This window comes from Hippoglossus stenolepis, chromosome 11 (assembly GCF_022539355.2).
Source record: "Hippoglossus stenolepis isolate QCI-W04-F060 chromosome 11, HSTE1.2, whole genome shotgun sequence".
In the NCBI taxonomy this organism is placed as follows: Eukaryota; Metazoa; Chordata; class Actinopteri; order Pleuronectiformes; family Pleuronectidae; genus Hippoglossus; species Hippoglossus stenolepis.
In genome coordinates, this window is record NC_061493.1 from 919,752 (window position 1) to 1,208,109 (window position 288,358).

General features: G+C 40.7%; 6 protein-coding genes and 2 non-coding genes across 12 annotated transcripts; 3 read left to right on the forward strand and 5 right to left on the reverse strand.

Annotated features, from left to right (window-relative positions):
- Positions 1 to 1,338: 1,338 nt before the first annotated feature.
- Positions 1,339 to 1,444, reverse strand: LOC118118497. The gene has a single exon (XR_004697966.1). It is a non-coding gene; the product is annotated as a U6 spliceosomal RNA (small nuclear RNA).
- A 2,900-nt stretch (positions 1,445 to 4,344) lies between these two features.
- On the forward strand, positions 4,345 to 4,450 carry LOC118118498. Its single transcript, XR_004697967.1, has one exon. It is a non-coding gene; the product is annotated as a U6 spliceosomal RNA (small nuclear RNA).
- Positions 4,451 to 17,005: 12,555 nt separating this feature from the next.
- LOC118117722 (E3 ubiquitin-protein ligase RNF31) lies at positions 17,006 to 68,773 on the reverse strand. 2 transcript variants are annotated; one of them, XM_035170222.2, is made up of 24 exons: positions 68,566 to 68,773; positions 67,583 to 67,781; positions 58,762 to 58,908; positions 53,289 to 53,444; positions 52,959 to 53,015; positions 51,940 to 52,138; positions 51,662 to 51,842; positions 51,430 to 51,563; positions 50,893 to 51,065; positions 46,110 to 46,343; positions 45,845 to 46,021; positions 43,988 to 44,155; positions 43,725 to 43,910; positions 42,531 to 42,737; positions 42,278 to 42,451; positions 37,783 to 37,881; positions 36,368 to 36,457; positions 34,988 to 35,102; positions 33,401 to 33,513; positions 30,086 to 30,196; positions 29,548 to 29,596; positions 28,095 to 28,191; positions 20,209 to 20,374; positions 17,006 to 19,848 (listed from the first exon to the last, which is right to left on the reverse strand). In XM_035170222.2, the coding sequence occupies exons 2-24, from the start codon at positions 67,778 to 67,780 to the stop codon at positions 19,798 to 19,800; spliced, it is 3,282 nt and encodes a 1,093-aa protein (XP_035026113.1). In that variant the 5' UTR covers position 67,781; positions 68,566 to 68,773; the 3' UTR covers positions 17,006 to 19,797. The 2 variants fall into 2 exon arrangements, with proteins under 2 accessions (XP_035026113.1, XP_035026114.1); XM_035170223.2 differs by lacking the exons at positions 52,959 to 53,015; positions 53,289 to 53,444.
- Positions 68,774 to 69,808: 1,035 nt separating this feature from the next.
- On the reverse strand, positions 69,809 to 91,226 carry LOC118117725 (potassium voltage-gated channel subfamily B member 2). The gene is made up of 3 exons (XM_035170227.2): positions 90,946 to 91,226; positions 88,739 to 89,479; positions 69,809 to 75,499 (listed from the first exon to the last, which is right to left on the reverse strand). Exons 2-3 carry the CDS (start codon positions 89,318 to 89,320, stop codon positions 73,478 to 73,480), a joined length of 2,604 nt encoding a protein of 867 aa, XP_035026118.1. The 5' UTR covers positions 89,321 to 89,479; positions 90,946 to 91,226; the 3' UTR covers positions 69,809 to 73,477.
- Positions 91,227 to 92,053: 827 nt separating this feature from the next.
- Positions 92,054 to 101,010, reverse strand: LOC118117739 (dnaJ homolog subfamily B member 6). The gene is made up of 8 exons (XM_035170247.2): positions 100,808 to 101,010; positions 99,645 to 99,732; positions 98,477 to 98,586; positions 98,183 to 98,248; positions 97,912 to 98,022; positions 97,658 to 97,804; positions 97,309 to 97,525; positions 92,054 to 94,264 (listed from the first exon to the last, which is right to left on the reverse strand). The coding sequence occupies exons 2-8, from the start codon at positions 99,707 to 99,709 to the stop codon at positions 94,159 to 94,161; spliced, it is 822 nt and encodes a 273-aa protein (XP_035026138.1). The 5' UTR covers positions 99,710 to 99,732; positions 100,808 to 101,010; the 3' UTR covers positions 92,054 to 94,158.
- A 573-nt stretch (positions 101,011 to 101,583) lies between these two features.
- On the reverse strand, positions 101,584 to 124,484 carry exoc3 (exocyst complex component 3). 2 transcript variants are annotated; one of them, XM_035170232.2, is made up of 16 exons: positions 124,291 to 124,484; positions 123,566 to 123,757; positions 121,194 to 121,413; positions 119,133 to 119,305; positions 115,740 to 115,952; positions 115,282 to 115,460; positions 113,715 to 113,831; positions 110,795 to 110,912; positions 110,213 to 110,338; positions 107,814 to 107,914; positions 107,003 to 107,113; positions 105,429 to 105,570; positions 104,749 to 104,871; positions 104,351 to 104,512; positions 103,230 to 103,351; positions 101,584 to 101,980 (listed from the first exon to the last, which is right to left on the reverse strand). In XM_035170232.2, exons 2-16 carry the CDS (start codon positions 123,707 to 123,709, stop codon positions 101,776 to 101,778), a joined length of 2,256 nt encoding a protein of 751 aa, XP_035026123.1. In that variant the 5' UTR covers positions 123,710 to 123,757; positions 124,291 to 124,484; the 3' UTR covers positions 101,584 to 101,775. The 2 variants fall into 2 exon arrangements, with proteins under 2 accessions (XP_035026123.1, XP_035026122.1); XM_035170231.2 differs by having other exon boundaries at positions 124,219 to 124,483.
- A 27,045-nt stretch (positions 124,485 to 151,529) lies between these two features.
- On the forward strand, positions 151,530 to 261,369 carry LOC118117721 (disks large-associated protein 1). 3 transcript variants are annotated; one of them, XM_035170215.2, is made up of 16 exons: positions 151,530 to 151,665; positions 167,040 to 167,113; positions 183,674 to 185,196; positions 193,616 to 193,830; positions 198,535 to 198,730; positions 206,922 to 207,204; positions 229,318 to 229,442; positions 231,592 to 231,717; positions 231,885 to 232,043; positions 232,198 to 232,280; positions 232,768 to 232,813; positions 235,299 to 235,580; positions 243,304 to 243,436; positions 244,099 to 244,190; positions 251,247 to 251,399; positions 256,896 to 261,369. In XM_035170215.2, the coding sequence occupies exons 3-16, from the start codon at positions 183,790 to 183,792 to the stop codon at positions 257,118 to 257,120; spliced, it is 3,525 nt and encodes a 1,174-aa protein (XP_035026106.1). In that variant the 5' UTR covers positions 151,530 to 151,665; positions 167,040 to 167,113; positions 183,674 to 183,789; the 3' UTR covers positions 257,121 to 261,369. The 3 variants fall into 3 exon arrangements, with proteins under 3 accessions (XP_035026106.1, XP_035026107.1, XP_035026110.1); XM_035170216.2 differs by having other exon boundaries at positions 198,535 to 198,592; XM_035170219.2 differs by lacking the exon at positions 256,896 to 261,369 and adding an exon at positions 255,287 to 255,972.
- A 15,693-nt stretch (positions 261,370 to 277,062) lies between these two features.
- ptf1a (pancreas associated transcription factor 1a) lies at positions 277,063 to 278,427 on the forward strand. The gene is made up of 2 exons (XM_035170246.2): positions 277,063 to 277,750; positions 278,017 to 278,427. The coding sequence occupies exons 1-2, from the start codon at positions 277,132 to 277,134 to the stop codon at positions 278,232 to 278,234; spliced, it is 837 nt and encodes a 278-aa protein (XP_035026137.1). The 5' UTR covers positions 277,063 to 277,131; the 3' UTR covers positions 278,235 to 278,427.
- The last annotated feature ends 9,931 nt before the right edge of the window (positions 278,428 to 288,358 follow it).

Below are 288,358 nucleotides of genomic sequence, written 5' to 3' on the forward strand. Positions count from 1 at the left end.
ATCGAATTTGATTTGATTCAATATGGATTCAGTTGGTGATATGTCAGTCTACATTACGAATTGAGCTTGGATATGAAAGAAACGCTCAGAGAACTGAAGCTGTAAACTGTGCAAGAAACCCGCACTTGGTGCTTTATTAATAATATTAAGTTCGTCACAATGTGTTGTCCCAGAAATGATTGTGATAAATGATTTTATTGTCATTCTGAAACCATTCATACCACTGATATAATGATAATATCACAGCATGATAATAATAACGCTTACAAAGAGCAATGAGCTTTTAATTCTTAAGAATATAAAGTCTGATAGTTGAATTAGAATTTTAAAAGATTAGGGTCAAATAGACTCGTCGTCCTTTGAGTAGTGTTTGGGGTTTTTTCGACAGCACCTGAAGGCAGCACCAAAAAGTAACTTAATGTGTGAGATCACAGAGATAAAATAAAAATTAAGAAGAAATCAACTTGATTCAAATGGCTCAGAATGAAGTTGACCCACTTCTAGATCCGGGCCCGTTCAGAAGTAAACATTCACTCAGCTTGTTGTTCACCGGACAGATGTGACAAAAGACAGATGTTAGGATTTACTGGACATGAGCGGTTCGCCTCCGCCTGCCGTGCTGCCAGTGTGTGACTGATGTGTGATAGAGAAAGTCCTGCACCTATACAAGCACCTCATGACTGTGTGTGTGTATATATATAATAGAATAATATAATTTCAAATGTGTTGCCTTGTATTTGTAATTAATGTTACAATTATAAATGTCTGTTATCAATATTATGATGACATCATGTTTGTAATTGTGATAATAATAACTTTACGACTGGTGTTTGATTGAGTCTCTTCAGAATCAGAATCAGAATTATTTTATTGGTCAAGTATATTTTCACATACAGGAAATTGACTTGGTGTGGTTGGTGCATAGAACATAAATCAACAATATATACAAGTAGACAAAGTCTTAACTGAAAAATTGGCAAAAGAGCAAATATTAACAAATGGCAAAAAATAAGAGACCAATGTTTTATGAAATAGAAACATTTTACTCAGCTTCATGATTTATTATAAACTTACTATTGTTTGAATCATAATTATATTCTTCACTGTTTGTAATCTCGATGAGCAGCGTGTTCCTCTTGTATTTATTTATCCTAGAAACGGAGCTTGCAGCAGCTGTGTCTCTTCTGCCACTGCCACTGCGCCACCCAGCGGCTGCTTCGGGCCAGTTCCGGTGGCTGTGATGCTGTCGGTCTCTCCTGTGTGACAAGGGCGCCACCTGCTGGCGTATTTTTTCATAAATTCAGGACAATTTGGGACAATTTGGGACAAAATTTAAGACAAAATGAGGAACGCTTCACGAATTTGCGTGTCATCCTTGCGCAGGGGCCATGCTAATCTTCTCTGTATCGTTCCAATTTTAGTATATGTGAAACCGAAGTTTCACAAACACACCATAGGCACGAATGTCTTATAAAGAGGGTGTAAACGAAAGTATCACTGAGTCATGGTGCTGTTTATTCTGGGATTTCCTTGTGGAGCTCAGACAGCAGCAGACACACTTCTGGAGCCTCTCTCTCTCTCTCTCAGAGCTGCCCTAACCCGAACCCGAACCCTAACCCGAACCCTATCAACCGTTTGTATCTATGAACCTCCGCGTTATTCTCAAGCTCACGGGGCCGATGGGAGAAATATGCAAATGAGCTCATCGTCACGGCAGCTTGATTGGTTGGCTGCAGGCGAGAGACCAGAAGACCCTCCCATAAATGGCTGTCTCACTTTGCCTCTGAGCAAACATAGGATGATGTTATTTAGAACATCTTTTTTTGATCAAACTCAAAGATAACCTTTATCTCAGCCCATCTGCAGAAGCAGTGTTGAGCCAGTTCACACTTCAAAGAACGAGTTCCAAGTTCAGTTCATGCAGATGAAGATGAACTAGTTCACGTTCATAGTTCATTTTTATTGGGCTGATTTAGGTGACAAACGTACGGTCATGTGTTTGGTAGACTGGCACGGGATGTGCGAGGCCCCGGCGCCCGGGGCGGGCGGGGCCAGGCGGCCGCAGAGTACTTTTCGGGGACGCACTGTGGAGCCCTTTTGGTCATTGTCGCTCTCGGTCTATTTTTCCCGAATATCACGTTTGGAGAATGGAACGCAGCGTCCAAAGGGGCGTCGCGCGTCACGCGGCGCAAGTCACCGCGTCACGCAGGTCAGGCTCCTACGCAAATGAGCCACGCGGCCCGACCGCCGGATGTCAACACGGAGAGCGGCCTCAACACGCCTCCGCACAGCTCCACTAAGTCTACTTACAGTGTTCATTATCACCTAACTATACAAAACAACGTTTCGCGTATGACTATTGATTCGGAAGTCCGAATCTGTGAATATCTTTCCACTTTATGAACTGTTTTCCGCCCATGAATCATTGTCGTAGAAGAGAATAGAAGAAAACAGAAAGCAGAGAATTTAAACATAGATGTATGAAAAGACTGTAAGTAGACTTAGTGAGTGTGCATGGCCCCTCTGCCTGCACCCGACTTTCCGAAGACACGACAGCTCCACAGCCTTCTCCTGGCTGTGGGCTGTCCGTGTCATGCGTCAGTATAGACTGTTTATGTTTATTTATCGCAAATCATATCGTCATCGCGATATTAAACAACGTTATAGCATATGCATGTTTTCCTAATATCGTGCCAAAGGCTAAGGCGTATAGACCAGCGCTCCAGAGTCTGTTCGTAGCCAACCCCTGGTCTCGTACAAGATGGATGCGATCAGAATGATTGATTGCTATAAATCCTGCAAACAGCTGTGTGTGGTTTGATATTGATATTGTCTCAGGTCGGAAGGTCCCTTTCCCCACAATAATAGGAGAGGGGAAGTATGGATTTCTCGTACCTGTATAAATGGACCACTGCTCAAAAAATTTAAGGGAACACTTAAATCACATATCAGATCTTGAAGAACGAATTATTCAAGTTGAAAATGTTTACTGATGTACATTGTATAATTTGTTGAGAACAAATGACGTTAATGGTAATGGAAACCAGAATGAAACATGCATATGCTATAACGTTGTTTAATATCGCGATGACGATATGATTTGCGATAAATAAACATAAACAGTCCCGTACTACTGACGCATAGACCACGGACAGCTCCACAGCCAGGAGAAGGCTGTGGAGCTGTCCGTGGTCTATGCGTCCGGAGCGACACCAAGTCGGGTGCAGGCAGAGGGAGCCATGCACAGCTCCACTAAGTCTACTTACAGTCTTTTCATACATCTATGTTTTCAAATTCTCTGTTTTCTCTGTTTTCTCTTCTTATTCTCTTCTTACGACAATGATTCATGGGCGGAAAACAGTTCAGTAAAGTTGGAAAGATATTCACAGATTCGGACTTCCCGAATCAATAAGTCATACGCGAAACGTTGTTTTGTATAGTTAGGGTGATAATGAACACTGTAAGTAGACTTAGTGGAGCTGTGCGTGGAGGGCGTGTTAGGGAGAGGCCGCTCTCCCGTGTTGACATCCGGCGGTCGGGCCGCGTGGCTCATTTGCGTAGGAGCCCTCTGACCTGCGTGACGCGGTGACTCTGCGCCGCGTGACGCGGTGAGCCGGCGACGCCCCCCCCCTTTGGACGCTGCGTTCCATTCTCCAAACGTGATATTCGGGAAAAATAGACCGAGAGCGACAATGACCAAAAGGGCTCCACAGTGCGTCCCCGAAAAGTACTCTGCGGCCGCCTGGCCGCTCGGCCCGCCCCCCGGGCGCCGGGGCCTCCACCTCGCACATCCCGTGCCAGTCTACCAAACACATGACCGTACGTTTGTCACCTAAATCAGCCCAATAAAAAATGAACTATGAACGTGAACTAGTTCATCTTCATCTGCATGAACTGAACTTGGAACTCGTTCTTTTGAAGTGTGAACTGGCTCAACACTGCTTCTGCAGATGGGCTGAGATAAAGGTTATCTTTGAGTTTGATCAAAAAAAGATGTTCTAAATAACATCATCCTATGTTTGCTCAGAGGCAAAGTGGGAGGGTCTTCTGGTCTCTCGCCTGCAGCCAACCAAGCTGCCGTGACGATGAGCTCATTTGCATATTTCTCCCATCGGCCCCGTGAGCTTGAGAATAACGCGGAGGTTTAGATACAAACGGTTGATAGGGTTCGGGTTAGGGTTCGGGTTCGGGTTAGGGCAGCTCTGAGAGAGAGAGAGAGAGGCTCCAGAAGTGTGTCTGCTCTGTCTGAGCTCCACAAGGAAATCCCAGAATAAACAGCACCATGACTCAGTGATACTTTCGTTTACACCCTCTTTATAACACATTCGTGCCTATGGTGTGTTTGTGAAACTTCGGTTTCACATATACTAAAATTGGAACGATACAGAGAAGATTAGCATGGCCCCTGCGCAAGGATGACACGCAAATTCGTGAAGCGTTCCTCATTTTGTCTTAAATTTTGTCCCAAATTGTCCCAAATTGTCCTGAATTTATGAAAAAATACGCCAGCAGGTGGCGCCCTTGTCACACAGGAGAGACCGACAGCATCACAGCCACCGGAACTGGCCCGAAGCAGCCGCTGGGTGGCGCAGTGGCAGTGGCAGAAGAGACACAGCTGCTGCAAGCTCCGTTTCTAGGATAAATAAATACAAGAGGAACACGCTGCTCATCGAGATTACAAACAGTGAAGAATATAATTATGATTCAAACAATAGTAAGTTTATAATAAATCATGAAGCTGAGTAAAATGTTTCTATTTCATAAAACATTGGTCTCTTATTTTTTGCCATTTGTTAATATTTGCTCTTTTGCCAATTTTTCAGTTAAGACTTTGTCTACTTGTATATATTGTTGATTTATGTTCTATGCACCAACCACACCAAGTCAATTTCCTGTATGTGAAAATATACTTGACCAATAAAATAATTCTGATTCTGATTCTGAAGAGACTCAATCAAACACCAGTCGTAAAGTTATTATTATCACAATTACAAACATGATGTCATCATAATATTGATAACAGACATTTATAATTGTAACATTAATTACAAATACAAGGCAACACATTTGAAATTATATTATTCTATTATATATATACACACACACAGTCATGAGGTGCTTGTATAGGTGCAGGACTTTCTCTATCACACATCAGTCACACACTGGCAGCACGGCAGGCGGAGGCGAACCGCTCATGTCCAGTAAATCCTAACATCTGTCTTTTGTCACATCTGTCCGGTGAACAACAAGCTGAGTGAATGTTTACTTCTGAACGGGCCCGGATCTAGAAGTGGGTCAACTTCATTCTGAGCCATTTGAATCAAGTTGATTTCTTCTTAATTTTTATTTTATCTCTGTGATCTCACACATTAAGTTACTTTTTGGTGCTGCCTTCAGGTGCTGTCGAAAAAACCCCAAACACTACTCAAAGGACGACGAGTCTATTTGACCCTAATCTTTTAAAATTCTAATTCAACTATCAGACTTTATATTCTTAAGAATTAAAAGCTCATTGCTCTTTGTAAGCGTTATTATTATCATGCTGTGATATTATCATTATATCAGTGGTATGAATGGTTTCAGAATGACAATAAAATCATTTATCACAATCATTTCTGGGACAACACATTGTGACGAACTTAATATTATTAATAAAGCACCAAGTGCGAGGTTTCCTTGCACAGTTTACAGCTTCAGTTCTCTGAGCGTTTCTTTCATATCCAAGCTCAATTCGTAATGTAGACTGACATATCACCAACTGAATCCATATTGAATCAAATCAAATTCGATATCGAATCGAAACCTTGTTAATCGGAGTCCATTCAATTTGGGAAATCAGTGGACATTATAAGTAGAAAAGACACTGTTCCCCGTGTTCATTAAGCATTTGTACACTAATCATATGTGACAGTGGAAGCCTATTAGTATTTTTATTAGTATTATTCTTCTTATTAAAGCTAGCTACATTATTTAGCATTTGACAGTTTGCCAACGCTCACTCAGTACAAAGTTAACGTACCTGCTTAGATAGTGCTACACTTAAAGATGTCATACGCAGTTCATCGACGTTAAATGTAAATTCTTAAACATTAACACAACACATACAAGTGCCCACGATATTATTCACAATAATTTGCACGTGATAAATATGTTGAGATTTAACTAGAGAAGTAAGTCTATCAGAGGTGTGAGCAGCACTAGAACTACACTACTCACAATTCTTACAATGAACAATTTCACACATTTTCATATTTCATGTTTGAACTATTTGTAAACTCTGCATTAGGCTCTGTTCCTATAGTCATAGTCACCTCTCTAATTAAAATAATAATACTAATAGTAATAATAATAATACAAATAATGATTATTATAATAATGCATATACAAATAATAACAATAATAATAATATCAATAACAATAATAATATTATTATAATAATAATTAATATAATAATCATCATCATAATATGATGCTGGTGATGTTGATTATTATTATTATTATTATTATTATTATTATTATTATTATTATTATTATTATTATTATTATTATACCACAGCTTGGTTGAATGGAGACATTTGTTTTGTTGTCTGCATCGAGCTTCAGATAAATTAAAGCTGCTGCAAAAATGAAGCCTCATTGTGTCTAAGTGACTGTGGCAACTTTCATGCCGTTTGCAGAAAGAAGTTTGAGGGTCTCCCCCCCCTCCCCCTCTCCCTGATGTGCCGCAGTTCCACTTGAAGTCATCAAGTGTCTGCCGGTCAGCTCACAGTGGAAGTGACACGGTGGAGGCGCATGTACCTGAGAAGGCGTGTCCGTGTCCCTTGGGAACTCTGCCACAGCCAATGAAAGAGCAGCCTCAGGTCCCGTGGTTGACAAACGTTTAACGACTTCAACTCCCCCCCTCAGGGTGGGGGAGGGGCCCTAGTTTATAATTTAACCTAGGGCCCTATATCCTCGCGCGCCACAGTGCACCGTACAAAGCGCAGTTTAATGTCCAGTGCGCACGGAGGACAGGATGCACTTGGCGCACCTGGAAACATGGTACGATTTAGATGTACTAGTGGGTGTGTGCGGCGGGATAATCAAACATAGATTTATACTTTTGTTCTCCCCTGTAAGTGAGTTTATCCTCGGAAATTAAATATTTATTTGGAATGGGAGATAAATATTATACAGATTGAGTGTGTGTATGTTGTAATCTTTGCTGTGGGTTTATTGCACAAGATTCAAGAAGATTTATTGTCTGAGTTTTTACCTTTTTTTTAAGTCATTGGCACAACAGCTCGGAGAAAAAAGTTAAGAAGCTGAAAATGTAAACAATGTAACTTAAGTGATCTTTAAAAGATTAATTAACATAAAATAAAGCCCCATCCAAACACCCCAGGCAGCATGTGATGCCTATTTGTTGATGTAAAACATCCAGGGATCACAAGACTTCACCTGAGAAGGGTGAAACAGATGAGGAGCTCCTGCCTGGGAAGGACGCTTTTTGAGCAGCACACTGTACATTTTCCAACCGTACTGTACACACATTATTTCAGAGACGCAACTATCCGGAGTAAACCACATGCACATTACACCTGAGTTACTCATATCTCTCTTTCTCTTGTAGTTCACTACTTCTCCTGAAGGAGGGAGATAGTGGCACTTGCTTACTCCAGATATTTGTATATACAGTCTAAGCTCCAGACACACGAGCACAGCAGCCAATCAGAGAGCGATGACGACGCTTGGGCGTCGACCATTTCCCAAATGGGACCGGCCAATCAAACGTTGGGGGGAAAACCGGACACCTGCACACAAGTTTGTAATAAATCATGAAGCTGAGTAAAGAGACTCAATCAAACACCAGTCGCAAAGTTATTATTATCACAATTACAAACATGATGACATCATAATATTGATAACAGACATTTATAATTGTAATATTAATACAAGGCAACACATTTAAAGCGTATTGAATCATACATCATTCACACACACGGTCATGAGGTGCTTCAACGTGCAGGACCAGAAGTGGGTCAACTTTATTCGGAGCCATTTGAATCTGCCAATCAGGTTGATTTCATTTGCCCCGTCAGAATGTCCTGATGTCTGAATCAGTGCTCGGACACAGGTCTGAGTGTTTTAGCTCTGCAGCGAGGCGGAGGGATCTCACAGTTTGGGTTTTGGTGCTGCCTTCAGGTGCTGGTCGAAAAACCAAATCACTACTCAGAAGACGACTTATTTGACCCCCCATTGTGAACACTTTCAACTTGTTTACACCTTGTCCTTGTGCCTTTTCTAATGGTCCCTGGCAGAGTAAACTATTATCTAATTAAATTGTGTTGAACGTGTTGAAATTGGCACCCTCAGGGTGGGGGAGGGGACGGTGAGGGAGTGAGTGGTGAAGTGAGCGAGAGAGAGAGAGAGCGAGCAGCGGAGAGAAAGTGTAGAGAGCAGGAGCGGAGTCAGGAGAAAGTGGAAAGATGAGGGAGAGGCTGTGACCTACGGAAGCGTATTGCATTCACTTGAAGAAAAAAAAGCTCTGTTTTTCTGAGATAATTGTAATCTAGTATTTTGATGAAGTTACATTTTGCATGGACGTTTCGCACAGAGCCCTTGTTCAGCGGGCTACATGTAACTGTTGCACTCTTAGACAGTCTTTTGTTTGGCAACGTTTCTTGTATTAGCGCCATGACGTATAGCGTCACTTAAAACTGTCAGACTCTCCTTCTGTATAAATAACAGTGAACCACAAAAGACTAACAAACGAAATATTTGAATTATGGACAAAAATGAAAACTATCATTTATCTATCTGTAGCATATCCCCCGAAAGATGGTCGAGACTTTCAACTGATGTTTTCAGGTTTATTTGAAACTTCCCTAAACAACACCGTAAGAGCTTGTGCCTCTTCGGAGGGTCGCTAAAACATACAACTTGTCCTTTGTGAAGTTACAGATTCATAACAGCAAGTCCGCGTCTATACAGGAACTTCACTTTAAAAATAAAAGCATGTAAGAAAAACTGAGTTTGTGTTTGTGTTTAAATACAAAGTTTTGTCCAAATACAAAATCATCAGAGTTGTCATGAAGGAAGGACTTAGTGATTGAGACTAAAACCGTTTTTTGAACCAGGCTGTAAACAGGTTTAATTCTGCTCTAAAGTCGGGCTTTTTAACATGGGAGTCAATGGGAATTGACTGCCAGCCAGCTTCAAGTGGCCACCCAGTGAACTGCAGCTTTTTGCACTTCCGTATTGGCCTCATCGCTCAGCCCGGGACGTTGCCGCTTGGATCATTAAACACAGTCAAAGTGCAGTCAGCCAATCAGAGGACGGGCTCAAGAAGCAGGCGAAAGCATCCTGTTCTGTCTCCAGCTCCAGAGAGAGGCAGAAGAGAGCACATGGAAATACACATTGTAGCAGTTTCTTTGACTTTAAACCACTGATATATCATCTTGGAGGTACCAATACCAATTCCCCATGCTGAAGTGTCCTTGAGCAAGATACTGAACCCCGAATTTCCCCTGACGCAAGTGATGTGTTGGCCATAGATGCACTGTATGAATGTGTGTGTGAATATGTGTCCTTCAACATAGACACTACAATGTAATGGTTTTGGTTTTGTATTTATATAACGCCTTTCTAGTCTTGATGACCACTCAAAGCTCTTTACAGTACAGTTTTACATTCACCCATTCACACACACATTCACACACCGCATCTATTAGCAGCACTTTCTTGTTCTATGAGGGGCAATTCAGGGTTCAGCATCTTGCCCAAGGACACTTCGGCATGCAGATGGGGGAGACTGGGGATCGAACTGAAGAACTGCCGACCTTCAGGTTGGAGGACGACCTCTCTACCCCTCAGCCACAGCCGCCCACAATGTACTGTTGGTTGGCCCTTTATCTATAACCTGACCTAGGTATTGCTGGGAGAGAAGGGAGTATGTGTGGAATTAGACAGGCACTATTTTCCTATTGGTGTACAGATGTAATGTGTGAGGATGGTCAAAGATTCCTCCACAATGTGAATGGCAAAACTGTACTGTAAAGAGTGGTAATCAAGACTAGAAAAAAGCTCTATATGAATACAGACCATTTACCATTTTACCATTTAAAAGAGTGAAGACAAAAAGTGAATAAATGTCTTCAATTTCAACTTGGCATTTATTAGTCAATTGCGCTCCCATAAAAAATACAGGAATCATATTTCCTTAGTGCTGTTACCAAATTTGAGTTGATTATCATGAAGCTCACGTCGGTGAGTAAGTAGCTAGATCTTCCTCCACCTGAAAGTACACAGATCTTCATTTTATTTTGCATCATTTATCACTGTAGGGCAAAAAGCAGTGCTCTCCTCTGTCTGGGAATATTTACCATTGTATATGGATTTACAGTAGAGGAGGATTATAATATAGACCATATATTTTCCCATAATTCTTTGACATATTCAGTGAAATGCTGTATAAAGATCTTACAAAATGGTATTGTACATTTAACAGTAAAACAGGGATTCGATTTTGAAATTCAGTAATCACATTACTTACTAGTCCCAGCCACAGTTACTTTGCCACTTGGGGGTCAGCTTCTTTGAAGTCTTATCAGTAGTATGATGGAGGGTCTGTTTCAGTCTGATCTCTGTGTGTTCAATGGGCAGAAAGCTGTTCTCTCAGTCCCTGACTCACCGGGATTGGCTGAGTGCACATGAATGACCTCATGTATTCACAAACGACAAAACAAATGTGTTTGCAATGATGGCTATAAAAATGACACAATTACAAATTTCTGCCTGGTGTATTGTTCTGACTGCAGCGTGACAGAGACTGCAGCACAGGTCAAATTTGTGTCTTCCAACAATTTATATATGAGCAAGTTAATGTAGTCCACACAGTACGTAACAATTTAAATAAATCAACCATGTCCTACGGGAGGCAGACACCCTCTGTACGTTTAAGAGGAGGCTTAAAACCTTCCTTTATGATTAGGCTTATAGTTAGTTATGCTGCTATAGGCCTAGATTGTCGGACACATGACACATCCAGCTTCTCTTTCCTCTTCTCCCTCTTTATCACATTATTGTCTCATCAACACATATCAATGACTTGACTTCTTCCCTGGAGTCCTTGTGCTTAATCGTTTGCAGATCCAGGACTGCAGCTGCGGCCACATTGTGGATGGTGGATTTTGATCTCAGACCAAAAATCATGGACATCAACATCCCTTTTTAGAGATTGTGATGGACAATGATTACAACAAGACTGCTTGATATACAATATGCCTACTCACATATTCTACCATTACTAACAAGAACTCCTCCATTTGAATTGTCATTGCTACTCCCTTCATCAGATATTTTCTTACGTATAAATAATTTAAACGTTGACACACCTTTCCAATATGCTAAAAACTGTTTATTCGAACCAGTGTTGTGAATATTGTAATTTTGTTGATGTGTTCAGTTACACGTGGCATCTATTGCACTTCTGTCCGTCCTGGGAGAGGGATCCCTCACATGTGGCTCTCTCTGAGGTTTCTACCTTCTTTTTACCCTGTTCAAAGGGTTTGTTTCTGTAGTTTTTTCTTTATCTTGTTGAGGGTTAAGGGCAGAGGATTTCGGATTACACATAAAACTTGATTGATTGATTGATATTCATTTTTAATATCTTACATTAGGTCATGATTTTGAAGCAACAGGAGCAACTGTAAATAAAAAAAAAGGTGACATTAGAATCTGTGTCACTTTAAATCCTAACTCTTATTTGAAGTCCACAGCTGTTAAGTTAGAAAGTTTAGAAAGTTTCTCTGGTCACAGCTGCTCAGTGATCAGAGCAGAAGCTGTGCAGGTTTGTACTGAGCTGGAGTTTCTGTGTCCTCCTCCACTCTGACCTGCTCTCTCTTAACCTTCAGTAACTAATAGGACCTGATCAGCACATGAAGTAACTTAGTGTTTGTTTGATTCGCTCCAGAGTTTATGATGCTGCATTTAAACATCATGAAAAATGACTCGTCATCATTTTGTGCTCAGTACAACAGGAGACGTGACGCTCACAGTCAGGACTCAGTGTTAAAGTGAGCGGAGCGACACGCAGACATGATCCGACACCATCGATTCAGAACCAAACACATGACCGTACGTTTGTCATCATTCATTCATTTTTTAACCGTAAACTTAGTTCAAAATTCTAATAAATGAACTATAAACGTGAACTAGTTCATTTTAAGTGTGAACTGGCACAACACTGCATACCTGTGTGAGCAGCTTTTCTCTGTGATGAAGATAAACAAAAACCCACACAGGAGTTATCTCACTGATGCACACCTTCACTCCATCTGTAGGGTTTCCACAGCACAGAGCCTAACCCCAAACATTAATGAACTGGCAGCCAAGAGAAGATGCCAAACATCTGGCTCTGGCACATGTACTGTACATAAAAGAAGAATGTAGCCTACCTCATGTTTTCTTTTTTCACTTTATCCAATTTCCGGTCTATCCTGTTCAATAAATGTTGACATAGTCCAGTTTTTAATCTTGGCTCTCTCTGTGATTGAGTTTGACACCACTGCCATAGGGGAACCTCTTTAGGTTCTGCAAAGAACCTTTTACTTATTGGTTCTTCAAAGAACCATATTTCAACCTAATTAGGTTCTTTAAAGAACAATAATTTAAGGTTTCACAAAGAACTGTTTGTTTACATATTCACAAATCACAGTCAGAGTAAGGAAAAACTACAAAAAAAACAACAACCTTTTAACAGGGTAAAAAGAACTTAGAAACCTCAGAGAGAGCCACATGTGAGGGATCCCTCTCCCAGGACGGACAGAAGTGCAATAGATGTCACGTGTAAAGGAGAACATCAGAAAGATAAAGGTATTTGCAGCATTGATTACAATAAACAGGTTGTAGCATAATGGATTACTGTCAGTATGTGAGTAGACATATTGTATAACAAGCAGGATCTGCCATGATTATCACGATCAGCCAGAACGATACAGGATCCGCCATTACGATCACGATCTCTGATACGCGATCCACAGATCCTAATCCACGATGTGGCCACAGCTGCGGCCCTGGATCTGTGGACGATAAGGCAAAGGGACTCCGGGGAAGAAGTCAAGTCAGTAACATGTATTGATGGGATATTCATTTCTTTGATGTGATAAGGAGGGAGAAGAGGAAGGAGAATCTGGGAAGAGAAGCTCCGTGTGTCATGTGTCCCCCGACATTCTAGACCTATAGCAGCATAACTAAGAGCGGGTCCAAGACAAACCTGTACCAGCTCTAACTATAAGCTTTATCAAAAAGGAAGGTTTTAAGCCTACTCTTAAACGTACAGATGGTGTCTGCCTCCCGAACTGAAAGTGGGAGATGATTCCACAGGAGAGGAGCTTGATAGCTGAAAGCTCTGGCTCCTACTCTACTTTTAGAGACTTTAGGGACGACAAGTAAGCCTGAATTCTGGGAGCGCAGTGCTCTAGTGGGGTGATATGGTACTACCAGCTCTTTGAGGTATAATGGTGCCATATTATTAAGGGCCTTGAAGGTGAGGAGGAGAATTTTTAATTCTATTCTAGATTTAACCAGAAGCCAGTGTAGTGAAGCTAATACTGGAGAAATGTGGTCTCTTTTCCTGGTTCTTGTCAGGACACGTGCTGCAGCATTTTGGACAAGCTGCAGAGTCTTTAATGACTTACTGCTGGAGCCTGATAATAAGGAATTACAATAATCCAGTCTGGATGTAACAAAGGAGGGACTAGTTATTCTGCATCTTTTTGAGAAAGGACATGTCTGATTTTTTAGATGTTACGTAAGTGAAAGAAGGCAGTCCTAGAAATTTGTTTTAAGTGAAAAATATGATTTAAACCAGTTTAGGGTGGTTCCTTTAATGCTAATTAACTGTTCTAGTCTCTGTAATAAAATTTGATGATCAATAGTGTTGAATGCTGCACTGAGATCTAACAGAACGAGGACAGACACAAATCCCTGATCTGAAGCTATTAGAAGGTCATTAGTGACTTTTGCCAAGGCTGTCTCCGTGCTGTGATTGGCTCTAAACCCCGACTGAAAGTCTTCATATACATTACTTTCCTGGAGAAACTCACTGATTGGCTACAATTTTCTCGAGGATTTTAAACAGGAAGGGGAGATTAGATATCGGTCTGTAGTTGGTTAAAATCTTCGGGTCCAGGGTGGATTTTTTGAGAAGGGGTTTGATTACAGCTAGTTTAAAGGACTGTGGTACATATCCTGATGATAATGATATATTGATTGTATTCACTAAAGTACTATTAATTAGGGGTAGAATTTCTTCAACTACTTGTAGGAATGGGATCTAAGATACAAGTTGTGGGTTTAGAAGATGAGATTATTTTGGTCAGCTGATCAAGGGTGATCACAGAGAAGCTGTCTAAATAATTGGTAGGATTCTCAGCTGTTTCTGAGATTTCTGTTCTTGATAAGGTATTAGTGCCAACTGAGGGCAGGAGATGGTTGGTTTTATTTCTAATAGTTAGAATTTTATCATTAAAGAAGGTCATAAAGATATTGCTCTTCAGGGATTGAGGAATACTGAGTTCGGTGGAGGTGTGACTCTCTGTCAGCCTGGCTGCAGTGCTGAAGAGAAACCTGGGGTTGTTTTTATTTTCTTCTATTAGTGTGGAGTAGTAGGCAGCTCTTGCTTTGTGGAGGGCCTTCTTATATGCTTTAACACTATTTTTCCAGGATAGGTGATTTTCAACACGATTGTTGGAGCGCCACTTCCTTTCTAGTTTCTTGACGCTTGTTTTAATTCGTGTCTTGGAATTATACCAGGAAGCTAATTTACTATGTTTTACATGTTTCTTTTTTAGAGGCGCTATTAGTGAAGACATCAGGACATTCTGACGGGGCAAAGGAAATCAACCTGATTGGCAGATTCAAATGGCTCTGAATAAAGTTGACCCACTTCTGGTCCTGCACGTTGAAGCACCTCATGACCGTGTGTGTGAATGTTAATCGTAATGACTTTACAGAGCTATCGACAAGATGGTCAATCTCAGTGGAGCTCGGGTTTTTAAAGAATTCGTTGGTTATATCGATGGATAATCCGGGTTTAAATGTAATTGGAATTATTTCCTTAAATGAAGCTACAGCAGGTAGACATCTAGAAAATGAGTTTTTTTACAAGTGGCATGTATTCTGATAATGAGAAATCGAAGGTTATTAAATAATGGTCTGATAGAATCGGATAATGTGGAAGTACTAGTAGCTGTTAAATTTTGACACCGTATGATAGTACAAAGTCAAGTGTGTGGTTACAACAATGAGTAGGTTGGTGTACACACTGACTGAAACCAATTGAGTCTAATACTGAAATGAATGCAACACTAAGGCTATCATTATTATTGTCAACATGAATATGTTTTTAGGACTAGGTTTGATAAAAATTCAGAATAAGCGCAAATATGATTGGCTGTTTGTATTTCTTGGATTGGCGTGGAAGACTAAGAACAAGACTTTCCAATGAGTTGTAGCTTAGTTTAGGTTTAGGATTAATTGATAGACTGGAGTTAAAAATAGCAGCAACTCCACCTCCTCAGCCAAAGTCTCGGGGAACGTGTGTATTTATATGTCTGGGGGGAGTAGATTCATTTAGACTGACATATTCATCGGGATGCAGCCAGGTCTCAGTGAGGGACAATAAATCTATTTTTGTGATCTGAGACTAGTTCATTTACTAAAATAGCCTTTGATGATAGTGATCTTATGTTTAAAAGTCCACATTTAAAAGTCTTTGCTTGTTGTGTTGTTGCAGAGGTTGTGTTCATTTTTATTAGTTTTTTCTGTAGAATTCTCCCTCTGTTAATGTTTGATTTAATAATTTAATGGGACGGTGGACAGACACAGTCTCTATGGGGTTGTGGTTGTGTGACTGAACCAGAGGGAGTGCAGAGAAGTGTGTAGCACTGCAGCTCTGCTTCCTGGTCCCAACTCTGGGTTGTCATTTTATAGAGTAATATTCCTAGATAAGAGAGCTGCTCCATCCCAAGTGGGATGAGCGCCGTCTCTCCTAATAAGATCAGGTTTCCTCCAAAGAGTTTGCCAATTGTCTACAAAGCCCACACCGTTTACAGGACACCAGCTCGACAGCCAGCGGTTAAAAGACAACATGCACCTAAACATGTAATACATATGTAAAATCAACATATGGCCTGGCCTGTCAAGGTAAACATGTTGGGTTGAACATCTTAGTAACTATCCAGGACCTCAAGAAATACTAGCTCAAAAACCTTGAATACTGTTTTGAGATCTAATAAAGTACACAGACTCCTGACAAGACACAGAAGTGTTTTCAGAATAACTCAAATGCTTTAGAGTAATATGCAAAATTTTGTTAGACTTAGTTGAGGCTGGGGGGAAGACAGGTTGCTATAAAGAAAGTTTTAAACTGAGTGAAACCTAAAACTTCTCAAAGGGTGCAACATAAATTAAACAAAACTGAGTAACCTGAGCTTACATCACAGGTGGAGAGGCAGACTATACTGGGGAGTGGCCAGGGCTGCTAATGCTTACTCACTTCAGCACAGAAAGCCAGATCCAGGTAGCATTGCCACCTGGTCCAACATTTTTCTTCATGATGCAGTCTCGATTTGAACATCCTTTTTCGCCCCAAAGCAGACTCACCCCATGCAAATTAACAAGAATAGCTGCATTTTAACATGGAGAATATAGAGCTACTAGTTACAGTTACAAGGCACCACTGTTCAAAGCACAACACATTTAATAAAAACCTGCTCAACAGAGAATCTAACTCTAACTAGAAAAAAATGATTCATGAATATGGGCTATATAATATTTGACTGATTGATTGATAATGTGCATCCTCAATCCGCTAAAGTGAGAAATTCTGATTGCAAATGCAACTGTGTTTGTTACCAGTAAATTCCTTTAACACAGGAGATAATCTTTTAGACATCAAGCTGCAGCGAACAAACACATTGCAATGCAATACACTGAAACAGACAAGTCAAACACATGGCACTGAAAGAAGTAAACCATTGACATTTATTTTGACATAGTACAGAACACAGTTATAACAGCATATTCAAAGGAATACACATCAACAAGTTACAAACCTGTTAAACATGAGTTCACATTCATCAAGTGTCATACTGCTGCATATTATCACAAGCACAGGATCTAATGCTATGCAAGACAAAATCCTATCTATAAACGACTGTAAAACTTTAATACAGGGCCCGTACACACCTGGTATTAACATCTGTCCTGAGAGATTCGATAACAAATGGCTCACTTCCCCAAGTCATTTGTGTTAGTTAAGACCAAAATGTTGTTTTGAGCCAGTCTGAGACTACAGATGTGTGTGTGTGTGTGTGTGTGTGTGTGTGTGTGTGTGTGTGTGTGTGTGTGTGTCAGCAAGCGCAAGAAAGAAAGAGAGGTAGTCAGGAGAGTCTGAATGAATCTTGTGCAGCTGTGAAGAAAGATTTTACCAATTTAATGAAGATTAAAAGAAATCATTATGTGGGTGGCTGTGAATAAGGGGGTAGAGTGGTGGTCCTCTAAACAGAAGGTTGGTGGTTTGATCCCAGTCTTCCTCATCCTCATGCCGACGTGTCCTGGGCAAGATACTAAACCCCAAATCCATAGTTGCCCATAGATGCACTCTATGAATGTATGTGTGAATGGGTGAATGGCAATAACCTGTACTGTAAAGTGCTTTGAGTGGTCATCAAGACTAGGACAGCGTTATATACATACAGACCACTTACGATTATGTGGTGATTAGTGTTGATATTGTGGCAGTGGCACAAACAAATCAACGAGAAGAGAAAAAATATGATCTATTCAAGGTGCAGCGGCTCAGAGGACAGCAGCCGTGTAGAAGGTCCTTCTTATGTGGCCAAGGATGGATTTGCTTTCACACTGATAAAAGAATGCGGACACGTGGCCCAGACCACCCCCGGGCGTGATCGGGTCGCTATCTTATCTGAATGCGTTAACACCTGTACTTAGAGATGTCCACTTGAGATCGGATCATAAAAAACACATGTTAATACCAGGTGTGTACCAACTGATACAATACTCACATATCAAGTATAAATATGCACTATTATTTTATTTTATTTTACACACAATAATTAAAACATAAAATGTACAGCAAAAACACAGATTTAATGCGTGAGATCAAGCTATCTTTGGTTTTATCTCAGGTTTTCTGTATCAAGAAGCTGGCTCACTTTTAACTGGGGATAGATCACCATGGTAACCTGTGCTGCACTGCTAACATCATGTTCAGTTCCGAGGATCAGATCAACACCTGCTGACTATTGAGCCAATCACATCAGCATCCTACAAGCTCCTGACAGAAACAACAGCAGAGTTAACAATAAAGTGGCATGTAACAAAAGCATGAGACATTTGCTTTCCATAACAATGACATAACAGATCAAGGGGATGCTTTTAATGGAGCCAGCTGTGAACTCAAATAAATAAAAACAACAATAGAATGATTTTGGTCGAAAATTTAACAATTATTAAAACATACCACTGTTTTAAATGTTGGAATCTTAGTTTTAATTTCATTAAATAAATAAAAAAACTAAAACACAAATTGTGGCATGTATAAAGGTTTGGGGAACCTTTCTACTTTCATTACACTCAGACGTCCTGGACTTGTTTTCCATTAAGGTATTTATGAGGAGCTGTGAGGTAAAATAATGGTCCATGAACTTTGAGTAGTACCATATAATGAGATCACAGGGTGAAGAGAGTAAAGTATTTAAGGTGGCTGGGGCATCTTAACAGGACATTAAAATATATCAAAGTGCTACACTGTGTAAGACAAGTTCTGGAAGACCAAAAATACTAGTTGCAGGTATGCTGGACAGAAAGACTAACCCAACATGCCTGCAGAGGAGCTGCAGGGGGATCAGCTAACAGGAGTGGCACCATTCATGGTTGACACAAGAGTCGTCAGAGGGAAGTCTCACCTGTGACATCATCACTAATGTAAACCTCTGAAGTCTGCAAAGTAACAGTTATAAATAAACTTCGTGGAATAACAATATGAGTGCTATGCATTGCGCCTAGTAGTGCTCGCACCGCTAGGCACCCATAATAAATCCTATCTCAGGAAACACTGAGATGATGACTGTAGATAAAAAAAAAGGTATATCCACCTCATTAAGGATTACTTTCTTTACTTTCTTCACTTGAAGTGTACTGCACTTGGTTTCAATAGCAGTTTCATAATATGCTGCAAACAAGCAAAGAAGGTTTCCAGGGGTAACATTTGATCTCATATTAAATAATCTGTACTTATGTGTTGATGTTGATGTGACTGGCTTGTGCGTCTTTAATGTGAATGCGCTCTCGGCTGGTTCAGTAAAGTGGAGCTGTCTGAGCCAGTTGCTAACCAACTTTATGAAACAATTAACATCAGTGTTGTTAAGACTCAGCGGAGGCAGGTGACTCACATAGATCAAGACTAAATTCATAGAGACCCCTGATTGTGGGAAGTTGTTGTTTCGATGAATTTATCTCCTGGGCTTTCACTTGAGAGGATTAAGCCTCTAAGGTACCTTAACAGTATTTAAACCATATTGTTATGTTTTCTTTCACAAACGCTAATTAAAATGGCACAGAAAACAACACTGTCCAGAGGAAAGGACATTTGTGTGTCTAGAGATGCCCCTATCCTGTATTTACACCATTACAGGAAAAAGAAAACAGTTGTCATTATGTATCTTGTAGCTGAATTTTAAGTGAAAAAGTCGACATAACCCCAGGAAATGAGAAACCATGTTGTTGCATTCATTTTTTGCGTGGCACCTTGTCGCCAAGCGGTACTTCATCCATCAATTTCTGCAAAGAGCACAAAGGAAGGTTAGTGGCACATATCAAAATTAAACATTATAAATCAGATAAAATGGAGCATATTTATTTCATACAGTGTGATACATTGAATATAAAAAGAAATCAACATCTGGTTTGACCAATTTATGTAGTAATAATAACAAACAAGCTATTTACATCAGTTCCTCATTCACTTTCAAGGCTCTCTTTGTACTCTGTAATTAATCAATTAATTTATCAAAATAGAATAGTTATATGTTGGTGTTGGAAAAACCCCTGGAAGTTACTTATTATGGTTTGACCATTGATTAGACCGCTTACCAAAAAGAAGCTTGCTCAACACACACACACACTGACACAGACACACACCTCGAGCAGTCTGCTGTAGAAGGTGAAGCCGTCCTCCCCATCCTTGCGGGTGTCGTCTACCTTGTACCGCCTGCAGGCCAGTAGCAGCTCATTGGAGCTGTAAAGGGGGGCGGGGTCGATAGAGTGGCTGTTGATCAGGCTGACCAGATACTCCCGGTAATGCTTCCTGGATATCAGAATAGCACCATTTTAGCATGTTTACATATTAGAACATGACAGCTTGCTGCTAGTACTGATGGTAAACAATTCTAACAGATAACAGATGACCGAACAGATAACAGATGAATGAGATGTTTTCATTCGAAAAGGGTGGGGGACCAGGAGCTCGTTGATTTTGGAGCCTCTGTGGACAAAAGCGGTAGTGTTTCCACTGTCTTCTGTTGTACAAACCTCGGCCGAGCCAGCAAATGCATTTATTTTGGAAGGAGTGAAACAAAGTGGTTTGCAGGATCCATAGTGATGAGGTAATCTTTTTTTGTTGCTGTATAACTGTCCTCGGGTTGGGAAACCCGAGGACAGTTATACAATTATATATGATGTTATATATGATGTTTGGGCATGACCAGTTTGAGATGATGCATGATTGAAGTCCCCTGGTACGATGATCAAGCCATCTGGGTGAGCCATCAGCTGTTTGTTGATGATGATATGCAGCTTTCAAGGTGCTATCTGAGCCTTAGCTTGTGGGGGAATGTTTACCGCCATAATTGTTATTATTATGAATTCCCTTGGAAGACAGAATGGACTGCACCTCACTACGAGGAGCTCTAGGTCTGGGCAGCAGTGTTTGTAAACAATGATCGTGACTGTGTACCAGCTGTTGTTCACATAAAGACAAACACCTCCTCCTCGGTTCTTCCTGGAGTCCCTCGTTCGGTCAGCTCTGTAAACAGAGCAGCAGGCTACTTCAATTGCTGCGTACAGGATGTTGTTGTTCAGCCAGGTCTCTATGTTGATAGTCACACAATAAGGCGTAATTCTCATTCTGATCTTATCCATCTTGTTTGGTGAGAGACCTGGAGTTGGCGGTGGAACAGGCTCCGGAGCACTGGTCTGTATGGGTAAGCCTTTAGCCTAGCGCATAGCCCAACTCGCTTCACCTGCTTCTGTGGGTCAGATCGTTATTTCTTCCTTCATTACTTCATAATGTTGTTTGCACAGAACATGGCACGGCATTCATGGGTTATCAGGGTAAAAAGCAGTGGACTGCAGTAGCTGCAGCCCAGAGATATGGTGTTGGAGATGTTTCCAACAATCAGTGAGAGTCCAGTAGCCACTTACTAAGACCCAGCTGACCCAATGAGTGTTCTTCTCCTCTAGATGTGCCAGGCTCAGGTGGAGTTCAGAGAATATGGCGTCCTCAGTTTGGCTCCACAATATAAATATTATAAAATATTTATTGAGTTCACATAGTAAGTCTGCGTCGTCCTCACATGGTAGTGAAGCAGTCATATAGTTTGTGATGGTTTGAATTGCCTGCCACATGGGACTGAAATGAGCTCGCTTTGATAACCTGATGGCTCGGTTTAGGTGGATCTTGCTGATCTCAGTGCCACCTTGTCACTGGATTTGAATGTTGCATTTCATGCTCACCGATTTGCACGTGCATCAGTGGTCATTCAGTGTTTCTGGGTGGCCTGCATTATGACTCATACATCCTCTATTCACAATTGCTTGTATGCTTTTTACTATTTTAATATCCTTCGAGGGCCATATTAAATTATTATTTACACATATATCATATCAGGGCTCCAGACAAATGTTTTTACCATAGTTGCACCCATAATGTTTCACTGCACCTTTTAACACCGCGATAACACACCTATTAAACCTTTTCTTGACAGTTCCCATATACTTTGCTAATTTCTGAACTAAGGCTGGTTATCGCCATTGATTTCCGAAATCAAATTGTTTCTGATTCACAAGGTCAGGATTGTTTCAATATCGATTCAGTTAAGGATATTTCATTGTAGAATACCAATTTTGCTTGGATATGTGCCAATGTCAGTGTCAACTTTATTTATATAGCACAGTTAAAACAGATTGGTTGACCGAAGTACTTTACAAAGTAAAAGGTAAAACAAGAAAACAGCAATACGTAATATATGAAAATACTGTTAAAAATGTTTATTAAATAAAATCTGCCGGGATTAAAAACTTTCTCACTTCGAAAAGGAGGCCAAAGAGAATGTGTTTTTAACAATGATTTGAAGCATGCGATAGAGGGGGCAGATCTAATATGGAGTGGTAAGCTGTTCCACAAGTTTGGGGCGGCTACTGCAAAGGCTCGATCTCCTCGGTTATGAGCCTAGTTTTAGGCAATCCAGCAGCAGCTGAGTGGCTGACCTCAGCTCTCTAACTGGAGTGTGAACATGAAGGAGGGGCCAGTCCATTAAGAGATTTACTTAACGATAACATTTTAAAATCGATCCTGAAACGAACAGGAAGCCAGTGGAGGCAATATGTAATGTGGACCCTGTTTTTATTTCCTGTCAGGAGGCAAGCATATTGAACATTTTAAGGTAGGTCTACTAAAATAACACATTTTGTTGGATGATATGTCCTAAAAAATATTGTGATAAATGATTATTATTATTACTCTCATATTGCTGACTATACTTCTTCCCTGGAGTCTGTGTGCTTTATCGTTTGCAGATCCAGGAACGCTGCGGCCACATCTTGGACCATGATGGTGGATCGCGAATCACAGAGCGTGATGGCGGATCCTGTATTGTGTTGGCATCAGATACTGGTGGTGGACCACGATCGAGGTGGCAGCTGATGATGGATCCTAATGGCGGCAGTGGACAATGACTGTGGACTATAGTGGCATCCGATCTTGATGGTGGATCATGATCATGGTGGCTGCTGACCATGGACTATGATTGCAGCAGGACTGCTCGATATATAGTATTTCTCCTCAGACACTTGACCATTACTGACATTAATCCACCAATTCATTGACCTTCAGTTATGCTTCAAAATGTTTCTTATCAATGCTGCTAAAACCTTTATCTTGGTGATGTTCTCCTTTACACTTGACATCTATTGCACTTCTGTCCGTCCTGGGAGAGGGATCCCTCACATGTGGCTCTCTCTGAGGTTTCTACCTTCTTTTTACCCTGTTAAAAGGGTTTTTTAGTAGTTTTTCCTTACTCTTGTTGAGGGTTAAGGGCAGAGGATGTCACACCTTGTTAAAGCCCTATGAGACAAATTGTGATTTGTGAATATGGGCTATACAAATAAAATTTGATTGATTGATTGATTGACTATTCTTTTCAACAAGACTGCTTGATAAACAATACTCACATACTCTACCATTACTGACAATAACTCCTCAATTAATTTACTTTCCATTATGTTATAAACAGTTTCTTCAAACCAATGTTGTACATACTGTTTTTTTGCTGATGTTATTAGTTACACGTGGCATCTATTGCACTTCTCTCCGTCCTGGGAGAGGGATCCCTCACATGTGGCTCTCTCTGAGGTTTCTTTATGTGTTTATTTCCCCTGTTAACAGGTTTTTTTGCAGTTTTTTCCTTACTCTTGTTGAGGGTTAAGGGCAGAGGATGTAGCACCTTGTTAAGCCCTATGAGACAAATTGTGAATATGGCCTATACAAATAAAATTTGATCGATTGATCATTTTCTAACCATTGTGTATATGTATATTTATACTGATAATGTAATAGCATAATCATGCAAGTACACCGTGTTAAAGAGCAACTAACTTAATTCTTAAGAATATCCAGTCTGACATTTGAATTACAATGAAAAGATATTAAAATCCTAAATACATAAAACATTAATAAAATGGACTATGGATCTGTTAACAAAAATTGCTCTTGAATAAATATTAAACATTTGGCTCAGGATATATGTTACCAGCTCAGTAAACAGGATGGGCTGTTTATGATTTGCATGAACTTTTAGGTTTGTATTGTTTCGTGCATTGTGTATTGTATGTGCGTGTGTACATGTCTCAGGAACTCTCGAGCGAATCAAACAAACAGTAAACTTCAGTACTGTTTAGGTACTAATAAATTGTGATTAGTGTTGGTGTTCATTGTTAAAGTGTAAGGTGAGTGCAGAGTGAGTGGGGGTGGGGCCAGTCCGGGGCCTATGTGAGTGAGTGTAAACTCCACCTCGCTCCATGATTCAGGGGAGGTGAAAAACAGAGCAGCTAAATGTTTGGAGCAAGTGTTTTTGTTTTTGTCAAATTCAAAAACGTTTGGTCGCATGTGTTTTTTTTTCTATTTATGAATTGCCTCGCAGGCTGGATCAAACAATCTTGATGGCTGCATAAGACCTGGAGGTCGGAGGTTCCTAAGTGTCGGCGCTGGGGGGGATATACATGGCTGCAATGGTTATAATAGTAATGCCTGTCCCTATTCCTCTCTCTTGGCCCTACCCCTATGTATGAAGTGCCCTTCGCTGGGAGGGTCCCCCTCCAAACAGAGCCACAAAGGAGAGGGCTAGTAACGACTCTGCCTCTGTCTGGAAAGGGCTTAGGCAGATTGCAAGCCTAGAGCCCCCCACTCCACTAACAACCCACGCCTGGCCAACGACTTGAATGAGTTTTACTGTCGCTTTGAAAGACAATGGGACAGTCCTGACACCATCCCCCGTGACACCACCCTCCAGCCCATCAACTGCACTTCCCCCACCATAGCAAAGGCCTGCGCCTTTCCACAACTGCCCACCTCAGAGCCCCCTCCCTCCTCCCCTTCCACAGTGACGACTCTCTCCATCCTGGAGAGGGACGTCAACAGACTCTTCAGGAGACAGAACCCCCGCAAAGCAGCCGGGCCAGACTCTGTCTCTCCATCAATCCTGAAACACTGTGCTGATCAGCTGTCTCCGGTGTTCACAGCCATTTTTAACACCTCACTGGAGACATGCCACGTTCCAGCCTGCTTCAAGACCTCCACCATCATCCCTGTCCCCAAAAAAACAAAGATCACTGGACTCAATGATTACAGACCCGTCGCCCTGACCTCTGTGGTGATGAAGGCATTTATACTGTTGAGTTATAAAAACCATGGTCCATAAATTACCTTGTATAGGGTGAATTTGGGTAATCTGGGATGTTCAGTCCCCGTAAAAACTCAAACGATTTTTAGTCTGTCCAGTCCGGGCTACTGTAAAAAACATGGCGGCCCCCGTAGAGAGGACCCGCTCCCCATGTAAATACAAAGTATTTAAATATAAATGGCCCAATCTAGGGTGAAGAAAACAACTATTTATGCAATTTAGATGAAGCACACTCGTCAAAACATCATTAGAATTATTTTATATTCAATTTCTGACTATAGATCCCTTCAAAGATTTCCTGAAGTAGAAAAAAGATAAACTAAAAAGATGTAGCATATGGTCTGCAGTTGTCAGACAGGAATTAATGGTAAAAACAGTCTGTCCCTGTCTGTTTAAACTGACCTGGTCTGGTTAGTTAACTAGCACATAATCAGTTTGCTCTCTAAAGAACAGAGATGATCCAAAAAGCACAGAAGAAGTCCTGTGGTCTGCAGCCACTGTGAAGACAACAATGGGTTGATTGATGACAATGGTCTCTCACCTGCAAGTACTGTTTGTTCCCTGAGCTGCCCCAATAGAATGGTAAATTACTGAATGAATAATTTGTTCGTGTTGTTTGCTGTTAAATTTTAATTGATTAAAAAAAGGAGTGATGCGCCTTTAATAGAATGTTTAAATGAATATTATAGTTTCTGTATTTAGGGTTCTTTATGAAAAAAAACATGACTTTTATATGTTAATATGAGTTAATGTCATGTCTATTAATAATATACATTTTCTTATTCGGCTTTATGTGCTTTTTCCTCATTCTTATAATTTGGTAATATTGAGCTTGGCATGTATAAAGCAAGGTGATTTAGTTTTTTTTTAAGCATAAAGCAAGTGTCCCAGATATTCCAATTCAGACAGAATTTTCTTTTTTGGCACAAAGAACACTAAAAGCTGTGTCATGTCTCTTCTGAGTACGATATCTCCATTCTTTCTTCTGGTGTGATTCGAAAACATCTTAAGTATTACAGAAAGGTATAATATGTTGATCTAATGTGTAAAACAGGTAAGTCGTAGGAGTCAAAATAAAAAAAATTACCCGAACTCAACCTATATGAGCCCAGTTTATTAGCATATATAAAATATAGGTCTGTAAACATGGTGACCTTATTTCAGCTGAAACTTAAAATATGGCCAATCAACAACAGTTTGTACGTGCTGATCTGGACTACAGTCACTTTAGGATTTGGGTGGTATCAATAAATAATTTCATTTATACTCAACCCATAGTCAGGAAGCAGCTCTGCAACTTCTAATGAATAATAACATCTGCATGATGTGTTTTCAGTTAAACTAAAGTAAAAACCAACTGTCACTTATTTTCTTTGTTATTTACCATATATTAAGGATTCTCTTGAGGGGTTCTTAAGATCACAAGTTCTTGAATCTTGAATCTTAAGATCACAAGTTTACTTGGCAAAAAAATGGTTTTGCAAGGCCTCCAGGATGTTCACCATTGACCTTAAAAGGCCCCATATTTTACACCTTTCTGGGATTTAATTTGAGGTACTGGTACCCCTAAGATGATATATCAGTGGTTTAAAGTCGAAGAAACTGCTGCAATGTGTATTTCCATGTGCTCTCTTCTGCCTCTCTCTGGAGCTGCAGACAGAACAGGCTGTTTCCGCCTGCCTCTTGAGCCCCTCCTCTGATTGGCTGACTGCACTTTGAGTGACATGCGACCAGGCCTATCACCGGTCTCATTCTGGCGTATTAACGATCTGTCGCTGTAAACACAGCTGAAAGTCCCGTTGTTATGTTTGCAGCTATAGAAGACCAGCTACATATTTACAGTCGGTTACAACAGGATGTTTCTGAACGGTAAGTTACACCGTCCTCATGTTTGTTCAAGTTTTAGCAGGACAGTCAGCCAATGTAGGAGTAACATCCCGAGTTACAGTACGGAGTTGAAACTCCGTTGTATGTGGAGCATGCGGTGAGCAGTGTGGAACAGCTGTATCCTGGAGGAGTTGCTGTAGGTTGAGAGTCTGTGGTCAAATGAGTCGAGCACAGCGACACGTCAGAAGAAATAAAGGGTAACCGCTGGTCTCGAACAGTAACGTTCTTAGGAGGTGCGCGGACACATTCTCTTCCTTGCATCCCTCCACGCTGCAGTGTTTCTTCAGTGTTGTTTGTTGTGGTTAGCCTGTGGTAGCTAACAAGCTGCTAGCTCAGCAACAAGTCGCTTCACGTTCGGTAAGGAGGGGTGGTGCCGGTGGAGGTGACGGGGAGCGGGGGTGGTGGGTTCGGAGGCTGGACTGGTACCGGCTGGGTGGGGCTGAGAGACGAGTGCGATCCCGAAGGACTCATACGGAGGAGGAAGTACGAAACGAGACGTTTCGATAACATATTTCTTAGAATGGACTGAGTGAAAAAGTCCGCGGAGTGACTGTTTTCATACTGTGAGGGTCCCTACTGACCCCTTCAAGTCGTTACGGACAGTAAAAGCCCAGAAAATGTATTTTACACAATATGGGCCCTTTACACCACCAAACTCTTATCAGTTCATATTTCAGTCTAAATTAACTTTTTACCATATTTAGGAAAACATCTCAAGGTGTTCTGAGATATTATGTCCCCAAGACAAAAAAAACATAGTTGTATACATATATATGTGTATGTGTGGAACTAAAAATGTGTGACGAAAGGAAGCATGACCAACAAAAAGGTAACATATAGGTAACACAAAGTTGAATAACAAGTGCACCTTGGATATCCTACTGACTCAGGGGTTTGAAGCACATACACACTGTAGCTCATGTAATGCCTTGGTTAAGGATATAAATAATTAAGCTGTCATACTCGCAGAGTCCAGCATGTCCATGCTGGGTCTGAGCTCCACAAGCTGAATCTGTCTGCTGCCCCCCCTCATCCTTCTGCTCTATCACTCCACATAGACCTGAAAACAAATAGCGAAGGTGGACAAAGACAGACAAAGAGCAGAAGGGGTAAAAGGTATCACATCAATTTGATTTATAATTACATTTGAATGGTGAGAAGCAGTGTATCCTATCTTTTTTAGGTTGTTAATGTTTAAACAAACAAACTAGCTCCAAGCTCTCTACCTGAGGCTAAGCTGTTGCTCTCATCAATTTGGTTGCGAAAGAGTTGCCTCTTTGTAGTAAGCCTGCAATATCTATAGTAGATTTTGTAGGGTTTGCTGTAGCATTTGTAACGTTTCTTAGCTGCCGAAGTGATACCGTTTGCCTCAAATGGACATGCTGTACAGATGCAGCAGGCTGGAGTCCTTTTAGTGAGTGTTTGCAAGGTACACTGCTCTCAAGTGCATACAATGCAAGTGTATGCATTTGAGGTAGTATCACACAGATCACAGGGGAGACATGAAATCAGAGATACTCAGCCTCTAAAGACTTGCACTGCAGAGGCTGAGACCGATTATGATCATCAGAAATACAAATGAAAATTAATTTGTTTAAAGAAACAACCCCCAAATAGATATCAGCAACATCAGTAATTTTATTTCAATTCGTCTTTGTTCTGTTAAGATCATTTATGTTTGCGTTAATTGTCCTCTACCAGCTCCATCTTTCTGTCGATCTTTCTCTCGCTGTCTTTACTGTAACAGTATGTTTTTAGATTTGATCTGTTTTTTTAAAAATGTATCATTACACTAAATATTACAGTAGGTCTAGTATGATTTTATGAATCACTTCTAAATCAGGCCCTCAGTGTTATATATATTTTTTCAGGGATTGCAATTCTAATAGAAAAAAAACAAAAGCTTCATAAGCTTCTTGTGTACATTAAAAACTTAATAGTAAATGTACTCAGCAGCAAGTTTATTAGATCCACCTGGTGAAAACAAATTCAATTTGTCCTATAAAGAATCCTAACTTTTGTTCAAACAGTTTTGGAGACATGATGATTCAAATGATTGACAAATAATTCATGAGTTGAAATTACTGTGGTGGACGTAGTATTAGAATCACCTGTCTGTAGACCACAATATAGTTAAAAAGCAGCACAAATTGTAACATTTGAAGAATTATCATGAAGTCAAATCAACACATCAAAATTGAAAAGTACCTTCCTGAAGAAGAGTCATCACATTAGATAAACTGTTAGTGTATTTTTTTCCTAAACACAAGACCATTACACAGTCTCCAGTGTGCATGAGAAGAACATGTTTTTGGCTTATGTCACTCAAACATTTATCATACTTCTATTTAGAAGAAAGTTGAACACAAAGTTGTCACAAGTTTAGAATTGGAAATGTATGTGAGTCATTTCCCACCTGTCTGTGTTCCAGGAGGGGGTTCAGTGTTGAACACCACTTCATTCTTCTGTGTGTCACAAAGAAAAGACAACTGGTTACCCACTTTCACAAAAAGGGGAAAAGGTGGGGACACCTCTTATACTTTAGGATTGGATGGAAACCAAGCAGATTTAGACTGAAATCCAGATTGCGCAGTGATACCATACAGAAGTAAACTACCACTGATCCTGAATAGGCATGGGGGTATAGTGGGATGCTACTGGTCACTATCTTTATAAGTAAGCATCCATGTGTGATCAGCTACGTATTTTGGGCCCCCTGGTTCTGGAAGAAAAAGTCATCTTCCTTTTTCTGATTGATACTTTGTGAAAGGTTTTGTTGTTGTGGCTTGGGAAATGTGTTCTGTAAAATATTGTTGTAATTTGTCCAAAGTTGGCTGCCATAGTTTTCCTAGTTGAAGTCATTGACTATAATGAATCACAATGTACAATCCATTAAGTTAAATATACCTGAAAGAGGTGTGTGTGTGTGTGTGTGTGTGTGGGGGTGGGGGTACCTGGAGTAACGCCTGCAGTCTGGAAGGTTCCCAGTCTCTCAGGTAGAAGAGGCAGTCCCTGGGATGATGGGCGTGTAGTCCTGAGACACTGCATTCGTCCACTGCACAGGTCTAATGTGAAGTCAGGAGAACAGAAGACACCTGACAAAAGTTAATCAATACTACAGAAACCTTAAGGTGCATCCACCCCAGATGTGTTTGAAGCATTTTATTTCAACGTTACATTTATACATCATTATACATATAATGATGCCTCCAACATATTTAATTTCATATCATACATAATTCCACTATATAACAACCATTGGTGTTATTTCTTCACTCATTTCTTTTTTGAATATGTTTTTAAATGCAACTTTTATGTATTGTCTTGTTACTTTTGCAATTTGTCATGATGCCTTTTATATTTTATGAAAGCTCTTTGAATTGCCTTAGTTGTTGGGTTGTTGTTGAAATGTGCTATATAAAAAAAAATACCTTACCTTGTGCTTTTATTGAGCCATAACTATTCCATAAGCTGCTCTGTAAATAAAAAAACAACTAAAATCTCAAATCCCATTCCACTCGATATTTCATCAGCGACTGGCAATCATGAACAATTGTGGAGCCACTGCAGCTGTTAGAGTATGAGGATGATGCCAGGATGTGGCAGGAGACATCATACGGGAACGTCTGGCAGCATGAATACACGCGGCTAAAGTATCCTCAATTGTAGAAGTCAAAGGAACTCGTACACTGAACTAAACAGCACAAGTGTTCTGTTTAGTTTACTTCAGAACCTTTGTCCAGTTGTGTAGTTTCAGGGTTTTTCTTTCACTCACATTTTTTTCCAAATGATAAAAACTAATGAAAGGTGGATACTGAAGACAGGGTACATGAAGTGTGGTCTTGACGTGGTATAAAGATTGTTAGGGACTTATTGATTATTTTATGGATTGCATATTTCAAGAACACAAATAATTAGTGACAATGCGCTTCATGCAGTGGCTTTATTGAAAGTAAAATTGTATGGCCATCTGTTCTCATAGTTAAAGAAGAAACCTGAATTCAGAATATGTCATGCACATTGAGAACTTGTTCAGCATGAGTGATGATGTTTTTTTAATGGATTGCATTGTATTTAGTCAGTTATTTAATATGTTTGATACTACATTGTCTTTAATAAAAAGATTTAAGGCCATTTCTTGTCTGAACCATTTTTATCCTTGCAGTTTTAAAGGTTATCATTGTAAAATGTAAACCGTTTTTAGTCATTTGCTCCTTTCAATGTTATATAGGAATAAAGTAGGAAAGGTAAAAAAAAACTGTACAATCGGAACAAAACGTATTAGAGTAAAACATTTAAATACACAGTATTACGTAGTACGTACGTCTTCAGGTGGACTGATTTATAAAGTGAAAATTGCCTTCAGGTGTGTGTTTATATTATATTGACCATGAAATCATGGTCAATATAATTTGGCTTTTTTGACAAGAATTTGCACAAAAAAACTCTTTTTACAAAATGTCAATTAATTAAAAATATATACGGTAAAGTAAATGATTGCATAAATATTCACCCCCTTCAGGTCAGTATTTGGTAGATGCACTTTTGGCTGCAATCACAGCACTGAGTCTGTGTGGATATGTCTCAATCAGGCTGGCACATCTGGACACTGCAATTTGTCTCCATTCTTCCTTGCAAAACAGCTCAAGCTCTGTCAGGTTGCTCGGGGATCGGGCGTGAACAGCTCTTTTCAAGTCCAGCCACAAATTCTCGATTGGATTGAGATCTGGGCTTTGACTTGGCCACTCCAGAACATTCACCTTGTTGTCTTTGAACCATTTCTGTGTACCTTTTGCTGTATGCTTGGGGTCGTTGTCTTGCTGGAAAATAAATCTTCTCCCAAGTCGTAGTTCTCTTGCAGACTGAGTCAGATTATCCTCCAGGATTTGGCGATATTTTTCTGCATTCATGTTCCCCTCTACCTTTACAAGCCTTCCAGGGCCTGCTGCTGAGAAGCATCCCCAGAGCATGATGCTGCCACCACCATGCTTCACGGTGGAGATGGTGTGTTTGTGGTGATGTGCAGTGTTTGGTGTTCGCCAAACATAGAGTCTAGTCTGATGGCCAACAAGCTCAATTGTTGTCTCATCAGACCAAAGAACCTTCTTCCAATTGACCTTGGAGTCTCCACATGCCTTTGGGTGAATTCCAGGCGAGATTTCATATGAGCTTTTTTCAACAGTGGCTTTCTCTTTGCCACTCTCCCATACAGCTTCGACTGGTGAAGAACCCAGGCAACAGTTGTTGTATGTACAGTCTCTCCCATCTGAGCCACTGAAGCTTTGAACTCCTTCAGAGTGGTCGTAGGTATCTTGGTGGCCTCCCTCACCAGTCTTCTTCTTGCCCGGTCACTCAGTTTGTGAGGACGGCCAGCTCTAGGCAGATTTAAACAAGTGCCATACTCCTTCCATTTCTTAATGATGGATTTAACTGAACTCTGTGGGATGTCCAGTGAGTTGGAAATCTTTTTGTAGCCATCTCCTGACTTATACTTTTCAATGATCTTTTCTCTGAGTTGCTTGGAGTGTTCTTTTGTCTTCATGTTGCAATTGTAGCAGGAATCCTGATGAACCAGAGACTGGACCTCCCAGACACACGTGTTCTTATACTCCAGTCACTTGACACACATCAACTGCACTCAGGTGATCTCCATTTCACTAACTGTGACACTAGCTGGACCTCTGTTGAATTAGGTCAGTCACTTTAAAGGGGGTGAATATTTATGCAAACACTTATTTTACACTATATATTTTAAATTAATTGACATTAGTTTGTTCTGTTTTCACTTTGACATGAAAGAAGCTTTTTTTGCAAATTCTTGTCAAAAAAGCCAAATTATATTGACCATGATTTCATGTATAAAAGCAACAAAAGGGTGAAACATCCAAGGGGGGTGAATACTTTTTATAGGCATTGTATGTAAAGTGGCAGCAGCAACACTGGAATTTATCTTCAGGATTAACCCCTTAAACTATCCATTATATTTAGGGTAATTTGAATAATAACTTAAGAACAAGCAAACTGTACAAAGATTTCATTTGCAATAAGAAAACATTAGTGGCAAATAACACATCATGTTTAATGAAGCAGTCACAGGAAGAAATTAAAATATAATCTAATTTAACAAAAACACAATATTGCTAAAACATTTATTCTGAGTAGTAATAAAGATTGATAAGGCGACCAGCATTTTATCTAATAAAATACAATATTGCCTGGATTACTACTATGACAACAATGATGAGAATTATAGAAAGAGTGGGACTTACAGTGTGGAAAGGGTTGTTGCAGCCACTGCAGAACTGGTAGCGACACTGAGAGCAGCAGAAATGCATACAGCCTCCTTTAGACAGTGCATACTGAAAGCGGCAGTTTGGACAGGCTGGAGCGTGGAGGGCAAAAAGGGTGTGAATGGAGAGACAGCACAGTTGTGGCATCATAAGAGACCTCACATAATATTCAGTTTAAAATGAATAAGGGATAGAGGTTAGGGGTGGGGTCTTGCACTCATCCAAAACACTTCAAGTCATAACATACTGTTATCCTAATCACTTTGCTCCCTGGAATACAGGCTCCCTTGTGGTTCCTAAAGTCTCAGCTAACAGGATCATTTAAAAAAATTATTATTATTGTTTTTAACTGGTGCTGCTATCATCAATAATATATTACATCTATAATATCAGTCTTATTATTTTCACTAAAACCAGTATGATAGAGCTTAAATAAGATAGTTACACAATTGTCTCTCTACAGACTTACAGACCCACACAGACACAAGTAGACAGGCAGGCAGAGACAGACAGGAGCTTGTGAAAACAGCAGGTGTTTGTGAAGAGCAGTAGTTTCGGTGAAGAGGGGAACTGGGATAAGGTTTGTGAGAGGGGAGGGCAGCTCAGGAGACAGTGGGTGGAAAACAAGTGAGCACAACAGATGTGCAGACAGGGAATACTGGGGCATCTGATGGGCTTTACATCTCGCACACCATCTCCAAAACCAATTTCACCTCATTTCTTCACTGAACATAGCTTATATTTTCCTTTTGTGTGCTTTTTTTGTTATTTTGTAATGTTTAGTGTTCGTAAGTGGTAAATTGTTTTTATTTTGTTTGTCTGTTACTGTATATCAGTAAAACATGTTTATGAACTTCTTTGTGCCTTCTTGTGCCAACATCTTATTCACTTAACCTGAAACATTATTAGCATAAAGATAAGATTATTACAGACTTCCATATAATTCAAATTATAAGTAAAATGATCAACAAGCATTATTCCAATTGACCTCCATTATTTAGCTAACAATTACTATTCCTTTTGTTTTATTATTTATATTATTATTATTATTATTAATAATAATAATAGTATTATTAATTAATTATTGTGTTAAAGTGTATTATTACATGTTATGTGAATGATTTCATTGGACAAATCATTTCTTATGTGAAGTATGTAATAACTTCAAAGTTTTTTTAATTTGAAAATAGCAGTTTAGTGGAGTATGGTGTGATGAAGCACAATGGTCGTGGTGGTGTGCTGTTCCAGGAGTTTACCAGCCTCTGTTTGATTAAGTTAAGCTGGATGAAACCCCAGTGGAAACCACCCAGTGGGTTATTGTTTTGTTTATGTCTCGTTTTACAATCATACATCTAAATGAGCATATCACCTGCGCAAGTACAGGCTCACTTTCCCCTCAACTACTGCTGCAAGAAGTGTGTGTGTGTGTGTGTGTGTGTGTGTGTGTGTGTGTGTGTGTGTGTGTGTGTGTGTGTGTGTGTGTGTGTGTGTGTGTGTGTGTGTGTGTGTGTGTGTGTGTGTGTGTGTGTGTGTGTGTGTGTGTGTGTGTGGTGTGGGGGCACTCACTGATGCCGTTGTCTCTGAGGTATCCGGCCAGGCCCTGCTTCTGATACTCTGGATCATTTTCTCTCTTCCAGGACTGGTACTGTTCACAAGACAGACCTGCATGCTGAGACTCCCACTGCAGAGAAGATACATTTTCTCAGCTACCAGAAAATATTGGTAACACTGGTAAACACCTGTCAGTGCTTTAAAAAGGTTAAAGGGGAGCTAAAAAATTTTTTTCATTGTGTTTAACATTATAGATACAGCAATAAACTATTTGGTACTAGTTCAGGTCAGTACATTTCATGACAGTTGTCACTCATATTGAAATGCTGAAAGGTGTGTGTGTGTGTGTGTGTGTGTGTCTATTTATAGTGTAATGTAGAGCACTGTCCATGATGGCAAGACTTTCATTTGAAATGTCCACAGGTAAATGTTAAAAAGATAAAAGGCAACTTTATACCCTGACTGTGGCCATTTGTTATTAAAATAACTAGTTATGGTTGACGGACACAGGTTTGTGTCCAACATGAGGGAAGGTTCAAAGCCCTGAAACAGATGAGTCAACACAGAGACATGTGGTGTATTAAGTCTTAAGTCCATTTGAAGATTATTTGTCACTCAACACAGAATCCTGACAAGATACAGAATCTGCTCCGCATGGGGAACAGGTGGGCCTTTTCAGCAGTGAAGTACGTGTATGATTTAGCTGGGCAAGTATTTATACAAAAACAGTTAGTCACTTCATGCTCTAAAATGGAAAATGGTGAGTGGTATGTATTAATGTGTTTTTTATCTTTACAGTACAAGTTGCATTTACACATTCAAGCCACCAGTTGAATCAACACCTATTCGAAATAGATTGACTCAAAGCTGAATATCAGAACCTTCATGAGGGGTTGGGTGGGGGTTTGGGAGGGTTTATTTTAGGATTACACTTGTTCTACCTATAGGGGGACTTAATATACTGCGAGTTGACTGAAATTCTCTTCAGAAGTAACGATCTGGAAGAACACCACACTGAACACATACATTGTTTAATTTGAGCTTTACCTCTGACTGAAGCTTTTCTGGATAATTTCCACAATTTTCTAACTTTGTACACCCCACTGAGCAGTGCAGATGGTATAGTGCTGGAATCTGGATCACTGCCTGTGTCCAATGCCTTCTGTTGATCTTATGTAACACATGCCATTTCACATTGTGCCCTATCATTATTTCTGTTAATACAATGAATGCAATTACGGCTCTGTGATTCTGAGGGTATTTATGGGACACACCTGATGAACTGTGTCAGGTCTTTCAGACTCCTAATGTGCTCAATGAATCGGTGGAGAAGAGAATCTTAATGAGAGGGCAGAAACTATAGAAAGACAACACACAGTGACACTGAACACTTACAGGTTTTTTACACTGAGCACAGAAACTGTTGCGACACTGAAAACAGGTAACCTTCAGCTGGTCTCCATCATAGATAAACCCATACGAACACTGTGGGGCAGAGGAGAGGAGAGATAAGTATTATCATCTTAAAAGAATACAGTGGCTTTGACTGCCATCAAATAAAACGTAGACTTATGACTTCGGACAATGTTACATTTGAACTCCTTGAAAATGGAGTTAGACATTTAGACAAACGTGCAGTATCACTGAATCTACTTACTGTCTAGATACTAGATACTGCTTTAATTGTACTAGTGCAACAACAAGCATAAAGAGGTGGGACTTGAGCACAGAGAATGTGTGGGTGTCTCCACCTGCTACTTTGGTTCATGTAGGTTGGTGAAGATGAATATTGAACAGAGGGTTTGGTATTTATTGCATGTGCTGTATTATAACAATGACTTGAGGAATGTCTCAGGAAATCATGTTGTTTTCTGGGTTATGCAGAGAGGCAGACACACACCTGCCTCTATACATATCAGACAGGTCAGCAGCAACTTTGTTGCAGTTTATTTATGAAATGCATAATGGTACCTACACTGCTGTATCTTATTTTACCTTATTGATTTGACAGTTAGATAGAGCAAAATTGAGACTAAATAGACATTGTGTCCGCATCGTATATATCAACTTATAACAAAGCAACATAGTTTGTGTGTGTGTGTGTGTGTACTTGTACAGATATCTTTGTGAGGACCACATGGAGCCTACAACCTGCAGAGTGAGGACATTTTGGCCTTTTCTCACTTTCTGACCCCCTTTCAATGGGCTGTTTGAGGGTTTAGACTGGTTTTAGGGTTAGGATTAGGTGATGGTTAGGGTTTGGCATTTAGTTTTGATGGTTAAGGTTAGGGTAAGGGCCTAGGGAATGCATTATGTCAATGAGTGTCCTCACTAATATAGATGTACAAACATGTGTGGGGTTAGTTGTGTGTGTGTGTGTTTGAACTGAAGGAGCCCAGTGTAAAATCAGACGCTGCAGATTCATCAGGGATTTAATGATCTAAGGGAAAATATCTTTATACAATATAAAGCTGCTGTGTACAACTGATACTGAAAGAAATATTGATATTGACATGCATTCATAGATCAACACAGACTGATTTACTGACATTACTACTTTAACCACATATTAATGTTTATCTTAATGGCATTAAAACATCTACTAGTTGGAGGGTGTTAAATTGGAATACACAAGTGTAACAGGAAGAGGAGGGATGTCTGAGTTATTTATTCTCAGCCAAAAGTATGAGACCCAGAATAGTACTACTTGCTTGCATATTCCGCTGCCAAGAAAAAAGAACCCGTAATCTTACCGAAGTCTCCGTGCTTGATAGTGCGTGTAAAACTTGAGTAACCCATCCTTTACTTACATGACAGCACCAGAGGAACTTGGGGTCCTTGATTAGAGCCTGCTCTGTCAGCTTCTTATGGAACAGTTCATAGACTTCTGGCTCCAGGCACTCTCGTAGCTGAAACATGTAAAACAATGATACAACCTGGATGTCAGAATATCAGCATTTTAAACTTCGAGGAAACATGACAGGAAAAAAGGAAATGACTTTGGAAAGTACCCTGCATTTAAAAAACCTATGGTACCCTATTTACCTGTATCAGTGCTTTAAGAATGACAAATAATACTTGTGATGACTGGTATCAGTATACAGTGAAAAGATTAGAGCTCAGTAAAAACAATTTAATATTTTGCAGTTTTTCCCAAGTAGTTGTGAAAGAAACACAATTTGAAATAAAGTATTCTTTAACTTAAAAAAAATTACCTTAGAAAAGTATGTGTCCTTATGCAGTACTTAAAGCTCCAATCAATCTGCAGTTTGTATATATTACAGGTGTTTTTATTTGTGGAAGGTGTTTTACATTTAGATATGACACTTTTACACATGGATTGGTAATTTGTTCACAAAAATAACACTTAGACAAATCTGTACCCGTATATGTATATATTGCATTATTTTGCGTACAAAGGTGACAGTAAGGCCAATCCCACGGATACCTCAAAAGCCATCTATAAAAGATGTTTCAAACGTGCACAGACCAACAGAGCCTAACATGTTAAAACAGGCAAAGCATCTCACTGACAGTGAGGTTAATGAATGTGATAAACATCAAGTGATAGTTTAGATCATGGATCATGTCTTTTTTGTTGTGTACCGTGTGCAGAGAAAATAGGCGAGACCTTTAATCTCTAGAAGATTCTTTGCTAAATTGCACACGAGATTAAAATCAGTTTGGCCTGTTATCTTTTTCCTTATTATGTTTTGTTCCTTAATATGCATGGGCTAGCTGTCAATGAGTCGCACCCGGCACCCAGTCACAAAAGGGCATGCAGCCAGGGCATGGCTGCATGTAGAGAGTAGAATCTTGAAATGCAAACTAAGACCATGTACCTGCTGCTGCACATACAGAAGTGTGATAGGCACCCTGCCACAATGCCCAAGAGGTGTAGCAGCACAGGTTGAGTGTGCTCAAACCCCAGATGGGGTGGGAACACCTGAGAGCACAGATACTGGAGCTGAATTGTGTCCACAATCCAGTGGGGAATTCTAGGCTATGATAGAATTTATCCAGTTTACTGGAGGTTAAGCAAATAGGTGCCCCCTCATCCCTCAGGGAGAACAAGATTCAATAATGTTTTGACTCTTGAAGCAAACAAACGACTTGTGTGGAAGGAGTTTTACATTTAGATACCCACACAACCCAGAATCTACTTGACTGCCAGAGGATGGAGTCTCCACTCTCCTGTGTTTGGAACTGAAACCCCAAAGGGGAGCACAATGCTCTGGCACCAACACCAGTTCTGGGGAAGGGAAAAGAGCTAAATCAAAGGTCAAGCTACCTAAAGAAGAAAAGGGAAAGCTCAGATGAGTCCAGGGGCCTCATTTATAACCATTGCATACGCAGAAAAAAACAGGGCCTGAAAGATGCATATGCCACTTCGAACGAACATTGGGATCTATAAAAACAAACTTGACGGGAGAATGTGCGCACTTGTACACTAGGGCTGAGTATTGCCTACAACCTCACGATACGATACGTATCACTAAACACGTTGCTTTTGAATAATGACCATGTCCTACACAGAATTTACTACAACAGCTGTTCTTTATTATTCCATATAACAACAAAGGCAAAGCCTTAAGGATCGCCCTACTCAAAACACTTAAAATTCTGGCCAACAAAGATCTTAAAAGTAAAATAAAATTATTATCTTTCTAATCCCAGAGTTATTGATAAATGCAATTAAATATTCCTTAACTTTTAAACTTAAAATAGCCATAATATTCTGGTTTCACTTGACTTAAGTGCACTTCTATTTGCTGTAAGAATGTCCACAGGACATATCAGTTCTTTTATAAAGACAAAATTATAATTTTTAAAAAGGCGATGCACAGAAAGGATCTGTCTCTCACGTATCTCTTCCCAAGATCCCCGGAGTGTTTTAATGTCCCTCGTAAGTGCAGAGTCTGTTGCTTGGACATGAGCGCCGTTGCACCGCTGGGCATGCAGCGGTGCTGTAACAGGCAGCTTAGGGGTCTTTTCTTCTGTCATTACGAGTGTTGCAACTTTTAGCGGCTTCAGGGCTTTAGCCACATCTTCAGCACAGGCCAGGTCCGCTTCAGTTAAGGTCCACAACTCCTTGGCATTCTTCCGCACCTCAGTGGAGAGTAATGCTGCTGCTCTAAGAAGCGCTCCAACATTTCACAGGCGCTGTTCCATCTCGTAGCTGCATCTGTCATGAGCTCGTGCTCGGGGAGATTAAGTAGCTTCTGCTTTTCATTCAGGGCATGGCTTGCAATTGTGCTTTTCCTAAAAAAAGCCACGATGCTGCGAGTTCTTCCCAGTTTACAGGAAACAGTGGGTGTCTTGAGTGCACGTTGAGCGGCCAAATTCAGACTGTGCGCAAAGCATTTCACGTGCCCTAACTTCACCAGTTTTTCACTTTTCCCTTCCATGTTTGTTTTGAATTGAGACGTGTGCTGTTTTGGGCTATGCTGCCACCTATTGGCTTTATTGTGCACTGCACCATAGGTGATGTTTCGTTTTCAAGACTGCCGTCACAGCATCTGATGCCGTATTGATACAGTAGCATCTGCATCGATACATGCATCAGCAAGGAGGACGTCACGATATATTGCCATATCGATTTTTTGAGCACAGTCCTATTGTACGCTTACTTTGACACACGTACGAACATTTTAGAGATGCAGACGCGAGGTGGTGAACGGAAGCCAGATTATTGATCCACTTCATCATTAACGTTAAAGCCAACAGAGTTAGTTGTGCTCGTGCGAAATGACTGTTCCATAAGAACCTTCAATTGAAAAAGATATAAAACAACTTACGTTCAGATGCCATTAAACAGCAGAGTTGCAGATCTGAGTCATTAATAGTTTTTAATATCTTAAGCTAAAGTACGTGATTAGTTTTCATTTTGTGTGTGTGTGTGTGTGTGTGTGTGTGTGTGTGTGTGTGTGTGTGTGTGTGTGTGTGTGTGTGTGTGTGTGTGTGTGTGTGTGTGTGTGTGTGTGTGTGTGTGTGTGTGTGTGTGTTGAGTGAGAGAAATCGCTGCAGTGAAGGTGACTGTGCCATCAGGCGCGCATGAGCTCACTGGAGATCACTTACAAAAAACAAAGAAGTACCGAGTAAGTCGCTTTTATGCAAAGCGACTTACAATTAGTGCATTCAACCATGAGGGTACAAACCCAGAACAAGTCATCAGTTCGAAGCGATTTTTTTTTTTGTCTCCACCTTTGAATTAGATTTTTTTTTCAGGCACTGTGCTTTCTATCATTCTCACTCACTGTATTAACAGCAGCAGCAGTGTACTTTCTTTATTAATGACATCACTGCTGTGGCCACCAAACAATTTGTCTTTCTTCACAAACACCTCGATGTCGGTGTCAAAAAGTTGTGCTTGTAGAGGGCGGACTGTGAGGCAGAATGTAATTCATTTTGAAAAACCTTGAATTACAAGAAACAAAGGAAAGATGAGATAATGACCAGCAGACTTCAGATGTCTCAACTGATTATATATATGAAGAACAGACTGGCCAGGGTAGCTTCAGAGAGGCTCGAGTTTAAAACTTGAGACTGACTGACTTCAGGGAAGGGAAGGGACAACTGCCAAACAGCTAGACATGAAGGCCCTTACATGAATAAACAACCTGCACCTCAAAACAGTAAGAAAGTCAACACATTCATTGATACAGGATGCAACCATTTACATGCAACAAAAAAAAGAGACAGAACAGAATAATTGGTAGTGGCCCTGTTCACTTGCTGGGAAGAGATTTGAGGCGCAAGTTGTTGTTTTTTCAACATCCTTTAGAGGGCGTTGGTGTAAAAGTTTTTCAATCTGATGTGATACATGCACTGCAGTATGATTATGAAATCCTGTTGTTATCTGATGAGTGGGAGCATGCACCTATAACTGCAAGCTCAGTGAATAGGGAACTGCTAAAAATAGCAAACTGTTGCACTCAGAGCACACACAGACAACAAAACCTGGGAATGGAAAGATCTGGGAACAAAGGTACAAAACTATAACCTTATTGATAATGGTAGACCTATCATGTGTAAAAGGTGTGTTCAAAAGAGAGTACTGCTCAATGGTTCCTGTAAAATGTGTATCAAAATGAAAATGCTTGTTTTCTGCTTATACGCCTAAATAAAATATTGAAACATAAAAGGAGGGTCAGAGGTCAACAAATACTGGTTTACAAAAGGATTCTCAGCATTTGAAATTAGTATTTTCATAAATAAAAGTTTCACAAATTTGACAGTGGTGATGCTTTACTCAACATGGATGTTACCTCCCTTAGTCCTTCCTAGCTCTATGTTTCTTCCTACCTGGATGTCAAGGGTGGAGAAATAGCTGTTCAGGTGTTCAGGATCATTGATGTTTGGCTCCCAGCACACTGGACACACCATGTCCCTGATGTGTTTGTCCCTTACAGCGATAGTGAAGTGCTGCTGGAAACAACCACAGCACACCGAACACTGGCATGATGTTAGAGACTGCATCTGAAAGGGAAGAGGGGGAAATTAGTGAAGATGTGCTTCTGTTTTGCAAAACTTGTAGAAACATTTACTGTATCAGTACCTTGCTGTGGGGAAAGACAGAAAGGCAGATGGGACACTCTTTGGCCAGCACTCTCCTGATAAACTCCCTGTCATGGGACTCTCGTACAGCCTGCACGACATCCTCCAGTGAGTAAGAAGCAGTATGCTCCAGAAGAAGTGACAGTGCCAGCTCACAGCGACCCCAGCTCGGAAGATCATACACAGCAAGTAGCCTACGACATATCCGCTGGAAGAGATGAAGGAATTATATAAAAGATAGACCTCACATATCCTACCAGCTATACCAGTCAAACTTTGGAGAGGAGACCTTTGACCTTAAACTAAACATGAATCATCAAAATGATCAATTATAATAAAAAACACATATTAATTCCACACAGAACAGAGGTTGAGGTTGGGAGGAATCTTTAACAACAAGGGCAGAAGCATGCTGACAGCAGAGAGTGAAAGGAGTGGCTACACTTCCTTCACTCCAAATGAGGGGAAGTAATTCCTTAAAGGTATTCCTTAGATATACAATCCAAGAAAGGGATGGATTTGAGGTCACAGTAAACTTGACCTTTGAATTTTGCCACCCATTTTCAGAACAGTTCACTCAAAACAATGTTTGTGTCAGATGTAATGAAACCCACTCTTGGTGTAACAATGTGAGAACCAAGAGATGCAAACGCAGAGAACACCAAGGAAGCCAAGTGACGAAGTAAAACTCAAGGTCTTTAATAAAACAAGCAAAGGTCAGGCAAACAGGCCGATAATACAAGCAGACAAACCCAAAAGGGGAGAAGGCAAACAATCCAAAAACCAGAAAACAGGCAAAAGTCACGCAGAAGCAACACTATAAAAAAGAGAGTTTAGCACTTGGAGGAACCATGAGATGATCTGGCAGGGAAGTGGTGTGTGAGCAGGTTCATATAAACTGGGAGACTGATTGATGTTGAGGTGCAAGTGTGATGGGTGCAGTGGTGGGGAAACAATGGGAGGAAGTGACGCTGGAGTCCATGGGCAGAATGAGTAAACAACTAAATGAAACAGGAAGTTACAAACTAAAATCCATGATAGTTAAGGAGCAGATGTTACCCTAAGTGTTTCTGACAAATTGAATTCACACTATGAACTTGGTGCCTCCTGCTAGATAGTAGGAAGGTGGTGAGGCTGAGGGTGGGGTCCTTCACCATGCCGTCTAAATGAATATGGCTGAAGGCTGGACTCTCACCTGTTTGTCAGGATGATGGATGTCTACTGGAGGTTCGGCTTTCTCACTCCAGATACGGTTGTGGAAGGGCTCCAGCAGGGGTCTCTGCAGCAGGGCCAGAGCTCCTCGTACCTCACCACCACTCTGTTTCAAAACCTCATGGCAGCGAGCCTCTTCTCTGAAGCCCAGTGCACACAGCTCCTTTATCTGAGGGAGTAGGGTAAAGAAAAGTGACGATACCATGTCTCGACAGAAAGAAGACTGACAGAATCGTCAATTGTTACCTTGGCAAGTCTGTCTCTCAGAGCTTGTCTGGCTGCTCTCTCTGAGTCTCCGCCTGCTGTCAGCCAGGCTTGCTTAGCCTCTGCTCTGGACAGCTGGATCCCACTTTCTGTCTCTGCAGGGTTCTCCTCTCTCCCAGCATCCGCAACAGGAGCTTCACTTGACCTGCTCTGTGTTAGAGGACAGTTAATCGTTATCAGAAATCCCAGCTGACAGTCACAGTCTGAGGAGCATAAAGGTGTGAGAGAAACATCCTTCTGCAGAGCCGGACAGCCCCCACCGTTTCGGATGTACACATGCACGAGTCATGGAACCACCTTTTAGATCTACGCCTGCGCCACCAGTTTGACATACGCATATGTGGAAAACAAGGAGAACCGAACTCTATTAAGGCTAACAACATTATTAAATTACATATATATAAATACTGTAAATTTTCCTTGTCTTCTATAAAAAAACGTTTGTGGATATTGACTTTTTAAATCTATTTAAACATTTATGAAGTTAAACCAGCCGTAGCCCCCACTCAGACTGCTAAGAACCTGGGTGTGACACTCGACAGCCAACTCTCCCTTACTGCCAACATTACTGCAACAACCTGTTCCTGTAGATTCATGCTGCACAACATCAGGAGAGTACGTCCCCTTCTCACTCAGAAGGCGGTCCAGCCTCTGGTCCAGGCTCTGGTCATCTCACACCTAGACTACTGCAACTCCCTCCTGGCTGGTCTACCTGCTAGTGCCATCCGACCTCTGCAGCTCATCCAGAATGCAGCAGCTCGACTGGTCTTTAACCTAAGTTCACTCACACTACTCCGCTCCTCCGCTCTCCTTCACTGGTTACCAGTGGCTGCCCACATCCAGTTCAAGACACTACTTGAGTACTGTGCTGGGAATGGATCGGGCCCAGTCTACATCCAGGACATGGTTAAATCTTACACCCCAGCCCATCCACTCCAGTCTGCATCTGCCAATCGGCTTGTTGCTCCCTCACTGCGAGCTAACCACTCACCAAAATCCTGACTCTTTGCTGTCCTGGCTCCTAAATGGTGGAACGAGCTCCCTATTGACATCAGGACATCAGAAAGTCACACATCTTCCGCCGCAAACTAAAAACACACTCTTCCGAATACACCTTGGATAAGAAGATGATGTCTAATAACCAATAAAAAAAAAATATATATATATATATATTAAGTTTAGTTGCACTTATATGGAACTTACATGTAGCACTTGTAGTTTGGCTTTTTGAAGCAAATTGTACTTACTTGATATCTTGCTGTTCTGGGTTTGAATGCACTTATTGTAAGTCGCTTTGGATAAAAGCATCAGCGAAATGAAATGTAATGTAATGTAATTAATCTGAAACAGCTGTATGCCTATACACATGCACATACATATACACACATATATATATATTATATATCCATATCCATATAAATATATATATATTTTTTAATTTATACTGATTTTGCGTGCTTTTTAAAGGAAACAAACTTAAAGAGCTTTTCATTGACTTTGATTTGGGCACAAAGATGGATTAAACAAAGATGGAAATCTGAGTGGAGATACAGAGTGCTGCTTAAAGCTGTTCACTATTATGCCACCAGTGTATTTTTTGGTCTATCATAGATGCTGCAATTAAGTTTCAGGATAGATGATCTTAATATGAATACTAGATGTTCAGTTTCCTTCTATTAGTTGGTCTGGAACTCCTTCATGTGTAGGTCTAAAACAGGGACTCTGACTTGCACATGCATAGGTCTAACACGGTGGCTTGCGCATGTGTAGGTCTAAAATGGTGGGGGGCATTGGCTCTCCTGCTCTGCAGATCGATATTGCTGAGAGAAGCATACTGACTGTGTGCTGTGTTGCAGTCTTGTCAGACTTAGGGGATGCCGCTACCAACATCCTGATCTGGTCCAACAGCGGAGGAAGCTCTGACTTTAACCACTTGTAGGGCAAGATGCTGCTGTCTCCTGCCACCCTCATGCTTGTGTATACCTCTTCTGGACTCATTCCTTTCTTCTCCCCATCCTGATGCACACAAAAGGGACAGATACAAATAAAACACCAACTGAAGTTTATATCACAGGAAAGTAAAGAGGTGATGGAGGTGACTTGCTCTTATCAGTTGAATCAGCTTAAGCCCCTCCTCTTTCATCAGCCTCTGTCTCCAGCAGTCCAGGTCTTCAGGGGCAGGCTCTTTGGGTTTGATTGGCAGGGCAGGGACCCGTCTGACAGGAGAGGGAGGGCGGAGCTTCACAGGCAGGGGTGCAGGCTCTGGACGAGCCAGGTCACACATGTCACACACTGTAGCAGGAGTATAGTTCAGATATGTACAGAACTGACACACCCACTGGAGAGAGAGAGAGGGAGAGAGAGAGGGAGGGAGAGCGAGGGAGAGAGGGAGTTAGAAAGAAAGTGTCATCTCTTCTGTGGGGATTATGTCAGGCTGTGGAAGTTGTACAGCAGTACAGATATCTTGGGACTGTAATTGATGGCAAGCTGACCTTTGAGCATCACGTGGACGCTGTGTGTAGGAAAGGTCATCAGCGCATATTTTTTTACGAAATCACTTTTATGAAAATGTTTTGTTGTTTTATTGAATCTGTTCTTTCCTTTTCTTTTATTAGTTGGTACTGGTTACTGACCTTGAAAAATAAGAACCAACTACAAGGCATTGTCAGAGTGTGCAGCAAAACAGCAGGCACCAACTTTAACGACCTCCCGAACAATCCCAATGTCAGGGGCCTCATTTATAACCGTTGCGTCGGCACAAAACTTGGTCTGAAAGATGCGTACGCCACTTCTCATGCAAACGTTGGGATCTATAAAAACAAACTTGACAGGAGAATGTGCGCAATTGTACGCTAACTCTGACCCCATGTGTACAAACATTTTGGAGATGGAGAGGTGGTGAACTGAAGCCAGATTATTCATCCACTTCATCATTAACATTAAAACCAACAGCGTTATTTGTGCACGTGACTGTGCGATCAGGCGCAGATTGAAGATTGAAAAAAAATAATATATATATATTCCAAATAATATCCCAGAGTGGAGGTTAGGATCCACTGATGTGTGAAGTAATCGGTCCGATCGCACAAATATATAAATACTGTGATGACACTCGTGCTTAATGTTGTGTGATGGATACACTGGCACAGGAGTACACAAATTGAAAGGATTAGGAGGAAACGAGTGTCCAGTGATCACAAAGATTTTTTGTCTTATGATGATAACTGACGAATCAGGGCATAGTGCTATCTTAAAAAAGCCCACGATTAAAGACCCACCAGCTCACGTTTCAAACAGATTCTCTCAACGACACACCCGTTGAGAAGCAAACTCTGGTCATGGGCGACTCGGTCCTGAGAAACGTGAGGTTAGCGACACCAGCGACCATAGTCAATTGCATGCCAGGGTCCAGAGCAGGCGACATCGAATCCAAACTAAAGCTGCTGGCTAAAACTAAACATATATACAGTAAGATCGTAATTCACGTCGGCAGCAACGACTCCCGGCTTCGTATGTCGGAGGTCACTAAAGTTAATGTTGAGTCAGTGTGTGTTTTTGCAAAAACGATGTCGGACACTGTAGTTTTCTCTGGACCTCTTCCTAACATGACAGGTGATGACCTGTTTAGCCGCATGTTGTCTTTTAACCGCTGGCTGTCGAGCTGGTGTCCTGTAAACGGTGTGGGCTTTGTAGATAATTGGCAAACTTTTTGGAGGAAACCTGGTCTTGTTAGGAGAGACGTCGTTCATCCCACTTGGGATGGAGCAGCTCTCTTATCTAGGAATATTACCCAGTCTATTCAATGACAACCCAGAGTTGGGACCAGGACACAGAGCTGCAGTGCTACACACTTCTCTGCGCTCCCTCTGGTTTCTCCAGGAAAGTAATGTATATGAAGACTTTCAGTCGGGGTTTAGAGCTAAGTCACTAATGACCTTCTAATAGCTTCAGATCAGGGATTTGTGTCTGTCCTTGTTCTGTTAGATCTTAGTGCAGCATTCAACACTATTGATCATCACGTTTTATTACAGAGACTAGTTAATTAGCATTAAAGGAACCGCCCTAAACTGGTTTAAATCATATTTTTCACATTGATTCCAATTTGTGCAAATTAATGAGTCATCTGAGTGCACCAAAGTTAACCACGGTGTTCCACAGGGCTCTGTGCTTGGCCCAATTTTATTCTCATTATATATACTTCCACTAGGAAACATTATCAGGACACACTCGGTAAATTTCCACAGCTATGCAGATGACACCCAGTTATACTAACTTGAACAGTGTAATCAATTAACTAAACTCCAAGCATGTCTCAAGGACATAAAAACCTGGATGACCTGCAATTTTCTCTTATTACATTCAGATAAAACAGAGATTCTAATACTCTGCCCTAAACACCTTAGAGATACATAATCTAATGATATAGCTGCGCTAGACGACATTGCCCTTGCTTCCAATGAAACAGTCAGGAACTTGGGAGTCCATTGGTAAGCAGGAGAATTTAATATGCATGTGGTGCTTTGCATTGACCATTTATGGTTGAATGCGGGCATGTAGAGGGCGGAATATGAGGCAGATCCGTGACGCACATTTCCAGGTGGACTGTGATTTATAAAATCAACACTGCCTTCAGGTATGAGGGCGCACAGTTTTATAAATCTGAATCTTTTTGGCGTACGTCATTTTTGGCTTTTGTGCGCACGTACACTTTTAGTATGAATCCTACGCACTTCCTACGTTTTATAAATGAAGCCCCTGGTCCTTGAAGAAGGCCAAGTCGATTCTGGCTGATCCCAGATATATTTTACCGAGCTGCAGGACAAGGAACTAATTTGTCCCTGCTATCACTAGCCTTTTAAATACCCTCACATAAGTGTATTAAGTATATTTTGTGTTTCTGTTAAAACAAATACAAATACACCTTAAAACTAGGGGATTGAAATGTTAAAGAAAGTGGAAAAAAAAATCCTGGATTCGGAGTTGATTAAGGGGGCGGTCCTTAATTGAATCTGAAAGTTAATGGATTGTTCCTTAGCCCATACCCCAACCTTCCATCAAGTTTTTGTTTGTGTAATCCTGACAAACAAATAGCAATCAAAGACAAATAGCAATGAAAACATGACCTCCTTAGAAACAATGATATATATATAAATATATATACAGAATATATTAAATGAACTTTGAATGTATCAAATGGATGTGCCCAATTATTCTGATCTGCCCCAAAATTTCAAGGTTCTTTCTTGGGCCATTCCCCTCCAAAAATGTTATGGAAATCGGATCAGTAGTTTATGCATAATCCTGCTAACTAACAAACTGATGAAAACATCACCTCCTTGGTGGAAGTAAATAGGTACACACTACAGCTGCTTTCAGACATGCACTGGACTCCGCAGAGTCTTATTTTCTCCAGAGGAGGTGCATGTGTGAACGAAAATGTCCGATTGAGATGCTCAACAGTTCCTAGGGACTTTGTCCGCCTGAACTTCTATAGTATACAACCGTAGAAATCTAGGAGAATTAGATGTGTGAATACAGCGGGGGGGGGGGTTGATGACGCTTCTAACGCGCGGCAGACGCAAAAATGAAAAAACTAGAAGTCAACAAATATAAAAGCTATATAAGAGCTGGCGACGGTGTCGAAAGTGCTGTAAATATAATCACTTATATAGTTCACTTCTTGTCTCTGTCTGCTGCACCCCCTGCTCCACCTCTCGCCTGAATAATGCAGAGGATTCTCCCAATTTTGCCCCGAGATCATGTCTGAAAACGCCTTAAGTGATACCAACCTCACCCTCAATGTTTACATAATTCTCTATAAAATCTACAAAAATGTTGAAAAATGCCCTATCCCACAGTATTAAAGAAAGATTATTATTATTAAACAAATAATTATTGGATCCACGTTAAACAGATCTCCACCATTTAATTTACACTTAAAGTACATAAAATAAAAGAAAACATGTTTAAGAGGGTGAAATACACTGCTGGAGAGGGACTTTAGGTTGGAAATAAGAGTGATTTAGGAGAATTGCTGCATTCACCAATTTTCGTGTTTAGTTTTCCTACAAGTATTTTTTTCGTCCACTTAAAGTGCTTTACATTACAAGTTTCATTCTTTCACTTATCTATCTATCACATAGGGGGAAAAAGCTTTGTTTTCTTAAAACAATCACAAGACCAGGATGCAGCAACGGTGTCAAGGGGGACTTGTTTTGGTGGAACATTAGACAAGGAGAGATTACCACTGTCATAGAAATGTGCAATTCTCAGCAAAGCAAACATCACAAACACAATAAAATATATATGCTGGCTGTTAGAGTGCAAAACCTTGATATTTTCAGTGTGTAGATTTTCACCTTGGAGATCATTAAAAGTTATAACAGACTGTAAGAGGGGGGGAGGAGAATCTGTGAAGGTCAAGTGAGTCAGACCAGGAGCAGAAGAAAAAGTTTATAAGCTATTATAAATCCTCTTGAAGTGAACATGAATGTGTGAATAGTTGTTGAGACATTTCAGCATTATCTGGTCTGATCAAACAGGTGTAGACAGTGGGCATAACGCCGGGTTCACACAGGACGCGGAAGCGCAGCGCCATTCTCAAGCGCGCAGCCGCCTGGCTGTTCACACGGGACGCGCATTTCTCCGCGCTGGTCAGCCCGCGATTCTGCTTTCTCCGCTTGTTGTTGTACCCGTTGAATGTCGGGGTTCGGGGGTAAATGATGGTCTTCATAGCCCCCACCCCTCTATACACTAACATTCCTGGAACCGAGGCTATGAACAAGCTTGATAAGCATCACACACACACACACACACACACACACACACACACACACACACACACACACACACACACACACACACACACACACACACACCTAACTGACCTGGCTGTCGGGGTCACCAGGCATGCCCAGCACTGGTGCTGGCGGTCTTGGAGGGTTGATAGGTGGGTGTGATGGGGTCATTGGAGGTCGTGTGGCCAAACGAGGTCTTTCACACACCTCACACAGAATACTGCTGGCAGAATTCACCATTGTACAGCTCTTACACTGCCAGTCTGAGAAGGATACATTGCATAGAAAACAAACACACACACACACACACACACACACACACACATTGTTAATGGAACTCAACAAAGATGGACTGAGAGTTGGGCCTGAGCCAAAATGGGTACAAATGCCTAATTTCACATACATCCTACTGGTTGGGCCTAAAAAAAAAATATATATATATATATATATATAATCACGCAATGCATAATTAAATATTATACCTTCCTCCAGTGTCACAGCTGAATTAGAGAGTGAAGGGTAGATGCCACAGATTAATATGTTCATTATTAGTATGTCAGGGATTAGAAAACTCGAACAAAGTAGAATGAAAGGGGTGGGATTACTGCAGCAACACACAACACTGACCGGTGATTGTGGTAGACTGAGATTCCTCCGCTTTAGAGCTGATGGATTCCAAACGAGGGCGCTCACAGTCCAAACACAGCACATCCTGGATGGAGTTGACTTTAGTGCAGTTAAGGCAACACCATGTGGAAGAACTGACACAGGGGAACAGAGAGTGACTATTAGGATTTGTTTACCATGTAAAAAAACAGTACTGGTGTTTCACTAGCATGCCAGGACAACTGATACAGACCTGTGATTGCTTCTGTTTTTGAATGATGATGATGATGATGACGATGATGTGACAGCTGTTCGACGGTGGTGGGCTCTCTCAGTGTAGGAGTGGTATAGTCTGTCACATTCTGAGCAGAGACCCTGGAGGCAGGTGAGGCAGTGGGCAGAGATTCTGAATATTCCACAGATAGTGCAGTTCTCTGAAACAGAGTTAACAATACACTCTACCAAATTGCCACATCATTACTTATCATTATTTACGAGAAGTCCCAGCATGATAAAAGTTTCTCTCCTTACCTGGGTGTTTGTTTGAGGAGGTGGAAAAGACTTGAATGGACCTGAGACTTTGGTGGTTGGAAGACAGGGAGAGGCCACGGCTGCTCTCCTTGAGGGAGTGGTGGTGGACGGGGAAAGCTAGAGACTTGGTCTGACTATCAGAGTGGCATGATGTGGCAGAGGAGTGGTAGACTACAGCATCAGTATTAAGGCCCACATCCTAAGAGAAGATAGGAGAGGTCATCATAAATTTCAAAATAAAAGAAAGTTCATTCAGTGCTATGTTATACTACCGCAAAACATTTGGTGGCAGATAGGTGGTAGAACACTAACCAGCAGTTTGGTGGTTTCAAACCTGGCTCCTCTTGTACGCATGCCAGTGTCTTTGGGTAAGATGCTGAACCTTTAATTGACTGCCAGTGTGTGAATGATGTGTGGTAGAAAAGTGCTGCATATAACAGCACTGTATGAAAGAGTGTGTGAATAGGTGAATATGACTTGTACTGAAAAGCACTTTGAGTGGTCATTAAGACTACAATAATGCAACATAAATCCTGAATAGCAGGATAATAAGGGGAATATAATTATTCCGGACTGATCCCGGATTTAATAAACATTTAAAAAACAAAGGTTTATTGATAGCAGTTAATTGAGGTTAGATTTTTTTTTATAGCTAACAAAAAGGGCCATTGAGTGGTAAGTCATTTTCCTCATAGAGGACTTTATTTTTATTAAACTAGGTCATCACAGTCATGACATAGTCAGAATTGCTGATTATTTTCTATACACATTCATTAAAAACCATAATGAAAGAAATGCCCACTAAAACAATGGTATTTAAAAAAAAATCTATTTTGCTTTCTCCAATAAGAAACAAAAAGTCAAAGAGTATACGTCAAACATTGTCCTGGTTCATATGTCCACTGTGACAGCAGGAAGTCAGCCAGTTCAGAACCCAGGAAATCTGAAAACCTTTGGTATAAATGGTATGTTATAAATGGAACGAGATGACGGTATGCTGCTGGCATGATGGACTCTACCTTGTGTCTCAGTGTAGGAATGATTCTCTCGTAGAACTCAGGGTGGGGGTGAGCCTCCTGGGATGAAACCAAATCAGGTTATCATCTGTGCTTTTATTCATACTGTAAATGCATACATATGAACCAGACCAGAACCACAGAAGAAAACACACCATACTGACGACAAACACTATTAAAATGTTATCCTGCAGTGATTACAACAATGTTCACTGTTTCACAATCACACGAACTTCACTATTACTGACTGAGGGATTGGGTTTGCACCTGTCTGATAATGTCAAGGCTTCAAACAACCTTATGCCTCAGACAAACACACACACACAAACAAACCTTGATAAGCATTTCTAGTTCTGTCCTCAGACTCATCACTTCAAGTGTTACTGCAGCAACTCGGCCCACATCAGGATCAGTGACATCATCAGGGAAGCTGAGTCCATCTGCCTGCTGATTGGAGTAACCATAGAGACAGAGCACTGCTCGTCCTCCCTGGGAGTCGAAAGAACAAATGTATAATGTCAACAAAAGCTGTTTTTATTAACTTTTCCAAATAGTTGAGTATGAAATGAGACTCTTGTTAGTATCTGGAAACTAATAATATGATGTTACTAAAATGTGGGAGCCACGGAGGCCTTAAAACTTGGAGGAAGACTCAGAGCAGTCTCCTTGTTTCACAGAAGAGTGCCCATTGCACAAAACTGGTCCATGTGTAATAAAAAAAATATGTACAAAGCAAAAGAAACAAAACAATAATCAACTCAATTTAACTTATCACAACTCAACTCAGAATTAAGCTATTTAAATGAACATTACATGCACATAGCACAAATGTTCTTTCCACTTGAAAGCAACTGTTAAAACCTCTTTTATTTCAATGTGACCTTCTCAGGCTCTTAACAGGCTCTGTGTGAGCACAGGAAAGCATTCCTTAGGATCAAGAAGAGTAAGAGGGACAAGCCTGAGAAACCATTGTGGGACATTATCGCTCAGTTCACCCATTCCGGGAACCCTTCATCCCCACACCAGTCAGGTATTCAGGAGTGTTAGGGTAATGCAGACAGTTCCTTCATCAATGTTCACTTGTGTTTGACCAGCAGCATTTAAACTTACTCCACTGATAGATCTAAGATTGCTTTTATTATGAGTCCCTTGTCTGAGAAAGCTTGGCTTGGGCTGTGGTCATGACTAGCAGTAATTTACCCATTTGCCATTCTTTTCAGTCATTTACAGCCGAGATGCTCAAAGTTTTTGACCACCCACTACAAGGTAAGGAAGCCAGTAACCGGCTACTTTCCTTACGTCAAGGCTCAGATTCCGTGTCAACATATTCAATTGATTTTCGCATTCTCACAGCTGAGAGCGGGTGGGACGAGAGAGAGTTACAAGGGTTTTTTCTTCGGGGGTTAAGTAAAGATTTAAAGGATGAGCTAGCTGCTAGAGATGAAACCTCCTCCTTAGATTAGTTAATTTCCTTGGCCGTTCGTTTAGATAACCGCCTCCGTAAGAGGCGCAGGGAAAGAGCAAGTGGGCAGAGTCTCCCTCCTCCCTTCTCTCAGCCCCAAGTACCCTTGCCACCCTGGAGCATCGGCTCCTCCTCTTCCACCTCCAGGGCCATCCTCCTCCAGGGTCTCTCAGCACAGAGAAACCCATGCAGCTGGGGAGGATTAGGCTCACCCCTGCAGAACGTCAACACTGTTTCCTCCAGAGGCTCTGCATCTACTGTTCTAGCCCACTGTCCTGTTCTGCCAAAAGAGCAGGCTCATCAGCCACAGGTGGGGCGCTGGTAAGCCATTCTTCTGTCATTTCATCCCCTCAAAATCATAATCAACTTAAAGGTACTGTGTCCTGGTCGTAACTTTCCTTTCCTCTTCAAGTTTAGTAGACTGCGGTGCAGATGACAATTTGATTGACTCTGACTTTATTTTGCAGTTTTACCTACCCTCTGAGCCCCTTCCTGAACCCAAGGATGTGTTTGCCCTTGACGGGAGGCTTCTTGCCTGTGTCACTCAACGTCCTGTCCCAGTGTCACTACTACTTTCTGGTAACCATCACAAGACTATTTAACTTTTCATTATCCCATCACCTACTTCACCGCTAGTGCTAGGTCTCCCTTGGCTTAAGCTCCACAACCCACACATAGACTGGTCTACCTCTTCCATTACCAATTGGAGCCTGTTCTGTCATTCTGTGAGTCTGCTACACAACAATGAGTTCGGCCATGGTCCAGTTTTTAATGATTTTATCAGTTGGTGTGATGATTCCTTTTTAGAGCTAAACATTTCCAAAACAAAGGACATGATTATTGATTTTAGAAAGCATGCCCCCACCCATGATTCAACAATAATCAAAGGCCAGCCTGTGTTGACTACAGGGGCTTGAATGACATCACTGTTAAGAATAAATATCCCTTTCCACTCATTGACTCTGCCTTTGGCCCCCTCCACCAAGCCACCATATTTTCTAAGTTGGACCATCGCAACGCCTACCACCTGGTGAGAATAAAGAATACTGCATTTAACAATCCCTGGGGGCATTTTGACTACCTGGTCATGCCTTTTGGTTTAACCAATGCACCAGCTGTTTTTCAGGCACTCATTAATGATGTCCTGTGTGACATGCTTAACAGATTTGTATTTGTTTACCTGGATGACATTTTAATATTTTCCCGCACACTCCAAGAATGTCCAGCATGTAAAATTGGTATTACAGCGACTGTTAACAGAACAGAATCTATGTTAAAGCTGAGAAGTGTGAATTTCATGTTTCCTCTGTCAGTTTTCTGGGTCTTGTAGTGGCTAAAGGGCAAAACCGACCTTGCCAAGGTTCAGGCAGTGGCTGAATGGCCCACTCCTACAACAAGAAAGCAACTTCAAGGTTTATGTGTGACTATAGTCGAGTTGCTACACTGCTAACCAATATGAAATCTGTTAAAGTTCATTTTGTGTGGTCACCTGCAGCCGAGGCTGCTTTTATGAAGTTGAAAAGCTTGTTTTCTTCTGCCCCGTGTTGACTCACCCTGATCCTACAGCTCAGTTTGTAGTGGAGGTTGATGCTTCGGACTCTAGTGTTGGGGTGGTCCTCTTCCAACAATCCACCTCCGACCAGAAGAAGCATCCCTGCGCATTATTTTCTTGCCGGCTCACCCCAGTGGAGAGCAATTATGATGTGGGGACCCGAGAGCTGCTGGTGGTGGTATTAGCCCTCCAAGAATAGAGGCACTGGCTGAAGGGCTCCACTCACCCATTTGTGGTAAGGACTGACCACAAAAACCTGTCTTACCTCCGTTCCGCTCGCAGGCTCAACTCACGCCAGGCTCGGTGGGCTCTGTTCCTGGGTCGGTTCAACTTCACACTCACCTACCGGCCAGGCTTCAGGAACATCAAGCCTGATGCCCTTTCACGTCAGTTTGCCCCTCCGGTTGAGGATTTGTCAGAGGAAACTATCCTGCCATCTTCCTATGTGATTGGAGCAGCCAGGTGGGAGATTGAAAGAGTGGTCCAGGAGGCCCAAAATGATCATCCAGCCTCTCAAGGTTGTCCACCGGACCGGCTGTTGGCGCCTCTGTCTGCCAGATCCCCAGTTCTCCAGTGGGGACACGCTTCCTAGGTTGCATGCGATCCAAGTTTCAATCGAACTCTGGCTCTTCTACAGCAACGCTTCTGGTGGCACTCTATGTCTGCTGACAATAAGCAGTACATTTCTCCCCGTTCTGTCTTCACCCACAGAAAGGCGTCTCACTGTGCACCTGCTGGCCTTCTTTGTCCCCTTCCCATTCCTCACCTGCCTTGGTCTCACATCACGGTGGATTTTTTTACTGGCCTGCCTCCTTCAGAAGGTGTTGACAATAGTTAACCATTTTTCTAAGGCTGTACACTGCATTCCCCTGCCTAAACTACCTTCCGCCCTCGAGACTGCTACTCTGCTCATCCAGCATGTTTTCAGACTTCATTGCATCCCTCATATTGGATATTGTTTCAGACAGGGGTCCGCAGTTCTCCTCCCAGGTGTGGAAAGCCTTTTGCAAAGCTTTGGGGGCCTGGGCCAGCCTGTCATCAGGTTACCAACCCCAAGCCAACAGCCAGACAGAAGAGGCTAATCCAGACCTGGGAGCAGCCCTTCGTTGTGTTACCTCTCGTCACCCAGCTTCCTGGTCCACCCACCTCCCCTGGGTGGAATATGCCCACAACTCCTTGGTTTGCTCCGCCACAGGTATTTCCCCGTTCATGTCCTCTAATGGTTTTCAACCCCCACTCTTCCCAGCCCAGGAAGCAGACATGGCAGTCCCCTCTGTACAGGGACATCTCAGGCATGCCCGCCGAGTCTGGCATGAAGCCCGGTCAGGTCTCACCCGCACCGCTGCTCGGAACCAGAGATTGGCAGACCGCCACCGCACACCAGCCCCAGATTACCAGCCCGACCAAAGGGTCTGGCTATCCTCCCGTGACCTCCCACAAACTGAATACTGGAAACTGACACCCAGGTACATTGGCCCATATGAGATTGAACGCATTATTAATCCCTGTGTGGTTAAACTGAAGCTGCCCTCCTCTTTGAATGTCCACCCTGCTTTTCATGTTTCACTCCTCAAGCCAGTCTCCACCAGCCCTTTAAGCCCTCCGGCCGAATCCCCTCCATCCCCCCGCTCAATGACAATGACCCTGCATTCACAGTCAGGCGGTTGTCGAATGTATGGAGGCAGTGCCGGGGCTTCCAGTACTTGCTGGATTGGGAGGGGTATGATCTGGAGGAGCGTTCATGGTTTTCTCGGTCCCTCATCTTGGACCCTGATCTCCTCATAGACTTCTACGCTGATTACCCAGACAAGCCTGGTAGTCCGCCAGGAGGCGTCCTTTGAGGGGGGGTACTGTGATGATTCTGTGTATGTTTTGGGTTTTGTTGTATGTATTCTGTGTTGTCTCTCCCCCTCCCCTTTCTGTTCTTCTCCTGCAGGTCATGTGTGTGGTAGGGGGTGTGGCTGGCTTATCTTTCTCTGCAGCAGACAAGGCACACCTTCTCTCACTCAACACATCAACCTCCCCATAAAAGCCTGGTCTTGACTCCACTGCTCTGCCAGATAATTCCATCTAGTTCGGTAGTTGCTCTGCATGTTTGTTACTTGTGAATTCTTTGGGGTTGATTTCCTTTTTTTTTGTGGAACCTCACTACTTTACTCAGGTTATCCTGTGCCTTGCTCTTTCCTTCACTGTGTCCGCAGTGTTTGGTTTTTACTTCCATGTGCTCTGCACGCGTGCTGTCCTTGGGATCCAGAATCCAAATGCAAATCAGTCAGGGCTCTGCTACCTGACTACTCTCATTTTCTGCACACACTGAAAAATATACAGAATCACATTTGTGATAATAATCAGTTAAATATGGTGCAAGACTTCAGTCTCACTGGGATGATCATCACTCAATCAATCAAATTTGATTTGTATAGCCCATATTCACAAATCACAATTTGTCTCAAAGTGCTTAACAAGGTGCAACATTCCCCGTCCTTAACTCTCAACAAGAGTAAGGGAAAACTACAAAAATTAATAAAAATACATAGAAACTTCAGAGAGAGCCACATGTTTAATGTATTTATACATATGAAAATGTGATAGAGATGAAGGGAGCAGCAGTGACAATTGAAATGGAGGAGTTATTGTCAGTAATGGTAGAATGTGAGTAGTAGTAGTCTTGTTGTTATCATAGTCCATGATCAGCCGCCACCACGATTGGCATGATGATGAATTGAAAATATTTACTCAGGAGTTGCATTTATTATTATCATCATTACTATACTGTAATATATTTTTGTTACCTGAATAGCATCAACTGTGGCTCTGAACACTGGATTGTTGTGTTTCACAGTCCTCCAGTATTTGGGCCTGTTGGGATTTGTCAAGTTGCAGCCATACTTTTCCAGGATGTTCAGTGCTGTAGACAAGCGCTGGAGAGATGCAAGGGTCTGAAAAAGCACAGAGAACACTACATGTAGCCATAGGTTTAATCGTTTTAAATTTCAAGCTACATCTGAAAAACACAACATGAGCAAATTCCTCCAGGGGACATGGGATTTTGCACCAGTCTGAATTATTTATCCCAACACAGTTCAAATTCAAATCTAAAACACTATTCCATCTATTCTTCTATATTTTAAATTCTCAGAAAATAAGCACTTCCCCAGAATATGAAATAATTCCTTTAAATGTAACACAATCTAAAAAATTCTGAGTGTTAAATGTGGTATGGCAGTAACCAGACACATCTTCTTCAGGAGGTCAGACAAAATTTGATTGCAGTTGTGTCTGGTCAGGAACACGTTTTAGTTTTAAAGGAGCAGCATGTAGCATCAAATGGTTGAAGTTTATATTACAACCATTTGAATACCCCTAACATCTCCCCCTCCCTTTCCAAGGACGTAGGAGCACTACGGTGACCTTCCTTTTAAAAATATCGCATTAAATATATCCAGCAGTCTTCTTTCAATGAGGTGTCTTTCGATTCATATATTTAGAAGTGTTATTTGATTTAGTATGTTAACTGTGTAAACTCTACTTTTCTGTCATTTAACAAAGTTGTTGCCACAATAGTGCTTTCGTACTTATGTTAGGTAGCTGTTTGAATGCTAATGCTACCAAAACAGTTATTTCATTGCACTTATTTAGTCAAATAACAGGACCTCACCAAACCATCCAATGGGTAGTAGCGACGAGCGGTGTGTACAAAGGGCAGGGGCTTAATCAATGCCAGCACATTCCCCATCCATTTATTCCCTGGAATTTTTTTCATTTCGCTGTGTTATGATACACGCTATGATACATGATGCATCAAAAGAAGCATCATGTATCATTTTCATTTTTACTTTTGTACTTAAGCACATTTCAGAGCCTGTACTTTCTTACTTTTACTTAAGTAAAGGAGTTAAATCAGTACTTCTACTTTTACCAGAGTCCTTTTTTACACAAGTATCTGTATTCCTACTTAAGTAAAGAATGTGAGTACTTTTGCCACCTCTGAGTATTCGCCTGTTCTCCCCGGAAGAGAGGAGGATGATTGGCTGTAGCAACCACAGTTTCTACGTTGTACATGTTGTGGAAACGCCAAGTGAAGCCAGCAGAAGCGAGGAGAGAAGAACTGACTGAAGTAACTACAACCACTGTGGTGTACGTGTTGTGGAAACGACGGAGAAGCCAGCGCCTTTGTGTGAGGGCCCACCCACAAGAGCATACAGCTTGTGGACTTTCACTGGCTCCTCTAGGAGCTGTGTCTGGATGACTGACCAGTGACCAGTTTGATCACCCTCAACTGAGTCTGGAGAGTTTGATTCTCAGCACTGAATGGCTGACGCAACATTGAGTCACGCAAATTTGATGTTTAAATATTTCAACAAGTCAGGTGCCATTTCCACCTGGGGCGAGCGACACAAATTTCACGTCAAACACGTCTTTGCATTGACTTTGTATGTAATCTCGACAAGCAAAAAATTTGTGTCACGTTCGGTGTAAACGCACCATAAGACATCAGTGACACACCTGAATATCTATATGAATACTATATAGGGATAGTATGTAACAGCTGCAAGGACCCTATTGTTTTGCTCTGAATATTTATTATTATTAGTAGTAGTAGTAGGGTTAGGATTAGTTTTTTGTTAATTTCTTTTAATGTTATTGTATTTCTATTACTATTTTTACACATTAGATTTGCAATTGTTTTTTGTAATTTTATATTCATGTTGTATATTATTTATATTTGTTCAGTTGTGTTTAAACTGGAATGAAAAGTGCAATAATAAACAATTAATTCAACAGATTTGCTGTATTTATTTTGTATGCACATTATATACATTACATATACATATATACAGATTTTTTTCACACAGGCGTCTGTGCCTGAGGCCCCATGACTCAGCTGTGCTTTCCAAGGATGCATTGTAACCTTCCATCTGGAGCATTCCACAACACCAGCTGCATGGAATAGTGGCCCTGTTGAAAACAGTTGTATTACTCATTGACATTATATTTTACAGTTTTGCCGAACCAATGCTAGTATAAGTATGACTTGCACTTGTTTATATGCAACAATAAACAAAAAACTAATTTACTAGACCTCTCCTTGTGTCTATGCCAATTCTGATGTGGATGGTGCAGGTATAGGTGGTACCAAACAAAATCTGGACGACTTGTGATTTTGCGTTTCAGAAGTCTTGCTTGCAGCCCTTAGATGTATGCACGGGTTGTTGTTTTTTTCACTTTTCAGAGCATGCACCCTGTATATTCTGGCATTCTTTTAGTATAATCTTCTGAAGCTGAAATCACAGTTTTCAACCATTCAATATCTGATATACATTTTAACTACTTTAAACGGTGAATGTGCATGCAATAATCACTTTTAGATGTAAGGCAGATGCTTTAATATACAACAACAACAGCAACTACTGGGATGTGCAGCAGACACTTAAGTTGTCTTGGGCCATAAAAAAGGATAAGCCACAATCCAGAAAACCTTTAGTGGCTCTCTCTCTCCCGTTGCAACACTTTACTTGAATTGGCTTGTCATGCAGTCTTCTCGATTCCAATCATGAAGTTGATCAACAGATGGCGTTTTCATTAATGCTATTGAGGCTGAACAAAAAGATATTAGGGGAGAATATAAATAATAAATAAAGTAAGTAAACAAGACTCTACATAACAGTAGCAGCAGAAAAACTCACCAATAGCCCAGCTTAGAACTGTCATCCCTCTCTTTGGCATTTTGATGAGAGCCAGTCAATTCTGTAATGAAAGACATATTCAGAAAACAATGCCTTTATAGAATAAAGAGAAAGCTAAATAGTAAAAAATGTCATTAAGAAATACTAGGCTGTTCAAGAGGTCATTGAAATCATTCTCCTCCATGTCGTCCTTATGCTTATGTCATGTGAGCTGTGGAAACAAACATAACATTAGAACACTGTGGCTTTTCGATTTTTGCACAGATATGGCAATATAATGGCCAACTTAATGAGAAACTGCATAGTTTTTTTATTTAAGAGAATAATATATTCTTTGGGGAGAACTCTCCACATAATAAAAATGCACCTCAGCCCTCCTCAAATCTAGGGAAACCAGTAACATGTATGTTAAACACAACACATGTAATGCTAAGAAGTCATTACAGTCTCAAGATGGCACCTTTTTGAGTTTTTCTCTTTTCTCCACAGTGACAGCAGTAATAGCTACTTTCAGTTTCAGCACTTTTTTTTCATTTTGACAGCTACTTTCATTACTTTGGAATGGAAAGTCATGCACGGGGCAATGGGAGTATAATTTATACACAGGAACCGCTGATTGCGCTGTGTGAACACATGCTGCTGCCAGGCCTGATATCCCAAAGGAGCTGAGGAGGAGACACAGGGGTTGCAGAGATTGAGCTTAATTGAAGGCGAAGAAGAGGAGACATTAACCCACTGTACCAGCGATTATCATGGGGAACATACGGTCTATGGGAAATAAGATGGACGAGCCTGCCGCACTGATCAAGACCCAGAGGGAATACGACGAGTGCAGCATCTTGTGTTTTACCGAGACATGACTACACTTGCATATCTCGGACCACAGCGTGTCTGCACCCGATGTCAGGACTGTTCGGGTGGACAGACACATTATGCAGTGAGAAAAGGGGGGGGGGGATGCACTTTATGTGAGTGAGAAATGTTGTACTCCCGGACATGATACTTGATGTGATATGTCTCTATAGCATAGACATTGAACCTCCATAAGCTGATGCAGAGGTAGCTTCTGACATCATTCACACCAACAGACGAAACAGCCTCATGCAGTCATAGTTATCACTGGGGATTTTAACCATGTTACACTGATGACATCATTACGTAACTTTTATCAACTATTATCTTGATTCTCCAACTAGAGAAAATTAGACATTGGACCCACTGTATGCAAATGCCAAGGAAGCATTCAGTGTCACTGCCTTCCCCTCACTCAGCAAATCTAATCGCAACCTTGTCCTGCTTGAGTCAGCCTGTGCACACAAGAACTGTGAGAAGGTGGACTCAGGAGGCTAATAAGGCTTTGAGTCTACAGAACGGGATTTGCTCTGTGAGCCACATGGAGAGGACATCAACATTATGACAGACTGCATAACAGAGTACATCAAATTCTGTCAAAACAACATTTCAACCCGGACTGTACGCTGCTTCCCCAATAACCTGAAATCAATTCTGAATAAGGACCGAAGGCCTTCAAGTTGTAGGACACTGAAGATAAGTAGGGTGGATCACGAACGAAAGGATAAACTGAGGTGAGTGTAAAGACCTCTACAGAAGGAAGCTGGAGGCCAAACTACAGCAGAACAATGTGAGGGATGTGTGGACAGAAGTGAAGGAGATAACCAGGGATGAGGTGAGACATTAGGCAGATATCAGGCAGCCTGGAGAGAGCTAATAAGATGACTTTCTTCAACAGGTTCAGTGCACAGCCTTCTCCTGTGTCTTCTTCGACACACCTAGCCCCCAACACAGTTCTGTCTGACATGGTGGTAAGTAGAAGGGGAGCCCTAAAAGGGATTGTACTGCCTCCTTTCTTGTTCACCTTATACACCACAGACTTTCAGTACAACTTTGGGTTGTGCCTTTTGCAGAAGTTTTCTTATGACTCAGCAGTGGTCGGGTGTACAGACATACAGAGCGCTGGTGGAAAATTTTGTGGAGTGGGCCAAAGGAAATCACCTGCTGGTCAAGACCAGAGAGATGGTGATCAACTTTTTTATTCATTGCTTATTTTCTCATCTCTGTAAATAACCAGGGACTGTTTAATAATTCACATCACTTATATGGAGAAATGACAAGATACAAAAAGATAAAGAATGAAACTGTTGATATAAAATTTTTTAAAACCAACAATACACTTTGTTTATGCAATGACTTGCCTGTCCGTTTCACTGGAAACTCCACTGTTAGACAAAGCTGGACCTTAAAAAGGCCTTCATTGGAGTTGATGTATCAAGGTCTTTTTCATAGCTCGAAAAACCTGGAAAAGAACAGTAAGAAAGTAAGTTCTACATGACAGCTGTCTCTACTATGTTCTTTTATATCCTAAGGTGGTGGGGAGTTGGCTTGCATTGACAGATTCAGAATCAGAAAACTTTATTAATCCCAAAAGGGCCATTCATTTTAAAGTCTGTCCCATTCATGTGTGCCCTATGATCTTGGTCATGAATAGAGAACAATATGGATAACACTTGCCAGGTATCTGTAACAATAAAAAATGTTTCTATCCTCGTAGAGTGGTAGGTATTTGTTTAACGTTAAACCTTTCGGTAATAATGATCAGCAGCTGCTGGAGTTGTCTTGGTTGCATTACCTTGGCTAAACTTAGAAAGATTATACTTCTGGTGTTGTAAAACTGATCTACCAATCAACAAATTGAATTCATGATATGGTAAATTACCTGTCCAGCAGAAAACTGGTGTCTTCAACGTTGGTCTGAAACTCTTTGTCTCTCAGCAGAGATTTCCAAATTGGAGGCAATGCTAGTGATTATCCTCATTTCTATCCTCACCTGTCCCAATTTTGTTTCGCCTCATTGCGTTTATGCTTCTTTGATGATGTTGGTATACGCTCCCTTGTTTTTTCTTTTGCTAATGTATAAGTATGATCCTCCATTTAGCACAATTTCTATTACCAAACTTCTAACAAAGTTTTAATGACAACTTATTCTTCTATGATTTTTTAGGGGTGCGGTTCTTTTGTCTGTTGAATTCATATACAAACATGAAATGACATCTCTTGGCGAATTGTCTGTTCAACTGTAGAAACATTGGAGCATGGCGATGACCGTGGAGCGAGGCCCGCTCCCTATGTTAATCTATAAGGCACATTCTAACATAACAAAAACACTACAGTTTTTACACTATTACATAGTTATAAGAATTTCGTCAATTCAGTAAATCAATTTAGTCTTAATCAAACTAATACCTATACTGTGTTACATTATACAAACAAATCACTGAGTTATTCTTTATTACATGGAAATATTATTGTCACTATTATGTGAGAGCTTGACCAAAGCGGCCTTTAAAACTCAGAAACAGTGTGTTTATTACACAATGTTGGTCCATTGCTACATGTGTAACAACACATATGAAAAAATGTGTGATTAGCTCAGTAATTTCACAACAAAAATTAAATTTCATGTAACTCTCCTTGTTGACTCTTTTAAAAGCCACCTAATAATGCACCCCACTTTTTGGACCGTTTCATGGTCAAATCTTTGATGGAATTGGTCCATCAAAGATTCGAAACAAAAACATCAAGCCAGAAAACCTTTATTGGCCTCTGGCTTGTTTAACCGTCTAACCCAGCTCACCTAGACGTTTAGAAGCGTTTGCATTGTCCTTTGCGAGGTAGCCATGCATCAGATATATGAGAAAAAAGTTAAATGTGGTGAAATTCAGATAATCTGGTAAGGTGGTGGGGGTGTTTGAGCTGGCACTTTGACCTAAAACAAAAGGAAAATAAGTTAGCAAACAGTTAAATGCTTCCCTTGCATCCCATAATTATGTCCAGTTTACCTCCACAACATCCATAACTTTACTTAACATTGGAAAACCAATATGAAAGCGGTCTTAGATATTAGGGATTGAAATAAGTAATATTACCTTTCAGTTGTATTGAGGGGCTGAAAATAAAGGGAAATTGTATATCATCAGAATACCTTTAATTTGCTGTTGAAATATATACATATAACTAAAACTTTAAACTAAATGTACCTGCTGAAGACTGGACAGAGGCAGTCAGGACTGGGGCACTGACACTCTCAGCTGTGCTTGCAAGCATGAAGGAAGATTTCTCCATGGGGGTATGCAGACCAGTGAACCACGTTTGAAGCTTTATATTCAAATGTAATTTTGTCTCAAAGTTGTTGCAGCATCATTAATTTTCCCAATTCAACTAAGATGTTGCTTTACTTGAGTTGTTATCAGGGTTCCTACTAATACATATGTGTTCTAACTAATATAGGTCACTCTGTATGAAGAACAACCAACCATAACAACTAAACAGCATATTCAAAATCAAATGTTAGCAAAAAATGTATATACAATATGTAATCTTGCACAATTAATCAAAAGTTTCTTACCATGAAAAAAACTTCTTCCATGTTTTTGTGTGTGACATCGCAACTTGTGTACCAAATTATTTGCCGATATTGCGAGTTGTTGTTCTATTCATTCCACCACTGCGTTAATGCACAATAGCTATACTTGTCGGTTGTAATTTAATGATATTATATAAACTGTAACCTAACATGCAAAATGCTATGTTGTGTCTATCAGCTACAACTACACATAGTTCACCCCAAAATGAAAATGCAATCATTATCTACTCACCCCTATGCCAATAGAGGGGTGGGTGAAGTGCTTGAGTCCTTGAAACACTTCTGGAGTCTCAGGGGTAAACAGTGTTGCAGCCAAATCCAATACAATTGAAGTGAATGGGGCCCCTTCTTCGGACGTAAAAATTACAACCGAAAAAAAACATATCGTGTGGTGTCATCCAAGTGTCCACAAGCCCCGACATTCACATTCGACTCGAAACGGCATAATTTACACAGTTTTTTAAAGGTTAAGTGTGTAGAACCTAGTGGTGAAGTTGTGTGTTGCAGCTGAATACCCCAAACCTCACCCTTCCAAACATGGATGAGAACCTGTGGTAGCCTTCAGTTGTCATAAAAACTCAAAAGGTGTTTTAGTTAGTCCAGTCTGGGCTACTGTAAAAGCATGGCGACCTCCGTAGAGAGGACCCGCTCCCGATGTAAATATCAAGTGTTTAAATATAAAGGGCCCATTTAAGCGTAAAGAAAACAACAAATTCTATAATTTAGATGAAACACACTACTGAAAATATCCCAAGGATTATTTTATATTCAATTTCTGCCAATAGATCCCTTTCACCTAAATCTTACACACTGGACCTTTAAGCCTAAATGTCCTCTGATATCCTCCTCGGAGAGACGCCGGAAAACCACACACACTGAATACAAGCTCTCACCCAAGGGAACGCGTGGTGTGCACGTTCGCGTCGCTACTTCCGGTAGAGGACTTTTAGGCTTAAAACACGGTGTAAATGATGGTGGTTCGAGTCCAATATGAATGTCGGGGCTTGCGGACACTTGGATGACACCACACGAGCAGTATGGAGGCATGTTATGTTTTTAATGTTGTTTTATTAAGTCTGAAGAAGGGGTCACTTTGGCTGCATAATGAGTGAATTTTCCTTTTTAGGTGAACTATCCCTTTAACGGTGATAATATGGTTGAAACAAACAATTAACAAGTATGGTTAAATTAGATGCACTATTGCTCCTGAAAAGAGGGACTAAGGACATGATGCTCACCCACTCTGTCACATAATGTTATTGTGATTTAGGGGGTTCTTATCACACTGTGTGGATGGTTGGTAGGTAAATGGGTGGGAATTTGATATTATTATTTTATTTGCTCTCATTTTATTTTAATTTATTTGCTAGAGTTATCCAGATGTAACTTACAATTGTGACTGAGCTAGCCTTTGTCCCTGTCTGGATAGTTGGTATATGGGTACTTCCAGGTGGGGATACTTTATATGCACTTGTTCCCCCTCACCTCCTTTCTGTTGCTGCCAAAGCTGTTTTCAATGACCATGGACTCTGCAGCGATGTGGCGGTATTTGGAGCAGGGTGGTAAAGGCAGATTTGCCATAGCCATGACCCCAGCGCGCACCTCCACCACCCTGCCGCTAGAGTACAGACACACTTCAGTTTGACTCCGCACCTCCTGCAGCTGCTCCGAGAGAGATGGCATTCTACCCACACACACACACACACACACACACACACACACACACACACACACACACACACACACACACACACACACACACACACACACACACACACACACACACACACACACACGTCAGTTATTGCCATGAATTTCAATGAAACCAGAACACATCAATGATCCTACATTAAGTATGTGGACAGACCACTCTGAGCATGGTTGAAAAAGTATACTTCCTTTATATATATTTTTGTGGTTGTTGTTGTTGTTGTTGTTGTTTTTTGTTATATTTTTTTGGGGGGGGGGAGGGGCTTTTTAAAAATACTGCTTGTATGTTACACCTTTGTTTTGAAAGTCAAAATGTCCAGAGTGGAAAGTCACTACTCAACACACATTGCCCTGCTGATGTCAGGCCTGCAGAGCCACTCAGCAGCAGGGCTGGAAGCACTGGACTCATGTGCATCGATTTGTCACTTGTATCTTGTGCAACTTTACATTTCATAGCAGCTTCAGACGTCAGATCTCCTTACATCCGCGTGACAGCTGCAGATGTAGCTGACTTTCCAGGTGCACATCCTAAACCCTGACAGAAGCTGTGATGTGATGCTCTGTTACAGAATCAGTGTAAACATCAGTAATGAACAGTACATGATGCGGGTGTCGTGCATTAACTGCAATAATCAGTATAAGTGGAAGTTTGATGTCAGCTGTGGCACATCGGAACGGTCATGATGCAGCTACACCCAGCTACTGTGCCTGGGTCTCAGTGCAGCGGTCTGCGGTGCGACCGGGGCTGTGCTTCTTACCTCCGCTCTCCAAGAACAGCGATGTAATCCCGGGGCTGCTCCTCTCGGCGCTCCTTCACATCGTCTCTTCGTGTCACAGCAGAGATGGTGCCTCTAAACGAGACACTCCTCGTACCGTGCCCTGTGAGATCCTGTGCGATCCTGTGCGATCCCGATGAAAACACACACCGCGCCGTCTCCTCAGGCTCCAGCAAACATGGACGCAGCGTCGGTGACGTCACCCGTAGGTTTTTGAATGGACGTGTGTTATGACTCATTTGTATCCTGCATTACGCATACATGTGGCCATTTAAATAACATTCATTCTTTTTATACCATAGGAATGGCATACATTATATACATTGTACACCAAATTAAACTAACTATTTATCAAGGTTTAGATATTTTGCATATTATGTCCTGATATGTTTACTTAGATTATCACTATGGTTTTAAATTTAAGATTTTTTGGTTTCGATTAAAAAATACCCAGGCTTCAATTGCTTTAACTCTAATAGACAGTTTTGTAGATATTATAACCCAAATCAATCACCTTTTTATAGGTCATTTCTTGTATTGCTCCACCGTCTTTTCAGTAGACTAGACACCACCTCCATTATCATGCTAATAAATGTATATATGTAACCAGTTTTTTACCACTACTTTCTCCCAAGTCCCTAAAGCCCACATATTTCCATGCAAAAAACTAAGGATTCTGCATTAGTGGTAGAGCTTCAAAATGTCTCAATTGATTATTATTAAAAAAAATGAAATATGTAAATTGATTGATGGGCTAATATGCAATGCATATCAAGTTTGTGTCAGAATTTCGAAATTAATTAATGTACAGGATGTAGAGTTCTTGTCTGCCGTCTGTGGGTTTGACTCCTCCCTGGATATCAAGAATCTTTTCTTGATGCCTGTGATTGAGGTTTTCTGGAAGCTGGTGAAAGGAGAACTCAGGCAGCAGCTGATGTCTAATGCAAAATATTTTAAAGTAGACTTGATGCATCAAGGAGGCCAGAAGGTTGAACAATATACAAACGCTAACAGAGTAAAATGAGCAATTGTCACCCAAAGTCTGAAGATGTCTCCCACAGCTTCCCCATATATCTTCCTCTACGTGTGTCACCCATTCTAACAGCACATCCATGAATGGCTAGAATTGCTGTCACTAGAATTCCTCAACAATGCCCAAACACATATATATCACACACACAAAAAGGCAAAAAGACAACAAAAAAAACCACAAGACAAAGGTAGGTCACTTGAATATATTTATTTGTTTTGCATATTGGTAACTGAAGTCCCTATAATTCACTATCATTCACCAACATTATGTTGCCTTAAAAATAATGAATGAAACTAATCATCACACAGGCTACTCTTAAACAAAGTAGATGATTGTGGAAGAAACATTAAGAAACGATAAAAGAAAAAGAGCAGAAGCAAATGTTTAGTGTCTGGTGTATATGAGTGTATGATATCTAACTGTACAAAAGCTCAGTGATTACAAGAACAAATACAAATGGAAACTGTGTGGGATTCTTTAAATGACTGTGTGGACATGAGGTTGTGCATAGGAGAGCCAAAGCTGTGTTCAAGTCCCTGATGTACAACAGTGACAATAACCAGCACCTTTGGTAGCTCAAAGCCACATATAATCAAACAAAGCAGCAAAGTTGCACTAAGCATTCCCACCGCATGAGGACAGATGTCAACACATGTCAACCAAGAAAGGCTACACAATAACTTCCAGCAATCAATCATTTGCATCTAAGCAGAGCATCCCTGGGCTCAGTTGCTCCCAAGCTGCAGTGTATAGCGATGGAAAAATCCCATTAATAACTTACAATTTTTTTTGTGTGTATATATTTATGTCATGACAAATTCCGACCAAAGTTTGCAGGAAATTCAAAACCCCAAAAAAGTGATTGTATTCTGGAGTAATTTGAAATGGGCGTGGCAAAATGGCTCAACAGCGCCATCTAAGGAAAAGCCCCTCAGTTAGCTTTCATTACTTATGTGATCAGTTACAGAAGCAAATGTTGACTGCTGGTGGTTGACATGGTTGCCTATTATGATGATTTTAAACCGTTTGTGGTGGCATCTGTCTTTGTTATGGTTGACTAACCCCTACTTAATGTCTGCTGTCCTTTTAGTATAGTGCTGCAGTTCATATACAGGATGCTGCGGCAGCACCAAAGGTGAGCCAAGCTGAACTCGCTACTGAACCTGAAGCCACTGCATTCCACAAAAACTTTCATTTGCTGAAATAAAATGACATCGCGACACAGTGAGGTTAGAAATGTAAGCCATGATGCATGAAAACTAAATAACTGACGCTAAAGTTGGTGCGAGAACAACTTAATGCTGTAGATGTATGCAAACCCTGAGATATAGACCCAGATTATCCACTATCACAGAAAAAAATCAAGAGAGACAAATAAAACAAAAATCTGGCCATACTGTACAGGTTTTTTTCCTTCTCATAAATTTATGAAAAGGCACGCTTTTTTTATATACTGAGATGTTAACAACACAGCTTCAAGTTTTTCTTAAAAAATGCACTAAATTAGTTTTAAATCTTCATCTAGAAAAAGTTGGAATACTTGGGAACACAATTATAATACATGTTACACCTTGTGACAGGCCCCATCACCATACGCTCACTCTGTGTGTGAATAATCGGTTGTGCCCACAGCTAAATGTGCGCTCGATAGCATCAGCATGCATTCAAACTGCACAACTGATCCAAACAAAAGAGAGCCTATACATTGAATACCATTACACAGAGTGCTAAAGAGGCATTCGGTCCTTTCATTCAAGTGCCTAGAGAATGCCTGTAGAGGTCACTGTTAGACTACCTTTACATTACAATCAGCACCCATGCAAAACAAGTCACACAGACACATGCTTTCACACTCTCTACAGCAATCATACATGGACATGGGCTAGTTAGGACCGCACAGTGTGTGGATTCACATGAACTAATGGGCCACATTCTTCATATGTGTGCAGCCTTTGCATGACTGAGTGCCAGTGGGGTGAACATACACCTCCTCCCCCAAAGGATATATTGTTAATAACCACTTGGTCTTATTTCAGTAGTATTGCCCATCTCTTCTTTTGGTTAGAATGACACACTTTCAAGGTGAATTGCTGAGGTCTGTGAGCATGGTGACATCACTACAACAACGTTCAACATATCAACTGCAGCCAAGAGTTTGAAGAGACTAATTCTTGAAAGAAAGTAGTTTAAATGCATTTACACCTGTTCAGAAACGTCACTATTGAAGGTGGGGTGAAAAAATTATGTATTTACAGTCTTAATTATAAAATAATTGTAATATAATATAATGGCACACTTTTCAGACAACCTCTCCCTGAAAACATTCAGTGTGGCACGGGGTTGTTCATAAAAATGTAACGAAGTATAAAGAATTAAAAAAAAAACTTGACTACTTTCACTCCTGGCTGATCAAACTGGAAAATTGTTGGATGCCGCTCCTGCACCATTAAAACCAGTAAGATACTTTCTTTGACGCCTACTGAGGCATCAATTACGGTGGTGGGTCTGTAATCCATGATGGATATTTGGGTAATACTTTTGCCTTCATTATCTTCCAACATGTCCTACTGCTCGTGCCTTCTGACTTATTGCTCATCATTTCTTTGAAGTCATCATGTTCCCAGATCACAGCAAGTAACTTGATAGTACATCATTGTTATTTCAGAATAAAATTATTCTCACAATAACAGGTAAGACCAATGTTATAATAAACCATCTTAAATAAGACACTAGTCTCACAGAGACCAAAACAGATAGGGTGTTTGGGTGATTGTTGTCAAGCTGCTCAGTTGATATTCCTGAATTTAAGATGGTATGATATGTCAGTCACGTAAAGAGCTTGTGTTTCATTGGAGTAAGCCCCACTCACCTGTCATAATACATTCAGGACGGGCAGAGTGTGATGACCCAAACATGAGTAATCATTGAACTTCTCTGTCTTTCTGTTTTTATTTGTCTGCTCATTTCACCCGTCTCTATGTGAGACCAAGATCTCTCTTTTGTTATTTTGTGTGCAAACAGTGGTCTAGCAATTAAACAAAATAACCTTTTCATCCCTATCCCATTCCCTTTTCAATTTCAAGAGTCTTTTTTCAGTGCAGGTATTATAGAAAAACGAACATCCATTGTTGAAGCACTGAGACAGGCATCGGTGTACAGAAGATGTATATTTAGTTTTGGACTGTGCAATTCTATATGTGTCATACTAAGTTATTAGAGTAGGACTTTTTGTCCTTCATTGTGTGCTTGTGTTTGACATGGATTCTCGCTTATACCTGTACTGTGATAGTGATGAGATATCATGATACAGAATAATGACTGATCATAGATTTTCAAGTCTTGCAAAAGATACATTTTCAAAAGTTGATTAGACAAATATAAAAATATAATATCCCTCCAACTTCTGTCTTTCCTTGGTGCAAGTAGTCCATCAAAATAAATAGGCCTATATAGCAAGTAATACGAAACAGTTATTTATACCTGTTGAGTTGTACACAAGACCTCTCCAGGATAGTCGTAAATGTTGTCATTCACACAAGGCTTTTTTATGCTCACATTTGAGCCCTAAGAGATCAATCAGTTGTCATTGTTTTCTCTTCTTGCCCATTAGTCTGGTCTTCAAAGAACAAGTCAGTAACAACTGACATGAGACAGTGTCCTTCAGATTCTCCCCAGACAGTGGGCCTGTGCTTCTGACTTCCCTCAGTGCTTCATAAAGAATCCATGTGACAACACTAAAGAGATATCAGTTTGTGGAAAGTAGTGATTTGCCAAGACAGAGGTGAGAGCCCAAAAGTTTTGAGGGATTTCCTCAACCCATCAGTTGGCGTCCTTGTCAGTAAACCTCCTCCGCTTTTAAGCTTACATGCTCGTCTCACAGGGTGGTGTCATGCATCCGTCCTGAACAATGTGATTTTCTTGTTTCTCTCCACACTGTTCTGCTTCCTCCTCTGCTCCTTCCTCCCCTCCTTCCATAGTCACTAGCTGCTGGGTGCAGTTGAGGGGGCAGGCTTTTGACGACAGTGGGCTAACACTGCTACTTGAGGCAATGACAGACCTCTCCATGTGATTCTTTCTCTGGTGGCTTAAGCCTGTGAGCTGCCCTTCACCTTCTAAGCTCCTGGCTGCTGAGCCCTCACCTCCCCCATGGGAGTAGCCTGGACTGACAGATTGCTGGGGCAGAGATGGGGATTGCAGGATCGCCAGCGGAGACTTAACTTCCAGTGTTGCATAACTTGGAGGTGGAGAAAACCGGGAGATAATGTCATCAGAAAGTAGTTGAGCAAGCCTAGTTGAGCCAGTAGAGGCTGGGGTTGCATTAGGTGTCATCACAGCCATAAGCACGTCATCTTGGGATCCAATGAAGTCAACCTTTAGGGCTCCTGACTTTTGGGTGCTGCTATAACCTTGCAAGGAGCTACAGGTACTGTCATAGGTAGCTCCAACGCTTTCCACACTCTGTGACACCAAACTCATATCCCCAGCCCCACTTCCTCTGGGGCAAGACACAAACTCATACAAACCCTCTTTGATGATAGTACCTGATTGGATGCTGTCAGGGCCCCTGTTTACTTCCATGGTGCTTATCTGACTTAGATCCAAAGGAGGGGGGATGCGTTGGTTTCTAGCACCAGTTTGACTTCCTTCAGCACTCAACACAAGAGAGCTTCCCCCCCCCCTTTCCACTGAAATATCATCAGTTACATTGGATAATTTCCTGATAATGCTGACATCAGGGGAATCTTGCTGGACTTGTGTGGAGGTCATTGTTTTCATCTCTACCTGCTCCTCTATAATTTTGTCCCGTTGTTCCTGGGTGGTTGCTGTCTTGTTGTACGTCTCTTCTAGCCTCTTTGCACTGAGGTGTTGAGGGGTAGTTTTGTTAGATGAGAGCTTGGCTCGTTCAGGAGAGCCCTGCTGAGCTACTTCCTGATAATGAGAATTTTGAGACCTAGCTGGAGTAGCCACCTCGGCATTAGTGTAGTGTTTGTGGTAGCTCCAGCGGCTGGGTGAGAGGTGATTATCCACAGGACACTTGCTGTCCTCTCTCTTTTCCACTAACACATCTGTGAGTTCCATACTACGTGCAAAAGCATCCTTTAGGTTAATAGAGATAATGCTTCCACTCCGTTTGGCTCTTTCAAGGGCTTCCCTCCTCTTGATTGCTTTCTCCTGCCTCTTTTGCTCTCTGTAGAACTCAGAGAAGTTGTTGACAATGATTGGGATAGGAAGGGCAATGACTAACACACCTGCTATACAGCAAAGCCCTCCCACAATCTTACCCAGCAGGGTTTGAGGGTAGATATCTCCATAACCAACAGTGGTCATAGTAATTGTAGCCCACCAGAAGGAGGCGGGGATACTGGTGAATTTGGTGGCATCCTCATCCTTCTCTGCAAAGAACACCAAGCTAGAGAAGATCATAATGCCCATGGCTAAGAACAAGATGAGCAGACCCAACTCATTGTAGCTCCTTCGCAGAGTGAAGCCTAAAGACTGAAGCCCTGTTGAGTGCCTGGCTAGCTTCAGTATCCTCAGGATCCTCATAATTCGGAAGATCTGGACCACACGGCGCACATTCTGGAATTGCATCACATTCTTGTTAGACTCAGTTAGGCAGAGGGTCACATAGTAAGGTATTATAGCCAGCAAATCAATGATGTTTAGTGGTGCTTTGATGAAATCCCACTTGTCGGGTGCTGAGAGCAGGCGCAGCATATACTCCATGGTAAACCAGGCAATGCACACAGCCTCCACGTGGGCCAGACTGGGGTTGTCATTGAACTGGCCAAATTCATCTACCACTTGCAGTTCAGGCAATGTGTTGAGAGACAATGAGATGGTGGAAATGACAATAAATAGGATGGAGATCATGGCCAGTACCTGCAAGACAAAGTTAAGATTGAAGGTTAATGTATTAACATATTTATATACTGCATAACACATTTTGTTCTTCCTCCATATCTCTATATCCCTACATAGTCAGATGAAGGGATGCAGAGCCCTTTTGTTATTGTTGGCCACCCTAGCTTAATGACTGTGTTTACTGCTTTGTCTAGAACCTTAGTTTAGATTGAAACGCCTCCATAACTGTGGGTGGTTTGTCACGTTCTCTAGAGGATCAGCTCTCATGACAGACTAATCATCTGATTTATCCTTCAATGGAATCATGCAGTTGACCTGTTTGGATTTGAGTAAATTATCTTCCCGACTATTGGATAGTCCCTAGAAGATGAATCTTAATGGTTTTGGTGATCCAATGTATTTACTTCATGCCACACTTAATGACAATCATACAAAAGCCCATGCTATTCTTTATGATACATTAGCCATATAACATATGAGAACATAATGGCTTTAGGTCAGATAGAATTCTTTAGTAATAAGTTATGGCCTTTTTCCTGCTAGCATAGGCCCATAAAGGTAATGTGCACAGGCATTGTGATAATCCTATTCAATTGTCTGTTTTGACTATATATGCACTTTGTTTAAATAAGGACTTGGGGTCAGGCATTATTGGAGATGCCCATTTATCTAAATGGGTACTGAAGATATTTTTTGGTACTGAAAACATTTTTCAAAACACACATGAAAAAAATTCGTCTGACTGTCAAATATCAACTCTCTCAGTTTTATTATTTTGTGGGGGGCTGGGCCTTCTATGTAACAAATGTGTGCGAGCAAGGTTAGTTAGCAGTATAAAGTTGCATTGAAACATAGAGACCAGTCACCATGTTACAGCATTTACTTTTTATTTTTAACTTCAGTTTCCTCAAACTCAACAATCTTCAGCCATTTTTCAGAAAATATGATTAATTGATTAAAGGTCCGGACCCGGACACACCCAATCACACCTGGGAATCCCATTTGCAGTCTGCCTATATGTAAAAACAAGGCCTACAGGTTTACCGGTTAGTACATTTTTTTTTCTTTTCAATGAAGTGAAAAAATGGGCTGATGGTGGCAGCTTCATCAGTTTAGCAGAAGAAGAAAAAATAAAATGAGTCAGTGAGATACACATTTTAGCAAGAGAAGAGAAAGAATAGTCGGTGAGTCAGAGAAAAGAAAGACAAAATAGTTTCACCTTGTGTGGTCTAAAAAGAGAAAAGTACACAGAAACAATGGTTTTAATTCAGACTTCCATGTTCATCCTTCATCCCTCCTGTTCAATGTGGAAACTGAATTAATATCTTTCAAATATTATTGCATTATAGTGTCACTGATATGGCATTTAGTTGTTGACTAAATACAGATGTTGATACATCTTATCTATGCCTCTGTCAGGGAGGTTATGTTTTTGACTGCATTAGTTTGTTTGTCTTTCTGCTAGTTAGCAGGATTATGCAAAAACTACTGGTCAGATTATCACAAAACACGGTGGAGGGGTATGTTTTTTCCCCCCACTTTCTTAAACATTGCAAGATAGAGCATTTTGCAGCATTTTTGTTGATTTCACATAGACTAATTATAAGATCTTGATGAAAAAAATCCGGCATTTTTAGGGAACTGATATGAGTTTTGAGCTGATCCAAATGAAAATCTGGGTCTAGGGAATTTGAAAGTGGGTTCATAAGGGACTGTGTTGCACTGAATCATCACGCTAGTTAGACATTATGATGCTGCGGATCTTTGCTTAAAGAAATATTCTCCATCTGGGCCTCTGTGAATTTCAGTAGTATACGCCTGCCCTAGAGGGTTGGCCTGACAAATAGATACGCTTTTTTCTGTAACTCTTGACTCTTAGGAACTTTTTTTAAACTTCAGATTCACCAGACAGCCTTGTCTGTGTGACAGACAAATCGTTCTCTTATACTCTCTGCTGCAAAGATGTGTCATTGCAGCCAGATGTCGTTCCAAATGTATTTTACTTGGTTGCTACACCACCTGTTAAAAAAACACCAGTGCTCAGAGTAGACAGGAGAGAATAAAAGTAAAATAAAATACAGAATTACCAGAATTATGTTCTGAATGAAGGAAGTAATTGCCTTTTTACATATTAGAACTGCACATGTCATATTTATATATAAAAATTGACCTCTACCATTGACTTTTTGGCCTGTACTGTCCCTGTAGCCTGAAAAATACACAACTTAACCCTATCCAATGGGCATCTTGTGAGCCACAGGATTCCTAAAGAAATGGTCAGCCTATAGTCAGAGCCACTGAATGTTGAAAAGACAAAATCAGAGGACTGCTATGAAGAATAGGGGCTGTTCTCACAAAATGTGATCATGATAAAATAAGCTCTCCTAAAACTCTAAATTCTAAATTACAAACTTCTTACAAGTTTTGCTTGTCGAGTAATTTATCATTAACATTAAATTCCTATTACTTCAGATCAGCAATTCTCTATCTTTGTGTACATGATATGTTCTTCAAATTATATGAAAATGTATTGCTCTACAAATATAACTGAATTGCATTTAAAATTGCCAACTCCATTGCCTATTCATACTTAATATACATTTTTATCCCTTACTGTGCATGCATTACTGTACTGTGTACATTTTTATAGGAAAACCCTTGATTTAATTTTTGCCAATGGGTTAAGCACATGTTTGAGTCAGAGATCTTTGCAGTACCCCTGAATCTGCCTACAGTAGAACTGCAGCTGGTTGCATTTGAAGTCACCCAGGACCACCAGGTCAGAGTATGCTTTGCGACAAGCATGTCCCCTTGAGCCGAGTATTCTCTTGAGATGTCTTTCCTTTATGTGAAACCCGTACTTACTGCCAAGCACTGATTTTTGATCTTTATATTTGAGGCCAAGCTCAAAGTAAAGATCTATGAACCACTCCATTGCTGTAGTTTCCATGGGACCGAACTGAACCGGAAGTGTGTTGAAAAAAATGGAAGTACATTGAAGTAGTAAATACAAAAATTTGCCAGATCTTGCAAAACCTTTTTCAGATTTTGTTTTTTTCAAACTATCAATTTGTTTTTCCTTTATAAAGACAGGACAGACAGTCTCAGACTTTTCGACCTAACTGACTGTTTTGCTGTTTTGCTTCGTAATTAACACATTAATAAACAGTATGAATATACTAGACGTGGGTAGGGAATTAATCCATAATGGCAGACTTGATTAATTACTATTTATATATGACTCAGTCTGCATTTCATTAGATGAATGCATGCCTTAGTCCTTAATGAGTCACGCATTAACTCATGATGATCTTTCCGTTGGTTAGACAATAATGAATGCATATTAGGGCACCAGTATTTCACAGATTAATCTCTTTGAACAGGTCTTTTATCTGCCTTTGGTTGAACCATATAGACATCTGAAACAAATCTGGTGGTTACTTTACTACACTTATTACCACATTTGGATTTTTATTGTGTATATTATGTATATATTATATTCATATCAATATTATACCAGAAAGATTTGGTCAAAGGGCTAGCAGATATTCAAGCATCAATATTTAATTTGTTGAGTAAAATGTGAACAGAGTGAATACATTTTTGCTCCTTCGTATTTAAGTTCACAGATGAGGAAACTGTGACACTTTCATTGTCCCTGCCCATATTCACTCCCATTCCTGGATGATTATAAACTACAGTCATTTTAGTTTGCCCAGCATGGGTCACTGAAGGGATTCAACACTACTATCTACACCTCCTGTTTTAAAACGGGCTTAGTGAGGTAGCTGAAGCATGTGCAGTCTGAGTCTTCTCTCTGCAGCCCTTGCTAAGACATTTCAGGATAATTGTAATAGGATTGCGTTGCTATCTATAGAAAGGATAGAAAGAGGTTAGAAGTGGTTACTCATTCTTTCCTCCTCCAACAGGAAGAATCAGGCAACAGTTGGTCCACAAGTAAAGTGTTATATAATGAGATGAATAAATACAAATATAATAACAATAATAATATATTGAATGTCAAAACAGACTGATAATAACACCTGCATCTGATAGATATAAAAGAATGACAGCTGAGGGATTATATAAGGGCTATCTAAATGGTGAAAGTAAATACATCCTAATTTTGTTAGTATCCATCTGAGTGCAAACAGATGATATCATAAATGTAGTCTGGATTCTGAGTGGTGGTCAGAGTGGTGCTGAGCGTGCACACCTCTGAGGTTCAAGTTCTACAGTCACAATTATTGCTGTTTTCAGGTCAGTTTTCATAATGTGAAACATCCATCAGCATCAATTTAAACAAAGCAGTTTCTACTGACAAGATGATATATTTATAAAGCTACTGCCTAAATATTTAGTAAGAGCAACAGCAATGCAGCACCTTCTGTATTTTTAACTGACCTGACCTTGAGTGTGGGTGGAAGGAAAATGTATGTCCTATGTCAAAGAACCAGGACGTATCTACATAATGTTACTATGATCCAGAGTTCCTGTAACAAGAATCCACTTTCTAACTACGATAAATGATTAATATGACATAACTTCTCTTTTTCCATATGGATATACACACCCCTTTTGATTTTATAATAGGTTACCATTAAGTCCAGAGCCACAGGAATAATTAAAGTCTTTTAGTATTTCATAAGAAACATTCTCTTTCTTCTGTCTTTAAATTAAATGGCATATGGTAATAATCATTTTGATAAATTAATAATAATAAAAGATTTTAAGTAAAACATGTTTTTTAATGTTTTTGTTTCTCACGATATTCTTTTGATAATACTACTTCTGTGTTTTATGTCATTTTATGATTGTTTCAATGTAAAGAGGGATTTCTTTAATTTAAAAATGTATAAGGAGCATATTGGCTTAAGATGAAAAGTAATGCGATTCATAACCAATTCAATTCACTGAACGGATAAAAAAAATACAAAGATTATGAATAAATAAGTGTAGGATAATGTGTCACTCCAAGAACTGACACTGTGACCTGGCATGCAGGTAATGATCTGTTAAGGGGAATTATTTTAAAGCATTATTCTTCTTTTGTATACTTGTCCCTGTGACAATTCCAGTGAAATCCCGAGAGGGAAGGATTGTCTCTGCCATTTCCGACAAGAGATTGTATGGTGTCTCAGAGTCATGTTAAATGTCACTAATCATCATAGCATTGCACATTGTATAGAGTTGCTGCGTAATAATAGTCATCCATAGAGTGACTTTGTTCAAAGCCAGGGGAAAAAACAGAGACACAGAGAAAGACAAGAGAGAAGTTATAAACCAACGAGAGACAGGACAGGAAAGTATAGAGAGCGGGTATATCAAAGTGTGTCCACCCTTCAGCGTCTTAATGGCTTAATGGCTGCCAAATGCTGTGACCTTGGCACCCAGGTCAGATTTAAAGCAGTACTAGGAATACACAAGCTGCTTTGGAACCTGCACAGTGCAGGAAGAACTAATACAGGTTCCCAATTTAAGATTCAGCTGATCAATAACACTTTGACAACATTTAACATTGATCCACCAACAAAGAACTCTGAACAATATGACCCAGGTCATACCTATATTAATATGACTCTCTGGTGATGCCATCCTAAGGAAACAGTTCTGCGCTCATCAGTTTATGACATTATAATGTGTCTTCAGTGACCACATGCCATCTCACTTCCCTGCTTTATATGCAAATGGTACAAGTCCAAATAATCTTATTTCTGGCCAGTATGAGAGTGTGTGTGTGTGTGAGAGAGAGAGAGAGAGAGAGAGAGAGAGAGAGAGAGAGAGAGAGAGAGAGAGAGAGAGAGAGAGAGAGAGAGAGAGAGAGAGAGAGAGAGATGGCAAAGGAAGTGCAAACACATGATAGAATGAACGAGTGGAAGAAGTTACTTGGCAGAGAAACTCAAAACCTGATCAATAGGTGAAGACGTATTACTGGAATTACAGACACAGGATCTGTTGGACAGCTGCTGTATCTGCAGAGGGCAACACAGTTTGAAACTGCGGCTTTCACCAGTCATATTGTTTTCATTTGCTCTTAAAGGCTACCGAGGTTATAATGATTTTAACTTATTCATCCAGTCAACTAATCCAGATGTTCTACTTCCACTGCTAACATAAGGAGCATGTTGTCAGTAGTGACACGTACCTCCACATACCCTTATACCAATGGAAGAGTTAATGTTATTGTTATTCTCAATATATGTGCAGCCTTTTGAGGAGCCAACAGCTTCAACACACCTGGAATCAGAAGTCCTCCCAGCTCACTGATGTTGCTGTGCAGAGCAGATGTTGGAGGCACAAGCCGTTTCCCCCCCCCACATGTACTAGACTGCAATATTTCTTAAGTGAACAATCCAGCATTTATTCTAACAGAGATTCTCAACCAAGAGTGACCTCAAACATGATGACACCTGCCACACACTGATGAAGAGAAAGCAGCTGTATGAGGCGAGGCCATGGAGACCTCTAGGGGGAAATCTGGGGATCTGAAGGTGCAATGAGGGTTATTCAAAAGACAAATCAAAATATGCTGAACGATGGAGGATGGTGCCACTGCCACAGTCAATTCTGCAATTAAGGTTTGTTTAATCTCAAGCAAGCAGGAAAAACAAAAAGTAGCATATCTACTGTGCAAATGTCTTAACAAGTACCCAATATACAGCCAGAGACTGAAACCGCGGATGGTGACTTCAACTTAAATTCACACTTCCCACATTAAAAAAAGTTCAATTGCTATACAGATAAAGACTGAAAGATTAACCACTATCGTGTTATAAGGTGGAAAGTTTATTTTATATGGCTCAGGAGGGAGAGAGGGTCATTTACTACCCAGGGATATGTGGCACAATCCAGGGCCTCTCAAGTCTGCATTCTGAAGTGTCCTTCGGCAAGACACTGAACCCCTGCTATGCCGGAGTGTAGGAATGGTGCAATAGAAAAAGTGCTGCATATATGGTGGTGGGGATTGGGTGTGTGAATAGGTGAGTCACAAAATTGTGGGAACTGTTGGTTTTCTCTATAAATGTTAAGGTCTCGACATTAATATGTTATGATTTGGTGCTTAAAATTCAACTGAATCGAATACCTTTTATTTTAGTTCATTCATTTTTTGCCATGGATTTTTTAAAGCAATTTGTAACCTTGTTTAGATAAGTGCGATACAAATAAAGTTATTATTATTATTATTATTATTATTATTATTATTATTATTATTATTATTATTATTATTTATGTGACTTGTACTGTAAAGTGCTTTGAATGGTAAAAAGAGATAGATAAATACTGTCCATTTACCATTCTTATAACAAGATATTTTCCCATTATCATAACATACAACTTGTCATTATAACAGAATATACGATCATCCTTGGGCGAGATACTGAATCCCAAATTGCCCCTAATAGAAAGAAGTGCTGCTCATAGATGCACTGTATGAATGTGTGTGTGAATGGGTGAATGGCAATAGACTAGTACTGTAAAGTTCTTTGAGTGGTCAGGACTAGAAAAGCGTTATATACATACAGACCATTAACCAATTAACATTATTGATTTCTTTTATAAAGTGAAATGATTCACATCATCACTATTGTTATAATGTGAATCTGAGGAAACTTGCGGAGAGCATCTGCTCTCCGCAAATTGAGGAATATTGCTCAGTTACATGATATAATTAAGTTCTTCTTCATGCTTGGGTTGAGGGTGGAGGAGAACCATCAAAAAATCCATAAAGTTTTAGCAGCCCTGTCTTTATTACACCTCTGTGTTACTGTCATATGCTAATGAGAGCGTTCTGTGTGCGTATTACAGGATTAGTCTCACTGGTCAATCATAGCCAATTTACAACTCTGACGTAAAGACCCAATCCAAGCATCCAAAACTTCAAATGGAACAAATAAACAACCCAGAAAGACAGCCTGGCAGCTGGCTGTGGACCTCTCACAGATGAACACATAACTAATTTACAGTGGAAAGGATGAACAAACTACTTTGCATCAGCCTCTATCTGCTGGAATGATAAATCAATGTCTTCTGAAGTAGCCTTCAATACCAAAAGGCTAAAGTACATAAGTGAATCCACATCATTTTGTGGCTCCTCCTACAGTAAACTGTGGACCTGGGGAGCCACTTAGCTTCTTACAACACGCAAGCAATGACTCATTTAGATTTAGAATGAAAATCAAAAAAGAGATGCAGTATAAACAGCTTATTAAGAATATGATACCATGAAGAGGTACTGCTTCTATTTGACTGGCAGCTTATGGCTATGCTTCTTATGAAAAGTAACTCATTCGGTTTTAAGTGTCTTCACCTTTCATGTTATTTTTCCTGCACCACACAGCTTGTTGTGGATTGTTACCTGTAAATATAGCACAATGTGAAAAAGGATGCACAGGGCTGCATATCTGGATTAAACAAACTGCACAACAGGAAACATAAGCCAACACACACAACACAAACTGTGTGCACAAAAGTACAGCAGTGAATTTTATATATTTATATATATATATATAAAATAAATTAGATGCTCAATTTGCAGCAGTTTAATAAGCAAGTGTGTCAGGCAGTCACACTAATAAATAATAAACTACTCCAGTGGAAACAAACAAATGCGCTTAATACATTTGGGAGAGGGATCCCTCACATGTGGCTCTCTCTGAGGTTGATACTTTTTTTTTTCCTGTTAAAAGCGCTTTTTGCTAGATTTACTCTTGTTGAGGGATAAGGACAGAGGATGTCGCACTATGTTAAGCCCTTTGGGACCATTATTCATGAATATGGGCCATACAAACAAACATTGTCTAGACCCCGGGGGAATTCCTGTACTACATTGTGCTCCACCCCCTCTTAATCCCGATGACGTCACATAGGGGTCTAATACGCCAAACACTATAACTTTCACATCACTTCCTGTTTGTTAAAACGTTGAATCAAAGTCTCTCCTGATTGAAATGGATGTTTTTAAGAAGTAAAACAACAATAACTTTTAATTTCCTTAACTTTCACTCTCATTTAAACCTGCACATAATAATAATTATAATAATTATAATAACAATTATATTTTTTATTTAAATAGAAATATAAAACACAGATCTGTAAATACACCTTGTCTTCAACAACCATGCAAAGAAGTAAGAATCTAGTAAACCAACATTCAACAACAATGCCTTGTAAGAAAACTTCTGCTTATAAGCTGCAGAGAATCTTCCTCACCACTGACACAGAGCAGTCCACAGGGTCAAAAAAGAAACAATATTTTAAAAGCAGAGTCAGAGGTGGAGGGCCAGCTATGGACCAGTGATTCATCAAACCCTCTGTGTGTTTGTGTGTGTGTCGTCAGTAAATGAATGATTTAATGCCTAAATACTCTTAATCGGTATATAAGAAATACTTACAAGGAATAAAGACCAAAGGTGTCTGGCATAGATATTTTTGAAATAATTAATTTGTGTCAAAATTTGAATCTTACTTTCAGAATTGTCTGGTTAAAATGTTTAGATGATGATTGACCACCCTGACCACCTTGCTGTCTTTGACAGTTTCATCTTGTTACTCTCCTGCTCCATCCACCTGCAACCCCCACCCCCGCTCAGACAGGTCAAACACTGGCCAGGACAGACGATCCAAACCTGCCAACAGTTTGTCTATTTGCAGCAGCAGCAGTCCTGGTAAAAGCTCCAAAGGAGATTAAGCCATACTCCTAAGTCATACTGTGTGTGTGTGTGTGAGGTGACTACTCAGTTGGACTTAATATTGAGATCCAGGGTTTGAAGCAGGACTGAGAAATTGTTCTCAAGTGGGTGCATGTGGGTGTGTATCTGTATGAAGTACGGACATTTTGTACAGTGCTCACTTTCTGACCCACCTTCAAAGAGCTTTTAAAAAGTTGGATCAGAATCCAGTTTAAGGTTAAGATTAGAGAAATTTAGAAGTTATGGCATTTAGTCTCGAAGAGTTCAGGGAATGCATCATGTCAGTGAGTATCTTGACAAAGTCAGAAGTGCAAACAAGTGTGTGATTGTATATGTGTCTGTGTGTGTCTCACTACAACATATAGTGCAAAGGAAATATGTCAAGAAATATAGTCAAATTCAAAACTAGAACATTACAAAGATTGTGAAAAGTTTATGACACTAATCTCTATATTGGAACATTTAATACTATATATTATCCAATAAAACTAAACTATTATAGATTGTTGTCCATCTGGACTCTGAGCTAAAGTTGTGTGTCTGTGTGTGTGTCTTCCAAATGACCAGGTAATGCTTCTATTCTAATCAGAAGTAGCACTGAGCTGCACACGTCACCAGGAAGGGGCCCTCCCATTGGTTAAGAGCTGAGCTGCATCACTGCTGCCAAACCCAGCGGCTCTCAGCACCGAGCAGCCTAAGCAGCTTCCCTCCTGCTGACACTACACCTACAACATGGTCACATGGACCTGTGACGGCTGTGAAAAGACAGGTTTTACTCTGGTCCATTTTTATTGTTGCTGTTGTAAACAGCTGAATCGCATATTGAGATGGCGGGGGGGGTGGGCTGGGGTGGGGTGGGGTCATTATATGCTTAACAAAATTTCTATACAAAGGAAAGAGCATCAAAATATGGGTTGTCAACATGGCTCACAGCTGTTCAGTGCAGGAGCAAAGCAACCAAACACCTACAGTGTCTCCAGAGCCACAAGCTGCTTCTCCTACTCTCAGCATACACACACAAGTGTACAACCAAAGACCACTCTATCAGGGAGGGTCTGCAGTCCTGCACACATCAAGTCACGGTCTCTTCAGCCCTGCCTTGTTTCTCTGTCATCAAAGCATATGACATGACAACAAACATGGGATGTCTTCAGATACATGGTTGCCCTTCCAGTATTCCTACTACTTGTTGTCGACACATCTTTGGATTTGTACTATCCTGCCAAAATGAGCAACCAAGTTTTCCCAACTATACCCATACATGTGCCTCCCCCTTTGTCATCTCAACTATATCCCTCTCAAATGTTATGAAGAGCACAAATGATGATTTAATGTCTTGGACATGGCTGACAACATATCTGGTGGGGCCTGGAACTGTTTTGATGATATTAGCAGCAATAAGTCTACCCTGTTGTTGAAGTGAAGAACTTCAACAGTGACGTGAAGAACTTCAACAACAGTGATAACTTTTCAGTTTTGAAAGGAAACATGTCTGTTGGAGGTTGAGACAACAGTAGGACCAGCACTAAGGCTCTTATCCTCATTAGAAGAGGATGCCTCATAATCAGGGTCCTCCTCAACATTCTCCTCCAAATCGGACATATTCTCCTCTGTGTCACTTTCAATGGCAAATGGCTGTGACAAAACCTCACTGGCAGAAAAGCTTTTCTTAGATATTATAAAACCAAACCTATATACATACATATATCAGTGTAATAACAACTACCTTAAACTATCTGTGATAAAGTTCTGTACTTGACATGAACTATGATTTTTGATTTTGGTCCATGTCCCATTTCTTCTTTTGCTACTGCAGCTTCCTCTGAAACCCCAACCTCCTCCCAATGTGCAATACTTTGGTATTTTGGCTGCACAAAGTCACGTGTCCTATGACAGATATTAAGAGTCCATTATCACACAATGAAAATGCTGCTTTACCCAAATTACCCCAAAATTCAAATAATCCACAGAATGTCCTGTCAGGAGGATTTATAGGGACTGTTTCATCCGAAGTGAGCATTTCCACTGAAACCTGTTCACTGTGTTTTTAGATCATCCAGAGTAACACGGACACTGCCTCTGGGGGAATTGTAATTTTTCAATGATGAGATCTGAATTGCATTCATGTCGTCACAATGGGGTTAAGGCGACAATGTCAGAGACAGATACTTGAAAACCTGGACAGATAAAACCCAGCCTGTCCACATGCATAAATACTGCTAGAGAAAAGTTTGGTGAATTAACTCTTTAAACACAAAGCCCTTTTCACTGGTGAGGACTATAATACAGTCGGTGCTAACATGACAGAGTGCAGGATGGAGCACTGAAGGAAGTCAGACAGCTCTCTAATGGCCCCTGATGTTTCTACATGGATCTACAGGAGGCTGCTCATCATAGAGCAGGAGTTCAATGGGTGTCCCAGACTCATTCTGAAGAATAACTGGGGCTGAATACAATTACTTGAGTATTACATTCTTATTGTTGGGAAATCATCAAGTTTGTGTTGTATTGGAACTTGGACATGCATTTAATTCAATCCCAGTTATAAAGGAGCCTAATTATTCCTGCCACTGTGTCATCTTTTGTCCAATGATGAAATGCATACAAAGGTTTACTTCGTGAACCTACAGAATACAACTGAAATGATGATGTATTGATGTATTCAAATGTATTAAAAATGTTATTAAATGTATTAAAAAATAATACAAGTTCTCCTCATGACTTGACTGGGTTCCTGCTTCCTCATTTCTGTAACTATGTTGAAAAATGGTGAATGATTAAGTTTAGCAGTTCAATGAAGGGTCTAACAAGAGACAGTTAAAAAAGTATTGTCATATCTTGTAGGTATGTAGGCTATGAATGACCACATATAGTAATTTCATAACTGTTGGTTCGAGTTGAGCTGAGGAGTCTGGCTTTGTCCATTTGACCCCATATTTCACATTTTCTTTGTACCATCAAAATAAACGAAAAACTTTGAAAAGAAATTGTTCAAATCAATGATATCTGTGTGACATCTGGATCCAACACCTCCCGTAGTGCAATTCAATATGATGGTCCACACAAGGCTTATATTTAGGGCCCGAGCACTGACTGGTGTGAGAACCCTATTGGAATTGCATTTATTATTTTTATTATTATTATTCAGGCAATTTCGAGTGCCTAAATATGTTCAAAAACTCATGAAACTTCAGAGAAAATTCAAAAGTGGTGGAAATTTACAGATTCTAGAGTAATTTGAAATGGGCATGGCAAAATGGCTCTAAAGTGCCAGCCCCTCGGGCTCGTTTCACTGATCTTCATGAAAGTCAGTTTCGGCCGGTCCATGTCCTGTCGTTGCCCCCGTAATATTGCTGTTTTCACAAGCTAAAGAAGACTAACCTACTAACTTTGATGTGTAACATGAAGGACTGGCACAATTACTCTGTTGAACCCGAAAATGATTTCAACCTCAACCTCTGGGCTGCAGGCATTCTCCCTCTATGTGTAGTTCTGCCAGGTCCTGGTGACCTTAGAGATATTGTAACTGTTTCGATTTTAGACCAGTAGTGTGTACAGCTGTTGTTACCTTTGCAGCCACAGATGAGCTGGGTTTCTCCAGCAGATCCCAGAGCTTCTGTCTTTTGTCGGGACAACAGCCATGCTCCTCCTCTTCCCCATCATTCTCCCTTAGCGCATCTGCCTCCCTCCTCAGCTCCTCATTCATCTGCTCCTTTTTCTGGTGGTACCGTGCCTGGCAGCAGGACTCCAGGTAGATTTCATCAATACCCCAGTAGTCCAGCTCTTGGCCAAAGGACAGGGCACACATCTCCTCCATCATGTGCAGCTTCCCTGTTCGGTAGAAGTTCAAGATGGAGGAGAAGGCCACTGGGTGCCGGTCGAAAAAGTACTCGTTCTCATTGAGGCTGTAGTCATCGCAAATCTCCAGCAATGACTCATGGGTGTTGCAGTCTCTCAGGCGTCCCAGACGGGTTCTGGGCAACCGGTCTAGCGTTCTCCATAGGACTTCGTGTGTGAGGCCTCCAACATTGAGCCTGACCCGTCGGGAGCGGGCCTTGATCCGAATGATGTCGATCGGCTCAGGTGGGAGCACAGGGGGTGCGGCGGGTCGGAGGTTTGCTTTGGATGCGCTATAACCTCTGTCTGTCATGTCTGCTGTGTGGGTGTTGTTGTCTTACTAGGGAGCTCGAGTGTGTGAAGGTCTGTCACTTGTACAATGATGGTAAGGTGGTGGTTGGTCCAGAAAAGGTTGTGCAGGCCCACCAAACTGGCTGTGCTCAGACCACTAAGCTCTTGGTTAGATCCATGCCTGGAAAAACAAAACATAAAATATGATGCATGTTTGACCAGAGTAAACTATAAACTCATCAGCTGCAACATTTAAACCCATTGCTGGTTCCAATGTTGTGTCTGATCGATGTATGATACATTGTCAATTAAACATCTCAGTGTCATTATGGCTTAGATCACTGGGGTAAATGAACCATGCACCCAGGTGTGATCAGCCTGTGGTGGGCCTGCCTTAGAAGAGGGTGTCTTGTGATTAAAAGGCCCTAACATCTACTGGTGGTTGGCAGCTTAACTCAAATGTACAAGGGGTATTCACCATCGTGTCCTATGTTCTCAAATAAAATGAGGGCTTCTGTGCTAAGGAACTCTGTGCTACATTTATTATGTTTTGCATATGCAACATATAAACACAAAAAATTAAATAACAACGGTCTTCTACTTGATGTGACACAGGGGAACATTTTTTTATATTTTTATTTATTTGACTGTGTAACAGTAGATAATGCAGTGAGTGGTCAACAAGCAATGGTCAACACTTTACAGTAAACTATGTTGGTTCAGTGAGTGTCAGACACTCACACAATGTCTGAGTATTTCCGTTGGAGCCACACTCAAGCCACATTATGGATATAGGTGAGGTAGACAGTCCAGTTTAACTCTGGAGACACATCGATACCCAGGAAAAACTGGCATTTGAATCCTCTGAACAATAAAACTGCATGTCCGTCATGATGAATCCCACTTTTAATGAATGGAATCCAAAAGGAAGCCTTTCTCCAGTTGATCCATGAAGGCTTATGTTATCGTTTGAAGTCCTCTGACTGTGGGACCTTTATCTGATTGTGTAATGGAGTTCCATAAAATCCCAGTAGTGGCATTAGGCTTCGTCTCCCCTGGCTCAAGTCTGCCTTAGTTAATTATAGACTGTCTATCTCCTCCTGGGACACTCATAGGACACACGGCTACGTCAGGAACCAAGCTGCTACGTCACCAGTAAAAAAGAAATCAATCTTATCCAGTCCTTTCTTTCTAAAATAAATTACATTTCATTACATTTATTTAGACAAATCAACTCAGTGCACAGTTTATATCAGAGGGAATATTAAACCAAGGATGACTTATTTACCATTAATAGTTGAGTAACAGATTAATAAGGGTGTAATAGCTTACATAGCTGACTGCTTTTCTTTATCAAACCAGACCAAATCAGTCGATATCGGTTGAATGACGGACATAGAATCCAGAATTAGAGTCTAACGAGACAGCGTTCATTTCTAATTCATTGTCAAGAGATTAAAAGGACTCAGGCTTAACCCGTGATTAGTCCACAGTAAGTCTAACAGCTACAAGGTGGGCTGGGTAGAAAGTGGATATAAAGTATATGTGGACCAATAGAAAACATGCTCGGGGCTGTTTTACTGTCTCTAGCCCATCACCACAATTACACCAGAGTATGTTAAGTAAAATAATGTACAGGTAGCTCACCTCTATGCAAACTGCTGAAATTTTGGGAAAGCCGAACTCTTGTACTTCCAGGAGGTCCCACCATAGCACTCGCTAGGTTATCTCAGCTGCTTCACCTCCCCTTCGACCGCTGATTCATGAAGCCCCTCGACAGCACTCAGACCACTGGAGATCCACATTTTGGCAATAAACAAAATCTAACAGCGCAGGAGAAGAAATGTCCCAGGCCGTACCTCAGCAATGAGCGCCATGAGGAGACACGCACACAGTGAGCACAGAGAGAGAAGTGTGAACCGGCTGTGGCCTGGAGGAATAAAGAGAGTGAGAGAGAGATGTGGGGGAGGGGAGGGGGGTGAGAGAGAGAGAGAGAGAGAGAGAGAGAGAGAGAGAGTGGATTGGAGTTCAGCACCAAGGACAGCTCCACATCGACATTTGTTTCCACCTGGATTCCTCTTTTCTTTTTTCTTTAACTTGGCAGACAGACCACGGATACTGGGGAACTATGCACTCAGCCACGTCCATTTCATGCACTTAGGAGCATAAACTGATCGTTACATTTCTCCTCCAGACTATATTACTGATGCATCTGCACCATAAGATTTTCACTTTTAAAGGATACCTTTGTTCCTTTTCAGTTTGTTTTAACTTTATTGTAATATGTGTCACATACAGTACCAGTAATTGTCCTGATTGACATGTTTCTCAGCCTATGACAGTAAGCTTTAGATCCCTTGAAAGACGGGGTATGCGGCGGCTGAGAGGTTGAGATTCCTCCACTCAAGGAGCCAGAGTATCACAAAGGAAGCCAGGAAATATCTTCATTACATAAACAGTGAACATAAATAGAATGATAATATTTAGATGTGTGACATTGCATTCTTTGCAGTAGGGAGAGGTGGTGAAATGTATGGAACAGCCTCCTTATTTAAAAATGGAGCAGACAAATTTACTTCAATATTCGGATCAGATAAAAGATGCTAACTATTGATGCAGAAACTGAAAATTACCATTTCAATTTACTTAAGTTTTCTGTGCAGAAATCATTATTCATTGATGACTTCATATTACAGGGATTTCTTATTCAGGACCCCTGGTGGCAGCAGAGCCCAAAACAGAAAATAAGTTCAACTTTACTTTTTAAATAACTTTATTTTTTTTGTCACAGAGAAATTTTCTATACATATACAAAAAAATTGGAAATCAAACATGGTAGAAAGTCGTCATGATCAATAAAAGACGAAAAACACAATTACAATTCATAAGGTAATTCAATGCCAGGGCTTAAGTGTTTGTTTTATGCTAAATTATTACATTTTTTAAAGTTCAGTTATCTTTTTGAGCACCATCTTTACCTCAGGCCATCGTTGTTTTCTGAAGTGTGCGACAACTTTGAGTATTTATACAAAGTAAACTGGTCTTTATTTCACCACACAAACAACTCAAACTGAGTTGAACTGTGAGAGTTGAGTAACAGATGTTAACAAGTGGAACATATTTAATTTCAAAACACATGGTGCACTTGAATGCAAGCTAAAGTGTTACACAAATTCATCTCTCTTGTTCCTAACTCTGGGGTCTCAGATGAGAGGTCATGATACACAGATGATGTGATTCAAAGGAGCTCTGTACCTGCGAGCGCTGCAGCTCAGTGACTTTACTAATTCAGTCACATTTGTTATATTGATTTGTTTTGTGTAAAATCATGAACATGTAAAATCATGTTCATCTGAGAAAGTGAAGTGAAATTGAACTGTGATCACTGACAATTTGGTTTAATACCAATGCAAGTTGAAGGTCAGACCACAGACTGTTGGTGAATTCACTTACTAAGTATCTAACAGAGCAGAGAGCAGCTATGATGTCAGTGTCCTGAATACAGGCTGAAACTCAGATTTATTGGTTTACAAAGTACACAAAATTCCTTCTGTATTCATATATCATTTATAGAATGCTTTCCATTATTTGTGCATCATAATGCAGCTTTAACATTAAGACTCAACATCAACAGGTGTACATGCATAATTAAATAAACAAAAAACCACAATGGTATTAGAACATATAAAATTGCATAACTCATCCTACCAGCATTGTATTTTTTAATAAAAAATAATTATTACTAAGAAAAGGGTTAGACAAGCAGTAAACACAGACAGGGAAAATGCTTCAATTATTTACTTGATCCACTGTGGAAAACCAAATTCAACTTTTTTTATATATTAAGATGAAAAAACAAAGTTGTGTTTCTGAACACAGCATGTGTGCTGTTGGCAAACAGACAGACGCCAGTGGAGTGCATACACAAAGTACTGGAAGGGGGGAGGGGCTGGTCATATAAGCCATTTTCAGACATGAACTCTGGAGGATGTCCGTAGAATTGTGTCCGGACTTTCTTCGGAGGTTGCCTTTCACACATAAACAACACAGCTAAGATTCTTGGCTCAGACGTGTTCACAACAACAACAAAATCTCCAGAGTGTTCAGGTGAGGGGTGTGCAGCAGGCAGAGGAAGGATGTAACAGACTCATTCTGCTCCAGAGATCTTGTGTATTTGTTTACAGCCCATCAACACCGGCCCTTATCACCAAAAATTCTCTTGACATCTTAGTCGGTGACGTCTACGTGTATGGCACCACTTTTTCATGCACAGATTTGATTTTCTTATTTTTGCTTCTGTCGCGTGATCAACACACCCACTTACTTGTAGTGAATGATGCGGGGGATCTCCTGCTGTGTTCTCACATCAGCTCCTTCGGACATTCTGATGAGTTTTTACAAGGGGACTGGCCGGAGAAGCTTCAGGTCCGGAGGCTCTCACTCTGACATTTGCATTCTCAAATAAAGCCCCTCCGAAGAATGTCCGTATGTTCTCGGGAGTTCAGTGCATGTCTGAAAGCAGCTATACAGTACAACAGAACAATACTGTGGTCCCAAACACTAAAACAATAACACCACCCTGAGCTAAAATATAATGACAGCTCCAATTCATAAATGCATTAACAAAATGCATAGAAAGGTCTGCATCCAAATCCTCTGATCTGAATTGTTGTTAACAAAGGAGAGTCAGCAGGGAGAGGACATGAGGGGAAATAAACACAACCTAAATATGTACATCCAAACAATAGTAGAGCACTATCATTACATTGTTTTGTTGCTTTTTTTCCTCCAGTTGAAGCTCAAGTTTATTGGTATGTTTGTGCTGAGGTAACACTTCTGCAGCAGAGGATGTTAGGGTCTTTACTTGTGTTCCAGTCGCAGTGGCTGCTCCATACCATTAATGGTTAATGACCGCAAGTGCCCGTCCTCCTCCACCTCCACCCGCTCCTGACCATTCTCCACAATTCTGTAGGAGGAAGAAACCACAAGAAGTAAAGGGTAAGGAAGAGGAGAGGAAGTACATAGAGGTTTAAACCAGACTTAAGTGATAAAATTACACAATGGAACCGAGCGGAGATCGCAGCTGAGATGTAACTGAACTCAAACACTGGCTTCATTCATCTAACAAAAATGTTTTTACTTCACTGAGCAAATGTCCCATAATAATATTTAAACACGTAGAACTCTTTAAAGCCCCTACAAGTTTTTAACTGGTTATGAAACTGCCTTATTGCTGCCTATTTATGAATCTACAACAGCAAATGAGACAATCAGGGATACAATTTGCATTTTCTCTACACTATTCTCAATATATATGGTCGGGCCGGATTACCAGCAAGGTCAAAGCAACGATTTACGGCATGCTGGAAAAATTTAGGTGGAGAGAGGAAACCGAAACGGGGGGAAATGACTAGCTAAATGCTAGGCTAAAGGCTAACCCGTACAGACCACCCTCCCAGGTCTGTTCCTCACCAACTCCAGGTCAAGATGGAGGAGATCAGAATGAGAATTATGATACAATTCCTCATTACTAGGCCATCTAAAAACAGTTGTGTGCAAAGGTGTGGTTTGATATTCCAGCCAACTTTAAGCCCTTTAACATTGACTTGGTATTGTCTGAGGTAGGATGTTCCATTTGCCCACAATAATTATCATTATGTATGGATTTCTCATACCTGTAAACATTTAGTCCACAGAGGGGCCACAATCAGCCACAATGCTTGGATGGTACAGTGCATCCACAAAGTATTCACAGCGCTTCACTTTTTCCACATTTTGTTATGTTACAGCCTTATTCCAAAATGGATTCAATTCATTTTTTTTTTTAATGTTTGCAAATGTATTAAAAATAAAGAACGAAAATATAACATGTACGTAAGTATTCACAGCCTTTGCTCAATACTTTGTTGAAGCACCTTTGGCAGCAATTACAGCCTCAAGTCTTTTTGAGTATGATGCTACAAGCTTGGCACACCTACTTTTGGGCAGTTTCTCCCATTCTTCTTTGCAGGACCTCTCAAGCTCCATCAGGTTGGAGCGTTGGTGCACAGCCATTTTCAGATCTCTCCAGAGATGTTCAATCGGGTTCAAGTCTGGGCTCTGGCTGGGCCACTCAAGGACATTCACAGAGGTGTCCCGAAGCCACTCCTTTGTTATCTTGGCTGTTTGCTTAGGGTCGTTGTCCTGTTGGAAGATGAACCTTCGCCCCAGTCTGAGGTCCACAGCGCTCTGGAGCAGGTTTTCATCAAGGATGTCTCTGTACATTGCTGCATTCATCTTTCCCTCGATCCTGACTAGTCTCCCAGTTCCTGCCGCTGAAAAACATCCCCACAGCATGATGCTGCCACCACCATGCTTCACTGTAGGGATGGTATTGGCCAGGTGATGAGCGGTGCCTGGTTTCCTCCAGACATGACGCTTGGCATTCAGGCCAAAGAGTTCAATCTTTGTTTCATCAGACCAGAGAATTTTGTTTCTCATGGTCTGAGAGTCCTTCAGGTGCCTTTTGGCAAACTCCAGGGGGCTGTCATGAGCCTTTTACTGAGGAGTGGCTTCCGTCTGGCCCTCTACCATACAGGCCTGATTGGTGGAGTGCTGCAGAGATGGTTGTCCTTCTGGAAGGTTCTCCTCTCTTCACAGTGCAACGCTGGAGCTCTGTCAGAGTGACCATCGGGTTCATGGTCACCTCCCTGACTAAGGCCCTTCTCCCCGATCGCTCAGTTTGGCCGGGCGGCCAGCTCTAGGAAGAGTCCTGTGGTTCCAAACTTCTTCCATTTACGGATGATGGAGGCCACTGTGCTCATTGGGACCTTCAATGCTGCAGACACTTTTCTGTGAACTTCCCCAGATCTGTGCCTCGATACGATCTTGTCTCGGAGGTCTACAGACAATTCCTTGGACTTCATGGCTTGGTTTGTGCTCTGACATGCACTGTCAACTGTGGGACCTTATATAGACAGGTGTGAGCCTTTCCAAATCCTGTCCATTCAACTGAATTGACCACAGGTGGACTCCAATGAAGTTGTAGAAACATCTCAAGGATGATCAGTGGATACAGGATGCACCTGAGCTCAATTTTGAGTGTCAGGGCAAAGGCTGTGAATACTTATGTACATGTGATCTTTTCGTTTTATATTTTTTATAAATTTGCCAACATTTCAAATAAACCTTTTTCACGTTATCATTATGGGGTATTGTGTGTAGAACTTTGAGGAAAAAAATGAATTTAATCCATTTTGGAATAAGGCTGTAACATAACAAAATGTGGAAAAAGTGAAGCGCTGTGAATACTTTGTGGATGCACTGTATGTGTCATGTCGTCTACAGAAGGAGTGCTGGAGCCACATCCCAAAGAAACAAAAAACCCAGAACTAATAATACACACCACTATGGTTGGGTATCAATTGGGTTGTTTTCCAATTGCTGTGCGAAATCGATACTTTTGAAACGGTCACGATGCCTGAACGGTGCCAGAACTAATACTTTCTTTAAAAAGAGCACAAAAGGATCATCGACAATAAGGACAGCTTTTTTTAAATTGCTATGTTAAAAGTTGCTAATTGGAAGTTGAAATTGAATATATTAACTGTCAACAGTTTAAAATATACTTAACTTACATGTACAAGTAGAGTGTAAAACGCTTAACAAGTTTACCTAACAAAATAAATAAAACCTAACCCCACAAGAGAACCCCACATTAAGATACTCAGCTCAGCTCCAAACTCATCACCAACTATTTCCCCCACCGGCAGGGCCAGGGACGCCCACACTGTCAGCTGATGTGCTTGGCATGGGGTCATGCAGGAAGTCAAACATGATGCATCTCCTGATTTCAAATGTATCTTTGCGCCACAAGGTGACAAATTAAGTTTGTCGTGTTCCTCCTTGTACATAGAATTCTCAAAAATTTGATGCACGTCCTGGTATCAGAATCCTTTCACATGAAATACAACCAGACTTTCAATCATTTAGCTGTGGGAATTTAGTAAGAGTTGGTCAGGGTCTATCTACCTTTTAGTAGTGATCTTCCTGCCATTGATGATCTTGGAGGAAGTGGACACAGAGCGGAAGTTGCCCATCCCTCCTCCACCTCCTCCTCCCCCAAAGGATGTGGAGGAAAAAGAGGTGAAGCCTCCACCTCCCAGACTGCCCATTGGTGACATGTGACCCATGTGACCCATATGACCCATGGTGCCCATGGTGCCCATGGTGCCAAAAGAACCAAAGCCTGAGGTGAAAAGGAAAAAGAATGAGACTCGTTCAAACAAATGACAGAGATTTGTGACAATGTGTTCATTCCTGAGCTTTCAGTAATAAAATGTTTTAGTACATTTTCTCTTTTCACTGGTGCACATCTTACCTGGGTCAAAATGTGAAAAGCCAGCACCAAAGGGTGGAAAACCAACAAAGCCTCCAAAAAATGAGCCCCCTGTCCTATGGCGATTCGCCCGACCTTGGTGCTGCCGGCTGCTGCCAAAAAAAGGATCCTCACTGAAAGGATCTGCACCTGAAAGAACAGGGAGGAAAAGAAAGGAGGTTATGCTTCAGGTTGAAACTCCTCAAACCTGCATTTTGACGAGAACAGATTTAGTGATGACAGTTTGAACAACTTACCAAAAAAGTTAGCAAATGGGTCCCTGCCACCGAAGAATTCCCTGAAGACATCTTCTGGGTTGCGGAATGTGAATTGATCATGGAAATGATCTCCATTGTGGAAGTGACCCCCTGAAACATCATGTTTATGAAAACTCATGTAAATCGTGGAAATCTGGATCCAGCCCGCAAAATAACTCAAGAAATTCAATTCTGCTTTTAGGTTCAGGAAAAAACAGAAATGCTTTGGTTACTGGTTAGTTTTATGCAAGTTTATTAAAGGAGCCTGTACCTCTTCCTCCATTACTCCCCGTCAGTCCCTCTTTGCCATATTGATCATATATGCTCCTCTTGTTTACTGGAAGAGGAAACGGAAACATCTCCAAGTATTAATAGCAACAAACAAATTCAACAAATAAATCAGAACCAGTAGGATCCCTGAAGAGGAAAAGGAATTGTGTGCTTCATTAGAACTGCTCTACTGCCCTCAGACTGATGCTATTAGCTTCACTCCATTAACTGTGCAGTGTGTCCCCTGGTATCTGTTGTTCATTTGCAGACTTGTACAAACACTTGTGATACGAACCATCTGACAAGACTTCGTAAGCCTCTGACAGCTCCTTGAACTTCTTTTCAGCGTCGTCCTTGTTCTCTGGGTTTTTATCAGGGTGCCACCTCAGGGCCAACTTCCTGTACCTTCACACGGACAGAAGAAAGATCATGGCTATGAAATAACACATGACTGAAAAAGTTAAATACTGTACTCAGGAATGTTTCACTTGGTTTCTTTATCTCCTTGTACTGTTTTTAACATCTTATTACTGTTAAATGTTGTTTCTTCTAATAAATGTTGTAAATATTGTAACTCTGTAGAGGTGTTCAGCTCCATCTATTGCACCTCTGTCCGTCCTGGGAGAGGGATCCCTCACGTGACTCTCTCTGGGGTTTCTACAGGTTTGTTCCCCCTGTTAATCAGTTTTTTTGGTAGTTTTTCCTCACCCTTGTTGAGGGTTAAGGACAGAGGATGTAGCACCTTGTTAAGCCATATGTGACATATTGTGACTTGTGAACCTGGGCTACACAAATAAAACTTGATTGATTGAATGGTATGATATCAAACATTTTAATTCAACTGAAATGTTTGTGTTTTTATTTTACTTTTAAAGATCATAATGTGTATCATTATAGTAAACCTGTTTCAAATTCTATATATCAGCTGCTTCAGCTGTTGCTAAAAAACTGCAGGACTTATATTAAAGGACACAGAGCAGCATGCACTCCAGCATTACTGTGCGTTACTTTATCTCAGTGTTACAGAGGCCTCACTGTTCACTTATCACTCCCTACAGGTGTATAACATTACTGCTACAGCAACATGGGGAAGGAAATGCAATGAATATTCCAGACAGTAAGAGTTTTAGCACAATTGTCAGTAGGTGAATCTTAAATATGGCTAGGGATCAATCAGTGAGTTGTAAAAAGAAGAGCAGCCACATCCACACTCATGTTTAATGTAACAATAGATGACCCAGTGCAGTTTGCTCTGCTCTTAGAGATGGACGATAGAGCATAGAGAGGTATGAGCACAGAGAAGAGGCAAGGAGAGGAGGAGAGAAAATGACAAAGACAGATGAGACAAAATCTCCAATCAGAGACATCTGAATGGGACCCATATTGAGCTAATATTACAATTTCAATTCAATGTGTGCTCAACTGTTCCAGAGCGCCACAGCTGAGATATCTTTACAACTCACGCTTTCTTTATGTCATCTGCAGACGAATCCCTCCGTACTCCTAACACCTGGTAGTATTCCACCATGATGAGGGGATGAAAGGAGAAACCTGAAAACAAAGAAAGCTGCTGACAAATATTATACATACAGTTGCCCTAAATGGCTTCCGTCAGCCGAACGCCAACACAGCACTGATGCGACCGTCAGTGCTAAACCACTGGTAAGTGTCCTGGGTCTTGTAACACTGTGTCAACCATGTCAGATCAGATGTGACCATATTGCCATTGTGATGACTCATTCAACCTATATACAGTATACCATGGAATTGACATGCTCTCCCTGTGTGACTTCGCCCTGGGTACTCCAACTTCCTGCCACAGTCTAGAGACATGCAGGTTAGCTGGACACTCTAAACACCCTGTAGATGAATGTGAGCGTGAATAGTTGTCTCTATCAGCCCAATGATACGCCGGTGACCTGTCCCCCACCTCTCATTCAATGTCACTTGGGACTGGCTCCAGCCCCCCAACAACCCTCAAAGGATTTGCTGTTATGCATGTGCTACGAAAAGGAAAATTATTGTAACAGCAAATGCATATTTCCAGTATTACAGAAGCGTGACAGCTTAGATGTCATGCAATGCTGCTTACAGCATTTACATGTATTTTCTGCAGGAACCTCTTGTTATTTTAGGAGGTCTACAGCAGCTATTCTAGGTGAGGACGCTCAAAAACGACAATGGCACCGATGTGCAGCTATCAAACTGTGTCTTTGTCCTGATTTGACTCTACTTACATCAACTGAAATCGGCAACGTGTCAAATGTAAGATTCACCCATCAATATAAACCACAACTGACGGACTTATACACCGACCACTGATCTCCAACCGCCCGAGTGGAGCTTGCTTGTTTACCTGTGACCCTGAATGGCTGCTGCTGCTGCTGAATGGCTAACGCTGGTGAATAGAAAGAGCCACGAAGTGCATGGTTACCTGGGGTTTACCAACAGCACCGCGTCGACTTACAGGGCATTCAGCCATTCCAATTGGAGAAACTAAGCACATTGAAACCCTTTTGTTCGTAGCGCTGTTTGCTGATATTAGCGAACCAAACACAAGCTGGTTAGAGCGTTAGCTTAGCAGTAAACATCATTAGCCACATTAGCTGTGCTATCAAATACTTACCCAATTAGAGTATAGTTGTCTGTGACCTCAGCAGAAATATAGGACAGAGACACAGGGTGTTACATCTGGTAAGACATGAGCTAAACGGGTTTATTCATGGTGGGCAGGGAATGGTCCTCAAATCACATCTATGGATCAGACGATGCGTTGTTTCCCAATTCTTCTTCCCTCTCGGCTTGTTCGTCGGCGGTGATTAAAGTAGGTAGACGCGTTACTGCCACCAACCGGACACAGCAGGAACGGGACACAAAACTGCTATCAGTAAGGAACCATCATCCCCAATCTCATTCGGCCTCCTGAGCATATACTGATCAACATGATTAACATTAACCTCACGAGTAGTTCTCCACATCCTTGGCTGTGCCACGATCAGCAGCTTGGACAGTAATCGTTACACAGTCATTTACTGACTTGACTTCACTGCAGTGGAAAAGGCAAAAAAATGATGATACTGCCAAGTAGTCATCATTAAGAATTATAGAGAATTTACAATAATCTACATGAACTGCACTGTTCTTATTAACCATTCGTATCAACCGGATGCAATGACCAGTGAAAAATCAGCTTTGATAATTAGTCACTGTTAGAGATTATTTGATACTGACCATTGAAAAAATTTAAATAAAATTCAGAGGTAAAGATGCACAGTATTGAGGGACAGGCATTATATAGAGCCACTTTGATACCAGAAAAGCAAAGAAGACAAGGAAGAAGAGAAGCAAAAGTGGGGAACCACTTCCTGTAAAGCTTTGAACTCTAATAAGGAGTCATGTAAATCAGTTTTAACAAGTACAATTTTATTTTTTTGTTGAAACTGGCATGGGATTAGAATGGAAAGAAAAGGACCAACGCAAAACAGCAAATTGTGTTTAATAGGGATAACAGTTGCTGGATGGACAAAGAGAAATGTGCTTATGTTATTGTGTCTGACGGTGGTTAGGCTGGAGATGCTCGCATGTTTATTAGTTTTATTTGAGCAGCTTTGCAGTTGCCATGGAGGTCATGGTAGTCATTGTTGTCATCGTCATGGTGGGCACGGTGATGTCTTTGAAGATGGGCTGTGTGATACCAGAGTAGGACACTTTGTTCTCACTCAGAGTTCCAATGATCATCTGGCGCATCTCCCTGCTGGCATCACCACGCACTGCCAGCAATGCCTGGATGTGCTCCTCCCTATGGAGTGTAGGAGAGAGAGAGAGAAAAAGTTCAAGACAACAGAGCAAAACCTGTTAACGGCCCAATTACTGACCAATCAGATCACTGGAAATTCATTAATCTGCAGGATTCTGACAGGGGGAAATTAGTTTACAATTAATGCTGAATTAATTAAGAGCAGCAGATATTTTTTATAGATTAGGGGAATCATTTTGCTTTTCCAGATTTTCCCTGTGTCCACTCCGGTATTACAACAGATCTTCTAACATGTGACAGAGAGAAAGTTTATCACACTGAATAAATATTTAATGGCTATTATAGATTCATTTTAATTTAACAAAGATAGTTTGTTTCCTCACAATTTACCTGACAACTGCAGCACATATTGATTTTAAGAGCAGCTTATTTTGTCATACAACCAAGTGTGTGGGTGCGTGCATGAGAACATAAAAAAACCCCCATGAGAATGAAAAACGGAGAATTGAATGGCTTTTTTTGATAAAGGCTGATGGGTAGAGCGGTCCTCCTCAACAAAACTAGATAAGCGTTATATAAATACAGACCATTTACCATTACTATAAAGCTTATTGTTAGGGCTGACTAAGGTGAGACCTGAACCATCACTTAGTAATGCTGCTATAGGCCTACACTGCCCATCTCTTTCTCTGCCTCTCCCCTCTCTTTCATCTTCCCTCTTTCCACCCACCTCTCCTCACTCCCCAGTTTTCTCTTCTCATCCCAACCAGCCGAGGCAGATGGCCGCCCACAATGAGTCTGCACAGGGTTCTTCCTGTTGATAAGGGAGTTCTTTTCGCTCCACAGTGGCCAAAGTGCTTGCTTTCTCTATAATTTAAAGGTTTTGACCTTACTATGTTTAAGTGCCATGAGATAATTTATGTTACGATTTGGCACTATAATGCTTGTCCAAAATACTGCAGCACGTGTCCTGACAAGAATCAGGAAAAGAGACCACATTTCTCCTGTATTAGCTTCACTACACTTCTACACTTCTTTTTACCCTGTTTGTAGTTTTTCCTTACTCTTGTTGAGGGTTAAGGGCAGAGGATGTCACACATGATGAGAATGATTTGTGAATATGGTCTTCAATATAAAATTTGATTGATTGTTTGACTATAAAAATGAAATTGAATTAAATGACCAAAAAATATGTATTTGGAACATATTGTGTGTGTGTGTGTGTGTGTGTGTGTGTGTGTGTGTGTGTGTGTGTGTGTGTGTGTGTGTGTGTGTGTGTGTGTGTGTGTACCTGATGTCAGGATATTTGGACAAGAGAGTGGTGACTTCAAGGTACAGTAGTGTGGGGTCAGTCAGCTTAAAGACTTCTGCAATGGCAGTGATGGCTCCGCAAAGACGGTCTGTGTCTTCACCCTACACATGACAATCAACCAAGGTTAAGCAAGCCCCTCCAAACCCAACAGGATTTCCAGGTTACATTGGCTAAACAGAGAGAGCAGCAGAACAGCCCTCCATCATTGTGCACACTGGATCTGTTCAGCTACAATACAGCAGTGTACTGATTCACTGTGCAGTCAAGGACAGACGGACAGGGTTTACATGGCTGGTCCCTGTGGTTATTAGATAGTAATGACATGTCATCCAGCAAATTTAATAATTATTCGATCTCAAACAGGTTTTCTTATTCAGAAAATGGCAGTAGTTTACCAGCCACTTAACATGGCAGTTTTCTCTAACATTACATAGGCTCAGGGATTAAAACAAAAATAACATTTCTGATGGAAATGTCCAAGGGGGTTGATTAAATACACATAATATTGTGCAATACATCTGCATTACCCTATTTTAATGTTAGTGTGCATTTATTTGGTTGTGAGAGGTCAGTGAGACCAGTCCTGAAAAACATACCCAGCTTGCTGTAATGTAGTCCACTGACCCACTGAATGCCCAGTGGGACAAATACCAGATCATTTACATAAAAACATTGTACAACCACTGCATGTACACATTGCTCAACACTGCATTATCTATCGCTCATTATAAGTTCAGACTATGAGCCACACTTATAGCTTATTTTTTAAGTGTTCATTATTGTGAACATTCACATTCTCTGGTATGTAGCACAGTGTTTGCAATGTTACTTTTTAAACAATCTTTAAGGCCTAGAAGTAAGTATTTTCTGATGCCTCTAAGAAATATCTTTAAAATAATTAAATCATTATCCTAACTGTGCAACAACTAATCGACTAGTTGCCTAATGACTACCAGTCGTCTACGAAAATCAACCCTACAAAGTAGTTAATGGTTAATATAATTATAATGCATGAATAATTTTGCAATGACATAATCCATTATATAATTATAATGCATGAATAATGTTGCAATGCCACAATCCATTATATGTAAACTCACAGCAGCCAGTTTTCTGAAGAGGAACTTGAACTGATCAGCCTCTTTGATCATCCTCTCTGCTCCTTCCCTCCTCTCATCAGCGTTTTTGAAGGTGATCCTCTTCTGCATCACTGCTTTAATGTACTCCACCACCACCCTGCGCAGGGCCTCACTTGTCATCTCCTGCGCACACCACAGCCAAAACGACATTAGATCTTATGAATAATCTCTATTTAAAACACAAGATGGCACTCACAACTCTCTGGCAGCTGTGGATCTGTGACAATATATCACATCCACATGTTGGATGCTTTTCAAGTCAGTCAGCTCCACACTGACAAACACTTACATCAAACAAACAAACATTAGAATTGTATGAAGACATCCTGCTAAGGGCCTCAGGTCAGTGCCATTCCTACCTGATTGAAGGGTTTCTTTATCTTGTTGAAGTCATTAAAGTAGTCCTCCACTGTCACACAGATAGTGTCCACAGCATGAGAGCCTATCAGCCACTTCCTGGTCAGCAGCTCATTCAGGTGATTCTGGTAAATGCATAGTCAAAATGAAACCAACTGAATGCATTAATCACTGCAGTAACCTTATGTCAAAGGCTGGTGTTGTGCCTTAATTTTACTCTCAATTAAGATGGAATGCAAAAGGGGCTTTAATTGTCTTAAGCTAATTTATGCATTGGTTAGTGCACACATGTGGTCCCTTTGACAAAACAAGTGACATCAACATAAATACCATCTGTGAAGGCACTGCAAAGATTTGTAACTGTAAACAATTACTTTTACTTTGTTAACTACTTGTAAACCAGAATTTTTACATAAGTTGTTTTACTTTGATTGTGAAAAAACTGATGAGGCAGGTTTATTTTATTTTAATAGTATTTCAGTTACGCTTACACCAATTCAAAAGTATGGAATAAAATACCAAATAATCCTTGCGCTCACTACCAATCTGTCTTCTATGCTGCTCAAGAGAGAAAAAGCCTGAGCTTTAAATTGTTCTGTATAATAGAACAAAGACTTTGCTACAAATAGAACAAACACCTTTCATATAAACAATAAATACAGTACAGTTGAAATGTCCTTACTTCAAGGTCTAGAAAGACTTCGTCCAATAGGAACTGACATCCCTCCTTAGCCACCTCATTGAGCGTCCTTTCTATAGCAGCATCACTGTCAGTGGCATCTAGTGACTGAGAGTACTTCCTCTTCAGACTGTTGATGGACTCCCTGAGGAGCACACAAACAATTCATGAATTAGAATATGGTACACAGTAAACTACAGTATAATAAATACATTTGAAATACAGAGGTATTAAATATCTTTGGGTTTATTATGAAGGCAGGACAAATCAGAATATGGCAGGCCTCCACAGTCTACAAAATTAATGGGAAACACTGCTTTGACATAGCAAGATAGCATTTGGCTGAGGTAAGCGTGCTCAGAGCTCCCTTCTAGGTAAAGAAGAAATTGAAAACAAGATGAAAAAAGATAAAGATAAAAATTTAAAATGCTGCTTTTCGTCATTTGCAGTGATATATACACTCACCGGCCACTTTATTAGGCACACCTGTTCAATTGCTTGTTAACACAAATTGCTAATCAGCCAATCACATGGAAGCAACTCTATGCATTTAGGCATCTAGACGTGGTGAAGACGACTTGCTGAAGTTCAAACCGAGCATCAGAATGGGGAAGAAAGGGGATTTAAGTGACTTTGAACGTGGCATGGTTGTTGGTGGTCTGAGTATTTCAAAAACTGCTGATCTACTGGGATTTTCACGCACAACCATCTCTAGGGTTTACAGAGAATGGTCCGAAAATATCCAGTGAGCGGCAGTTGTGTGGACGAAAATGCCTTATTGATGTCAGAGGTCCGAGGAGAATGGGCAGAGTGGTTCGAGATGATAGAAAGGCAACAGTAACTCAAATAACCACTCGTTACAACCAAGGTATGCAGAATACCTGAGATAGTATTAATATGAGATACTAAGTCATAATAATGAGATACTAAGTCATAATAATGAGATAGTAAGTCATAATTATGAGATAGTAAGTCATAATTATGAGAAACAGGATTTTTATTTTCTTCATCACAATGGGCTTCCATAGCAACCCAAACTGGAAACTGTAGTGAAATTTACATATCATCCTTCCTGTCATAGCACACAATTCTTTACAGGATCCCGGTTGACAATCCTGTGCCAGAACTGAATTGTAAAGACGGTCTGTACTGTTTGTCAATGGTGATGGTAAATCACTTTTCAAAGTCTTATCGACCATGCCAAGCGCTTGACAGTAAAAGTCAGATTGGCCCATTCATGCACAGCTTGTATACAAAAGCCTTTTCTATCACACACCATTCATACATTGTGGGTACCGCCATCAGGGGCAATTCAGGTTCAGCATCTGGCCTGAGGAGGCTTCAGGATGCAGACTGGAGGAGACAGGGATCGAACACTCCGACGTTCTGGTTAGGGGGATCACCCTCTCTATCTCTTAGGTAGCAACCTCATGAAACAGCTTAAATTCCCCCAAAATAATAACCTTAGGTTATGACGAACAAACTCAACTGAAATGGACATGCATCAAACATTTTGACATTCTGACAAAAATGTAAAAAAGTGTAAACACTAGAGCATGGACAAAATCAATTCTTACTTGAATGTCTGGCAGTTGTTGATGATGGCTATCATGTACTGGACGTAACACAGAGGCAGCTTTCTGTCTCTCAAGTGGTCTTCTTTGTAGGCCATTGCCTCTTCTCTGTACCTACATACAACACAAACATCTGTGAGGTTTACACTGATAATTAGATTTATTGCAGGCATTCATTCAATTCATCACTTTTTACATAGAAACAATATTATAAATGTTATTATTCTACCTATGTTTCCATGTTATGCTTTTTAGGAAATTTTAAATTTTAATCAATCTAAATTGATTCTGACAGCTTTCTATGCTGACTAAATTGGTAATTTTTTCTTGCTTGCTTTCCATTAAGTGCTACAGGCAGAACAGAAACTACTGTCCATCACCTAAAGTTCTTTACGTTAACTTTTAATAACCTTTTAAAACTGAAGCCGTGCATCTCCTGCAAATATTTCAGAATAAAAGTAAATTAATTCAGTCAACAGAAACGCTGGAGAGCTTTTATTTTGAAACGTGTACAGGAAGTGTTGCAAACATTTGTGTTTGGCTTTTTAAATTTGAGTCATTGGCACAACAACTGGGAGAAAAAAGTTAAGAAGCTTAAAATGTTAAATAAACTGATCTTTAAAAGCTCTATTTAAATAAAATAACACCACATCGAAATCAGGATACCTTTACTAGCAGGTCAATCTAACTACCCTTTTCAAATTTTTAGAAAAGGGTAGTTAGATTAAGGCCCCTGGCTGTTGGTGATCGTGAATAAATCCCATGATTCTAAAATGATATGTTTAAAAGATATTAGTAAGAAAGTCAAAAATACCTGATGAGGAAAGTGTTCATCTGTTTCAGGCACAGCTTCAGAACTTGCTCTTTGAAATCCCCATCAATCTGTGCAGCAACTTGAAGGTTCTGCTCAAACATCTGACAAAGAGTGATGTGAAAATACATGAAAATGAGGTAGAGAATCAGTTAAATTAATGTTGTTAGAAAATGTTTTTATCACTCACAATAGCAAGCAAAAAAGGAGGAGATATTCAAACCCTTCCACTTTTTTCAGTAAACCATAGGTCACAATGGCTCAATGTTCACAGATGTGTCCAAATTGAAATACAAAATTTACTGTAGCTCATTTGTATCGATTTTGTTATAGTGAACACTGCAAAATGATTGTATGCATGTACCATTTAAATAGCAGAGACCCTGATAAACAAAGATAATTTAATGCAGAAGGCTATCTTTTACATCTTAAGACTATTACATGCGCAAGGCCTTGGTGAGTCAGTCTTCAACTGAATTTGGAATTTCTAGGAGAATGTTGGTACACAAGAGCACAATGAAGTGGCTTTGATGCTGCAGCAGCCAAGAGCAAAATAATTATATAAAGAAGACTGGAGGGGACCCTCCTCCACAAAAGTACACTCCTGCAGAGCAGCGGCAAATTAACGAGGCTTGAAAACAACACATTTGTTGGTTCTGAATCTGGTTAAAACCTGTACGACTCATCATCTGGGGCCTGTACTACGAAGCAAGTTCACTAGCTTATCAGGGAACTTCAGGGGTGACTTTGTTACATTGGGAGTAACTTCAAGATTAACTGGTGCTATGAAAGGAGGTTAGGTTTAACCCAAGATATGCTGCCATGGCAACTTAGGCTGCAACTTAAAACTGCTCTCAACAGTTTTTGTTCATGGTTAACTCAGTGTTGCCTTATTTAAGCTGTCTCCTGCACATTTTTTAAAAACTTAATAGTTTCATAATGAACTCCACATGAGACAGACATGTGAACTACATTTTGGCACAAACTATAATGAAGTAACAACATATCACAGCATTAACTGTATTGTTTTTTCTCCTGAGACGATTTTACAGGAGATATAACCATACTGCATTTGTACCTGCAGTTTTTACACCATTTTAAATGCTCTGTTGAAATAGATAGAAATAGACACATTTCTGAAAAAGTCAAATTCATTGGATTCTTGTGTCCATGAGCAGTATTTGACATGTGAGACCTACTAGACTAGACACCACCTTACCCACCAGCCCCCTACAGCACAAACCCCCAGTGCTCAAATCTGTCCCTCTCAACAACCCAGGTGAGACATGAGCTCAAGGCAAGAAGTAGTGGGACCTGATGGCATCCTCTCAAGGGCTCCCCAAGTCCTGCATGGACAAGCTGTGCAGGATTGTGGAGCACCTACCGCATTACTTTCTTAAATCGCCTCACACAACTGTGCCAGCGTTATCTGGTCAGATGCAATTTCAGCGTGGTCTCTGTTGCCCCTCTGTGGTCAGCGTGACTGAGTTAGCCCGTTTGTGTTGTGAAGTTAACTTGGTTAGATGCAGCAGATCAGCTTAGTGCAGCATTCAACACTATTGATCATCAAATTCTATCAAGTTCCTCTCCTGTGGAATCATCTCCCACTTTCAGTTCGGGAGGCAGACAGGGTGTCTGCCTCCCTATGTTTAAGAGTAGGCTTAAAACCTTCCTTTACGATAAAGCTTATAGTTAGAGCTGGTTCAGGTTTGTCTTGGACCTGCTCGTAGTTATGCTGCTATAGGTCTAGAATGTCGGGGGACACATGGAGCTTCTCTTTCCTCTTCTCCCTCTTTATCACATTAAAGACATTAATGTCTCATCGATACATGTTACTGACTTGACTTCTTCCCCGGAGACCTTGTGTCTTAACGTTTGCAGATTCATTGGTCGAGGGTGCAGAGGATGTCACACCTTATTAAAGCCCTATGAGACAAATTGTGATTTGTGAATATGGGCTATACAAATAAAATTTGATTGATTTACTGGAGTTGAACAGCTATTTTTTTGGATAATAAAGCTATTAATGTTTTTCCTCTTTTTTAATTCCTCTTCTGTGTGAAGTTCTCTTATCTTGATTCTTGGATTTTGCTCTGCATAGAAAACTGTTTTTTTTAAAGCTGCAGCCAAACACACAAGGTTCACTCAGCAGCAGCCATCATGTATATTCACTGCCAAAGTGTTGTTGTTTTCACTTTTTGACTGATAAATGTTAATTTCTGCCAGTGCAATACATGGCTAATGTGCAAACTGAAATATATCTCAGAAATTATTTTTAAGGCCAGAGTGTCCTTCCTGAGCCAGCACCTCAATCCCAATAACAATGTATTCATGTGTTTATTCAGGGTCAGGAATACAGCATGGTCTGAAGTGAATTGAGAGTGTGCTTGTGTGGGGGGTACCTGAAATGCAATGGCAGGCAGTGTGGTCTGGTAGTATCCGTCTTGGTCAGCCTCAGGCTCCGTTTCTTTCTGCCAGTCTTTTTTATCGGTTTCCAGGGCCTTCCTCAGCCAGCCTGTTATATTTGACTGAAGACATGGACAATCACACTTAGCAAAAACACCCAAACCACTGTGACCCTAATGACTCACACAATAGCAGAGTGGGTCTACGATTTACAGGTATCAACAAGCCATTCGCACCTTGACTGGAACGGCCCCCAGCAACCCACTAACTAGTGGGGGTTTCACTGACCTTCCTGCTTAACATAATAACTTTCAACACAGGTACAGACCCACAGAGGTTAAAAACCTAAAAACCTCCCATTAGTTGGTTAGAACTGAAGAAAACTCTTGGATGAGCGATGAAAAGAAACACAAGCAAGTCCAGTTGACCATGTGCACTTTTCTGAAGTAAACAAAAGGATAATTTTCTAACATTGTTCCAAATGAAATATAGGCAAGTATGATGTGTATAAAGGCACCAAACTAAATGAATAATTTAGTCAAAATGTATTCACTTCCCTCTTGGTGTGTGGTGCTTACTGTAAAAGTCTTGACATATTTGCTGAGCAGGTCATTCACCACATCCTGAGGCAGCAGAGGTTCCAGCTGGTTGATGTCACACTCTGAATGGAGCTCTGGATGGCCCATCATCTCCACACTGAAACATACACATGAACAGACTTTGACTCATTACTATTTCCATCTGCAGGTGCCTCTTGGATTCTATAAGCTTGTGATAACACATAATGAGTTGATACATATTTTACATTAAATTAACTGTTGGATATTTTGGTAAATATGATTTACTAATGTTTTATAACAACATTATCAGTAGACTGTAATTTAGAGTCTAGATGTGAAGGGAAATCATACAAACAATTAGGGATGCACGATATATATCAGTCCGATATATTAACAGCTCGATAATGGGAATTTTATATTATTATTTATTTATCGGAAATTATAGCCGATAAGATGTCCGATAAGCACAGCGCGTCTGTTCGTGCTCATGACATCATACATCCGTGCCTGTCCATACCTGCGTGATGTGTTTCCATCGGAACTGAAAACTGTGTCGCTGGTGTGGAAGTTTTTCACACTTTCTGAGAGTAACTGTAGGATTGCAATTTGCAACAAATGTGCAAAGGTTCAGATGGGGAAAAACATTTGCAAATTTGAACCCTACCAATCTCATAAGTCACCTTAGAGTCTGTCATCGCGACAAAGATGTATGGCGAGAATACAAGGCGCTTGCAGCCAGCGTTACTTCACTTTTATATATATATATATATATATATATATATATATATATATATATATATATATATATATATTATACACGCACACACACTACTGTTCAAAAGTTTGGGGTCACTTAGAAATTTCCTTATTTTTCAAAGAAAACCACTGTTTTTTTCAATGAAGATAACATTAAATTAATCAGAAATACACTCTATACATTGTTAATGTGGTAAATGACTATTCTAGGTGGAAACGTCTGGTTTTTAATGAAATATCTACATAGGTGTATAGAGGCCCATTTCCAGCAACTATCACTCCAGTGTTCTAATGGTACATTGTGTTTGCTAATCGCCTTAGAAGACTAATGGATGATTAGAAAACCCTTGAAAACCCTTGTGCAATTATGTTAGCACAGCTGAAAACTGTTTTGCTGGTGAGAGAAGCTATAAAACTGGCCTTCCTTTGAGCTAGTTGAGTATCTGGAGCATCACATTTGTGGGTTCGATTATACTCTCAAAATGGCCAGAAAAAGAGAACTTTGATGTGAAACCCGCCAGTCTATTCTTGTTCTTAGAAATGAAGGCTATTCCATGCGAGAAATTGCAAAGAAACTGAAAATTTCCTACAACGGTGTGTACTACTCCTTCAGAGAACAGCACAAACGGGCTCTAACCAGAGTAGAAAGAGAAGTGGGAGGCCCGTGCACAACTCAGCAAGAAGACAAGTATATTAGAGTCTCTAGTTTGAGAAATAGACGCCTCACAGGTCCTCAACTGGCAGCTTCTTTAAATGGTACCCGCAAAACGCCAGTGTCAACGTCTACAGTGAAGAGGCGACTCCGGGATGCTGGCCTTTGGCAGAGTGGCAAAGAAAAAGCCATATCTGAGACTGGCCAATAAAAAGAAAAGATTGATATGGGCAAAAGAACACAGACATTGGACAGAGGAAGATTGGAAAAAGTGTTATGGACAGACGAATCAAAGTTTGAGGTGTTTGGATCACACAGAAGAACATTTGTGAGACGCAGAACAGGGGAAAAGATGCTGGAAGAGTGCCTGACGCCACCTGTCAAGCATGGTGGAGGTAATGTGATGGTCTGGGGCTGCTTTGGTGCTGGTAAAGTGGGAGATTTGTACAAGGTAAAGGGATTTTAAATAAGGAAGGCTATCACTCCATTTTGCAACGCCATGCCATACCCTGTGGACAGCGCTTGATTGGAGCCAATTTCCTCCTACAACAGGACAATCGACCCAAAGCACACCTCCAAATTATGCAAGAACTATTTAGGGAAGAAGCAGGCAGCTGGTATGCTGTCTGTAATGGAGTGGCCAGCGCAGTCACCAGATCTCAACCCCATTGAGCTGTTGTGGGAGCAGCTTGACCGTATGGTACGCAAGAAGTGCCCATCAAGCCAATCCAACTTGTGGGAGGTGCTTCAGGAAGCGTGGGGTGAAATCTCTACAGATTACCTCAACAAATTAACAGCTAGAATGCCAAAGGTCTGCAATGCTGTAATTGCTGCAAATGGAGCATTCTTTGACGAAAGCAAAGTTTGAAGAACAAAATTTATATTTCAAATAAAAATCATTATTTCTAACCTTGTCAATGTCTTGACTATATTTTCTATTCATTTTGCAACTCATTTGATAAATAAAAGTGTGAGTTTTCATGGAAAACACGAAATTGTCTGGGTGACCCCAAACTTTTGAACGGTAGTGTGTGTATATGTATATATATATATATATATATATATATATATATATATATATTGCAATTTTACCCTCAGGTGAGCATAAACTGCAGGCTATGAACTTTTTTTTAAGAAACGTGAAATTATTATCGGTATTGGCCATGTGAAGCATGTAATTATCGGTGATCGTATCGGCCGGAAAAGTTAACATCGTGCATCCGTACAAACAATCATCATATTGGGGTTGAATTACTGTGATAAAGCCTAATGTAGTGGAGGCAAGCACTCATCTATACATACTGGGGTTGATTCATTGTCTAATATCTTATCGAGTTCACCATGGAGAGTTGTCGCACAGACACCATGGAAAATACATCAGAATATTGACAATACACATTAGAAATGCACTGAACCCCTTGTTTTCTATGTGCTGACTAACTAATAAAGTTCTGTCTTTGAACTGGTGAAAGTCCAAAATTATATACCTAATTCACATACAGCTATAAGTATTTACATTTATTTGTGTACCTCTTGTATGTGTTGAGAACCCAGGTTAACATGGACACGATCTCATTTGCCTCCAAGTCCTCAGCAGCCAGTTCTTTGACACGAGTGGACACAGCATTGTGGTAGAGACTGAAAAACCTGAGAAACACATATGCAAAATTGCACATGTTAATGTTTAAATGGTCTGTACACATGCACTCTGTATGTATGTATGTATGTATGTATGTATGTATGTATGTATGTATGTATGTATGTATACATACATATATACACACAGATACATATCATATACAGTATATACACAGACACACATAAACATTCACTCATATACATACATATATAGATGTATAGGATAGATCACACATCAGTCATACACACTGGTGGCATAGCCGTCAGGCGCAGTGGGGTTTAGAATCTACCTACATAGACATACATATATACACTGCTCGTTAAGGGAACACTTAATTATGACAGTATAGAACCAAGTCAGTAAACTTCAGGGATATTAATCTGTTCATTTAGAAACCGTTACCAAGTTCCCTCTCGTCCGCATTTCAGCCAGCAAGTCAAACCAGCCCTTTATAAACCTGTCTCTAGAGTGAGAGTGTTCTCCACAGCGGAGACATTGTTAGTGCCAGCAGGGCATCAAAGCCTCTCTGCAAACAATGTGGACAAGTACATTTCTTTGAAGGAAAAAAAAAAATCCTAATACATATATTTAATAATGATAATCATACAATACAATAACAGTGAAGTTTAGGTACAGTACATTTTTTACATGCTGCACCTTAATGGATATTTATTTTACTATTTTTGAATGAGTGTTTATTTTGTCATTAGACTTTTGTAAAAAATAACTTAAGTAGGAAAGTGACAGCCATAGTTAACCAGGGTTGAATAAAAATAATTACAAGAATCTGTTTTATGTTCCTTGTTTCTACTGCACTGAAAACGTATCAAACCGTGACCTCAAAAACCGAGGTAGGTACCGAACCGTGATTTTTGTGTACCGTTCCACCCCTAGCAGCTTACGTTCACCACGGCGTCGCCAAACTTTTTCACAACTGTTACATGTGCTCAGTGTGAACATGCTTTCATCTGAGAAGACAATGGGGGGCCGGGGGCGGACCTGTCTATTCTGGTGTTCTCTGACAAAAGCCAATCAAGCTGCATGGTGCAGTAAGGACAGGTCCCATTAGTGGACATCGTTTTGTGTTCTGCTACTGTCCTCGTCACCCCTGTGTAGGCAGATCCTGAAGGCATTTATGCCATTGATTGGCCCTCATGTTCCACTGACCTAAATCCAATGGAGCACCTATTGGACGGTATGAATTAGTTTATCGGACGTTTCAGTGAAACCCCAAATGTGATGGGGAGAATCATTGAATAGGCTTGGTTTAACGGAACGACTGAAATGTCTTTTCACTATAAATGTTGCAATATAGGGCCCCTATAAAATTGTTGGCTGCTGAGCCAGTGAAAATATACATAGGACCAACAAAAGTGGACTAGTGAGGGAATGTGTCTGAAACCTGCTCCGTGTTGACAGAAAAACTGAGTGATTCACTTCGAATTGTGTATCCATTACCTGTTGGAAGTGTTGTAGTGTGGGGGAAAGCACTGCACCATGAGGTTCTTGACAACAATGAGGTCATCCAGAACATATTTCCTGGTTATTTCGAGAAGACGAACCAGCCACATTTTATCTTCATCTCTCGTCACCGACTGGGAGCCCTCAATGCGAGTGCTGACTGTTCCCTCCAACACCTACAACAGATACACAGGGCTGAGTGAGCATGGCTCTGTCTGAGGTTTATTCCACAACAAAATCCAAAAGAACAGGATTAGCCAGATGAGGATGAGGGGATCAAAGAAGAGAAGGATGAATTCTCATCAGAAGTAGATGATGAAGAGTCGGGTGAAGAAAAACCACTAGACGCAGGGAGCAAACTGAGTACAAAGGGAAAAATAAACTTCAATCCAACTGCCAAAATAATAATCTTCATAAATTTGAGAAAAAATGATTACTCTGATCCCTCTTCTTACCACAAACATCTTGTCCTTCCATTGTTTGGGTCGCCCAGGTGGGATGAACCCAGTCTGCTTTTTACGGTCAACCATACGCCGATCGATCTTCTCCTCCCTCTCAATGATACGAACCACTGACACCAGCATAGTAGGGTCACGGCGAACTGTTACCATGGACCTCTGCAGTACCATCCATAACTGTTTTGCCAGCTCATCTGACAAGCCCTGAACCTGGAAAAGAACAGAGGCTATAATCTGACAACCTTAAATATTTAATTTATGCGGCAACATAAATAAAAAAAAAAAGATAACTCATTTGTTTATTCAAAAGTGAAATGAACTGTCTGTAGTTTAAGACTAAATCTACTAACTCTACAATGACGGTCATTGTTTTCAAATGAATTGATATTTCTATATAGGAAGATTGGTTTAAACTTGTTTTATTAGTAATTGATGTTTCCTGCAGCAAGAATATGCTGTTCACTACAAAGTCTTCCTACAACAAAGATGTCTCTGCACTTAGTGAAAGTGAAAATGGTCTATATCTACACACTATTCTTGTAAAGATAAATCTTTGTATTAAAAAAGACATGATGGTGTATCTGCACTCATGTCAGGATACAGGGGAAAAAAGTAACTGAGGTGGGTGTAACATGAACCCAGTTGAGTTATCTGCCTGGAGTTGTCCTTCCTGGTCCGGCAAAAGACCAGGGGTCTCATTTATAACCGTTGCGTACGCACAAAACGGGGCCTGAAACGTGCGTACCCCACTTCTCACGCAAACGTTGGGATTTATAAAAACAAACTTGACAGGAAAATTTGCGTATTTCCACGCAAACTCTGACCCATGCGTACGAACGTTTTGGAGACGGGAAAGTGGCGACGCAGACGTGAGGTGGTGAACTGAAGCAGATTATTGATCCACATTAAACAACAGGGTTAGTTGTGCTCCCGCGACATATCTGTTCCACACGAACCTTTTAATTGAAAAATATATAAAACAACTTACAGCTAATTACGTTCAGATTCCATTAAACAGCGGAGTTACAGAGCCGAGTCATTAACAGTTTTAATAATATCTTCTAACACTGTGCATGTGTATCATCAAATCGCTGCAGTGAACGTGACTGTGCCATCAGGCGCACAGAGGCACAGAGCGCACAGAGCGCACTGGAGATCACTTACAAGAAATGAAGAAACTTTCCAAATAATATCCCAGAGTGGAGGTTAGGATCCACTGATGTGAGGGAATCGGTCCCATGCTCTAAATAAATAAATACTGCCGTGACACTGGTGCGTGATTCTGCGTGATGGATGCATGCGAATGGAAGGATGAGGAGGAAACGAGGGTTCAGCGATGTCTGATCAGCTGATATAGATTCTATAGATCTGTGTTCTGTGATCTTTGTGCTGAATTGAGTCCAGTATCACACAGATCGACCGACGGAACCGAACCATCCCAGTACAAACACAACCATATAATAATGATTCTGTTAAATTCTATAGATTGAGGACATCACAGCTGTCTCTGAATTTAATAATCCTGCAGTTTTGGATGATTAAAATACGAACAGACAATACAACAAGTTCCCTCAAATTCTGAGAGTTTTTTTTTTTTTGCCTCCACCTTTGAATTGGATCTTTTTTTATTTCATGCTCTGTTCTTTCTATCGTCTTCACTCTCACACATTGTGTTAACAGCAGCAGAGTATCAGTGTATTCTCTTTATTAGTGACATCACTGCTGTCCCATAAAATCTCTCTTCACCTCCACCTCACTAACAAACACCTTGATGTCAGTGTCAGAAAGTTTCGCTTCCTCTTCTCATCGCTTGATGCCGTGACTTTGTTATGACTCACGTTGGAAACCCATTGGTCAGCAGCATAATTTAATATTCATGACGTGCTTTGCATTGACCATTTATGGTTGAAAGTGGGCATGTGGAGGGGGGACTTGAATGCAGATCCACGTACGAACGTTTCCAGGTGGACTGATTTATAAAGTGAACATTGCGTTCAGGTGTTCGTGCGCACGGTTTTATAAATCGGAATTTTCTCAATTCCGGCGTTTGTGCACATGTACACTTTTAGTATGAATCCCACGCAATGTTTTATAAATGAGACCCCAGGGCTGAGGGTGGAGCCTGGTTTAATGCAAAGCAAAGGACTTTTAGTTCGGTCCTCAAGCAAAGGACCGAACTAAAAGTGCTGGCATCGTGGGGGGGATTCGGGTATCTTTGCCTTGAGATTTAGTTACCTTTTCTGTTGTTCTCCCCCGGGTTTGTTTATGGTTTTGTCAGTTATATCGCAAATGTTGATACATTTTCTATATATTGTGCAGCCCGAGTTTGTATATAATGTAAACATTTTAGGAAAAATAAACCCAACCTTTTTTTTACTTTAAACTTGTATTTTGTGCCTTGACTGCTGCTTGGTCCAAGGCAGCAATCTACCTCAAATTGTTAGAGGGTACCGCTAGTTGTGTTCAGGGAGAATAAATGTTGGGGGAGAAAATATTGAGGTATTGAAATAATCTGATCTCTTACATGGTAAAGTCAACATTATGTACTTTTCCCAGCCTTGATTTCATCATTAAAACAGAGATAAGACATGCTCGCAATTCTCCTGAAAACATTTTCTTTTAAAACACTTTTACTTTGGATCCTTATTAGAACACCATCAGTAAAATCTGGCAGGTCCTCCAAATTATTCACACTACAAGAACATCATCTGATCAGGAAGGGCTGAATTAGTGACGGAAGCTCAACAGTGATCCAAAATGTCCAAAACGTGGAATAGATAAGAGATTAATCAATGAAAATATGTGTGCTGTTTGAATCACATTAATTATACGTTATCAAGGTAACAAAACACACACACACACACTTCTTACAATGTTTAGTGTCTCCCTAACCACACTAGGGCTGCAACAACGAATCGATTATAGTAGATTAAAAAAATATTTAGCAACTAATTTAGTAATCGATTAGTCAGGTCTGATACAATATAAGGCACACACTGTGGCAGCGTCTCCTGAGGTGGGGGCAGAAAATTAACGACACCATCTGTCAGCGTTTGAAAAATGGCGAAGACATTCAAAGACATTAAACAAGAAAGATATCTTGAACTTGGATAATGACTAGTCAGAATTAAAATGTAGATATCGGAATCTGAAATTATCATCTTAATTAAGTTGCAGAAATCTGTAATACATTTAGAAACAGCCTTGTACAAGAAGATGAAGTTGCTTTTGGAATAAACTGCTGGAAAGAGTAAAATGTAGCTTTTGTATTTTTATCCAATGAATTGAAAAAAAATAACAGATAAATTGATTATCAAAATAATCGTTAGTTGCAGCCCTAAACCACACTGATGCTATACGATTCCCTGGTGTTTCAGTTAAGTTACTTACATCTTCAAAGTAGATCGAGATGAGGTTCATGTCACTGGTGTTCCTGCTGTCCATACGATACTGCTCATACATGAGGTCATCCCGTGAACACTCCAGCTCTATCAGCTTCCTGTGGGCTTGCAGCAGGTCTGCCTGCTCTATCAGTTGCTGCGTCTCAGCAACAATTTCAGGTACTGTAAATACAGAAAAGTGACAGACAGATTGCTTAAGAGATAGCAGGAGAGAAGTTCATCTGTAACAGGGTCAAGACAAGAACTTTTTCTTTCCATGATGAGACAGAGTCAGAATTCATGGGTTCCTTGTTGCCTCAAACCTATCGAAGGCCCAGGATGTTTCAGCAATAATAGTGTCTTCTCTAGAGCAGGAGTCTCCAGTTTGACTGGACAATTGATGGATCCATCACCCGACCACTTGGTCAGACAAGTGTGAAGCCCAATTCATGCTTCTGCGTCTAAGTACGCACATAGCCTACGCACAGTGCCATGCATTCATAATTCTATGCTAGTGTTAAGTGTCTTCCGGTTTCTGGTTCGCTTATTTACAAATTCTCTGGCGTCTCTGTTTACTTCAGAACAATGGCGAGTGATAACAAGCGTATTGTGTTGGAGTTGGAGCTGATAGATGTTGAAGAGCAATTACTATTCCCTAAAAAACTGCAATGCAGAAAAGAAAGACGTCGTACATGTTTGTTCCTTCAATTCAATTCAAAAATGGTGCAGAGTCTGCTGGAAATGCGATGCTACAAAGCAGACCAATCACAGCTTTTGCGGTCTGCATCGCCTCGAAGCATGGAGGCGAGACATTTTTGGGGAGGTGCACGTCAGGGTACGGCGTAGGGCTCTGCGTAGGGTACACGTCTATTGGTCTTTAGGTTAATAGTGAGAGAAGCACGAGAATTTTCGCTTCTCGCCGCTTTCGCCTCCGGTGTGTCCCTGGCGTAGCCGGGCTGGAGGCACTCTGACTCGGTCAGTGGAGCTCGTGCGAGGCGCCTGGCCCTACAGTAGATTCATTTTTTTGCTCAATGCAGTTCACTCTCGATTATTTGTGAGAGAAATATGGACATTCGTCCGGCACTCATTTATACCCCCCCGAAAAATAAAACCTCGTCGGATCTCCACGAATTACACAATTCACCTAAATCGTTTTTACAAAAGCGGGAGATGCAAAAAAGCGAGTAATTTGCATGCATGAGTGGTACCTGTGCTCATAGCCCAGCACTGTGCGGCTGGATTGGCATTCGCTAGAGAACACCGGCAGGTCCGCCACTGGTGCCCCTGGAGCAGCACAAACACTGTGGCTGTGGCTCAGGTAGAGCAGTGTTATCCCTGTCTCCCCGGTTCCACATGCCAAACTTTCCTGAGGCAAGATACTGAACCTGATGACTGTGCCGGCAGTGTCTAAATGATGATGTGTGGTGGAGAGTGCTACACTGTATTTAAAAGTGCTTCACATAGATGAACTGTATAAATGTGTGTGTGTGTGTGTGTGTGTGGATGGCAAAACTGTAGTGTAAGGTGCTCAGAGTGGTCATCAAGACTAGAAACTAGCTATATGAATACAAACCATTTTCTATTAACAGACCATTCAGACAAACACAGTTACAGCTTCATGCCATGTAAAAGTTGAGTGTGAACGGCAGTTTTAATATCACAGCTCAACAGCCAAAATGACACATCATTTAAAAACAGAAGAATAACCCGTCTGTGTTGAGATGCTCCATCAGCTCTGGGTTTAACGTTTGATGCTTTGAGTGCAAACATATTAGAACAAGCACTTAAATTAATTTGATTGAATAATTTTAATGTGTAGCAAATACTATGTTTATTTATATATTTTTTTAATTTAAAAGGTGACCACTAAATATGCAATGAGGGCACTCAATGCACCGTGGCTCATCTAGTTCTGGACATAATGAGCAGATTTTTTTCTCTGTGACCAATTGATTGGGTGAGAGTATGTGCAATTTCAGTCAACTGAGATTTAATGTTGTCTACTGTTGATATTGCCTGTGATTGGTAACACATGAGTCACATCTTTTGTGTGGGCTTGAAATTAACTTACCAGAGAAAATGTTTTTAAGGTTTTCCACAGCGGAGGCCAGCTGACTGTGTTGAACTACAGCATCTTTGACATCTTTCAGGTTCTCAATGGTGTTGATGCTCTGCCTCCAATCCTTACTCACATCAGCCAATGAGCTCTGGATATCTTTGACATCCAGCAGGGCACTGTGCAGCTGGGTCAGACCAGTGCGAACGCCATCCAACTGGGACTGGATGGCTGCCTGAAGAACGTTAGGGGTGGTCAAGAAACAGACATCATTGTTACTTCAATTTGCTCTTCTCTGGAAAGCATTATCTTAAAGGGGACATAGCATGCAAATTCCACTTTGTTAGTGCTTCTACACGTTAATGTGGGTATCTGGCATGTCTACCAACCCAAAAACTCTGGAAAAAAAACACTTGCGCGTTTTGTTATGGTTCCTCTAAGTCAGAAATGTCATGCTTGAGCGACTCGATTGAGCTTCCTGGGTTTTGTGTCGTAACAAGGAACTGGAAGTCTCCCTACATGGTCTTGGCCCACCCCCCACCTCATCCCCCCCGCCCCCCCACACTCGTTACGCCGGGTTTACACCGGAAGCAGCGAGGCGCCGTTCTCAAGCGCGCAGCCGCCTGGCTGTTCACACGGGACGTGCATTTCTCCGCTGGTCAGCCCCATAGACTGTATATATAAGGTCAGCCCGCGATACTGCTTTCTCCGCTTGTTGTTGTACCCGTTGAATGTCGGGGTTCGGGGTAAATGATGGTCTTCATAGGCCCCCACCCTCTCTTTCTGCTTGTGTGCGCTTGTAGTGGATGGGCAGAGGGGGACATTTAATTATGTGATTGGGAAAATTAAAACTCCAGGACAACAGAAGGGGAATACAAAGTATGGGATGCATATTTGATAATTTATATCATATAAAATATGTAATTTATATCGTTTAAAATCATGGGGGAGAGGGGAGGGGGGCTGGCTCATTAGCATTTAAAGGAACAGGCACTCAAAAGGATCACTCTGTGGAGGGCTGTTTTATACAGGGTAAAAAGGGTGCTGTTTTAAATGATCCTTGTGGTATTTTGACCAAAGTATGTTACAGACATTTCATTAAGACCCCAAGGAACCATATCAACTTGTGGTAAAATGGGCCTGCTATGTCCCCTTTAAGGACACCTAAAAAATCCTTTCAACATTTGCACAAATGTTCACTTAGACTCGCAGATTAACAGACTCAATTTTTGGTTTTGAAAGGCCAAGGGTGGCCTCAAAATATGTTTTTGGCCTTATAAACATGATGATATCTCAATATTGCCTTAAGTGAATTTAGTTAAATTTTGACCACTTACATTAAGGATTAATTGATTAGGTTTGCGTCGTCAAATGTCATGGGGTCCTCATATGATTCAGGAAAACATAATTATGTAAACTGACACTGCACTGGTTGGTGGAGGCATACAACTGCAGTTTGGTATTTCTAGTTATCAGTGTGGTTCTATTGTGTCAATTATAAACAAAATGCAAACAAATGAATGCTTGATTTCTTTATATAGTTGTTTTCAAAAATGAACATTCCAATATTCTGGAAATGTTTCCAAGTTCACCTTCCACATATAAAGAAAGCAGCAGTTCAAAACAACAACAGGCAAGGGGTGGCGCCTGGCGGAGCATGCTGGGGGAGGACATTTTTTAATTCTGCTGTGGAAATCACATGCATTTGTTTGCAGCACATCTCTGCCCTTACCAAAAGCTCTCAAATCTTGCTGTTGTCAGATTTTTGCAGATGAGTAAGATCTAATGCATTTTTATAAAATCTCTGGTTTAAATTTGTAATTGCCCTTTTTCTGTCTGGGGAGCACTTTGTAAACATGTTTACACCCAAATAATGCAAAAGCCCTCAAACATAGACAAATACAATGTTGCTAGACATTTTAAAGGTCGGAAGACCGGGGGGGGGGGACTGGGAGATAGCAGGAAGGAAAGAGAAGTTTGTTCCAGTAGAATCGTTAACTGGTATGAAGTCACGTTAACTGCATTTGCTGTGTTACTTTGACATGCAAGCTTCACTAACATATTCTTTGAATACTTGACAACTTTATTAATTTATCATTTAAAATCAAATCTTCATCACTGATCATTTACCAAGCAAATATATCAACCATTCCCTGGTCCCAGCTTCTGAGGACTGGTGAGGAATTCCTGCTTTTCACTATCTTTTGTCATATGAGTGTGATTAAATTTGGTTTTCAGATGGCTGACATCTGAAGAAAATGTGAGGCTTTCCAATAGCTTCTGAGATTTTACTTACAAAACAGTTATTTGTGAACAGAAGAGTGAGTGAATACATGAAATGAAGGTGTGTGTCCTTTATTGCACCCTGTTGTCTGTTAACACATCACCTTCAGCCTGGCTTCCACTGAGGCCTTTTTGCGAGCCTCTCTTCGTCTGTACTGCTCCACTTTGTCCAGCTGATCAGATCTCTGCAGCATTCCTGCCACCCGCTGCACTGCGGTGGCAACCGCCTCCCGACTTGTCTCCTCCATAGTATTTCTCTATATCGTATCTGAGGGCTTCATGTAAATGCTCCGAGGCTTAAAGAGAAACACAGAGTGTAACCCAGAGTGTTACACACACCAACAATCACTTCATGTGTAAGGTTATGGGGACATGGTACAAATTGACCAGGAAGCATAGAGGGACAGTTATGCCACATCCTTTGTCACATCTTCTCCTCAGAGCTGTTCAGTTGTTGCACTGTTACATGGCCTAACTGGTTCAATGTAGCAGCGAGTTTAAACATTATATTGCAAGCAGCTAACGACTAAGCGGTTACCTAAAGTAGCATAGCGTTTACTCTAACAGACGGTTATACTATTTACTGTGACATACAAGGTGTCCATTAAAACATTAGCTCAGCCCATAAATTAAATTTAATCTTTCAGTTTAATACACTTGACAGCATAAGCTAAGCTAACAACAAACCGAAAGAGGCTAACACTATCTTAACGTCTGTGAAACAAGCTCATTATACAATCCCAGTAAATATCCTTACCAGAGGGATTTAAAGCATAAACATGATGAAGATGAAATCCATGTCTACAAATATAACGAGAATTTTAAGTACGTGTTTGCGCTGTTATGGTTCCACTTCCTCCTTACAGCGGTTTCTGCTTCTTCTTTGGGGTTTTATCGGCGGTTGGCAAACAACGATTTGGAGCATTACCGCCACCAGCTGATATGGAGTGTGGATTAAGATCGTACGTCGTGTCCGTGACGTCGGCCGTTGGTTTCTGAAGAGTGAAAATCTTCTTCTTCTTCTTCTTCTTCTTCTTCTTCTTCTTGTAGTGTTTATTGGCGGTTGGCAAACCAGCTTATAGGTGCATTACCGCCACCTTCTGGACTGGAGTGTGGATCAGTAGATTAGCAGTAAACAAACAAACAAACAAACAAAAATAAATAAATAAATAAAAACAAACAACAAAAACAAAACCGGACAAATAACCTAAAATTAAATTATTTCCTTAAGTCCTGTTTCTCTTAAATAGTTGTTAAGAAGATTATGTATATGTTTTTGTCTTTCGTAAAAAAAAATTTAATGTGATGATTTGCTTTTCGTCTTTTAATCCTGATATTAATTCCTTTCTTTGTTCATTATATTTATTACATTCTATCAGTACATGAGTGACAGTTTCCGGTTGTTAACAGTATTCACAGAGTCCGGTTGGGTGCTTGCCTATTTTATGAAGTCTATCATTTAATCCTGTATGACCAGTTCTCAGACGAGTAATGACTTTCTCTCTTCTGCTCCTCTCACCAGTGCCTACATGTTTTGAATGTTGTACAAATGTCTTCCTGTGTTGTTTAAATCCCAGTATTCTTGCCATGTTTTGTGAGTGTATTCGTTAATGATTGTTTTTATTTCTGCTTGGCTTAGTGGTACCTGATTGTCGATTGTCGTTCGTTTTAATGACTGTTTTGCTGATATGTCTGCGTTTTCGTTACCTTCCACTCCCACGTGAGCTTGAACCCATATGAAGGAGGTACTGCACCCTCTCTGATGTAATTTGAGGATCATATGAAAAATGTCTAGCTCAGCAACAGGTCTGCCTGTTGTCCTGTTCGGTGTGGGGCGATGGTGGGGAGCGGGCGATTCCATGATGACATCATACGGAGTGGAAGTACGAAAAGAAATTGTCATGCATCCCCAAGAACTTTTGGACTGTGTACAGATGCACACACAGGCAGACAAAATTGAAGGCTATAAAAATAAATAATAAAATATATAAAGAGTCCGAAATCTGCTGTACTGACAGCTAGCTATATTCATGTCGACAAAACATTAATGATGTGCACAATCGTGGTGATTCTTACCTCTATATTGTTCTTTCTTCTCCTCCCCTGCTTTCTGAATTGTGCACCCGATAATTTAATCCTTTTTTGACTCATCTTTGACTGTAACCGCAGTCTAACCCCGCAGCGTGAATGTCGGGAACACACCGGAGGCGGAAGCGCCAATTCTCGTGCCAGCAGCCGCTTACATAGTTTAATATCGATTATCAGTGTGTTTTCTGGCAAGATTCACTTGCGGCAAGCGGCTCTTCTCTGCGCTTTGCTGCCGGTGTGAACAGCCCAATTGATTAACATGGGCGCGGAAAGGAGGCCGACAGCTTTTCGTGGCGCTTCGCGGTGCTTCTGCCTCCGGTGTGTCCCCGGGGTTACAGGATGATGGTGTGACGTTACTGTATTGGTTAACATTGCATGTATCACGTCATGATAAATCAGCCTCTTGTGCCGCCCTCTCGGCATTTTTTCTGTGAAAACAATGACCCACCCAAGTCTGTTCTGTGACTTGAATCCAACAGGAAACCTTTGACAATTTTAAAGCTGAAGACAAAGAAATGGTATAAAAAATAATTTAAAGAATTCTTTAGGGCTCTGGATGAAGCTCAACATCCTTGGCCTCATTTTTTCTTATGTGGGAATATCATTTCAAATAGGGCAGGTATGTCATGTTAACCGCACAGCTGAGACTCCATTTGTGTTCCCAGCAAGGTGTTTACTACACAGTCCAAGTATGTTGGGAGACCCAGTGAAAGTGGGTCATGAACACACAACCAGAGGCACAACTGAATACAATTTGTTAGTCTAAGACTATACACATACTAAATGTTCACGTAGTCATAAGCTGCTTTCAGACATGCACTGAACGCCAGAGATCCTGAGGACATTCTCCGGAGGGGCTGTATGTGTGAATACAAATGACCAAGTAAGACTGCTGGGTAGAGGGACATCTGGAAAACCCCGCTGCCACCCTGAGCTGAAGTTGCAGAATAAGAAAGAAAAGACATATGTAGCGCCCCTTTAAGTTCTAAGCCAATGGTAGAAGCTGAGGTGCTAACATCTATATTGATCCGTGAGCGGTTGCCTTAATAATAACTCAAGAGAGGAGTTTAACTGTGTTGAACAGATGACACATTTATTGCCTCACAACAATCAACAAGAATAAATGTCCTTTAAATGTGGGGACTTTTGACCCCAAAAGTGCAGTATTTGCCTCCTTGTGTTTGATCAATATTATGTTCCCTGCTACCCAGGTAGGCTTTGTGTGTGTATCTGCTTATCTGTCATCAACTGACATCAAGCAAGTCAGTCGTCTCCTATGGACAAGTCCACGGCTGGCCACACCGTATCCAAAGGCTCATGGGACTGTTAAGTTCTCTGGTAAAATTAAACTAAATCACTGGTTTTGCCAGACCTAATGTCAATAATCTGCATTGTAAACAATACACAAGGTGACACCACATCCCTCTGCTCTGTCAGGGAATTAACTTTAACCTCTGTATGAAATGTGTTGTGCAAGTAGGCTGCATTGCCTTGAATGCAATTCATGTACAAGTGTCTGACCACTAGTGTGGCTGAGTGCCACACACACGCACACACACGCACACACACACACACACACACACACACACACACACACACACACACACACACACACACACACACACACACACACACACACACACACACACACACACACACACACACACACACACACACACGAAGAGTGAGCCTCGGCAGTATTAAAACAGAATGAAGGAGACTATCGTCAGTTTCTTATAGCAACACAACCATGCTACACTGGCACAGTCTGAAAGAAAGAATATTTTCTCTATATCACCTCACAAATAAAAGACCGTCTGGGGTTTAAAAGTGATTCCAACCACTTGCTGATTGTGTGAAATGGCTTCACATATACATGACACAATCCTGAATGAAACAATGGGACATTATTATTAGACAAGGGCTTCCTCTGATATCAATGTAGTGCATGAAGTTCCCTTGATGATTCTGCTACCAGGAAGTAAAGGACTAGTTCATAGTGTCCTAGTTAAGAGGAAGACCAGTGTTCTACAAAGACCTATGAACAAAATGTCTACTTCTGGAAGCTGAAGAGTAACTGAGAAAAGTTCGAACAATATGAAAGATGGTCTTAATGTATGAACTCTGATGTTTACTGTAAAAATGGAATATGATTAGCCATGTTTGAATATTGGCTCTATTTATTAGTTTTGTTTCTAATAATTGCTATATTCTAAGCAATTCGGGGCTTGGATGTTGGAGCCAATTCGTTGTGTTTATTATGAAATTTATTCTCACAAGATGAATTTGTTGTTGATGAATCAGATGATGATCAGCTGTGATAGAAGGAAGGAGGGAGGGGACTGAGGCTCGTTTTCCTCTCAGCATAGCTGGAGGAAATGTTTGTACAACGGGGCATCAGGACAGTCTTTGACCTCACTCTGGAATTAGACATGTTTGTTCGTTTTGCTTTAAACAAGAATACATTTACCGAAAGGCCACAGAATCGACGATTGCAGGGTTATGATTTTGACTTTGTCTTAATGTGTGAGTCAAGAAGCGGAGCCCCGTTACAGTGGCACAGAATAAAAATCAAACAACAGGCCACCACACCAGAATAGGGCAGTTTGAAGGTTATGAGACAGTTTTTGTTCTTCATGTTGGAAATGAAAACGTAAATAAGTAACTCGGAATATGGGCAAATCAGAACCTGGGGTGTAATGGTGTTAGTTTTTTGGGGTCTCTCAGGAGTTGGGGTAAGCCAGGTGGTCAGAACATAGTGACGCAACAGCATAAAAATGTACAACACCAACATACAACATGAACACAAGGAAATAGATGAGCCAGTCCCAGGGTCCAAGAGGACTGACCCAACCATTTCTACTTAAGTCCTGTAACTAGTTCTGTATATTAACACACTTTAGTTTGTCTTTGTCTGTTAAACGTGGATATAATTCAACGTAATGGCTCTGTTGCTTTGTCAGCTACTGCATCTTAGTGTGTGGTGGAGGTGGATCGACCCACGTCACGTCCCATCACTGCAGTAGAAAGGCACAGCAACCTGAACACTGCCAACACTTTTCCAAACTATGAGAACTACATGTACAGTACATGCGGCTGTTTGTGTCATTTATATACAGTATACATCACAAATCCAATGGGTTATTTCACCATAGCAGTAAAAAAGTAAGCCTCCTGTGTGTTCTCCCGTGTGCTTTTGTTGTTTTGTCTGTTAAAGACTCATTTTTTTGCATTAAACTACACTTTTTGTTATTACTCTGCATCTGGGTCCTACTGCCTCACACACCCTGACAGATTTGTATAGCGCCAAATCACAACATACATTATCTCAAGGCACTTTACATATTATGGTTCAGACCTTGAATATAACAGAGAAACCCAACAATTCCCAAAATGAACAAGCACTATGGCGACAGTAAAACTAAGTAAATCTACTTAAAGTATTCAAGGTAAAGTGCAGCCCATTCTCTGCTCTGTCTACTGTATATTGTTGAACACAATGCTAGTCCACACTGACATATATCTCTTATAAATGCAGTCATGGACGGGGTTTATTTCACAACTGAGTCTTGGTGGTGGCCTCTTCCAATTCCATTTTACATGAATCTTCCCCCACAAGTGCTACTGCTGCAGGAGGTGTGGTCTAATCTTACCAGCCTGGTTGGATTTCTGGGTTTAAATGTGAGCAATTCTTTAGACATTATTCAGAAATCATTTAAAAACCTGTGGTTATTTGTTGCCCCTTTGCAAACCTGTGAGTAAGAAAACAGGATTTGTTTGTAAAGTGTAAATAACAGTTTTAAAGATGAGGGTCAGACTCTTCTACAGGATGCATTGTTGGAGATAAAAAGTCTAATACTGGGCTAATACCAGTATTATGCTGGATATATGGTGCTGTCTTGTGAAAGTATACAGTTTCAACCAGAAATCTGTTTTACATGGGCTTGTGCACTGCATGAAAAGAAGAATTTGTGTCAGTGTAGCTGCAAATTTCGGTGGAATTTCAGGTTAACGGCTGTTCACAGGAATCTGCAGGCAGCACAGAAAACTGCCAGGAACTGCCGGGAATTGACACGGGGTTCCAGTTTCTGGCAGTTTTACAAGCCTGAGAATGTTGGCAGGTGACCGCCCTTCTCCTAGGCCTAGGGGAGGCTTTCACATGTAAATGACAATGCTGTGAGCTTTACAAATGCAAATCAGGATAGTTTCACTCAGTGGTGCAGAGGTAACACCTTTTTCTAAAAGGTACTAACTAAGGTACCAACTAAAATATCTGGCGTAAGTACACCAGGCTTAAAATAAATATAAAATCTGAAATTGTAGCTTATATAGATTTCCCTTATGTAAGTAAGTGTGCTATAATGAATTACATTGTATACCATGAGCAAAGGTCAATGCTATAAAAAAATTAGAAACAGTGCAATTTATTTCAACATTTGCCTGTCACGCTCATCCAAGATAATATTAATTAATTAAACTTGCTCAGTATTCCATTAAAACACTCAACACTTTTATCCAAAGCGACTTACAATAAGTGCATTCAACTATGAGGGTACAAACACAGAACAGCAAGAATCATGTAAGTACATTAACTTAACACCAGAAAGAATAAACTGGTCCTCAGTCACATACTCACCCCATATAAATGTAAAGTACAATTTAAAAACTGTTATAACCGCTGCTTCAAAAGTGAAAAGGTCATTTGTGAAGTTTTACTCTGAAAACGTCCGTTCCTGAAGATGCCACGTCAGTCGTTAACGTCATCACGTTAGGGCTCGTCCAATCACAGCCTCGTGAATGAAGCGTCTGTCTCCCGCAGACAAGAAACTACCGGCTCGTGTTTTGCGTGGTCCGACGAGTGACTCTGTTTTCGGTGTAAAAAACCTGCTGAAGTCGACATGACACTGTTTCCCTGGAGGAGAGGACGAGTGCGTCGGAAAGTAAAGCCGCGGGCCCAGTGTGGACGAGTTGAGCGGAGAAGACGGGCGCACAATCCCAAAATTACGGTAACAGCTAAGCTACAGAGAGAAGCCATTGCTAACTGCTAAGCTAACTCTTAGATCTGAATAGCGTGTTAACAACTGTGGGATTAGCGAGAAAGTTGTTAAAAGAAGAAGAGAGCATCGAGTGCTTGAGCAGTCACTGCACATTAGGCCGAGACTCTAGCTGCAAGTCCAGATTTGCAGTGTGGAAAATGACGCCATTGTCTGTAAGTAACTGTTTAGTAAATGTGTTTTTTTACTGTGGATCTTCCAACGGTGATGTAGCAAGGCTATTTCCATTTATTAATAATATACTCATGTTACTCATGTTGTGTTCCAGCTGCCTGTACTATGATGTACTAAGACGTACTATGAGCCAGTATGAAGGAACTTCCTGTACATCCAACCGGACCTTGCAGCTCTTGCAGCAGCATTGAGAAGTTCAGGAGTTGACAGAGAAGAAAGAGGGTAAGATAAGATTCATTAGATAATTTTCAGTTACATGTATAGGTGTATGTTGTGTTGTCTAAAATCTATGTTTTTCTTTGTGTGTGTGTCTGTGAAGATGGCAATGAAACTGAACTCTAAACAAATGCAGTATGTTAGACGGGTGGGGGCAGGGGCAGTTTGGGCTGAATATGTGGGAGAATGTGTGGCCTTCACATAGTGACTTTTAGTAGCCGTTGCTGGCTGGTTTTAATCTTGAAGTTGGTTGGTGTGCGTTACATCGCAGTTCAGTCTCGCACCTGTCTGATAATGCCTGTTGTGGAGACATCTGTGGCATACAATACACTGTACTTTAACTTGTTCTCATACCTAACTTACTATATTACAGCCTAAACTCCATTAGCTTTATTCAAACATCACACATACATGAATGCACTGTTTTCATAAGAAACTGTGACCTACCCTTAGAAAGAATTCAAGCAGCTGCCACTAGGGTCTGAAGGACAGATAGGAAAGGCGTTGTTTTGTCTAGAAAATGCGCATGCCATACTGAAGACTCACAAGCCGTCAGCCGATTCAAGGCTTGTTTTAAAACACCAAACCAAACTATCAGAAATGTGAAGATTTGCCCAGCAACGGTCAGAGGAGGGGCGAAACTGGGAGCAGCTCCTCATCATTGGTGGATTCCAGGGCAAGAGGATGGGACCACGCCTGTGCACCAGCAAGGGAGAGCCAGGGCTAAGCCACGGTGACTCCCCCTCGTTATTGACCAATGAAGTTCTACCTACTATTATAAATATTGCACCCGCTGTCCGTTCGGCGCGACTCTAGACTACCCCGTGCTATTAGACGGCCGGGGCTGTGCGTTGAGTGCCCATAGCTATGTTGTAGCTTTTCATTGCTTCTAAATAAATACTTGTTGAACCAAACCGAGACCAGCTCTTCTCATATCTCGGGACAAAAGAACACGACAGTTGTCATTGAACTGTGCTAATTGTACTGATTGTGTTTACAGCTTATTGAAGCGGGACAGATGACATGGATCCATCCTTCCACAGCCAGGAGCTCACCAACCTGTGTGCCACACTTCAAATGAGACTGGAAGCTACACTGAATCTCACAGCTACACATCACAGACGTCTACACACTGGGGCAGATTCGGACAGAGTGCCACCAAGAACTTATCACCCAGAGGCGGCAAAGAGACATGTCAAGCTTCACCTGATTAGTTTTTCACTGGCTAGGCCAGTTGTGTTTTTACAATATTTGTGCTGTATGTAAATAAAGCTTTGACTCAACATGTACTTTGTTAATGTTTTTTTCCCTCTACAATATGTTCAACATATAACATCAAGCATCACATGAATGAATGTATAGTCTTCAGTAACTGCAGTGCTTTTGGTAAAGGCTTACTAATAATTAATAATATATATATATTAATATATAAATTATTAGTAATAATAACTATATATTAATTATAATTATTATTAATATTGTGTGGGAGGGGTTTACTCACGTGTGTATTATAATGACCCAGGGTGACCAATAGCAACAGATCTACCAGCCAATCACAAGTGACTTTTCGTTTCAAAGGTCTGTGGTTTCATCCAATGGTGAAGTGAGATAAGTTCTCACAAGCGATTTAGCTCCGATTCGTATGCTAATTAGATCACACCTTCCTCCGCTACTCCCCAGCGGCACTCCCCCCTCCCCAGCCCCCACCACTGCGATACCGGGGGTATGTTTCTTCCTGTTTGTGTCACGGGCGAACGCGGAATTCGCATCCTGTAAACGGGCACTAACTGCCAGGAATTAGGCGAGTTTGCAGGCGTTTACAGTGGCGAAAATTTGGCTTTTCGTCTAGTGGTGGGTCTTTGGCATTCCCTTAGTATAATCAGCTGTAACATTATTAACCTGCATAGTGTTGTGTTCTTTTGTCCCGAGATATGAGAAGAGCCGGTCTCGGTTTTGTTCAACAAGTATTTATTTAGAAGCAATGAAAAGCTACAACATAGCTATGGGCACTCAACGCACAGCCCCGGCCGTCTAATAGCACGGGGTAGTCAAGAGTCGCCCCGAACGGACGATGGGTACAGTACTTATAATAGTAGGTATAACTTCATTGGTCAATAACGAGGGGGAGTCACCATGGTTCAGACCTTGGCTCTCCCTTGCTGGTGCGTAGGCGTGGTCCCATCCTCTTGGCCCTGGAGTCTGCAAATGATGAGGAGCCGCTCCCAGGTTTGCCCCTCCTGTGACAGTAGCTGGGAAAAACTTCACATTCTAACAGTGTTTGGTTTCATGTTTTACAGACAGGCCTTCAGCTGAAGCCTTGTGGGTCTTCAGTATTTTTGCAGATATGGTGTTGCTGTTCATTGGAGTGAGAAACCTTGTTCCTGCGTTATCGGCTGTATGTTCTGTATGCATAAGCATGCACATTTTCTAGACAAAACAACGCCTTTCCTATCTGTCCTTCAGAACCTAGTGGCAGCTGCTTGAATTCTTTCTAAGGGTAGGTCACAGTTTCTTATGAAAACAGTGCATTCATGTATGTATGATGTTTGAATAAAGCTAATGGAGTTTAGGCTGTAATATAGTAAGTTAGGTATGAGAACAAGTTAAAGTACAGAAAACAGAGATAGAGGTGTGTATACGTGCAGACATAAAACATTAGCGCATGCAATAAAAGTTGAATTCAAATATTAAAGCTCAGTCTATCTTTTCTTGTTGGAACCTTTTTCCTCCTTGTGGAAAACTTTCCCATCAGCCTTTTCTTTCCACTTCAAGGTGACACCACTCAGTCCGTTCTCCTTCAATCTTTCCTGGAGCTGAAAATCAGAAATGGCAGCTATTTGAAATACTTTAACAGATTCCTTTGCTCTCTAAGACAAAGAGTTATGTGTTTTTAGTCAGTTCAATTCTATTTATATAGCGTATATATCATAATATACATCATCCAAGGCACTTTACATAGAAGGCCAAGACTTTAAAATGTATAGAGAAATCCAACAGTTCCCACAATGAGCAGCACTTTGGAGACTGTGGAGAGAAAAATCTCTGGAAGAAACCTCAAGAACCAGACTCAATGTGGGCAAGAAGGAGAGGGGGGTGTAAAAGAGGGAAGAGAAGAGAGAGAGATTGGAGGAGAGGGGGATAGAGAGGAGAGAGAGACTAGGAACAGTTGTGCACCATCTTGTTTCAGATCAGACACACTATTGTTATAATAAAAACATAAGAGTGATAATTATTAATATAAAGATGTTATCAATGACAGCACTAATAATTCATGTAATAATAATATAATAATAATAACAATTAAAAGGAGAGTATTTAGAATTAGAATTGTTGTTTGTCTGAATCCTGCAGCTCTGGACACATAAATAGCATCAGGTCCCAAAGTAACAGTTTCGTCATGACCAGACAAAGATTTTCTTTAGAGGCATTTTTGGTCTTTATTGGAAAGATGATATTTACAAGGACACTGCTCTTTCGTGTCAGGAGCTGTAACTGCTCAGCAAGATATTTGTCTGCTGGAATGTATTTGGTGATCGTCACATAGCAATCATGCAAAAATCAGGATTTATGTTTCCTGGTCTCAAATAAAAAACTGCAGATCTACATTAGCAATACCTGGAAGAATAATCTGTCAAAAATAATGAAACATGATTATAACTCTTCTTTCCATTGTTGTGGCTGCTTTGCATTGTAGAACATCTGTGACTGGAGTTTTTTTTACATTCACTCGTCTACTTCATGGTTATTTGATGATGTCAAACTCTGTAATACATCTGTCCAGGGTCTATGAATGAGTTAATGTTTAGGGTGGATTTTGGAGACTTGCCTCTTTCAGAATCTGTTCTTTCACAGAACGGTCATTCAGGTCCACAGAGGAGTCCTGTAGCTTCACCCTCAACTTCACCAACGTCTTTACTGCTGCTTAGACAAAGAACGAGGAGAGAAACAAAACACACGTTTAATGTGGTGTATAGTTTTGTGAAACCTACAGTTATTCCTGTGGAGATAGAACTATTCAGATCTTTAGTTTAAAACACAGAGTGAGGAACCTCTCATCTCTGGGCTGCATGTTGCCGACAAGACAGTTTGATCAGGCCTGTCAGAAAACTCACAAATATAAAATAAGAAACACAGAAATACAAAAAGATTCTCATGACAGCATGTTTTTCTGTGATCAAAGGAAATGACATAAAAAGAAAGACTAAAAAAAGACAAATATTTCAGCATGGATCCTTCTGGCTGTGTGTCCGACTGTCCAGAAGAGAAAACTAATGAATTATATGTTAAAGGTTCAAGAGTGTAAGATTTAGGTGAAAGGGATCTATTGGCATAAATTGAATATTAAAGAAATCCTAGTGATGTTTTAACTGGAGTGTGATCATCTAAATTGTTGTTTTATTTACCCTTTGTATTTAAATGTGAAGACAAATACTCTGAAATGGAGATAAAGCTCTTCTGTGTGAGTTTAGGCACCAAACATGAAACCTTCACACAACCACATTCTGACAGAGACAATGAGACAATATCATCCAACTAATAAAATTATAAATTTATGCATCAATGTTTTAAGAATCACTAGGAGCGGAAATATTGTCAAAAATCCAGTTCCCACAATAACTGTTATTCTAATGTCAGGCACTCACTTGGGATGCTGTAGCAGACAAATGGTTTTCTTTCTTCACAGGAAAATAACCTCCATTTTCCTCCCTTATCTGCAACACCACATACGACTTTCATCAATCCAAGTGGGTTGGAAGCCCCATACCAGGAGCTGAATGAAGAGCCACTCCCGTCGGACCAGTTCATCTGAGGATTTCTGTACAAGCCGAACCATACCCATGGGACATGTAGCAGCAATTTCTGTATCTTGAGGTGCTCAGTTTTGTTCCTCACAGTGGCCAGATCTGTGAAGTGTTCTCTGCAGTGCCTCTGAGCCTCAGACCAAATCTTTATTGTACTCACTAGCACAAAGTCCGAATCCTCTAATGTTCCTGCAGTTAAGTTTGAGAACAAAAGAGGGATTGTTGAGATCACACAATGGTTTTCAAAATCATATTTTATACATTATATTGTAAGTAAATATCACTATAAAGCACATCATTACCATTGTTGCAGACAAATGCATGCGGTTTATCGCAGTAATCATCAAACCATTTTTCATTGTTGTACATGACCACACAGAGATCCCTGCGTACAAAACTATTTGGGTTATGAGAATAGTTATCCCAGCTCCTATATTCAGCTCCACTCTGGTTGAACCCATCTGACCACTTCCAGTCAATATGACTGTACAGGCCAATCCAAACCTCAGAGCTGTAACCAGCAGTGGAAACTGTGTCGTTAAGTTTCTTCATTTCTTCAGTGTTTTCAATAGTGGCCAGGTCTGTGTACGTCTCTCTGCAGTAGCTCTGAGCTTCATTCTACAGGATGAAACCAGTTATTTTTGTTATGTATGAGGACTCAAATTAATCTCTATATTCAGATTTCCTGTTCGACATCATACAAACAGTGAAATTCACTGACCTGAGAGACACAAGACACCAATGAAGATCCCTTCCATCACGATGCTGCTCTGTGGACTGTCTGTGCCAGTGTTCATCACTAACACCAAACTTAGCTAGTTCTAGTGCAGCTTTAGGGAAATGTCACACCAGCTCCTCCTCTTCTACTGACAATAGTCAGTGTTCTGTTGAACTCTTTATGCAAAAAGGCAAAGATGCAAACAACATAATTTTTCTCGTTTATCTCTGGTGGCATCTCACTATGCAGATAGTTCTGATCTCTCTCTCTCTCTCTCTCTCTCTCTCTCTCTTCTCTTTGGCCGCTCACATTGAATCTGGTTCTCGAGGTTTCCTAGTTCTAGTAAAATAGTTTTTTTTCTCTCCACAGTCGTCAGTGCTGCTCGTTGTGGGAACTGTTGGGTTTCTCTATAATTTTACAAATTCTCAACTTCACTATGTAAAGTGCCTTGAGATAATCTATTTTAAGATTTGGTGCTAAACAAATAAAATTGAATTAACTCATTACCCAATTGCATATCCTCAGGCTGTAACCCCACTGGATATTGAAGCCTGCCTTCAGGTATCCACTGTTCAGCTTTATCAATCAATCAATCAATCAAATTTTATTTGTATAGCCCATATTCACAAATCACAATTTGTCTCATAGGGCTTTAACAGGGTGTGACATCCTCTGCCCTTAACCCTCAACAAGATTAAGGAAAAACTACTAAAAAACCCTTTTAACAGGGTAAAAAGAACGTAGAAACCTCAGAGAGAGCCACATGTGAGGGATCCCTCTCCCAGGACGGACAGAAGTGCAATAGATGTCAAGTGTAAAGGAGAATTTTAGCAAGATAAAGGTTTTAGCAGCATTGATAAGAATAAACATTTTGAAGCATAACTGGAGGTCAATTAATTGATGGATTATTGTCAGTAACGGTCGAGGATCTGAGGAGAAATATTATATATCGAGCAGTCCTGCTGTAATCATAGTCCATGGTCAGCAGCCAGCAAGATCATGATCCACCATCAAGATCGGATGCCATTATAGTCCACAGTTATTGTCCACTGCCGCCATCAGGATCCACCATCAGCTGCCACCTCGATCGTGGTCCACCACCATTATCAGATGCCAACACGATACAGAATCCGCCATTATTATCACGATCAGCCAGCACGATACAGAATCCGCCATACTGGATCCACCATTACGATCTCTGATAGGCGATCCACAGATCATAGTCCACGATGTGGCCGCAGCCGCGGCCCTGGATCTGCGGACGATAAGGCAAAGGGACTCCGACAACAATAGGCCCGAGCACCAACTCAGCCCCAGCATGTTGTGTGTTTCCTAATCTCAACCAAAAACAGCAGCTCTACAGCAGCAATGCCTGGAAGAATTATTCGACGGAGTCAACATGATAACTCTTCTTTCCATTGGTCTGGCTGCTTTGCATTGTAAATCCACTCTGGCAGGAGTTCTTTGTATTCACTCATCTCCCTCAGGGTTATTTGATGTCATCAAACTCTGTATTATATCTGTCCTGGGTCTATGAATGTGTTTCAGGGTGGATTTTGGAAACTTGCTGATTTCAGAACCTCTGCTTTCACAGCAGGGTCATTCAGGTCCAGAGGAGTCCTACAGCTTCACTTCAAGAACGAGGACAGAAAGAAAACACAAGTTTACAGTGGTACTAGCTTTGTGAAGAAGTACTTGGATCTTCACACAGTGAGGAACCTTTAGTCTCCAGGCTGCATGTTGTCCACAAGACAGTTTGATCAGGCCTGTCTGACAATTTACAAAAACAGAAACTCAGAAATAAACTTTCACCCTGTGGTTGTTTGCCATCTTCAACCTGTGCAGTTTATTTCTGCATACATTTTCATACCAACAGCTGTTGGAGAACCTGTTCTCTGGTGAAACGCGCTTGACGTGACATCGTGATCTGGTCAGGGAGAACGGCAAACGGACATGTCCTGACTTGTACCGGATTTATTGTTAGTAATCTATTTATATCCCTATACACGCACACACACGTTGGGGGTGGGGAATTGGCCAATTTGCTCGACAATACAGCTGATTCCAATTGTGATCTCGGGAGAAACACACCGGTCTCTCTGTGGGTCTCAATGACCCCCAGGAGAATCGAGAATGACAATCCGTGGGTCACCCTAACCCTAACTCTGACCGGCCAGGGCTTGCGGATGATCACACGCACGCACGCACGCACGCACACACACTCTGGGTCAATCCGACCCAGGGACAACACAAGAGTTAATCAATATTATGGTAGGCCTGTCACGATAACAAATTTTGTTGGACGATATATTGTCCCAAATTATTGTGATAAATTATATTATTGTCATAACTTTTAAGCCATTTTAAACCACTGACAAAATGGATTCTCTGGCCCTGTTGACCAAAAATGGCTCTTGAATAAATATTAAACATTTGCAACAGGATATAGGTTACCAGCGAAGTAAACGTTGATGGGATGTATTAGGTTAGTATTCCAGCTTTTCCTCTACTGTGTGTGTGTGTGTGTGTGTGTGTGTGTGTGTGTTTATGAATTGCCTCGCGTGTCGGATGAAAAATCCAAACACTCATATTTTACCACAATTGCCAACTGACCCAGAGCTTTAGACCCTCACACCCTTGGGATATGAACAGTTTAATAATTACATCAAATAGGAACACGACAAGTTCAAACATAAAGTGAAACTGTGAATGAAATATTTGAATTGAGTACAAATTGTTATATATAATTAATCACGAAACAGTGATATAACATATAACAGTCTTGTAAATCATTTAGAATGTCTTAATTATCTAAGGAATTAAAGCAACAGAGGCACACTTATTAGAATAAAAAAATCACTGTCTGATTATAGAAATCAGACTTGTAATAGAAATTATGGAAAGCATTAGGGATTTGTCTACAGATAGAAACAAAAATGGATGGCCCCACCTACAGGGGTGAAGTCATGCAGGAATTTCTCTATCGTCTTCTCAGAAAGATCAATTCAATTTTCTTTACCTTTACCTATGAAACTTCCAATCAGTGTCGGACTTTGGGTCGGGTATCTCATCAGCCACATTATATACTTGGAGGTCTGAAATCAGCCTTTTTAAAAGAATGGGTTTAAACATTGGAGAATGCATCAAAATCAACATATTTTAACAGATCCAGTCAAAGTTCATTATCTGCATGTTTCTCTTTGCTCTTAGGGAACTCAGAGGTGCCTGGTTTTAGTTAAGTCTGCTTTGTTCGTCTCATCCCCTAAACCATGTCAGTGTGATTGTCACCATTCACTCTGCTTAGCAGTTCATTTAGTTCTTTTTATTCTATTTGTGTGCACAAAGAGCGTTTATCGTTTAACATTTAAGTTACCAGAACAAGCCCCTCCTCTTGAGACCACTCATTAGGAGGAGGATGAAGAACCACTCCCTGTTTCCTTCTATGTCACCTCGTAATGGGCTGACATGTATCTTGAAGCGTGAATCCATTCTGCTTTAGCTTGGACCCTAATGGCTGTTCTGGTTGTTAACACCACCTGGAACGGGCCTTTCCACCTATACGAAATAGAGACACTTTTCCAGAATTGATTAGTACATAATCTCCTACATGAAAGGGATGAATGTGTTCATTGACAGCTGTAAATGAGACCAGACTTTTCATCTAGTTTTTAACCAGTTTTAGGCCACATCTTTACGAACCACTTTTAGATCCTGGTCTTTTTATCCATACATTTGAACTGGATAAAGGATTATATTAAAGTCATTTTAAGAACTGGTCTTCCCGCTGGGAAGCGCTCATGGAAGAGCGAGAACTTATGTCCGAGAACGCCATAAAACCCATTTTTAAAAATTACTCATTTACCGATCATGGGATTACTTTTATCTTATTGTTTTAAGTTTCCCATTTAAAGATTGTGTTTTATGAATTACGCCTGGACTAAATTGAACTATAAAGGCTGTGTGTGTGTGGACTGCAAACGCTAGTACTCACAGTTAAGTGAAGACATCCACCTCTTAAAATCTGAGCATCGGAAAAAGGATATGTTGATTGAAGGCCTTGTCTCCTTTGCTGCTGCCAGTCAAAGCACATTGCCTCGATGCAATCCTTAAGTCTTGCTGTCTAGGCGCCCCGATCGCCCTCATTCCTGGTGTCCCGGGTGGTCTAGGCTTCTGCAGCCACCCTTCCTTGGCTGGCCTCGATGGACACTGGCATTGTGCCAGCTCGCCCCGAGGATCCAGCAGCCGCGGTAGCTGATCTGAACGAGAGCTTGGTGCAGGGGCACTGGGCACCTGGCACCGGGCACCACCACCACCGCTGCTGCTGCACTGGACCTGGACGTCCCATCACCAATGTCGCCAGATCTGGAAGTCGGCACAGGAACTAAGCTCGGGCCCCAGTTCACAGCTCCACTCCAAAGCTGCATCAGCCGCCCTGGACAGAGGTGATATGCTGCGGCCAAAAGGGAGATCTGGTTTGGGGGGGGGGGGGTTCTCCACAACCTCCTTGAATCCTCTCCAACTGCTTCTCGCTCCTGGCAGACGAGCCTCCCGCCATCCTGGCAATGCCTCCTCAGTCCCGGCCCCTATGGCTTCTCCTGTCGACGCTGCGCCAATCGGGCACCCGTCATTCTGAATAAACCCCTTCATCTACTGCCATCACTCCCTAGCTCCATTAAAAGAATCATAGTTCATGTTGGAAAAAACGACACAACCCATCAGGAATCCGAGTGCACTAACAAACTAGTGAAAAGTCTGTCTTTTTATCAGGTCCTATCCCCTCTTTCGGTCGCGGAGCTGGCCATTTTAGCAAACTGCTCAGCCTCCACACCTGGCTCCGATCCGCTAGCAGGTGTCACAACCTGGGCTTTGTGGACAATTTTAACTTGTACTCGCCGATCTCTATTCAAAAAGGATGGGATCCACCCCAACAAGCGGGGTAGCAACATGTTATTGGCAAACCTTCAGCACGCAGTGCAATCCTACCCACATGACTGACTGTTTACCCACACACCCCCGGATACATCTTCCCACCTTCTTCAATGGTCCCACCTCACCACACTGTCTCCCATGAGAGCTTCCCCCAGAGGTCCCTCCTGTTATTTACACCCTCATCAGACCACATTCACCTTTCTGTCACAACCAGTCACACCCCTTCCTCTTCCTTTACACTGCCACCTCAGAGCACTTTTCCCTGCAATCACTCCCCCTACTTGCCCCATCTGTCATTAACCACCTCAGCTGAAGTCCTTCCCATTCAGACAATTATGACAGACAGGCTGCCCTGACCATACTGCACTTCCAAAACCACAACCATAAACAACCTCACTTACATCCAACCCAGTCATGTTCATAGCAATTCCCAGTGCAAGATTATTATCTACAACTCCACTTCTGTTAACTCATCCCGTCTTTCTGGACCCAGCACCGGCTATTTTGGTCAGCTGATCAAGGGTGATCAGAGAGAAGCTGTCTAAATAATTGGTAGGATTCTCAGCCGTTTCTGAGATTTCTGTTCTTGATGTATTATGTGCCAACTGAGGGCAGGAGATGGTTGATTTTATTTCTAATAGTTAGAATTTTATCATTAAAGAAGTTCATAAAGATATTGCTATTTATGGATCGAGGAATACTGAGTTCGGTGGAGGTGTGACTCTCTGTCAGCCTGGCTACAGTGCTGAAGAGAAACCTGGGGTTGTTCTTATTCTCTTCTATTAGTGTGGAGTAGTAGGCAGCTCTTGCTTTGTGGAGGGCCTTCTGATATGCTTTAACACTATTTTTCCAGGCTAGGTGATTTTCAACACGATTGTTGGAGCGCCACTTCCTTTCTAGTTTTCTTGATGCTTGTTTTAATTCATGTGTGTTGGAATTATACCACGGAGCTAATTTACTATGTTTTACACGTTTCTTTTTTAGAGGCGCTATTGAGTCTAATGTTAATCGTAATGACTTTACAGAGCTATCGACAAGATGGTCAATCTCAGTGGAGCTAGGGTTTTTAAAGAATTCGTTGGTTATATCGATGGATAGTACGGGTTTAAATGTAATTGGAATTATTTCCTTAAATTTAGCTACAGCACTATCAGGTAAACATCTAGAAAAGGAGTTTTTTTATCTAGTGGCATATATTCTGATAATGAAAAATCGAAGGTTATTAAATTATGGTCTGATAGAATCGGATTACAAGGAAGTACTATTAGATGTTAAATTTTTACACCGTATGATAGTACAAAGTCAAGTGAGTGGTTACAACAATGAGTAGGTTGGTGTACACACTGACTGAAACCAATTGAGTCTAGTACTGAAATAAATGCTACGCTAAGGCTATCATTATTATTATCAACATGAATATTAAAGTCACCGACAATAATAACTTTATCTGTTTTTAGGACTAGGTTTGATGAGGCACACGGAGCACGGTAAACTACAGCAAATATGATTGGCTGTTGGTATTCTTGGATGGGTGTGGAAGACTAAGAACAAGACATTCAAATGAGTTGTAGCTTAGTTTAGGTTTAGGATTAATTGATAGACTGGAGTTAAAAATAGCAGCAACTCCACCTCCTCAGCCAAAGTCTCGGGGAACGTGTGTATTTATATGTCTGGGGGGAGTAGATTAATTTAGACTGACATATTCATCGGGATGCAGCCAGGTCTCAGTGAGGGACAATAAATACATTTTTTGATCTGAGACTTGATGATAGTGATCTTATGTTTAAAAGTCCACATTTAAAAGTCTTTGTTTGTTGTGTTGTTGCAGAGGTTGTGTTAATTTGTATTAGTTTTTTGTGTAGAATTCTCCCTCTGTTAATGTTTGATTTAAATAATTTAAAGGGATGGGGGACAGACAGTCTCTATGGGTTCGTGGTTGTGTGACTGATCCAGAGGGAGCGCAGAGAAGTGTGTAGCACTGCAGCTCTGCGTCCTGGTCCCAACTCTGGGTTGTCATTTGGGGTTTATAAACTGAGTAATATTCCTAAATAAGAGAGCTGCTCCATCCCAAGTGGGATGAACGCTGTCTCTCCTCACAAGACCAGGTTGCCTCCAAAAAGTTTGCCAATTGTCTACAAACAGACAGCCTAACCTCGACAGCCAGCGGTTAAAAGACAGCACCCGAACCCTAACCTGTCGTGTTAGGAAGAGGTCCTGAGAAAACTACAGAGTCCAACATCGTTTTTGCAAATGCGCACACCCACTCCACATTAATTTTAGTGACCTCCTACATACGAAGCCGGGAGTCATTGCTGCCGACGTGAATTATGATCTTAATGTATTTACGTTTAGCTTTAGCCAGCAGCTTCAGTATGGATTCGATGTCGCCTGCTCTGGCCCCTGGCATACAATTGACTATGGTCGCTGGTGTCGTTAACCTCACGTTTCTCAGGACCGAGTCGCCAATGACCAGAGTTTGCTTCTGTGATGGAATTTTGACCTGGTGAGACTTCTGAAATAAAGAGACTAGAGAATCATAGTCTTTTAAGTATACTTTATTCCTTGCAAGGAAGGTCAGACAATCATACAGCATGCGAAGAGCATTCTGCAGAGGGAATGACAAAGAAACAGTTGCAGGCGTGTGCTTTTTATGCAGATGCAGTGAAGAGATGTGTGTGTGTGAAGAGTTGAACTATGTGTGTGTGTATGTATATGAACTATGTGTGTGAACTGAGTGAATAGTAAAATCCTAGGAGATAAGACACAGACACATGCTGAAGGGCTCCTGGCCAAGCCAAGACCCAGACACAGGTTGAAGGCCTCTTCGAGGTCTTGGTGGGGGGTGACCAGCACAGTCAGATTTGTGGCCCTGATGTCATCTTAACAGTTTCACAAGGAGAAATAGTATGCATAAGCAGAGATAATATTTAGTGTGGTACAATGGTAACATTTTCCATTTATCAAGGGGTGCGTCGGTGAGTGGAGAGAATCTGTTTGAAACGTGAACTGGTGGGTCTTTAATCGTGGGCTTTAAGATAGCACTATGCCCCCTCCGCTTTGCCCATAGAAAAATATTTTACTGCCAACTACAGACCGATATCCAACCTCCCCGTCCTGTCTCAAATCCTCGAGAAGGTTGTAGCCAATCAGCTGTGTGAGTTTCTTCAGGAAAGTAATGCGATAGTATTATTAATAAGACTTTCAGTCGGGGTTTAAAGCTAATCACAGCACGGAGACAGCCTTGGCAAAAGTCACTAATGATCTTCTTATAGCTTCAGATCAGGGATTTGTGTCTGTCCTCGTTCTGTTAGATCTTAGTGCAGCATTCAACACTATTGATCATCACGTTTTATTACAGAGACTAGAACAGTTAATTGGCATTAAAGGAACCGCCCTAAACTGGTTTAAATCCTATTTTTCAGATCAATTCAGATTCGTGCAAATTAATGAGTCATCTGTGCGCACCAAAGTTAACCAGTGTTTGACAGGGTTCTGTGCTCATCCCAATTTTATTCTCATTATATATGCTTCCACTAGGAAACATTATCAGGACACATTGTGTAACTTTCCATTGCTATGTGGATGACACCCAGTTATACTCAATAAAACCCGAACAGTGTGATCAATTAACTAAACTTCAAGCAATTTTCTCTTATTAAACTCAGATAAAAAAACAGGTTCTAATACTTGGCCCTAAACACCTTAGAGATACATAATCTGTCAAGTTCCTAGGTTTTTTTCCTTCAACTCCTGCCCAACTTGCAATGGCCTGGTACATTACCCCCAAAGGACGCACGGGACAACTCTTTTCAACACAGCTCAATGTTTATTTTGCCTTATTGGTTCATTGTTTGCTGGTTGGTTCATCAGGTTGAAAGCCTTCAAAACACAAAAAGAACAAGAAGTTATACAAATATATTTCAAACAACTTCAATAAATAAAGTAAATATGTTTTTACAGTGTACGTAAATGAATGAATGTAAACAGTATTCAAACACCTATATAAATTGAACAAATAACTAAGTACACTTAAACAAAAAGCCAAACTTATATGCATGCAGCCTGTATTCTGTGCCTGTGTGCTCTGTGCTGCTGGTTCTTATTTCACAATTCGTCAAACAAGACATCCTAACATTCATGACGATAGCAGCACTTCCAATATTAAATCATCAAAATAAAAGTCTTGTCACAGTACCAGTGGCTTCTTTGGTGTACCATGAGCTGAATCCTCTCTCCTGCCTCTCTCTCTCTCTGCTGAGACGTTTGCTGAGAGTCCTCATCTGCAGGTGTTCCAACTCAAGTCATAATGAACAGCCTGCACTGGCCTGCTGGTGGTGCATTATGGGACTTGAAGTTTTTCTTAGGCAAAGTTCATCATTTTGCCTCGACATTATCTAATGATATAGCTGCGCTAGATGACATTGCCCTTGCTTCCAGTGAAACAGTCAGGAACTTGGGAGTGATCTTCGATCCTGATTTGTCCTTTAATTGTCACTTAAAACCAATTTCTAGGACCGCCTTCTTTCACTTACGTATCATCTCAAAAATCAGACATGTCCTTTCTCAAAAAGATGCAGACAAATTTGTCCAAGCGTTTGTTACATCCAGGCTTGATTATTGTAATTCCTTATTATCAGGCTCCAGCAGTAAGTCGTTAAAGACTCTGCAGCTTGTCCAAAATGCTGCAGCACGTGTCCTGACAAGAACCAAGAAAAGAGACCACATTTCTCCAGTATTAGCTTCACTACACTGGCTTCCAGTTAAATCTAGAATAGAATTTAAAATTCTCCTCCTCACCTTCAAGGCCCTTAATAATATGGCACCATTATACCTCAAAGAGCTGTTAGTACCTTATCAACCCACTAGAGCACTGCGCTCCCAGAATTCAGGCTTACTTGTCGTCCCTAAAGTCTCTAAAAGTAGAGGAGGAGCCAGAGCTTTCAGATATCAAGCTCCTCTCCTGTGGAATCAGATCCCACTTTCAGTTCAGGAGGCAGACACCATCTGTACGTTTAAGAGGAGGCTTAAAACCTTTACGATAAAGCTTATAGTTAGAGCCGGTACAGGTTTGTCTTAGACCTGCTCTTAGTTATGCTGCTATAGGTCTAGAATGTCGGGGGACACATGACACACGGAGCTTCTCTTCCCAGCTTCTCCTTCCTCTTCTCCCTCCTTATCACATCAAAGAAATGAATATCTCATCAATACATGTTACTGACTTGACTTCTTCCCCGGAGTCCCTTTGCCTTATCGTCCACAGATCCAGGTCATCGTGGAATATGATGGTGGATCGCGAATCAAAGATAATCCTGTATCGTGCTGGCTGATCCTGATAGTAATGACGGATCCTGGATTGTGTTGACATCTGATCGTGGATAGTGGTGGTGGACCATGATCGAGGGATAGTGGACTATGGTGGCATCCGATAGTGATGGTGGAACCTGATCTTGGTGGCTGCTGACCGTGGACTATGATTACAACAAGACTGCTTGATATACAAGATGTCTACTCACATACTCTTCCATTACTGAAAATAATCCATCCATTCATTTACCTTCCATTATGCTACAAACTGTTTATTCTAACCAATGCTGTAAATACTATTATTTTTCTGATGTTCTCCATTCACGTGGCATCTATTGCACTTCTGTCCGTCCTGGGAGAGGGATCCCTCACATGTGGCTCTCTCTGAGGTTTCTACCTTCTTTTACCCTGTTAAAAGGGTTTTTTAGTAGTTTTTCCATACTCTTGTTGAGGGTTAAGGGCAGAGGATGTCACACCTTGTTAAAGCCCTATGAGACAAATTGTGATTTGTGAATATGGACTATACGTAAAAAATTTGATTGATTGACTGAAGTGGTGTCAACAAACAAAGACGGTTGCTCATGGCTGCTGTTTATCCATTGTTGCTTTGTGTTTTCTTCTTAAGGAAAGGCAAACAAATGTAACTTTCCTTAACAACTAAAAAAGCACTTTCGGAGAAGCCTACTGACTAACCTCATAACATGCTTAGCTGTGTACCCCTGAGCAGAGCAGTAGCAGACTCTGAGCCAAGCAGACTGAGGAGGTAGAGGTGTTCCTCTATTGGGCAGGTGTGCTTATGTTTCCCAGTACCTGGACCAGATATCCAAATATGTACGTCCTAGGTAATCTGATGTCAGACTACCTAGAGCGTGGAAATAACCGTTGGAAAGCAGGTATTAACTAAAGAAACACCCTGCTCCCAGAGATTACTCGAACATGGTTTTAGCACTTTTTTATTAACTCTGACCACATTTAACATGAGAATACAACAATAAAAAGGGGGATTAGGGTTAGAGGGGTGTTCTGGGGAAGTGGCAATAGAGTGACAAGAAAAGCAATAGAGTGGCAAGAAAAGCACAGATTACTAACGAGGCAAAAAACAAACAAGCAAGATCATACATTCCAAGTAGAAAATTTACAAGACTGAGCACGAGAGCACTGTACCGATGACTGGATGAAACAATTTAAATCTGGGGTTTACGCATGGACTTGATAAGGTAAATGGGATGCATGTGAATCCACCAAAACACACAGACAACACATAGAGACAAGGGAGGGGACAGGAAAATACTGAGGCCTTGGCGAACCGTGATATTGAGTTTAAAATGAAAACTGACAATATATTATGAAAATATTATTGCATTATACTTTCGTTAATCTGACAGTCAGTTGTTGACTACACACAGATGTTGATACGACTTATATTTTTGTATATATTGCACTGAATCATTATGCTTTCATGTTTTGGACAGTTACTTGATGAATTGATGAAAGCCACGTTCATATACAACCATTTAATCCCTTAATACAGCCGACACTAATCAGGCACTGGACGAGCTGCATGCGGTTATCGACAGGACAGAGACATCACGGCCCGAGGCTGCGTTTATTGTGGCCGGTGATTTTAACAACGCCAAGATGAGGAAAGTCCTGCCGCGATACCACCAACACATCAGCTGTCCTACGCGTGGTGCGAACACGCTCGACCATGTTTACACTCCCTTCCGGGATGCGTATAAGGCCCTCCCCCGCCCCCCATTCGGCAAATCGGATCACGTCTCAGTTCTGCTGCTGCCTTCCTATAGGCAGAAACTCAAACATGACAGACCGGTGACTCGGACCATTCAGCGGTGGACCAACCAATCAGACTAGGCTCTATGGGACTGCTTCACCACGACAGAGTGGTGCGTGTTCCAGGATCACAACATCAACATGTACACGAACGCGGCCATCTGCTACATCAGCAAATGCATCGATGATGTCGTACCCAGGATTACTGTACGAACATTCCCAAACCAGAAGCCCTGGATTAATGGTGACGTCCATGCAAAACTCAAAGCACGGACTGATGCCTACATCTCAGGTGATCTGGAGGAGTACAGGAAGTCCAGGTACGCGCTCCGGAGTGCTATTAGCAGTGCCAAGAGACTTTACAGGGACAAGGTGGAGTCTCACTACAAGGGCTGCAACACAAAGAACATGTGGGCTGGACTCAAAACCATCTCAGACTACAAAGGAAAGACCAGCAATACTGATGTAGTGTCTGCATCTCTCCCAGAGGATCTGAACACCTTTTATGCTCACTTTGAGAGCAACTCCCCGGCTGTGGAGATACAAGAGGCCCAGGAGGACCGCTGCCCCCCTGTAATATCCAGGGCAGACGTGTGGAGATCTCTTAACCGGATCAACACACGCAAGGCACCTGGACCTGATGGCATTCCTGGCCGAGCTCTCAAGGTGTGTGCAGATCAGCTGGCAGATGTGTTCACAGACATTTTCAACCTGTCACTGCTCCAGTCTGTAGTCCCCGCATGTTTCAAGGAGACCATCATCGTCCCTGTTCCCAAGAAAACTAAAATCCTCTGCCTGAACGACTACCGCCCAGTAGCACTCACCTCCACCATCATGAAGTGTTTTGAGCGGCTAGTCAAACCCTTCATCACCTCCTCCCTCCCTGACTCACTGGACCCACTTCAGTTTGCCTACAGGCCAAATAGGTCGACTGCAGATGCCATCTCCCTCACCCTTCACACTGCCCTCTCCCACCTGGACCAGAGGGACACATATGTGAGAATGCTGTTCATTGACTACAGTTCAGCATTCAATACCATCGTGCCCCTGAAGCTCGTCACCAACCTTGGGCTCAACATCGCCCTCCGTGAGTGGATTCTGAACTTCCTGACGGGCAGACGACAGGCGGTGCGGATAGGCAGCACCACATCCTCCACCCTGACTCTAAACACCGGTGCCCCCCAGGGCTGTGTGCTCAGTCCTCTCCTGTACTCCCTGTTCACGCATGACTGCGTGGCCACCCACAGCTCCAACACCATCGTTAAGTTTGCTGATGACACGACCGTCATAGGCCTGATCACCGGCGATGAGAAGGCCTACAGAGAGGAGGTCAGAGCCCTGACATCTTGGTGCCAGGACAACAACCTCCATCTCAACGTCGGCAAAATGAAGTAGCTGATCGTGGACTACAGGAAGAGACAAGGAGTAGAACACGCCCCTCTCCATCAACGGGACTACGGTAGGCGAGTCAGCAGCTTCAGGTTCCTTGGGGTCCACATCAGTGATGACCTGACCTGGACCCACCACACAGACTCCATCAGGAAGATGGCCTGACAGCGGCTCTTCTTCCTCAGCAGGCTGCGGAGGCTCAACATGGGTGCCAGGATTCTCTGCAACTTCTACAGGTGCACCATAGAGAGTATCCTGACTGGCTGCATCACCGCCTGGTACGGCAGCTGCACCGCCCTGAACCGTAAGGCTTTACAGAGGGTGGTGAAGTCTGCCCAGCACATCACCAGGACGGAGCTGCCATCCATGGAGGACCTCTACACCCAGCGGTGTAGGAAGAAGGCTGACCGGATCATCAAAGACCCCTATCACCCCAGCCATACACTGTTCTGCCTGCTGCCGTCCGGCCGACGGTACCGCAGCATCCGGGCCCGCACCACCAGGCTCAGACACAGTTTCATCCCCCAGGACATAAGACTTTTAAACTCCTCCAATCTGCAATAACTCCACTAAACCAGCACCTTAGCATATTTGCACTATTGCACATAATTGCACTATTGTTTTTTCTTTAGGTGTATATATATATTTAGATATATATATTTTATTTTCTATTTTAAATTTTGATATTCTATTTTATATATTTGATTCTACATTTTTTGCTGTAATATTCTGAGCATTGCGATAAGAGAGCCTGTGACCCAAGCATTTCATTGCCAGTGATTGCTTAATGTAATTGTTGTGCATTTGACAATAAACTCTTGAATCTTGAATCTTGAATTTACAAATATATGATTAATCTTATGACCATGCTTCTTGAATTTCAGTCAACTGTTGTTTTAACTTGTTAAAAATGTTTGGAAATTACAACAAACCAAACAAACCAAACAAGAACCCCGACACCATTGTTCACCTTGATTTCCAGGGTTTATTTATATTGCAAAAACTCAAAAGAAGCCTTCATCATCAGATTTTTTTCAATTTACGTTTTATTTAATGGGAAAATAGGTCATAAGCCACCTGGCTCCTCTCTTTTAGTTTTATCAAGTATCAAGAGTTTAAGGCTATATACAAACTGTTCTTGGGTGTATTCATATTTCAAAGAACTAATGTGCACTAGTTGTCAACATATTATCTATCCCACATGAAACTGATGTCAAACAGGACTGAGAGATGCTGTGAAACCAAACCTCAGTCAAAAGATGAGTACAGAATGCTAACATTTAAAAGTATAATAACAATATATAAAATAGCCATACGTTCTGGATATTGCCACGCAGATGATCTTTCCTTTTAACATTAATATTTGTAGATAAATCAGTTAAATGTTTATTTTTGCCTTTGCTGCAGACGAAACGTGTGTGTGCTTTTATTCTTTAAAGTAAAATCACCTGTCTTCCGGTACCATCTGAACTAATTGCGTTTAACTTACATCGCTTACATCACTTGATTCCCCCACATCCACATGCTCTCTCTCTCTCTCTCTCTCTCTCTCTCTCTCTCTCTCTCTCTCTCTCTCTCTCTCTCTCTCTCTCTCACACACACACACACACACACACACACACACACACACATTCCACCAGTGACTCTCTATCGTCAGTGCCTCTCTTCCAGGAACGGACGTGCATTTGGATGTAGATGCCGGTGGCCCCGTCAAGAGATGATGTGAGGATCCGCTACTGGTAAGACGAGCATAAGACTGCGAGCTGGTAGATTCAGGTTCAGTGCGTGACAGGCACCTCTTATCAATACGACCGCTACCTTTCTGCCTATGACTCACACCGGGAAAGAGGTGTATATTTGAATGTTGTACAGTGTGCTGCACACTAGCGGTGCTCTCAGCTGAATTGCCGTTAACGGACGCTCCAGCGGTTGCAGCCCAGTGAGACGGTGCTGTCGCCCGTTCCATCTTTGCCAGTTTCATGTAGCCTCGCTATTTTTTCCAAATGTAATGTCATACAATGCCTCATACGACATGGCGAAGACTGAGCTCACTCTCATCGCGCCGTTCATTAATATACAAATCAAAGTTTGGATGGATGAACGCTGAGACATTTGTGTATAGCGGAACCAACGGGGCTTCTCGTCTTCAACACTCGCCCAAGATACTCGTTTGTGACTGTAGCTTTGAGGTGTGATAAATGTGATGAGATATGTCCAGGGCTCGCCGCCACACGGGAGTACCACAGCTGGATGAAGGAAACACAAACATACACAACTGCTGCACACAATTGTCGATAATTTCTCAGCCAGAGATGAGACGTGGAAGGTTTGCATGGTGTCCTCGGTCATCGATGCTGCGTGGCGCAGTCATGTCTGCAGGGATGTGGGCGCTAATTTTTCGCCTCAATGAGAAGTTGTGCGGCCCAGAGCAGCTCATGTCAGTTGTGGCCCATGGCTGAGGATGAGAGGACACGCAGACCCCGCGTGTTTCTAATTCAAGACCAAATGGCGATGGAAGGAGTGTGGGCAGAGCCTCGGCTCTGAGATGAGCAGTTTTTATATTCTATTTTATATTCTCTCTCAGCATGGAAAGCTAGATCAATTATAGGCAACGGTACATCACTTTAATTTAGGCTAGTTTCTTTCATATGGATGGATGGAACTAGCATCAGTGGTTCACCTATAAAGCCCCATACCTTTTGTGTCTACATTCAACATAACAGAATATTGTATTATCATCCTGTTATGTTTTTCTATATGAAATAATTAGTCACAGACAAAGCTAAATCCTGTTTGGGTTTGTGGTGCTCAATGAAGTCAAATTATTTTTCATTAATATTTATAAAACAGCGATAGCACAGATACCATGGAAATTGGCATAGTGAGGTTTGTATTGTTAAAGATAGGGTTGGTAATCCTGGTACAGCTAGCAAGAGCTGGCTACACTTTGAATATCTGTAGCCAGTAAACCTCACCCCCTCCCATTCCACTTTTCTCGCTTAGTTTTGCAGAGGAAGTTGTAGCGGAACTCAGACATTTGGTTGCTCTTTCTTTGCCATTTTTCTGAGACTCGCAAGCTAACTTCTGTTGTGTAAAGTGCATTGAGTGGTCATCAAGTCTAGAAAAGCCCTATCTAATAACAGACCATAGATGAAGTGAGCCATTTTACCCATAGTTGCTTCCTGTTATTTAATTTCAACAGTTAAATCAGTCAATCAATCAATCAGATGAAAAAATAAATTCAAGCCCAATGTTTTTCAGTAATTACTGAGTCAAATTACATTGTGGAGCCAGAAATAAACTCAAAACCTCATCAGAAAAAACAAACATGATTCTGAGTGTGTGTATGAAAAAATAATTATTTTGGCTGAATTGACCTTTTAATAAGTTTTGCCCACTAGTTATTCATTAAGGATTGCTTGTGCTGTGTCCGTTCTAAACCTGTCTGTTTGGAGTGGGCTGCTTGGCCTATGGAAATGCCCCAGAGTCTACTTCAGAATGAATCCTTGTCACTAGTGAGTCCTCCTCAAACAGTTATACAATATAGTAGGTCTGTAACGATTATCGAACCAAAACCGCGACATGTCTCCCTGCCCAACCCCAGACGCTGCCACAACAGCAGGTGCAGCCTTTTTGCGTGTGTGTTCTTATGTGTGTCCAATCACAGCCCAATATAATCACAACCCTGCGTAATCTGAACAATCACACAGAAGTGACCAGTAGATTCCGACTGGTTTGTGGTCGCAGACGATCATCTGTTTTACGTTTACAAAAGTGTGTTGTAAAGTCTGCATGTTGTCTCTGCTCTGGAGCAGACGCCTCGTCTCAGAAGTCTGGATCAGGAGAAAATTAGGTATACCAGGCAGGTGGATTGTTTATTCCCTACAGAGTTTCCCTGGAGCTTTTGGCTGGTTTATACCCCACTGAGTAACCGACTTGACCATCGACGGTACCATGAATGCCCTGTACATGTTGAATATTGGAACGTTGTTGTTATTGAAGCGACACGGACGCTTCTCTTTCTGTTTACTTTCCTGAACAAACAATTTTTTTGGCATCTGTATTTTGCATCTGTTTCTGTTTGAACTGGATTGAACTAAGCTGTGGGGGAGACTGAAACAGACTTTATATATTTGACGGATTGAACTCTGGATGTTGAGACTGGGAGACGCGCACATTTTATTTGTATAGCCCATATTCACAAATCACAATTTGTCTCATAGGGCTTTAACAGGGTGTGACATCCTCTGCCCTTAACCCTCAACAAGAGTAAGGAAAAACTAAAAAAATACAAAAAACCTTTCAACAGGGTAAAAAGAACGTAGAAACCTCAGAGAGAGCCACATGTGAGGGATCCCTCTCCCAGGACGGACAGAAGTGCAATAGATGCCACGTGTAATGGAGAACATCAGAAAGATAAGGGTATTTGCAGCATTGATTAGAATAAACACTTTGTAGCATAATGGAAGGTCAATGAATTGATGGATTATTGTCAGTAATGGTCGAGTATCTGAGGAGAAATATTGTATATCAAGCAGTCTTGTTGTAATCATAGTCCATGGTCAGCAGCCAGCAAGATCATGATCCACCATCAAGATCGGATGCCACTATAGCCCACAGGCATTGTCCACCATCGCCATCAGGATCCACCATCAGCTGCCACCTCGATCGTGGTCCACAACCACTATCAGATGCCAACACGATACAGGATCCGCCATTATTATCACAATCAGCCAGCTAGATACAGCATCCACCATTACGATCATGATCTCTGATTCGCGATCCACCATCATAATCCACGATGTGGCCACAGCTGCGGCCCTGGATCTGCGGACGATAAGGCAAAGGGACTCCGGGGAAGAAGTCAAATCAGTAACATGTACTGATGAAATATTAATTTCTTTGATGTGATAAGGAGGGAGAAGAGGAAGGAGAATCTGGGAAGAGAAGCTCCGTGTGTCATGTGTCCCCTGGCATTCTAGACCTATAGCAGCATAACTAAGAGTGGGTCTAAGACAAACCTGTACCAGCTCTAACTATAAGCTTTATCAAAAAGGAAGGTTTTAAGCCTACTCTTAAACGTACAGATGGTGTCTGCCTCCTGAACTGAAAGTGGGAGATGATTCCACAGGAGAGGAGCTTGATAGCTGAAAGCTCTGGCTCCTACTCTACTTTTAGAGACTTTAGGGACGACAAGTAAGCCCGAATTCTGGGAGCGCAGTGCTCTAGTGGGTTGATATGGTACTATCAGCTCTTTAAGGTATAATGGTGCCATATTATTAAGGGCCTTGAAGGTGAGGAGGAGAATTTTAAATTCTATTCTAGATTTAACCGGAAGCCAGTGTAGTGAAGCTAATACAGGAGAAATGTGGTCTCTTTTCTTGGTTCTTGTCAGGACACGTGCTGCAGCATTTTGGACAAGCTGCAGAGTCTTTAACGACTTACTGCTGGAGCCTGATAATAAGGAATTACAATAATGAAGTCTGCATGTAACAAAGGGGTGGACTAGTTATTCTGCATCTTTTTGAGAAAGGACATGTCTGATTTTTGAGATATTACGTAAGTGAAAGAAGGTGGTCCTAGAAATTTGTTTTAAGTGAGAATTAAAGGACAAATCGGGATCGAAGATGACTCCCAAGTTCCTGACTGTTTCATTGGAAGCAAGGGCAATGTCGTCTAGCGCAGCTAGATCATTAGATAATGTATCTCTAAGGTGTTTAGGGCCAAGTATTAGAACCTCTGTTTTATCTGAGTTTAATAAGAGAAAATTGCAGGTTATCCAGGTTTTTATGTCCTTGAGACATGCTTGGAGTTTAGTTAATTGATTACACTGTTCAGGTTTTATTGACAAGTATAACTGGGTGTCATCCACATAGCAGTGGAAATTTACAGAGTGTGTCCTGATAATGTTTCCTAGTGGAAGCATAAAATAAAATAAAATTGGGCCGAGCACAGAGCCCTGTGGAACACCGTGGTTAACTTTGGTGCGCACAGATAACTCATCATTAATTTGCACGCATTGGAATCGATCTGAAAAAACATGATTTAAACCAGTTGTACTGATTTAACTGCTCCAAGTTTAAGCTCTGTGGTGTCTTTTTGCTGCTTTCTCAAGTTCAGTCTGAACAAGGGGAATAAATCTGACCTTCAAACTTTCAGTACATTAGCTAGTAGATGAGTCACACATGGTGTCAGCGTCTGAAAGAGCTCATGTTGGTACTTTCATAGCTCTTGATTTTTATTTGCTGTCTAAACAACACATCTTATGTAACCACAATATAAGTAGCTTGACACTCAAAATATGACCTGACAAGTTCTGCTCCAATATGAGCAATGAGAATAGCTGAAAAATTTAAGACAAATTATCCATACATTTTTTTTTTCACCTTTTTATAAATTTTCTATCAGGGACTGAACAATAAATTCTTAACAGTCACAAACTGAAAGGGTTCATTGTTTCCGCTAGGAGCCCACCCCCCATTAATTTTGATACGCTTCACATTGATTTGACATTCATTAACTACCACTTCAATCTAGCCATTCAGAGAAAATTGATGAGTCATGTTAAAATGTATTCCGTACTTGTCCTTAAATCTCTCTTGTACTGAAGAAAGACCGTGGCTGCTGCTGGTGTTTTGCAAATTCCAACTTTTTTGCTGTTGAACGAAGTTTCCAAAAATGTACTATTTAATTTGTATACCTAGTTAGAATAGGTTGAAGCTCAGCCAAACACCCATGACAACTACCAGCACCATTAATTAAACATGCTCACATCTTTGGTGAACAGTGACCTGAACGGATCAGTAGACTGAACGATGCTTAAGTATTATGCCACCAAATGATGAAGCATCCATAACTAAGAACACATATAATTTTGTTGAATTGTTCACTGGAAGGGAAGCAAATAAGTAACTGATCAGTCTTCCTGATGGCCTGTTTACTTGATCTGCTTCACCAAGGCCCTGACAGGGCAAAGCACCAACTGGTGCTGCTTGACTGCCTTGTCTCCTTCAGAAGTGGAGAGTGACTGCAGTTCACCCGACTGTGACAGGAGGAACAGAACCTTAGGCAGGAATACTGGACTGGGGCGGAGGACTACACTTTATCCATCCAGTGAGAACCTGCAACAGTCTTGGAGCTCTCTTATTCTCCTGGCAGAAGATATGGCTAATACAAGTGCAGGTTTATGTATTCAACATCTTCAGCTCCAAGTGGCTCAAAGGGTGGATGCTGAAGTGCCCCAAGGACTATATCCAAAATATAAAGCACAAGGACGCTGGGTAAGAAGCCAAGTCAGTAACATATTGATGATATATTAATGTGATGAAGATGGAAGAGGAAAGAGAAACTCCATGTGTCATGTATCCCCCGACAATCTGGACCTATAGCAGCATAACTAAGAGCTATCCAAGACAGATCAGAACAAGCTAAGCGTGTGCGCGCTCCACTATATAAGCTAAAGGAAGGTTTTAAGTACTCTTAAACGTAGAGATGGTGTCTGCCTCCCAAACTGAAAATGGAAGATGATTCAACAGGAGAGGAGCTTGATAGCTGAAAGCTCTGGCTCCTACTCTACTTTTAGAGACTTTAGGGATGACAAGTAAGCCTGAATTCTGGGAGCGCAGTGCACATATATATTACAATATGTGATTTCAATGTGTATTTGTGTTAATGAAGGATGTGAGTATTGAACTCTGTGAGATCCCGCCTGACAGTGGAGACTTACGATGGATTTCAAACACAGTGCGACCTTAGTTAAAATGGTAAAAGTCACTTTGATCATTTACATAAAAATCAATATGTGTGCCAGACTTCCAGGAATGAATTTTTGTAAGCAAATAAGAAAGTTATATTTATTTTATTTATAAGTTTTGAGTTGGAATTTACTGTGGTAATTGGGTTGCATGTCCTTCCTAGTGTGTGTGGGGTTCCTTTCACAGTCTGCAGACCTGCATGTGACTGCAGGTGGTGTTTCCCAGTTGGCAATACATAATGTAAAACATTGTGTGTAGCATCTTTAATACTGTTACAGTTCCATATAAACCCCTTGCTATGTCACCTCTACTTGGTGACAATGAACCAAAAACCCAGGCATTTTGCCACCCTGTGTGATTTTAGATAGCAAATCCATCTTTGGGAATAAGATGCATCTGTCCTGCTATGAAGACTCTTCCCTTTTAACAGACAGGTGTACAAATGTTGAGTATTTAAAACAGAATCAAAGATATTGTTTTGAATATTAATACTGCTCTTATATGAAACTTCTTACTCGTCACAGTGAAAGTATGACTAATGAAAGTGACATCGCTGATATCTGTTAAGTTAATTGTGGATAATCACACTTAACACACTAAATGTTGAAACTACTTGTCCTGCTGAATGTGCCTGATACAGAGATCTGTCTGTGACTCACAGCAGACCAGCTGTACTGAGCTGAATTCATGTCTGTATTTAAATAATACTTAGCGATGCAACATCTTCAGCAGGTTGTATTTGTGCTTTAGGACATTACCGCTGTGAAACAATCAGGAAATTACATTTAGTATCTTTGTGTCACTGCTTTGTTCGGCGCTCCCTCTCTTCATTCAGCCTTTAGATCTCTCGACCACCGCTGCTCTCTCTCTCTCCTCGTTGAGTCTGGGAAGCCACAGTTAAAAGTGTGGAAACATTTTATGTTAAAGGGGACATAGCATGCAAATTCCACTTTGTTAGTGCTTCTACACGTTAATGTGGGTATCTGGCATGTCTACCAACCCCAAAACTCTGGAAAAAAACACTTGCGCGTTTTGTTATGGTTCCTCTAAGTCAGAAACGTCATGCTTGAGCGACTCGATTGAGCTTCCTGGGTTTTGTGTCGTAACAAGGCACTGGAAGTCTCCCTACATGGCCTTGGCCCACCCCCACCCACCCTCATCCCCCCGTCCCCCACACTCCGCGCCGGTTTACGCGCAGCGGCTCAGGCAGCGCAGCGCCGTTCTCAAGCGCGCAGCCGCCTGGCTGTTCACACGGGACGAGCATTTCTCCGCTGGTCAGCCCGCGATTCACTCACATGTGGCATTTGTCTGGATCGTTGGGACTCTCTGTCTGGATGCATATTTGATAATTTATATCATATAAAATATGTAATTTATATCGTTTAAAATCATGGGCGGAGAGGGGGGAGGGGGGAGCTGGCTCATTAGCATTTAAAGGAACAGGCACTCAAAACAGGTCACTCTGCGGAGGGCTGTTTTATACAGGGTAAAAAGGAGCTGTTTTATATGATCCTTGTGGTATTTTGACCAAAGTATGTTACAGACATTTCATTAAGACCCCAAGGAACCATATCAACTTGTGGTAAAATGGGCATGCTATGTCCCCTTTAAAACCTCAAAGAAAACCTGTGTAAAGCTGATTTCACATGAAACAGCAGCACCACATCACTGCAGTATGAACCTTGTTGTTAACCATCAGTAAACTGAGAGAAGAAGATGAGGAAGAAGCAGAAGCCTCCAACATGTTTTCATGTCTTCTTGGAAGACTTGTTCTCACACTTTTATCGACTTGTCTCCGTTGTATCATTAGTGTCGGTCATCTCCGCCATTTTTCAAACGTTTACTCTTGAGAGGAGACGGCGTAGTCACGTGAGCTACACAAGGCACCGGATTGGTTGGTTAACTGCCCACACCCTATGCCCACACTTCAGGAGATGCTGCCACAGTTTGTGTCGTGTATTATAACAGACACAAACTAGTCGATCAACTATTTTGATAATCGATTATAATCGATTAATTTGATTAGTTGTTGCAGCCCTAGCAATACATAACCCTGATAATTGAAATGGTGTGTTGTTGAGGGTTTTTTGTTTTATTATTTGGTGATGTTCTTTTACTCACCTATACCCAACACTTTACCATACTGTACTTTGTACTTCACATACACTTTACTATTAAAATTTAAACAACAAGATTAGATAACTAAATTTACAAACTTAAGAAGTTAGTGGGAGGTGGAGTAAATCAAAACGTCAGGGCAAGCTTTAAGTTCCCCAAAATATACAACACCCTAAAAGTTAACAGAAATCATACCATATCACTTTCAGTGGTGGAATTGACAGACAGCTGATTTGTGTTGGTGCAGCTGCTGGATAATTGGTAGGGCTGTTTTTAGCTGTGCATACAATTTGGTTTTGGGTCTATTAATTAAACTACACATAAAATATTTGACACTCCACAAGATCACTCAGTACTGATGATCATGTAGAACTCACAGAATGTCACAGGATTATCAAGCTGTTGGGTTCTGCAGGATTTGCCAAGGTTGTGGGCAGCACTGATAGCTGCCATAGAATAACCAAGCCCACAGGTGTAGATATTTGTGCTACATTAACAGGAAATTGTTCTTTCTGCTCAAAATAGAAGCAATGTGTGATGAAAATTGTCAGTTCCTGAACATATTTAGTGTTTACCCAGGGTCACTCCGTGATTGCAAAGTTCTAAAAAATAATAGCCCTTTGTATTTCATTAGACTGACTGAAGGATGTTGTAATTTAGGGCAAGTTTAAGCTCCTTAATCGGCCTTTTACTTTTTACTGCACAAAAACTAAGTGTAGTTGTTGTCAACTCGAGTTAATGTCACTTCACCTGGTAAACTGTGTCCATCATTGTATCCGCTCTGATACGGTTTGTGCAAGAGTCAAGTCGTGTGTCAGCATTTGTGTGTGTGTGTGTGTGTGTGTGTGTGTGTGTGTGTGTGTGTGTGTGTGTGTGTGTGTGTGTGTGTGTGTGTGTGTGTGTGTGTGTGTGTGTGTGTGTGTGTGTGTGTGTGTGTGTGTGTGTGTGTGTGTGTGTGTGTGTGTGTGTGCATCCCGCCTCAGGAGGAGACAGAGAATCAGAGCAAACAGGGAATGGGTCAAAATGAGGCTGTATGTAACAACCCATCTCACTCATCACAGCTTTCAGGGAGCAAGTGAGAACTGCACTTGCAGCAAAGTAAACTGGCATCATGCAAAGACCAATGTGGTTGAACGGCTATTCCGCATTATGAAGACCAGGTGGCGAGGAATATTTTTGAACTCTCTAGAAGTAGACCCTGTTTTTGAAATTTAGGTTGCTAATTGTATTGCCATTTGGTAAATTGTCTGCCTCAGAGATGGAGACACACTTGAACGCTGTGGAAGAGGCACTGGGGCGAGATGATAGAGGTGGTGAGCTTCAGCAAGACTTGCAGTAGGAGGAACAGCTGCGTCCAGGAGGTTGTTATGAAAGGTCTGTAGGAAGTTTGCGAACAGCAAAGACGTTGAATGGAGGAACATACTTATAATTTATCAAATTATCATTAATAAAGTAGTTTTACATCACCCTTTGTAAAAAAAAAACTGTTTATGTAGATAATATTTTTATTAAATAAATACAGTAAATCTGTTTAATGTCTTTTTATTATTGCACTTTTCATTTCAGTGTACACTCAAATTAACAAATATTTATGGTGGGCAATATGAATATATTCATTGAAAGATAAATAATTGCAAAGCAGATGTGTAAAAACAGTGAAAAACAATTACATTAAAAAGATACAACAGTAGTAACAATGATAACAATAATATACCTAATTAAAGCCTTGATGATGTATATACAGGTGTGTGATTACTTGTGTTACTGTGTGAAGCTTCCGGAGAGACTAGAAGGAAACTCTGAAACCATGTATGAAACCTTTGTACTGTTTGTACTATTTGTAGGATCAAGGACAAGTGTCATGACTTTGGACTCTTATATAAAGAGTTGTTGGTTTTTGTTGGCCGCTTCTCTTCGTGGACATTTTGCCTGTGTTTTGTTTATTGACTATTACCTGTATTTCCATTGTTTTCAGTTGTTTTTTCCCCTGAGTTCTATGTTCCCTGTTTTATTTTGAAATGTTGCTCCTTGTGTGTATGTTACTTTTTTTCCTGCCTTTGTCCTGTGATTGTCTGCACCAGTTCCTCATGTGTTTCACCCGTGTTAAATTATCCCTGCCTCCCTTGTGTATATAAGTCTTTGTGCTTCCCTTTGTCTCTTTGTCAGTTCGTCGTCAATCACCTTCACATCTTTGTCGTTCCTCGTGTTTCCTTGTTCTTTTCTGGTTCCCAGTGATTTTCTGTTTGTGTATTTTTTGCAACCTTTATGTACCCTTTGCATTTAATTATGTATATATTATATATATATATATATATATATATTGCTACTTAATTTGCTTCTGCATTTTTGGGTCCTCCCGCACACCAAATCATGGACCCAGCAGAGCATATTTTTTTTCAGTTAATTTCATGACATGCAGGGCAGTATTTTTTTCAGTTTGCACTATGGGCTACTAATTAATCCTTACCTTGGGACCTGTCTGGATTCTGTAGGACCCCGCAGCCTCAACCAAGTTTCAGGTCCTCGTGGCAGACGAGAGCTGCCTTCTCCAGAGGCCCCTGTTCTCCCGCAGCTGCCTTCTCCAGAGCTGCAGCAGCCTCCAGTTAACCTGACTCACCGGTCAGACCCACTGTCACCAGTCACCAGACCTGCTGCTGCACCACTGGCTTGTGGTTCAACTCTCAGTTTTCTGGGGAAAAAAATGATTTATACAACCTGCAGGACACCAAAGTTTTCTTGGTTTTGTGCAGCTTTTACATGTCTACAATTTTATCTTTGAAATTAAGTGTTGATCGTGTTTTGTGTTTCGGGCTATTGAGAAGAATTTCTAAGACATTTGAGTCGATGTTCTGGCTGAGGGCAGGGATTAATGGGTTATCATATTAAACCAATGGGATGATTACCTCCCAGAAGCGCAGAAGTCACCTACCCCCTCATACTGTCTTAAACAGGTTCCTCAATGCTAGACCACAAACAAGCCTCAGACACAAAAAACAAGGTCATTACTCTGCACAATTACACAAATTCAAGAATTTTTATAGACAGCAGCATGTGTCCTGCAGACTGTAATATATACACTAAGCAACACTTCTAGTTAAGGACAACAACACCATTACAAATAGTTTTTTCTGAGTTGGGCAATATAATGAAATATATCAATAATATTGTGTCAAGCATCAGTGACACAAGATTGCACTAATATCTATAACTAACCCTGCTGGGATGTTTTTAAATCACTGAGCTGGAATAATTGTATATAGTATTTTTGATGATTTTTGCATTAATATGATGAAGTTTCACTTTTTTTAAATAACCTTGATTATTAATTATAACATAATTACAAGAATCTTGAAGGGACAGTGAAACATTTTTGAAAATACACACATTTTGTTCTGAGCTTTAGATTATACCTACAAAGTAGGGATGAGCGAGTACACCATTATCTGTATCTGTTCAACCAACTAAATTATCTGTATCCATATCCGTACTCTGACGTGGGCGGGGCGAGGCCGATCCGGGCCAGAGTCAGCTGCTATCTGGGTAGGCTCTGTGTAGGGGAGGAGCTCTGTGTGTGGCTGGCCTAAGAAGGAATGATGTGGACACAGCTATCCAAAGAGGATTTTCATTCATCACGATTACGGATATTGACACAGTTTACTCGGATGGTATTCGTGCTCGTAAAAGTACATTATCGGTACTGGATACTCGTTTTATCCGAGTATTCGGCTCAACCCTACAACAAACCTTTTGTGACTATGACCATGGTGTAGGTCAGATTAGTTTTTAAAAATGTTCAAGTTTGATGTCAGCAGGTAACAGTGATGTTACAGCCATACTTCTTCAGTCTGTCTGTGTTCTGTTTGACAGACATTTGACCACAGTGCTTGTGCACCTTTCCCCTTAACTGATGGTGATATCAGAGAATGTGAGAATACTGTAAGACTTCTGAGATTAGAGGGTCTTGAGCAGGTTCAGGTGTACTCAAAATTTTGCTCCCTCTGGTCCACGCGTGTAAAACTGAGTGAGAATTCTGGAAGCATGAACGGTGCATGTGTGTCGCGGAATGTCGTGCTCTTCACATTGTTGTGCTACTCTTCTCTTGGGTCTTGCCCATTTTTCTCTGCCTAATGCACAGTGAAGAAATTATTTCCGGGAAAAGGAAATTTCAGTTTTATCTTGGTGAAGCTAAAATATCTTCAGCTGAGTTAAGATTTGCGTAACCACCAATACCCAGCTTTGAATTTTCTGCAGAATGGAGGCCAATTCCAATGCCGGTCCCATTTTTAGGAGGTAGTATAGCTTTGAGGCTCTTATCCATTGGCCATTAGCCACAGGTGTGTAGACACAGTTGGTGTGCTTGGTGTGTAGACACAGTTGGTACTTAATTGTCTACAAATAAGCAGTTTCTAGTTCCTGTATTTCAGATTTGTTAAGAATCTGAGATTTGTCCCACAGCTATTGATGGGAAAGGACACCCAGGGGCCCGATTAAGATTCCTTTTTTTCTCTGGTGGAAACCTGATGAAATTGTTGCCTGGAAACAGGCTCAACAGAAATGTGCAGCTTGAGTGGCAGACGTGTTCAGCCTATACTCGGTGTGATAAAAGGATCAGACAGCTATTGCACTTCAAACTGCTGACTGTTAGCAAGCTACACCACACAGAGCTTATTTAAATATTAAAGCCATGCTTTGCTTTTGAAAAATATAGCATTGGGTTTCTTAAGCTTTTAGTCACTGCAGTGGAACAATTTGACTCACAACCTGAAACATGAGGCCTTTCTTAGCAAAAGCACAACATTTTGAACTAGTCCTGTGCACTGGCATACATCTCATTGCACAGTATGAATTTTGAACGTAGTATAATCGTGGAAACAGCTGTAATGTTCCAATAGGCAGCATATATATTTGTCACCGGGAAAAGTATGCAAAGGGTATTGAAAGTGGATTCCTATTATGCTTATGCCTTTTACTACTATAGTTATAACTTCATATCCTAACATTTATTTATCTTCAACAGAGTTAAATAGCTCATTTTAACTTTATTGTCCAGGACTACTATTTTCATTTTCTGCTGATTATTTCTTTGGCTGATTAACAGAGTCCAAAGTGAAGAGCGATTTTGAAGCTCATAGTGGCCATTTTTCCGTCGCCATCTTGCCGGTGTCTAACTCTTCTTAGTTCCTGGCTAATCCAAAAATGGTCAAAGGCGTGGAGTACGATTCAAACGATTCATACGATTTATGTGTTTTATGTCCCCTCAATGAAATGTTTTTTAAAAGTTCATCTACAATAACGTCTGATTTATTTTACAATAAATTCTGTTTATATTTGCAAAACTTGAATACTGACGGAATATATTCGATTTCACTTTGAAAGGAGAAGCAACTCATACAATACAGATACAACATTAAATTAGATACAACGCAGTGTTGGGGGGGACAAACAAACTGAAGCCAGACTCAACAAAAACATTATACTGTATATATATATTATACACAGTATACCAATCCTGTAGCCTTCATCAAGCTACTGAGCAATGCTAAGCCTGCTGAAAAAATTGAGCCTTGTTGTGTTGTCTAAATGACTGTTGCTACTTTCATGCCGTTTGCTTTTTTCAAAGAGATGTGTTATGTCTCGCACCCTGTCATTCATTGTATTTCCGTGCAAACACTTTGAAACAGCAAACAGGGGAAGCAATAAAAAGACATTACTTACCCCATATCTGGTTAGCCAACTCTGTTGCACTCGAAGTCACAACATCATTGCCGGTCAGCTCGCAGCGGGAGGAACTCAGTGACGGCGGATATACGTGAGACGGCGTCGAGGATTGACCAATCCCATTAGATCAATAAAAAACGTCAGAACCAATTTGTGGGAGTGTCATGGGAGCAGAGAGCTGCGTCAAGTGGAAAATCTGCAAAAAAATATTAAAGAGCAGCCTCAGTTCCCGTGGTTGCCAAAAGTTTAAGTACTTACATTCACTTTCATTTGCCGGTGCCCCACAACAGGAAGTATATGTATTTAGTCATAAATGAACCAAATACAATTTGAAAACAGGTACTTACAGTCTACCAGGTGCATTGTATGAGTAAACTCTAATTATATAATTAAATTATATTTAACATTTTTTGTCTCAGGATGTTGGAGGGCAGTGGCACCCCATATTGACAAGCCGTCACTGTTTGATACACGAGATAAAAGTCCAATGTTTCTTTTGTCTTCTTTGCCATAAGAGAGAGAACACGGTCAGCACAGAGGTGTCACGCAGGCTTGCTCGTCCCTTATAAAATGATAGGAAACATGATGTGATCTTTTTCTGTTGTAGATCATCCACCTTAAGGTTAAACAATTTTATTCGGAGATGCTTCTGAGCTCACTACAGTTGTAAAGAGTGGTTATTTGAGTTACCATTGCTCTACCATAGCTCCAACCAGTCTGGCAATTCTCCTTTGAACTCTGCCAACTTACTAAGTTGGAGGTGGATGTTTTTTAGTTTGTGGCTCCATTCTGGGTGAAAAGAAGGCTTTCATGTGTAAAAATCTCTGTAGGGGTGGGCGATATATCGCATATGCTCGATGTATCACGGCTTGTACCACGGCGATGTATAAAATGACTATATCACGACCATTGAGTATGTATTGTCACGTGAATGCTTTATGCCGTCAGCATGAAATTGTCTTTAAAGGAGGATTCCCCATTCTGATGTTTGATCTGAACATTAACTGAAGATTCTGACTTGTAACTACAGGATATTCAAGACAGCACTGCTGTTTGCATAAATACATGGATGAGTAGGTGTACAGTCATCCTCAATAACAGTGCTCTGTAAGAGTATGTTAAAATACTGAATGATTTGTGATTATGGCTTGTTGAGATATGCAATGAACATTAGTAAGTTTATTCAGTATCTGCAAACATCATGTTTTACATTCACACATAACAATGTATAGCTGTTTAAGTAATACTTTTCAATCACTAACAACTAAAAAACAAACAAAGTGATTGTTGAAGTTTGTGGAAGTGACACAAAACCCTTGAAGGCAACACAGTAGAGATAAGCCAGGGTTAAAATATGCAGCATGCTTTACACTTAGGTGACGTTGATCAGACAGAGGACTTTAGATCACACGACAGTTGTAATGAAAATGAAAACTTCATTGATGTAACTTCTGTAACTTTGTGTCTTTGTCTATCTCTGTTGTTTGTATGTGTCCATATGTGTGCTCATTGTCTTGTCATAGGCGACTGATGTGAGGCCAGCTACACAGAGATGTCAATCAATTGACAACTCTTTGGCAATGGGGATCTAAAGGAGGTAAGTAAAGATGGACTTAATCACACTATTAATATCTTGTACTTCACTACCTTTTATTTAAATTATGCTACTTTCACAAAGATTTTAGTTCATTCATACAAAATACACTTCAAAATTACCTGCATTTCACTTTCTGTTTAGAAATCAGATAGAAAGACAAATCAACTTTGTGAGCTCTCCAGCAGCCTGTACTAGAAGAGGTACTTAGCAGCTTGGAGTAGTACAGTTAGCTTTCCTATTAGCAGCTTTTGTCAGCCTTGATGGGGTTTTTATGCTTTCATTTTCAACAGAAAATGTTTAATCAGACCCATCCAACAAAAGTTTGCTCGCTGCAGTTAATAGGTTGTCTTCAGTCCTCTATTATAAAAATATCTCACAGTATGACAGTAACATCCGTTGGAGATCCTTGACAGTAGATGGTCAGCTAGAGTGTTGGCTCAAGCTATGGGTCTGCTGTGAGGTCAAGCCTTATGATGGTCCAAAAACAGCCTAATCAATTAGGGATCTAAAGAAGATTGAAAGAAGATAGGCGCTAAAGATATGATTCACGCTTCTTTTGCAGTCAGCTGGTCATTTTGGTCCCCACCTCCTCAACACATCCCACCACTGAGCTGTTCCCCTCTGTCTGTGTCTATTGTGGGCTTCTTAGGCAGGCACAAACACAGGATTACATTTCTGAATATAAGAGAGCATGTACCGAGATAGAGAGAGCGAGACAAGGAGAAGCAGGTTAAGGGATAGTCCACTGAAAAATTTTAATTCACTCATTATCTACTCACCACTATGCCGATGGAGGGGTGGGTGAAGTGTCTGAGTCGACAAAACACTTTTGGAGTTTCAGGGGTAAACAGCGTTGCAGCCAAATCCAATCCAATTGAAGTAAATGATAACCAATTCTTCAAACGTAAAGAAAAAACAACAGAAGAAAAACATAAAATGCCTCCATACTGCTCCTGTGGTGTCATCCAAGTGTCCGTAAGCCCCGGCATTCAAATTAGAGTCAAAACGGTGTCATTTACACCATGTTTTTAGCGTAAATGTCCTCCTATATATGTTCACGTTCGCACTCACACACCACAAACTGCACACAAGCTCTCGCCCAAGGGTGTGCAGTAGCATCGCTACTTCCGGTAGCATCGCTACCTCTGGATGAATTAATTCAAATGTTTCTGTGAACTATCCCTTTAAGCCCACTCTCTTCTCTTCTCTTCTCTTCTCTTCTCTTCTCTTCTCTTCTCTTCTCTGGAAAAGCTCTGTTGAATCATAACAGTCAGTGGGCGCAGTTGTAAATATCTAGTTGGGGGTGGTCGTATGGATAGAATGATGACAGAAAGGGAAAGATAAGGAAGGATGGCAAAGGAGTTGTTGATAGCCTCGAGCATTACTTAGGCTCCCGCTCTATGGAATTTCAGTGGCTATTTTGATTCTTCATAAAATCTCTAAAGCTTGAAGAAATCGTCATGATTTCCTTCATTACAGAATAAAAATTAACGAGAAATACACACATCAAGGAATTAACTGTTCATAGCAAGTGGTTCTCACTGCACGAAAAAACTGATTTACGCCCCTGTAAACACCTGCAAAGGTCCCTAATTCCCAGTAGTAAACGGCTGTCTACAGCCTGTGAAGTCCACGTTCGCCTGTGACATAAATTGTCAACAACAAACCTCTGGTAATGGGGTCGTAGGGGGTGGTGGGCGGGTGAGAAGCGGAGCGAAGGTGTGATCTAATTAGCATATGAATCGCAGTGAAACCCCTGGCGAGAACTTATCTCACTTCACCATTTGATGAAACCACAGACCTTTGTAACAAAGTGATTGGCTGTTGATCTGTTGCTATTGGTCACCCTGGACCATTATAATACAGACTTGGGTAAACCCCTCCCACACAATAATAATAATAATAATAATAATAATAATAATAATAATAATAATAATAATAATTGCTAATAATTTATTTATTTATAATAGTTATTAGTAAGCCTATACTAAAAGCACTGCAGCTAATGAAGACTACACATATATCCATGTGATACTTGATGTTATATGTTGTATATATTGTAGAGAAAAAAAAAAGTACATGTTGAGTCAAAGCTTTATTTACACACAGCACAGATTGTGTTCAAATACAACTGGCCTAGTCAGTGAAAATAAATTTGGTGAAGCTTGAAATGTGTCTGCCGCCTCTCGGTCATAAGTTCTTGGTGGCACTCTGTCTGAATGTGCTCCAGTTTGTAGACGTCTGTGGTGTGTAGCTGTGTAGGTTCTAGTCTCATTTGAAGTGTCGCACACAGGCTGGCGTGCTCCTGGCTGTGGAAAGATGGATCCACATCATCTGCCACCAGCACTCTGCCCCGCTTTAATCAGCTTTAATGTTGTGCATATGATAGATTAAGTGTGACACCATGAAATGGTCTGCCTTTGGGCATTCAATAAATTTGGTTATCAGAAAAAATATTGAATATTAATATTAAATATATTAATATTAAATAATAACTTTAATTGATTAAAGTTACCTCGGGGCACCACCCTTCAAAGGAAGGGAAAAGATAGCCAATTTATTGATTAAGTATCATGAAAATACTAACTACAAATTTGGAACTCTGATTAACAATTAAATTAATAACTATAACCAAAATTACCATATAGATAGTTAGCAAAGTTGAAGGATATGGAGGTTGGCAGAATTCACACTTTAATGAAGACAACATTTGTTAAAGAAAAACATTTATTATGAAGATAATAAAGTATAAAAACACAAATTACTAAAGGTGTACTTACTATGTAAATATGTGTATGTGAGTATGTGAGTATGCGTGTGTGTGTCTGTGTGAGTGAGTGTGCTTTCAAAATGGCGGCTGGCCACTATGAAGATAACTGCCCCCCCCCCGGAATGTTTACATGTGGATGAGGTCAGAGAGATGTGTGGGGAGATATGTGTGTGTGTGTGTGTGTGTGTTGGGGCCAGGTTAGAGAAAGTAGCTAGTTGCATGCAAAGAAAGGCTGTGAAGAGCATAACATAACTAACATTAACTTTCAAATAACTGATAACCAAAATATCACAGCAGCACAAATACAACTTATAAACATCACATGGAATAGAATAAACAGTCTTTGCTTAGCCTAGTATAATTATTAAGCCCAGTTGTGTTACCCGTCCATGAAAAGGGGAAAAAAGGGTTGATGTGCTGTTTGAAGTCCAGTGAAGTGGTCTTGCTGGTTTGTGGCTCCTGTTTTTGTGGTTCTGCTGTGCGATGCAGCTCTTGTTCTGAAGTTCTTAGGCAGGATTTTTGGAGGGTTTTAGCAGTCTGCTCCAGGCAGGCCTGCTTGAAGGTTGGTAGAGCTTGGGTAGGGAGGAAGTTTCCCGGCCTGGAGAGCTGGAAAGCTACACCTCTCCTCCATGGAGAGTTGAGTAGAAAGAGAGGTGAGCTGGTAGCTGCACTTCTCCTCTTGGAGAGTTGAGTAGAAAGAGTTGAGTCGAAAGAGAGATAGGAGAGGGGGAACTGGGCTTATATTGGCCTGGTGACCTCATGGATCATGGGGCCCAGAGTGACCAATAGTGGTTGAAAGTTGTGTCCAGGGCGTGTTTGAACACCTCTGTGTGAAGTTGAAGCACCCTGGGAGACTGAGTTCTGGAGGCTCTGCTTTGTCTCCAGAACAAAGAAACATGTGGTCAGGATTTGAATACACATGTAGGCCAAACTGTAGTTCACAAATACCAGGTCCCAACAGTAATGATAATTATATAAGAAAGCTCAATATAAGAAGATGATTTAAACAAATGAATGTTTTTCATCCTTCTTTGGTCAGACAATTTCTTGTCAGCGCTGCTTTGGAGATTTTCCTCTTTGAGTTTTTGTTTTTGGTCTTTCTATCTTTGTTTTCTTTTCATATGAATAAAGACGTGACCGCCTATCATATGATAAATTCTAATTCACATGAGCAAAGACGTAACCGCCCGTCATATGATAAATTGGTACGGTTCTGAGACCAACCTATTTTAAAAGTAAGGTGACAAAGCAAATGAAATAGTTGCATATTATAATTCTATTCTTCCAACACATGAGTATCTTATAAAAAAAACGGAAATGGCCACGCTAATTCACCATAAGAAGATCCACAGTAAAAAACACAATTACCACACAGTTACCTAAATACAATGACCTAATTTTCCACACTGCAAATCCAGACTTGCAGCTAGAGCTTCGACCAAATGTGAGGGGAGCTCAGACATTGAAAACATAATGATGAACTAGATCAGATAAAGTAAACATATAGAGAACGTTTTTTATATAGCACAATGCATCTCTTTTTCAATCTTACCCTTGCTCTGGTTCGTGGCGCCTCATTTGCCTCAGAGGTGTGAAGACGACGGACAGTTCCAAAGGGAAAAAAAGAAGAAAAAAGAACAGGACAAAAAAGTCCCTCTTATGAAAAAACTTAACATGAGCAAACGCTTTAAGTTTAAGCAGTTCGTACACATTTGAACGTTCACTATGTCTGCTCAAGCACTCATTGCTTTCGTCTTCTTTTACCAACTTTCTCTCTAATCCCACATTTGTTGACACGCTATTCAGATTTGCGAGTTACTTAGCTTAGCAGTTAGCAATGGCTTCTCTCTTTAGCTTAGCTCTTACCATAATTTTGGGATTGAGGGCCCGTCTTAATCTAAAAAATCTATTTGTGAGTGTTAAACAAATGCAACGGTTAGAATTTGGACATTAAATTTGATTAGGTCTATAAATTGATCAAGAGCAGCAGCCAATTAGAAATGCTGAACGTGAATTATTAATTATAGTGATTATTCCAATGGAAAACCAAAAGAGGAAAAAAGCCAAGGTCTGGGTTCTGGAACAAAATCAGAAAGACTAGAATTGACCTTGTGTGAGCTTTGAGCTTTGTGTTTATCTGTCCGCCACTTTACTGTGGGTTGCAGTGAAGTTTATTCCAGCTGAGGTGCACCTGAACACATCAAGTCCAAGCAATTGTGGCACTTGTAATACATGCGAAGGACCTGTCCGAATCTCTGTTCCATGAGATCTCTTCAGGAAAACAAGAAGAAGCAGTCTTGTCTTTTCCCAGTAACGATGGGAATATTTTACAACCAGAGTTGCAGAAAGTAGCATTGGACTAATGTCTCTCTGGATGTCAAATTCTTACATGTCCGCCTGAAAAGGCTGCACCACCCATGACCTAAAGTCATGATCTTTGCTGAATTCAAACTAAACTTTTTTTTATCACACTTTCTAACATGATAAAAAACATACCCACACAGACAAATGCTTGGGCCTTTTGTCCATCAGTGGGCCTCATCGTGTGATGTGTGTTTATTTAATTTGTTCTTAAGAAGTTTCTTAAGAAAGCTATATGTCAGATTCATGACACATTCTTAAATTGCAGAATTGTTCACACTTAAAAAGTTATCTAAGCTGAACCAGCACATCATTAGCAATGCAGTACTGCATGATTTAAATAATATAAATACTCAGGTCATCCTGATGGCTGGTCTGATATATTTACACTGTAGTGAGTTTTAAGAAGAAATTTCTTCCACGATGTGGAATGGATCTGTGGACGATAAGGCAAAGGGACTCTGGGGAAAAAGTGAAGTCAGTAACATGTATTGATGAGATATTAATTTCTTTGATATGATAAGGATGGAGAAGAGGAAGGAGAAGCTGGGAAGAGAAGCTCCGTGTGTCATGTGTCCCCTGACATTCTAGACCTATAGCAGCATAACTAAGAGCAGGTCTAAGACAAGCCTGGACCGGCTCTAACTATAAGCTTTATCGTAAAGGTTTTTAAGTCTACTCTTAAACGTACAGATGGTGTCTGCCTCTGAAAGTGGGAGATGATTCCACAGGAGAGGAGCTTGATAGCTGAAAGCTCTGGCTCCTACTCTACTTTTAGAGACTTTCGGGACGACAAGTAAGCCTGAATTCTGGGAGTGCAGTGCTCTAGTGGGTTGATATGGTACTATCAGCTCTTTGAGGTATAATGGTGCCATATTATTAAGGGCCTTGAAGGTGAGGAGGAGAATTTTAAATTAGATTTAACCGGAAGCCAGTGTAGTGAAGCTAATACAGGAGAAATGTGGTCTCTTTTCCTGGTTCTTGTCAGGACACGTGCTGCAGCATTTTGGACAAGCTGCAGAGTCTTTAACGACTTACTGCTGGAGCCTGATAATAAGGAATTACAATAATCAAGCCTGGATGTAACAAAGGCGTGGATGAGTTTTTCTGCATCTTTCTGCTGTGGGAGACATCTTCAGACTTGGGGGTGACAATTGCTCATGTTACTCTGTTAGCGTTTGTATATTGTTCCACATTTTGGTCTCCTTGATGGTCTACATTAAAATCTTCTGCATAAGACATCAGCTGCTGCCTGAATTCTCCTTTCCCCAGCTTCAAGAAAACTTCCATAACAAATGTGAATCAATTTTACCTGCTTTGGTGCAAATGCAAGTGACAACAGCTGCAATGGAGAGGAGATTATTCTCTAGTTTTGTGGTCTGGTAGTGTCCTTGTCACTACTGATAGTATGAGGCGATACCTACAGCCCAATCCGGTTGCACAGGTAACCCAGCTACTCCAGTATAAACATCTGTACGTGCAGTCACAAGTAGGTTTGCTGTGTCTCCCAGCACAGTCTCAAGAGCATGGAGGAGATACTAGGAGACCGGCCATTACACAAGGAGAGCTGGAAAGACTCCTTGAGGGTGGCATGAGGGCCCGACGTCCTCTAGTGGGACCTGTGTTCAAGGCACTGTGCAGCTCGATTGACATTTGCTAGAGAACACCAGAATTGGCAGGTCCACCACTGGCACCCTGCTCTCTCACATATGAGAGCAGGTTCACACTGAGAACATGTGACAGTCGTGAAAGTGTCTGGAGACACCGTGGTGAACGTTATGCTGCCTGTAACATGATCCAGCATGACCGGTTTGTCAGTGGGTCAGTGATGGTCTGGGGAGGCATATCCTTGGAGGGTCGCACAGACCTCCATGTTATAGCCAACGGTACCCTGACTGCTGTTAGGTACCGGGATGAAATCCTCAGAGTAACTCTCAGATCTTACACTGGTGCAGTGTGCCCTGGGTTCCTCCTGGTGAAGGACTATGCCTGGCCTCATGTGGCCAGAGGGTGTAGGCAGTTCCTGGATGCACGAAGGCATTGATGCTATCTACTGGTCCTCACGCTCCCCTGACCTAAATCCAATGGAGCACCTATGGGACGTTATGTATTAGTGCCTCCGGCACCACCAAGTACCGCCACAGACTGTCCAGGAGCTCACTGATGCCCTGATCCAGGTCTGGGAGGAGTTTCCCCAGGACACCATCCACCGACTCATCAGGAGCATGCCCAGATGTTGTCGGGAGTGCATACAATTTTTTAAAGCACAGGCTAACCCTAACCCAATAATCAAGCCTGGATGTAACAAAGGCGTGGACTAGTTTTTCTGCATCTTTTTGAGAAAGGACATGTCGGATTTTTGAGATGTTACGTCAGTGAAAGAAGGCGGGTCTAGAAATTAGTTTTAAGTGAGAATTAAAGGACAAATCAGGATTGAAGATCACTCCCAGGTTCCTGACTGTTTCATTGGAAGCAAGGGCAATGTCATCTAGCGCAGCTATATCATTAGATAATGTATCTCTAAGGTGTTTAGGACCAAGTATTAGAACCTCTGTTTTATCTGAGTTTAATAAGAGAAAATTGCGGGTCATCCAGGTTTTTATGTCCTTGAGACATGCTTGAAGTTTAGTTAATTGATTACACTGTTCTGGGTATAACTGGGTGTCATCTGCATAGCAGTGGAAATTTATAGAGTGTGTCCTGATTACATTACATTACATTTCATTTAGCTGATGCTTTTATCCAAAGCGAATTACAATAAGTGCATTCAACCATGAGGGTACAAACCCAGAACAACAAGAATCAAGAAAGTACAATTTCTTCAAAAAAGCCAAACTACAAAGTGCTATAAGTAAGTGCCATTTAAGTGCTACTAAATTGTTAGTTAAAATGTTTTTATTCAAGGTATAGTCGGAAGAGGTGTGTTTTTAGTTTGCGGCGGAAGATGTGTGGACTTTCTGCTGTCCGGATGTCAATAAGGAGCTCGTTCCACCATTTAGGAGCCAGGACAGCAAACAGTCGTGATTTTGTGTTTAGCTCGCAGTGAGGGAGCAACAAACCGATTGGCAGATGCAGAGCGGAGTGAACAGGCTGGGGTGTAACGTTTAACCATGTCCTGGATGTAGAATGGACCCGATCCGTTCGCAGCACGGTACTAATGTTTTGAAACGGATGCGGGCAGCCACCGGTAGCCAGTGAAGGGCGCGGAGGAGTGGAGTAGTGTGAGTGAACTTAGATAGGTTATAGACCAGTCGAGCTGCTGCATTCTGAATGAGCTGCAGAGGTCGGATGGCACTAGCAGGTAGACCTGCCAGGAGGGAGTTACAATAGTCTAGGCGTGCCTGATAATGTTTCCTAGTGGATGCATATATAACGAGAATAAAATTAGGCCGAGCACAGAGCCCTGTGGAACACCGTGGTTAACTTTGGTGAGCACAGATGACTCATCATTAATTTGCACAAATTAGAATCATGTTAATAATAATAACAATAATAATAATAATAGTGGTCCACCGATGTATCGGCCGTATATCGGTAGCGGCCGATATTCGCCTCGTTTACTGCCATCGGCGTATCGGTAATAAACTTGACTTTCACCGATAACATTGGCCGATGTTCATTGGTATGTTTTCTGCAGCCTGCCAATCTGGCATCCAGATTATGGTACACTGACGCCGGGTTTACACCGGGTGCTGAAGCGCCGCGCCGCGCAGCGCAGCGCAGCGCCAAGGAAAGCCAGGCGCCTCCCATCCACCCCCTGTTAAACCTTTGTGCGAGCGAGCGTATCGCGCCAGGAAACAGACTGAAAAATTATTTTAAACGATATAAATGACATATTTTATATGATATAAATGATCAAATATGCATCCCATACTTTGTATTCCCCTTCTGTTGTCCTGGAGTTTTAATTTTCCCAATTTTCCCAATCACATAATTAAATGTCCCCCTCTGCCCATCCACTACAGCCACACAAGCAGTCATATAGATAAAAAGAGAGAGAGGGCTAAAGGCTTGCTTGGAGAATACGTCATTTACCCCCGACACCCGACATTGAACGGGTTACATACAACAACAAGCGGAGAATCGCGGGCTGACCGGCGCGGAGAAATGTGGGTCCGGTGTGCACATGCGCAACAGGTACTACATACAAACAGCAGAGACAATGTCGGCAGCGTGGGATTTCTTCACTGTCTCAGAGAAAGATCGCCGTTTAGCAATTTGCTAAATTATTTAATGCTTGCAATTTGCTAAATTGCAAGCATTAAATAATTTACAGTTGAGATGATGTCTTGAGTAGGCCTGGTGATACTGTTAAATGTTTGGCTAAGTATGTGTCTATGTCCATCCATGGCATCTAAAGTTAAACTTGTCACTTTTTCTGTTTTTCATATTATTCAAGTAATAAACAAATATCGGTATCGGCTATCGGCTATCGGCTAGATTGTTGTTTTAAATATCGGTATCGGTATCAGCCAAGAATTTCCATATCGGTGCATCCCTAAATAATAATAATAATAATTGTTGTTATCCTGCAGCTCTTGAGTCAGAGATATCTGCAAAGAGAGAGAGAAAGAGAGAGAGAGAATATGGAAGGAAAAAGACACATAGTTAGTGACATGTATTAAGATAAATAAATGAATGGGGGGGGCAGAGACTGTATTCAAACATATAGTGCCAATGGTTTTTAGTGCTTCTATTACAATAGTGCTATAGTAATTATGTTATGATTTATTATATCTGCTATCCTGTTAAACATTCAAAATTTTACATTTATTCAGATAATACAACTTGCATGCTTGCATTGCTTATTGTCAGACACATCAGCCAACACAAACTGATCTTTCGATGAGCTCTCACTGGTCTCGATGTGGTATGAAATGCAAAAATACCATCTTTATTCTCTTCAGAAAAGGTATATGTGTGTTAACAGTACCTCCTGGGAACTTTACAAATGACCTAAGGATTAGTGGACTACCACCCTCTGAGCCACAGCTACTTCAGAACATTATTCTCTCATACACCAATAATACAATCTGCAGTTATGCCTTGTTCTTCAAAAATGTATTTCATGTAGTGTGACACATCCAGAGACATATATAAATAAAATTGTTAAATGTTCAAACCATATCTTTTTCCCTTGTAATTAAAATTTGCTTTGCAAAGTGTTAGTTTAGCTGAAATTTATCAGCATGCTTTGCATCACTTTGTTAGTGCAAATACAAGGGTGCATTCATGTTTCATTCTTACTAACACTTAGGCCCAATCCTATTTCACCCCTTCTCCTTACCCCTACCCCTTGTTTTCGAGGGTTATCTTGCCCCTTGAAACGGAGTCACAAGGGGTAGTGGTTGAAAACTTCAGCTATGAATTGGGACAGCCCTTCAAGAAGCTGTTACATCACCAGTAGTCGTCGCGAAAACCAGACACGTCATCAGTAGTTGTCGATGTAAACAGACGAGACAGTTTTGCCTGGGATGTCATTGTAATAACATTGTGGAGATCTTAAATAAATCAATGCTATTGTTTGCAGTTTCTAAAGTGACAAACCTATAATATCCAAATGACATCTATGCTAATGGATTTGGAAATGAAAAACTTGGATGCTCTGCATTATTTTACATACAAATCAAAAGCACACAGCTTCAGGCTGCTAGCAGTGGTCTGTAAGCAACCCTGCAATGATGCTTTGTTATTAGAGGAGCAGTTAAGTTCAGTAGCCTCGCTGCTTTACGCTGGTTAAATCAAGTGCATCGTGTATCTTCAAAGAGGGGGGATGCAACATGAAATAATGTGAAAATACGGGATATATCATGCAAAAAAAACCAAAGGCACTTGCAGAAAATTATGACCATAATACATCGAAACAATATTAAACTACGATATTACAATTGTTATCGTAATTTTTAAATCCTTATTAATGGAGAAAATACTACATCAGTGTCTCTCTCTCCCAGCTTCCTGCTGATTCTCAAGGCATGCCGGGAAATTCTCATAGCCCTCGGTTTGTGGGTCTGAAAAAATTCTGTTTCGAGGGCTGTACAGCCCTAACACTTGGCCCTCCAATTCTCCTGTTGAGATTACTTGTTTTTGTTTACAGCATATCAACAAAATCGGCCCTTATCACCATATGCTCTCTTGGTGTCTTTGTCAGTGTCGTCTATGTGTATGGCACCATATTTTAATTTTTGCATCTGTCATGTGTTACAAATGTCATCAACATACCCCATAACATACTCCCAGTGAATCCTGCAGAGGATCTCTTGCTGTATTCTCACATCGGCTCCTTTGGACTTTCTACTGACTTCATGTAGGGGACTGGCTTGAGAAGGTTTGCAGAAAGAGTTCAGTGCATGTCTAAAAGCAGATTCAATAACCCGTTGGTGTAAATGTGAGTGTGAATGGTTGTTTGTCTCTGTATGTTGACCCTGTGATGTACTGGTGACCTGTCCAGAAAATATTCCACCTCTCACCCAATGTCAGCTGGGATTGGATCCAATCCTCAAAGGATAAGTGGTATAGCTAATGGATGAATGGTATCCAGGATAGATACTGTAAATGATACATGAGCATCTGTTATAGTGAATGATTTTCATTTTTAATTTCACTAGCGTCTATCACACACAGCTGTGGTTGCTATGGTGACACATCCTCTCTCTTTTTAAGGCAAGGAGAGACAGAAAGAGAGATAAAGAAAAGAAATACACACGCACACACACACACACACACACACACACACACACACACTCCCATAGTCCCTTTGCAGGCACATTTAGCATAATGCATTTCCTACCCTTTAACCTTAGCTCTCAAAACTAAATGCCTCACCCTGACCTAAACCTAACTCTAAACAAAGAAGCAAGTCTCAACCCTCAGCCTTTTGAAAAAGGGAAGAGTGGCCTAAATTTTCTCACTTTCCCAAAATGTCCTCACTTCGTAAGGTCTATGCACAAAAAGCTACACAAACATTGAAGTACAAGTACACACAATTTAGAATTCATATGCAGCGTGCTAGTTAGCATATGCTACGTGTTGGTTAAAGGTTTCCTTCCCACTGGAAAGTCACATCATATCTGTAACTGAAATGGGAAACCCTGAAAGATCCTGAAGATCAAGTCAATTCAAACTCAAAAATTGTGATAAGACAAAATATTTAAACTGTTAAACTACTGTATTTGGGTCATTTTATATGAACTACTAAATATGTCTCGCATAAACTGGCCATTTGTCACTCACAATATGAAGGTAGCTCTAGGGAGCACTTTTGGAATTTGCAGTCCTCTTCAGTGCTGTGGTTAGGGTCACAGGGTGCCAAAACTGTCCTGTTAGAAATATCACTGTATGGAAATTGCAGACTAGTTGGATACAAACAAAACATCTAGGACACAACGTTTATTGACTTGGCTGCAAGGTCGGATTTGTCAAACCTAGTAACACAAATACAGCCCCATTGATTTATGAATATGTGAATTTAAAGAGATGGCTAAGTTGGTACAAACTGAACTCTTATTTATCTTGCTATTTAATTCATTTTTGATGTAGAACATTCTGACATACTTATTGGAGCTATCTTGCTGGAAATAACACTGGACATCCACAATAAAAACACTCTTAACACAAAGACACAAAATTTGAATTTTATAGAATTTAATATTGAGGTAAATCTCTTGTATGAGGAAGTAAATGTCCATTGGACTACATTAATAGAGTATGCTGTCTGCCTCCGTTGCTGCTATCAACCTTTAGAGGGTGACTCAAAGGCTTTTTGTTCACCAGCCTCCATTTAGCCCTAAATAACTTGATCTCAGCCCTATTTTCATTCCTCCTTCCTCCTACACACACAGCATCAACCCAGCCTGCCTGCCACATATGGCTCTTTGAAAGATGTAGCAGGAGATGGTGGTAAAAGATGGGTGGTTGTTTGGTTTTACCAATGAAATCTTCTCTCACTTCACCTCCTAGAGATTAGCATTGAAGTGTCAGTTGTAGAATTAGCTCTTGCTCTCCATTCAGTCAGGAAACAAAAGCGAGTATAACAAGCAAATGTTGGTGACACCAGTAGACACTGTTCCATTTCTGATTAAGGGTTTTGGTTTTCTTCTTTCTGCAGCTCATTTTGTTGCATTATTTTCACAGGACACTATCCTTCACCAGCTTACCACCTGCCAGAGCTGCAAAATGTGTTACAAATTGAACATGGGTTTCCATGGGCAACACTACACTCTACATTTAGCTTTTTTTTAAATCACGTCGCTGAACTACAGTACTAAAGTACTGAAGAACTAAAGTAATTTGTACTCCTGATTTGGAATAGAGTCATATGAGCTATCATTCTGTGTTAAGTACAGAGCTGGAGTCTCTGGAAGCAGGGAAAACAGGTCCATTGCACTTTTGAAACAGTCTGATAACATGATTTATTTTGTTTAATTAGTCTGGATTTAATTTTTAATTGAACTTTAATTGTCTAAATCACAATTTGTTTTGTTTAGTGTGAACTTATGTGCTGATATTATTTCTTGAAAAGTAGTTTATCCTCTGCTTAGTACCTCCATGCAAAGTCTTTGCAGATTGCCAGATACTGTTTGAGATAATGGGTTTTTGGTTTTCATCTGGCATGCATCGCCCATGCATCTTACACAGCATGTTTCCCAAACGTTCTCTTTAAAGCTTTTAAATCTAACAGGACTTAAACTGCAACAATTTCATCCCATCCAAATGTGATTATTTTGCCCTACTTCTTTTCAACTTCTGAGTGCACTGCAACACAAATAAGCCAGCAACTTTTTAGATGAATATGAACAATATAAACAAAAGGAGCAGTGTATAATTAAAAGACATAATTTCGTGACAGGAAGGCTAGGCGATAGGAATTAGTTTTGAGAAGTTTTTTTAAGGAATCCAAAGACTTTGCTGATCTGATTATTTACTGTTCCATAGGGATGAAGCTGAAGGCACAGTCTCCCCTGCCTTTGCAGAGGGAGCGGGGAACAGTTAAAAGAGTTGGTTGGTTGATCTGATGGGTCTGGAGGTTGAGTATGGCTCTAGGAGATCTGAGATGTATGAGGAGGAAGAATTATGTTGTGCCTTGTATGTAATAAGCAATGCTGCATTTTGAATGATTTGAAGGTGGGAGAGAGATACCTGATTAAGACAGGAGAAAAGGGCGTTACAGTAATCTATATGGATTAGGACTTCAAGATAAGCATATGTTTGATTTTGGACAGGTTTCTAAGTTTAAAAAATCATGTCTGTGAAAGTTTGGTGATATAGGTGTCGGGGTTGAGGTTTTGTATATTAATATTTATATTAAATATTACGCCAAGGTTTCTGACTGGGGGTTTTGACGTAGGAAGACAAGGGTCTGATACAGATGGGGACTGTGGTGAACTTATTAGGGCCAATTTGGAGGACCTCAATTTTGTCTGGGTTCAGCTGAAGGAAATTGCAAGACGTCCAGTTCTTTATCGCATCGTGTTGAACACCGCATAGTAAAGGAGCTTAAGAGGATAGAGTGTTGAAAGTATCTGTTTGAGAGGTAGGAGTGCTTAAAGCAAAGTCTGAGATACCAGCCAACTTTTGAAGGCGATCAAGCAGGATGGAATGTTCAATGTATCAATTGTGATTAGGTCAGACAGGATCAGGATGGAGTGTTCGCCATTTTCTGTGCGCATGAGGATGCTGTTTATGACTCTAACCAGTTCTGTTTCAGTGCTGTCATCTAGATCTATATTGTTGTAATAGTGTGCTTTCCTCTATCAGTTGTCTATGAGGCAAGGCAATTTTGGGTTCAGTATCTTTACTGAGGAAGACCTGGATCGACCCGCCAACGTTCTCATCTTCTGGTGTAGAGGACGGCCGCTCTAACCCCTGGAATATATATATATATATATATATATATATATATATACTGTATATAGAAATGTACGACAATTATGAGGTTAAACATGCCACTGTTTACCTACTTTTAAAAAAGCCCCACCTCGATTCCTTCCATTGTTACGCAGATAACTGTATGTCCTGGCACCACTGATGTTGCTCACACTTTATCCTGCCTTGCTGACATTTAAGATAGGATGCCAGTTAAACAATGCTACCTAGAAGTCATCATAATTACAACCCCTGGCCCCAGCACTAGTTACATTAACAGTCTCTCCTCTAGTCTGGGTACCTTATCCAATTATCTTTGCGTAAAGGTGTTATATTATATTATGCACTTTATTCAGGCATCAGTAAGAGAAACATTCAAAGCCACATTTCCCGTAACTGCTCATTAGTGTGTATGTGAGGGACTTTCTCATTGTCGAGCCAATTTTGTGTGCGCCATTTTATGTGTTTGGTTTGTGACTACAGTCAAGTTTGATCAACACAAGTTTTGACATTCAGTGGTTAAGCTAACTGGTCGTAGAACAGTTATATAACTGGTCATAGATCACTGGTCAAGTAGAGGTCAAGCTACACATAATAATATCTTCGGCAGGCAAACTCAACATCTTCTTTTAAATCTCTTCTTAAGACTCACTTTTAGCCAATTACCTATTTTTAACTGTTGAGATTTGTTTTCAACAATTTCATATTATGTTATATTGTTAGATTTTGTGAATCTTACATATCTTATTATTGTAAAGCTTTGTAACTTTGGTTTTGAGATGTGCTATATAAATAAAATTAATATTATTACTCACATGGGCTCATTTGGACAATCTTTTTCGTAGGGGGCTGGAGAAAGTCTGTAGCCTCTCACTCTGACATTTGCATTCTCATATACAGCCCCACCAGAGAATGTCAGTGGATTATACGGAGTGCATAACTGAAAGCAGCTTTAGTAACATTATATGGCATAAAAAAGGTTTTCTGAGGGGTAAGCTGTGTATTTGAATCTGGTTAGAGTTACATGCTTTCCATGTGTCTGTGTGTGTTATCTCTGGGTGTTCTGGTCTCTTCCTATAGCCCAAAGACACACAGGCTAGGTAAACAGGAGACACTACATTGCCAGTTAAAATGAATGTGAGTGTGAATTTGTTAAGTGTGATAGACTGACAACATGATAAACTCTAGTACCTTGAGTTACGCAGGGGATAATTTGCAAGCATGAATCAAACAAAACACAAAATATATAAAGAGTTTGTTGTGAAAAATCTGAACTGATCAGTTCTTGAAATAAGTATGTTTTACATTCTTGCTGATTTTCATTATGTATGCATGATGTAATGAACAAAAATTGAGTTTTGTCCAGTTTTAGAATGTTTTGGATTAAACTCTGAACTTTACATGCCATATTTTTCTGCTTAAAGCTCTATACAACACCAACATACTTTAATGTCAGGATACATTGGATTCTATTTCATTCCCATGGTATGACTTGTTTGTCTATGTTGGACTTGTTGCCTTTCATTAATTCTGTCATGTTGCTCCTCTCTCTTGCTGTCTTCCAGAGTCTGCAGCTCTCCTCTCAGGGACAGTCTTCTGCAGCCCTTGGTTGATCACGGGCTTGTCTGGCATCTCTCATCTATATCTTTCCTCTTTCCATCCTCCCATCCTTCCCCCTGTCATGAAGGGCTTATCTAGTAGTCGGAGTCACCATCATGTGGTCTCCTATGAACCATCATATGATCCACTGGGTTACCATGTTGACCGCAAGCCATATTTGATCAGTCAGATGGACATGCCTGTGCCCATCCCCATGCCGCATCCAGCTGATCTGCCCTTCTACAATTCTCAGCGTACCTCGTACCCCTCTGACAGCAACAACATCGTCCCATATGGAACCTTCCCAAGGAGGTGCCACTCAACCTCCTCATCTCACCATCCCGAGGTAAAGGATGAGTGTATGGCCATGGTACCATATATAGGAGGAGGAGGGGGAGGAGGAGGAGCTGGAGGAGGCTATGGAGGTAAAATGCCCAACCGGGTTCCAGCACACTTTGCAGACCCATTTGAGCATCAGCTATCATTTTCAAGAGAAGGCTACCATACACTGCAGTACAAACGAGGAATGCAGCCCCACAGTGGGGGGATGTCGGCCAACAACAACAACAATGACAGCCCTGGGAGAATTCGTCACCTTGTCCACTCAGTCCAGAAACTCTTCACCAAGTCACATTCATTGGAGGGCCCACACCACACACAGTCATCAAAAGGGGCCAATAATGGGAGCATTAATGGTGGCGGTGGTGGTGTTGGAGGAGGTGGTGGTGGTGGTTCAAGGGCCTGCCCAGAGGGTGAAACTCCATCAGTGGGAGTGCGCCACCGGAAGCGCAGCAAGAGCCGCGAACGCTGTCGTTCAGCCGAGCCCAAGCATCGTAGCCACCACCACCACCACCAGCAGCTCCACGGCTCAGCATCTGCTCCGGGCTCTGGATATTGGAGCTCAGATGACAACCTGGAACGGGAGCTGTGTCTTTACCACCCTCACCACCACCAACCACCACCCTCACCCTCACCCTCCATTTCTCCCTCACCCATCGCTATGACAATGGGCCGCTACCCCAGCAACCACCCCGACATGTTCCCCCAGACGCCCATCCCCAGTCTGTCTTCCTCACAGTCCCAGCAGTACTTCATGATGGACCCTTACGGCACACTCAATGAACATACACACACCCATGCACCCCATGGCCACACACACCACCATCCTGCACTCAAAGCCTCGCGGAGCAACAATGATGTGAAGTATGCAGCGCCATCAGCATGTGTGCCAGTTAGTGGTAGCAGCAGTGGCCGTATCGGTGGAGGAAGTGGCCCCTTGCTGCCACTGAGTCTTGTGGATGGGCCCCTGGCGAAGAAAGGGGCATGGTCATCGAGCCTAACGGTGAGCAGGGCGAGAGAGGTTTACACCAACAGCAACAGCTACAACCACCTACGAGCCAGCGCAGGATCCGGTAACCTAATCCTAGATAGAGCTCTAGTCAAATCTAATGGCAGTCAGCAGCAGGAGCACTCTTGCCATTTCTTACAGGTAAATAATTCCTCCCCGACTCCCATTCAAACCCAATCGATTCACCCTTCTACCCTCTGTTGATTCCCTTTCCCTCACGATTTATTTTCCTCACTTATTTTTCCTCCAACACACTGGTGTCCGGTCCTGTGAAACTTCAGGTTTTCAATCCTTCCAAACACTACTCTCTCAGGGCATTAGCTATCACTGTGTTCAGGCTGCTAAGACACAGTTCTGAAGGTGTCTTGACATTCCCTTAAGTCAGTGAGCAGAGTAAAGAAAGGTGTATTTAATGATACAAGACATCTCTGTCTTTTCTTTTCAGCTGAACATCCAGTGTTCTTTAACAATTTGGCTCTCTGGTAAAAATCAATACTTCCTTATTTAGAAAAAAAACGATATGTTAAAGACTAAAATCAATCTCACCTAATATGCTGTCTTTCTATTAAAGCTTCAAGTAGAAGACAAGCTACATTGGGCTGTGTGGATCCTGCAGTATGACTTGATCAGTCTGAGCCTTCTCATGGCTCCATGATCACCACAAGCTTATAGCTTTTGTCTTTTGAGGGACATAGTGTTTTACATGATAGTTGTACAGGTAGCTTTCTAATTAAAAAGATCTGCAGGGGTTGGACAACAGTCAAGAGTGCTTAGGACAGGTGTGTCCCTGATTTTATGTTTTTTAGTAAATGGAACTTTACATGACAACCATACCAGGTGTTAGTGAACAGCATTTCAGTTTGCTTGGCTGGTCTGAGTCAAAGCCAAGAGTGATTTCTTCCTCAGTTCCTGCATTGCTTAGTGTTTGGGTGGAATGACAACTGAACATTTACACTGCAAACATGACTGGATATCATCGGCTAAGGCTGGGGACACACTAGAGCTGGCCTTTCAGCATGATGCAATCTTGACCACATTCATCAACTTTACATTCAAATTTTACTATCTGCAGGATATCAATCGATCCTATCAATCCGTCTATGTGATCAGCACCACAGACAATGGATCCATGGATTTTTGGAAAGGTTGCTTTAAAATGTTTTGCATTATTTAGTTGGTTAAATAATGTATTATTATTAATTTATATAGATTTAAAATGATAGTATGTATTATTTATGATCATTAGGGCTGCAGCTGCCATTCACTATTTGTTCAAGTTGATGAAATAGAAGAAAAAAAACATACTTTAACATTTAATCAACCATCCAACCAACTAATGAAATGCTAATGCTAATGTGCATGAACAAAGTATGAGAAACAGATAATCTAATAGTAGGCTTTAAATGCACACAAAAAATGTTCATACTATCGATCAGTTGCACCTAGCATTGATAGCAGATGATGTTTTAGCTTTTTAATTACCCTGTGCATTGTAGCTAACAAAATGCTTAAAGTTTGACCATATGACGGTCCATTATGGTATCTGACCAACCTGTTTATTAAAGGTACAGTGTGTAAGATTTAGGTGTTAGGGAATCCCTGGGCAGAAATTTAATATAAATAATCCTATTGATGTTTTCACTAGTATGTTTCATCTAAATTGTTCGAAGTGTTGTATTCTTTACCCTAGAATGGGCCTTTTATATTTAAATACTTTATATTTACATCAGGAGCAGGTCCTCACAGAGGAGGCCGTCTTTTTACAGTAGCCTAAACTTGACAAACTAAACACCTTTTGAGTTTTTATGACAACTGAAGGTTTCCACAGGTTCTCTTTCATGTTCGGAAGGGGAGGGTGAGATGAGGGGTATTCAGCTGCAATATGCAAATTCACCACTAGACGTCACTACATTCTACACACTGAACCTTTAAGTAAGTAAATTAAATAGTAAAATAATTTTGTTGTCCTTAGTTTTAATCTGATTCATCTAATCAGTTGTTGTTGGTCTCTTTCTTAGTTTGGCCTTCTTCTCATTTTTAGATGGCAGAATTTTCTTTGAAATCTATTCATAAAAAAGCAGACATGACTGAAGAGACCCACTGCTTTAGTGTCATTCACCACGTTCGTATCCCCAGTAATTAATAATGCTGAATTTATCATGGTTAATGTCATAGAAATTAGGACAGTGATATATCGGCAAGGTGGATTATGGAGCAATATAGAGTACATTTTCTGGAAGTCAAATTGAGAAATTGTTAGTAAAATAACCAGATGCAAATTCTGGTCATTGTAGTGAAATAAATACCTGACAAATTAAATTGTAATTCCATGGCATTGATTAGTACTGCTTGTCTGATATTTTCATTAAGGAGTAATGTTCAGGTTTTCAGATTTTTAACATCACTTGCTATAATATAACTTCATATGATATACCAGCCTCCCCTAATCCAAAGACCAGTAAATAGCAAATAATCACTTTATTATTTGGCTTCACCAGCTGTCATGATAGTAAAATGAACAAAATCTCTAAACATCTTTGCCTTTCAAGTAGAGCTAATTTGTGCTCCATCAGAATCTAATGTCCATAGATTAACTGTGCAGTGTGTACTCAGAGTCAGGCTGTATTGTGTCCACAGCCTTAGAGCGAACATTGCTTTTTTTCACCGGTCTATTACTTTTATCTCTAGAGAACCCCACTGCAACCCCCTTCCTCTTCTTTACCACTCCTCCCCTCCTACCTTTCCTCCACTCACCCATCTCACACCCACGCTTCCTATCAACCCAACCCCCCACTACCCACCAACCCACCTCCTTTACTTCCTCTTGGTTTGGAGATCCTGCCTCTTCCTTGTCCTCTTCCTCCTCTGTCCTCCTTTTGAGTTGAAGAGAGAAGTAAGTGCAGAACCAGTAGAAGCCTTACTCTCTGAATGATAGGTAATGACATGAACTCATGAAGAACGACATCCTTTCCTGTTTGTAGACCTCATTTTTAATTTAGTAGTGCCTTCCCTTCCTGCCTCTCTATCAGTTATTGTACCTCTTCTCAATATTTTCGTCCTGATGGTTTGTTGTGTTTTGCTGTTCTGTTCTTTGAAGTGCTGGACAGGGTGCTGGGGAGGCGTTTAACTACACACTATATATTCATATATAGTAATAAAATATTTGTAATTCAACACAATTTAACTTAGAGTTAATTGATAATTTTGAATCATCATTTAAGGATTTTCATTTGATTAAACTGCCAGACTGAATTAATAACTTGTTACAGTGAATCCATGACTGAATTATGAAGGCTTAAAGGACCATACCAGTGGTTTTGAAAGCCAGCGCCAGTCATCATCTGAGGTATACAAACCTATATTAGCTCGTCCACACTCATGAATCACTATATACTGGTGGACAAAAACATTATAATCCTACTATGTAGGTCTGTATTAAATCAGTCAGCAGGACATATTGAATGCTAAACCAGGAAAGAACACTCAATACTGGATTCAGATCTAATAATGAATACATAAAAGAATCATTTGCAATCTACAGTGTTTGAGCTCTGTTCCTCCACTGATTAATACTCTTTTCAACATCAACCTAAATATATTCAGCTTACTCCAATGTGTTCGAACTGGTAGCTGTAAAAGTTAAATGTGCTCCCCAGCTCCCACTGATTCTGTTTTCAATACTGTCCTGTGTGCAATAATCTCTCTCTCTCTCTCTCTCTCTCTCTCTCTCTCTCTCTCTCTCTCTCTCTGTGTGTATGCGTGTGTGAATCTTAGGAATTCTATGACACAATGCATAGATTACATATATTTACCATAATTTGGCTATTTATCCTTATTTTCTTTTTCCTGATCTGCTCCCATTTTAGTTTGATTTTAATGATGTTTGCAGTCAATACACACAACACATTGTGTACCTATTACCTATTTGCCTTGATAAATACTTTCTAATGTAGGATCTGTACAACCTGTTTCGTCATACTAACCACTCTGTGGCTTCAACTTTCTTCTGACTGAGGGATAGTTCACTGAAAAAAGAAAATTCACTCATCATCTACTCACCACTATGCCGATTGAGGGGTGGGTGAAGTGTTTTGAGTCCACAAAACACTTAAACAGTTTCAGGGGTAAACAGCATTGCAGCCAAATCCAATAAAACTGAAATAACTGGCAACCACGTCTTCAAACGTAAAAAACAACAGAACATAACATGCCTCCATACTGCTCCTGTGGTGTCATCCCAGTAAGCCCTGACATTCAAATTCGACTCGAAACCGCGTCATTTACACCAAGTTTTAAGAGTAAATGTCCGCTAGTGGAATTAGCGATGCTACTGTGCAGTGTGTGGGTGTGAACATGGCGAGAGAGAAGGATATCAGAGGACATTTAGGCTGAAAACATGGTGTAAATGATGCCGTTTTGAGTCAAATTTGAAATTGCAATTGAAAAGCCTACAAACAAAAAAACACTTTCCCATTTCTAATAGAATTTCCAGAGCCTCCAAATCCAAATATTCTGTCCACTGAATGCCAAAACAGATTTTGAATCCTGATTCGGCTTCCAAACCAGCCAGTTAATTATGTTGTAGAGAAACGGATGGTTACCTCGGTAACCTTATAGAGGCACAAACTAGAGGTATCCTCAGCTGATGGAACAGATCATTGGAAGCTCTGTTTATTTCAGGCGGTTAGACCTGTGTGGGTAGAAGATTATTTAGTGGCCTAGACTTTCACATTCACTCCCTGCTCTCTCTTTGCCTCTTGCCAGTCTCACCAAGCAACTGTGTGACTCATATATTAACTGTGATACATTTATTCATATGTATCATGGGTATTCAACATGTAATGCATCAGGAATAATTAGTTTCCATTGATTCTTCAGAAGTGTTTAAGGTACTGTATGAACAACCACAACCATGAAACATCGGTTATCCTAATAAATCCCAGGAAGTAATGTGCCACGATTGTTTTAATGATGTTCATAAAGCAAAAATTAGAAAATTTGTACAATGACATATTACAACAAAGAAAAGGACATTTTCATGTCAATGATTACACAACTTAACACCCTTTTGTTAGCTGAGAGCATTTGCTGTTGTTGATGGTCGACCAACATTTTTTAGAGTAATTCTGCTAGCTATGGAATATGACAGCATTGTGACAGACCAAGACATCTTACTGCACTGAGAGTGCGGCAACTTGCCACTTGTCTTGAGTAGTTGTAGCATTTATTAACTGACAAAGCCAGAACTTCAGATTTATTTCACTGCTAGTTCACAGCTATACTGCTAACCCTGAACTCTCTGCTCAAGTCCCCAGCCTGACCACTGACTCTCAAAGCAGCTGCACTACTTAAAGTGTAAAGTACTTAAAGTGTAAAAATATTTAGTCTACATGCAACTGCAATATCGTAACTGATGATGGTGGAAGCTGAATCAAGGGCAGTTTAACAACCACACTTAAAAAATATAGTCAGTCACTTGGCGATCATGATCATGATGGGTCAGATGGGGTTGAACGCTCGATGTTGGCCTTACCTTACCAGCCTTACCTGGTGTGCAACCAGAAACACAAGAGGGCGTGCAATAGGTCAAGTTGATAGTAAGCACCCTCTGCTGGATCATGAGGCAAACTACTTCAGGTCTGATGTGCTTCTAAAATTTGTAATTTCAACAGATCATTACAGTTCGGATTTGAACATTTCCCCTCACGTTCAAAAGAATGTTCGAATTTGAAATAAGAATTACAGCCCTAATCTTTTATGAGACACTGTTCTGATGTCAGATGTAAGGAGAGATATTGCTTCCAATCAGTTATTGTCTAATTGATGTCTATTTTTAGTTTTAGCCATACTTGTCCTGACACTTGGTGAGACAATTAAAACTTCTTAAGTTTAGGGAACGAAATAATTAGCATTAAATAAATCAACATTAAGAAAAAGTCAAAGTAGCTCACATTGGACGTCATTCACCAACCGTTCTTAAAAATACATTTCTTCTTAAAAAACACTTTCGCAGTTTATTGAAGATTCTGGCAATCACCAACGTTTTCTTAACTGGGATTTGTTCTTAGGTTAGACCAGAATCTATGCACACGTAGGAGCACTCTTACACACATTTGATTAATGACATGCGTGTGCAAAATAATCAGTTTTCTTTAATCTTCAGTTGTATGGTAAGATTTCAATTATTATACTAAAAAGACAGACAGGTTTCATTGCATGTTTCTATTTTTGCAAATTTGTATTTATTATTTATTTATGTGTCAGAGATTTGAAACATGATAATTTTGAAAAAGAGAACACCAGTATCACAAAAATAGTCACCCAACATTAGATTTTACACAATGCATTAAATGTGTTAAATGTGTCACATGTTCCATGGTTTTTCAGCTTTTAGTCAAAATGTTCCGTCTAATTGTAGCCTGAAAAACGAGCTGGCTTTCTGACTCTGTGACAGGAATTGCCCAGGAGAGTGTGTGTGTGTGACACAAATGGTTATTGCTTGTTTTCCTAGATTACAGACACAAGCAGTGTAAAAATCCGACCAGCCAGTGCAAAGAGCACTGCACACAGCTCTACAATGGCCCAAAACACTGTTAAGCTGCTTTCAGACCTACACTATTTTACAAAATAACTAAGGTATTTAGAAGATTATGTTACAAACTCCCTGTCAGGCTGTAATATAAAATACATTGATGATGCTGTGGACACTACACATTGAGTCACTGGCAATGTCACATAGACAGATAGAGTATTGTTATTTGCAAAACCCCAGAAATGCATTAAATGTCCACCCCATAGCATCTGCACAGATTCCACTGTAGAAAGCAATGTTCCACTGTTCCTTACCCATTACAGTTGAATGAGTTTTGAGCTGCAGTGGAAATGAGGCCTGTGCGTGGGTGAGAGATGTTGCTGATGCTACTGCAGCTGGTCCTTTCCCCGCATTCTCTTTTTATAGCCAAACTGCTCATTTGTGTCTCTTTGACGTCACAGACACACACACATACACGCACACGCACACGCCCACACAAACACATGCACACATATATTACAGAGAGAGACAGAGTGAGAGAGAGAGAGAGAGAGAGTGAAAGAGAAAGAGACGGAGATCAGTGATTCATATATAAATTAGCTAGAGTAGCAGTGCAATTCTCCTGCTGTCTGTCTCTGTTATTGCCTCTGAAATCCTCACACTCTGGCCTCCAGTCTGAAGTCAGAATTCCTCACAAGTAGGATACGGTGCTGGAATCAATCCACCTGGCAGAAGTACACTTAAAAGGTTGGGCTAATTAAAACTAATGAGCTGCAATAGGCCTATACCAACCAAACCATTTAAGCTACAGATGCTGACATGATGGAGCCTACTTTTAGTTCAGCAGCCTTTGGTGAGACCCACCAGTCTGAGAAATGACTGTAAGGGTTAAGTTTTCTCAAGCTGAAGATATTATTTACCTACTGGAACTTGCATGGATGAGCAAAATTGATTTGACTATTCCTTTTTTTTTTAATGCAGACATTAAGCTGGTGTCTTGGTCATAGCTCAGTTATGAAATCCGTAAAATCTGAAATACCATATGGTGGAGTATCCTTCCTACAGTGCTGCTGACAATTTTGTTAGACAGGGGCAATGACATTTGCTTTAGCTGTGTGCATTTGAATGACAGGCAAGATTATCTTTTACTATTTCCACTACCGGCAAATGTGTTCATCATAACAACTTAATTTGAATTTAGGTATGCCAGTTCCAGGGTTGTCGTGTGGAGCCTGCTGGTTCTTTATCATTAAAGCTTAGTGGCACAGCTTAAAGGAAGCAACAATAGTTTGATTAGTTCTGCCTGGGTTTCTCCTTCTCCAAGTATATATGGCCACTGTGGCAGAGAGCTGTGGTAACACAGGCCTTCATGAAAAAGCTATAAGTATAATATATTCTATGCAGTATATTTTACAATATTGTCAGAAAATTTACATTTGTAAAGTATCTCTTTTCAGGGACATACTTCTGCCAAAGTCCAACAATCTACTTACATCAGCCCCCCAAATATATCTGATTTTGGGGACACAGCTTTTGTCCCCAATTGGTCAATGTCAACAATAATATTGTCTAAAGAATTAAAAATGTCCAAAACATCTCTGAAAATAATAAAAAATCACCCCCACAAAGCTTTTCTTTTGTCTTTGCCCCAAAGATAGCCTACGACACACACACACACACACAAATAAACCCTCCTGTGCTGTATGGACAGCTCTGTGTTGATGAACTGGGCTGACACCTGGAAAGCAGATATATGAATTAGCCAAGCTAATTACCCAACCAATTGTACCACAGCAGAGTGGGAGCTGGTTACGGATATATCTGTGTATGAATGAGAAAAGAATGCCTGCTATCCTTGTCAATTCTTGCTCTTTGTTGTGTTGATATTGTACTGCATATTAGATGTATCTTTTAGGTTCCATGTGTCATCAGGACTGTTTAGGCAGCCACTTTGGCAGCTGGGCCTCAGACAGCAGTGGAGCGGATCCTCCTGACAATGTTTCTCTGCACTCTCTGCCTGGTCATCAGGTACCTCAGGATGAGTGGAGTGGCTTCTCTCCACTAGGGAAGGAGGACGACATCCCCTGTCGGAGAATGAGGAGCGGCAGCTACGTCAAAGCCATGGCTGAGGATGACAGCGGAGACTCTGATGGGAGTCCTAAACCCTCACCCAAGATCCAGGCCCGCCGGGCCAGCTACCTGAAGGCCACACAGCCATCACTGACTGAGATGACCACTCTACAGTAAGATTTAATTGTGTCTGTCCTTATCAGCTCGACTATTTGTAATTTGTATTCCTTTTAGGTTTTCTATATCCCAGGCCCTCCTGTCTTACTCTGCATCTTACTTTATAGACCTCCAATACCCCTTGTCCAGCAAAGCAGTTCCAGGGCCAGTTGGAACCAGTTCTGTTTCAACAGCCAAAGATCTGGCTCTTGGCCAGCAAAACTGGTTCCAGGCTAGCACAAAGGTAGCTGGTCTAGATGTAAGAGCCACCTACATCAGGCTGGGGGCAGGATTATCGTGACCACTTGTGATCGGATCTCACTTCACAGCTCTGTGTGTAAAACACAATATTTGTGTTGGGGATGACCAAAATATGTTTTTTTTACTCATTCTGAGTTTACATACAGTATGTGTCCAATAACACGGTGTGTGTCTGTAAGTGCGTTTTTGTGTGTGTGTCTGAGAGGAACAGAGTGAGTGAGCAAGCAGTATTGGGGGGTGTGGGGTGGGTTGAATAAAAGAATGAAGCTATGAAGAAAGATTTTACACATTGAAGAAAGGTATGGCTCATTATGTGGTGATCAGTCTTGATAATGTGTAGGGTGGTAAAAACAAATCAACGTTAAACTGTGGTGGGTCAGAGACGTCAGCTGCGTCAGTGTGTTTGTGTGTGTGTTTCTCTGCATGTCAGTGCAAGAGTGAGAGAAAAGTGAATGAGCAGAGTCTGGTTGGACTGAATGAATATATGTATAATTTGATATATAATTTGAAATAGTGCCAGTTCGTGGTTTCATTTACACAGTTTAGGCGTAGAGATGTAGACAGTGACTCTAGCCTCGGGCTGTGCGGTATGGCCTAAAACAAATATCACGATATTTTTAGGCTATATCATGATACACGATATATATCTCAATATTTTTAAATCTCCCCCAAATCACTGTACACATGTTAAATTCATAAAAGTCCACAGGAAGGACGCTAGCATTTCCGACAGTCCCTGAATGCACTTCGTCAGAAGATATTAGCGGATATTTAGGCTTAAAACACGGTGTAAATAACCTTGTTTCGGGTTGAATATAAATATCAGGACTTGCCTTCTGATCATTGAGCAGCTGTGGATCATAGAGTGAACTCTATGTTTTCACTGTTTGTTTCACTGGGTCTGTGTGTGTGTGTGTTTGAGTGTGTGTGTGTCTGTTTTCCGAGCGATTTGGAGTTTACACACAAGCGTCCACTCTCGCTAACGCTAACGTTTACGGTCATCATTTGTAAACTGATTCGTTCGGTTCAGCGTTCACAAAGAATATGAACAAACTGTCAATAACCGTCTCTAAACTCTCTAAACTCTCTGGGACTCTTCACGTTTTTTCGCTTGAATGCCTTATTAGCATAGGTCAACACCCCGCAAATGCCCATAAAAAGGGCATGAGGCTACAGGGCCGTGTGCACACACAAATCTAAAAAATTTAGGAATGACTAAATTAAAATATAAAGACGATGGCACACCAGAATCGAACCTTAAAAAAGTTGTTATATTTTGTAGTGGTGGGGAATATATTTTTAAAACAGTGATACTTGAAATGCAGTTACATGTTCAGTGAAAGCTGTATTGGAGAAAAGTTAGAGAAGTCAAGTAAAAAAAATTGATCTGCAGGGCCGGCTTCAGACAAAATTATTCGGGTTTAGAGCGGGGAGCAGAGAGGTCGAAAATGAATCTCTTTTTCCCTGAATATTTCATTGTGGCTACGCCTATAGGACTTGCTAGGAACACGGAAAATGGAGATGACTGAAAAGGACCGATTATGTAGCCCTTGTTTACTTCTTTCTCGAGCAACTGAGAAACTATTTCTGGTTAATTTATGGCAGGCCGGAGGTTTTTTGTCACATATGTAAATGTAGGAGAGGAAAGGACCCCCACCCGGAAACCCTGAGAAAGTCCTGTGATTAAATGGTCTACGAATACAGAGTCGGGGTAAGACAATTCTGTTGCTAAATATTGAAGGTTTACTGGTGTGGAGGGATGAGCGTTCAGGATGTCTTTGAACCACAACGTTTCTCTGGCTGAGGTGGGATATGGGATGGGATCGTGCGCCTGGGACAGACCGGGGATGAGCGTCTTTGTAGATGCTGCAAATGTGGAGAAAGTGGCAGTTGTGGTATGTACACACACACTACTGTTGAAATTATTGCAGATTGGTAACTTGTTAAAATTATCCATCTGGCGGCCTAGACTGCCGTGCGTTGAGAAGGAGACGGGGGATCTCGTTTGAGAACTGGAATGGCACTGAGGGACAGAGGAGGGATGTGTGACCTGCACTTCCACAAGAATTACAGAAGATGGTTTGAGAGCCTCCAGCGATCATAACGAGTAGTTCGGGGCCTAATTGTGACCAATTCAGGTGTGTATTGAATTGCACTATATACAGCGCGGCTTTGATGGAGAAGGTTTTGTGATACTGGTAGAATATGTATCTTCCTAAGCTCAGGTTTAGATCGCCGATTAACACCAGATAAGCGTTGAGTTCTTGTCTCATTTCAGGGTAGACGGAGCAGATTGTGTGTATTAACAGCAGCAGCAGTGTATCAGTGTATTTTCTTTATTAGTGACATCCCTGCGGCCCCATAAAATCTCTCTTCACCTCCACCTCACTAACAAACACCTTGATGTTTCGCTTCCTCTTTTCATCGTTTGATGCCGAAAGTCGCATAATAGTTTGATCTCAGATTTGAAGTCAAAATAAATACTGTCAAACCCTGAAGAGAGGGAAGGAAAAAGAAAATGGAGGTGCACAGAGTTATCTGACCTGGATCTGCACACCATTGGAAACAAAGCACTGCAGGTAAACCCTCAGCTGAGAATCTGTGGATACTCGACCTGAGCCTGACGGGACCCATCAGGACTGGACATCGGGGACGGGCTCAGACAAAATGTTTTCAATATTATTCTGGTGAAGGTCCTGCTTGGTGTGCAGTGCATCCATCGACCTGGGTGTGGTGCGCACAATGTAGTGCGGTTGCATCTCCTGAGCCATCTCTCATCTCAGAAATGAAATAAACTCAGTTTTCTTTCTTTTTTTACCGGCTACACTTTGATGGAACATTTTTACTAAAAGCTGTTATACTATGGAACATGTGACACATTTAACATGCAAACAACAGTGTGTAAGGATGGGAGACTATTTTTGTAACTAAATAATCTCCTCTTTTATATTTCCATGCATCTAAAAAAATATAATACGCACTGAAGCTTGTCAGTATTTTTTAAAGATAAAAATAATAAAATATTATTAAAGATTTTACATTATACAAATTATACAAATTAAAAGTTAAAAACACAATAACTGATTATTTTACAGAAGCATTTCAGTTGTCAAGTGTGCCTAAGAGTGCTCTTCAGAGTACATAGCTTCTGTTCTTACATAAAAACAAATCCCAGATAAGAAAACATTGGTGAATCTCAGAATCTTCATAAAAACTGCGTGAGTTGGTTTTAAGAAGACATTTCTTCCTAGCCTCCTAGTATTTACTGCATCTGCTAGTGTTAATGCAAATTTATAACAAACAACAGATCCAAGGAGGAATAAGTGGTGCCATTCATATAGAAGACCCTGCAGCAGATGTCAAGAGAGCTTTGGTGATGAGGGCCAACGGCTATGTGCTGCAAACAAAAACTACCGATGTCTGCAGCGGAATTTATACGCTACGTCCTGCTTCTGAATGCTGCAGAGATTTGTGTGTTGATGTGAATGCGTTGAGCAAAGAATCTTCTGCTGCATTGTTCACATGTGAAAGGCAGGAAACAGTTGTGTAACCATCATATGTAAGCTCTGTCCCTAATATCAGTGGGTAACCTCTACATGGAAGAAGCTGAAAGCAGATCCCTGACCTCCTTTGCAGGAACCGCCCACAGCCATTGGTTCAGATTTGTGACACCTTGGTCAAAATCCAAACACCCGAGGTTGTAGCCTTCTCAGAACTCATCAAAGCAGTGGATAAAAATAAGGGATAGTTTACCCAAAATTTTAAATTCACTCATTATCCACTCACCACTATGCTGATGGGGGTGGGTGAATTGTTCGACTTGAAACGGCGTCATTTACGCCATGGTGTAAAGTAGAATTAGTATTTTGGGGCTTACGGACACCTCGATGACGCCACAGGAGCAGTATGGAGGCATTTGTTGTATTTCTACTATTGAAAAATTGGTCACCATTTACTTCAATTGTATTGGATTTGGCTGCAATGCTGTTTACCCCTGAAACTCCAAAAGTGTTATGTTAACTCAAACACCCCCCCCCCCCTCCATTAGCATAGTGGTGAGTAGATAATAGAGCTATCCCTTTAAGTGCACCAGTGTTCAGCAGTCGAACAAATCTCACATCCTGCCTCTCTGAAATTTAATCCTCGATGTCCCACGATTTTCTTAAATTCAATGAAGCCTGAGGTGATCCTGTTTATTCCCCTTAATTCCACCTTCTTTGCTACTGCTTATCGTTTTGATCAGTATGACCCAGATTTGTCACAGCTGAGACTCTGCCACTTTCCAATGCTGCTGCGTTGATAAATGACTATGTGCATGTTGAATAACTTCAGCTACTTAATCCCTATGGTTTTTCATGTGACGTGGATAGTGATCACTGCTCTAACTGAAATAGAGGATTAAAAGTAAGTTCAGAGTTAACTGTTTATTTAATTCTACATCTCTGTTCTCTCTCTGTCAGGATTTCGACGGAACATTCTCCCAAGCTGCAGATCAGGAGCCACAGTTACCTGCGTGCGGTGAGTGAGGTTTCAATCAATAGAAGCCTGGATACCCTGGACCCCAAAACCCTCCTCGACCCTAAATCGCTGCTGTCCTCACCCCAATACCGTTCTCGCAATGAAAGCTACATGAGGGCCATGAGCACCATCAGTCAGGTTGGTTGCCAAAACTGCTGACTTTATATTTACAGTAAAACCCCCACAAATCATGTCTCATGCACTCTGCTGTCATATGATGTTTGTACCCAGTTTACACAGCAAAAATTATGTGATTAGGTTCTTTCTTGACCTATGTCCTATCCTTCCACATTTGTTTCTCGGAAATCCGTTACTGTCGTACTGCCTTACTGACATACAAAGAAACAAAAAGCATACAAGGAAACAAACAGGAGTGAAAACAGGCGGTAAATATATGAGATACATCAGAGGGCAGGAGGATTTATCATATAAATAGCCAGAGATTGCATCAAGTGTGTACATCAACTGCAGCCAATCCTGTTAATCCTGTTACAGTCTTAAATGTAAACTGGCAAGTGTCCTATGTTAAAAAATGACTAGATGGTTGAAAAGGATGATAAAGAAATAGATTCCCCTTTTAATAGACAGAACTATTATTTTGAAGACTTATCAGACAGAAAGAAAGTCATCACTTATTTGCTGTCCTATGAAACATGAAATATAAGGGGGGTCTGTCACGTGATGAACATGCGACAGATCCAAAAAATAACTAATTAAAAATGAAACAAAAATCTAGGATGAAAAAAAGGGTCCCATACACATAGAAGACACCTACAAAGATGTAAAGTGCCTTAAGATAATGTATATTATTATTTGGTGCTATACATTTGGTGCAGCACAAAATCTGGATTTATCCACAGCTGAAAATAATTTCCAAAAATGTACTTTTTCATTGAGTATGAACTACTTTAAGTATGAAACTATAGTGTGCTGCTGTCATTATTAAGCATGTTGAAGAAATGAAACAATGCATCTGAGTCATAGAGCTAATTTTTTTTATCTTCACTAGGCAAACATTGATATTTGTCTTTGATTGGCACACATTGATTTAAGATTTTAAGAACAAAAAGAAAAAACGTGAATAACTCCAGGAAAGATGACACTAATGCACATGTTTAGCATTTTATTCCTTTTTGAATTTTAAATGGAGCGATGCATGCGAGCTAGTTCAGGCAGCCAACGCGAACTGCGCTGCTCCAATCATGTGACCCACCGCACATTCCACAATAAACTATAGTACACACCCACCCAATTTAGTGGTCTATTTCAGCTGCAGAAATTTCCCATCATTCCCTTTGCTTGCCCCCACTGCTGCATCAGTATTTCTGCCAGTTGCTTCAGCGTCTCAGCATTGTTGCTCATGTGATCAGTATCTTGTCTCCTGGCTCCGTGGATCGCTTGTCTCTCGAAAGAAGTCTGCTTATACCACCCGTGCAGGCCTTAACCACAAGGAAGTCTGCAATTACTTCCTGACTCAAGAAAAAAACTAATTTTAAAAAGATTTGAATTCAAACACTGGTAACAGCGTTACCAACAGCACTCCTCCCAAAGCTGCAGCTTCGACAAAGAAGTGCTCGCTGCACCACTAACTGCTCCTGTACCTGCAGATATCTACTCAAGGGCAGAAGAAACTACACGCCTGGATCCGCTGAAGCTTCGATCCCGTCCCCTCTGCTCGAATGAAATCTGCACTTAAAGTTATGAATGAAATTCAATCAAAATATATCACCATCTCCCCTGCAGGTGATGTAAAAAACACTGTCGAGCCAGTTTGAGCTTCGAGGCTTCCTGTTGACGTCACTTCCAGGGTTTTTTTATGTTAGTTTTGCCCTACTCTTGTTGAGGGTTAAGGACAGAGGATGTTGCACCTCGTTAAGCCCTATGAGACGGATCTTGATTTATGAACATGGGCTATACATTTAAAACTTTGATTGATTGAATAATATGTATATGCTTTGCAGCCTAATGCCATTGTTGCATATCAAACTGTTTGCTGCACCCCCAATGCTTTAACATATATTTGCATGGCTCCCCAATGCTATTGTTGCATATTAGACGGTTACTGCAGCCTTGCTGCTTGTATATGTATCTGCTATACTGTCTTATGATATTGTTGCATATCAGCTGGTTTACTGGGTTGAAAGTGTTTAATTTGGGTTTTGGTTTATTTGCTGCCCATTTTCTCGCAGGAATTCCAAGTTCACTTGGTAGTTTATATTCAGAAACACTTCTTCTCCAGGAGATAAGAAAAAGAGAGAGCAGAGGGGGAACTGGGGTTTTATTGGCCTGGTGACCTCATGGGTCATAAGGCACACAGTGACCAATAGTAGCTTGAAGTTGTGTCCAGGGGCAGGTTTAACACCGAGGTGTGAAGATCAAATCAAATCAATCAAATATACTTTACTTCCCATGGGGAAATTTGTCTTTTGTCAACAACAACAAAAAAACTGTACACAAGGACATATCACGTAAGACCCTGGCTAATAATGCAGAATAAAAGTGAATTTAATATTGCACCTGCCCTAAAAACACTTAAAATGATCAAACACTAAAAGGATATAACAAGATAAACAAGATGATATACAGAAACAGGCATTAAAACTCAAAGTGTCGGTTATTGAGTAGTGTGATAGACGTTGGGATGAATGAGAGCTTGAGGCGGTTGGTTTTACACTTATAGGCTCTGTAATGTCTGCCTGATGGTAACGGGTCATATTCGGGGAATGGTATGTGTGACGGGTCGTTAAGTTCAAGAAGCTCTCCTTTGTCTCCAGGAAAAAGGAGACATGTGGTCAGGCTTTGGATACACATGTAGGCCCAACTATTGTTCACCAATAGTAGGTACCAACTGAATTTTGAGAAGTAGTCCACCAGTAGGATGTACAATTTGCCGTTAAACTCAAACAGATCTGACTCTCTGGCGTTTCTGTTGGCTTAAGTGGCTGTCTGGAAATCTTATTTTGAAAATCCTTGGCTGGCTGCTTGCTCTTTACCATCCCCAGATGAGATTGGTGTATCAGCTTTAGCATGTGCTTTTAGCATATTGGGAGGTACTACTATACGTAGTCCAAAATGATTCCATCGGACAGAACAAGCTGGCTTCTTGAATCCCAATAATGGCCACTTCTCGCCTATATTGAGTCCAGCCCCACTGAATCGTTTGTTGCAGACAGATAAGCTTGTTTTTGTGCTCTCCAGTTCTGTGTATTTCTGATTGATAACTGTAACAAAGGTAAGTGTGGAGACACACTCTAGAGCAGTGGCAACCAACCTTTTTAGGCTCAAGATCCCCGAACTTGGCCTTGGTGAAGATCTACCTATTGAAGCACTGAGAGAAAAAGATGGCCAGATTGAGCTTCCAGCTTGCGGCCTTTTATTTAGGCTAATTGTATTTCAATTACATGAAATGCTTTGGTCCAACTTTCAGATTGATGTAACAAAGAAAACAATGTAAATAGCATATCTTGCTATCTAGAATGTCTTGCTTTAAGAATTTTAAAACACACCTTAAATTTTAAGTTTCTTTATTTAATTTCATTCCGACACCAAAAAAGGCATGTGGCCTATTTTGTATAAGGGAATTATTGTGTTCATAGTAGACAACAAAGAAAAAATCAACAAACTTGCAATGAGCAGATCATATTAGGTCACCTAATATGAGCCATGGTCTAGAATACAAAGACAGCCTCGTGGTCCAAGCATATGACGGTGCTGCCGTCAGGAGTTGTAAGCATTCCGGGGTCCAGGCTAGAATCAAAGAGCAAGCAAAATAAGCCTTTTACATCCATTTTAATGCCTACTGTCTAAATTTAGTTTTAGTAGATACAGTAAAAGCTGTCCCGGAGGCAGAGGAGTTCTTCTCCTTAATAGAAAAACTATATGTGTTCACCTCTGGGTCTTATGTCCATCCTAAATGGCTAACTACACATAAAGACATGTACGAAGGTGCACCAAGAGAACTCCAGCGATTAAGTGACACTCGATGGGCATGCCGATTTATGGCTCTACGTAACATTATGGATAGATTGCTTGCCCTTAAGCGAGTGCTGCAAGATTTAGTCCAAGAGCGGAATGGTTAAAAGATCTATTGAGGCTCAAGGTCTGCTGGCACAGATAGATCTTGGCTTCATTGTGCATCTTGTTACACTCCGTAAAGTGTTTGGAGAAACACAACTTCTCTCTGATATGCTACAGTCTTCATCACTTGACTTTTTAAAAGCTGTTGACTTAGTTGATGCTTTAGTTCAAACATTGAATGACTTCAGGGAGGAGTCATTCTTTGATAACTTGTGGGATGAAGTGTTGAACATTTCTGAGCAGTGTGATACTGCAATACAGATACAGGCTAAGCTCTAAACTTGATGAACACTGTGTACTGACTACTGTTGGACAGAGAGAGTCAGAATCAGATAAAGACAGGTTTCGTACAACATTTTTGTACCCCATCATTAATCAGATGCTCAATGAGCTTAAGAGGCGGTTTTCAAAGACAAACTGTGACATAATGAATAGCACCCAAGCTCTAAACCCCAATGGTGATGTATTTGTGAAAGAACAGCTCTACTTTCATTTGCTCGATTATATGATTCAAATACTGAGGACTTGAGGCATGGACTACATCAGTTTGGCCGAATCTTAGAAAGGAAAATACAGACCAGGATGCAGAGACCCTCTAGTACAGCAGAGCTGGTACTTTTCATTGAGCCATTCAAAGAAGTATTTTTTGAGCTCTTCAGACTCTGCAAAATAGCAGTCGCAATCCCAGTGAGTACTGCTTCTTGTGAGCAGAATTTTTCGACACTGAAGCTGGTGAAAACTTACCTCAGGTCCACCCTAACTGATGAGAGATTAAGCAATCTGGGTTTGCTAAGTATCGAGTCTAGGAGGGCAAAGGCTTTGAATCTTGACTCATTTGTTGATCGGTTTGCCAAAAATCACAGAAAACGCTGAATACAGTTGCTGTAATGTGAATTTCTACAAATTCTAGAGACACTCTAGTACAGTAAAGCTTGTTCTGTTCATTGAGCCTTATGAAGAATGTTCTGTATCTTTAGCTGAAGCTAACAGGAATGTGTTTTATTTTGTTTTAAATATTGTAATTTAATAAAATTATAACTGTAACAAATACCAATCAAAGTATTATGTTGTTTTTTTGTGCGCTTTTACTTTATATAGGCTACTGAACTAAAAATGTTGAAAGCTTGAACACTGTCTTTGTCTCTTTTGTCCTGGGTTGAATGTGCCCCTCTGACAAAACAACTGTGCCCAGCCTGGCCCCCGCAGTAACATCGGTCTAGAACCGCCACTGCTTAGGTGCCATTGTTAACTGTAAATGTTTATCCTCTGAAGCTTCATGCAAGTTACTATGTTTACAATTAGCATTTTAGAAAGTAGAACTGTAATGTGCACAACAAAACTACAACAACAAATAACAAAATTCCCAGTGCTATGAAGCTAAGTGCAGTTCTATGTCCAATCTTATGCAGCATCACTTTTTACAATGCCACAATGCTTTTACAAGGCAAAACTGTTGCAGTCATGTTCCTCACTCAAGTCAATGTGATGGCTTTGACTGAATATCGTCTGTGATTGCTTTGTAGTTTGGCTAATAGCTACAGACAGACAGCCTGAGTCAGTCTGTGAAGTGTCTGTTAGTAAGCTGGCTCCTGTACTTTGATTTGATTATTTTAATTTGTGAAAACGCCATTTTACAGAGGTTAGTGGATCCAAAGTAGGCCTTCACTCTTAGTGCACATGCAGTGAGGAAAGGAAACTTCTCTCTGCTGACAAGTTCCCAAAAGTCACTGTCCCTTGATCTGGCTTTCAGCTCTATATCATTTTGCAAATCAACCATCTCCATGTCAACTCCACATGGCTCGTTTTTGACTGCGTTCAGTTTTGCTGTCAGAAACCCCAGGTCCAATAGCCACGCATCATCTGACAGTTCCCAGTGCTCCTCGATCCAATAACGCCTTGAACAAGCGGTGCTGAAGCGCTTTTCCTCAAATCAGGTTTATTAGTTTGACCACCATTGTCATTAAATGAAAAAAGTCCACGACCTTCCCAACCAAGGCCTGCTGATGAATCACACAGTGATAATTTATGAAGTCGGGAAAATCGGGGTAATTAGGGCACAGTGCTATAAAACCAGAGTGCACATTGCCGGGGTCCAATCAGTAGTAATTGGCACCAGCCATTTTCACGAGCATGTTTTTTAAACTCATTGTATATATCCTCACCTCTTGTTCTCTCCTTTAAGTGCAAAAGAGTGAGGAAGTCCTCCTTTGTTGTAGAATCCTGGAAAGCCATAAAAATACAACAAGCTGAGCTGTGTCCATTACATCCAGAGATTCATCAAACTGTAGTCAAACATATTCACAGTGACATTCATTCAAAAGCTCATACATGTGGGAAGCTCACCAAACATTTAAGGCAGCATGGCGTCAATCTTTAAGACTGTACAGCGTTTAATGTCCTGCAGTCTCTGAGCCCGAGTGTGTCGTCTTCAGCTAGCGCTTGTAGCACCTCACTATCACCTCCAGTAGAGCTAGGGAGAGCGAGCTGCGACGGCAGCGACACACCGTTCTCGCTGGCATTCAAGGTAAAGCTAACTAACATGACTCATATGAATTATGTCAGTAGGTGTCCTATAAATAAGACGCACAAAAAGCAGTTAAAAACTTTATTATCCACAAATGGTTCAACTGCTACTGATTTCCACTGTGTTGTTATGGAATATATGAGAGATTAATATTCATCACAGATCTTAAAGTTGACAATTATTGATGTAACATTAGTTTACAGGGACAATTAGAACATTTTCTTCTACTAATTATCCATAAATACGACTGTAATGTGTTGATTGGTTAATTTAAACACCAGTATTTTCAAGTCTAAAAGTTTCAACATTGCCTCTATCTCAGTTACTGCTAATTTACCCTAATTTTCCTTTCCTTTTTTTTTACCATTTTAGAATCGAAATAGGTTATCGATAAGCAGAATCGGAATCAATAAAATTTAAACGATATCCAACCCTACACACCCCAGACCTTCACCAATCAAAGACCAGCGTTGCTGTTTTACACAGACACTACTTCCTTTCACTACCATGAACTCTTACAAACTAAAAATTAGTTGTTACTATTCATATATAGCTTTTAAACTTATTATAACATAATTTTTTTAAACATCAAATAACTTTAACCTTATTTGTTATCTACATTTTAATCTTTATTTGTTAAAACAGTTGTTTTAAACCAGATCGCATATTCTGGGGTTAGGGTTATAACTATTTAATCACTTATTTATTAGGTCAATTTTGTATTTGGGCTACACAACCAAACATTAACATTCTGACAGTATCACATCACAACATCCTGACTAGATTTGCTCTATGAATTCCTGAAATGAACTAAAATGCACGATTCATCCTAATCAGCTAAATTTAGCAGCGAGGATAATGAGTGCATTTTAATTTTCTGGTAAATTATCTCTTTAAGGCAATGCATTTAAGGAACATCTGTAGCTGGGTAAACTACTGAAAATATTCTAGATTACACTATTATTATAATTTTATTGTACTGTAAAAAATAGATTTGGGGCTTTTGAAAAAAAGCCATCCCCAGCTCTGCCCCTGCCGAACAGGTCTTCTGAAACATGAATGACATACAATTCAAATATCACTCCCACCTCACAGATGAGAGGCGGCGGTCCTGTGTGAAGATCCAGTAACATATTACAGCCCTGATATTTAAAGGAGCAGGAGTGCGGTTCAGACAGAAATCGCATTAAACATTTGAGAATGCTATCCATTTATTATGGCTATTATTTTGCAACAATCTATCTGAACAAGTTGTGATTTTGTCAGTGAATAAAATCACAGTTTCAACTTCACTTTCACAAAATGGTGACTACATATTTCTGGAAACCTTTCATAAAAAACACACAACAATGGACATATGCAAGAATTTATTTATAGCAAATACTTATTATTCTGCCTAGCAACCCTTACACAGCAACCAAACAAACAATAAGGCATCTTTGTGGCTTTTTGTGCTTTCGATTAATGGATTAATTGATGGCACAGTGCTACTGATGGGATATGGTCACAGGTGTATGCTTAAGGAGTATTTTACAACAGCTTTGAACAAGGCTCATCCAATCAACGACAGGAGCAATCTGTTTTATAAAATGATTTTCACAAACAAACTTTTTGACTTGCATTGCATACTAAAAAAACCTCTTATAGTGCAATCTGTGACTAACTACAGTGCCCCTTAAAAAAGGTTTATAATGAATCCTCTCCTTTCTCTTCCTGCTCTTCCACCAGCTGAGTGAAGTGGAGTTGAATGGGCAAATTGAGCAGGTGTGTGAGCAGGTCTACAGTGAGATGCAGGCCCAGGCCTTGGAGGCTGCCATGGACAGCCTGGAAACCATGGACACCCTGCCAATGCCAGGATGCTTCCGGATGCGAAGTCCCAGCTATGTGAGGGCGATTGACCAGGGGTGTTCGGGGGAGGAAGAAGGAGAAGAGGGGAAACCACTGCTCCTGCTGCCATCCTCCCCACCACGCACCTCTGCCACCACTGTCAGGACCATCCAGAGCAGTACAGGTAGGGCACTACAAGGCAGCAATGGATGTTTCGTTTCAGTAGGTCTCATGCAAGAACATTTTCTTACTCTTATCCTAAATTCCTCTCACATGTCTGTTATTTTAGTTCATATAACCACAAAATGCCAGATTCAGCAAACACTTTAACTTCAGAAAAGTGTGTCAATGACCTGCATAAAGATGATGAATGCCACCTGTGCGTACTTAAGCAAAGATGCACAAGGATAATAATAACAATTATAATACATTATATTTATAGGCCCTTTCAGAGCACTCAAGGTCACCTTACAGGCAGAGATAAAAACACAACAACAACAAATAACAATCAAAAACATAAACAAAATTAATAAAATGAACAATGAATAAAACATATAGTTTTGCCAAATGGAAGACAATCAAACTGAATATGCCAGTTTAAAAAGATGAGTTTTTAGATGAGATTTAAAAATGGAGAGAGAGTCAATGTTATGAATGTCTGGTGGTAGAGAGTTCCAGAGGCGGGAGCAGAGCGGCTGAAGGCTCTAGATCCCATGATTGTCAAACTGGCAGGTGGTACAGTGAGGTGGATGGAAGAAGAAGATCTGAGGGTGCGGGAGGGTGTGTCAATGTGCAGGAGTTCAGAAAGGTATGGTAGAGCGAGATTATGGATGACTTTAAAGGAATAGTTCACCCAAAAATGATAATTCACTCATTATCTACTCACCCCTATGCCGGGGTGAGGTGTGGGTGAAGTGTTTGAGTCCACAAAACACTGTTTCAGGGGTAAACCGCTCAGCAGCCAGGTAGCAGCCGAATCCAATACAACTAAAGTATTAGGGGCTTATCTTCAGACGTAAAAAAAATAAATAAACAAAAAACATGACGTGCCTCCATACTGCTCCTGTGGTGTCATCCAAGTGTCCAAAAGCCCTGACATTCATATTTAACTCTAAACGAGGTAATTTACACTGTGTTTTAAAGCCTAAATGTCTGAGGGACCGTCAGAATTGCTAATGTCAGCTGGCTTAGCCACTTCTGGTCGACTTTTAGGCGTAAAACACAGTGGAAATGACCTTGTTTCGAGTCGAATATGAATGTCGGGGCTTGCAGATACTTGGATGACACTACAGGAGCCTAAAGTCCACCAGAAGTGGCTAAGCCAGGGGACGTTAGCATTTCTGACTGTCCCTGAATGCACCTCGTCGGAAGATATCAGCAGACAAATGTTGAGTAGATGGAAGTATGCTGAACGGGTAACATTATTGGTGTGGGCTTGGAAAGATAGTGTGCTGTCAAGGATGACACCCAGACTCTTTACCTGAGGGGAGGAAAGGGTGGATTTGGTACCAATGACAACTTCGGTTTCATCGCTATTGAGTCTGAGGAAAATGCAGGAGTACCAGGACTTGATTTCCTGTAGGCAATCAGAGAAAGAGGTAGGCAGGAGGATGGAGGTAGGTTTTGTTGAAAAGGTAGAGCTGGGTGTCATCTGCATAGCAATGGAAATTAATGTAAAATTTACGGAAGATATGGGCAAGAGGAAGTAAGTAGATGATAAACAGAAAGGGCCCCAGGACAGAACCTTTGGGAACACCAGTAGAGACTGGAAATGGCTGGGATTTGAAAGATTTGACTTGGATGAACAGAGTGCGGCCAAAAAGGTATGATTTGAACCAATCAAAGGGTGTGTATGTGCCAACATTGTGGGTTACCCTTGAATCTACAGTAAGATGTTTTGAAAATGTGTTGTTCAGTGGTGCAAAGACTGAAGAAATGGTCCTGTAGAAGGGTCGAAAAAAATGATGCTGATAATGACCGTATTTATATCCACAGTGTTGCTATTTCACAAACCAGAGTAGTCCTGAACCTTTTAAATTAATGTAAACAATTTCTACTTTTTACTGAAATATAACCAATAAACAAATGGGACCACTGTAAACATCACTGTGGAGCAGCACTCTATGAGTGATACAAATTGTTGTTTTTATACTATCTTTTTTATCCATCAACGTGAAATTGCCAGAAAGGACCTTCGACAATACACTGATAAAAGTGGTTAAGGCTGTTGGACAACTAAACATTTGACTATCAGTCTCACAAATAGTATTCTGTGTGAAAGCCCTGTGCTTTGTTGAGCCATCCATCCAGCCTGACCTCCTCTTAACAGGGACTTTCTAGTAATTATTTTAGCCACTAGAGTCACCTGGCAATAAAACGTAACTAGAGTAATAAATTGCTTCACAGACGACCATAGATATATAAATGAAGATGGACAACATGACTGTTCCCCAAAAGTGAAGCCAAAGTGTCTTGATCGATATCTGGTGGCTGACTGCAATATAGATCACATGTCCTGCTATGTAAGTGGATGGGACATGCACCAAACTTAAAAGTATAAGTACATTTTAAATACATTTTTCTCAAAGATGGTTTGATGTTCAAGTGTACATTTTTCCAGTAAGTTAGTTGGTAGTAGTAGGTTTTTGATGCTATACCACTACCCTAACTATGGCTCCAAATGTAAAAGGGTAAGCGTTCATATCTAGGATATTTTAGCTTGATTTCTGGATAGTAGGAGACAGGTAATCCATATTTATTTACAATCTATGCAGATGACCTATGGGCTTGGAACATCTTCATCAAATATACAGTATATATATTGTATTTTATTTTTATTTCCTTTCCATACCTATTTTCCATACCTATTTTCCATACCTATTTTTCCTGTCACATTTAATTCTAACGTCTTACATCTGCTTGTATGATAATTGCAGCATTGGTACATTATTGGCTAATCACAAGTAACAAGACCTTTAATCTGGGAAGAGTATTCAGATCTGTGATAATATAATGAGACAGAGCTCTCTCTCTCTCTCTCTCAGAGCTGATGATTTTCTGGCTTCCATTTTCAAGTGACTTCATTCTGTGGAGTCTCATGAGATAAGACAGTTTTTCACAAAAATGGACAGTGACAGTTTATAAAGCGTTTTTGAGTTTGACCCTGTAATCAGTGATGGGATGCTGCAAAAGAGAAGAGTGTAGCATTCTGTGTATGAAAGAAATTGACAATCATGGTTCCTCTTTAAAAAATGGCAGGCCACTGGTTTAACAGTGGTCATTTTGTTATTATTATTCTTTTCAATCTGGTATAATAGACAACAGTGTTTACTGCAGACAGCCCTTTCCCGCAAAAAAAACCCTTTTTCTTGCTTGAGTCTAACAGTTGTTTCAAAAGGGGAGAATTTGTTGACTTTTTTGTGGAAATAGTTAAATTACATGTCCAGTGTTTGCACTGGATAGGTTGGGTAAGATTTACAGTCCAGTACAACATGGTGTAGTTACACACATAACAGGAGAAAGAATTACAAAATGCTTGGGGCTGCAGTTGCACGCATAATATGTACTGTGCAATCTGATGTACGCTGTAACAACAAACCAGATATCGCACAAAGATAATATTTTCAAAGCAAAAAAATGCTGTCTTTATATATGGTATTCGAATGAAACCCACAGGGGCTTTGTGTCAGCTGTCTGGTATTAGGATTGCCCTTTTTTTTAAATGCTCAACTGGAGATGACCTACATTTACTGCTCCTCTGGGAATTCTTAGTTAACCAGAGGATATATGGATATACACAGACAAACAAGCAAGAATGTGTATGTACAGTGTATTCACTCATGCACAATCTTACCATTGCACTGCAGTCACACAGGACAGTATATGGTCAGCTCTTCTACCACATGACTCCTTTGTGTATTGAAGTACATCATCTTCTCAGGCCTGTTGTATAGCTGATTTGGCACCCGAGGACTTTAATAACCTTAATTGGCATTTTTTATTTATTGACTGATCTACAGTGTGGTGTAATTGTATTTAACAGGACTCCAAGGCAGGAAAGCACACATCAGAACATTTTCCCCCTGGAAAGATAACCCCAACAGATGACAATTGAGAATCAAGTTTTGTAACAGTCCTATCTTTTATTTTCTCTGGTGTATTTTCAGAGCATTTTTGTAAGGTTTTAGGGGGGTTTGCCACACTGCTTTTGAGAAACTCAGTTAAAGTTGGGCCTAAAATGGCACAGACTCCCAATATCAACCTGGTGTTAAATGATGTGCTCATATTCAGGTTCACAAGTTTGATTTTTATTATTACTTAGGAAGGTTTACAAGCTCTAATGTTCAGAAAACACATCACTTTCCTCATACTTTCCATACCTCTTCTCAGCCTGGTTTGTTATGGGGGTATGCATAGACTGTATATTAAAATAGGCATGGATGTAAAGTGGAACACCACAGAGGATTGCCAGGGGATGGCCCCAAAAATCTCTGGCTCCATAGATTGCCATTCAGAAAACGTCAACTTCTCTCATGAACTCCCAAGTCAATAAATGGGAAATGTGGGAAAATATTGGTGATTTTTTAGTCAATGACCACAAAAAATGCTTGTCAGTACAATTTTGCCATTCATCCATTCACACAGCACCAACCTTCTGATTGTTAGACGACCCGCTGTATCTCCTGAGCCACAGCCCAATACATTTTCTCCACAGGTCATTATGGTTTCAATAGTTAAATTCACTTTTTTACCAATGTTCTGGTGGTCCTGCTGAAAATAATTGTATCATCAACTGGATATGAGGACTAAAGGAGCGTTAGGTTTGGGGGCATGCCTGTATAATTGGCAACAGTGGTCTGAAATGATAGACATCTGACAGTTAGGATGGGGCGGACTGGAGAGTAATTTACTGAAGTCGAATTGGAGCTGCAAACACATTTTTTCCCCCAGTTATGCTACATTTACTCTTATTTCTTCATTATCTGTTCCACTAAAGGTTTGGCTGTATTTTCTTTTTTTTGATGAGTTTTGAGTTCTGATTAATTCTTGATCTCCGGTAATAATAGACCCAAGAGGGAGCCTTTTTTTTTGGTAAGTAAACACTTGTTTTCTTAACGTTTTACAGTTTTCATGTTCACATGTGTACTACAGACTGCAAAAGTTGGTGTGTGTCAAATTTTTTTGACCAAAGAAGGGGAGACTATTACCATTCTAATATCTGTCACAGTTAATGTAAATTGTGGGTGTATGTTACTAACCAAGCTAGCAAGGTAGCACTAGCATAAGCTGATAGCCTTTGTCTTGCTAACAGTACATGTCCTTCCCAGGCTGATAACCTGTGTTAACCACAGACTGTGGGGTGCAATGCATTAATGTTAACCTTGATAAAAAAGGAAACTTTTTTCAAATTTTAATATGACAACGTTTGTGCACTGCATTAATGTTATAATGTTTAGGTAACTTGAACATGGTGAAACAGCAGAAACTGTTCTGCATTGACTTTTGGTAGTTCTGAATGCCTACAGTCTAAATTTCAACAGGTGAAAAAAGTATTATGTAACTTTATGCAGATTATGTTGACTTGGTAGAAATAGCATCTGCCAAAACGTTTACTACATTAGATCTAGATGAGTGATTCTCCCTGGTCTGTGAATATTGGATTACTCTGTACCAGATAGACTGCCTTTTGCCTGCTAATTTTTGTATACTTTTACAATTTGTCTGTGCTCATGTGCTTTTGTATGTTTTTTAATAGCCATCAATCTTCCAGGGGCTGACAGACTGAAGCAATGGTTGACGTGAACTGGCAGTTCTTCACAGTCAAAAAGGTACACAGATATGCACTAATAAATGCACTAACTACACTCTCCAAATGTGGTGGATGTGGCTGAAATATAGAACCGAACATTGGTTTTTCGGTAAAAATTTAACTGAATATGTGGACACCAACATTTAAGTAAGTCACTCTTGTTTGTAACAATTGCAAAAAAGGTGGTCGTGTAATGTCTAATGTTCTCCTATATAATGTGAATACTTTTTTCAGAATTAGTTACAAAATGTGGGGTTTTATCCTCATTTTTTAAGTTATTATTTCTTTCTTTTTGGTTTAAATTGTTTGAATATAAGGATATTGTCGTGTTCAGTGTTCTTTCAACTAATACAGCATTTATATAACTCTACAACGTGTTCAACCAACCAATCTCACCTATGTGCTGTCGCCATTAGTCCTGTGATGTGGTAGCTCAAAGGCTTCAGCTACTCAGCAGCCTACCATCTTGTTTTATCATGATAAAGCACTACTATACTTGCTTTCAGGCACACGCTGAACTCCGGGATCTTCTTGACATTCACCTGTGGAGCTTTATGAGTGAGAGCCTCTGGACTTTCTGCTGAGTTTTTCTGGCCAGCCCCCTAGTTTTTGAGCAAATATCTCATGATGAAAAATTGGTTCAATACCTAAGACAGACTATAGATCATTTGGCCAAATGTTGTTCTGTTTGTGAGCCACCGTACTTGTAGTTCTATTTATGGCCAGCCAATCAGCATGTTTGTTGTTCAGTCAGCTCATTCACATACACACGGACGGAATTCTCCATGCTGTCAGTATGAACTCCTCACTTGGAGTCATCGGTCAATGTGTTGCTGTTTTTTTCCTGGACTGTATTAGCGGGTAGCGGGGATATGCTAGCTGGAAGTAATGGCAGATGGATTTCGCAGACCCCACCCTGTTGTATTGATGGAAATGTCGCAGACAATTGGCATATTTTTCGAGTGGGAGTACATTATTTTTTATCACTGCAGCTTTCTCCGGTAAGCCTGCAAAGACATTTTATTCTCCTCAACCTTGCTGGACAGCCATCAAGCAAGAGTGTCTTTCTTCTATGCAGCTAAAGTGTGCTGACCCAGGACAGACAGAGCTGTAATTACCCAGGGAAGATCCTGACTGCCTGAAGAGGAAGTTTAGTGAAGTCTGAAATTCACAAAACTACAAAACAATGGAAAGACAGTTGGAGTTTCATTCAAGAAATCTGAAACAAGGGGAGAGTATCGAGTAATTTATCAGTAATTTGAGAATCAGAGCTAAAAGTTAAAGCTAATCTGTGATCATATAGTGTGTGGCACTACCAGGAACTCTTCAAGAAAATCTCAGAGATAGCGAGTTAACCATTTCAATCAGCTGCATTCACGAGCTGACGGAAGAAAGTAGAAAGAAGCTAACAGAAGCCACCAGCGTTGATGCAGTAAAGCCAGTTTCATGGAGAAAGCAGGAGTAAACATCCCAATCGTTCTCTCAGACCATCACACACTGCAATAACTGTGGAAACAGTGTCCAGTTTACAGACAACAATGCCATAATTTCAAAAAGCCAAAGTAATTTACACAGAAGGATATACAGACATGAAGTGACCATGGAACAGCCCACAACATGTGAAGATGAAACATTTTATGTGAACGGTGTTGAAATTAAAATTGTGTTGACTGTGTCGAGTCCCAAACTAAAGAGCAGAATGAAGAGGAGGAGAATAATGCAAAATGCAAAGTGATGGCACAGACAGAACAAGTGACTAATTGTGAGAAAATGTCAATGCCAAAGAAAGCCACAAACCTTGTTGCTTATTATGGCACCAGGATTGAAAAAAATGGAACAGTTACACTGTCATGGTTTTAAAAGAAACAGTACCACCAATTACTCTTCTTCATGGTAAACAATGAGGTGCTGACACTGCGAGGATTTCTTGCTTGTGTGAACATGGGAATTGTCTAAATGAGTCTAGATGTCCATCAGAATACCACAGCAAATAGTTCTCACTTAATACAGAGACCTATTCAACAATGAGCTTGGTGAACTCCCAGTTACATATTCCATGAAGGTGGAACCCAGCATACAGCCTGTGATCTGGCCAGCTCACCACATCCCGGTCGCGATGCAAGGTAAAGTCAAAGCTGAACTTACACGAATGCAAATGATTTTTGTAAGCTGTCAGTAAGGACCTCCCTCCCTCCCACCTTATGTGTCGTGAAATGCCTTGACACAATTCTGGCCAGTAAAGTAGGCTCAGAGAGTGCTTGCATGCATCGTCTGGGACAGCTCTATCATGGAGAGAGGGGACGGCTGCAGCTTTGGTCAACAGGTTGGAGAGGAAAGATTTCCCTTGTGGAATTATGCGGATGGCGTAATTGAGATGGCCAAACGTTGCTGTTTGGTGCATATGTCCGCCAGAAGATAGTTTGATGGAAGCAGAGTGTTGTGTTGTGTTTTTTTAGAAGGCAGAGATGCCTGGAAGAATTCTGAGTCCAGGGTGATGCACAAAAACTCTATGGAGGTGCTAAGACCTGAGGTTTTCTCTTTGGAAAGAGGAAGGAAAGCTGAGTTCAGAGAAAGCTTTTGTAAGAGTGGAGAGCCCAGAGTGAGGAGGTGAGTATGGTGGGGTGACAACGAGGAAATCGTCGAGAGATGGAGTATGTATGGGAGTCTGTAATACTTGGTGAGAATCCGGTTTTATGAAAGTGAATCAAATATTTTGGGGCTGCTTCTGCAGCTGAAAGTGAGGCAGATGTAAAAATATAATGCACCTTTCCCATGAACACCGGAAATGTGCGGAAATCAGGACTGGCAATGAGAATGTTAATGCTTGGAATGTGTGAGCCTTGTGGGGAAGACAAGTCTGGTATTAGACTCTTTTTTCCGGAGTATTTTCGTTTGGCCACACCTATTGGACGGATGCGGAACTCTGGAAAAGGATGACTGTTGATTGGGCCTATTATGAATCCATCTTTGACCTCTTTAGCCAATAAGGTGTTGACAGTATGAGGTTCAGTGAGAGCAGACTGAAGGTCGTGGCAGGAGTGAGAAGTGTCGGGAAGGATTTCTGTACCAGGATGGAAACCGTGTGTGATTTTGATGAGAAAGTGCTCAAACTATCTGTCTGGATGATTTTATAAAGCTGTGGCAAGGACATTTATCTTAACGGGTGTGCTGAGGGGCTGTTTTTAGTCTGTCTGCTGATGTTATTGGATTGTGGGGGCAGGTGTTACAGGCATGGGTGACTTCGAAGAAGGGGCACACATGCAGGTGGAAGTTGGAGTGTGTGCAGCCCGGGTTGTTGAAGTTATTGCACACCATCCTGCCCCCCTGGTAGAGGATTGGTGTGACACGTTTATCGAGAACCTTGGCACGGGGATATTAACAGAGGGACTTATGTTGACAGGTCTAAGAATGATGGGAGGTGGGAGTGCAGCAGGTGGCGAGTAGTTGAAAACGGGGGTGCACGGGATGAAGAAGACCCAATCTCATTTCACCCCTTGGCCCAACCCTTACCCCTACCTGTTGTTTTCGAGGGTTATCTTGCCCCTTGAAACAGAGTCACAAGGGGTAGTGGTTGAAATCTTCCCCTATGCATTGGGACAGCCCTTCAAGAAGCCGTTACATCATCAGTAGTCGTCACGCAAACCCGACACGTCATCAGTAGTCGATGCCAAAATAGGGGATTATCATGCAAAAAAAGGGACAGCCTACCCCTACACGTGAATGCGCAAAACTAAGGGGTAGGGCCAAGGGGTGAAATGGGATTGGGCTGAAGTGTGTGATCGAGGTGGGGGAGCAGTGACTGTGCAAGCTGTGGCTGGTTGGGAAGATGCTCAGCATAGCTCGCAGGAGAGCGATGTGCGAGCTGCAAAGATGCTGCAATAAGCTCAAAATTTACAGTACCCCAGTATTTTCCCTGGTTGAACTGCTTTATCTGGCCAGCTGACTGGTGGTGAACATGTTATCTATAGAAGCCTGTACCCACAAAACGTAAGGCCATGTCTAGCACGATAAAAACATTATGGTCTAACTCAGATATACTACTGGGAAAAGCTGAGCAGGTGCCTCAGGTAAAGTGATAATTCAGCTGGAGTTAAAGGGATAGTTCACCGATAAATGAAAGTTCCTCATTATCTATCTACCACTATGTCAATGGAGGGGTGGGTGAAGTGTTTGAGTCCAAAAATCACTTCTTGAGTTTCAGGGGTAAACAGCGTTGCAGCCGAATCCAATACAATTGAAGTCAATTGTGACCTCTTCTTCAGATGTAGTAAAACAACAGAAAAAACATAACATGCCTCCATATGCCTCTATACGGCATCATTTACACCTTGTTTTTAGTTTTGAGCCTAAATGTCCTCTAATAGCGTCCTCTGTGGTGCATTCACTTACCCTCAGGCACACCAATGTGTGGCTACGTCTGCTGGCATTGTCACTTCTGGTAGTGGGCAAGAAGAGGTCACCTGGGCTAAAACACTGTTTACCCCTGAGACTCCTAAAGTGTGTTGTGGACTCAAACACTTTACTCACCCCTCTATCGGCATAGTGGTGATAGGTAATGGGTGAATTTTCATTTTTCTGTGAACTTTCCCTTTAAGTCCCTACATCTAGAGGGGACTGGATGACAGAGCTTCACAGAACCGAGATTGGTCTGCATTTCCCTAGGCTGTCTAGTGTCTATGATGGACGGATGAAGTAGCTGTGCTAGATCTACTTAGTTACCGGATAGGATCTGGTGACATAATACGGCAAAGACAGGAGAGGGCTGAGTGATGAAGCTGGCCGGATGGGTGGTGCTGCCATGGCAATTGACACATGAAGATTAGCCTGTGATGAGGCCATTTGATGTGCTGGATGGTGCTGTGGTGCTGGCGGGAGAAGAAAAGAGGGGGGAGCAGAAGCCCTACTGCTGAAAGCGGGTGAAGGAAGAGTAGAGGAAGGAAAGGAAAGGAAAGAAAAGAAAGCTGATATTACGTGAGAAAACTCAGAAACAGAGTTTTGAAACACCAATATGACCTGTTCCCTACGAGAGGGAGCTGATGATGCGTAGCTGTGGAGGAGGTGCGGTGACGTAATGCGTGACATGGCAAGCGTGGGCTGGCCCAGACGAGTAACCCGGAAGCACTGGATGCTGTTGTAGGAGTGTTGATAGAAGTTGAATATAGATGAAAAAGCCTTGCTTTATTGTTGTTGCGGTGGAAGGAACCTCTGGAGGCCGGCTGCGGTTCGGGCTCTGATGTTGAGCTCGTTTGAGGATGAGGATACGGCTGGAATGAAGAGGATGGCCCATGACACCATGGTTGATGCATGGTAACTGAGCGAGGAGGCTGTGTATGACAAGGAGACCGTTGGTGCCGACCCCCCGCAGCTATGTCTTGGCTCGTGTAGACGGAGGAGAAGAGACCTGGTGGGAGTCGGTAAGATATCTTTGAGGGAGTTTGAATGTAAATGCCGGCGAGGCCGTGGTATTTGACCACTGAGCGAAGGCGGCTCGGGGGTTAAAATTACCAAAACAGTAGTCGGTTGCTAACCAAAGAGCTATATCAAGCATGCAGGATGAGGGAGAAGGAGAGAGGCACACTTTCAACAGCTGGAAGTATTATTATTATTTTGAGTTTGTGTCAGTCAAAGAAACATTATTGAAACATCTCCAATGGCAGCACAGCAATGTGAAACATTGATACATGCACACCGGCCAAGCAACAGAAGCTGGATTTCAGAGCTGGACATGGTGGCGGAGAGGCGTTAAGTGGACAAGATCTGAGAAAACTCTTCGCTGGGTATATCGTCGAGGAGATATTGCCTATTTCCAGTTGACTGAGCCTCATTTCAATGAATTATAGAGAAAATACCCATGAAGGGCAAAGTTACTCTTCCACAAAGAAAGACGTCTGCCGAGCAATGGGACGTCTGCGAAAATGGAATCTAATTTTGAGGCCACGTTTGGAGAGGTAGACTTCGTTTCCACCACAGATCTGGAAGGCTAACAACAAAAGCTTTCTGGGTGGTACAGTTACTGAATTAGCTGCACCACTTTGGTACGTAACAAGACAGTACAATACAACGGCCAAATATGACAACTAAATCCAACTGACTATTTAAGGCTATGTTCTTTGTCTATTTTGCCCGAATTTACCTTTTGTATCTGGGGGCAGAACAAATACCATCCAAGGTGACTATCTGGTCTGACAGTGTTTCTCTAAGATGTTTAGGGCCAATTACAATGACCTCAGTTTTGTCTGAATTTAGAAATAATAAGTTTTGTGTCATCCAGGCCTTGATGTTCTTGAGACATTCCTGTAGTTGAACTAAGTGATTAGATTACTCAGTGTTCATAGATATGTACAGCTGGGTGTCGTCCCAGTAACAATGGAAGTGTACGTGGTGCTTTCTGATGATGTTGCCTAAAGGAAGTATATACAAATTGGAATCTATCTGATAAATATGACTTAAAGTCTAGTGCTGATCTTTTAATCCCTACATATTTTTCCAGTCTCTGTAACAGAATCCTATGATCTATATTGTCCAATGCTGAACCAAGATCCAAAAGGACGAGTATAGAGACACGTCCATTATCTGAGGCCATGAAAAGGTCATTAGTAACTTTTAATAGTGCTGTTTCTGTGCTGTGATGGATTCTAAATCCTGATTAAAAGTCTTCAAACAATCAGCTTTTTCAAGGAAGGTTTACTATAGGTCTATGATAATCAGTTTTTGCAATATCCTGGTAACTAAGAAACATACAAACACAGGTTAAAAAATTACCTTAGCTGAGGTAATTACAGTAAAATGTCTGACGTTAGAAACCTTAATAGGAAATTGTAGTTAATATAAATCTTACAGTGCTTTGTGCAGCAGTCTGTACACCCCAAGAGTAAAGTCCAAAGACTGGGTAAAGAAATAAAACAGGGGTTTGCAACTAAGTTTAGCCAAGTACCACATTTTTCTCAGCCAGTTAATGGAAGGTTGGGACGTAATCAGACAATAAATTAAGTAACTAATTTCCAAAAATGTACCTGGAATTTTGACAGAATGCTCAATGAACTGATTTACTGTCAGAAAATTGTTTTTCCCTGTCAGAAAAAAACAGAACAACAGATATGTGCTTGTATCTAGGCAACAGAATTCGCCTACAAAAGTAGTGACTCATTAACATTTACAAATTTACCCTCGATTTCACCCCTCACTCCTCTTCAGCTTTTCCCTCTGTATGAATTTGGTATTTTCTGGCACCAAAATCCCAAGATGCTGTTGGTCAATATCCAAAGTTGAGACTTCAAAATAGCAGTTTACAAACCAATGGGTGACATCAAGCTGGGTTGCCAGACTAGCTGCTAGGCATGTATTTTGCAAATGTGTGGCATGGTGCAGAAGTATCAGCCAGAGTATAGAAGAGGCATTTCAGGAGCTTCAGGAGCAGTGTTTTCTGCCCAGGAGAGGAGTTCCCTTTGCCACAGACTTTGGGCTTTGAAAAACCAAAATATGTCCCCTTTAATTTATGACATGTATCTACATATGCTATATGAATTAGTGAAAAAGCATCAGAATAGCCAGACCTTACCAATCATATGAGGTAGGATGTGGTTACTCAAATATTTAACCATATCAAGAGCTGGTCAGTTTCAACACAGGGTCAACAGTGCAATTAGAGCAATAATTCAAATTCAATTAAAACAAAGTAAAAGAGCTTGATGTAAATAAAAAGTAAAATACAATACTATAAAACAATATAGATTTGAGGATCCTAGTGATACCAAAGTGACAAGAATAAACTGTACAGACAAAAAAACAGGTATCTAGAGGAGAGAAGTCTGATGGCCTGGTGCTTTACCTGTTTTTGGTGCCTACATTTCCTGCACAGAGGATGCAGGATGTGGGTCTCTGATGTCTGCTTTGCAAACCTTGTAAAACCCCTGCTTTGTAAATCTTTAATGGACTGTAATTACAAAGCTCTTTTCCAGTCTCATTGATACCTCAACAAGCTTTTACAGTAGAAGTCACATTCACCCATTCAAACAGCGCTTTTTCTATCTCACACCATTCATACACTACACAGTCGTCAGGGGCAAATGCGGGTTTAATATTTTGCCGAAGGACCTTTTGAAATGCAGACTGCAGGAGCAAGGGATTGAACTACTGACCTTCTGGTTAGTGGGCAACATGTCTCTTTCCAGAGCCAAACAGTTATCTACCATGACTACTTACCCACGATTACCCGCCGGCCGAGGGATTGAGTTAAGTTTCTGTTGGAATGTTTCCTAACTGTTTAAAGCCTTGCTTTTACCCTGGTCATTAGGTATTTTTGGTTGTTCCTATTATTGTGTATTTTGGAGCTGCAACATCTCAACATCTGTACCATGTGACTTTAAAAATTGAAACAATGTTTTCTAAATAAACATAACGTAGCAGAATGTAGACCCATGTATTCTTGACTGCACTCATGCATTGTGAAAATACAACAATGTTTTAAGAATTTTTTTTAAAATTATTTTTAAAAGCATCTATACTTTCACTCAAGTAATAAAGTTGTGTACTTTGTCCACCACTGCCTCTTTACCAGTAGCTCTCTCTAATTCTGCCATGAGTTGCTGTGCGAAGGCCTATCAACTTTACACGTAATCACAAGAAGATATACCAGATTTATCTTTACATACTATGCTCTAATAGCCTTTCAAATATGCTTTTTATGCCTTCATGCTGGTGACAGCCCGTAGCCGGAGGCATTATGTTTTCGGCCGGTCCGTCCATCTGTCCTTGCCATTCTGGTGAACAAGAATGCCTTGAGTGAATTTCGTCACTTTTTGTACAAATATTAACTTGGACTCAAGGATGATCTGGTTGGATTTCTTGGTCAAAGGTCAAGATCACAGTGACTTCACAAATCACACTTTTTGCATTTTGGGAATGATATCTCTGGAACGTTGTCAGAAAATGTGGCACAAACTTTCATTTAGACCCAAGGATGACCTGAATAGAGTTTGGTGGTCAAAGGTCATTTGTGAGTGTGATATCTTAAGATTAGCTTGAGGTAATGTCTTCAAATTGGGTACAATTTTGATAGATTTTGATGCCTGGGGGTCAAAGCTCAAGGTTACAGTGACCTCACGTTCCTGTGAATGTGAAATATCAGGACTGCCCGTAGGGAATTATATTACATCTGGCACAATTCACTTTGACTGATGGATGACCTGATTAGAATTGGGTGGTCAAAGGTCACTGTGACCGCTCAAACACATGTTCTGCCTTGTAAATGTAATATCCCAGGAAAATCTAATCTGGCACATATGCTCACTGGGACTCACTGATTCACTGATTTGATTTCGGTGGTCAAAGGTCAAGTTCAAGGTGGCCTCAATAAAAAAAAATGTTGGCCTATTGAATGGCCAAAGACTGGCCCAGGACTGGGAATTTCATTAAGTTTTGATCAGTTGTCACTTGGACTCAAAGATGAAGTGATTACATTTCAGTGGTCAAAGGTCATGTCTTATTGACTGGTGGTCTTTGGTTCCAAGTAACCTCTATGGTGAATGTCTGTGAAGATTCATCCAGGTCATGGTATCTTCAGAAGTTCAGAAGGCAACTGAACTTGCTTGAGTTTCTTGAAGACATTTCACCTATCATGAAGACTTGTACAACTGCTGAAGACTCTATGTAGAGTGACTATAGATGGAATGAAGTACCATTCACTAACAGTGTGTCATTTCGATTCCCTAACCTTTTTTTACCCCCTTTTGTCAGAGTTCACACAAATTTTATATTGTTCCTCTTTAATTAATGTGTTGTAGTATGAATTAATGCAGTAGATATGCTCGCAAGATTTAATTCTCCTGTTCGTGTGGTCTACAGATAAATTAAGAATTTAAAAGAAGAACCACTGTAAGCCTTGAATCTACCTTCATGGCCAAACTTTATCATTGCATTCTCAAACTGATGGATGTAGACCCATCAAGGGGAGGAGCTACAGGAGAATCAGGCAGATTAAGGACATGCTTCTTGAGGTATGATAATTTTAAAAAATGTATACTTGAAATAATAATTGTTTACAGCCGCTCATTAAGATTATATTCATTTAAGTAGTACGCAGAGAAATAGACAGGATTTTGCTTTAAGCAGTTCAACATCTTGAAAGAAAATTAAATCCACACTAGGCACAGTGTAATTTACTGCACTGCTGCCTATCTAGATGTCGAGACAAACTGAAGGTTAATTAAAAACGAGTAATAACTAGAAAGTAAGAAAATTCGAAGAAACTTTAATGTTTTTCTTAGTTATACCATTAAAGGGACATTTCTAGTCTATTACAACTTGGGATAGCCATATTAACTACACCTCTGTTTTGATGACGGTATAAAACTGAAAGTGACGCCAACGGAAATCCTAGCTATAATCCACCCAAGAAACTGGCACATTACTATGCTAAATGTATGTCAAAGCAAATCAAATTATAAATAATATTAATTTTAAATAAAAAAAATTGAATTAAATAATACTGTTTGCCTTAGTTTTCTCCTCCAAATTAGTGTCTTGACCAACCTTGGTTTATTTATATTCCAGGGTTTTCAGATCTTATTATTTATCATAGAACATGTTGTGATAACTATTAGGAATGATGGACAAAACTGCAAAAATATGACCCAAGTTGTAGTTATCCCTAATTTTCCTAGAAAGCAAACTAGAATCTGTTTTATACAGTAAACTTATTGGCTTTTCTAGTCTTGATGACCACTCAAAGTGCTTTACAGTACTTTTTTGCCATTCATCCATCACAGAAATGCCTTTTGTTTTGCCGTATCTGGCATTTGTCCCAACATCTCAGCTCGATACTTTCCTGGACTAACCTGGAGTAAGTCAATTTTTTTCAAGTGGGCCAGTTTGGTCATACTGTATAACGTGTCATTTAAATTGATTGACAAAAAAAATTAAAGCATGGGTTATTTTACAATTAGTGTGTTTATTGATGCAATCTATATTTAGACCATTTCAGTAATTGGGTGTGTATGTGTTCTTGTGTGTGTTTGTATAAGGGTTGAAATAAAATAAATAATCAATTGATCAACCGAATGGAACGACACTGTAAAAAGTGTGCCGTAGTCATCCAGTTCATTATCTCAAACATGCTAACTTGTCTTTTCATTTGCTTTGCAGGACACCAAAGAGTCTGAGGCAAGCCTTGATAGGCAAGTGTTTCAGAAGCTGTTGACTTGATGGAAAACCAGTACCAAAGTAAAAAATCTCAAGAAAATGATTGTGTAAAAATTAAGATGAGCCAGTGTTCAGTACATAACTGCCGTTCAAAATAATAAAGCTTATTGCCAAACAATTTTGTATTTGAATGACTGAATTTTTGAAAAGCTACTATATAAAAACTATAGAGGAAAATCTAATTGGAGTGATTTCTAAAGGGTTGTTAACTTAAAACCTTGTTATAATAATTATTCAAAACAAGAACAAAACACTTCCTTCCACAATTCCTTTTCACTAATGTGGAAAAAGTAAATGGAACAACTTAAAAAGTGTTGTTTATTGATTGTAATAATAATAATAGCATAGGCCCAGCCAATGACAATTAGAGGGCATGCGACTGCAGTACTATGTGCACAACGGAGATCAGCGAAACTGAAAAGAACATTTAAGAAGCCAGGAATGATTGAACGAAAATGTAAAGACGGCACCGCACTCACTCAAACCGTAAATAAAGTTGCTATATTTCTTATATATCACTGTCAGTGAACATAAAATACTACATTAAACGACACATGGAAGGCAGTTATGCATTCAGTGAAAGCTGTATCGGGAGAAAGTGAGTAGATAAGGAGAACTACATACAGATGGAATAAGCAAAGTAAATTACTCATATGGACAATCGTCGGCTTATTGGACAGCAGATTTATATAATTTTGTATCTTTGTTTATTGACCTTTCCCTTGTGTAGTATTTGATACCACTGGCTGATCAGACCACTGACCTGTTTAGCAAACTCATATGTGTAATTGACATATTGGTATCATCGTCCATTGCATCACACATTTCCTGCTGTAGGCTGTAATATTCTCTGTCAAATGACCTTCTCACATATTAGTTAACGCTAACTTAGCTTTAGAAAGTCTTTGTGTGATATAATTTCCGCCCTGATGCTGCCCTTCCACCCCCGCTCTGCATCAGCCAATCGGCTTGCTGCTCCCTCACTGCGTGCTAAAATCACGACTCTTTGCTGTCCTGGCTCCCAAATGGTGGAACGAGCTCCCCATTGACATCAGGACATCAGAAAGTCTACACATCTTCCACCGCAGACTAAAGACACATCTCTACACTTTGGTAAAGAAGATGATGTCTAATAACCATCATATACAGTCCTGCTCACCATTATTGGCACCCAAGAAGTTTAAGTACATAATGTGGAATATCTCCTGAAAAAAATGAATCAAGTGAAACAACTTTTTTCTATAGAGAATTTGTGTTTGATACAAAAGAGCAAATGATAAACAACAATTTAAAACAATAAACAATGGGGGGGAAATAGAAAAACTTAAAGCTTGCTGTGTCACTGATATTGGCACCCTTTGCTGTAAATCAGTATGGAAACACATTATGACTCACCTGTGGTAAATCACAAATGAGAATCACCTGTGATAAATTGTCTGTGCCCATGTGACATTAATTAGCCAATGAATGATGACTTCCGTGTTTTAAAAAGCCACCTGTTATTCCCTTTTCTTTGTCACAATGGTGAAGACAAAGGAGCTGTCTGAAGACTCAGAAGGGCTATTATTAGCATACACAAGACCTCCAAAGGGTATAAGGCCATCTCCAAAGACCTTGGTATCCCTGTTTCAACAGTGCGTAATGTTATTAAGAAGTTTGCCAAGCATGGAACTGTCAAGAACCTCCTGGACGGACGTGGGGGAAAAATTGTGAGGAGAAGTCTTCAAGGTTGGTGCGAATGGTGGAAAAAACACCATGTCAAACATCCAAAGACCTGAAGGCCAACCTGGAACAGTCTGGGGTCATGGTTTCAACAAGTACCACACACACTACACTAAACCAAACAGGGCTTTATGGGCGAAGGCCAAGGAAGACACCATTGCTGAGGAAAAGACATAAAAGGAACGACTGATCTTTGCCAAAGAGTACCTGGACAAACCGCAGTCCTTCTGGGAAAATGTTCTGTGGACAGATGAAACAAAAATAGAGCTTTTGGCAATGCACACCAACAGTTTGTTTACAGACGGCGCAATGAAGCCTACAAGGAAAAGAACACCCTACCAACAGTTAAGCATGGTGGAGGATCCATAATGCTGTGGGGCTGCTTTGCTGCATCTGGTACTGGAGGCCTTGACCGTATCCAGGAATCATGAAATCAGAGAATTATCAAGAGATTTTAGAGCGAAATGTCCTACCCAGTGTAAGAAAACTTGGTTTGAGTCGAAGATCATGGGTCCTCCAGCAAGACAAAGACCCAAAGCACACATCCAAAAAAGGAATGGTTGAAAAGGAAAAAATGGACTGTTTAAAATGGCCAGCAATGAGTCCTGATCTCAATCCGATTGAAAATCTTTGGGGTGAGCTGAAATCTGCTATTGAGGAAAAGAACCCTGCAAACGTTCAAGAGCTTGAACAAATTGCAAAGGAAGAGTGGGAGAAAATACCAGCTGAGAAGTGCAAGAAGCTTATAGATGGCTACAAGAAACGTTTGGAGGCTGTCATCACTGCCAAAGGGTGTGCAACCAAATATTAAAGAGGGGTGCCGTTATTGCTGCATGTTTTTTCAGTTTCTTCTTTGAAATTACAATATGCAAGTTGAAAAAACTATTTTCTTTGTTAAATTACTTTGGACCTCCAATTAAAAGATCCTGATGATATAAATTTGGTACATTTCCATTTATTTCTGAAGATATTGTACAGGTTATGCAAAAAATGAAGGGGTGCCAATAATGGTGAGCAGGACTGTATATTGCACTAACATGTAGCACTTGTAGTTGGGCTTTTTTGGCTAATTGTACTTACATGATTCTTGCTGTTCTGGGTTTGTTGAATGCACTTATTGTAAGTCGCTTTGAATAAAAGCATCAGCTAAATGATATGTAATGTGATGTATTTCATATAGAGAGAGAAGTTTAAGACAGAGATAAGAAACAATTATTGCATGAGGCCTAATGTCAGACTCATAATGGGTAGTTTTTTTTATTGTTGTTTTTTAAAGATCAAAATTGATGAGGCAGAACCGGGAATATTGTCCTTTGTATTCCACACATTCTTTAGGCTAACTCACCAATATTTTCTTACTTAGGGTGGCAGTGGCTCAGGAGGTAGAACATCCACTAATCAGAAGGTTCCATCCCTGCTCCTCCTATCTATATGCCTTTGAGCAAGACAATGAAGTACAACCCCATTCACACACTGCCAGCTGTGTTGTCAATAGGATATTCGATAGAGAAACACTATATGAACGCATGTGTATGAATGTGTATGTCATTATGACTAAGGCTTTAAGAGCTAAACAAATGCATCAATGACATCAGACTCACTCTTGAAGCTCCTGGAAAATGGTAAAGATCACCTTTAAAATCAAAGCATATTCTTTTACAGACCATCAAACAGCCATGCAGTTTCTCAGTATATAACGTCAGTCAAACAAGCTGACTTCCAAGAGTCAAGAGGCTAACGAGTGCCCTTTCAAAAGTGCCCCCATAGAACCTTTAGCTTTCTGCTGATAAATCAGAAGCCAAGCGATGCGCTGCTCTGACCCTGTCCATAAGCATCATGAATATTCTGCTGATGTTAGTCTGCAGGCTCAGCACTGTGGAAGATTCATACAGCAGAGACATGGAGGAGGAAAAATACTCTCCTCGCCGCATATTTGAATTTACAGGGTGAAAACCTACCTCACTCAGGATTATCCTCATATTCCCCAAGTCTTGAAGTATTGATTGAAAGCACAAATTATAACATTTCAACAAAAGAAATACCACAGTGCAGTTGTATGCGTCCGCAAACCAGTTTCTGTCAACATACATTTTTTTCATATAAGGTCACCGTGACCTTTGACCACTGAAACCTTGTCAGCTAATCTTTTAGTCCAATTGGTAACTAATTAAATGTTGAAGAAATTCATGAGATATTATATTAAAGAGGCCAAAAGCATGTTTTGTGAGGCCACATTGACCTTGCCCTTTGGCCACCAAATTCTAATCAGGTCATCCATGATCCAAGTGAATTGTGCCTGATGTAATGAAATTCCCTACGGGCAGTCCTAATACGTCTCATCCAGAGGAACTTGAGGTCACCACGACCTTGACCTTTAACTTCCAGACATCAAAATCTATTTGATGGACTTTGATTCCAATTGAAAAAGAAAAAGAAATTCTCTCATGCCAATGTAAAGATGTCACGTTCAATAGGCCAAAATTTGTTGTGGGAGTTCACTGTGACCTAGACATTTGACCTTTGGCCAACAAATTCTAATCAGTTCATCATTAAGTCCAAGTGAATGTTTCTGCCAAATTTGTAGAAACACTGGCTGTTGCCGGCACAGAGTTATAATTAAAGTATCTTCCAAATTTAAACTAGCACTTTTGAAACAGCTTTGTCCGTCCAGTGTCTTTATCATGAGGTAATGTTGATGTAATTGAATTCCATTGAGTGAAAAGTGAGCACATTGCAGTAAGTGCCACCATGCTTTTGTTACGAAATGAGCCTTACAAGGGCATTTACCACAGAAACTGTATTCTCAGTGTTCCCAGTAGAAGACCAGTGACTTGGATTGCACAGAATCACAGCAAATTATAATCAACCACCGGACTTCATAATAATAAGTTTTCTTTAGGTCCTATTTTGGCCGTCACCATCTTAGCATTATGGAGCCAAAAGTGTTTTTGATTTATTAATATTTTTAATTTTAGTACTTTTACAAAAATCCAAATAGACAACATACAAACAACCACTGCTACTATGTGTGAATCAAGCAGAGGAGACAAGGGGACGGTGAGAGAAAACACTAACAATAAAAATACCAATTGCAATTTCTATCATAAAAACTAGTAAAAAAATGTATCTTGTCGGTCTTCTCCCTCCAAGCCATTCTGTCCAAATAACAAGTGTACCAAGCTAGTTTGTGTCTGATTTCATTGGAATTGTTTGCTTCTGTCTGGTTTGGCCAGCTGACCAATCCTGGTTCAAAGTGGTGTTAGGACTGCCTACGTTATTAGCATACAGGGACACTGATCTGAGCTCTGCACCTTCACTGCCATACAATAGCCTGCTTTTACAGATCACTTCGACTGCCCACTGCAGTTTGTCATATATTTTATTATGTTCTATATGAAGCTGACTCACCTCCAATAAATTGGATGTGGAATAAATGTTTAAACTTTAATGTAACCCTTTCTAATTTAATGTAGTGGAACTGTGAACATGGAAACCTTGTTTGTTTAACTGGTTCTGAGTAGAAATCTAACATGTCTTTTTTCCCTACTTTTTCTGCTTCTTTTGCAGTTTCATCTTGCATTACCACATACAAGAAAACCCCTCCACCAGTGCCCCCCCGAACCTCCACCTGCTCCACAGCCTCCAAGCCTTACATCTCCATCACAGCCCAGAGCAGCACAGAGTCTGCACAGGTACAGAGACTCTAATGTTAATCTGCCCCTGTGTAGTTACAGAGCATCAGAACATCCGTCTGTGAAATATTAAACTGTATAGGAAAGGTAAGGGTGAAACTTGATCCTGAGGGTTTATTAACATGCAGCACATGTGGAAGAACACACGTTGTAGTGAGGCGAGATTCCCTCCGTAGTTTTTCAGACATAAAAGAGGTGGCATTCATCCAAATATTCTGTGTAGATGCATGTTAACAGCTAAACTGCACCACACATAGCAATCCTGTCCACATGATTGACCGAATGCCACCCACACACACGCCTCACTCTTCCTCGATGCTGCCACCATTCAGGATTGCCCATTGACAGATCTCCCCAACTGTCCCATCCTGTCATTTACTGCCTCAGCTGCCAGTCTACCCATTCAGAACCACAATGTTTATCTGTCTATGTCGCAAACTCACCACTATGCGGATGGAGGGGTGGGTGAAGTGTTTGAGTACACAAAACACTTTTGGTGTTCCAGGGGTGAACAGCATTGCAGCCAAATCAAATCAATTGAAGTAAATTGTGATCCATTCTTTAAACGTATAAAAAACAACAGAAAAAAAAAAACAGAAAATGCCCCCATACTGCTCGTGTGGTGTCATCCAAGTCCCTAAAAGTCCTCCTGGAGCAGCTTTCATGTTCGCAGTCACACACCGGAAACACTGCACACACTGCACACAAGCTCTTTCCCAAGGTCACACGTGGTGTGCGAGTTAGCATCGCTACTTCTGCCAGCATCGCTGCTTCCAGTAGTGGACTTTTAGGCTTAAAACAATGTGTAAATGATGCCATTTGGAGTGGAATTTGAATGTTGTGTTTCCGGACACTTGGCTGATGCCACAGTAGCAGTATGGAGGCATGTTATGTTTTTTTTCTGTGTTTTATTACGTCTGAAAAATTGATCACCAGTTTCTTCAACTGTATTGGATTTGGCTGCAACACTGTTTGCCCCTGAAACTCTCAAAGTGTTTTGCGGACTCAAACACTTCCCCCACCCCTCCATCGGCATAGTGGTGAGTAGATAATGAGTGAATTTTCATTTTTCGGTGAACTATCAGTTCAAGAGCAAATTTAAGAAAAAAACATAAAAAGATATTGGTGACTGAGGCCCACTGAGTCCACCTCTCTAAATGAAAATGTGCTACACAAATAATAAAACCTACAGGTACCTGCACTGATATGCTGGAAAATACCAGGTTTACGGTTGCTTCAACCAGTACCTTATGGCTCATGGTAGCAAACATTACTGAGTTTGTGTCATCAACACTTCTTTGCTTGTACTTCTGTCCTACATTTTAACTCTGAGTTTAGCATACAGTTATTAGCTGTGCAAAAGTCAGATCGTTTAACTTATCCTCACTTAGTCCATCTCTTATAAGTTTCATCCAACTCGAGATCCAAGGAGCTCCATCTTTGAGCCAACCATTCTCGGTGATAAATTTCAGTCACATTTTTAGGGATAAATTGTTCCACTTATCTATATCCATTAAGTTTTTGATTAATCTTTTATCGCCTAACCTCGCCTGAATTGGTTCAACCCCAGATAAGTTCTCCTCATTTTCTTTCCATTGTCCTTTATAATTAGGGTTGCACCAACAAATCAATATTCTCAATTGAGCAGATGTGTAATAATCCTTTAATCATTGGAGTCCTACCTTATTTTTTGCCAATTTAAGTGATGAAATCTTGGTCTTGGTTTTCTCCCTCGCCAAATGTGCTGTGATATTAATTTGTCCCATTTATTGAATTGTTGATCTGTTATTTCAATTAGAAGGATCTGAAATAAGCATAGTACTCTAGGAAATATACTCACTTTAACTGATTCAATTTTCAAATCAAAGTTTAGCATTAGAATTAAATTCCATCTCTCAATATCCTCTTGTATTTTCTGACTTAATGGCTCAACATTTAAGGCATATTCATTTGTTAAATATTTTGGGATGTCCTAGGTACTTCATATAAATTAGATTCCAGTTTAGTTGGATGTCAGTGCTTATGGTCTGGCTAGGCCTATAGTTAAAACATAATACTTGAAGGATCAACTTTTCATCTCTGGGATATTAATGGTCATTTTAACAACTGTCTTTGAAAGCAATATTCCATGTTTTCTAAAACCAACCAGGATGCATACATGGAAGAGGAGGCACCCAGAGGTGACATGACCATCCAATCAGGGCTCAGTAATTCAACAGAAAGTATTGACAGCATGAAGGCCTTGACAGCTGCAATAGAAGCTGCTAATGCACAGGTTAGTTTTTTTTAAAGTATATTGGTAATGTACAAAGCAACATTTGCTTAACCAACCTTACTTCCCAATAATGGGAAGCCATTATTTGTACAAATACATTTTTATTTGTTTTCTGACTCTTGTATTCACAGTGTACTGAAATTTCTGTCCTTATTATTAATGTGTAGGTCCACGGACCAGCCAGTCAGCATGTGAGTAACAGCAGCATGACAGTCAGCCCCCCCACCTCCTCAGTTCTAAGCAGGGGGGCTTTTCTTGAAGAGCAGCGGAATGAATACAGGAAAGAAGCACTCAGGAAGGGCAAATGTCTCTCCATAGGCATCCAGGTATTCTTGAGACAGAAGTGGATGAGAAATGCAATGATAGAATAATGGGCTGTTGTTAGTACTCACATTATAGAGCCTATGACGTTTAATACTATGCTTAAATTTGTATTATTTGTCTTGACTATTTCGAATTTATCCTGCCTTTCCCCTCTAGGTGGATGGACCAGAAGAGATTGCAGATCCAGAGGACCCATCTAAGTTCACCTCTGTGGGAATACAAGTGGAAGATGATAGGGGGTGAGGCACACATGTAGCATTTTCCTTCTGTGTTGACTCTGTGTGCGTTTGCGTATGTCCTTAAGACTTTTTGTGTTATTTTGAACCCTGTACTTATTCTTAGTTAAATCCTCTTTTTGATTGAGCTACCACCTCGTCCATTTCACTTCTTGTCAACAGTCTTGAGCCAGGCTGTGACACCAGACAAAAATGTATGACATACAAATTTCCAATTTGGAGACCATACCAGTAATTGCCTCCAACAATACAGCTTCCAGGGATACTAAAATGCTCAAATCTATAAGGTGTAGAGTGGACAACAACAGCCTAGTGCCAGTGGTAATATCAATGGTTACAAGATTATTGGAAATTATTATTAACATTGATGAGAAATATGTGCAAGTGACAAATAAATAATTAAATCTAGTATATTCTTGTTTTTTGGGATGTTTTTCAAAATGTTGTGTTGTGTTGTTGTATTTACTGTTTGTTTTCTTCTGGTTGTTAGATATCGTCGGTTTCAACGCTCAAACAGTGTTACAGCAGCTGTGCAGGTAAGCCTCCAGTCCAGTGGTTTCCTTATAGACCTGACACTGAGCAAATGAGTAAGATGTAATTTCTTGCTCATCAATTCCTGTGTCCACTAGTTGTCACCAGAGCGCATGCACTTAACATGCATTTTGTTGTTATGGATAACATGTAGACCAGACATTGAAATTGTCATGCACATGAAATGATAATTGTGACATGAGGCATACTTTCTGTCCCGGTAGGTGGCACTGGCCACAGACAGGTGACTGAATATTGGCATGTAATTGACTTCAGGTAGGGACTCTTTTTAAACGAATGGAATTTGGAGCAGATTGGACAATGTATGCTTGAGTTACAACTTGCTGTTCTGTGGTAGTACTGCCACTTCAATACAACTCACAATTTTAACAATATAGAATCATCAAGATCTTGGGGGCTGCACTATTAACCATAATAAAATCATGATCTTGTTTCAAAACCATATTTCTAGATGACAACGATTATCTACAACAATAAAGGCACCCCTATCCTTTCCTTCAACCAATGACAAAGTGCTGTTACCCCAAATTATGTAGAGTAGCAAAAAGCCAGCAGTAAAACAGTGTCAGTGAGAAAAAAACACAGATGTTTGTGTTGAGGTAAAAAATGAAATTAGAGGAAAACACTGCTGACAGCAGTAAGAATCTGATTTTTTGCGTGTATGAAAAAATCTTGTCCTACTCAAACCTGGAATGAACATTCTTCCTGAATGTGTCTCCTGTGCACACTTGGCATAAACCCATACCTCATTTGTGTTTGCTTAAAGCAAAATATGTTTTAACCTATTCTGAATATTTGATATACAAATAATTTAACATATGGACAGTGACAAGTCTAAAAAAACGTATATATTACAGGTCAATATGAGGCAGCTGTATAGCCCAAGAAAACATAATGCGAATGTTCCTGCCACTCGACAAGATGGACATCAATAATCGATCAAGAACCATAATGTTAGAGTCAGGCCCACTTTCATCTAAATTAATTGGATTTCAATGATTGCTGTAAGTTATATTTGGCGGTATGGCTCTTTTATGGGACCTCCGTGTCCTTTCACGTGCATACATGGAAAGCCTTAGGTAGGGAGAACATACCTGAGGCAGGGAGAGCAGCAGCTAAAAGAATCCAGCACAGAACACAGCAGGCTGACAGCGGACAACACATGACATCACTTAGATTCAGTATGAGAAGGAAATGCTGGGGTCGAGGTGGGTTATGAAGTGGCTTGCAATGGAAATGTTATGCCCCTTAAAAATGGTATATCCTCAATAGGACTTTTTTACTCCAAAGAGGAAAATACCGCATGGTCTCTTAGGTCCGTGAGTGGAGACTGTCGCAATCAGTCTCAGATCATCAGAATTCGACCTCCATGTACATTCAATTGCCAAATCACAACATAGATTATCTCAAGGTACCGTCTGTGCTGCCCATAGATGCAATGTATGGTGTGAATGGGTGAATGTAAAACTAGTGTTTTCACTAGGACACTAAGTTGTAGCAGCGTGTGCGAGGAAAAAAATTGCTACTCCTTATATGCAATGAAATTGCATAACTGCTAAAATCTGACCACCCTTACCTTCCTTGATGCAAAGTCATCAATCACTTCATTCTGCCCAGCAAATTGCATGGTTAATACTAATCACAAATAGGCCACTAATGTGTTCCTGTGACATGGTGGACCTCAGGTAGGACTTGATGGGCTTCAGCTTAGAAAAGCTCCTTTCTGCTTCAGATACGGTCATTTACTTGTATTATTCTCACGAAAAAATTTAACAATACATGATTGAAACTCTACATTCATAATATTATTACAAAATTGTGGTTTATTTGCTAGCAGACTGTATATGAATACAGACCATATAACTTTGACCATGTAGTGAGGGCCCTTAGGCAAGGCCCTTAATGCAGTTTGGAATTTGAAGTCCCACAACAGTAAAGACCTCTGTATCAAACGTTTCCTTCAGGAATACCTATACAAAAGTGGTTCATACATTTTTTCAGGTAAGCCGGTTGATTGGATGTTGTTTCGCCTCAATTTATTTTCAGGATCGACCATCTTAAGTTTGAGAGCTTTGTTTTCTTGGGACAGTGCTTTACAGGTGGACTCAAGGGTTGCCCGGCTGGTCTCCATGTTGTTGAGTGTTTACAGGTGTTGATATATATATATATATAAAATGAATTTTGAAAAAACATGAAATGTCAGCCACTGCAAAATGTACATAGTGGAAACCCTGATATATACAACATTCATTTGATAAAACAGTGTATTCATTATATAATTAACAACAATTCCTCATTATAGCTGTCAATAGAAAACAAAAGATGGTACCAATCACAATCCTTACTAAATCTTTTTATCCTTGCAGTTTTTATTTGCATATCGTGTAATTCCTAAGAGACTGGTATTACTTGAAGAACCATTTGTTTGTCCATTCAGTAAGTCATTAATACGTTTTTTAATCCATCCAGGCAGATCTTGACATGCCTGACGTGCTGGACACTCCCTTGGACTCCTCAGACACTGATATAGATGTCCTGTCATCGGGTGCCATCTCTCGACAATTCTCCCGCGATGCTGCCACGTCCACCGTCAGCATCCAGGGCTCAGGGAACCACTACCATGCCTGTGCCTCCGATGACTATGACGATGTGGGATTCGACCCGTCCATCCTCCCCCCTCCAGACCCTTGGATAGACAGTGTAATAGATGACCCACTTGATGTCAACTTTAACAGCTCGATGATATTGGAGGTATGTGGGGTCTTATTCAAAGAAATTATAAAAATAGGTCCATGATCATTCATTACAGCAGAAATATCATTCACTACATAAAATTGGCACACATAGCAACTGCAGTAAATTTACAGATTTCATACTTTAATTAAATTGAGCTGTTGTTAAAGCTGCACTTATAAACAACTTATGATAATGAATAAACAATTATCTGTAATGCAAAAGTTGTTACAGTGATAGACCAACAGAGCATATTACCAATCAATCAATCAAATTGTATTTGTATAGCCCATATTCACAAATCACAATTGTCTCATAGGGCTTTAACAAGGTGTGACATCCTCTGCCCTTAACCCTCAACAAGAGTAAGGAAAAACTACTTTTAAAAAACCCTTTTAACAGGGTAAAAAGAAGGTAGAAGCCTCAGAGAGAGCCACATGTGAGGGATCCCTCTCCCAGGACGGACAGAAGTGCAATAGATGTCAAGTGTAAAGGAGAACATCACCAAGATAAGGATATTTGCAGCATTGATTAGAATAAACAGTTTGTAGCATAATGGAAGGTTAAAGAATTGACGGATTATTGTCAGTAATGGTCGAGTATCTGAGGAGAAATATTATATATCGAGCAGTCCTGCTGTAATCATAGTCCATGGTCAGCAGCCAGCAAGATCATGATCCACCATCAAGATCGGATGCCACTATAGTCCACAGTCATTGTCCACTGCCGCCATCAGGATCCACCATCAGCTGCCATCTCGATCGTGGTCCACTACCACTATCAGATGCCAACACGATACAGGATCCGCCATTATTATCACGATCAGCCAGCAAGATACAGGATCCACCATTACGATCACGATCTCTGATTCGCGATCCACCATATTATTGAGGGCCTTGAAGGTGAGGAGGAGAATTTTAAATTCTATTCTAGATTTAACCGGAAGCCAGTGTAGTGAAGCTAATACTGGAGAAATGTGGTCTCTTTTCTTGGTTCTTGTCAGGACACGTGCTGCGGCATTTTGGACAAGCTGCAGAGTCTTTAACGACTTACTGCTGGAGCCTGATAATAAGGAATTACAATAATCAAGCCTGGATGTAACAAAGGAGGGACTAGTTTTTCTGCATCTTTTTGAGAAAGGACATGTCCGATTTTTTAGATGTTACGTAAGTGAAAGAAGGCGGGTCTAGAAATTAGTTTTAAGTGAGAATTAAAGGACAAATCGGGATCGAAGATGACTCCCAAGTTCCTGACTGTTTTATTAGAAGCAAGGGCAATGTCGTCTAGCGCAGCTATATCATTAGATAATGTATCTCTAAGGTGTTTAGGACCAAGTATTAGAACCTCTGTTTTATCTGAGTTTAATAAGAGAAAATTGCGGGTCATCCAGGTTTTTATGTCCTTGAGACATGCTTGGAGTTTAGTTAATTGATTAGACTGTTCTGGTTTTATTGACAAGTATAACTGGGTGTCATCCGCATAGCAGTGGGAATTTACCGAGTGTGCCCTGACAATGTTTCCTAGTGGAAGCATATATAATGAGAATAACATTGGGCCGAGCACAGAGCCCTGTGGAACACCGTGGTTAACTTTGGTGTGCACAGATGACTCATCATTAATTTGCACAAATTGGAATCAATGTGAAAAATATGATTTAAACCAGTTTAGGGTGGTTCCTTTAATGCTAATTAACTGTTGTAGTCTGTGTAATAAAACGTGATGATCAATAGTGTTGAATGCTGCACTAAGATCTAACAGAACGAGGACAGACACAAATCCCTGATCTGAAGCTATTAGAAGGTCATTAGTGACTTTTGCCAAGGCTGTCTCCGTACTGTGATTGGCTCTAAACCCCAAATGAAAGTCTTCATATACATTACTTTCCTGGAGAAACTCACACAGCGGATTGGCTACAATAAATATACAAACACTTGCATACGCTTTTATTTTATTCATATCATAAATTATACTTTTTGTATTCTATTGCTTTTGTATTCTCTTATCTACCTCATTCGGACTATCTGCTGCTGTAACAAGTGAATTTCCCTGATGTGGGGTCAATGTAGTTTTATCTCATCTTATCTATTCTACAGTGATGACACTGGAAAATAGGTCAGTGTTAAACTTCCTTTCAGGGGCAATGGGCCTCATTCTCCTACCTTTTTCCAGAAAGAATTTCTATCTTCATTTCTTTCTTCTCTATCCCACTAATGCAGATTTTACATAGATTCTGACAGTCACCAATGTTGTCTTATCTGAATTTGTTCTTAGGTAAGAACAGAATCTATGCATATTTACCTTTACACTTACACACACTTGACTAATGACATGCATTAGAATATGAAATGCTTTGAGGGTCCTGTTAACCCTTTTTACCATCCCTTGTGATTGAGGATGATAAACACACCCCAACCTTTATTTTATCTTTTGATAGTACTGTTTCAATTATCACATTTTTCCATGCACTAATTTTATTATGTTAACATAATCCATTACAATGTGTTTGAATGGTCCCTCTGGCACTGGAATATGACCTATTGTTGTCTTTAAACCTCACATTGTTTTCCAAAAATTACAAATACAAATACAAATTTAACACCTCATCAACCATTTATTGCAAATATGGCAACCAACATCCCTGTTGTCTTATTTTTCTTATCATCTCTCCTCTCGCACCTCTCCTCTCGCCCAGTGTCCATATATTTAAGCATACCTTGCTTCAATGAGTTTTCTCCTTCTTTAACTTGTGCCAGTTGTGATGTATTATGAACAAGTTTTCACTTCCTGAGGTTGCAAGCATAGACACACTACACAAGATTTTACACGTCTCATCAGGAGAATTGAAAATAAAAGGATTATCGGTTTCTTTCCATTCGACATTTTGATTAAATTTCCATCATTGGGCCCAAATCTATATGATTAAAAAAATGCATTCACCTTTAATTTACAAGCTTCTCTCCCTATAAATTGTATTGGAGTTGATCAGACACCAAAATAGGCAGTATTGCTTCACCGCCTTCGATTGATAGCCGGACTGGAGCTGTCATTAGAATCATCTTTCTCTGTCCCCAGAAGCCTACTGTCTTTACTAATTTATCAGACAGGGGGCGGTGTGTGGCATATTTTGGACTTACATATGTGTAAGTAGCATTAGTATCAGTCATCATCAATGTTTGGTTTATTTTCCACCAGAACCTCAATCATAGGTTCTTTATCAACTCCAACAGTTATTTAAGGAAGCTGACCCTCCCCTTTAGGATTCTCTCGGCGGCCCTAGTGTCCATGGTTATTTACGGATTGACTGGGCCTGATTGAACAGGTTGAGCAGGCTGACCCCCATACCCCTGCTCTCCCCAATTAGGGGCAGGCCATGGCTGTGATGGACAGGCTTGGCATATGTGTCCAGGGTTGCCACATCCCCAACAGACTCACGGAGGACCGCGCCCCATGGGTCGCTCCTGCTCTCTCAGTCTCCGTTCATCTGGGGGACGTCCACAGGTTGGGTCGGTACGGGTTAAACTCAGTCCCGTCTGCCTGTTGGTTCATTATTCAAGTATTTCCAATCATGCACAGAATGGCCTCCATTTCTGGCCCCCCCACGACTTTGGCCCACAGAGCTTTGATGTCAACAGGTTATCCACTTACTAGCCCCCTCATGGAGGTCAGGCAGTCTGGAGATCAGCCTCTCAAGGTCAAGTATTTGCCAAAGAATATACTGTCCCTCTGACCCTTGAATTAATATTGGAACGTGACCAGCAGCGTCATATGTCTATATATATCTATTTGTAGCTCTGTACCTGAGCCCATACTCTTTCCCTGACGTCCCAGCTCCCCCTCTGTTCTCACTCTCTCCTCTGCTTACTGCATAATCCAGGCTTCCTTCTGGCACTTGCATGCGTCCTACCCCATGGTTTGTTTTTTTTTACAAATTTTCTGTAATTAACTCCAACATTTTTGAATAATTTGGGGATTTCTCTCTTTTTTTGTGTCTCTTTTTGCTGTTATCGTTTGGTTTATAGTCTTTTATTCTGAGTTCCATATCCTTACACATGCTCGCATCAAATGTACCCCCCTCTGGCCAAGCTGGATTTAACCCTTTGATCCGTTTCTCCCATTTTTTTGACATATTTTCTATGTCTGTCTTCTTTGATGGATATTTTAGGACTAGGAGAACTATTGGTGTACCCCTATTGATGCTGTAATCTTTAACTTAGATTACAATTTTGGGGATTATAGCTTTAATTGATTTAGGCACCTTTTGTGATTTAAATACTTTGACTACAGACTGTGTTTTAAACGCAGGTTACTGTGGGTCGATGCGATTTCACCACACCCTGACATATATTTATGTTGAAATTTGTCTTTATGTTATGTTTGCAGTAGTATACCTTGCAGTAGTATACCTTTTTTATATATTTATTTATTTATTTTTAGTCGTGAACACAGGGTTTAACCTCTTGACATTCTGACAGAGGTGAACAACCAAACAACACAGGATGATACCAAGTAAGGACAATACTATGTCTTATTTTCATAGATAATTGATATAATAACTCTTTCAGCACTAAATTTGGTTTTACAATGTGTATCATTTGATTGTATCACACTTTAATACAACTGCAGCTCCACAGACACAGAGGCACCTAAAAAAAGAAAATCAAGCAGGCTCACAGGAACTTGAAGGAGAGAGAAGGGAGGGGGATAGGCCGCACCCCTCAAATTTTGTCTTTCTCTCAGTCATGTTCTGACAAGCAAAGAAAGAACATCTCTCCATCTCACCAATGCACCATGCCCTACTCATGCCCTATGTCACACAGGGCAGGCTCTCCAAACTTATAACACAATTTCTTCAGATTCACATAAAAAGGCAATAGACTTCACTAAATACAAATATTAAAAGAACACGACTGCTTTGTCGACCAACCTTTAATTATAAAGCTGTATCAGCATGGAGCCGACACTGACTTAATTTGTCCCAAGGAAACAGACTATGAACAGCAGTCTTAACCTGGAAGAAGACACTTATTCTCTAGCAGACCAGTCCAAAATCAACGCATCCCACAGCCACATCCAATGGGGATCTGCTCAACAGTACAATGCTCCAAACAGAAGATATCAAAACCGATCTATTCTTTTGATTCCAAAGATACGTCTATACAAGCATTCACAAACTTTAGCACATGATATTACAAACTATCAACAAACTCAGAGCAGCATCAAGAGTAATAGTTCTCTTTAACAAACCGCACAGCACAGAAAATTATAACACTCAGCAATTTGTTTAAATGTCTAGATTACCAGAAGGACATTCAAAATTATGGCAATTTTGACTGTGATTTTAACAACTAATTTTTAAATCTTTTTTAGTTCAACTTATACTAATTTAAATTTTTGTTTATTTTTTTTTATATTATGAACTGTTTATCGAAACTTTAAACCTCTGAAAAGTATTTTTTTTCATCTCACTCCTTATATGCGTCACACTGACTCTCTTCACTGACAGAGAGACACTCCTATCTCCTTTATATATTACTACAAGTTACCTTAATAACAATTTATAATCAAAGGTGACTAGTGACTGCAAAGTTTCAGCGTTACAGTCTAAACGTTCACGCAATGGATTACTTTTTTAATTGCTGCCCTCTTGGCATACACCTTATTTTGGTGCCCTCTTGGCGTACACTGTGTGGAGTTTTGATTGTTGCCCTGTTGACATAAATCCTTCAGTACAAACTTTATTAGGTCAGATTCACTTCACAAGACTCGAGTCTTTTTTTTTTTTGTGTGCCTCTTGGGGACTGCTTTGCGTGAGTAGAACCCCCCCCTGCAAGCTTCTCTCAGTTATCAATCAATTCTACATTGAACAAAGTATTAAGGTTCTTTTCTGGAGAGTGTTAGACGCTACTTACTGCTCTTGGGTCTGGGTGAGACTGTAAATTTAATAATGGTAAGAATTGTCTTACCTTTTTTGAGGCCTCTTTACAGTGTTGACCCAGCCCAGGATGCAGTCTGCAGGCGTCATCTACAACTCCTGGCTGGCTCGCCAAACATTGAACAAGATTTTCTTGAAGAATACACGGAGGCAGGAGTGCAGTGGAAGGGTCTGTTTATTCCAACAGCTGCTACAGCTTTTATAACCACAGTACTGACGTTTGTGTGTGTGTCCTTGTATGTGGGTTTTTTTTTGTGACTACACCCAAGTTTGATCAACACAAGTTAGGTCAAGCTGACTGGTTAGGCTAACAGTTATATAACTGGTCAAAGAGCACTGGTCATTTAGATTTCCAGCTACACACAAAAGGGCAGTGTGGAGCAGTAGGGGTTCTGGAGAGGTTTGGAGCTGAGCTGAGTAAACAGTGCAGGATCAGGCCTGAACAGGAACCAGGAACAGAGTGAATTATTGGCAGGTGGACAAAGGAAAAGGCTGGACGGGGCTGGGTGGCACAGGTGTGTATGGCAGGTCTTAAGCACAAGAAAAACAGGTTAAGGTTTGGCGAGAGGAGTTTAACACTGTGGGTTCAACAATGAACTGGACAAGAAGACCGGGCTTTTAAGTAATAGAGGAGCAGGGATTATGAGCAGCAGACATGGGAGACAACCTGGGGACAAACACTCAACACTAGGGAAGGGGAAAATACCAAAGAAATACTAAATTAAACAAAAGCAAATCAACAGAATTACTTCAAACCCTTACATGACTTTTTCCAGATACAGCTTTTACTGAATGTGCAATTTATCCTATATATATTTTTTTCATATAATCATTTCATATACACTACAAAATATAACGTTTTTTTTTTTTTGCATTTTGAGTCTGGTGAACCTCAGTCTTTCATTTTTTGTTTAGGCGTTCTTGATTTCTTGAAAGTTATTTTCCGTTTCTGTGAATTCTGTGTGTGCTCATGCCCTTTTATGGACATTGACGGGGTGTTTACCTATTGTAATTAGGAATAACTGGCACGTGCTTTCAACAAAAGATAATGGATTCATCGATATAAGAACCCATGTTCGAAGAATTTTGAACACATCGTGAATCTGACCAATTTTTTAAGAACATTCTTCAGAGCAGATTTAAGAAAAAACTTAAGAAGGTGTTGGAGAATGAGGCCCTTTGTTTTGAGTTTTCAGTGCAGCAACACTTGGTTCATTCCAAACGGCTGTGATAAACAACCCTAACCCATTTTGCTTTATTTTTTGGAGCATTATTGCTAACAAATCAGTGATGTGGCAATACAGCAGGAATATTTATCACATCACAGCATTTGTGTTGTGTGTAACGATAGAGAACATTTAGCATACTCATCAAGCTTTTTGAACTCACTCCATCATACTTAAAATCAAGTTGGATTTCCAACAGAGTTACATGTCAAACGAGGTAGTGCATGTACTACAAGTGTATTAGAAAATACCCAGCAAGTATGTAAAGTATACATCATTTTTGTGGAAGAAATTGTTTAAGTTACCTTTTTAAAGCAAAGTCATGACATGGTAATCTAAATAGTTTTTGTCCTATAACTGTGAAAATAAAGTGAGGTCTACAGTTTATAAAAGCTGCACAAGCATACAGTTTATTATTTTTGATATTATGTTTTATGATATTTAACGCATCAGTCATTCCAGGAATTTTGACTTTGCAAATTAGGAAAAGAGTTTAAAATTATGATTTCCATATTATTAGCTGTATAAAGATTGCTTGTGCAGGTGAGTCTCTGCATGTTGTGAAAGTCTGGATGTTTGACAGGTGGTGCAGCGTTCAGTGTGTCATAGAGATGGACGCTGGTTTCTAAAGCTGCTTCAGGCTGAGACAGACCGCATGGAGGGCTGGTGTCACCAGATGGAGCTCGACCAACGTGAAAATGACCTGCCTGAAGATAGTATGTCTTTGTGTGTGTGTGTTCATCATGTCTAGGTTGCAAGTATTTCTGTTACTATGAAAGAAATTACACACAATCAAATCTGACAACTGTAGTCCTATAGGTTTGTTTTGTGCCTTAATACACAGGAAATTACATTGTTATTGCTGAATTTATTATAATATCTTTGTAAAATGTACAGCTGTGGAAGGTGAAGAGTGAAAAACTGAAACTAAATTGTCATGTAATGATAAGACATTTAGATCTTAGTCTCCTTTCTGTTTAACTCAACTGTTTTACAGGAAACATAACTGCGACCAAATTTCATTTACCTTTGACATGACTTGAAGGTTGTTAATTTACACTTTTGATGAGTCAAAAATATACTGATATATTAGTGTAAGGTAATGTTCATGTTTAATACATGTATTAAAATCATTACTTATGTATTCAAACAAACTGCAAATTATACATTATAACAAAGACATACTATGTCCTTGGTATGCAGGACAATAAAATGTGATTATCAATCAGTCAGTCAGTCAAATTTTATTAGTATAGCTCATATCCCCAGATCGGAATTGGCCTCGTAGGGTTTAGAATAGTAAGTTGTACATATTCTCAAACACAGATGAATTGGACTGATAGCGCAGTCTCTTTATAAACTTTGTCTTTGCTTGTAGTCCTTGGGAAGATGAGGAGTGCAATGGGAAGCGCTCAGCTTCTGATGTCTCAGAAGTTCCAGCAGTTCAGGGAACTGTGTGAGGAGAACCTGGTGAGTCACCAACACTTTTACTCCCACTGAAGACACACAGTCAGACATTTTCAAAGATCTGTCATCTTTCAGTTTCTGTGTAACAGACTTTTGAACAAACAAAGACTTGATTAACATATCCCCTACTGCTATATTCTATCCATTTCCTTTGCCTGTTCATTTTTTTTCCCTATTTGCTCCATCAATTTCCTTTTGTCACCTCTTTTCTTGATTCAAACCTTTCTCCTCAACTTTTTTATCTGTCTTCTCTGATATCTCAATGGTCTGGTTCCTATGTATGGTTTGACGTTCAGTTCTTTGCCTATAGATATGAAGCGCACAATCTCTAAACCTGTCATGCTGCTGGCATTGCTGTACAAATGGCAGTTTTCTCTCTGACTTTCCTTAAATTCCACCATCTGGTCACCTTGGTTTATGAACTAATGACATTCTAGAGCAAATTATCAAATCTGAACATGCTGTCATGCTAATTTAAGATGATGGACATTATATCTGCTAAATAACTGCATGTTAGAATGCTCATGTTATCATTTAGCTGAAAGAACTGCTGTGCCTTTGAACAACTTTACAGCGCTGATAGCATGGCTCTTTGTGGACCACCAAAGAAGAGAGGGAGATAATAGTGAAAGAGAAAAATTATTTCAAGAAATTAATGTGGACCATTTTTGTGTCTGTGAAGAATGCATGACATGTGAGGGTCAATAACATTTAACACTTTCAAACAGTGTCAAGAGATTGGTAATCCTAAAAAATATTCAATTCAATTTCATTTGTATAGCGCCAAATCATAATATATATTATCTCAAGGCACTTTCCATAGAAGGTCAAGACCTTAAAATTTATAGAGAGAGAGAGAGAGAGAGAGAGAGACAGAGAGACAGAGAGACAGACAAAGAAAAAGAGACTATTGGAGGGTAAAAAACCCATTGTTAGTGACATGTATAAAGGCAGTCATTGAAATTTGTTTTAAATGAGAATCTAAGGACATGTGTAGATTAATGATGACACCTAGATCCCTGAGGGTTTCATTGGAGCAAGGGTAGTGTTATCCAGAGTAGCTATACCATTAGATAATGCATATCTGAAGTCTTCAGGGCCATTTAACAGAAAATTGCAGGTCATCTAGATGTGTATGTCCTTAAAACATGCTTGGAGTTTAGTTAGCTGATTACTTTCTTCTGGTTTCATAGTTAAGCATAACTGTATATCATCTGTATAACAGCAAGTCTTTCCTGATAATGTTTCTCTTATGGAGGCATATGTAAGGTAAATAAAATTGGGCCGTGCACAGAACCCAGAGGAATCCCATGTTTTAGTGCACACAGATGACTCGTCGTTAGAAACAATATTTTGGTGGTGGCAAGGACTTCAGGTCACCTAATTTATCCTGTCCTTGGACTTGCAGTGAAGTGCTGGCGCTTGCACAAGTATGTCATGCAAAGATACTGACGAAGAATACGAAGAATACTGTGTCAGATGAAAAACACATTTTACATTTAAGATAAGCAGTAAGAAATAAATAAATAACATCAAACTTAGAAATCTGAATTTCTAAAACACCAGCTTATGGCTGTTTCTTTAATGCCAATGAACTGTTCCAGTGTCTTGGTAGGATGTGAAGCAATAAGAAGTTAATTAGTGACTTTTGACAAAGATGTCTCTGTGCTGTGATGAGCTCTAAAACCTGACTGAAAGACAAAATTTACATTAATGTTCTGGAGAAAGTCCCACTGTTAATTAGGGGTGTGGCTTTCTCTAGGATTGTATCTTTAATATAACTCAATCTCATCTGTATCTTATGTTTTTATTTATTATAATATTTATGTAATTTTTTGTGTTTAATAACTTTCTATCTAAGCTCGGTGACTGCACACCTATACCAACAGTCTTATTCAGAGATCCAATTCAATAACATTGTATTTGTATAGCACCAAATTACAACATACATTATCTCAAGTCACTTTACAAGGTGGGGTCGAGACCTAACAATATTATAGACAAAACCAACTGTTTAATAAATAAGCACATTGACGAAAGAGAAAAAAACCTAATCTTTAACAGTAAAAAACAACTCTAGCTGAGTTAGACTCTATGTGGGTGGCCAACTGCTTCGACCGCTGAGGGTGAGCAGAGTAAAATGGAGGAGACAGGAGAGATGGTTGAAAAAGAGGGGGAGATGAGAGGTGGGGGGAGTCTGGGAACAGTTGTATAACTGTCATGTTTATGCTCTGTCAGAGTGGCTGTTATGATGACAATTATAAGAGTGATATTTATAGATGTAATGCTGTTATTAGTAATAGAAGAAGAGGGGAGACAAGAGAGAGAGATAGGGGGGAGGGGGATGAGAGGGGTAGAGAGAGGAGAGAGAGAGACCAGGAACACTTGTGCACAGGTTTCAGCTCTGACTAGTTATAATTAAAACAATAAGAGTGTAAAGATGTTATTAATGATAGCAGAAACAATTCATATAATAATTAATTATTAATAAGTATCATTCATAATAATAATAACAAAATGTATATTAATATTAATAATAATAAGTTGTTATCCTGCAGCTCTGGAGTCAGAGATACCTGCAAAGAGAGAGAGAGACTTTGGGAGGAAAAAGACACAGAGTTGGTTACATGTATTAAAATAAATAAATCAATGAATGTGGGGGCAGAGAGGCAGAGAGAAGGAGAGAAGTGCTCAGTGCATGATGGGAGTTCCCCCAGCAGTCTAGACCTATAGCAGCATATTTAAGGGATGGTTCAGGACTCACCTGATCCAGCCCTAACAATAGGCTTTATCAAAAAGGAACGTTTTAAGTTTAACCTTGAATGCAGAGATGGTGTCTGTTATTGTTATTCTGTTATATGATCTCTCCTTCTAGTTCCTGTCAGAACTCGTGCTGCAGCATTTTGTACCAGCTGGAGGCTTTTCACAGACTTTACTACTATCATTGCACAATCTCATCTGAACATTTTATCTACCGATATAACCCAAATTACCAACTTTTCTTTTCTATTGCTATGAATTCACAGTGTTGATTTATCCACTTGCATTTTTCCTGCGTTATCATCATTGGTGTTATTCTCTTCCCAGTAGATATTTTTCAATAAATCTCCTTTTTTTTATACTGGTTATTGCCTTTGGGTTCCTTTGAAATAGAGAGGTGGGATCCATTGAATCAGAATTTAAAGCTTTCATGTCTGAGACTGATTCATTAATTAAATTATCTAAATTTACTTAGATGGGGGCTGGTGTCCCTTTTCTATGATGAGTGCAAATCTCCCATAAAACTACACAATCCATCTCAGTGGGCCAAAAGTGCAGCTAAGTTCAACAGACTCAAGAGGGTAACCCCCCAAAGTTTGGGGGGTTATAGGCGTATCTCTACACTTCTGCACTCTATCCAATAAGCTGGTGAGGCTCAATGTCTTACCAGCCATGGAGACTCCAGTATGACCATCTGATCTCTGTAAAGACCTTTTCAGACTAAAGGGCCTGAAAATCATCTTGGAAACTTTGTGACTGAGGTTGGTAAAGAAGTGTTTAGACCTCTGCTCATGTGAATGATGGGGCTCCATCATTCACATGAGCCTGGAGAGAAGCAGCTGTGGGTGCCTGATGTGTCAAAGGGGTGAGAGATACCTGTAGAGGAGGAAGAGCTTGGAGCGGCTGAAGTGGTGAGGTGGCTGGAGGCGCCTGGAGAGGAGAAGAAGCTGGGCAGGCCTGTATTGGAGATTCTGAACATATCTTTCCAGGGCTGTAAGGTAGATCACCATGCAGGTGTGTTTTAAAAATAGAAAGAAAGTCTGCACACATATTTGAGTGTACTTAGTCTGTGCCAGGGTGGGCATACTATCTTCACTGATAGAATAATATCTATGTGTGTGTTGCTGCCTCTTTAATGTGTCTTTCCTTGTGAAAACCTGCATAACCATATTCTTTATTATGAGGGTATTTTCCATCATTCGCCTGGGTCCCTCTTTTGAGAACTGTTTTTCTTTTCCAAAGACATTTCCAAAGGTTTTCCACTAGAAGTTGATGGATGATTTAAATAGCTTAAAGACAAATTAAAGCAAATTTTAATAAACAATAGTAATTCTGAAAAACAAGATAGGTGATGGGGCTGGTTCTTCATTAAAGATGTCAGCTCAGCTATTACTCTCTGACCAACCAGTCCACATAGAAGAAGATGACCACAGAGTCATAGAAGGTCTTCAGGAGTGCACCCTGCACTCTAAAATACCTCAGTCTTCTGAGCAGATTATGTCTGCTACTACCCGTCTTATAAAGTCCAGTTTACTGATCAAGTGAAAACCCAGATAAGATGTCCTTTGTCTCAATGTCCATTCCCTGGATGTAGGGGAGTGTCTGTGTCGACGGAGTCCACCACCAGTTCCTTGTTTTTTCACATCTGGAGATGGTTCCACTGGCAAAGGTCCATAGAGGCTTTTTTCAGTGTTCATCTATGATGACGCTATCATTTGCAGAGTCATCAGGAGGAGGGTGAATTGTCGGAGACAGTCCCTATATTGGGGTGGGTTGGTCAGGTTGTTCAAGATCCAGGATGCGAGGTGGGAATACACTCCTGCTTATGTCCCACAGAAGTGCAGACTGTATATTAACATTTTGTAAGCATCTTGGTCAAAAAAATGAGATTATGTTTGAAGAAAACTAAATCTATTTTTTCCAGGAAAGAAAAACAGAATGGCAGGTCCAATAAGAAAACAATTAAAGTAAAAAAGTTAATCCTGATTTAATATACCCAGCTAGAATAAAGGTTTTTCAGAAATGCCTCAGCCATGCACCTTATATAGCAGAAAATAATGTGTATGTGTTGAAAGCACTGGAGAAATAAAATGACAGAAAATATATGATTATCACAGTGCTGCACGGCTTCTTCGGGTTAAACAGAACTGTTTGTCATCAACCCTAACGCTAGGCTGGAAGGAGAACTGCAGTTGGTCCATTGATGGTCTCACCAGGGGGTTTTCAGATGAATGAGGACAAGCTGCTCATGGGTCTTCATCAAGGGAGATGTGAGTGCCTCAGGCCTTTAGCTGCTGAGATCTTGGGCTGCAGGGTCTTGGCACCAGTACTACGCAGGAGGTCTTCCCCAGCTGTGGCAATCTTCCCTGCGTCAGGCTCATGTTGAAGATGTGCTCTACAATCCTGAACAGCTGATCTGCACAGGACTTAAGGAGCCTGGAACTGATCCCAACATGACCTGTAGCTTTTATTATCTTTCTGAATGTACAGTCAACTTCAGGAAATATGACAGAGGCTGAACAGGCCCCAATCCAGGTGTTATTATCCGTGCCATAGCTGCCCTCTTCTCCCCTTTTTGTGTCTTTCCCCTGTCCCTTTCATTCCCCCTGGCTCCCTCTCTGTAGTGTGTGTGTGTGTGTGTGTGTGTGTGTGTGTGTGTGTGTGTGTGTGTGTGTGTGTGTGTGTGTGTGTGTGTGTGTGTGTGTGTGTGAGTATATATGTGTGCAACGGGGGGCGTGTTCTTAACATGAAGCCTTGTATTAGTTTAGGTATTGCCTAATAGGTTTGGAATGCTTTATTTTGTATTTTTTGCAACACCTTTTGAGCTGCTCTGTGTTGTGCCATAATGCATCAAACGTGTGATACCATAAAATGGTGTGCCTTTCGGCATTCAATAAATTTGGTTATCAAGATAAAAATATTAAATATTAATATTTTATTATTAATATTAAATAATAACTTTAATTGATTAAAGTTACCTCGGCACCACCCTTCAAAGGAAGGAAAAGATAGCCAATTTATTGATTAAGTCTCATTGATTAAGGTTCTAACTACAAATTTGGAACTCTGATTAACAATTAAATTAATAACTATAACCAAAATTACCATATAGATAGTTAGCTAAGTAAAAATATATGGGGTTCTTGACAGTGTAGAGGTTGGCGAAATTCACTTATGCAACATTAATGGAAAAACATTTGTGAAAGAAAACATTTATTATGAATATAATAAAGTATAAAAACACAAATTACTAACGGTCTAATTGCTAAACAAAGATAGGTATGTGTGTATACATGTGTGTGTGTCTGTGTGAGTCAGCGTGCTTTCAAGATGGTCGGTGGCCAAAGAGATAACACCCTTCCCCCTATTGGAATGTTTACGACCTGTAGAGATAATGAGGTGAAGAGTTATGCGTGTGTCTGTGTGTGTGTCAAATTAGAGGAAGTTACTAGATTGGATGCAACGAAAGACTGTGAAGAGCATAACAGACTAACATTACTTTCTCAATAACTTGTACCCAAAATATCACAACACCACAAATCAAACTTATAAACCTCACACGGAATCGAATAAACAGTCTTGCTTAGCCTAGTATAATTATTAAGCCCAGTTGTGTTACCAGTCCGTGGAAAGGGAAAAAGGACGTTGCTGTGCAGTTCGCAGTTTTGTGTCGTCTTGCTGGTTTCTGTTGAGTTCAGTTCAGTTGCTGGCGGAAGTTTGCAAGCAGGACATCGAGTCGCTGCTAGGACGTTGGTAGAGCTTGGAGGTCGAGGAGGTTTCCTTGGTGAGATGAGCTGGAAGCTGCACCTTTGTGCTCCTCTCGAAGAGTTGGATGGGGAGAGAAGATGTGAGCTGGAGAAGAGGCTCCACAGCCTTCCCTCCTGTAGAAGGATTGTAGGAAGAGGCAGGAACTGGCTCGACAGCCTTCTCTCCGTTGAGGGAGTTTAGAAAGAGACAGAAGAAGCTGGAGAACCTAGCTTATATTGGCCCGGTGACCTCACAGGTCATGGGGTCCAGAGTGACCAATGGGAGTTGAAACCTGTGTCCCTGGGGGGGGTTTCCACCCCTCTGTGTGAAGTTGATGCCCTCTGGGACATTGAGTTCCTTGCTCTGGTTTTTAATGGCCCTGGGAGACGGAGTCCTGGAGGGACATGCTGCTTCAGGTTTGATGGCACATGTAGGCCGAAGTGTGGTTTCACAAAGAACCATGGCCCAACATCTGCAAACAAAATTAAAATGACGTAATGTTTGAAATAATTCACTTCTTCTCTACCTTCTCATTCTTTTCTGTTGTCACAGAACCCCAAAGCCCACCCTCGTCCTGTGGCCTCAGACCTGGCTGGTTTTTGGGATATGCTTCAGCTGTCAATCGAGAACATAAGCCTGAAGTTTGATGAGCTTCACCAGCTCAGGGCAAACAACTGGAGACCCCTGGATCCCCCTGAGAGAAAGGTACACTCACAGAAGCTCTTAGTTCACCACCAGGCTGACTGCTTGACCAGCGATAACACCATCATCTAAATGGGTTTTACATCGTGTCTGTGAAGTTTTTCAAATCATGGTATCATCAGAATTTATATATGTGTACATAGCCAACTTGACTTGATGTGTTCCTTGAAGATGTTTCACCCCTCATCCAAAACTCTTCTTCGGGTATAACTGACAAATTGGATGTTTCAGGTATTTAACCTGTGGGTTTCGAGTCGAATTTGAGCAGATCATGAGTGGATTTTCCTCTTTTGGTGAACTATCCCTTTATATACCTCAAACTTCCCACCAGCCATTTAGAACTAATGAAGCCTCTTGGATGAGAGGGGAAATGTCTTCAAGAAAAACAAGCAAGTCAATTTACCTATGCACATTCACTGAAATTTCACTCCATTCTTATTTCTGGGACTAATGAATGTCTCATTTGCCAACAAAAAAACATGCCTCTATCATTTTCTTTTTCCAAAATCGAATTTGCACAAACACTGAATAGTATTTGATGCTACCTCTGTTCAAAACAACAAACACAATGCTTTGCAGTATATTCAGGTAAGCCAATACACACATACTATCCATGCTCAACAGAAACCAGCTGATCATACCTTAAGCGAGGTTTAAAATACAGTATGTTTGCATTTTATCTTTCAATATTCTTAAAAAACAAACATCTGTAAAAGGTCTTCTGAAAATAAATACCATGTTCTGACTGAACACATGTGACAACCAGATCTAATTTGCCCTGTTACCTTCCCGAAATCCAAAGATTTAAGTTTCAATCATGTCAGAAATGATTTTGTAGGAATGTGAAAGCTATATATGTTACAGCTACACAGGTGAACCCAAGACCTAGCCACAGAGAGGCAGGAGACTGGAGTTAGAATCAATCGAAGTGTATTTACAGTTCTTGAATAATTATGAGCAGCGGTGACCTGGGCAATGTGAAACTGAGCTGGTGGCTGGTGGAGCTGAGCTGGTGGAGGCTGGCGGCAGGTGGAGAGTGGCTGACGACTTTGATGCTGTTGGCTTGTAGACCTTAGCAGTTAGCTAGCAAACAGATGAGGAGAACCCTGCAGAGTGGGAGGGGCAAGGCGATGGCTGGAGAGCAGAGTCTGGAGTGGAGTAGACAGAACTGCAGAAGAGGAAAATGATAGTTAAAACTGGCAACAAGCAAAACTAGTAATAGCTGGAACGCAGACTGACTAATCAGTCACCTACCCCCGTGTTTTAAGCATCCACCTCCACACTCAACTGAAGGGTAGAATCTGGCTGTATGAGGACTGGGGCAGAGACAAAGCAATGCTTGAGCTTCTCAAAAGCCTTCTGGGCTTCAGATGTCCAATGGAAAGGTTGGAAAGCCACGGAAGCATTGCAGCTGCTTTAGGTTTGAAGCAGCAGGCCACTCTGATATTGCCGTAACCTTGGCAGGATCCATCTGCATCTGGCCCTGTGAATTCACATAGTCGAAGCAAGACACTTAATGTACACAACAGGAAATTCTAACTTTTCAGCTTTGACCTTGTACCTTGATCATGCTTTGAGGGGGACATTAAAAGAAATCATGATGTCATCCAGATAGTTGAAAATAAAACAATTGATCATGTCATGGAGGATGTCATTGATGATTGCCTGAAAAACAGCTGGAGCATTAGTTAACCCAAAAAGCTGTCACTAAATACTCAAAGTGTTCTAACGGTGTGTTAAAGGCTGTCTTCCACTCATCTACTTTGTAGATGCGGACTAGGTGATAGGTATTACATAGGTCAAGCTTTGTAAAGATGGTGACTCCATGGAGAGGTGCAAAGGCCAAGCTGATGAATGGCAATGGATACTTGTTCTTAATGCTGATATTGTTTAAGCCTTGCTACACGTGCCATCCTTATCAAAAACCTGAACACTCCAGAGAAGATGATGGACGGATAATCCCTTCTGTGACAGATTCCTGTATATACTTCTCCATGGCTTAATGCTCCGGTTGAGTGAGGTTGTATAGTCAACTGCACAGAAGTGGTCCAGGCGCAATCATATTTACAGTGAGGTGGTGGAGTCAAGGTTTGACTCAGGCTGGGGAAAAAGGGGGAAAAAAACCACAAAAAAAAACAAAGGAGAATCCCAGGATTGATCCTAATGCTGAACCCTGACGTGCACCTCCCCAAAAATTGAGTTGAAGGAACAAACATGGACGAATGCTCGACCCTGTGTGTAGGCTATGTTCATACCTACGGCGTACAGGGAAATCAAGGAACATGATTATCATGGATGACGGTGTCAATGGTCTTACCAAGGGGCAGAGATGATTAAGGGGAAGCCTCTCCAGGATCTTCATCAGGAAGGATGTTAGTGCCACCTGTCTGTAGCTGCTGAGGTCCATGCAGGAGGTCTCCTGGAGCTGTAGTTCTCTCCATAGTGTCAGGCTCATGTTGAAGACGTGCTCAACAAAGTATACTGGGGGTGCACACAAGGGGGATTGCAGCAGTGCTTTCAGGGTGGGGGAAGGTGCAGTTGACTGATCAAACCTGTTAAAGAACAGGTTCAGATGATTTGCCCATTCCCTTGGTCCCTTGGCTCCAAGTAGCCAGGGAGTCACTTTTCTTGTGGCCAGAGATGGTTTTCAGGCCTCTACAGACACCACTGACTTTGTTCTGCTGCAGCTGGTTCTCATCTTCTTCCTGTAGCTGTTCTTCACCTCCCTGATCCTCCTCCTCAGCTCCTTCTGTACACCCTTAAGCTCCTCCTTGTATTCTGGCCAAAAAGCCCTCTTTTCTTTCCTTTAGGAGGGCCTTTATATCAGGATTAATCCACACTTTGTTTTTGGGGGAGAAAATGTACAGTTCTGGTGGTCTTCCATACAGAAGTCAATGTATTCCGTGATGCAGTGTGTGAGGATGTCGATGTCTTCCCGCGCATGCGCAGGCATCGGTCTAGGTCCAGTAATTTTATATTCTCTTGTGTGGCATGTAATGTACTGGGTGACTAACATCGCCAGAGATGAGGAGGAGAGCCTATGGCTGCTGTGTCTGCAGCCTGCTAACCACAGAGTAAAGGGCATCGCAGGCGGCCTTAGCACTGCCTGAGGAGGGAACAAAGCTATTGCGATAATATAGTAGGGTCTCATGCAAAGCACTAACAGTTAAATATCCCGACAACAGTGGTGTTCTTTAATAGAGATGTAACCAGAGTTACACCATCTCTCATTCACAAACACTGCCAGCTCCCTTCCTTTACTCTTACCTCTCTCCACTGCCAAAGTTAGCAGGAGAAAAGAGCTTAAAGTGAGCGAGAGCTGCTGTAACAGACTGGCACAAGGGAGGCACAATCTTTGATCAAGTCGTGTATGTGTAACATGTGAACTATCCCTCCGATATTTCCAAAGTAAAAGACATGTGTCATGTTGCCCATAGTCTTCTGGAGTAAGATGCACTTTGTGAACAGACTTCATATATGGTTTATTGTGCTTTTCCACACAAAATCTACCTGCCACGGTCATCCCCAGAATTATATACAGGAGCTAAGTGGTTTGTAAAAATTATGTTGTTATTGTGAGGCAAATATGTTTGAATGTTGCTGAATCTATATATTAATAGCAACACAGTCACAAAGATATAAACAATAGGCTACAAAAAAAAACTGCCTGCTCCATGGCCTCAACTTTTTATTGTAGCTTACTCTGAAAACCTGAGAACGAGGCAGGTGGATGATGTTAGTTTGTGACATGTATCTGCTTCCCTGTTCTGTTGCTCTCTCTCTCAGCAGTGTGGGTTGTGATTTTGCATCATTGTGATTGTTGCCTCTGACGGCTTCCTCATTTGCTGTCATCGTTGTCTTTTTCTTTCTTGTCTTTTTTTTGTTTACAGTGAAGGTGCTTGCAAACAGCCACGCATCAGTCAACATAACTGCAATTCCAACACCAAAAAGGCCTTGACACCTCTGGGCCTCCGTAGATCCATCATGTCTGTCTCGCCATCCTTTCTTCCTTCCTTCCTTCCTTCCTTCCTCACTCACTCACTTACTCACTTACTTACTTACTTACTTACTTACTTACTTACTTACTTACTTACTTACTTACTTACTTACTTACTTACTCCATTCTTTCTGTTGCCTGCTACTGTCTCAGCATGTGCATTTTTTGTTTTGTGTGATTTAGCTGTCAGGGTCAAGAAAGCTGGACAGGAGAGATTGATACATTACAACTGTAAAATATCAAAGGAGAAGGAAATTATGAGACCAATACCAGTAAAACAATGGGTATTCTAAGTAAGTCTAACTAATCGCCCTGTGGTCAATTTTTCTATGTTCAGGATACCTCTGACTTTTTATTGGACTGGCAGCTCAGTATTTAATTCTATTTAAATTTCAGCAATAAATAATTGAATACAATACACAAGGGAATACAGAATTTTACAGGAAATTGTTCCCTCATTCTCTTGGCTCTGCTTTACCAGTTTAAACCGGTAAATCTATCTGAAAAATATTGGTCAAAGCTCAGTTACCTTAAACAATAATAGCACTTCTATTAGTAAACTGTCATTGCTGGACAATGCTGATTTTTTTTTCATTGAATGTATGTGCATTTTCACGACCATTAATGATTTTATCAGACATTGTCCTTTTAATATAATTAAGTTTTTATGACTTGTGGTTTTAAGTCTACTCCATAGCAAATGGAGTGTACTTGTTATAGGATATGTCTTGTTTGTTACAACATTGGTCTCATATTCAGACTTCTGTCCATAGTCTCAACGCTGTACTTGCAAGATGATTGTCAAGGTCCACGGACATGGCAGCATATGTTAGAAATATACGTCTGACAGTTCAGAAACATGAGCTGGCAGATGATCAGACAGGTACGAAATGAACAAACTTTTTCTGTCCATTCGTCAAAGTTCACAGACTACTTTAAATTGTTACCACTTTACTTCCTGCAGTTGTATGAACCCAGAAGCATTTCGGGTGCACTCAACCCCAATTTGACCTTCAGATAAACTGGTTTGGATCCTCCACCTGTCAGATAATCTGACTGCTTGTGTTTCATGATACCTCAGACTTTGATGGAGCCATGTGTTGTAGGATGTCAGCATTTAATTTGCTGAGTATAGTGTTGCCATAACTTATAGTAATGATGGACAAAGTAAGAAAAAAAGAAATATGCTTGAATTATGCTTGAAAGATATTTATATTTTCACTACTAATTAAAGACAACAATTCGTGCAAAGACAAATCCTGGCACAAGATAGACTTGCATGTAATGCCTATACAGACCCATGTTACCCACATGTCAATAATATAAAGTAGGCTATGTACAGTTCAGTCGTGTAGATAGATTATTGTACAGCAAAGTTTATATGTTGGAAAATGGAAACAGTTACTCCACACGTGTAGGGAACAGGTTAAGAATCACAAAACACACGTCTGTCTTTCCCTGAAATGTTCTGCCCTCCCTCCCCTACCATCCTCTCCCACTAGGAGAGGCGACTTCCACCTCCAGTACCAAAAAAGCCACCCAAGGGCCCCCACCACCACCCTCCTCTGGCCAGGGACCGCTCATTGGAGAGCTCAGAGAAACAGCGACAGGAGGCCAGGAAGCGCCTGATGGCAGCGAAAAGAGCTGCATCTGTACGACAAAACTCAGCAACAGAGAGCGCCGACAGCATTGAGATCTACATTCCAGAAGCTCAAACAAGGCTATGAGGACAATTCCAGATACTCTCACACACACACACACACACACACACACACACACACACACACACACACACACACACATATTTAATCCAGATATGCACAATTAATGCACTCTCAAGACAACCTTGAAATGATTTCACTGATATTCAAAACCCACCACTCTCCCATCATGTCTGCATATTCAAACGGATTACCACAAATGTGACAGCACTGCATTCAGCTGCCCTCCCTGGGTCTGTGTCTGCTAAACACAGTTAATCAATTCACCAGTACATCACTGCAGCAATGGCGTTAGAAGAATCATAGCATTTTTTTAAACTGCTGCTCCATTGAACACAGAGCAACACAGAAGCAACTGCATGACAGGCTTTTAACTTAAAAAAACCCCACCGCTCCCTCAAAGTGACCTAACTACAAAACTGTGATGCAAAACGAGACAGCATGATGCAGAGGAGCAGTACATGTTTCTGTTTGCTGCTCTTGTGCTCTCTGCTCAGGTGCTGAATGCAGTGAAGTTAGCCAACCTGTATTAAAAACATCATCACCAATGTTGACAATATAAGACCCACCAGATCCTGGTCACTGTATCTATCAGTGGGCTGCCTCAAACCTCAAGAGCTCCCTGGTATAATCAGGGGCTCTAAAATCGGACTGAATAGAAGGTGAGATTGTCAAATCACCAACTTGGTTAATTTGAGTGAAAGATTGTGGTTGATTGGGATTAAGGTGTTAGAAGGTGTCATATTTTCCTCTTTTCATTCAAATTCTGTCACTTTTTATGTGAACAAGAAGGTGTAAGTTCCTCAATGTCTTTGAGGGAAGACTGTCCCCAATATGGGCAGTAATTTCCATTCATACAGTCCACTATGTTTAGATGGGGAAGACACAAAGAAGTCAGTTGTTGAGAGGACTCGGAGGGGGGGAGGCAGCCAGGAGGAGGGACAGACTTTATTCGACTCAGATTCCCAGTGTAGAACAGGAAGAAGCACTTGGACATTCTTTACCCTGCAGAGCGTTGCTGCATGTGATGTGCTGCAGAGTGGTAACTGTGTATTTTCGGATTCACAGGTTTAGTCAAATCAGACAGGACTTGGTTTGACCTTTGGTCGATGTTGAATGTTGTTCTTTGGGTCTTATCGTATGTACAGAGGTGATGGACTATCCGACACAAACACACACAGTAGTAAACACACAATCACAACCCTGTGCCATCGGACAACACTGCACATCCACAATGGTTCAAACACTCTGAACAGATCAGTACTTAGAGGTAATCCTTTCAGGTCTTGCAGTTGTATGAACACATTAGGCCCTTGTAATATAAGAGCAGTGTCTTTCTCTTCCCTCTTGAGAAGAGAACGCCATGATCACTGTTTTTCTTACAACAACCCTTACAATTTAGATGTATACATGTATGTGGACATCATTCCTTTTGGGTCAGGTGGACTCCACAGGGCATCACACAGGTTTATTCAGATTCTGAATGCGAATTTGTGTCAAATGTTAAGTTATAAATGCACAGAATTTTAATCTTTAATCTTCGTTGTGTAATATAGAAAGCCATTAGGGAAAATTATAGAGTGCTGAGTGTAAGAGACACGGTTATAGGGGAAAATAACAATTTGTAATAATGTTGGGAAATGAATTAATTTGGGTGTGTGGATAATTTTCATCATTTGAACTATGTTGGTTAGATGTTTACATTACTCCTCCTCTTTGGATTTAGGGGTGATTTATCTTTTACAAGGTATAATTACTCTTAAGCAATATTGTGTGCAAGGAATACTGTGTAAGGCAGGGCTGAGGTATTGATAGTAGGGAATTAGGAGTGCCTTTTTGCCATGATAAAAAAACTCAATCCATTTGAATCTTGTGTTCAGATTCCGGGGGGGGTCTAACTTGAGATCATTTGGGGCTCCAGATTTGAATGGCCCACTGATTTACATGTTTTCAGTCCTAGGCAACCCCTAAACAAACCTGCTTGAGATATGTTGGCCTTTCTGCATTGGTAGCCTCCCCAGAAAACCAAATAAACAGCAGTGAAAAGTGGCATTTTTATAATAAGTCTCCAATAACAGAAAATCTGACAGAAACTCATGATAATGTCTGAGTAGGCCTAAAATGATCACCTACTCTTTTACATTGCTGTAATAGTTTTAATGGGAGGCTGTTGTGAACATAACATGCAGAAAACTGGTAATTATGGGCAGTACCCAATATATACTGTCAGTGGAGATAGCAAACCAGCCAACTCACCAGCTGTCATAACCCAAAGTGAAATTGCTGAGGAAAACTCCATCACAGAGGGCAGGAGAACCAATGCATTTCTTCTACTGGTTTAATGAGTGTTGAACATATCACAATTGTTTATGTGAAAGTGTTTGTGTTACCAGGCTCTCAGTGAAACCTGTAAGGATTGAAAATGTTTCATAGTCAAGGGGAATGGTCCTATTTTTTCTTCTTAGCCAGAGTCCTTTTTTCCTGTGCATGTTATTTGAAAGAGAGGGGACCACTGCATGGTTAAAATGCCAGAAGCAGATTCAATTCGTCATGTATGTAAGGCTTTGTGTGACTCTGACTAAGTAGGACAAATAATCAATTCCACTAAAATGTCCAGACACTATTTCAATGTCTGACATTCAAATGACAGGGACAGAAATGACAATAATACTTATAATACAAATGTGAAACATTCTTGTTTTGTGCACGTTAATAAAAAACTGTGCACATAATTATGTTTTTGGAGTTTTGAAGTGTAGGGTTAAGCTGATCACAGTAGCAAATATGAAAATAAAACAGAAGTTCGTAGAGATAAAACATTATAGATTAAAGCTGTTAAAAGACGTTTTAAGTATCCAACTCTCTTTGATCCTAATGAATGAACTGTGTCTAATCAGCCACAATCTACTGCGGCTAAGGAGATAGAGTGGGTTGTCCACTAACCAGAGGGTTGGTGGTTCGATCCAAGTCTCCACCATTCCGTGTGCTGAAGTGTCCTTGGGCAAGATACTGAACCCCAAATTGCCCCTGCACCTGTGCCATTAGTGTGTGATTGAAGTTTGATCCAGGAAGTGCTGCATATGGATACACGATATGTATGATTTGGGTGAATGGAAAAACTGTACTGTTAAGCACTTTGAGAGGTTTTCAAGTCTAGAAAAGCTCTATATAAATCAGTCAACAGTTTTAATGTTGCAGCTGATTGGTGTATGCAACAAAAGATACGACTGGTTTATACCCAATTTATTTTAAGTTCTTTAAAATATGGTATATATATTCATTAAATTCAGCCGGCACACTGAAATACAATAGATACACATGAGACAAATTCGTTTTTATTATTATTATTAACTTAGCTCGCCTAACATACTTAAGTGTTTTACCCTGGATTTCCCTATGATAAATCAAACAAAAGTATGAATCATATTTTGACTTTGCATCTTTAAAATAACTTTATTATTGTAATTTCTGCTCCAGTCACTTTGAAAGAGAAGTCAGCAACTTCACAACTCAAAGCCTGTTTACTCATCTTTCAGTCCTACTTAGCCTGTGAAAAAATAACCATGATGTTGTCACAGTGATGTTCATCAGGGTTATATCATCTTTGACTGCAAGTTGAAAACAGAGAGCTTGTGTTACAAACTGCATATGTGCAGTTTAAAGAGGCGTTTACTTGATAGGAAGGGTCTAAAAGAAAGATACTTTCAACTTGCTTTATTGGAAAAGAAGAATAAGGCGTTTCTGACGCTTGTCCCACACTAAAGTCAAAAGATCAGGATCTCTCAGCCTCTGCTACTTTATTTTTGACCATTCTTTATGATCCGTCTCTCATAAGAACCCCAACTTCATCACAAAATTGCCACAGGCAAAAAAGAAAGAAAGAAAAAACAAGCAATTAGGAAGCACTCCAAAACTTCACAAGTTTCATCTCCTACATATTGTCCAGCTGAACTCCTGGTGTTAGCAGTTTCAAAGAAAACATCTTATTAGAGCCACTACAGCCGTGTTGTTTATTTGTGATAACGACATTAATACAACTTCTACTTAAGCCTTCATTTGTTTATGACTAAGTGATATAACTGCCATTCATTTCTACAGAGAAACAATCTGGAAATCAATTTTCATTCATAGGATTATACAGATGGTGATGATGATGATGATGTGTTGTGGATCAAAGTATTCTGTATTTATTTTCTTATTTTGTACTGTAAAGCGCTTTGAGTGGTCATCAAGACTAGAGCAGCGTCATATAAATACAGACCATTTACTATTCTTTTGTAAAGGTTGGGTGTGTGTGTTTGGTGGGGGGGGGGGGCGTAATTTTGTACAGGATCTGATTACCTCTGTATTTACCTCTGTGATAATGACAGTGACAATAACAGTGAGCCATATTCATTGTGAAATACTTCTGAAGAGGAAAGGGCCATACAGAAGCTGAAATTGTCTTTTTTATCTACATTTACTGAATCATTTCTTTAGTGTTCAAGTAGCAAGCTTGTGTCTGTGTTTGGGAGGAGCAGTAGAGCAGGAACAACATGACTCGGGTGTGAACCAGAGGGACAGGAAGAAATGCACACAGTGAATCTTTAATGTCTCTTTTAGGCTCTGGAAGCTTCTTAAATGAAAACCTTGATGATTGCCCACATTAAAGTTGAACACTTGTGATGTAAAATGTTTGTCGGAGAGCGACCAGACTGTAAAGTTATTTGTCAAAAATTACATAAAACATGGTTTTATTAATGGAGGGCTGCCAATATTCTTAATCAAATATTAATTGAATTGAAATTTCATTTATAAGTATTTTTCAGTTTCTCATCAAATCAATATACCTTCAAAATGTGTCTGGGGATTCAATTTACTAATTACTAAGCATCATCTTTAACACAAGTTTTTTTCAAAATATATGTAATAACATTAGAATTTGTAATATATATTTTTTGAGTAAAACAATGTGTCATCAACAAACAAAAATGTACATGAATTTAATTTCAAATTTGAGATGTATAATTAAGTTCATATTTAATGAAAGTGAAATGAAAACTGTCTTTTTATGGTCTTTAACAAATGAACTAAGGTTCTAAAGTTCAAAATCCAAGGGATTTTTTACTATTTGTTTAAATCAATCATACAAAATGTACACACAAAATGGAAAATTTAATTTCAATTTCACAATGATTTTGCTTATAATATCAGCCCAGGCAGTCCTGGACTTTCAGAGTGGACGACCTTGGATGTAATGCTGCTGAAAACCCATATCACTCCAACCAGTGGTGCACTTGAGCCGGATTTGTGTGTTTTTTTTCCTCAGGAAAATATGGCAAATGTATTTAGTAGTTTAAAATCAGGGTCTCCCAGACATGGTGGTCTGTTTTTTAAAAAGTGTGTGTGTGTGTGTGTGTGTGTGTGTGTGTGTGTGTGTGTGTGTGTGTGTGTGTGTGTGAGAGAGAGAGAGTGAGAGTATATATACGTATGTATATATATACGTTTATATATATATATATAGTATATACATATATATATATATAAACATAAAATGCACTGTGTGTGGTTGTGTGTGGTCTCTAAAGTGCTTCCCGAGTCCTTATATTCTATGTCGGGCCTTTCCTCAGTACGTAGTAGCCTCATAGAACCATGCTGTATATTTACTCTCCACCTGTACCTGCGACCGATTTCTTGTGTTGTACAAAGAAATGGCTGAGTGTGATTATTGACGCATGCAGACATAAAATTAGTTCCTAAAAACCTATATCTAAGTTAAAATATGTGTATTTGGTTTATTTATGCTCTTATTGTTTTTTAAACTATGAGACTCTGTTGATATGGTCTATCATGCTTCTCTGATCTTATGTTGTACTGTAAAGAGATGTTTATATGTCCTTAACTATTGATGAACCCATAATAAAATTAATTATCGACTCCCCTTCCATGACTCATCTCTTTAGCTACTTGAAACATAAAATACAGAGCCAGTGCAGTGTAGTTCATTCCACAGTATCCATACTTTTAATGCAACCACAAACTATGACTCACCTTGTATCAGTTGTTCTGAGTCAAACTGAATGAAGTCATGTCCTTCTGCTCACCTGGACCTTGGAAGCACACATACTTTGTGAAAACGTATGTAAAGACACAAGAATACAAGAATCAATACCAAGAATTCGGTAAAAATGGTAGTTCAGATTCCTACCCTTACAGTGGCATTTGCTGATCCATGTGTGTGTATTATCTCCACTAGGTTTGGTTCATTATCTCCTTTCCTGAGCCTGGACGTTTTAAATTCACTGGTGACCTGTCCAGGATATACGCCAGCTCTCCCCTGACCCTCAAAGCATGCATGGAATGGATGGATGGATGGGCACAATTCTACATGAAGACCTGGAGTTTGCACAGTGTCAGTGAACATTAACAGGCTTGATGTATCTAAAGGACTCACTGCATATAGATGGACAATGCCTGTAGTCACTCTTCTGTCGAGTCATATAGGTAGCGTGGAATGTTCCTGACACAGTTTTCATAGAATGACAATGATCCAAGTTTGACCTTTAGGGTGATTTTCCCATTATTTGCACAAATAATGAAAGTTAAACTTAGATTGAATTTTTGTTTTTGGCGTCTTGTAGATAAAGCTTCAGAAATAAACATAGACATGAAAGAAACTGCATATCCCCTAGTGGTCAAAATAATACAACATATAATGGCTCCTGCACACCGGCCCCATAATTGTGTTGGTGTGCACGCACACGCAAAAGCATCCCATGGGTAGGTCCCATTTGATATACATGCTGTGGCCAAGTCCCCATCTTCCACCACATTTTTCAGTTGTCACTCAACCAACAGTAGACGCCAAAAAGCTGGAAGAAATCCATAGTTATACCAGTGGACAAAACTAATCACCCCAAGGTTTTTAATGATTTTAGGCCTGTTGCACTGACTTCCTGACTTCCTGCTTAACCCATTTACAGTTCACATCAGGGCTGACCGAGGGGCAGAAGATGCTACTACCACTTGTTCTTAAACATCCTGAAGGCAAGATGGTATTTGCAAGTTTCTCATCTGCTTTTAACATGATCCAACCCCACATTTTAATTAATAAGCTCATTAAGAACTTTGGTCTAGATTTTGATATCGTAGGCTGGATCTTTGATGATGACTCTATGATAGTCAGTCTCCGCCGTGCTGATGAGAACACAATTCCATGTATGAATAGGTCATTGGTAACATAACACACGTAACCTTACCAGCTAAAGAAGGTTCGTCTCTCTACTCCTCTCTCTCCAAGCGATTCTCAAAGTTACACACAAAAGTAACTTTAGAAAACTGTGCTTCATTAATGTACCATTGTAAAATAATGAGCCAAGTTACCTGGCTTAAGTCAAAATCTGAAGAAGGTGTAGAATCTTGTCAGTAAGTGCTTGCAACACAACTGTGAGTAGAAAAGCAGGTGTCAATGAGCATAACATTTTAGGGGGGGGGATCCTGTTGAGAATTACTGTATTCACCAATAAATTTTGCCCACGATGCTTTGGAAATCTAAAACAATGAAAGAATTAAAGAATACAAATTAATAAATTAAAAAGATATGCAGACCAAATTAGTTCCAGAGCATTAACAGAAACAAAACGGCGGACAACAACATAAACCAGAATCAGCTGGGAATGTGTGCAATGTGATATTAAGTGCATCCCCCTGCATTAGAAATAATTAATGTGGACTACAAGAAAATGCCCCAAGCTTGTTTTGTGACACATGTTGTGGTAAACTATCAAACCATGATAATGGGATGTAAAATCCTATTAGCTAAAATGACTGAGTTAGAAGGGACACCATTCCCCTCTTTGTCTCTCTGGTGGGAATATGACTCAATTTTTCTAGATCTCAGAAACAAGGTGTTGTCACCTACTTGTTTTTGTCTCTTTAAATAATGGGTAATGTAACACAATGAAATACAAGCTACCTTTGTTTATATTTTCGGTCAGATAGGTGTTTTACTTAATAGGAAGGATGGCAAAGGTAAAGCTATGACAAAATCCAAAGTCTGCCAATATTTGTATTGCATTGTCTGCAACAGAGTGAATTTCTGAAATTCATTACCTTCGCCATGTTATGTTAACCTCTGCCAAGTAGGTGATTTTCTTGTCTGAGTTTGTTTGTTTATTTATTACCTCTGCAAATTAAGTTATTTTTGTCTATTTGTAAGCAAGATTATATGCAAAAAACTGCCAGACAGGTTACCACAAAGCTAGGTGGAAGGAGGAGGTACGGGTCAGGGAGGAACCCCTAAAATATTTTTCAGCATTTTCATTGGTTACTCAGAGAATATTTCTTGGGTCTGGATTAAAGAAATCTGACATGTTTAGCGCACTGATATTCATGAGTGTGCGCAATTTGGTGCACATAATAAAAATCTGAATCTAGTGAATTCAAATGTGGTTTCATAAGGGAACTGTTGGGCCTTGGCGGAGGTATGCACTCTCAGAGCACTCTTCCTTGTTTTTGTACTTGTTTGTCAGTAGGATCATAAATAAATTACATAAGCCATCAACTTTTGAGGAAGGGCGGATATGACCCAAGGAAAAACCCATTTAATTTTGGTGCAAATCCAGATCAGAAGGTGGATCTAGGATTTTCTTTTTTCACTTTCATATTTCATACTTACATTTATGGGACTGTGGGCAATTTAGTGCCAATTGAAGTTAAGGGACTATTTATGCCCAAGCGGAGGTAGGCCTTTGTGTTCTGGTGCCATTCGCGTTATATTGGTGATTGGTTTGTGTTTGTACTGAAAATTGATTGTTCAGATAAATATGACATTCTAATGTTGACCTTTTCCTTTCAAACATGAAATAAAAAATTTGAGATTGTATATGCGACAAATAGCGACAGAAATTTTTATTTGATCAAATTATTTGAAATTTATATTATATTATATTATATAGAACATTTATATGTTTACTGCCCATAGGCCCAAAATTCTACTTTTACATAATCTTTGTCATCCTCATGAAATTTGCTAAACTTGATTGCCTCTGTTGCCTTTTCTCCTATAACTGTAGAAATAGCAGAATATTATTCCTGCCACACTTTGGGGTGTAATTATAAATGTAGCCTCTAAGGAGCGCCACATGTCACAAATAGACTGCTAAAGGTATTTGATAAAATAACTGGTACAGTCATCAGCCTTCACCCTGGATTTGATGCTTTTCTCCTCTGTAACCACATGATGGCAGTAGTGCACAGATAATTAATTGTACATGGGCTGCAATATATTAGTGACTGTCCCCCCAGAGGAATCAGTGCCCAAATAACACAGTCTCTATTTCCGTATGTGATTTATAATGTTAAAGTTCAACCATCATTCTTTGTTTTTCAGGTTTTCCATCCAGCCATACATCCATTTATCCATCTATACCACTTAGTCTTTGCAGGTGGCTGTGGCTCAGAAGGTAGAGCGTGTCGTCCACTGTATAGAAGGTTGGCAGTTCAATCTCAGTCTCCTTGGGCAAATTGCCCCTGACAGTTGTGCCGGCAGTGTGTGTGTGATGTGTGACTGAGAAGGTGCTGCACTTAAATGCATTGTGTGTGTGAATAGATGAAAGGCTGTAAAGTGCTTTGAGTGGTCATCAAGACTAACCAATAACCATATATTTGATCTACTAAGTCCCTTCTTAAGATTTACAAAAAGAAGTACTTATATTGGAAACCCATTCCTGATTTTGTTTGGGTTTTAAGACCCTAGTTTAGACCCCTTAGACCCCCTCTTCTCTCCCCTCTTTTCCACCCACCTCTCCTCTTCTCCCCATTTTTCTCCTCTTACCCCAACCGGGTGAGGCAGATGGCCACCCACATGGAGTCTGGTTCTACAAGAGGTTTCTTCCTGTTTAAAGGGAGTTTGTAGGGTCTCAACCTTACAATGTAAAGTGCCTTTAGATAGTGTATGTTGTAGCCATTTGTCATTAGCCATTCACCTTGACCAGTAGGTGTGAGCAGAGAAAAATGGGGAAGAGGGGAAGTGCTCCACCACCTACTCCACCGACACCACCTCGACTTTCGACACCAGGTCGTCCCCATTGATGGACGTATATTATTGTTTATAACTACAGCTAATCCAGAATGCTGCCACTAGGCTTTTGGCACAATCCCAAAAATGGAACCATAGGACCCCGTTTTGGCATCCTTGTACTGGCTACCTGTTTATTTATTTTTTCTTTTATAGAAGATAGGATGAGATGTTGAATATCCTTTGTACATTTGAAGGTCTTCTGCACAATTTAGGCTCCTCCCTATATTTCAGACCTTTTATCTCCCTTAGAGCTAGGACACAGTATGAGATCCTCTGGTAAAGTGTCATTCCAAAATCAAGGTTGAAAACCAAAGGAGATAGAGCCTTTGCCGTGAGGTCCTCTACACTTTGGAACAATTTGCCAGAAGAGATTAGACTAGCATAACCGGTTTTATCTCTCTTCTTAACTTTTATCGTATGATGTCTATGACTTTTATTATTTGTATCTTTATCTTATTATTTCTTTACTCTGATTGTTTCTAAATTGTATATTATTGGTTGTAAAGCACTTTGTTACTTGTAGTGAAAAGTGCTATACAAATAAAGTTCAGTCAAACAACTCACGTTCAAATGTTTATTGCAACAGTAGAACATGTGTTTGGCGTTTTGGCTCTCCCAGATATGATTACATAGATATGGGAGTGATGAGAAAATATTTATAACCCCCACGTTGGAGCCTAAAGGTGGAGGTTGGGTTGGTGGAAGGACTGAGGCAACTGGAAGCAATACTGACGCAGCAGCGGGGGCAAGCAAAGGGAATGATGGAACATATTCTCAGCTAAAAGGGATAGTTCACCAAAAAATGAAAATTCACTCATTATCTACTCATCACTATGACGATGGGGGGGTGGGTGAAGTGTATGGAGTTCCAGGGGTAAAAACAACAGAAAAAAACATAAAATGCTTCCATACTGCTCCTGTGGTGTCATCCAAGTGTCCCTAAACCCTGACACATTTAAATAAATTCTGTAAATATTTGCAGTACTTATATACTGTGGTAGTGGGGTATGGACAGCGTCAACTGCAGCAGGTAGAGAACGGGGATGTGGTTTGGGTAACGGTGCCATGGATGGGAGTCTGATTGCGCACGTCTTCTGCGTTGGCAGATCAGTGGCAACGGAGCCCATTACTGCTACAAAGAAGGCCAGAGGACGGATAAGAGCCTGGAACAGTGTGACAAAAATATATATATTTTTTAATTTGTGGAAACTAACGAGTGCCAGCGTGTCACTTACGAGGGAACCCACTGCTAACAGCCTCGCCTGTTACACTGACTGAATGTTAGATTTCAAATTTAATCGTCAATTTCAAAGATAATCAACTCATACAATACAGATAAAACATTGAGAATAAATGAGGTTAGGGGAATAGAAGCAACAGTCCAGCTGATGCATCGGATGCTACTATGTGCATTCTGTTGGCCGATTGTGTGTTTTGCTTTTTTCATGATAATTGTGCAATATCCACAAGACATTCTCATCATCTAACATAAATGATGTCTCCTAGGGGGCTTCAAAAATACATACACATCAGCTTTTCAACTTTTTCTTTCTGCTGAATTCTAGTGCATTTAAGAATTTTATAAACTTGAGAAAACAACCTTGTGTTAAATTTTTCTTCTATGCCATTGGAGATAGTACATGGTCAGCACAGTGGTGTCCTTCATAGTCCTTCCTTATAAAATGACAGGAAACACATGGCATTATTGCAGAGTAACTAGCTGTTGGTGATAAAAGCAGTTTGTGTGTATGGTGAATATAATTTTAGATTTAACAGTGTTCTACCAAGACAGTGAATATCTAGTATGCAGTGCATCCACATTGAAATTATTGTTGTGAAGATAACATTCAACTGTTTTCAAAGCTTACTGACACCATGTAATCATGCTTTGCCGAGTTTTTTTACAGACAGTATGTGGAGGAAAGGCGTTTCAGTTGTCTCTCTATGATAAGATTAAGATTCCTTGATTGTCCCGCAATCATGCCCACACAAGCACTACATGCAATGGAGAAATTGACCCTCTGCTTTTTAACCAACCCATGTGAACACAGCACACGGACGTAACGCACACAGTGACCACACGGAGCAGTGGGCAGCTATGGAAAGCGCCCGGGGAGCAGATGTTAGGGGAGTAAGGTGCCTTGCTCAGGGGCACTTAGACAGTGGGATAGGGAGAGTCCATCTGTCCTCTTGGACTTGAACAAATCCAGGTGTTGTCCATCCTCCGGTCCAGGTATGTTTTGCCAGTGCGTGGCCTCGAACCAGCGACCTTCCAACAACCACTCTTTGCATTAATTTCAATGAAATGTTAAGGTTAGAAAAGTCCTCATGTTACTTCATTGGTAAAACATTCATTTGGCCTTTTCTATCAGATGAACATTAAACTTCAAAGATATGGTGACTTCAAGGGGGACTGTGGCAATCCGGTGAAGTGATCTAGGACGAGCTTACACCCGGAGAAGCAGAGTTGGCCAACCGGATGTGGTGTAAGTAATGCCTTTTATTTCAAATTTAATAATTTAAAAAAATTATATTTATTGTGCCCACTCCCAATGAAGGGCACTTCATATCTAGGGGTAGGGCCAAGGGAGAGGAATCGGGACAGGGCATTAGTCAGTGAGACCAAATCAGTTTTTAGAACCAAAAACATCAGATTCTACTGTTAAGTTGGACATTTTAACACATCTATGGCGAGTGACTCAAGGGACCACTCAGTGAATTGCATTGTTTTTTTTTTGCCCGTCTGCATTGGCTTCATCTCTCAGCCCCGGAGGTTGCTGCTTTGAAATCCAACTTCACACTCTATCCTCATCTACATGATCAGTGTCTAGACTCCAGGGGGGGGGGGGAGTCTTTTTCATATCCAAAGCACCTAGTTTATAGGACTGCTTCCATGGTGTTATTTATGCTGAGATAAGGAAAGAAAAAATAACATGGGTTTTAGATGAGATCCACATCACTGAAAACTACATGAACAATAAAGTGTGATTACCTCCTAGCAGCTTTCCAATATAAATGATCATCAATCCTCCAGTGCAAATATATAATCCACGCCCACAAGTTTTGCAATTCAAGTGAGAAGTTCCAAGCTTTTTTACACAAAAATGGTAAGTGTGGCCGTGGTGGTGAGGTGGCTCAGTTAAGCACCTCCAGCTGCAGCAGGAGCGGGATTACCACAGCTGACTCCAGTTAGCATATCTCTCCCCTGCTTATATTTGATAGAGCTGCTACAGACAGAGAAGGGTGCTACTGACAAGAGTTGGTCCTGTGCGTGACAGAAGGCTGTGCACAGGACAATTTATGTTTGATTTATTGAATTTATGTGAATAAAGGTATGGTACCTGTGAGCACCTGTTGTCTGGTTGGTGTTGGGAGCCCCACAGAGGCAGGAGACTTTACCACAATGCCATCTTTGTGTTACTAACCCTCCACTGCAGCTCGGTGCAATATCAAAACTACTAGACCAAAGTAATATACCTCCAGAACAAACTCCTGTGAACCCTAGATCCTGGTTAAGGACCACAGACATGTAGTCAACGATATCTACAACACTGTCAAGATCCCCATAGATCCCCATTGTTTCCAGTCCAAGATCTATACCCACTCTGGCAAGGACACTTATACCTGGTAAAAGAGACCCCATAAATCCCAGTGAAGATGGCCAGAGTCCCTTGACAAACACGTGGGAGCCAAACAAGGGCCCCAGAAGCTCCCTTGAAGCCCACAGCTTTTGTAGACAACATTCTAAAATATTTGAATGTGCAGTAAACGTGTCCACATTTGCTTGCAGAACTAGATCCTGACCAGATCTTGTCCAACAGACAAGCAGACAAACGGTTATTATTTTTATTTTTTTGAATTCTTCATACCAGACGCTGAGAAATCTCCTCTAATCTTCTCCAATCCTCCTCTCAGTCATCAGAAGCCCCCAGGCAGAGCTAGACTCTCTCCAGTCTCTTCACATATTGGCCTGGCTAAATCAGGAGCCACCAGATTAACGCCCAAATCAATTAGAGCAAGCAGCAGATGAGTTAGTTAACCCCCCAGACTGACTCCCCCCCCACTCTCTCCCAAACTAGCGCCCTCAAGGACTTTTGAGGATTATATTATAGCCTTCAGTGGTGTTTATACTTGTCATCTTGTAGGAGAAAGGAAAAGGGAGGGGGGTTTTGGTCTAATTGTGATGTGTTTGTTAAGAGGTTAAAGAGGCGTAATGGTGAGTCTGAATCTCTAAATTGCCTAGAAGTGTCTGGCTGGGAAAGGACGGTGAAATGACCCCTATCCTCTAACAGCTACTGTCAAGCTGTCCTTGAGCAGGGCAATGAACTTCTAATTGAACCAGACATGCTTAATACTTCAGAAATGTGAGATAAAGCAAACATTGAGTCACGCCATTTCTACGTTTATTTTTAAGCTTATGTTTTGTTGGATGGTTTGTTTTTTGTAAGCAAGATACAATCAACTAGTGGAAGGACCCATTATAACACGTTACATTTTGGTAAGGATCCAGATCAGGGGGCAGTTCCAGAATTTTCTTTTCAATTTAACGTTGCTTTGTTCACCATTGTCCCAGGGAATAATTCATAGATCCTGATGAAATACAAAAATCAGGCACGCTAAGGGAAATGATATCTATGAGTCCGTGAAATTTAGTGCAGCTTGATTGAATTTGGGTTGGGTCTCAAAGGAACTATGCATTCTACTGAGGGCCATTTGGTTGATTGTTAGCAGGATTAAATCTCTCAATCAATTATCATGACATGTTGTCTGGGCATGGGGCATGACCCGAAGAAGAAGTCATTCAATTTTTGTATGGATCCAGATCAGGAGGCAGATTAGCACAATAACACAAGTGAGCATGCAGCAATAGCACTGCACACATCTATACAATGCAACAACAGACTAAAACACCAATTTATGTTACAATGAGAAGTGTAAATATTTTTGGGGTTCATTATGAAACTCTGGTGGGTCAAATTAGATTATGGCAGGCCACCATAGTTTACATAATTAATAGGAAACACTGCTTGTACATGATGATAAAACGCAAAGAGGTATGCACTCTAAGAAAAGCCTTCTAATTAGTTTGTTGGCAGGATTATGCTAAAAATGACTTGACCGATTTACATTAAATTTTGTGCAGGGCTGGGGCATGACCTGAAAATTAAAATCTGGATGTAGTCAATTTAAATGTGGTGTCATAGGGGGACTGTTGGGCCTTGGTGGATATGCGCTCTCCTTAGTGCTATTCTGGTTACCTGTTAAATGGAATTATTTAGTCAGGCATGTTATACTGTAATTTGATAGCGACATTAGAGGTAGGTGCAGTCTTAGGTGATGCTCACAGTTTGAGACAGAACTTTGGTCTTCACTTACAAGTGTAATTATTTGTGTAGAAATGTTTGAAAATACTTATTTAATTGCTATATTTTAACAGGTGGGTAGACATGATGGTACTGGTTGGTCCAGACAATGTCTCTGGTTGTGTGCAGTTTGTTGTACCGAAGTCAAGCAGTGATCAGTGTGAGGGCAGAACCTTTTTCGTCTCTGCTATTAGGCTGCTGAGGACACACAAACCCACAGAAGTCTGCCAAAGACAGTCGGCAGCTCAAACAGCTTAAAACCACATGTGAGTATGTAGAGTTTTGAAGACAAATTCTTGAAATCAAAACTAAGGGTGCAGAAGTCCGGGTGGTGAATGGGTGTGCATGTACATTGTCTTAATTTTTGACACTGGAGACTGTTATTGGTACGTTCTCCTATTGTCATGAACGTGATCAGATCAATCAAAGTTTTTATACATACTCTGAGTAGAGAAGTTGTTGAACCATCAAGATTATCACCAGAAATGTCAACACACAAGATGACTCAGCAGAAATTCAAATTTGGATTATGAAATTACTTCCTTATCTGTGCATAATCGCTACAATGTGAACATGCAACAAATTACTTTCAGTGCTGCCACAGTTTAAGAAATACTTAGCTTGTGGCTCTAAATTCTCCCAGTAACCCAACCCACCTATATGAAAGTGTGAGATGGGTTCAATGGTATTACTGTTAAAAACTGTAAAATGAACAAAAACAAAATTTTGATATGCACAAAAATGGTAGAATGCTGTTAGAACATTGGCACCTAGCAGCTCAGGGGTTAGTGGTCGACCTCTAACCAGAAGGTCAGTGGTTCTTTTCAATTTGTGAAAGTGTCCTTGGGCAAGATACTTAACCCAAATTGCTCCTTCTCATAGAGAAAAGTGCTGCACATAGATGCACTATATGTGCAATGTAATGTGTCTGTTAATGGGTGAATGAAAAACTTTACTATAAGAGCTTGGAGTGGTCATCAAGACTAGAAAAGCACATATAAATACAAACCATTTACCTGGAACCATCTCTATTAAACCTGACCTTGATTATTAAAAAAAATCTAAAGTGCATGAACCAAGAATCAATTAAATGCAGCTACCTTACGTGACAAACAAGCAAAGGTTATGGTGAGGGCTGGGGATGCATCTAATCAAGTTGTTAAATTACTGTTCCATAAATCCTTTTAATTTGTTTTTGTCATCCAGATGGATAATCCCCTGTAAAAAGAGATTACAGGGATTACCACTGAATAACTCCCAGGGAGGATTAGCTCCACACATTTTGTCAGCGTTAGTTCACTTTCAGGTTTTCCTTTTCCACTTCCTGACAGGCGAGGTGCCCATAAACATTGTGGCAGCCCCAAAGCCTACACCACATTTAATAAATTCTAAATGTGGTGTCATAAATTAGATGTATAGCTGCTTTGAAATTCAGGCTTCTGTGCAACAGGAACAATTGAGATCTATGTTAAAGGTCTCATATAAATTCAATGATCGTTTCCTGAAAAAACCTATGTGACAATTTTTTTTAGGCAAATAATTCAATATATACAGTATCCTATATTAAATATAAATGACTTTTAAAATGATAAAGTGATTAATAAACTTATTAAGATTTAACTTTTTTTATATTATTATTTAGAGCAGTAACAAATACAGTCTATCTTGATTATTAAATTATTTGGGATTTCTTGACACTTAAAATAAATCCTGACCTGCAAAAGTCTGTTTCATTTTTTGAAATAATCATATTATTTTGGGGCATGCAATATATTCCTTATTTTTTTATTTGTATCGATGAGGCTTGACTTACAGGGAACAGACGATAACGCCACATCTATGTGATATTAGTTTATCTTTCATATCAACTTTGATTTATCATATAGGCTACTACTATTTGTAAGTAATTTACTTGATTGTATTTATTCATCTACTTAACCCCCCCGACACACACACACACACACACACACACACACACACACACACACACACACACACACACACACACACACACACACACACACACACACACACACACAACCGCATACGACACCATTACCCCTGGTGTGCACCATGCAGCCTGCTGCATGCTGCAGAGCGAGGAGCTACATGGGAACCGAAACACTTGCTCCGCTCGCGCAGGTCGGTCCGTACAGAATCACAGCGCTTTCATCAATGGGACGGCGTGGAGCGCGCAGTCACGGCGCATTAAAAACCTGCATGGTTCGAATTATCATTTGTTTTTCAGCAAAGTGAGGGGTTGGGTATACACTTTTCTAACATGTCACTGCTAAACACACAGGTTTTCTCAACCATCCATATTAGGACATTATATTGACTTCCATTCATTGTAAAGTCGAACCAAACATGTATCCCTGACTTTACCCAGGACTAACAAGACGATCCAAAGTGGGAGTCATGAAAAAACAAATACAGACAATTTGGATCTTGAATTTCGATATTTGGATATTTCAAACTATTGGGATTTATTGCCACTTAAAATAAATCCTGACCTACAAAAGTGACTTTAATTTTTTGATTTAATCATTTTTTGTAAGGGGGGCATGTAATGTATTACTTTTTTCTTTTTTTTTCGATGACGTTTGTTTTACACGCAACAGACGCTAACGCCACATCTCAGTGATATTAGTTTCTTTTGCATATAAATTATAAAGTCAACGATGTCATAACAAGAAGACAGCACCAACTTTGATTCAATAGGTTTTTACTATTTGTAAGTAAATTAATTGATTGCATTTATTAATTTACTTAATGATGACTGGCTGACAGAGAGGAATGCTGTGGGTTTCATATAGTAGCAATTCTGTAGGGTAAATAGCGGCTCGGTTATAGGGAGAAGAGGAATCCATGCACATGAAGCTGGTGGGAGACAGTCGGGGGCCCCTCCTGATGATGCTGTAGCAGGCTCCTGTCAGTGTTTGGTGTTGTGTTCAGCACCTGGTTGGTACCGTGATGTGTGTTGTATTGTGTGTCTGTTCTGAGGCACGCGGGCTCCCATCTACAGCTTTATTATGTAGACAGCAGCACAGGCCCCATTTATAACACGACATGTTGCATTGACCAGCGACGGGAACGCAAGTGGTCGTCTTCCCACGGTCACGGCCCGTGTTGCAGCATCCTGTCTTAACACCATTATCCACGTACACGCAGTGCATGCACACGCAGCCTGCCCGGCAAATACTCCCCTTTCTCGACAGAACAAAGTGAGCCCATTCAGTCAATGGACTGAATAGATGCATACTTACAGACCCCAGACCAGTAGGCAGCCTTCTCTTGGTATACCAAGGAGCGTTAATTTGTCGTGTGAGGTGTCAGAGAGGCGCGCGCCCCGAGGCCCACCACTGTGCCTTTAAATGTCAACCAGTTCTCCCAATCGAAACTGCACTGGCTGGCACAAGTGGCCCATCGACCACTCTACTGGTAAATGTATTTATGGCGGCAGTGCTACCCACTTATTAGGGAACAAATGACCGAGTGGTTACACATCACCCGCAGCAGCACCGGCTCACTGGAGGGAGAGCAGCCTCTCATTGTACTCTCGTTTATGTGTTCGTCATGTTAAACATTAATGACTCGCGTGAATCCGTTTGTATGACTAAGATCTCAAACTGCGCGAGTATCAAGAAGAATCCGTTTTTCAATTCAACCTTTAGTCTCTTCTCTGTAAATAAAACAAACATTTGAATGTAAAGGCCTCGCCTTTGATTTGGGTTTTGCTGGCAATTTTGTAAGCGGCTTCAATCAATATACTGTTTGATGGGGGAGAAAATGTTAATTCGAAGTAACAGATGGTCAAGAAAGTTTACACTTTAAATTTCATGATTTCAAATACGAGGGGTATTTGAAATCTCTTCTGTTTTTAATGTTCTGAAGCTGTTGGTGTTCAATAACACTACATTTGTCTAGCCTACAAACGAAAGATACATACATATAATATCAATTGGTAATTAATAATAATAAGAACAGAAAAGTTGAGGTATCGGACAGGTTATAATTCGTTCGAATCATCATTATTGATTAATACGCGCACATTTATGAAACACTTTACATGGCCTTTTCCTCAACGTGTCACCATATCTCATCCTGCAGATATGTCAAAAAGGGAAGTTGGTTCATTATGAGCTGGGCGTATTTCGACAGACCACCAGTCTGTTTTAAGACGAATAAATTCGGACACATTCTTCATTGCAGACAGACAAATGACTTTGAGGGACGTGTGTCTGTAAGCTGGCTACATTGTGTCTGTATGTCTGTGTCATAAAGCCGTTGACTGGTTCGGAGCTGCTTGTTAAAGGGTTGATCTGTGAACAGAGTCTCGTGCAGGCAGCTCCGCTCAGATGCTGACTGGAGTTCAGGGGGCGGGGCGTGCCCGGAGAAAAGCGCGAGGTGCGCCTTCGGACAGAGCTGTGATTGGTTGGCTCTACTGGCGAACGGCACGCGACAATGGATGTCGCTATAAACAACCCTCGCGTGCCGGTTCTCAACTAAAACTACGTGTTGAGCGTGAGCAGTGAGCAGGGACGAAACAGCGTGTCATTGTTACCACGGGAGAAAAGAAACAGCGCAGACAAAGATGGACAGTGTGCTGGACCCCTTCTCTGCACTCGACTCTTTCTCCTCTCCTCCTTATTTCGACGATGACGACTTTTTCACCGACCACTCGTCAAGGGACGGACACCTGGACACCGATGACTTTTTGGAGGACGACGTCGACTTCCTCACCAGTCATTTCCAAGACTATTACAGCAAAGACGACTGCAGCAGAGCGGCGCCTCATGATGGAGACTACGACATCGGCAACATGTCCTTTTCCTCCTCATCCTCCACCTTCTCATACGGCTGTGCGGACAGCACGTCGGACCTGTCCCCACAGACGGGCCATCACGGCGGACCTCTACTGAAGCGGAGGAGGCGGATGCGGTCTGACAGGGAGATGCAGCACCTGAGACAGGCGGCCAACGTCAGGGAGCGACGGCGGATGCAGTCCATCAATGACGCGTTCGAGGGTCTTCGCACCCACATCCCCACTCTGCCCTACGAAAAGAGACTCTCCAAGGTGGACACTCTGCGGCTCGCCATCGGCTACATCAACTTCCTTGCCGAGCTTGTGCAATCCGATCTGCCCATCAGAAACTCCAGCACCGAAATCCACGTGCAACCCAAGAAGGTTATCATCTGTCACAGGGGAACAAGTAAGTCCATCTAAAGATCATAGCCGACACATTCAGTGGTGTAGTCCCATTAGTGATGACGAGACTATGTAAACAACAATATGCAGTACAGTTGTCTTTCTAAGCATCTCTGATCCAAAGTTTTGACGCATGCAGTCATTTATATTTATACTTAGTAAAAGCCTGCATGGGCCTGGTCTACAAAAACAGGACGACAACAATAGTTTGTAGATAGAGATATAAAAAAAAGTTACAAGGCTAATGTTCATGTTCTTCTTTTCCCTCAGGGTCTCCCTCCCCAAGCGACCCGGACTACGGGCTGCCTCCGCTGGCCGGTCACTCTCTGTCATGGTCCGATGAAAAACAACTCCGGGAGCAGAACATCATCCGCACCACCAAGGTCTGGACCCCGGAAGATCCGAGAAAACGGCCCAACAAACCGGGCAACACGGATATTGAAAACGAGCCTCCTCTCGGCCTTGTGGCCAATTACCAGTCCATCTGACGTGCTTTGTACAACGCACACTGTAAATGTGAAGACTAAGAAATGCATTACGTTAATATTTTTCAACATGCACCTCTAGGCAAATTGTGAGCACCAGAGTTCACTGTACAGTTGTTGTATTCAATGTTGTAATTTTTTTTATCATGTTGATAATTTGTTTGTAATTCAGGCAACTGACAATCATGTATTTATTTTGTCACAAGTGATAATATATGTTTTAATTTAATTCTACTGAATTTAAATTATTTTTATACTATTGTACAATGATTTCGTATATTTATATACAACCTGCAAATAAAAGCACCTGTTGATAAAAACGATCTTTCTTTCCTAAACCATTTGTCTATATACATAATTATTTATCAGCCTACATAACCAATTGTTTGACCTTGGAAACTGAAATTATTATACCAAGGCTCATCCAGTAGACATTTTAAGCAAGATTTAACTGATTTAAATTGGCTTTAAAATGAGGTCCAACGAATGTAACTGAAAGCTTATACGTGCAAACAACGTGTTTGTTTACGAAGTGTCGCTCAGTTGATCTGACATTCGAACACAATAGTCTACTGAATCTCCATTACCTGTTTTTGAAAAAACACGCCAAATCATCTGTCAATCGTATGACCCTTTATTCTCCTCCCCGGGAGATCAGAGCAAAAACATATTCGGTTGGACATTGCAACTAAGCATGTCACTAAAATACACACCGATGAAACATCGTGTTGTTCCCATCCCCTACATAATGGTGCCTACTGCATGGCGTTTCCTTGCCAATGGGCAGAGGGAAGTCCAACTCTGAGAAGAAGAGGGGGACGCCGCGGAGAGTTAACACAAACTAATACTGTGACATCAATACGCTAATGAGATGCTAACGCGAAGACGCTGTATACCAACAACAGCTGAACTTGTTGAAAGCGCAGGCAGCAGTATGGTGGGAATCTGTTGAATGCTGCTCTCTACGGCCAGGTGCTGCCAGGACAGATTTTCCCGTGGTAGCGGATCCCTCCAATATTTCCGCACGAACTCCCCGCGGCCCCCCCCCCCCCCTGCAATATATGAACCGTGCGTTCCTAAAAGCTGCAAACACGACACTGGCGTGACGTGAAACGCATGGATGCAAGGGCGCTCTTGGGATGCTGAATGTTTGGATTCTGAAAATATGAACACACAACAGGTGAGTTATCTTATATTTCTATACATCATATCCCCCAGACACACACACACACTCTCTCTCGCTCTGTCTCTCTCTCTCTCTCCCACCCCCCTCCCTCTCTGTCCGCTTCTCATTACCAGCGCGTCAGGAGCATGTAATCCTATTAAAGCCATTAGAAAGTCAAATGTTAGGGAGTCAATGCTGGCAACTTCATCTCTTTGGCAGGAGGGAAGGTTCCTCTTTGATTGTGCAGCAGCAAAGCATTGGGTTAAAACAGTGGTAGCTTTGTAGTTCCTCGCACCTTAGCGTCTTTGTTTGGTTGATGGTTCTTGGAGAGCGGAGCGCAGAACGCCTCTCAGCATCCTTTGGTGCGGTCGCAGCGAAGCGTAAAGGACAGGCTGAAATATCCCCGACTATCTTGTCACTCCGGCTACGGGCTTGGCAAGGCTTAAAAGGACACGACCATTTTACTGTGTGACAGGTTTTATTTTCTACAGCTCCCGGCAGGCCTGGACATTATGGGCCACGCCAAGCGGTAATTTGGTGGAGAAAGGCTCGGCGCTGAGCTCAAAGGCCGCTGATTCACCATATAGACAGGCGGAGCGCTTTCATACCTACAGTACAGGGCAGACAGCAAAGAACTTCACCGAACACATCGCGTGTGCGAGGATGGAAAAGTGTCAACTGTTTCTGTAGATGACTCTCAGGAACTGTGAGATCCATTCTGATCACACGATGAACACCGATACAGTCACTTCAGTTCATTAAACCTCTCAGTTTAAGTAGTTTACCTCAGGCGAACCCCGGGGTTTTATATGACTTTCTGTAATCGCCGTTGTCAGTCTATCTGTTCTATCTATAATCGTGAAGGATCCTTTTAGATTTAAATTCCAAAGCGATAGACATAAACAAGTTTATAGGCTAATACAATACTAGAAAAAAGCTACAGAACTATAACTTTATTTACTAGCCCTAAGACTAAAATTGACCGTTCTCTCTTACTTTTAATACTTTGGTACATTTATTTATGGTATTATACAGACATATTATCACATTCATACTATTGAACACGTGCATTAAATCTTTAGTGCCGCCTTATAAAGCATTTTATAAAACGTGTGCTGTTGAGGAGTGTTTTTCACTTTACGAGCAGAGTTTGACGTTTGCATCACATACATATGTATTTATATATTCATAATACAAAATATGGTATCAAATAAAGTAGATTCTATTCAGATCGGATTATTTCATTTTAATATTGTCTCATAGTGGTTTTATTGGATCAATAAAACAATGATTAAGGTCGACTGCTTTAACTCTTAAAATACATTTCACATACAGTATAACACGAAACGCTCTAAATAATAATTCCATGGGCTTGCAGGAGTTACAGTCATATACTATAATAAAATGAGTTATTATCTTTCTCTGCTCACCACTGAAGACGTACTAATAACGATACCAGGTAGTTTATCAATGAGTCGCCTCTCTTCTGCACTCATCATACTGATGCTTAAGGTCTCTTGATGTCTTTAAAAGCAAAAGAAAAGCGTCGATTAGAACCGTAATGCATCCGTGGCTGTGTTTTGGTTCGCACTCACAGCAGAAAAGGAGATGGTAGGCTATTAACAATAAATAAAGAGAACATGTCATCAGGCCCTATACATCAGTGGAGGTATGAAACCCTATTTGTCTGCCAATAACTCGCCGGCGAAATGGCTCAGCTGTGGCCGCGGTGAAGCGCCTAGTAACCAACAGGTGTCTGATGTGTGCTTACTGACAGATGAAGAAGCAGGAGGTGATGTGTGGCAAGGAGAGGGTATAGCTAGGTTCACCCTTCTAGTGTGCTATTTCCCTTCAGATGTGACCTTCCAATCTAAATGACACCTTTATGAGCCCCTCCATGTCCTGCTGAAACGGGAACGCTCTCTGCCGTGTTCTCCGGGGATGCACCTGGTGGCTCAAACGTTGTCTCTTTTCATGTCCTTGCGCCTGAGTCTCTGGACAGCAGCTGCCTAAAAGCAAGCAAAGAGAGAGGCCCTTGCAGTGTCTTCGAGACGGGTTGGCACCGTTTTCCACGTCTTAATGTTCTATCAGCCTTTGTCTAGGACACAATATGGCAACTGTAGAGCATGACATTTTGCAATAATAAAACACATTTTCAATGATGTGACACCAGGCTGAAAGAGCAGCGCCGGCCAGCCAGGCTAAACATGTCCCCACGTTTGTTTTGTGCGCCCCCAGCCAATTAACAGCCAGGCCTTTGCCGCGCCTTGATAAGCCAATTAAATTTATGTCTTCTATTTTTTTCAAAGAGAGAAAGGAGGTGGATTTGATGTTTTCTCCGCCTCAGAACGGCGATTTTCTAGCCATCACCTGGCGCTTTCTCCACAAGAGAGCAAACTGCCCAAATGCCCCCGGAACCATACGGCTCTCGCCATCCTGCACTATTGTTTCCCGCGTTGATCACTCATTACCAGGATTTACCAAACCTTCTGTTCGCTATGTTTTGTGTCATATTTTCATTTATAAGATTAAGCAGATGCTACGATTGTAAAATCCCAAACTGTAGGGCTACTCAAGGCTGAAAGAGAGACGGCACTCGGTGCGAGCAAGGGCGAGTAAAAAGCTTTGGGCACATCTTCAGAGGAATAAAACATTTAGAAGCCATAAACAGACTTCAACCTGCTCTATTTCAGCCTTTGTGTTGTTTGTGAATAATTAATGTTAATAGGGACAGGTTTGTATACTTTGAATGCGGGACCACAGGTGCGGAGTGACAGGATGAATAACCGGCCCTGATTTTTGCCAAAGCTCGAGGGCTCTTGTCTTGGGTCTCCAAGCTGATGGAAAATATTGTCATCTCTTTGATTCGCAGCATTACTTTCACTGAGAACAAAGCAGGGTGATGAAAAGCTTATGTTGGAGTGAAACGGGCGATGACGGTGGCTGCTCCAGACTCCTGAAAGAGAGAGAGAAAGGGGCGAGTCAATGGCAATGCGCGCTTCTGGTTTTGTGCGCAAGTGCTCCATCTAACTCAAATAAAGGAGCCTTTCCAACTTTTAAGGGCCACTTTTTACCTTTAATAAAGGCTGGACGGCTGTAGCCATTAAGCATATGGTGCTAAGGCGCTGGTCTTTTGTCCACGTGAAGCCCTTGAGACACTAACTTGTGTTTTTTCCGGGATATTTAACTTCTCAAAAGCTCCAACTTTATGCGCCGGCAACACGTGCGGGACGCACGCACAGCTTCTCTTATTGAGCAAATATGAGTGGCACAGACAGAAGAATGAGTGGGAAAATAATTAGAGAATGGTTAGATTTTTTATGGCATTCACGATCGCGCAGTTTAAGGAAGTTACTGTATGTTTGTGATGTGGGTCGGAGATGCATTACCTTGGATTTGGCTGTTGTTTTTGCGCACGGATATCCGTGAAGCGCATGGACATACTTTGGCTGACGTAAGTGCGCATGGACTAAATTTGAACTTTTTACGGACATTGTATGATGAAGCTATAATATAATTATCTTGATTAGTATGACAGTTCACTTTTGCTGCATCTTAATGATGAATAGTGTGTTGTAAAACTACTGTCTGTTCTATTGTACAAATAAAATGGAAATTTTAGTGAATGTATGTATGTTGTGTATGGCTAATAACTTGTCATATAATTTGTCAAATTAAAATTCTACCGACAAAACTTCCAGTGAAAATAATAATCCTCCATAAACTCTGATCCCAGGCGCAGTGCATTCATGCGTAAAAGCTGAATGCTTGTTTCCAGTTTCGCCTGCGTATTGCGTAATAGTGCGTCTGTCGTGCACAGGTTTAATGTACTTGCACTTGGCTGCAGCTCACACCCTCACGAGAGCCTCGTGATCCTTCGAATCAACAGACAGGAGCAGTTCCTTGTATTTTTAAGACGTGGCTTATATGTGAAGTGACGATGACCAGCCAGATTGATGGGCTGACAATGCTCCCTGTGTGATTCCAGGCAACATTCCATTAGTGCGGCCTGACATCACGCTTCCCCTGATAGATCCACAATGATCCAATATAAGTTTGCTAACAATTCAATTTAGGATATAAAACATGGGGTGTGATGAAGAAATGCCCATGTGTCCAACACACAATATGTTTAATTAGCAACTCAACATGATACAGTAAAGTGAATCATACGGATGCAGGGTGTTGTTGTGGTGCGTTTTACTGCAATTGAATGTTTGTCTGTCTGGTACCTCGATATGCTGAACATTTGGTTAGAGTTAACATTTTATGTCACTGCCTTTCGATTCTGGTGGAAAACTCACTCGTATAACATCCTACCAAACCCTACATTATTTAATACAATTTTATTTCGTTCTATTTCATTCTATTTTCAAATCAAATCAAAATAAAATAAATATATTTTTATAGCCCATATTCTTCTGCCCTCTGTCCTTAACCTTTGACAAGAGTGAGGAAAAACTACACGAAAAAAACTTAAATAGACGGAGAAATGCAGAAACCACGGCAAGAGTTACAGGTGAGGGATTCTTCTCCCAGGTCGATTTTATTAGAGGAATTAGATGTCATCTCTATCGGATTAAAAGCAGGATTTGTTTTGAACATCTTTCCTTCAGTGAGAGTCAGTCGGTCCGAGCATTAACCTATTTGCATTCGGGCCTCAGAAATTACTGAATGGCATGAGTGTGTGTGTGTGTGTGTGTGTGTGTGTGTGTGTGTGTGTGTGTGTGTGTGTGTGTGTGTGTGTGTGTGTGTGTGTGTGTGTGTGTGTTTCTCTTTCGCTGTGTCGGAGCCAGCTGGCTGCCTTTGGCCCCTGAAAACCCCCCTGGTGGACGGAACACGGCGGCCTGACCTCCACGCTGGAGCACGGGAGATGCGCCTTTGACTGAATTAGCCACAAAGACGTCTTGCTATGATCTTTGTTGCGGTTGAAAGCAGAGTGGATATGAGAGGCATTGTGCACAGCTTTTGCGTGCCCCATCATGAAATATTACAGTCTATTCACGATTAAGATCCTTTGAAAAGCTATTGAAATGAACCAGGCTGGGCTGATGTCAGCGCGGATTTCAAGGCAGTGGACAAAGAGCAAGAAATAAATAGGCCTGAACAAACAAATATTGGTAACTAGTTATTGCATTTTCCAGGCAAAGCTCAGGCCTTTACCAGCAAAACATCTTCATACAATCACAGATAAATGTTCGGCAGAAAAGCTCCCAACCTGCAGCCCTCATGTACTGACAAATGGTCGATTTTCTTTTTTAATTCTGAAAAAATCAACGACTAAAACCACAAATGATAAATCACTAAAATGCTAATTTAGGTCACGGCCGTTTGTACGTGTGCGTCACCATCCATCTCCTGCATTCTGCGCTGCTGATCCCCGTCGTGCGCTGGAGGACACTCAACCCGGTTATACCGTGACTCCTTTGTTCGCCTCCAACACTGACTTCAGTCGCCAGGGAGGGGAGTGTTTTTTTTAAGTTACCCAACATCCCCACTCTGTCAGTTGCCAGGATTCAGAGGTGTAAAAGCATGCATCATTTTTCACCAGCTCTCCGTTTTGATATCGACAAAAGCGGCTGCCATGGAACAGCCTCTCCGCTTGTTCGCTGGCTTGAACTTCACTGATGTCCGACTGCTCTCTTTTCCTCGTCTGAACGAGGCGCAGCGGGGATGTATTTGCAAGACAAATGCAGCTGAGTGTGTAAGACGGAGTCAAGTGGCACAAAAAGGCCGTTTCAGTCAGCCGATGGGATGGAGAAAGTCAGCATTATGCGAACGTCAAATCAATCAAAAACAAAAGCCGCATGCAGAAAATAGTTTTTTGCTGTTGAAATGGCAGCTTATTTTTTTTGTCAAATACTGCAGTGAAACAGTCTTGCCTGATTTGTCCTGTCGGCAAAGTTAAATAAACGGATCAAAACACTTAAAGGCCACTTTGTGTGTATTTTTAATACAGAATAATCACAGTTTCAGCCTAAAGTCCCCGTGAGAGCCACGTGTTTCTCTTTAACAAGTTCCCCTGTGACAATTGAAAAAAATAAGCTGACTATTATAACTTTTTTAAGGCTAATGTGTTTTCTCAACAACAAGAATCACCGTTTGTTTTAAGATTTAAGATGTAAAACAAGAACTAAAAGGAAAAGTTCCCAAAATGGAGAGTTTTAAATGATCACTTGTTAACACGTGGAGGAATGTTTAATTATTATTAGTAAGTTTTTTTATGAAGAAAATGATTTCCGTTTTTCTTTTGTCTTAATTAGATCATTTTACTTACTAACAGTCTCACTCTGTTCATTGTAAACTGTACAACAACAAAGCCAATGTGAAAAGAGAGGGGATATCGTCGATTGACAATATAAAAAAAACCATGTGCCTACAGGAACACAGAAAAAAAGACCTAATTGTATTACAATGTAAATTCATATAAACTGTTAATAGGTTGGTTCTGATAAAACCCTTGAACTAGTCTGGCATTCACTGCTAACTAAATGTAAGTATTAACATTTGTGTAATTCTAACTTTTTTTCACTTCCAACCTTTCTTCTGAAACATAGGGTATAGATAAAATGGGTAAAAATACGACTAAATGGAAATGGCCAAGCAAATACAGTATATTAGTGATCATCATTAGGTTTAAAAAAATACATCTAACAGTTGCCTCTTCCTCTCCCTGCAGCTGAACCCCAGCTGGCTGTGCTGTAAGCCAGAGCTTCCAGTGGCTGGTGGCCAGTGTTGACTGGGAAAGCTTTCAGCCTCAGAGGGACTGTGATTAACCCAGGAGCGGTCAAACTCGGCAGGAAGCCTCCTACAACCAGCCACTGCTATTTATCCACTTTCCAATGAAACAAATTACTTTTAAAGCGATCCTCAGTGCAGACACTATATCTGCTGTTCTTGCAGACCAATAGAGTATGGTTGTGAAAGGAGAGGCAGAAGTGAAGAAGGAAACCCTCCTGAGCTGCTCCAACAGGCTGTAAAATATGTTTCAAGTCAGTATCCATGGAGACCCACTGATGTGTGAGAGCAGCCTGAGGGGCACACAGAACCTTTTATAAACACAGTATATCATTGTTACCAACTTTTAAAACATTGTATCAAATCAGTTTTAGAATGTTTAAGTCAACACTGACTTTTCCTATATATTTAGCCCCAAAAACCCACAGTTTACACAGTTTTTATTCTTTACACTTTGCTCTTTTTAAGATGCAGACTATGAAATTCAGCACTGCCGTCACTGAATCCGAATGTTTTATTTAGTTTAAGCATTGTAACACTGTCTATCGAATCTTTTAACATGTTGGTAAAAATCATGTGACAGATTTTTAAGTATGATTTAATTCAAACTTTAACACAGTGTTTTCCCAGCTTTCCTAGCAGCATTGGTTCCTAATAATTACAACAAACTGAATGTTGATATGTAAAGCAACAGAGTTATTTTGACTTTTCGTCCTTGATATGATTCAAGCCTAAAAACTGTTAGATACAGCATTTCCTGGACCTCTGCCTGGTAAACACGTTTCTATATGACTTTGTAGACGGAGATAACCCTAACGAGGTTACAGAACAAACACATCATGAATTGTTCTCTTATGTTTAGCTCTTACAAAAAGACATGAACAATTTGGATAAAGATTTTAACAATTCAATATGCTGTATCATTATGTATGCAATGTGTAATGTGGATGGCACGGGTATATTGTTATAATGCAATTAAATGTGTGCCTTTTTCCTATCTGCTTGACGAAAAATCTCCCCATTAGAGGAGATGCAGCCTAAGATGACATGACCATGTCAAACGAGATGAAAGATCATGGAATGCAGATATAAGTGCTGAAAGAAACACAAGTGAACGTCAAAAGTAAAATCCACAAGTCAAAAGTCAAATGAACACCACTTTTATTGGGACTCCATCATGTTCTCAGTTGGAGCGTAATGTATCCGTCCAATAAATGTCAAATCAAGTGTTGTTATTAGGTTATTAGTTGTAAGCAGTGTAGTAAGTAGAGGAGGGAAGCTGGTTCAGCTACAAAACTAGTCATATACCCAATCACTGGAAAGGCTAATTGACAGCCACGTGAAGAGAGAACGACTAATTGATTATAGGCTTGTCCTATTTCAAGGCACCAGGGAACTAATGGGAAATGAACAGAGGTAGGTCTTGTGTCCATTTGTGTGTGAGAGACTGTGCACATATAAATTTGTGTTTTTACCAAACACTTTGGAGTATGTTACTTTAAATAGGATTTCCTGTTTAGCAAGTCCAGTTCTTCAAAGAGACATAACTAATCTAAGTTTTTATTTGTGTGTCTTGACAATCTGTCTCCTACCACACAACAGGGAGCCCTCAGATCTCCAAATGCAGTTCCACAGAGGCTGTATCAAATGAAGGGGGGATTGTTTAGTTTTAGCTCCCCCCCACACTAAATCTGGCTAAATAAAGAACGGTCTATATTATGCCCTCCTCCCTGCCCCTCATTGTGTTTCTGTGAAGTGTTGCTGCAAGGGTAAGAATGGTGGAGGTGGAGTTCATTTATCAATAACTGTTGCAGCTTTTAGGTGGTGAATAATTGACTATTGGCTAAATGACATCTACTTGGCTTGATATAAATTGACTTTTAATAATGCATATGTCTTTTAAGTGTTGTTGTTTTTAGTGGTAATGCAACAGTGTAGCCTCTTGCCACCCGCTAATTTCAGCTGCATAAATACAGACCAGAAGGTCGGCGGCTGGATCCTTTAAAGCCTTTTGCATGGTCATCAAGGCTAGAGAATCCATTTACCATTTCTGGTCTCAGGCCAACCTGGAAAAAGAGGAAGGAGATGGTGGTATCAGAGGTGAAAAGGATGGAAGAATGGCCAGCTGGTTCACCAGCTAACCTGGCATTCAGGACAAGACATTTCCCCAAATACCTTGCATGTAGAATTAGGGCCATTATCTTGTCTGGTGTCTTTTCGTACC

Bases quoted from the DNA above. Each gene is read 5' to 3' on its own strand.
- LOC118117739 (XM_035170247.2), bottom strand. From the start codon at position 99,709: ATGGTGGAATACTACCAGGTGTTAGGAGTACGGAGGGATTCGTCTGCA. The intron at 98,587-99,644 runs GTGAGTTGTAAA...GTCCGTGTGAAG, and splicing joins GCAGATGACATAAAGAAAGC to GTACAGGAAGTTGGCCCTGA. The intron at 98,023-98,182 runs GTACAGGCTCCT...ATGATGTTTCAG, and splicing joins GGGGAGTAATGGAGGAAGAG to GGGGTCACTTCCACAATGGA.
- exoc3 (XM_035170232.2), bottom strand. From the start codon at position 123,709: ATGGAGGAGACAAGTCGGGAGGCGGTTGCCACCGCAGTGCAGCGGGTG. The intron at 105,571-107,002 runs GTAAGAATTGAT...TGTGCTCCTCAG, and splicing joins AACAACTGCCAGACATTCAA to GGAGTCCATCAACAGTCTGA. The intron at 103,352-104,350 runs GTGAGTTTACAT...TGTCATGTGTAG, and splicing joins TCTTCAGAAAACTGGCTGCT to GGTGAAGACACAGACCGTCT.
- ptf1a (XM_035170246.2), top strand. From the start codon at position 277,132: ATGGACAGTGTGCTGGACCCCTTCTCTGCACTCGACTCTTTCTCCTCT. The intron at 277,751-278,016 runs GTAAGTCCATCT...CTTTTCCCTCAG, and splicing joins CATCTGTCACAGGGGAACAA to GGTCTCCCTCCCCAAGCGAC.
- LOC118117721 (XM_035170215.2), top strand. From the start codon at position 183,790: ATGAAGGGCTTATCTAGTAGTCGGAGTCACCATCATGTGGTCTCCTAT. The intron at 198,731-206,921 runs GTTGGTTGCCAA...CTCTTCCACCAG, and splicing joins CCATGAGCACCATCAGTCAG to CTGAGTGAAGTGGAGTTGAA. The intron at 243,437-244,098 runs GTATGTCTTTGT...CTTTGCTTGTAG, and splicing joins AAATGACCTGCCTGAAGATA to TCCTTGGGAAGATGAGGAGT.
- LOC118117722 (XM_035170222.2), bottom strand. From the start codon at position 67,780: ATGCCATCTCTCTCGGAGCAGCTGCAGGAGGTGCGGAGTCAAACTGAA. The intron at 37,882-42,277 runs GTAGGAAGAAAC...TACATGTTTCAG, and splicing joins TCTCCACCCTTGACATCCAG to CTACGAGAGTGCCTGGAGCC. The intron at 29,597-30,085 runs GTACCCCCACCC...TGTGACACACAG, and splicing joins GACTGCAGGCGTTACTCCAG to AAGAATGAAGTGGTGTTCAA.
- LOC118117725 (XM_035170227.2), bottom strand. From the start codon at position 89,320: ATGACAGACAGAGGTTATAGCGCATCCAAAGCAAACCTCCGACCCGCC. The intron at 75,500-88,738 runs GTAACAACAGCT...TTTGTCTTGCAG, and splicing joins GCTCATCTGTGGCTGCAAAG to GTACTGGCCATGATCTCCAT.